Source organism: Melanerpes formicivorus, unplaced genomic scaffold (genome assembly GCF_026170545.1).
Source record: "Melanerpes formicivorus ecotype bairdi unplaced genomic scaffold, bMelFor1.0.p_v2 SCAF_13, whole genome shotgun sequence".
Lineage (NCBI taxonomy): Eukaryota > Metazoa > Chordata > Aves > Piciformes > Picidae > Melanerpes > Melanerpes formicivorus.
This window is the reverse complement of record NW_027142365.1, coordinates 2,785,329-3,010,568: the sequence shown is the minus strand read 5'-3', so window position 1 is coordinate 3,010,568 and position 225,240 is coordinate 2,785,329. Positions and strand designations below refer to the sequence as shown.

The window sequence follows — 225,240 nt, the reverse complement described above, 5'->3', positions numbered from 1 at the left end:
GGAGCAGAAGGGACTGAGAAGCAGAAAGGAAAACGGGTAAAACTGGCAGAAACAGGGATGGGAGCAGCCACTTTGAGGTGCTCCACTGATTGAAGAGGACACAACTGCTTTGCAGCTGCAGAGCACCTGGACAGAAGAAAGTGCTGTAGTCTGTCTGCTGCTCTCCAGTCAGGCAGTGGGCTTAGCCATTTGAAGATTCTGGACTCATCTGTTACAAAGCAAATGCAACTGATTCAAACCCTCAGCACTCCTGGGGGAAGCAGACCTCTCTCGCTTTGCTCTTGTTTGGGTTAGCAGCAAAGTACTTGTGGGGCACCCTGTAAAACATTGCAGACCTTTCCTTCTCTGGGCTCTTGAGACCAAATTAGCTCAGCTGTAACCCACTTCCCTCAATCCTGAGCTCATTCTCAGCAGCATTTCATAGAATCACAGAACTGTTCCAACTGGAAAAGCCTCTAAGATTATCAAGTCCATCTGTCAGCCTAACATGACCATGGCCCAAAGTGCTGTGTCCACACGTTTCTCAAACACTTCCAGGGACAGTGACTCCTGTTCCAACGCCTGACCACTCTTTCAGGAAGGGCTTTTTTCCCCATACCCAACCTAAAGCTCCCCTAGTACAATTCCAGGCCATTTCCTCTCATTTGTCACCTGATACTAGGGAGCAGGCACAGACCCCCACCTCACTCCAGCCTCCGTTCAGGGAATTGCAGACAGCAAGGAGCTCTCCCCTCAGCCTCCTCTTCTCCAAACTAGCGTCCCTTTCCGGCATCCACTCTTCCTTTCAGGTCTTCAGGGTGTCCATAGCCTGGTTTGAAAGGCAGAAGTCACTGAGTGAAATCCTCTGAACCTTCTTTTTCTGAAGCTGGGCTCCCTGCCACCTAGAGAAGGGAATTTGCTTCAACTGCTGCCGAGCACACACCAAAACCATTCCACCTTGTGCAGCAACCCAGTAACTCCAAACCCAACCTACTCCAAACACTGATCCCAGCATACCTTCTGCTCTGGCAGGGGGATTGGATCTTTTGAGTTCCCTTCCAACCTCTAACACTGTGACTCTGAGATTCCACCTCTGTTTGTTCATCAAGGGAGAAATGGGAAAGGCAAACACATGCTGCCAACAGGGGCAGAGGGTGTCAGCTGTCTGTCTGTCTGTGTATCAGCTGCCAGGTGGGAATAAAAAGCACGTTCCTAGCCCAGTCTAGCTCTAGCCCAAGCTCCTGGAGGGGTGCAGAGCTCTCATGGCTCTCTGGGTGATTCTCCTGTGTACCTTGACGGCAGCACTCCTCGGTGGGCTCTACCTCGTGGGCGCATTTAGGAGCCGGAGACCTGAAGAACCACCTCTGGACAAAGGTACCATTCCCTGGCTGGGTTACGCCCTGGATTTCAGGAGAGACAGCTCTGGGTTTCTCCAAGGCATGCAGAGAAAGCATGGGGATATTTTCACAGTGCTGATCGGCGGCCATTACTTCACCTTTGTGTTGGACCCCTTCTGCTTTGGGACCATCGTGAGGGCATCACGATCAAAACTGGACTTCAAGGCTTTTGCCAGCAAACTGGTGCTGCAAGTTTTTGGCTACAGGCCCAGTGCAGCCACCCACAACATAGTGCATGACTTGAGCACGAAGCATCTGACGGGAGATGGACTCAGTGTCTTGATACAAGCCACCATGGAGAACTTCCAGAAGCTGATGTTTTCCCCTGTGAGCTCGGGAGAGGAGAAGCGAGCGTGGCAAGAGGAAAGCCTCTTCTACTACTGCTACAACATCGTCTTCAGAGCTGGGTACCTGGCTCTGTATGGCACTGAGCCACATCAAGGGGCAGCAGATGAGGAGAGAGCTAATGAGCAGGATCGCATCCACTCCAACCGGCTGTTCCACGCCTTCCGGAGGTACGACCGCCTCTTCCCTCGGCTGGCCTGTGCCATGCTCTCGCCCAAGGACAAAAGAGAAGCTGAACGCCTGAAGAGGCTCTTCTGGAGCGTGCTCTCTGTGAAGAACTGCTGGCAGAAGGACAACATCAGTGGATGGATAAGTGATCAAGACAAACTTCTGATGGAAAATGGTGTCCCCGAGTACATGCGGGATCGGTTCATGTTCATGCTCCTCTGGGCGTCCCAGGGCAATACTGGCCCCACTGCCTTCTGGCTCCTCTTCTATCTAATGAAGCACCCAGAAGCTATGAAGGCTGTGAAGGATGAGATAGAGAAAGCCTCAAGGGAGAGCGGCCAGGCAGTGAAGCCGGGGAGCCCAGCCATTAACGTCACTATAGACATGCTAAACCTCTGTCCTCTTCTGGATAGTGCTTTGGAGGAGACCCTGAGGCTGGTTGCAGCCCCAGTCCTGGTCAGAGCTGTCCTGCAGGACATCAGCCTCCAGACGAGCCGCGGGACAGAGTACACTCTCCGCAAGGGAGACAGGGTGGCTCTGTTCCCACATCTCTCTGTGCAGATGAACCCAGAGGTCCACCCCGAGCCTCACCACTTTAAGTACGACCGCTTCGTGAACCCGGACGGCACCAAGAAGGAGTTCTACAGAGACGGGAAGAGGCTGAAGTACTTCAGCATGCCTTGGGGGGCAGGAGTTTCCATCTGCCCCGGGCGGTTCTTTGCCGCCGCTGAAGTGAAACTGTTTGTGTTCTTGATGCTGAGTCAGTACGACCTGGAGCTGGTCAATAGAGAGGAGGAGATCCCGGAGATCGACACCAGCCGCTGGGGGTTTGGGACAATGCAGCCTGTTCGTGACGTTCAGTTCAGATACCGGCTGCGCTTCTGATGGGGCAAGTCCCTCTGTCCTGTTTGTTCTGCTCTTATCTGTGAAATAAATGGTGTCATCCCCTGGTTATCTGATCCCTGCAATGTCAGCACTGCGAGCAGGTAACTGCCTAGCAGTTACCAGGGCTTCCTCTTTAGCTCCTTCACCTGTATTGCTGCTCTGCCTCTCTGGTGGTTGTAGTGTTGGGTTATGTGATAAAAGCTCATCTCCACACCCACAGAGGAGCACAGAGAGACAGGCTGCTCCTAGAACCATCACAGGGGTCCTCAGCCCATCCAAAGCCCACCTGCAGAGGCCCAGAGGAGTATAGAATGGAATGGAATGGAATGGAATGGAATGGAATGGAATGGAATGGAATGGAATGGAATGGAATGGAATGGAATGGAATGGAATGGAATGGAACAGAACAGAATTAACCAGGTTGGAAAAGACCTTTGAGATCACAGAGTCCAACCTATCACCCAACACCATCTCATCAACTAAACCATGGCACCAAGTGCCTCATCCAGGCTCTTCCTAAACACCTCCAGGGATGGTGACTCCACCACCTCCCTGGGCAGCACATTCCAATGGCCAACCTCTCTTTCTGAGAAGAAATTCTTCCTAACATCCATCCTAAACCTCCCCTGGCACAGATTGAGACTGTGTCCTCTTGTTCTGGTGCTGGTTGGCTGGGAGAAGAGACCAGCCCCCACCTGGCTACAGCCTCCCTTCAGGTAGTTGAGTAGAGGGATATACTGTCAGGTGGCAACATAAATTAAGAGCTTCCAAGGAATGGGCATTCTGTTCAGGTCCCTCCCAGAACTGTCCCTGTGGAGCCATCAGCCTCATGGTTCTGGCATAAGACTCATCAAGATGTGACATTGGGAGCAGCTCCCTGGATCACCATCTGGATTAAGGGGGATTGCTGTGAATGGAGGAGGGACATCTTATGGTATGCAGGGGAAGAACACAGTGGGATTTATGGTAAGATGTTTAGGAAAGGAACCAGAAGTGGGAAAAGAAGGGAAATAGGTGACTTGGGGAGGACAATAGAGAAGTAAGAGGATAAAAAGGGCTGGTTGTGTGTAAATAGGCAGCTGGTCTGGACACTTGTCTGGTCACACCTTGCACCTGACCATCACAGTCTGCCCTCTTGTCTTATTAAACTCCACCACCTCCCTGGGCAACCTGCTCCAGTTCCTGACCACTCTTTCAGTAACAACCTTTTTCCTAATCTTCAACTTAAACCTCCCCTGGCACAATTCCAGACCATTTCCTCTCATTCAGTTCCCTGATACCAACCTCTTTTCAGGCAGCTGCAGAGAGCAATGAGGCCTCCCCTCAGCCTCCTCCAAATTAAGATCCATTTCCAGCATCCATGCTTCCTTTCAGTTTTTCAGTGTCTCCATGGCCTGGTTTGAAAGGCTTGAACATGGGCTTGAGCTTGACAGCATTCCCAGAAGATCCCTGTTGGAAAGTGCCACCCTCCCCTCCAAATGTAGGCTCTGTCTCCTGCAAAGGCCTAAGGAAGCTCTAAGGAGTGAAGTGGAGTGATAGAAACAAGCTAGAAAACCAAAGTAGAGCATGAGGAAGCAACCTCAGTCCCTTATGAGCTGCAGCCACTGCAACTGTATGAGCCCCCAGATATCTCTGGTTTATCCACTGGATCCAGTGCAGGACAAAACTTTGCTCTATTAAGTTTTGTTTTGCCTTTTTGGGTTTTTCCCTTCAAAAATGAGAGCTCTGGCACATTGGTCCTGCCAGAAGTTAAATCACAGCCTCCCCTGTGCAGAAGACAGTGGATTGACTTTAACACTGACACTGACCTTGGACTTTGGAGGTTCTGTGTGAGCAAGGAATGAAACTCAAACATTTTCCATGTGTGGCCATGCATCAAAGCTGGCTTCTGCTTTGTTTTGCAGAGGATAGTAATGTTGTAATTGTATGTCAAGGGCAAACTATCCTGCACTGATAGACTGAGCCATCAGCCTAGACTTGGTGGTGGTGGAAACTCAGACAGAAACTGTGAAGCAGCTGTGCCAGAGCCAAGGGAAAGAAAAACTACCTGTAGCTGCACGAGGCTTGACTGGCAGAGTTAATGTTCCCCTCAGTTCAGTACCTTTCCATGACTTCTCTCTGTGTCACCCATAGGTTCATTTCTTTGTTCTGCTACCCACCTACTGGTCAATGGTTTGATCTTTGCAAGCTCCAAACCCATGAATGCCTTGGGATAGCTGGGCAGGTCAGGACCACATTGACATCCTGGTCAAGCCATGTCCTCACTGCAAGGCTCTAGCCAGAGGACTTTTTGTGCAGCTGGTTTGCAGGAAGTTGTTCCCTGCTAATGCATGGTGTCTGTTCATGGTTATCCCTTGTAGGGACCCCAGGTCAGAGAGGAGGGTTGAGGGATGGGTGCTGCGCAAGCATGGACTGGGTTTGGTAAAGGGATATAAAATTAAGGACACTGACAATGGTTCAGCAGAAAAATCTGGCTTTACTTCCTTGACAGAATGGTTTGGTTAACCAAACAGTGTTGAGTCTGTAAAAGACCTCAGACATGCTCAAAGGCCTGCAGTTGTGAGAAGCAAAGACAGATGAAATCACTTCATTTGAGTCATATATGGAAGGGTGTGAAAGCTCCACGTGAGTTAATCTGCAGTTAAGTGTCATGCTTAGATGGCTGTCCCCTAGCACTGAGCTTTCCATCCTAAAGTGCACCAACGAGAGTAAAGAACTAGCCTGTGCCAACAGAAACCTTCCTGGGTTTGTAAAGTGAAGCCAAGTGGGAAGGAGTCCAAGGTTTTGAAGAGTTTCTTGGAGGACAGAGCTCATGGCAGTGTCTGTCTCGTGTAACTCCTCTGTTCTCCAAGAGAACTGAGCACGGAGCCTAGCTCTGAACCCTTGGTTTTCTCTCCTGTAGTGCAGAGTGAAGACAATATCACTTTGACAGTCAAATCTTTACAGTCAGTGTCTGCTCTCCGCAGCACAGAGAAAGCTCCTCTGCTCTCAGCCATGATTCCTACTCTGCACACCCTGCAAGGGAAGAAGTTCTGCTGCTGCTCTCTCCAGGTTTGGAGTTAAAGGTGTTGGAGAAGCCCACCCCCAGTTAAACAGCATCACTTCTAGTATTAAACTGTAGCTCATTAGGAACTGTTTTCCCTTTGTTCCCCTAAACACAGCCAGATACAGCTCTTAGACAGCCTCTGCTTACTGCTGCTTGTAAGGAGAACTGAAGCAGCTCATCACAATTGAGAAGAAACCACTTGATGTATCATTGAGAAGAAGCCAACTGATATATCATTGAGAAGAAACTGATAGATAGGTCATTCACTTCAGAGAAACTCAAAGGAACACTGAGGTTATAAGCACAAAGCAGTGACACAGCTAACACCACCCACTGCAAAGGAAAGCAGAATGTGAAGGAGAAAGAGGAAGGCCAAGAGGTCAGGATTGCTTTTAAGGATTAATTGACCCAGTATTTGCTGGTGATGCTGCTGCCACATCTTCTTGTAGATGTGCCTCTGCACTCTCCAGAACAGAGGAGCCCAGCTTCAAAGTGGCAAAAGCTGTCAGTGGTACAACATGTGCATGTCATGAAGTCATGGTCACTATTGCATTTGCTATCTTTACTGGCTGGTGGCCAGGTTATTCCCACATGGGGATGGTGGAGAGCTTGGCCAGGTAAGTGACATACTGAGCCTGGCTGCTGATGGGTGCTAGCAGACTCCCACCACTCCACCCTTGTGTCTGGCACTTGGCAAAGACATAGACAGGACAAGTCAGGTTGGGAGGGAGCTCAGGAGGTCTCTAGACCAACATTCTGTTCAAAGTAAGGTCAGCTGTCAGCTCAGGATGGATTGTTCAGGTCTTCATCTAGCTGGACCTTGACAATCCAAGCCTGAAGCCACATTGCTGCCTAATGTTAGCTCCCTAAAAGTGCTAAATTCTTCCCTGGTTTCCCTTCATAACTGGTCATTGAGTTCTTTTGGATTGGAAGCAGGTGAGGAGCCCCCCAGTCAGTCAGAGCTTGCTGTGGGGCAGTGTGTTGCACCTGCAAGCATGTCTGGGTTATCATGTCCTGAAGTTGGAGGCAGAAGTCAGTGCCCAGCATTGGCACACATGGAGTCCCTCTGGCCTCAGGGAAGGGTTTGCAAAGGTGCTTGGGTCTGGGAGCTGTCCCTGGTTGTTCTAGAGAGAGTGTGCAGCCAGGTGACACACGTCCTGTCAAGTTCCCATTGGTCAGCTGAGCCCCATCAACAGTCCATGTTTCTGCTCTTGCCTTGTGGCAATGCCCCTGTGTGGGTTAACTTGCTCAGGTGTGCTAAATCCCATTCACAGAGAGGGATTACCCCAGCTCAGCTGATACACAGCAACTTGACAGGACCATCTGGTACCCAACACTCAGTGCAGAAGGGAAGAAGAAGAGATGTCTGTCACTGCATCCACATCACTGTGCAACCATGAGGCCATACTTGGAGCACAGCAGGCCCCTTTTCTTCTCCCGGTCAGTGAGGAAATTCCTTAGTTTAGTGGTAGGGAAGGTGACCAACGCTTGCTGCCTGTTGTCCAAACCTGTCTCCTGGAGCCATGGGCTCTGAAGGCACTCTGAGGCTGATGGCCTTCCCCTGGGACAGAAGAAGGTGAGAAGGTCAGTGGAGGATCCGTGCTGGGTGAGGAGGTTCCTTGCAAATGGAGAGAAGGAGGGGGCAATAGGAAGGATCTGCAGTGAGTGACATCACCTTACCAGGGATTAGCACAGAGGGTGCTCTGGAGGAAGGACACCGCTCCCCCGGAGAGACCTGCGTAGCACCGCGTCAGCTTCACTTTGCCCTTCCTGGCCGTCCTCAGGAACTCACAGGGTACCTCTGAGCTGACAGGGTAGTTGGCACTCAACCTGCCCCAGGAGAAGAGAACTCAGCAGCATGAAGAGCATTGCTCAGGATCACAGTATCACAGTATAACCAAGGATGGAAGAGACCTCGAGGATCATTGAGTCCAACCTATCAACACAGACCTCATGACTAGACCATGGCACCAAGTGCCACGTCCAATCCCCTCTTGAACACCTCCAGGGATGGTGACTCCACCACCTCCCTGGGCAGCACATTCCAATGGCTAACAGCTCTCTCTGTGAAGAACTTTCTCCTCACCTGCAGCCTAAACCTCCCCTGGCACAGCTTGAGACTGTGTCCTCTTGTTCTGGTGCTGGTTGCCTGGGAGAAGAGACCAACCCCCTCCTGGCTACAACCTCCCTTCAGGGAGTTGTAGAGAGCAAGAAGGTCTCCCCTGAACCTCCTGTTCTCCAGCTCCCAGCTCCCTCACCCTCTCCTCATAAGGCTTATATCAACCATGCTGCACAGAGATATCCTATGGGAAAACAACCCTCAAATGGCACAGTTCTGCTGTGGGTTTCATGGCTTCAGTTGCTTTTCCACTCGGTGGCATTTGAATGTTCTTGGTAAAGTTAGGGCTTCTCAGATGAGGCTGAGTGAGGAACACCCACAGCTGCTGTGCTATAAAACCACCTCTTTGCTCTGCATGATGACATTGCTGGGACTAGACATCTTCAGATCAGGTTGTTCAGAGCCCCAGACAGCCTGACCTGGCATGGTTCCAGGGATGAGGACTCTACCACCTCCCTGGGCAACCTGTGCCGGTGTGCAGCCAGCTCCACACTCTCCATTAGACAGCCTTCTGTGCCACTGCCAAGGAGAGGGGGCACAACTGAGGCTACATCTCTGAGTCAATGCATCTCCCCTGGCTGATGACCCTGATGCTTCACTTTTAAGGCTTCCCATAGAGCAGGGAAGGAGAGTCTGACTTACATGATGAAGGCTGTGATTCCAACGGACCAGATGTCGGTCTGTGGGAGGGCTCCTTGCTCTGTCAGCAGTTCTGGAGCTAGAAAAGCAAACTGGAGTGAGAACAGCACAAATGCAGTGGATACTTTTATGCTTAGCTACCTTCCCATGAGTGAAAAGGAAGCAGCTTCTAGTGCAGGGAGCTGGTTGAGCTAGGAGCCCCTCATGGGTGATGACTGCAATGAAACCTTGAGAACATCTGGCCCAGTGGCAGGAATATTATGTCCTAATATTATATCCTCAAGCTCTGGAGAGGTGTGGATGGCAGGCAGAGAGGTGCTGGCCATGGCCTCTGCCTCAGTGATCTGTAAGTGGCTGTCACCACAGCCTGCTCCCACACACTCAGAGTTACTGGAGGGCAGCATCTGGGAGACTTTGCATGCTGGGGCCAACTGCAGCCTTGCTCTGTCTGACCTTCTGTTTACCACAGGGGGAATGCCAAGGCTGCAGTGCCTGACCTCTGTACTCACCCATGGTTTCAACATAGTCCATGCACTTGTCCATGATAATAACTTTGTCTTGTGTGTAGAACTGTGCATTGCCAAAATCCAGGAGCTTCAGCAGGTTGGGCTCAGTGATGATCATGTTTTCAGACCTGAGATCCAAGTGCAGGATGTTGTGTGCATGGAGGTACTCAATGGCACTGAGGATCTGCCACAGGTAGTCTCGGACTTCCACTTCTGAGTATGATGTCCTGGCAGAAGACAGGGAAGAGAATGGAACAGAACAGAACAGAATAGAATAAACCAGGTTGGAAGAGACCTTTGAGATCATCAAGTCCAACCTCTCACCCAACACCATCTGATCAACTAAACCATGGCACCAAGGGCCCCATCCAGTCTCTTCCTAGACACCTCCAGTGATGGTGACTCCACCACCTCCCTGGGCAGCACATCCCAATGGCCAATCTCTTTTTCTGGGAAGAACTTTCTCCTTACCTACAGCCTAAACTTCCCCTCAGCCTAAACTTGAGACTGTGTCCTCTTGTTCTGGTGCTGGGTGCCTGGGACAAGAGACCAACCCCCACCTGGCTCCAACCTCCCTTCAGGTAGTTGTAGAGGGCAATAAGGTCTCCCCTGAGCCTCCTCTTCTCCAGGCTAAGCAACCCCAGCTCCCTCAGCCTCTCCTCACAGGGCTGTGCTCAAGGCCTCCCCCCAGCCTTGCTGCCCTTCTCTGGACACGTTCAAGTGTCTCAATGTCCTTCTTAAACTCAGGGGCCCAGAACTGGACATAGGACTCAGGGTGTGGCCTAACCAGTGCTGAGCACAGGGCAGAATGACTTCCCTGCTCCTGCTGGCCACACTATTCCTAATGCAGGCCAGGATGCCCTTGGCCTTCTTGGCCACCTGGGCAAGATGCTCCAGTTTGCCATGTGTGCTTTGCTTCCTGCCCCAGCCCTGACTGGAGAAGCCTTTCCCCCTCCCCGTGGTTACCGTAGCGCCAGGGAGTGGAGCAGCTCTGGTCCCACGCACATCTCCTGGATCAGCACCAAGTGCCGTGGGCTGATGTAGGCTCCCTTCAGCTGAGCTATGTTTGTGTGGTGAAGCTTCCTCAGGACCTGGTACTCCAGGAGCACGCTCTGCTTGTCCTCTTGCCAGTAAGGGATAATTTTAGCGGCTAGAGCCTTGCCGCTGACTTTTTCCCTGCACTGCCGGACGATGCTGAAGCGTCCCCTGGCACCAAGGAACACAAAGGCAGGTGAAGCTTCTCTGCTGCTCCTGCAAGAGCCAGGAGCTTCTCTTCTCCAAACCCACCGGTGTCCCATGCTGTGCTCTTCCTCCATACCCAACGCAGAGTTACTGAGTCTGTTGTCACCCCTTGCACATCCTCCCATGTCTCTAAATTGTTCAGTCACTCTGCACTGCAGGAGTGAGAACTTAACTCCTCTGGAGAGAGAGAGAGGGTGGCTCATTCGGCCTTGAGCAAGAGAACTGCCCCCTGTTGATGCCTATCTTCTGGACAGAGAAAGCTGAATCCCAACCCCAAGTCTGAAACCGGCAGCTGTGAAGGCTGACGAAGGAAGGAGAGGAGCCTGTGCTAGCTCTGGCCTCACCTCACAGCATCCCAAGGGACTCTCCTGATGCTCAGCACAGACCCTCCTCCTCTCCTAGCAAATCCACAGCTGATTCCTACCAAACCAAGCTGAAGGTCACTCAGCCAGTGATCTCAGGTTCCTGTATGCTGCTGTGGAGATGTTTCCAGCATCACCAGCAGAGCAGCACTCTGATGAAAGTGACTGTCCTCAACTCCAGCATTTCCCCCTGGCTGGTTGAGAGCTCTGCTGGATTCATTACCTTTTGATCTCTGTTTGGAAGGCATAGGTCTGGTAGGTTGGGAAGGGCTCAGATGGGGCAATTATTTCACTGTCTTCTTCAGCAGCAGCTGATGGAGAGCTCTGCACTGCAGCACGAAGCTCTGCAGAGAAAAAGTCACAGGGGTTACACAGAAGCACAGAATTGTTTCAGCTGGAAAAGACCTCTAAGACCATTGAGTCTGACTGGCAGCCTAAGGGCACCAAGACCATAAACCTGTGTCCCACAGTACAAGGGAAAACTGAAGCCTCTCTGAGCCACCTTCCACTATCTATGAGCAACACCAAAGGCAGCAACAGAGCTTCCTGCTGGTGAGTCTGCAGTTGTCTCCCAGCCCAGGCTGTTTGAATGCAACAGATTCTGCACTGCCCACCCATAAATTCCCTGCTGTGAGCACTCTAGACTACGTGAGATGGGCTGTGTGTTGTGTGCCATGATACCAAACATCTCAGCCACTGGTTCTCATCTTCTCACAGAAGTCATCCACCACCTCTCTGGGCAGCCCAGGCCAGGGTTTCACCAACCTCATTGGAAAAATATCTTCCTTCTGTTGAGCCTAAATCTCCCTCTTTGAGTTTAAAGCCATCATCCCTTGTCCTGTCACAACAGGCCCTGCTAAGATGTCTATCTCCAGCTTTCTTACAGACCCCTTTTCAGTGCTGAAAGGCCATCAGAAGGTCTCTCTGGAGCCTTCTCTTTTCCTGGCTGTGCAACACCAACTCTCTCAGCCTGTCTAGGTACAAGAGGACACAGTCTCAAGCTGTGCCAGGGGAAGTTGAGGCTTGAGGTAAGGAGAAAGTTCTTTCTAGAAAGATTAATTGGCCACTAGAATGTGCTGCCCAGGGAGGTGGTGGAGTCACTGTCCCTGGAGGTGTTCAAAAACAGATGGGATGTGGCACTTGGAGCCATCATTTAGTAGTCATGAGGTGTTGGGTGACAGGTTGGACTTGATGATCTCTGAGGTCTTTTCCAGCCTGGTTGATTGTATGATTCTATAGGTCATCAGGGCATGGCAAGAAAGAATGAGAAGCTTCTTTTTAATTGGGTATTTCAGGACAGCAGCTGAAACCTGCTGCTCTGGTTCTGCTGTGTGTGTCTGAGTGCTGCCTGAAATACTGAAACACCTCTTGACCCAGTAAGGCTTCAACTTGGAAATGCTGAACACACTGAAATACATTAATGAATCCTGGGCCAAAGGGAAAGCAGAGGATTTAGGGTGAGTTAAAAATATCTCTGTGAACTGATTTTTACAGACTAATCCTCTCCTCTGGGAGGAAATTCCAGCAAGAGCATCCTTTTACTTCTTGGCAGGAAGGATGCTTCCTTGGCTGCAGGGATGGATTTGCTGTGGGGTTATGGGCTTCTGAATGTTAAAAATGTGTGAATAGAATAGAATAGAATAGAATAGAATAGAATAGAATAGAATAGAATAGAATAGAATAGAATAGAATAGAATAGAATAGAATAGAATTAACCAGGTTGGAAAAGACCTTGGAGAGCATCAAGTCCAACCTATCACCCAGCACCATCTAATCAACTAAACCATGGCACCAAGTGCCTCATCCAGGCTCTTCCTAAACACCTCCAGGGATGGTGACTCCACCACCTCCCTGGGCAGCACATTCCAAGGGCCAATCTCTCTTGCTGGGAAGAACTTCTTCCCAACATCCAGCCTAAACCTCCCCTGGCACAGCTTGAGACTGTGTCCTCTTGTTCTGGTGCTGGTTGCCTGGGAGAAGAAACCAACCCCCACCGGGCTACAACCTCCCTTCAGGTAGTTGTAGAGAGCAAGAAGGTCTCCCCTGAGCCTCCTCTTCTCCAAGCTAAGCAACCCCAGCTCTTGGCCACCTGGGCACACTGCTGGCTCATGTTCAGCCTCCTATCAACCACTACCCCCAGGTCCCTCTCTGCCTGGCTGCTCTCGGCCACTCTGACCCCAGCCTGCAGCACTGCCTGGGGTTGTTGTGGCCAATGTGTAGCCCCTGGCACTTGGATGTGTTCAATCTCCTGCCCTTGGACTCTGCCCATCTGCCCAGCCTGGCAAGGTCCCTCTGCAGAGCTCTCCTGCCCTCTAACAGAGCAACTCCTGCCCCCACTTGCTCTTGATGTCTGGACCCACATTCAGAACTTCCAAAAGAGCAGCAGTTGTTTTGATAGAGGAATCCAGCCCTCCCCAGTGCTTTCTTGGCATTTGTTCTTACCCATTTGATCCTTCCCAGTGATTCTCACTTTGGCAGATGGCTCGCTGTAAGGGCCCATCCCAGCTTTGCTGGTGCAGGCTATCCTGAAGCAGTAGATAAACCCCTTGGAGAGGTTTCTGGCATAGTAGCAGCAGTCAGCAATGTCAGAAGCAAGAGTGGTCCACTCCCCATCTGAACCAAAGAAAGACAGAAGACAGGTTAGGATGAGAAGCACAACATGAGCCAGCAGTGAGCACTTGCAGCCCAGAAAGCCAATCACATCCAGCCAGCAGGCCAAGGGAGGTGATTCTCCCCCTCTGTTCCACTCTGCTGAGACCCCACCTGGAGCACTGTGTCCAGCTCTGGAGCCCCTAGTACAGGAAGGATCTGGAGGTGCTGGAAGGTGTCCAGAGAAGGGCCTTGAGGATGAGCAGAGGGCTGGAGCTGCTCTGCTATGAGGACAGACTGAGGGAGTTGGGGTTGTTCAGTCTGGAGAAGAGAAGGCTCTGAGGAGACCTAATTGTGGCCTTCCAGTATCTGCAGGGGGCTACAAGAAAGCTGGGGAGGGACTTTTGAGGGTGTCAGGGAGTGATAGGACTGGTAGGCTGGGGGGGATGGAGCAAAACTAGGCTACTGGCTGACTTCACAGGGGTGTGTATGTGCATGAAGGAGCAGATACAGCTTAGAAACAGAGAAAAGTGTTGGCAGGAGCAGCAAGCAAAAGCCTGCTGTCAATCCTTAATCCTTCTGTGTTCAGCAAAGCAGGACTTGGCATGTTCCTGCCAAGTACACAGAATGCAATGGAAGGCTGGAGATGTTTCCTGTTTTTCTTCCTGTATCCTCCCCAAAGTCTTTCTCATGTTCATCCAGGAAGAAACTGTCCTGGTTTGAGCTAGAACAGAACTGATTCTGCTCAGGGATTTGACTTCTAAGCTCAGCTTCTGCTCAGTGAGGGCACTTGCTGAAGTTCAGGGCAGGTTTGCACAGCCAGTGGCTGCTTCTGGCAGGGAGAACTCTGGCAGAGAGAGTCCCTGCCAAGGGCTGGGCTGCAGAAAGGCTCTGGCTTAAACTTGCTCCTATGCAGACCAAGGGCAGTGCCACATCTTGTGCCCCATGCTGTGGTGCCAGACGTCAGAGGTGGCATCTGCAGGGAGGAGGGCACAGGACAGGTGACCCAAAACAGGCCAACAAGGGATTCCATCCCATGGATGTCATCTTCAGCATCAAGCTGAGGGATCACCAGGGCCAAACCTCTTCTTCAGTGACTGGTGCCTGAGGAGGACTCTCTTCATTCTGCCTTTAATGCTCATCCTGTGTTCCTGAATCCAGCTCCATCTGCACTGAGTGCAGTCTGGGACATCCCCAGTGCCTGCCCACAGCATCAGTGGTGATGGTGACATCATTGCCAACTGGGGTTGGGTTCAACATTGATTTGCATCTATTTGTATCTATTTCATGTTGTTATTGTCATCAAAGCTGGGTTAGTATAACTTCCAACCCATCAGTCTCTCTCCCTCATTCCCTTTCTCTTCTCCTTTGGGAAGGGAGAGTGGCTCATGGAGCATCTGTCACTTGTCTAGAGGCTGGCCCAGCTCTAACCCTTGAAAGGAGTTCATGTATGGGTGGAGAATTAAGAGGAGGAACATGGGGAAATTTCATCCCAAGGGCTGTGTGTGGGACTGCAGCAGAAGCTGCTGTCAGATAGAGGATTCATAACAATAACAACAGCAAAAACAGTCCCAAGAGAGATGGAACAGGCCTGGGGGATTTGGTTCAAAGTGTGTGGAATTAAACAGGAAAACATCCACTGACTCCATCAGGCTCTGGGAAGAGAACATCAAAGAGATGATGCAGTTTTGCCAAACGTTTGTCATCTTGTCCTGGCTGTTTGCCTTAAGCTCAATGGGAAAAGAGAGCATGGCTGTCCAGCAGGGGCTGGGTGGCCTTTGTGAGAGACCAGCTTTCGCCACAGACCAGACAGAAAGCCTGGGGAGAGGCTGAAGTTGTCTGCTGGTCGTAGTTGCTTGGCATTATTAGTGTGTGGTGTTGCCAGGCCTGCAGTCTGGGTGCTCAGGACTGTGAAGCTGCCACCAGCCCTGTGTCTGCTGCTGCTCTTCGAGGTCTTGGCCATGGCTTCCATGGGACCTGCTTTGCTTCCACAAAGCCTTTGTCTGAGTATGCACATTCCAGCACACTGTCTAACTTCTAGAAGGCTGAATGACATCTGTATGATTTCATTCCTACCTCCAAGCTGGGGAGCCAAAGTCAGCCTGGTTTTGAATGCAAAGAAAACAGCCAGCTGGTGAAGAGATCATACAACCAGGGATGGTCCCTGCCAGGTGTCAGGGCACATCTCCACTTTACCTTCACTCTTGCACTGGACAGTGTAATGGATGGGAATGTTGGTTTCCACAGGTTTCCAGACCAGTTGCACTCCATCCTCATAGGCATCCACAACGTCAGGGGGTGGAGGGCTGGGAGGAACCTCTGTTGAGACACAAAATCCAGTGGCTGTTAGCAGTAGTGCTGCTGTGAGGCAAAGCTCTACACCCAGCACTTCCCAGTTACAGGTAGCTTTTCTATGAGGATATTCTGGATTTGTGGAACCATAGACTGGTTTGGAAGAGACCTTTAAAGCTCATCTAGTCCAGGCATCTAGGCATCTTTAACTACAGCAGGTTGCTCAGAGCCCCAACCAACCTGACCTGGAATGGTTCCAGGGATAAGGCATCTACAGCTTCTCTGGGCAACCAAGGCCACTGTCTCATTGCCTTCAGTGTAAAAACCTTCTTCCTTCTCTCTGCTCTCCATCTCCCTCTTTTAGTTTAAGCCCATCACTCCTTAGCCTGTCACAACAGGCCCTGCTGGAAGTTTGAATACATGTTTAAAACTACAGCCACATGTGTATGTTTACATATGTGCACAGACATCTGGTGGGACAGCAATTGAACTGTGCCTAATTTAAACTCAGTATTAAGATCTTGAAGTCTAGCTCTAGAACCAACATGGTTACTGGAGTGGCTCAGAAGCCAGGAGAGAGACCAAAGAGTGAAGAAGAGGGAATGAACCCTGCAAAATGTGCCACACTGCCAGACAGGAAGGGCTGTGGCTGTGAACTGCATCAGGCAAGGGAGAGATTGTCCACTGAACCTCTCTGCAGAAATCTCAGCTGACATTGCAGAATGATGTCCCACAAGCCAGAGCAGTTCCAACAGGCAGCTTCTGCCTCTGACCTGGCAAGCTTTGGAGTTCCATTATCACCTCATAGCTGTTTGTAGGTCACATGTCACAGAACCCCAGCGTGGTGGGCATTGGAAGGCACCAAACCCCCCACTAAAGCAGGATCACCCAGGATCACCATGTCCAGGTTTGGACTCTCTCCACAACCTCTCTGGGCAGCCTGCTGCAGGGCTCCGGCACCCTTAGTGTCATTTCTGTGTGGAAGTACTTGCAGTAGCCACTCCTGCAGCTACTTCTTCTCTCACCTGCTCTTCTTATGATGCAAGAGGTGGATGCTGAGCCCAGGGAGTTTGTGGCCACGCAAGTGTAGATGCCAAAATCATCAGCACTAACAGAGAGAATAGTTAGCAGCTGGAAGCTCTTGAGTGTGGCTGAGATGAGGATCCGGCTGCTGCTCTGGACAGGCATCCCATCTGAAAAGCAGAAGGTAGGAGAGATAAGTGCCCTGCAAAGCCACCAGTGTGTCTAAACCCTTCCCTGTACCTCTGTCCCAGAGATCAGGGTCTGCTTAGGGAGATGCCAATGTCACCTCTGAACCACTTGACGTGCAGGGAGGAGTGAGCTGCTGTCCGGCATGACAGCGTCACGCACTGCCCCACAGCAGCAGCCTGGTCAATCAGCTCCTCAGCGAATGAAGGTGCTGCAAAGAAGAGGAAAAACAGTGATATAGGGTGGCCAGGAGGCCTGTGTGGCAAGTAAGTGCCCACAGGACATCAGAGAGCATCTTTCATTGGTTCAGGAACATTTCTGGTTCATGCTGAGGAAATGGTGGAGTCTCCATCTCTGGAGGTATTTAAAGGACCTGGAGGTGGGATGCTGCGGTCTAGTGGTGGACTTGGCAGTGCTGGGTTAATGGCTGGACTCAGGGATCACAGAATCATAGAATCATTCAGGTTGGAAAAGACCTCTGAGATCATCAGGGTCAGCCATTAACCCTGCTCCACCAAGTTCACCACTAAACCATGTCACTGAGCACCACATCTAACTGGCTACAAACACATCCAGGAGTCACGACTCAGCCACCCCCCTGGGCAGCCTGTTCCAATGCCTGGCCACTCAGCTGGCCTTCCCAGTGCTTTGCTGGGCTCTGCTGAGCACTGGGACATTAACCTGGCCTCAGAAAATGTTCCTGCTAGAGTCAAGGTGAAACTTGCCTGAGGGAAGGAAGTTCAGCTTTGCTGACACAGCATTTGGGGCTACCCCACCGCTTTTCATTTCACAGCTCATATCTGTGCCTTATGCATGGGTGCAGGACTGGAGTGAGTGGATTCACAGCTGCCTGCTTCTGCCAACCTAACTTGGGATGCTTCATTCATTCTCTTTCCAGCTTACACACAGCTTTTTATTCCCTTGCAGTGGCTTCCTCGAATTTGCAAGCAGTGCCAAGGGAAGAGAGCTTTAGCAAGGGCATGTCTGTGGTTGTAAACAGAGGAGCCTGGCTCTTGCTGTGTGAGTTGGTCAAGGTCATCTCAAGACAATCATCCATCCTTGGAAACTGACAGCAGTGTCATTCATTAGTGACACTCCATGCTAAAGCTAACTGTTGGCTCCTGCAATGGCAATACCTTTCTCCTTTGGGATGAGGCTTGGTAACTTGAAGGAAGAGAGGGCTGATTTCTTCTTCAGAGATCCTTCAGCCCCTATTAGCAGCTCCTTTTCTGTTGCTTCACTTCCCAGCTCACCAAACTCTGTTTTGGAGAGAGGATGAGAAAGTCATTCAAGGCCACCCTTGTCCCTGGGGCACCATTTAGAGCAGACAGTTCTGCTGCTGGTGCACAAATAGCTCAGCAGTCACAGGTTTCCTTATTACCAAGCCTTCAGTCAACAGGGAAGGCTGTGACAGCTGTTAGAGTCATTGAATGCATTGACTTGGGAGAGACCCTTGAAGGTCATCTGGTTCAACCCTCCTGCAGTGAGAAGGGACAACTTTATCAGGTTGTCCAGACAGAATGATGTCCTGCAAGAACAGGGCATATCTGGAGAGGGCAGAGAAGAAAGAACAGGTTTTGTTGTGCAGCTTCATTGATTTAAGTAGCCAGGATGACTTCACTAACTTCTCCCAGGCACTTTCCCCTTAAAGATTTACCATGGTGAGATGGTAAGTGCAGAAGAAACTGCAGCAAGGAAAGTGTCCTGCAGCCCTGGTCTGCTGTTGTGCAAACTCAGGCAGGGGAATTCAAGCCACTTCCATCAGCAGATTAACCCAGCTGGCTCTACTGAAGCGAGCCAGGAGCTAGTGGTGGGGCTGGAAACCACTCATTTCATAACCTGCCACTGCCAGTTTTGCAACGAGGCTCCAACCAAAACCTTGGATGTGGCAGGGGGAAAGGAAAAGGCAGGCTGAGCACAGCCCAAAGAGCATCAGCCTTGTGAAGGCCCCCAGTGAAATGTTTACCTTCCTCTGCCTCTGGCTCAGGAGATATCTTCCCTTTCAGGATTCTGGAAATATGGGCAACAGAAGCTTTTACTTTCTTCTTCAGACTCTGCTCCACTGACTGCTCCATTGAGTTAGACCTTGCATATGGCTTAAAGAGTCCTGGCTTGTGGATGGAGCTTTTCTGCTTTCCACTGGAGTCCTTTTGGGGGCCATACATTTCTTTGTGACCCTCTGACCCTTTCCCCATGGCCAGGAAGTTAGCTGCTTTTGAATCCTCAGATGTTTCCAACTGGTTCTTCCTGTTCTTGTCTCCTGCCTCTTCTCTGATGCACAGCCTTTTATCCTTGTGCAGATGTCCTGCAGGAGGTGACCTTGTCCTTTCACTGAAAGGGATAAACCTCCTGCTGGTTGGTTTGGGCTGAGGCTTCCTATAGCTCATAAATTCAAAGGGGAAGTAGACAATGTCATACAAGTCAGAGAAGTTCAGGTAGGCAGGCTCCACCTCTGAGATGTCAAATTTGGGAGTTCCACTGCTAGGGCTGGGTGTTTCATCTGAGAGGTCTTTGATTTTCACCAAAGAAACTTCTGGGTGTCTGGCAGTGTCCTTGCTCACTGCCAGCTGACTGCCTCTTCTCCCAGTGTCCAAGCTCTCTGTTGAGGAAATACTTGAAACACAGCTCTCAAACGCCAAGTCTTCCAGATGCTCACATTCCTGAGGAGCCATCTGCCCTTCCAGCACCCCTGACTCCTCACTCACAACAAGGTGGGGTTCTGCAAGGTCATCCAGCTCAGAGACTTCTCTTTTACCTTCTTGTACAGAAGGGAATGAGGTGTCCATGGATTCTTGGCTGCCTTGGCCTTTGTAGACCCTCTCTGTGGGAGGAGAGACGTGCTTTCTGCGCTCCTCCTCCCCAGAAACTGACTCTGCCCAAACATTCATCTCCTCAGAGAGGGAAACCATCTCATCCACTAAGCCCTCCAGCACAGCAGACTCCTCATCACTGTAAAAAGAAGACCTGTGTTGTGAGACCTCCTGTCTCTGCCCCCTGCGCAGCGAGGGTGGGACAGTTTCTCCAGCAGCACAGCTTCCACGTTCTACGGCAACTCCTCTTCCCTCACCACAAACCTCAGCACGTTCCTCAGGCTCTAGCTCATACATACTCATAGCTGGGGACACTTCTTGTTGTGAAGCAGTTAGGACAGGGTGTGCCTCCAGATCAGCAGAAGAAACTCTGCCACTGCCCTTAGACATCCTCTGGGGCTCTGCTGCCTTGATTTCAGCCTCCTGGCCCAACCTGGGAACAAGCCCTGCAAGAGCTGAGCTTTTACTGCTCAGAGCAGCAAGCCTCTCCTTGCTGTGAGCTGGCTGCTCCCTTCCAGCCTCCTGTGCCCCATCAGAGACTGAAGTCAGCACTGATGTTGGTGGTGGGGCTTTTGGAGCCATGAAATGCCCTCCTTTTGGGGTGGCTGCTGCTGTGCCTATGTGAACAGGAGCTGCCTTCTGTGCTTGGCTTCCAACAGGAGCTGATGACGGAGCAATTCCTGTAACACTCAGTCCTTCATCTTGCAGAAGAGCAGATCTCACCTCTTTATAGGTCTTCATCTTCTGCTGAGCATCTTCATCAGCTGTATGCAGAGAAGTCAGAGTACCTGGCTGTTTGCCCCCTGAGGCAGCAGCTGCTGGAACACTTCGACCAGGAAGTTCCTGACTTTTATCTGCACACGTTGGAAGTGAATCAGTTTCTGTTTGTGGCCCTGTTAAAACAGCAGAGCTTCCATGCTCCATGAGATCTGACTTGGCAACACTCTGAGCAGAAGTTTTCTCATGTGAATGTTTCTGCCTTTTGTCTTTCCAAGGTGGGACTGGGGCTGGCCTTTTGATCAGTGAGCTTCCACCTTTCGGATCTGGCTGGATGTCAGTACTGAGAGCAGACTGCTGGGGCAGACACACACCTCCCTTACTTGTAGGGGCTGACTTGGAGGTGGTCTGTTTCCCTTCCTGAGAAGCAGTGTCAGAGACACTGCCAGGAGACCATTGCTCCTCCATGCTTTCAGGTTTTTCAGCTGATGATGCAGTTACATCTGAGCACTGGGCAGCTGGAATGGGGCTTATGCCATCCAGATCCTCAGCCTCATCCTCAATGTAAGTAGCTTTTGACTTCTTCAGTAAATGTTTCCTGTTCTCACTCCTGTGAGGTGACACTGGAAGTCTCTCTAGATGTTGCACAAGAGCAGCTGGGCAGCCATCACCCTCGCAGTGTGTGGAAGGAGAGCACTGCTCTTCTGAACAATCCTTGCTGACCTTCCTAAAGTCCTCCTGCTTTGAAGTGTCTACAGAACATCCCTTGCCAGGCCCTGCAGAACTGTCACAGTGGTCACTGCCTTCAGGGCAGCTTTCCTGTGACAATATATCGCAGTCTTCTTCCAAAATGTCTTGTTCCATCACTGACCTTGAGGCTCTCAGCCTGTAGTCATCCAGGGAACGGCTTCGGGTGGCGCCAGCGATGGCAGGATGTGGCGGTTTCCTTGCAGTGTCAAATGAGGCTGATTTGGTCAAGGAGCCAAGCAGCCCTTCCCTGTGATCCTCACCAGACTTTCCTTCTTCTTCTTCTTCCAGTTCAAACTGCTCTAGGAGGGGCTCACGGAGACCACTGAGAGGCACCTTGGAATATCCAGCTTTCCGGAAGGTCCTCCTGGCTCTGTCCAAGTGCCTCCTGAACTCCCTGCCTGGTGAGGAGGGGCCTTTTGCAGGTATCTCAGCTGCTTGGCTGTAGAAAGTGCTTTTGATGACACTCTGTCTAGGAACAAAGACAGGTGGCTTTTCTGTCCCATCCCCAGGCGTCTCAGTCCTGTCCTTCTCAGATAAAACCGTGCCTGGTTGTTCTTTCTGGCACAGATGTGATGTGCCTTCTGTGGACGGCTCAGCAGCACTGCTTCTCTGGGACTGCTCCCCTCTCTCATCTCCAAGTCTGGGATGGACATCCTCTTTCTCCTTCAAGATACTTTCCATGAACTCCTTGGTTTCTGTAGGTGATTTGTCCCCCACCTCAGCTTTCACTGCAGCATACTTCCTTCTCATGGGTTTAACCGGAGGGACTGGGATTTTGGAGCGCTGCGCTTCGCTCGCGTGTTGTGGAGGCTCCTGAGGGCTTGGTGCATCAAATACAGACAAATGCAGTTCAGGTGTAGAGCCAAAGTGCCTCTTCTTGGGGAAGTGAGAGTTCTCATTGTCTGAAGAGGAGCCACTGGTACTGGAGGAAGTGCTCTCTTCAATGAGATGTCGGGAGATGGCCAGGGAGGTGTTGTCATGAGTCCTTTCCAGGATTTCTGGGATAGACCTCATCACCAGGATGGATTTATAGCACATCAGAGAGCGCTGAAGAGCAAAATGCAGCACAATCAGATGGGAATGTGGTAGGAGAACAGTAATGCAAGCAAACCAAACTGAACTCCTGTGCTCTTAAATCCCACACCTCCTGATTTAATGGCACCTTGCCACCCTCTGCTACGTATCCTCACTCCAGAGCTCATTTGCTCTCCAAGTGTTCTTCTTCTCCTCACCTTCACGGAGGTGAAACCATATGGACTTCATGGGACTGACTTGCTGTTGTGAATTGGGAAGCAGGACCCTGCTTGAGATTTTCAAAGGCAATCTGTCCACTCAAAACAAATCAAAAACAGAGTTTTTAATGGCAGACATCAGAGGAGAGCCTACCTGGAGTAAATGGCCTTAAATCCACTGACTGCAGTACAACCCACAGGGACTCAGGCCAAGGGAGGACCCTACCAAACTGTAGGAGGTAGGATTCATCTGCTTTAACTTCTGACCTGTGTGACCTTGCAGCTGAAGCTGAGCAGCTCCCCTCTCCTGGCTACTGCCACAGAGAGGAACAGGCATCCTCAGAATGCAATCAATCTGATCATGTCAGAGAACTTCAGGAATAAAGGAATCTTCCTGGGTCCTGTCTATAACCCAGCATCAACTGCAAAGGCAGCCCAGGGTACCTAGAGTGTCTTACAGGCACCTGCATTAGACCAGATGATTCCAGGCACCAGAAGTCTAGAATCCATCAACCCCTCTCTCCTGGGCTTGTTTTCCATTCATAACCAAGCTGAGATCTCTGCTTGGTTAAGTCTGCCAGGACTTTAAAGGATGCAAATGTAACTACAAATCTATATCTATATAAGTGAAAAACTCAGCACAGATGAAGGCCAACTCACCTGCCACTTGCTCCGAGCCACAATGAACTTGAGCTGCTTGGTATTGATGAAATGAGCTGCTTCAAGGGGGACATTATGCTGCCAGGTGGAATGAGAGGAAAAACATCAATTCCAGAGAAGCTGTTTGGTTTTGGGTTTGGGTTTTGCTTTAAAGGATTCCCTCCTCCCCAAAAGTTTAATTTAGGAAAGTTACACCAGAGCAAAGGCTACAGCCCCTTTGTGATTAAGTCTCAGCTGTCCATTGACAAAAGCAAGCCCTGTTCCATGCATGGCATTAAGCTCCTGTTTATCTTTTTGGTTCATTTTCAGCTCTTTTCCCTAGCAATTTAAGGCATCAGAGTATCAGCCATAGCCTTGCTCTGCAAAGCCACACTTTCCATCCAGACACGTTGGATCTTCTCAAGGCAGTGGTAACCTTTATCTTTTGAAAGGAAAGGTATCCTGGCATGTAAACACCAATGGGTCTCCACTTTCTGGAGAGCCATGCCTGAGCTCCTGACTCCAGGACAGAAAGTAGGAGACCAACAGGAAAAAAATCAAGCAGCACATAACTCCAAGCAGCTTTGCAAGCTGCCCCTACAAAAGTCTCTTCCCATCTGACTAATAAAGAAGCAGGACAAACTTACCATGAACCACTTGTGGGAAAGGCAATCCAAAGCACTGGGCCTGTCTCTGAGAAGAGAAGAGATCACTGGGTTAGTAGCAAGCCACTTCTGATAGCACCCACAGGATCTCTCTGAAGGTGCCTGCTTCACAGGGACACAAAGACACACTTCAGTGTATGGAGTCATGGAATGGTTTGGGCTGGAAAGGACCTTTAAAGGTCATCTAGTCCAACCCTCCTGCAGTCAGCAGGGATATCTTCAGCTAGAGCAGGTTGCTCAGAGCCCCAACCAACCTGGCCTGGAACTGTTCCAGGGATGGGGCATCTACCACCTCTAGTGAGACCCAAGCCAGGGTCTCACCACCCTCAGTGTAAAAATTGTCTTCTTTATATCTAAATCTCACTAAATCTCTCTAAATCCATCACCCTTTGTCCTGTCAAAACAAGCCCTGCTGAAATGTCTGTCCCCAGCTCTTTGATGGACCCTTCAAGTACTGAAAGGCCACCAGAAGGTCTCCCTGGAGACCAGGCTGAACAACCCAAACTTTCTCAGCCTGGCCTCACAGCAGAGGGCTTCCAGCCCTTTGGCTATTGTTGTGGCCTCCTCTGGCCTCACTGCAGCAGGTCTATGTCCTTCTAATGCTGAGGACTCCAGAGCTGGCCCCAGCACTGCAGATGGGGGTCTCACCAGAGCAGAGCAGAGGGGCAGAATCCCCTTCCTCCACCTGCTGCCCATCCTGCTGGGGATCAGCCCAGGACATAGCTGGTTCAGGGCTGTGAGCACACGCTGCCAGATCTTGTCCAGCATTTCAGCCACCAACACCCCCAAGTCTTCTCCACAGGGCTCCTCTCAACCCCATCATCCCCCAGCCTGTATTGCTACTGGGCTGTTGATACTGCTGCTATCTAGGCTGCTGTCTTGGAGCTGACAAACAAAACAGAAAGAGGCTTTCAACCCAAGGTTGAAATGTTTCCTTCCCTTCAGGTGAAGCAATCCTCCTTTTCCAGTCTGCCAAACCCTGCAGATCCTTGGGAAGACCCCATGGCACTCTGTAGGGAGCCTGCTCAAGGGCAGGAGAGCAGCCCTAAGAATGACTTCGGCTCTGTAGGTGGTCAGAGGAAAAACAGCTTTGGCAGCAGGCAGACAGAATAGCAATGAAATTAAAAAGCAAGTGCCTGCAAACATGCCTTCCAGTCACCTTTTGTACTTGAGACTGCTTAATGGATGTGGTAAATATTATTTCATTCTCATATAACTCTCTCTGTTCCAGTCCTTGCTCTGCCCACTTCTTTTTGTCAGTTTAGAAACTCATCAGCCTGGAGGAGTCAGGGAATGAGGGCATCACCGTGCCAGGAACAAGCCCATTTGGCATAATGGGGAACAATCAAGAAGAATTAGAGCACAGCACACCACACTTCCTTTGGTTTTCTGCTTTTCAAAGTAAGTGCAGCTCTAATGAGCTGAGATCTGCCTGCTGAGACACCAAGATCTTGGCACATGGGCTCTAGGAAGCAGAAAGGCAGCGCACTCACTTGGGGTTCTGCCGCAGGATCCCTTGCATGAAGTCCTTTGCATCTTCACTCAAGTGAACAACGTCAGGAATGGTCCATGAAACTTCCCCCTTCTGGATATTGAGCAGGGTTCCTCTGTCATTCTCCCCAGCAAATGGAGACTTGCATGTTAGGCTGATTCATTGAACACAAAACAAAAGCAGACAGGCTTTAGACTTCTGTTTGCTCTTCAGATGACAGAAGAGCAAATGCTCACGCGGGGCACAAAATGCTTGAAGGACTCCATCTCCATGCGTGAAGGGCTTGCAGTGCTTGTGAGCAATGCATCCACCAGCAGAGCATCTTTCAACCCAGCTTCACATGGCACTTAACTGAATTATTTATCCCCATTCCAAAGGGTTTGATTTGGAGCAGCTACAGTAGGAGCAAGGAGGAGGCTTAACCTCTTCCACCACTCTCGTTGCTAACTAAAAGGAGAGCAGCTTTCAGGTCTTCCAGCAGGGACAACAACCAAAGCCCTGGGCAAGCAGGGAAGAGTGAGTAAAGAGGAAAACCACACAGAAATTGCCCTCATTATAGAAGGACTCAGTGCTTCACTCAGAATCCTCACAGAAGGTACTGGAGGGCCCTGACTGACAAAGGAACAAGTGAGTGTTTCCAAGAAGCTCTCTTTACCTTAAATATGTGATGACTCCAACAGCCCTGAGGAGAGAGGGAAGAGAATGTCAGGTGTTCATCCCTACTTCTCCATCACACAGTCCCTCTGTCTGCCACCAGACCCCCTGGAACAGCAGGATCTCTTTCTTCTCCTCCTCTTTCCAAAGAAAACAAATCCCAAGAGCTGCTGTTCCCAACCTTCAATTTGTTTCCCTTTTAGCATGTTAAGAAATAATCATCAACTCACTCCTCATTTTGAAGGCACAAAGAGAGAAGAGGAGGTTTGTTTGCCTTTTCTAGAAAGCCCCCCTAGGATCACCCTCCCTAGCTGCTGCCTCTAATGAAGATCATCTTCTCTGAGATGCTCCTTTGCATTCATTAGCTGTCAGAGCTCAATTAGGGTTGAATAAAACAGACAGAAGGAGCTTTAAAGAGCCCTGCTGGGGTTTGGGTTCTCAGTGTTCACTCTCAGTTTATCATCACTACTCCATTTACTTATTAACAGCAAATGGAAATTGAGGGCAGCTGAGGCAAAAAGCTTTTCAGAAAGATGAGAGGTTACCAGACATCAGTGGCTCTTGACACTGGGGAGAGAGAAACAATTTCTGGGGCAACAAACTCTGGAGACCCATATTTGCTGTACTGAGGCTCGAAGGGGGTGATCTTCTGAGCAAATCCAAAGTCACAGAGCTTAAGATCTTCCCTTTCAGGATAAACCATGAGGATATTCAGTGGCTAGCAAAGGAAACAAAATTAAAAGGAGGATTGGGGTTTTTTTTCTTGAAATCAGGCAAGGTTTTTAGTTGCAAGGATAGTTTGAAGAGAGGCTGTGATAAGCTAGGCCTGCCATTGTATGTTACCTTAATATCCAGATGAAGGATGTTGTTGTCATGCAGGTACTTGACCCCTTCCAAAATTTGCTTGATATACAATTTGACCTGAAAAATTTGATTGATGACAAGCATTAAACATTAGTAGTAAAGAAGGAAGTCCCTGATTCCACCAGTATTTTTAATCTGTGAGAGAGGGAGAGACTGAACTAGAAGTAGGGTTTAGAATGAACTTCCTGAACTACTTGAACTTGAAGGGCAGGTTGGGTGAGAGGCCTCGAGCACAAGCCCTGCAAGGAGAGGCTGAGGGAGCTGGGGTTGCTTAGCCTGGAGAAGAGGAGGCTCAGGGGAGACCTTCTTGCTCTCTCCAACTCCCTGAAGGGAGGTTGTAGCCAGGAGGGGGTTGGTCTCTTTTCCCAGGCACCCAGCACCAGAACAAGAGGACACAGTCTCAAGCTGCACCAGGGGAAGTTTAGACTCAAGGTGAGGAGAAAGTTCTTCCCAGAGAGAGTTGTTAGCCATTGGGATGTGCTGCCCAGGGAGGTGGCGGAGTCACCGTCCCTGGAGGTGTTCAAGAGGGGATTGGATGTGGCACGTGGTGCCATGGTTTGTCAAGAGGTCTGTGGTGACAGGTTGGACTTGATGATCTTTGAGGTCTCTTCCAACCTTGGTGATTCTGTGGTTCTGTGACAGGGCCTTGAGCAACCTGACCTAGTGGAAGGTGTCCGTGCCCACGCTGGGGTGGCTGGAACTAGATGATCTTTAAGGTCCCTTTCAAACCAAAGCATTCTATGATTCTATGATGGTCATCCCTGAGCACCCCAAAGAACAATCCAATTTACCAATACCTATGGGACATCTGCCTGCCAGCTGGGAGGATGTGAAACATTTTGAGCTTGGAGGAGCACTAAGGATCTCGAAAAACAACCTCAGATACTGTAGGGTTCAGCCCTTGGTTTGGAGACTGCAAAGAAGTGCCTGGGAGTACAGCTGAGAATAGGGCATAAAGTTTTAGTAAACAAGTGAAGATGCAGGAGCTGCAGGTGACAGACAGCAAGGAAAGGATGACAGCAGAGCAAATATCCTCTGTATGGGGCTGAATGCAACACTGGTGGTCAAAACCCTCTCAGAAAAAGAGTCAGCTAAGTAGTGAAAGCTGCTGGGAAGACATTGTAAGGGCTGATTCTGTTTTGACAGGTTACCAGCTGATGAAAGACAGTCCTCAAAGCAAAATGCAGCTGGAAGGTGCTCTGGGGGCAGCCACCAGCTCTGGGTTTTCAGCTAAGGCAGGCAGATTACCTCTGCTTCAGTGATGACGCTCTTCTTGAACAGGCGGTCAAGGAGCTCTTCGTTGGAGCATCTGCCAGGAGCATTAAGGGCAAACAGAACTGCAGCTACCAGCTGGTTTCTCACTTTGTCACCATCTCTGTCCAGGCAGCAGCAGGATTTGGGAGGTGATCTCAGACAACATGATCTGCAAGTTACTCATTGCAGTCTCTACTGCACCAATGTCTTTCTTGCTGGATTAGGCTTCTCTGAACCTGTGCTCCTGTCATGCCCTAGGAGGAGAGGCTGAGAGCCCTGGGGCTTTTTAGTCTGGAGAAGAGAAGACTGAGAGGGGATTGAATAAATGTTTATAAATATCTGAGGGCTGGGGGTCAGGAGGGAGGGGACAGGCTCTGCTCACTTACACCCTGGGATAGGACAAGGGGCAATGGATATAAACTCCAGCACAGGAGGTTCCACCTCAACATGAGGAGGAACTTCTTCATTGTGAGGGTAACAGAGCTCTGGAGCAGTCTGCCCAGGGAGCTTGTGGAGTCTCCTTCTCTGGAGACTTTCAAGACCCATCTGGATGTGTCCCTGTGTGACCTGAGATAGATTCTACGGTCCTTCTCTGGCAGGGGGTGGGTTGGACTCAATGATCTCTGCAGGTCCCTTCCAACCCCTAATATCCTGTGATCCTGTCATGCTCCCTACAAGCAAGAGCATGGTATCACTCCTGGTGCGGAGTCACCATCCCTGGAGGTGTTCAATAAAGGCTTGGACGTGGCACTTGAAGCCATGGTTCGGTTAGTCATGAGGTGTTAGGCTAGGTTGGGCTTGATGATCTCTGAGGTCTTTTCCAACCTTGTTGATTCTATGATTCTATGAAAGGATACAACTCCAGGATCAAAATCAGCGTTTTCCTGGTTTCAAAGTGATCCAGGAGCCTGGTGATCCTGTCGTGGGACAGCGAGGCCAGGATATCCCTCTCCTGGTGAGCTCGAGCCTTCGTTTTGCTTCGCAGGGGAATGAACTTAGCGGCACAGGACACTCCGTTCCCTTTGTGCACAACTCGTTTCACAAAGCTGAAGCAGCCCCTGCGTCAAAATCAAAGGAGAAGCCCTGCTCAGAGCTTGGTTCAAAGCCCTCAGCACAGCAGGTGTAGACCTTTCCATGTCCCGGGCTTTGACAGCTCCCTGCTGCTCCTCAAGGCTTAAGCTCTCCAGCCACAGACAGCTCATTTTCCTGTCTGCGGGGTGCTGTTGCCCTCTCCTGGCTGTCTCTAAAATTAAGGAGTGAATTAGCTTCATTTGCCGAGTTAAAGCTCTTTCAGGGGCTACAGCCTTCAGCAGACAAAGGCTGATGCTCTTGGATCCTTGGGATGGACACAGTGCTTGTGATGCCCGTCGCCAAGATGTCAAACGTGGGCACCAACCCTGCCAGCCTCTGGCTGGAGCTGCCTGGACCTATGTGCTGCATGGGCTCTCCCCATCCTCTGTCAGAAACCTCAGAGAAAGGTTTCCAGCACACCTCAATAGGATGATCTCCCACTTCTACCAGCACTTTGATCCTTTCAGGCCTTTCTATAGCCAGCCCCACCTCTGCTTCTGGTTACACATGCTCAGCAGCTCAGGTGGGGAAGGAGATATTCTCCAGAAGTCACTTCTGGAGAAAAGGAGGCAGAGGGGAGACCTTCTTGTTGGGTTTGAAGAGCAAGAGTTAATGGCTCTTGAGCTTGAAGCTCTTCTCCGCACGTTCTCACTCTCTACAGCTCCCAAGGAGGTTGTAGTGAGGTGGGGGTCAAGTCTCAAGTGATAGGACAAGAGGAGATGGACTCAAGTTGCACCAGGGGAGGTTTAGACTGAATATTAAAACAAACTTCTTCACTGGAAGTGTTCTCAAACCCTGGAGCAAGCTCCCCAGGGAGGTGGTCAAATCCCTGTCCCTGTAGGGATCTATGAGCTGCAGAGGTGTGGTGCTGAGGGATGTGGTTTAGCACCAGGCTTTGTAGAGTCAGTTACTGGTTGGACTTGGTGATCTTCAAGATCTTTTCCCAACAAAATGATTCTATGGTTCTGTGAAGGTAGGAAATTCATTTACCTTCCAATCTCCTGCTTAACCTCATAAAGGGAATGAAGCTTTCTCCTGGTGGCCACTTTCTTTGCCTCTTGGTCTTTCTTAGCTTTGGGAATGAAGGAGAACATCAGTGTTAACATTCAGACAACAGTGCCTCACAGGGAACATGCAAAGTCACTACAGGACAACATAAGGCCTGGAGGATTACAGGGGGGCTCTAAACTTCTGCACAGAATGAAGTGGAGCTGTTTGACGAGAGAAGCTTCGGGGATGCAGCCTTAGTCTGGAGAAGAGGAGGCTGGGGGGAGACTTCATTGCTTTCTACCACTACCTGAAAGGAGGTTGGAGTGAGCTGGGGGTCAGTTTACTCTCCCTTGTGTCAGGTGATGGAAGGAGAGGAAATGGCCTCACATTCCCATGCCAGTTCATCACGTGTATGAAGAAAGGGGAAACAAAACTCTCATTTGCCTGTGCATGACTGCAGGCCATTAGGTCATTTGCTCTTACACTGGATGCTGCCATGCTGGTAACACACAAATGCTACACAGGAATGCAGAACAGATACCTCATGGGTACCAGAAGGTGACCACAAGAGAGTACACACTGCAGTGGCTGTGGAAGCACTTCCAGCAGCTGACAGCACAGCATTACCTTCACGCACAACCAGCTCTGCCTTGCACAGAACCTCCCCTCCTGCATTTTTGGCAACACAGGTATAAACTCCACCATCTTCTGAGACAGCATTGTCCACAACTAAGAAATATGTTGTTCCTTCCTTCCCTTGATGGACCCTGTTGCTGTCTGTCAGCAATGAAGTGCCCTGAAAGAATGAAAGGACATTTTTGGCACTGGGAAAAAAAACCCAACATGAAAAGAGATGTTGCTTCTCCTCACGAAATGAGAGACAGGACCACAGCTGTCTTAAAGCAAACAGACCTCACTGAAAAAATGCTGGCTGAAGAAGGCCTCCATGTCTCCCTGTTTCCACATTACCCAACAATCTTTTGTTCCATAACCTATTCACAGGAGGACTGGGAGGGGCACCAGGGCTGTGGGCTTTATTCTTTGGCTCTCCCAGCACACCTTGCCTGAGCAGTGAGCCCAGGGAGCATAGGGCACTTTGCTCCTGCCTGGTCTCCAGCTTGGTTAGGCACTTGTGCTGCTTCATATATTCACAAATGCTCCCAATAAAGGGGCAGGAGGAGTGTGTGCATTGTGGAGGTTTGCCACAGTGACACTGGAGCCAACACAAAGTGAGATGCACGGGTGGTGGTTGCAACAAAATCTGTAGATAGGACCCAGAATCAGTGTAGATGAAAGAGCAGAAGGAATTCCCCACAGAAGTCCTTGCTAATGGGGCTCTCTCTCATCCAGAGGAAAATCTGTGCTTACCTTAAACCACAAAACAGTTGGCTGAGGGGTTCCTTCAATGACTGCCTGAAACTTGGCACGCTCCCCAGAATCCACCTGCACGTCCTCTATCGTCACTTGCATGTAGGGAGGACCTGGGGAGACACAAGGGTTTGCTGTGTGCACAGGGCCAGGACTTTGTGAGGGGGAGTGACTCAAAGGGGATTTTTAGGACTGGCCATTTAGGATAATCATTGGCTAATGTCAAGTCAGGAGGTACCACAGCAGTGTGGTTGGGTTTCTTTATGCAAGCATTACTTTTAAGCTACTTATCTTCATGCTTCTCTCTTATACTTTCTGTTTAATTAACAGTTGCTACTGAAGGAGTGGAAGTACTCAAAAGAGCACTGACAGAGAAGACAAAGACAACCATGGGAAGACAGGGGAAATGGAAACAGGGTTCTCCCTTACTTGCTGGGGTCTTCTCTTCAGTCTTGTACACACGAGTTCTCTCTGTAGTCTCAATATAAACTTCACTGTGTACATCCCAGAGCACATCTCCTTCTCTTCTGTGCCAATCTCCTGCCCCTGAGGCTGGTGATGTTCTTTAATGAAGCCCAAGAGAAAAGGTCATTACATAATTAAATACAACTACAGGGACAGGGGATTACACCCTGCCATTGCTCTGTGTGTATTTGTAGAACCAGAGGATTGCCTCGGTTGGAAAAGACCTCTAAGATCACTGAGTCCAACCTAAGTCCCCCATGGCCATTGAACCGTGTCCCAAAGTGCCATATCCACACATTTCTTGAACACCTCCAGAGATGGTGACCCCACCACCTCCCTGGGCAACCTGTTCCAATCCCTGACCACTATTTCAGGGAAGAATTTTTTCCCCTCATAATCTTCCCTGGCACAATTTCAGGGCCATCTCCTCTCATTCTATCACCTGATACTAAGGAGAGGAGACCAACCCCCACCCCCACCTCACTCCATCCTCCTTTCAGGTAGTTGTAGAGAGCAATGAGGTCTCCTCTCAGGCTCCTCTTCTCCAGAGTGAAGAACCCCACTCCCCTCAGCTGCTTCTCATAAGCCTTATCACCAGCTTTGTTGTCTTTCTCTAGAGACACTCTAGCAACTCAATGTCTTTCTTACAATTAAAACAAGAATAATTTGGGTGGGTTTTTTGTGGGGGGGATTCCCTCCAACCTTTTCTATCTTTCTTGCACAATGCCTGTGTGAACAGGATTCTAAAACTAACAATAAACCTACAAGTATCAGTTCAAGCCCCCACCTGCTTCCCCCCCCACCATGAAATTGCTCTCTTGCATCAAAGTCTTTTGGAAGTGGAAGTGTTCAGTGCCAGGTTGGATGGGGCTTGGAGCAACCTGCTCTAGCAGAAGGTGTCCCTGCCCAGGGGCCCCTGCAGCAGGGGTGGAACTAAAGGATTTTTTAAGGTCTCTTCCAACACAAAGCATTCTATGACTCTATGGAATCTGTGTCTGTTGAGCTGGGGTTTACCTGGTTATAGGAACAGTGCGCTCCTGAGTGCTGTCATCTCCAGCTGCTCTTTCTTCACGGGGAAGCCTAGGGCTGGCTGTTGGCACACTTGGTTCTTCATCTGGAATCTGCCTTTGTGCTTTCTCTGGCAGCAGAAATAGGGCAAGTTAGAACACATCACCTGTGACAGCACGCCTGAAACCCAGAGCAAACCTTTGGGGCCATCTGTACTCTGCTTTGTGTCAGAACAAAGTCCATCTGGCCTAAGCTGAGTGCAGTCGCTGAAGCTAAGAGGAGAGTTTGGCCCTTATCAGACAACAGTATGAAGCAAAGGGCTTGGATAACATCAGAGAGACTGAATGATGTCACACTGCTGATTGGGCAAAACTAATTTTGCTGTAGGGAAGCACACAGAGACAAAAGCAGGAGAGGTGGTCAGTAGGGACAGGAAGAAATAGGATGACTGGGAGGACAGCTTGAGTTCAATACATCCCTTACAGGAGATGTTTGAGTTCCAGCTCTGGGCTATGATGAAATCATAGAATCATTTAGGTTGGAAGAGACCTCTGAGATCATTGAGCCCAACCATTAGCTCATCACTGCCAAGTCTACCCCTAAACCATGTCCCTCAGCACTGTATTTAAACACCTCCACAGATGTCTAGTGTCGGCTTCATGCACATGAATGCTTTGATTAAACTTTGTGTCACAGGAGTAGTTCTTGGCTCATTGGTGCAATCACAGACAGCATCAGAGACATGAGTGAGCTTACTGCAAACTGGTGGTCAAGGCAGGCCCTGGCTGGGGCTACAGTTCACATGGTGATAGTGTTGAGGCATGCTAATGTGGAGGACCTGCTGATGTTCTAACATCAGCGATGGTGCATCTCTGTTGGGCTCTTTGGAAATGTCCCTGCAGAACAAGATTTGACATCTGGGGCTTACAGGAACAAGGAAACAAAGATGGTGCAGCTTGATGACCATTTGGGCATTGTTCAGCTTTTATTATGAATCCTTCACTCAGATACATCTTCCAAAACTGGCTTGGTCTTCCATCCCCAAAGTACCTGAGTGTCTTTTGATACTGACCACCATCTGAGGAGAAAAGGGTAAATCAGGAGGAATCTTCTCCCCACTGGGAAGAGCCTTTTTTGAGGAGCACTCAAGGGATGCCTGGTGTTGGCTGGTTTTCTAGAAATGACAGAAATTAGCTGTCTTGGGGTGGGAAACATGGTTAGTCAGGGCATTCCTGGCAGGGGCAGAGATCCCAGGCAGGTGGGATTCTGCTGTGCCCCTGCCAGCACTATTGAAAGATTGGCCTTGTTTTCATTCAGAGCATGTGAGCAGAGAGTTGTTGTCAAGCCTCCATCTGATAAAAACCATTTCTCATGTTAGTAACACATGTAGTTCTCTCAGCTGAAAGGACAGCAAACCCACCTCATTCACTGCTCTGTTATCTCTGTAGCTGAGACTAAGGAAATACTCTGCTGGCTCACTTATTTTCATGAGAATTTTGAGTCGTCCTGCTTCATCAGAGGATCACTTTCAGAGTATTTTCTATTACCAAGGGGGGGGGGGAAAGGGTTTTAAATCCTCTCATGTTTAAATTTTGGGTCTGATTCCATGAAATTCAACACAAGGAGGAACTTCTTTACTGTCAGGGTCACAGAGCACTGGAACAGGCTGCCCAGAGAGGTTGTGGAGTCTCCTTCTCTGGAGCCTTTCAAGACCTGTCTGGATGTGTTCCTGTGTGACCTGAGCTAGATTGTGTGGTCCTGCTCTGGCAGGGGGGTTGGACTTGATGATCTCTTTGGGCTCCTTCCAAGCCCTGTCATCCTGTGAAATGTTTCTATCCTTCTTAACTTTAAGACAGGAATATCTTATTTTTTCCTTTAAGCAGCACCTGGAGTTTAAGGGCTGAGGGCTATTTGACATTGTCCTTTTAAAGTTAGTGCTGCTGGAGGACAGTTAGTCTGAGCTGACACAGAGACAGCTTACACAAGTTTCTATGGCAGAAGCAGAAGGAAGAGTGGAAGGGTTGCCTCTTATTCACAGTGAAAACAAAGCAGAGACAGAAGACTTTTCCTCCTAGCAAGACACAGTCACACACTTCATCGCTTTGAATCACATGTAAACTGCTAAGGGGTTACCAAGGCTGGTAGAAAGGTGAAAGTGATGCACTCAGTGTCTTAGAAAGCCTCTGACACTGGACACAGGAGTGCTAAACACACTTCCAGCTTGTTTATGGCCATCAATAAAAGCAAAGCAACCTCCTTTACCCATTCCAAATGGATAAAAGCACCCCAAACCACAAATGACTTCTATAAGTGTAAAGGAGGGCTCCCACCCCACCTTCTCCCCCAAAACAGCCCCAGCCCAGGTCAAAAGCTCCAAGGTGGAATAAGAAAATCCCATCCCTCCATTTCTGGCAGGTGATGAACCTACACACAGTTTCCAAGCACCTCCTGTTTGCAGAGAGATCTGCCCAAACTTGTGGTCAACCTAATCCCAACCCACAGCCCCACGTTACTTCGGGTCTGAATGTCCTCCTAATCTTCAGTTGCTCAAAAAATCCCCAACAAAACACAAAATTAAGGGAAAAAAATATCATTATTGATGCATTGAATATTTTTATCTCTCTTGACTCCCATGGGACATCTTCCAGACTCACACCAAACCTACCATGCCCTCCAGCAGCCTGGGTTTGGGTACTGGCTTCATGAACTAGCACAGAGGACCTGGCTGCTCTTTCTGAGTGCTCTGAAGGAATGGACCCATAAAGGCCAAGGCCATCAGCTCCTCCTTGCATGCCTGGGGGAAGAGTCACCAGGAGTGATGCCGAGTCCATGAGCTTCCTTAGAGCTGTCTTGATCTCTTTATCAGCGCGCTGAAGCGAGGCCTGGACAGAAGTCCCCGTCTCTGGCTGTGAGGAAGTAATTCCTACAGACAAGAAGAACAGCTTTTCTCTCTTCAGGGTAAGAGGAAAACAGCAGCAGCAGCCAACCCATGGAGAAATATTTCAGTGGTATGGTTTTCCCCTCCTAGAGCAGAGAGCTGATGCAGAACTGATCGTTCCAGCAAGGGGAACATAGCTAAGACTCAAAATAAGAAGGCTGAGAGAACAGGCTTTGGGAAGACACATCTCACCAGGCTGGGGACAGTGTGCCACACTGCTCACACATTCAGACTCTCTCCAGACAGTAGGACAAAGGCTCCATCTCCCAGCTCAGCCTTACACTGGCTCCTCTGTCAAAAACATCTTTGTTAGGATCAAAGGAACCCAGCAGTGACTCCCTGCACTGCTACAGACCCAGTGTGCAAGGACAACATTCCCTGCTCACAGGGGAGGAGGAGAGTGAGCAGGTACTAGCCTGCTCACTAGCAGGTACAGGGATACTGGAGAAGAGAGGTCTGTCCTGCTTCATGAGTCTGTAAAGCTGAGAGGGTGGCAGACAAGCTCCTCCTTGCTCTAGAGTGATGTGTTTGTAATATAATTACAATGTCTGAATGTTCTCACTGAGCCTTGAGGCACCTGAGGCTTTAAAATGTGTACTGGACTAAGCCTTTGAGAGATACTCTAGAAGCAAAATCACCTGCTCTGTACAGTAGTGCAGTTGTGCATAGGGAAGCATGATACACAGAGGGGTAGAACTCCTGCCTCAAGAAACAAAAGGTTTCCACAGAGAAAAATGGATTTTCAAGCTTCTGCCTTTGCAGAACAGCCACCCAGGAGACAAATACCATGGTCTCATCCCCACTCAGTGCTAGGCTAAGATGGGACCATGGGACCTCAGGAGCTCATCTCACCCAGTCTCCTTCCTCAGATCTTGAAGAGGCACAACAAAAGGACAGATGGTAGCCAGAAAACTCCTCAAGTAACCATAAATGCAGACAAAATGCATGTCAGATTAAAACCATTCACCATGTTCCTGATGTGAGAGCTTGCCAGGCAAGGCTGCAGACTCAAACAATCGTGTGCTGAAATAAAACTATGAGCAGTTGGCACACAAATGACTCTGACTTGTTTAGTGTCGCTGGCACTGGAGCATGTCCTGAGGCTCTTTTGCTTCTGCTCCTTTGCCAGCCTTAAAAGAGTAAATGTACATGACAGACCTTAGCAGGTAAAGTTGAGCATTGTGTTTGGATCTTTGCAGACTTCTCACCTGATTGCTGTTTTCCATGTCTCCACATGTGCATAGTGGTTATCAGAGCATCACAGAGTGGCATGGATTGGAAGGGACCTTAAAGATCACCTAGTTCCACATCTTCCACTAGACCAGGTTGCTCAAAGCCCCATCCAGCCTGGCCTTGAGCACTTCCAAGCAGAAGGAATATTTCAGTTGGGGGGTTGTTGATGCAAAGAGCAAACTTTGCTCTCACAGTGTCCCCAATAGCACTAGGCTGGGTAGAAGACCTTTAAATATTCTTCCACATAAACATTTTGATTCTCTGGTGTTCCTGTTGTGGTTGCTGCCTACTGGTGCTCTCCTGTGAGCTGGGCAGCTGCCAACAAATGAACTGTTTGGAAAGGCAGGAAACACTCTTGGTCTCTCACAGTGAGAACAGTATATCCACAGGTATAATGTACATCCAGGTTATATATACCCACAAGTCTCTCCCATTATGTTAATAAGCATCAGTTTCCTTCCTGTTCAGGGGGGTTACACACTGTGAGTCTGGGGAACCTAAATATTAGCTGAGGTATGTCAAACACACACCTCAGTGATGGACAGCCTTTGTCCTACTTCTTAAATCTCAGCCCATGAACCTTTCCACCCATCTCCTGATGGAACACCAGACTGACATGCATTGTGAAGCTCCAATTCGGTGTCCAAGAAGGAGCCAAGAGGATGAGCACCATTCAAAACTCCTGACTCACAGATCTGAGTCACAAATATCCCTAAGGACAAGTTCTTCCTTTTCAGCACTTTTGAAACTGCCCATCAAAATGGAGCCAGAGCTCAAATGCATTCGGATTCAGCTTCTGCTGAAGTCAATGGGCCGAAGCCATCAGCGGATGAGCTGATGGACAGCCAAGTGAATAGAGAAGAACACAGAAACCCAAGGAGTTCAATGACAGCTGATGCAAGACATTTATTGATATGAACTCAGCATCTAACAGCATTATCTTCATGTTGACTTTTTTGGGGGGGGTGTGTTTCTCCTTTTTTTTTATCCTTTTGTGCCTCAAGCAAACTGAAGTTTCCCCTTGATTAAAACCCATTTGCCTGCAGGGATTTGAGCCAAACGTTCTTTGTGTTAAATAGTTTGCGACGCAGCTGTGTCTTTTCAGCCACAGGAGGCGAATCCCCACGTGTCTCATTAGATATCTACACAGTTCAATCACATACAAGCATCATTGTTAACCTCTAGGAAAATATCCTGAAAGTATATGCAATGAACTTCTCATAAACCTTTCACTTTTTTTTTTGGAGCAGAGTCCTGCATAGGATTTTTCTTTTTTAATGCCTTTTTGACTGGTTTTTTTTCTTCCCTTTTTTCCCCTCCCCTTAAAATCCCAAGGGAAATGTAAACAGATGTTAATTGCTTTGAGCCAATGAATCAAAGGATAGCGATTTCTTCTGCCTCCATCTGAACTGCAAAACCTTTTAACCTAACAAAAGAGAGCGTGAACCACAACAGGTGGAGCCTCCACGTTTCTTGACACTTCTTTAGGATGGATATGGTGTTTCTGAGGACTGCCTGAGAGCAAGTTCTTTTTCTCAGCAGTACCTCTGTAAATCTGAATCAAATCCACTTCTGTGGAATTACTCTAGATTGAGACTGGAGTGACTGAGATCAGAAGCAGGCCCGATAGAAAAGGAAAGGGGTTTGGGAAGTATTTCCCTGCTGTGTGTTGTTGCTTTCCAGTGCAATAGATGTACCAAAGTAAAACACAATAAAATAGCACTAATATATATCCATCATACTGCTGAATTATAAAACTAACAGTATAAACCAAGGAGATGGTATAAAAAATGGGAGAATGACATAAAAGAGGCTTTCTCTCACCACACGGCGTCACCGGCAAAGCATTCTGTAGGGTGAGGGTGGCGCACAGGATGTCACACCCATGTTGCAATAAAAGGCTGTGAAATCAATATGCTCCTTCTAATCAGCACATGATCAAGGTGCAGCCACAGATGGGAAGAGAAAAAAGTGTTTTGTTTTTCTACAAGCACCTTCATTTTTGTGAGGTCAGTCCCTGTTAGCAGGGATATTGCCCAGAGGACTCCAGAACAAGCTTCACAAGATCACTCAGCTGGGAAACACTGGGGCAACATCACACATACAATTCCAAGGCAGAAACTCACTCAATCCTCTCTCTTTGTGCTGGTTAAAACTCCATCTGTGTCTGACCAAATCTGGTTTCCCTACACCATCTAAACTGAAACATTTTCTATCATGACACAACTCAGATGGGACAAGGTGTTGGGACGTTTCAACCCCTATCCCTGTCAGAGAGGGCCATGCTTGGTCCTACTGAGATCAATGCCAAACTCCAGCTGATTTCAGCTGTGACCAATATTGGGATTCACAAGCTCATTTCTCTCCAGGAAAACTTGTTGGAGGTCTGTGCAACATCCATTTTGGGTGAAGCCAACAGGAATGGGCTATGCTCAGTGCATCTTAGCTTTCCCCTCACTCAGTGCTCCTGCTGCCAAGCCTCAGAGGAATTCCAGGGAAGGCAGCACCTCTCTCAAGGCAGCTCCACATATATGCTTACAGTAACACGATGCAATTGCAATGGGCACTGCTTCCAAGCAGCCCAATGTATTTTATACAGATCTATTTTCCAACCAGGCACTAATGGTAAAGATCTCTTTGCTTATTCATTTGAAAACTCTCTTTGTGCTCCTGCTGCCTTGCTCAGTGGTCAGTCTCTTGCAGCACACAGGGGAGATATCAGCCATCAACCTGTTAACAGCAATGTGTCACCACTGGCAGGTGCAGGAGAGTATTCTTCCAGTAATACTTCTTGGCAAGGACCACGTTTGTGGTTCTTGGCCTGTGTTAGCATTGAATTACAGGTGCAGTAATTTTGTGCAGCACTTTAATCTTTGGTTGCACGTTAAGTAAATCTATGTTTTAAGAGATATGGTTTCTAAAGCCACAGGTAGGTTTCACCCACAATGAAACCCTCAGACAGCTAGGAAATGGGCATGAAAAACAGCAGAAGCAAGCAGCAAGATCCTTGCTTCCTCAAGCCAGGGGGATTTTCACCGCTGGCTTTAGTCAAATCAGGATTTCAGCCAAAAGGGCTGAGCAGCCCTCTGCATCCCTAGCAAATGCAGTGCTTTCTGTATGTCTCATTCCATGGCAGAAGTTTAGAATGATGGAGCCAGGACACTGAAAAGTTTATGAAGAAACGTTGAGAGTGCTGGATGGTGTCACAAGTGCATGGCAGAGTCAAAGCAGTGGGAGGCTTCATGACCTTCAGGTGCGCACAGCCACAGGAGGTCACGCTAGGTGGATCCTCCTATCCTGCGCTGCTGAAGGCTGCTTGGAAACCTCGGACACTGCCAGCTTCTTGCCACACCATAATGCACAAGTTGGCACTTGAAAGGATTTTTGAGTTCATGGACAAAAGAAAAACAAAAGCAAACAAACAAAATTAATCACTTATTCATTGAGATTCCTGTTGTAGGCTTTTCCTAAACCTCCCTTCCCTGCTCTGCTATGGAATGATAAATGGCCCCAGCCTCTTGCCCCTTGCCCTTTAGATGCCACAGAATCCTAGAGTCACAGACCGGTTTAGGTTGGAAGGAACTTTAAAGATCATCTAGTTCCAACCCCTCCTACCATGTGCAGGGACACCTTCCACTTGCAAAACTGCAGACTCCTCTGACAGACATGTTCCCTTTAAGACTGGAAAAGCTCAACCTATTCTATTGAAGCACGTTTTCCTCGCAGGTATTCCCTCCTACAACATCACCTCGAGCTCTTTGCCGCCAAGTCCTCTCGCCTACAACAATTTGCAATAGTTTTAGTCTTTGGGTTTGTTTTTGTGGTGTGGGGTGGGTTTTTTTTTGTCTGAAACACTGCTTTCTGTTGTGTTAGAAGTGATGCTTGCATCTCCTCAGCTTTGGGAGAGGTCTTCTGTGCTGATGTGCAAGGTGACAGGCTCGCCAACGGTCCCGTAGCTGAGGGTTCTGGTGGAAACTTCGGTTTTAAAGCTCGACTGTCCGTTGTCTGCTGAGAGCTGGACTTCGGTGCAGAAGGAGGGCTTCACTGTGAAGGAAGGAGCAGGGGCAGCTGCTGCCGTGGCTGCATGCACTCCCGCCATGCAGGCGTCACTCACGTGGAAAGAGATGTTTGAGGGGCCCACGGATTGCACGCCGGTGACTCTGGATGCCGACACAAACACGCCCCCAGGAATGTGCTCCTCAAACTGGCTGAAAAACCTCTGCCTGGGCTCGGGCACCACAGGTCTGCCCAGGCTGAGCAGCACTGGCTTCCCCACCGTGGGCTCGTTGATCTCTGTCTGGAGCACGGAGATCTCGCAGGGCTTCTCTGCTGCATGGCTCTGATCGTCACACCCGTAGGTCTCACCCTCTTCAGGAACGTAATCTTCAAGGTCCTCCAAAGTCAATACTTTGCCATTGTGGGTTAGGATCTTGTGTTCCCGGGTGCTAATGTCATCTGTCTGTAGTTCCTCTGGCTCATCAACTATCATGACATTATCCTCTTCTGCAAGGACATCTTGCACTACTTCGGGTACCCCTTCTTCAACAGGCCAAGATTCATCCAATTCCTCTACCTCTTCCTCCACCTCTGGACTCACTAATGAGAACAGAAGTTCATGCTGGCCTGGAGCAGCTGTCTCAATACTGAACACCAAAGGCTCACCCCTGCAGGCAAGCAGAGGTGGTGAGTCCTCTGACCCTTGGTGAGCACTTGTCTCCTGTGGGAAGCTCTTTCCTTCTGTTCCATAATCCATACATGAATTATTTCCTGGTTGCTCCGGTCCACATGGGGAGCTTCTATCTTCACTGCTGACTTGGGCTCCTTCCTGCTCAGCTGCATACACCAGGGGCTGGATATCAGCTTCAGAGAGACTATCACTGGGCAAAGATTTTGACTGTTCCACCAACTTATTGTTGGAGTTGTTTGTGTTTGGGTCATCTTCTGGGGAGTGCCCAGGCCTTGGGCTGGGAAAAGTGAACGTTAACACCCCTGAGTCATCCTTTTCTTGTTTTGCTGGGGAAGAGCCTCTTTTCCTTGCAGGTTTTGGTGATTTCTTCACCTTGAATTCGATTATTTCTTCCACTTCGACCCATTTGGGCTTTTCCTCACCCACTTTGGTCTCTGCGATGACACCTCCAGCTGCTGCTCCTTGCCTGTCCTCTGGTTCTGTGACAAACAGCATGGGGACAGCTGACTTGGGTGCTGCCTCCTGCTCGTATCTGTGGACAGGCTGCCTGATCTTTGACACAAACACGGGCTCTGGAGTCGGCTCCGCTCTGGGGGAGCGGGAGGGCGACCGCGAAGGAGAGCGTGCAGGAGAAACCCTTCCCCTTTGCCTTGGGTTCTTCACCACCGTGGTTATCGTTTCCTCTCTGATGACAGAAAGGGTTGGAATGGAGTTGGCAGGAAGATGAGAACTTTGTTTTGGGGGGGGAGCCACACTCCATCAGCACATGCCACGGTCGGTCTAGGTGCTAGGGGGCTGGGGGTTAGTTTTGTGAGCACTCCAGCTTGCGGCGAAGCGTTGTCATTTCAGAGGGGATACACACCCCACACACACACCCACATGCCCATCCCCATTCACCTGCACATCCAGGGACAACCTCAGTGCCCCTGCCCCCAGGTGCACCCCAGCTCCATCAACCCCCTTGAGCTCATCAACATACAACCACTATGTCCTGCTGAGAAGTGTTCTCCTGGATGCTGCTTTATCTCATGTGCTGGTGCTGACCACCTCCTGTGCTGCCTTGGACCCACAGAGCTTTCACCCAAAGATCTGATCTGATCTATTCTATTCTATTCTATTCTATTCTATTCTATTCTATTCTATTCTATTCTAGTCTATTCATTTTTAAATCAATGTAGGTTACCTCTGATTATATTTAAATGACTGTAGGATATCCCTGATTAATTTTTAAATACAAGTAGGCTATGCCTAATTATTGTAAATAAATACAGAATCATAGAATCAGCCAGGTTGGAAAAGACCTCAAAGATCATGAAGTCCAACCTGTCACCCAATGCCTCATGACTACTAGACCATGGCACCAAGTGCCACATCCAATCCCCTCTTAAACACCTCCCTGGGCAGCACATTCCAATAGCTAACAGCTCTCTCTGTGAAGAACTTTCTCCTCACCTTCAGCCTAAACACCCCCTGGTGCAGCTTGAGACTGTGTCCTCTTGTTCTGGTGCTGCTTGCCTGGGAAAAGAGACCAAACCCCTAGTAGTGGAGAGCACAAACTGGGCATCCATGTAGGGCTGAAAGTTACCAGCTCTGCTCCCCAGCCAGCTCTCCTCTGGCACTTGCACTGAGAGAAGAGCAGAAGGAGTCTTTGTGAAAGGAGATCCTGTTCCTCCCATTGCATTTGTCTAGCCATCATGAAAGACTAACCCTCCAAGATATCTTGTGGCCTTTCCCAAGTACTGGTCTCATGTTTGTACACTGGTATTGCCTTCTATGGAGATCAGATTTAGAATAGAATAGAGTAGAGTAGAGTAGAGTAGAGTAGAGTAGAGTAGAATAGAATAGAATAGAATAGAATAGAATAGAATAGAATAGAATAGAATAGAATAGAATAGAATAGAATAGAATAGAATAGAATAGAATAGAATAGAATAGAATAGAATAGAATAGAATAATCCAGGTTGGAAAATACCTTTGAGATCATCCAGTCCAACCTATCACCCAGCACCATCTAATCAACTAAACCATGGCACCAAGCACCCCATCCAGTCTCTTCCTAAACTTCACCAGTGGTGGTGACTCCACCACCTCCCTGGGCAGCACATCCCAATGGCCAATCTCTCTTTCCGTGAAGAACTTCTTCCTAAAATCCAGCCTGAGCATCCCCTGGCACAGCTTGAGACTGTGTCCTCTTGTTCTGGTGCTGGTTGCCTGGGAGAACAACACATTCCTTTCCACCATCACTCTCTCTCTTAGAAGATGAGGTGAAATCCAGGACTACATCAGCTATACTGAGATCTCTTTTTTTTCCCAGAGCACTAGCTTATGTCCATATGACCTGGACACCATCCCATGCTGGGCTTGTCTGCACTCTGACCCTGCTATCCACTTCCAGCTAAGGATCTCTGTAATAAGTTCATGACCTCATCCTCTAGCAAAAGGAAGGGAATGTCTGTTCTCCTGAGATCCCACTCACAGATGGGCCAACCTCCTTAGGGGCTTCCACCCTTACCTTAGGAATCAGTTCTTGAGCTGCCAAAGAATTAGCCTATGGGATTTACACATCAGAAATCCAGAACTATTTAGTATCTGGTTATTATTCTTTAATCAACTGATATTGATGACACTGCCTGTGGTTTGAAATCATGAAGGGGTTTGAAATCATGTGGAGAGATGCAAATTAAAAGCATCACTCCAGGTGACTTACAGGCACAGAGGTGGAAGTAGATGAGACTTTCTAAGCCTTAGGTAAGGTCTGTCTCTAAGTGACTCCTTCTGGTGTTTCTGAACATGACCCAAGAAAGTATTTCTCCATTTAGCTACCCTACTGGTGCCTGACCCCTGGTCCTTGAGATGGTGCAGGAAGAATTGTCTTTGTTTTCTGGTCTTTACAGGGCAAAAAAGTCTGATGACTAGAGGTGTTGACTGAACTGATGTGCAAGAGAGAGGGGCAAAGGCAAAGAAGGGGGGCAGGTCTAAATGTGCTAAGTGCATGGATCATAACAAATGGTCATCAGAGGAAACAGGAACAGATAAAAAGTAAGCAACTCCTAACTATATCTTAGTTGTCCTCTCCTACATTCTCCTCACCACCCAACAGAAGGAGCAGTCAACTTGAGCATCATGTCTGAGTCAAGGACTGACTTTTAGCAATATTACAACTCTTGAGGGAATGCACTGTCCCCAGATATCCACTCTGTAGTCAGCTACCACCGACAGGACATGATTTGGATAGTTTGGAGGTGCTCTGAAGGCCTACCGCAGAAGGACAATGTCCCCCTCCTAGCACACACAACAATTTTATTAGGTATTACTAATAAACCCAAGAAGATACCTCAGGGATTGTAATGGCTGCTGAGCTTCTGGTCTGCAGCTGAGTGAGAAACTACAGCTTTTTGCTGCCACTAATATCTTATGGGCACCAACATAAACCAGGCTCCAAGTATCCCCAAAGCCCAAGCCACTATGAGGACAAAACACATGGAGACAGAAGGGGAGGCAAATGTGCATCTCCCTTCCTTCTGTTTGATCATTAAAGGCCTTCCTGAAGTATTTAGGATAGGAAACCAGGGGAAGTCACTGTAAGCTGTGGGATGCTTGGTAATCTGGTACATTTTTTCAGGTAGCCCATTCTCAAAGCTGATTTCTTTCCAGCCTTGAGAGTCAGACTGTGCCTTCTTGAACTTTTGTGCACCTCCAGCAGTATCTCAAAGGTATTTTCCAACCTGGTCTATTCTATTCTATTCTATTCTATTCTATTCTATTCTATTCTATTCTATTCTATTCTATTCTATTCTATTCTATTCTATTCTATTCTATTCTATTCTATTCTATTCTATTCTACTCTACTCTACTCTACTCTACTCTACTCCATTCCATTCCCTTTCTTAAGGGGACAGCCTCAAACGGTCACACTATTCTACTCCATTCCATTCCATTCCATTCCACTCCACTCTACTCCATTCCACTCCATCCCATTCCATTCTACTCTATTCCTTTCCATTCCCTTCTATTCTATTCTACTCCATTCCATTCTATTCTACTCCATTTCATTTGACTCCATTCCATTCCATTCCACTCCATTCCATTCCATTCCACTGCATTCCATTCTACTCCATTCCATTCCACTCCAATCTACTCTACTCTACTCCATTCCACTCCATCCCATTCCACTCCATCCCATTCCATTCTACTCTATTCCCTTCCATTCCCTTCCATTCAGTGACATTTTCCCCACATGTAATAGCATAAAAACCAATCTGCCCCAGGCTGTGTCTAACCTCAGTGCTGCTATTTTATATATATAATTTTTTGAGCTATCTAGTAAGATATTTTCTTTTCCAGGTGGTCACTTTGCACAGAGTCCCATGAGATGTGGTGGGATGGGAATGAACACACTTGCATGGCCAACAAAGACAAGCTTGTTACTGGATCATGCATAGGCAGCAAGGCAAAACACAAATGTTACCAACAGTAAAAACCCCAACAACACAAACAGTAATAATCAGCACTTACATGATGATGGTTTTCTTGGGCACTTTAGTCTCTTGTTCAGTGACTACAAAGAAAACAGTATGAACAGCATGGGGTTAAAGAAAGGCAAAAGCTGAAATGATTAAATTAACTTTGCTCAGTTGATCAGAATAAACTGGAGTGAAACAGACATAAAGAAAGAGAGATACAACTGCACCATCCCATCCATGCTTTCTGTGGTTGTTTCCAGCATCATCTTTAGTGTTGCTGACCAAGAATGAGAATTCAGAGGGCTCCCTGAACGGTGCCTGATTTAGCTCTGAGGTGGAGTATTGTGTGGAGAACAACAGGGGTTGATTCTGCCACGTGTGGCAGGTCAAAGCTAGCTCCTATGAAAAGGTAGTGGTGGTGTGAGAGACCCTGAGACCTGGAAAATGCTGGAGAGCTGAAATTCTTTGCACTCTGGTTTCACTTACTACAAAAGAAAACCCACCCCAGTTTCCCCAAAGACTGAATGCTTTCCAAGCTTTTGTGGACTAGGTGCAAAATTCCAGTTGAGATCAATGAAAACTAAAATCATCATCACCAGTATATGTGTGTGTGTATATACATACATTAACTGGCTCAAAAATCCTCCCTAGGGAAGCCAGGAGGTTGCTGTGATATGTCTGGTCCTACTCCCATCTCCTTTCCTGCTGCAATCTGCAGTTTTCCCTGACCTTTGTCCCAGGGCAAACTTGCTGCATATCAAGATCCAAAGAAGTGATTCTGCAAGTACTCCTCAAAATTGAGCTATTGTTTCTTTTTATAATGAGAAAGAAGCCATCTGAAGAGCTAGTTGAGATTTTAGGCAGGTTCCCCATGCTATCTGCCAGGATAAAATGAAGACAGTCTTTGAACCAGACTGTTCTGATCACACCCTGAACTGCTGAGCCTGTGTGAGATCTAGAAGAAACAAGCAAGTCTCACCTTTCTGTATTTAAAAAAAGGAAGAAACCAACTAGCCAAGTTTCTAAAACCTCCTTAGTTTACCCTCAAAGTCATTTGTCCAGCAATGGGTTTGCAATCTTCCAGACAGCCTACAATAAACTCTGCTTAATTTCTGGGTGTTACAATTAAAAGTGAACTGCAGCCTAAAAAAAAAATCACAGAATCAGAAAATGGTTTGGGTTGGAAGGGACCTTAAAGATCTTCTGGTTCCAACCTCCTTTCCTCTAGACCAGGCTGCTCAAGGCCCTGTCCAAGCTGAGACTTCCAGGGAGAGGGCATCCACAGCCTCCCTGGGCAACCTGTCCCAGTGTCTCACCACCCTCACTGTAAAGAATCTCCTTCTAATACCCAGTCTCAGCCTACCCTCTTCCAGTTTGAATCAGTTCCCTCTCAACTTGTCACAACATGCTCTTGTAAAAACTCCCTCCTCAGCTTACTTGGAGCTCTCTTCAGGTACTGGAAGGCCTATAAAACCCTAAAATCCCAAACAGTTCTCACCCAGGGAATCTGTAGTTTCTGTCTCATTTGTTAAAGAACTGATGATTAGTGCTGAGAGTGTCCCAAAACTGCACTGACTGCAAAATCAAAGGCACTTTTACAATCTTAGATGGAATACTCTAACTGAATTTTCCTTCCCCTTAACTTCCAAGGTTTTTATTCTGCCTGTAGGTCAGAGATGAAATAGGTAAGAGATTAAATTCCTTCCTAATGAAAGAGAGTTTTGTGCTAATGTGGATGTTAATGATCACCTGGAGCTCTGTCTCTCCTTTGCAGAGCCTTGCCTCGTGGATGCATGTCCAAATGGGGGACCATTTCCAACAGAGTCAAAGGAACTACTGCAGAATTTGGTGGGTTTAAAGAAAAACCTGCTTGGAAATTAGAGTTTGTAGCTCATGGGGTAAGGAAATGGCAAAATGCTTTCCAACTGTTTCTCTAGGTTGGGACTCGATGATCTCAAAGGTCTTTTCCAACCTGGTTAATTCTATTCTATTCTATTCTATTCTATTCTATTCTATTCTATTCTATTCTATTCTATTCTATTCTATTCTACTCCATTCTATTCTACTCCATTCTACTCTATTCTATGCTATTCTACTCCACTCTATGCTATTCTACTCCACTCTATTCTATTCTACTCCATTCCATTCCATTCCATTCTATTCTATTCTACTCCATTCTACTCTATTCTCTTCCATTCCATTCCATTCCATTCCATTCCATTCCATTCCATTCCATTCCATTCCATTCCATTCCATTCTATTCTACTCCCTTCTATTCTGTTCTATTCTACTCCATTCTACTCCATTCCATTCTACTCCATTCTATTCTATTCTATTCTACTCCATTCTATTCTACTCCATTCTATTCTACTCCATTCTATTCCATTCTATTCTATTCTATTCTATTCTATTCTATTCTATTCTATTCTATTCTATTCTATTCTATTCTATTCCATTCCATTCCATTCCATTCCATTCCATTCCATTGTATTCTATTCTACTCCCTTCTATTCTGTTCTATTCTACTCCATTCTATTCTATTCCATTCTACTCCATTCCATTCTACTCCATTCTATTTCATTCTACTCCATTCTATTCCATTCTACTCCATTCTCTGAACAGAACTGCAACATAACTTTTTGCCTGTCCCTGGTTAAATCTCTTTAAAACCTTTTTGAAATGGTGGAATGATAATTATGCAGTGGTGGAAGATGAACTGATTGCTTCAAACACTGCACCCAGGGTGGGTATTCTCCCTGAATCTTTAAGCCCTTAACTCAAAATGGGGAAATTTCCATCTAACTCTCAGGAAAAACCTCATCAAATGCTGTCAGGAGATTAATCCATGAGCACCAAGAGCATCAGCTGTGGAGTAGATGGGAATTCACCTCGATGGAGGTGGGTTATATAGTTATGCTAACAGCTGTGCTTAGATGCTAATTTCATGATGCACCTAGTATCATAGAATCAGTCAGGGTTGGAAGGGACCACAAGGATCAGCTAGTTCCAACACCCCTGCCATGGGCTGGGACACCTCACACTAGATCAGGCTGGCCAGAGCCTCATCCAGCCTGGGCTTAAACACCTCCAGGGACGGGGCCTCAACCACCTCCCTGGACAACCCATTCCAGGGCTTCACCACTCTCATGGTGAAGAACTTCCTCCTCCCCTCCAGCCTGAATCTCCCCACCTCCAGCTTCATTCCATTCCCCCTAGTCCTATCACTACCTAACCAAAGATGGTTTTAGAGCTGGCAGCTGTACTGGGTGATAATTAAATATGGATTTAGTGAAAGCTCCCAGTGTCTCTGGGAGGAAGGCTCTTCATTGTTCACCCTGTGAATGCCTGGCCTTGCACTTCTCCCAGACATCCATGGCAGCAGATGTCAAAGGGATGCAGTATCCCAAACTTTGGCAGGCCTGGGAGGAGAAAGCCATACATGACATCGAGTACAGGGGGCCTGGCTGACTTCTTTCAGTGCATGAGAGCTCAGTTTTATGTGTGCTAGGCAAGGTGTGAGGGAGGATTTGAGCAATCCTATATGAAGGATAGAACCACATGAAAGTAGGATGAGAGAATTTGGTTGTTTTTCTCAGTTTTTGGAGGTTTTTTTGGTTGTTTGTTTTTTCCTTTCCTCTTGTTTTGTTGTTTTTTTTTCTTTCACTGAGAGGAAAATATTCTGCATCCATTTTAGCAGCAGATTTATCATTTCAACTTGTTCAACAGCATTTTAGGAAAAAGAAAACAGCTTTGCCAAGCAGGAGCCCCTGATAAGCAGGTTAAAAGCTGTAAGCATTAGGATCAGCCAGGGCTTCTCTAGGACTAGACTCCCCTTTGGTTAATACATGAAGTCATTGACTTACAAGTGATGAAACATTTAGGACAAGTCAGATCTCATTGCTCTGAATGGATGAGAGGAGGTTTACAGCCTTTATCAGGAGCTTTAAGTCTGTTTTCTCCATACACAGAAGCACAAACTCCACTTCTCCTGTGCCTGGCACAAAGCACAGGAGCACTGCTCAGCTTCCACCTCTCTCCTGCTCTGCCTCAGAGATCAGCCCTCACCAGGGGATGCACAAATCTGGCATGAACTGCTAAAGCTCAACTTAAACTGAGCAATTCCTGCACAGGACACTAAATGTTGTGAATTAAATGGGAGTGCTTTGCAAGGCTCCACTCCTGTGGTGGTGGAAGTGGTTGTAAGGGCAGGCTGTGCCCTCTTGAGTTTGCACTGACAACCACATGGCCAGCCCCAAAATGAGACTAAGCAAGCATGATAACAGAGTCAAACTAACCAGGTAAATATCCTACTCATCACCCCAATCAGGAAACTAACAGAGGACAAAACTCCTCTGCCCTATTTCTTCACTAAAAGGGTAGCACTAAGAGCTCCAGTGCTCCTCTGTGCTGTACAGCAAGCTCCAATCTCAGAGCCTTTTGGCTTTTCCCTGTAAGCAGGGTATTACCAGAGGCAACTAAACTTCCCCAAGCTCTGCAGGAGACCTAAGGCAAGACTACAAAGAGATTCCTGTTGCCTGGCTGTGACTGTTCTGGGTATTTTTCTTTAGGGCATTGTTTATCTCCACTTGTGCAGCTGATTCCTCCTTTTACAATCAACTACTTCATACCTCCTGGACCTGCCCATCCATAGGGAAACCCAACACCTTTCAAAACCACTGGGCTTTGCTTTTCCTTAAAAATCTAGAAGTTAGTGAGCCTGGGATGAATGAATTGCAGTGGGAAGATGTTAAACAGGGATGCCAGAGCACATCAGCCCAGATCTGCCCTGTGTAGGTTAAGCAGCAAGGTGCAAAGCAGACAGTCAATTTGAAGTCAAAGAGAAGAATCTTCTTCTGGTTGCAGTGGTTTGGGTTGGGCTTTCTTTGGAGGTCTAAAATTCTTCCAATATCCACAGGGGAAAAAAACAAACCCAAACCCACAATGATTTTAAAAGCAACTCTCTATTGACTTCAGTGCAGCAACCAGGGGAGGCTGAAGGCAGATCTCAGCATTTCAGGCTTGCAGCCCAAGCTGTGGGTGCTCACAAAGGGGACCTGTTAAGTCCAGTGGTTACTGTCCTTTTTGGATTTGGCCTTCCAATAGATCAGTAAATTCCCATAGTGTGACTTTAAGCCTTATGACAAGATGTTTTGAGACCCATGGCGTTTGTTGGGCTGTGGACCATCACTTATTGCAGGTCAGGCCTCACAAAACCACTGGACTAATGGTATCCCAAATTGTGACAGTAGGTTTGCAGTATAATAAACAGTACAGACAGGCAGGAGGACAAAAAAAACCCGAATACAGTGGCAACTAAAGGCCCTTGGGTGCCTCAGGAGACTCTGACAATGGTCATTTAACAGAACCAACCATAAATCAGGCAAAACTTAGTCCCACTGTGCAGGTGAGCTAGGAAACAAGACACAGTCATCTACTTTCTGTTGTAAGAGTACCACACAGCAGTAATGTTGTCCTCTTGGTGAAGTTACAAATAATCCCCTTTTCACAAATGGAAAGGATTGTAAGGGTGGAAAGAGAAATCCTTCATGAGATCCATCTGTCCTCCAGTTCTCTGCCAGATGAACCTGATTTTTCCACTGGTGGATCAAAGGTGGTTATTGATTCCCAGGAAATCAACAAACTCCCTCCTCGGTCGAGTTCATTCTGCCAAATGCATCCCTGGGGAGATGCTGCTCAGAACAATCCTCTTGCTCCATGGGTGAGCCTGCTCTGTGCTCCATTGGCCTGAAGCAGCTCTCCCTCTGCTCCTCCTGGGGGATCTAGTCCCTTCCCTATTACCAAGTTCAAGCAATTGCACATCATGGACCAGAAGCTATTCCAGAACATTCCTGAAGCTTCCAGGCAAACTCCAATCATGTTTCTTCAACCAAGCTCATGAGACTTTCCATTTATGACTGAGAGAATAACAGCACATGAGGAATTTGGGGCTGAGCACACACATTTGCAACCCCAAGAGCTGAGCAGTGCTCCTAATGCTGTTGGACAACTCTTGTGTGCTTTTGCAACCCCTTCTGCCTTGGTCCAAGGGAACTTCATCAAGACTTCTCTCCACCCTAGCAGAGATTTGTTTGTGTTCCTCTACATCCTTCATGCAACCTATTTTTCTGTCTTCAGGGCACAGCAAGGACAAAGTATTCAAACACTTCAAGGTTTATTCTGCTGAAACACTTATGGAATCAAAGAATTTTAGAATGGTTTGGGTTACAAAGGACCTTTGAAGGTCACCCAGTCCAATCCCCCTGCAGTCATCAGGGACACCTGCAGGTTGCTCTGAGCCCCAAACAACCTGACCTGGAATAGTTCCAGGCATGGGGCTTCTGCCACCTCTCTGGGCAACCTAGGCCAGTGTTTCACCACCCTCAGCATAAAAAATGGCTTCCTTCTCTCTAGTCTTTTAGTTTAAAACCTTCACTCTCTGTCCTGTCATAACAGGCCCTGCTGAAGTCTGTCCCCAGCTATCTGATTGGCCTGGTACTGAAGAGACCTAGGTGGCTCCTTGGCTGTGCTATGTCCTGAACCCCTGCTGGGAACTGTTTGAGAGAGGGAGCACTGCCTGGCCCATGCTCAACCAGCCAAAGACACTACTGAGATGCACAAAGAACCAGTTCCCTATGCCAGGAAATGTTCCTCATGGTGATGCTGCCACTGACCTAAACTGAGTTGTGGTGGGTTTATAACAAGCATGTCTAACACACTACCTGTGGAAATCCCTTTGGTATGAAGGTAACTAAGCAGTGGCATCCTCAAGATGTTAAGGACAGGATGTGTTGCTGGGTAGGTGCAAAACTCAAGGAGTTGTGTCACCAACTCAGGTGAAAAATGCAGAAGAAAATGAACAGATTGTATGACTGTGCTGTCTAATACCTGAAGAGCCCTAGATGATGGACAAACTGCTTATGAGTGCTCAAGATGAGCTGCTGCCAGTTCTGCTTTCTCAGTCACTCCAGGTGGTCTTCAGTGGTATTTCAGAAATGCTCACAATGTGCCTGCAGCTTTCCCTGCTGGCTCCTGACTGCTCTCAGGAGCAGGTAACTCAAGTTCTACCAGGCTGACACACGTTCACAAGTCTCCAAAGGGGAAGAAAAACATCTTTCTTGCACTAGTGGTGGTGTGACATACCCTTCATTTGCTCCTCCTTTATCATATAATGCCCTTTCTGAACATTATATGATGAGGCTGATTTGCCAGGCTTGGAAATCAGCAGATGGTGATGGGTATAGAGCTGAGCTGCAGTATACCCATTCACATCTTGATAGACAGACAGATACATGTACACCAACAACCAACATGGATAAGATGGCAAATATCCTCCAAGAGCCTCAATGAGGTGGTTTTAGAGTAGTTCACTTACTTACATAGCTGGTCAAGGATCATACCTTCAATTGTGATGGCTTGGTCTCCTCTCCTCTCTTGGGTCAGGGCTGCAGCAGTGTGGTGGTAAAGTTCTGCTCCACATTTTGCAACCCCTAATCTGTTCATCAGCTAAAGGGAATGATGCAGCACCAAATGAAACACAGGGTGGGTTTGTGGAATGAAACCTTCCCACTACACATTACAAACTCACTGCAATTGCATCACAACAGCAATGGATGAAGGAAGGTGTGACCCCAAACCCAAGCTGGAGCTTGAGTGGACACGTGGCTGCTCAGTGGAGCTCACAGAAATGTGGAATCATAGAATGGCTTTGGGTTGGAAAGGACCTTTAAATGTCATCCAGTCTTTTAAAGGTCATGGAGTCCCCCTGCAGGGAGCAGGGACATCTCCAACTAACTTGGAAGCTGACTTCTGCCAAGTAATTAATGAGAGGACAAGAGGTAATGGCCTCAAGCTACAAGAGGGGAGGTTTAGGTTGGATATTAAGAAGAATTTCTTTCCTGGAGGAGTGATCAGACATTGGGACAGGCTGCCCAGGGAGGGGTTGGAGCTACTGTCCCTGGATGTGTTCAACAAATGAATAGGTGTGGCACTTCATGGTCTAGTTGTCATGGAGCTGTTGGATAGGAAGCTGGACTTGATGTTCTCAGAGGTCTTGCCCAATTCTATGACTTGCTCAAAGTTAGGACACATCAACCAACTTGGTTGTCTGCAGTTTGCTCTGCAGCCTGTGACTCAGCCTTGAGGTAGCTCTGTGCCAGATGCCTGCTGCATGGCACTTAGGGGCTAGTTCACAAGGGGCTTTTCATAGAATCATAGAATCAATAAGGATGGAAAAGACCTCAAAGATCATCAAGTCCAACCTGCCAGCCAACACCTCAGGACTAACTAAATCATGGCCTCAAGTGCCACATCCAATCCCTCTTTGAACACCTCCAGGGATGGTGACTCCACCACCTCCCTGGGCAGCACATCCCAATGGCCAACAACTCTTTCTGGGAAGAACTTTCCTTTGTTTGTCATCCATTCATCTACTCTTACTCAGCCAAGGTGATCCTAGACCTTGGGGATCTTAGGTAACAGCCAGTGCAAAGCACTATGATTTGCTGAAGTTCTGCTAGAAGCTTTTTAGTTAATCAGGCTTCCTGACCATCTCTGTGGAGTGGCTTGGAAGCTGCACTGATCCATGTTCATTTTGTAACCCAAGGTCAGCTTGCTTTTATTGCCAAACCCTGAGAGCTTATTACTGCTTTACTACAACCAGTGCATGGACCATGACTCATTACTAGAAAAACATTTTACAGTCCATTTCATTTGAATTATCAGATGCATTCACACATGCTTGCTAAATAGGAATTTCAGTGGCTTCTGCTCCTCTTCAGATTTAATTTCTTTCTTTTGGCTCTGGATGGTTTCTTTGTCAGTCTGTCCTCATTTAAAGATGGTCCAGAAACAAAACAGCCCTAAACTTTTCAAGAGGTTCCTCCAGAGATCTGGATCTAAGCTGCAGAATGAGCTTACTCAATTATTACTTGAGCCACCACACCCTCAGATCAGAGTATTCTAAGCTTTTGGGTGTTGACAATCCATAGCTCAGGAGAATTTGACTTTGTATAAACCTCTTTTTTATGTGCCAGGCAGCAGCAGTTCCTCAGCCACCAGTCCCCATCCAATGGATACCTCCCAGTACAGTGAGTTCTCCTACCTATATCCTAGCAGGTGGCAGATCTTTCTCTCTCTCTAAACTTACCTCACATTCATAGTGTCCCATGTCTTCATTGGAAGGGTTCTTGACCACCAGGACTATCATGCCACTCCGTGGCTCACTGTAAGTCTGGTATTTGCTGGTGTCTGTCAGCAGTACACCATCTTTGTACCACCTGCACGTAGAAAACACTGAGCATTAGACAGGAGAAAACAAAATGTGTTGCCAAGGAGTCCTCAGCTCACTGACCCAGCTGCCAGACCAGTGGGCAACCAGCCCAGGAGTTCATCATTAGATAAGTATTTGGATCCTGCAAGACACAGGTCTATAGGTGGGTAGAGGTCATTCTGCACCTGTGCTCAGCACTGCTCAGGTCACACATTGAGTCCTGTGTCCAGTTCTGGGCTCCTCAGTTTAGGAAAGATGTTGAGCTGCTGGAAGGTGTCCAAAGAAGGGCAACAAAGCTGGGGAGGGGTCTGGAGCACAGCCCTGGGAGGAGAGGCTGAGGGAGCTGGGGTTGCTTAGTCTGGAGAAGAGGAGGCTCAGGGGAGACCACCTTGCTCTCTACAGCTACCTGAAGGGAGGTTGTAGCCAGGTGGGGGTTGGTCTCTTCTCCCAGGCAACCAGCACCAGAACAAGAGGACACAGTCTCAAGCTGCACCAGGGGAGGTTTAGACTGGATGTTAGGAAGAAATTCTTCCCAGAAAGAGAGATTGGCCATTGGGATGTGCTGCCCAGGGAGGTGGTGGAGTCACCATCACTGGAGGTGCTTAGGAAGAGGCTTGGTGGGGTGCTTGGTGCCATGGTTTAGTTGATCAGATGGTGTTGGGCGATAGATTGGACTGCATGATCTCTGAGGTCTTTTCCAACCTGATTAATTCTATTCTCTCACACATGGATCCTAAACTGCACAGATTTATGAGGTTCTTCTCATGCAATCTCACCAGTCAATGCAGGAAAAAGGGCTTAAAAGCATGAGAAGAGAGGCTGAGCTTTTTAACCCATACTGGCTGCTGACTAAATCAATTCAAGAAGGATGAAGGACTGATAAAGTGTTGTCAGGGCAGGAGATCTGGTTACAATCCCATGGCAGGGTTTATCTGAAGGCATTTAATTTCAGATGTGGACTAGAATGAGTTGCTGAGGATCTCAGGAGCGTAGGGATTGGGAAGAGTCAGTATCACAATGGGGTTAAGGTGGAAAGCCCTGAGAAGACAAAGTCATAACCTTGAAAGATAGGGCAGCAGACTCTTCTGACCATGCAAAATGGGGAAGGCAGGGTTTGTTCCAAGTGTGGCTGGCAGAACTGACCTGATCTGAGGCCTTGGTGCTCCTTCAACAGTGCAGGTAAACTGAGCATCCTCTCCCTCCACAAAATAGGCATTTCTGACCTTGTTCACAAACCGTGGGGGCACTGCAAAGCAAAACCAATCCTAGCTAGGAGCTGGAAATGTGAGCAGATGGGAGGGACATGGCCCCTCACCAGACAATTCTCATTATCTCTGCAAACAAGACAGGAAAAGGCCAAATTTGGGGACCTAAGCACAACTGAGCACAGCTGTACATCAAATAATTGTGGGATTTTCCAAGTGCTGTGCAGAACTTCTGGGAGGTTTTAATATGTTTCCACATTCCTGTTGAAGGCATCCCATAGCTGTGGTTAGCTGCAGGCTGTGGATTTTCCACAGATCTTGAGTGAAAAGTGGCAGAATGTAAATCAATTACCACTGGATATACAAGGGAAAAGAATGAGAAGGTCTAAATAACCCCATTGGTCTTACAACCAACATAAAGTTAGTTGTATACATTAAGACCTTCTCTTTTGGGCTTCTTCACTCTAGCTGGGGCTTCTGCTGGCTTGCTGACCTTGGCTGTGTGCTTTGTTCTGGCCAAGTGTTTAACAAGCAGCTCTCTGCACAAGCCCTATGAGGAGAGGCTGAGGGAGCTGGGGTTGCTTAGCCTGGAGAGGAGAAGACTCAGAGGTGACCTTATTGCTCTCTACAACTCCCTGAAGGGAGGTTGTAGACAGGTGAATGTTGGTCTCTTCACCCAGGCAGCCAGCACCAGAACAAGAGGACACAGTCTCAGGCTGTGCCAGGGGAGGTTTAGGCTGGATGTTAGGAAGAAGTTCTTCATAGAAACAGATTGGCCATTGGGATGTGCTGCCCAGGGAGGTGGTGGAGTCACAATCCCTGGAAGTGTTTAGGAAGAACCTGGATGAGGCACTTGGTGCCATGGGTTAGTTGTTTAGGTGGGTTGGATTGGTTGATGGGCTGGACATGATGACCTTGAAGGTCTCTTCCAACCTGGTCTGTTCTATTCCATTCTATTCCATTCTATTCTATTCTATTCTATTCTATTCTATTCTATTCTATTCTATTCTATTCTATTCTATTCTATTCTATTCTATTCTATTCTATTCTATTCTATTCTATTCTACTCTACTCTATTCTCTTTTGCCTTGTATAATGCAGGGGAAGGCAGCAGGGAGGGGGAAGCTATTGGTAGCCCCCTGGGTTTGTCCAAGGGGGGGTTCTTGTGTTGTTTATAAATTGTGAACACCTGTAAATATTGTGTACTTTGTACATGTTCATTGCATTCCATGTTGCCAGACTGTACTTGGGCTTGTAAACACAGCTTCATTTGCTTTCCACTGAGCTGCTCTGGCAATTTCATGCTGGGGGGACAACCACAATAGAAGACCCCTACAAAGCAATGCGTCTTGAAGGTCTCTTCAAACCTGGTCTGGTCTGGTGTATTCTATTCTATTCTATTCTATTCTATTCTATTCTATTCTATTCTATTCTATTCTATTCTATTCTATTCTATTCTATTCTATTCTATTCTATTCTATTCTATTCTATTCGTGGAAGGACTTTACCTTGAACAAGGATCTTTCCCAAGGTACTGGCATTGCCAGCAGGACTGCAAGCAAAGCACATGTACTGCCCTGAGTCAATGCCTGTCAGGTTGTCCAAGATCAACGTGCAGGAGCCATCTGGATCTTCTATTATGATGTGATGGGGATCCACTTCCACAGGCTTCCCATCTGAAAGACAAAGAGGAGAAAAGGTCTTCATAAAGAGTTTGGTATCATTAATGTTTTCTCCTTGGGAATTTCATCCAGCTGTTGGGTTTTTTTTGGCTTGAGAGGACTGAGTTGTATTTGGTTTATTGCAGTGGATGTTGGTAGTTGATGGATGAGCTCTTCATCTTCAACCAGATGACTGCAAAATATCCTCTGGACATATATCAGATATATCATCAATCCTCTTTTAAAGGTTAAGTTCTTCCAGAGTATGAGCTGTTCAGTTACAGCTCTGGTTGAGGAGTCAAGAAACACCTCCAAAGTGACTGCAAACATGCAGAGCAGATCTTTCCAAGGTGTGAGCTTAGAGCAAAGCTGTTGCCTGTGAAATACAGGAAGATCCTAATTTCCTCCTAATGTCTCATCTAGCTCTCCCCTCTTGACAGTAGAAATCATTACTCCTCATCCTATCACCACACTCCCTGATAAAGAATTCCTCTCCAGTTTTTCCTGTAGGTCCCCTTTAAGGTCACAAAAAGGTCTCCCTGTAACCCTCTCTTCTCCAGGCTAGAACCACCCCAAATCTCTCAGCCTCAGTAGCTTAGCAGAGGGCTTCCAGCCCTCCCATCATTTTTGTGGCCTCTTCTGGCCCTGCTTCAACAGATCCATGTTTTTCTTATGCTGAGAGACTCAGAGCTGCTCCCAGCACTGCTGGTGGGGTCTCAGCAGAGCATAGGGGCAGAATTCCCCTCCCTCCACCTGCTGCCCATGCTGCTGGGGGTGCAGGCCAGGATGCAGCTGGCTTTCTGAGCTGTTAGTGCACAGTGTGCTGGTCCATATTCATGACCAGCAACCACAAGTCCATCTCTGCAGGGTTACTTCTAGGCATCTAGAACATCTCTAGACTGTTAGATTACACAAAACCAATTAGCACAAAGAATACAGATGGACAACAAACGTGGAGGATGCATCCCATGACTTGCTGCTCATACCTTTGTACCAGCTGACAGATGGCCTGGGAGCTCCTGTGACTTTGCAAGCCAGCTTGACTGTCTCTCCCAGCTCAGCTGTGCAGTCTGCCAGCTCTTCCTCAAAGTCTGGAGGTACTGAATCACAGAATCATGGAATCAACCAGGTTGGAAGAGACCTCCAAAATCATCAAGTCCAACCAATCACCCAACCCTAACTAATCAACCAGACCATGGCACTAAGTGTCTCATCCAGGCTTTTCTTAAACACCTCCAGGGACGTCAACCCCACCACCTCCCGGGGCAGCCCAAGCCAATGGGCAGTCACTCTCTGTGAAGAACTTTCTAAGATCAAGCATAAACCTCCCCCTGCAGCTTGAGACTGTGTCCTCTTGTTCTGGTGCTGCTTGCCTGGGAGAAGAGACCAACCCCCACCTGGCTACAACCTCCCTTCAGGGAGTAGGAGAGAGCAAGAAGGTCTCCCCTGAGCCTCCTCTTCTCCAGGCTAAGCAACCCCAGCTCCCTCAGCCTCTCCTCACAGGGCTGTGCTCCAGACCTCTCCCCAGCCTTGTTGCCCTTTTCTGGACACGTTCAAGTGTCTCAATGTCCTTCTTAAACTGAGGGGCCCAGAACTGGACACAATACTGTGAGGCTTGGGCTATCTTGCACCGTACTCACTCCAGAGTGGCTCACTGATCCGCTGCTGTATGCCACAGATGTCCTTGACCCAGGAGTTCTTGATGTTGACCGTGCGCGCCTGCAGGAGGTACTTGCGGACCAGGTCCTCCCTCTCGTGCCAGATCTCGAAGGCTCGGTCATCCCCTTCCACCAGCTCGTTCACATCTATGTTGTTCAGCTGTGTGAGAGAAGGACACCAAACTCAACAGGCACCCTGTGCTCTTAGGGCTGAATTTTGGCCACAGCCTTTCCCACAACTGAAATGCTGAGTTTAGGACAGTTCAGAGCTGGGCTTAGCCTTTGTGAACCAGAAGCAGAGAAGCATGGAATGGTAGGGGTTGGAAGGGACCTCTGGAGATCATTGAGTCCAATCCCCCTGCCAAAGCAGGAGCACCTAGGGCAGGCCACACAGGAACACATCCCAGCAGGTCTTGAGACTCTCCAGAGAAGGAGGCTCCACAGCCTCTCTGGGCAGCCTCTTGCTGTGCTATGGCACCCTCACACTAAAGAAGTTTTTCCTTATGTCAAGGTGGAACTTCCTGAGCACCAGCTTGTATGCCCTATGTTCTATCCCAGGACACTGCTGAAAAGAGCCTGGCTCCTTCTTCTTGACATCCACCCTTCCAGCCCTGTCAGGCTGCTCTTCTCCAGACTAAACAGCCCCAGGTCTCTCAGCCTTTCCTCATCAGACAGAGGTTCCAAGCCCCTTAATCGCCCTCACAGCCTGTGTTGGGCACTCTCTGGTATATCCTTGTCCCTCTTGGACTAGGGAGCTCAGAACTGCACACAGTACTCCATCTTCAGTCAAGGTTTGAGTGGAAACAATTCTTAAACACCAGCAAGTGTCCTGCTACCAGGGTGTGCCCTCCTCAGTGGACATGAGGTCTGCCATTCCCATTAAAGCTACATGAGATGCTCCAACAGCAGAAGGAATAATTTACACCATTTTGAAAGAGTTTTTAAGACTCTGTGAGCAATGCAGTGTGGTTTTGGCTGAGTAGCAATCAGGGTCACTTTGCAATCCTTTCCCTGCTCTACCTGAATTTCTGATTCCCAAAGAGACATTTTCCTGGGAGGAATTATCACATTTCAAGATATTCCAGAGCTGCCTGGATGAGTTCCTGTGTGATCTGGTATAGGTGATCCTGCTCTGGCAGAGGGGTTGGACTAGGTGATCTCTCAAGGTCCTTCCAGCCCCTAACTTTCTGTGATTCTGTGATTTCAGGAACATAACAGCCAGCATGAAAGAGTATCCCAGGGATGTGACACAGCAACCCTACAGTGTAGCACTGTTGGGCCCAGGACCAGCACAACAGGATTAGTGAGATGTCCCATTTAGATGACCAGAAGCTGGACATAAACAGGAAGCTCTTGATGACAGAGAGGTGCTGTGGGTGAGGACATAATGATCAGACCTTCATGATGTTCTTGAAGATGTAACTGTAGGTGTCTGTCTTTGTGTCTCTCTTTGGTTTGCAGATCACAATGTAGTTTTTGAAGAGAAAGACATGTCTTTTGTGTCCTTTCCATGCCATTCGGGCTCCTGGAGCTCCTTCCCACACAATGAAGTGGCCCTGATAGAAAAACAAAAACAAAAGAGAAGGAAGAGAAGGAAAGGAAAAGGAGGAGGAGAGAGAAGGAAAGGAAAAGGAGGAGGAGAGAGAAGGAAAGAAAAAGGAGGAGGAGAGAGAAGGAAAGAAAAAGGAGGAGGAGGGAGAAGGCAAGGAAAAGGAGGAAAGGAAAAGAAGGCAAGGAAAGGAAAAGAAGGCAAGGAAAGGAAAAGAAGGCAAGGCAAGGAAAGGAAGGCAAGGAAAGGAAAGGAAGGAAAGGAAGGAAAGTAAAAGAAGGAAAAGAAGGAAAGGAAAAGAAGGAAAAGAAGGAAAGGAAAAGAAGGAAAAGAAGGAAAGGAAAAGAAGGAAAAGAAAGAAAGGAAAAGAAAAGGAAAAGAAAAGGAAAAGAAAAGGAAAAGAAAAGAGAGGAAAAGAAAAGCACATTGTGAGAACTCTGATGTCTCACCATCATTTTCCAGTGAAGAGATAGCAGATGTTTATTGTTGCATCATCAGTTTGTGTGTCTCTGGTTTACTGCAGCACAGCAGATTGATTCCAGTGCTAAAGCTGATGTATCAGACTGACAGCACCAACAGTGGCTGTCATTACTTTGACCTTTAAATGTTCTTTGTTGCCAGGAAAATACAGAGCTCGTGTCAAGCAGGCAAGCTCCACCAGTAGTGAGGAGAGTGGAAAATGATAGCCTGTGTGTTATGCAGAACCTTTACACAGCCACTTGTCTCCTCACCAGGGCAGGACATTCCTTACCCATACCTTCAGACACATACATGTTAGTGACGTGGGTTCTACAGGACAGGTGGGGCAGGACACTTCACCAGGGAGTGCAGTGACAGGATGAGGAGTGATGGTTTCAAATCAAAAGAGGGGAGTCTTAGACTAGATGTAAAGAAGTTCTTTACAGTGAGGATGGTGAGACTGCTCTAGTTTGAAACCATTACCCCTTGGCCTTTCACCACATGCCCTTATGAAAAGTCCCTCTCCAGCTTTCCTGTAGGTCCCCTTCAGGTACTGAAAGGCTGTTATAAGATCCCCCTGGAAGACTTCTCCAGGCTGAGCAGCCCCAACTCTCTTAGCTTGCCCTCACAGGAGAGGTGCCCCAGCCCTCTGATCATCTTGTGACCGTCTCCAGCAGTTCCATGTCCTTGTATTGGCAGCTCCAGGGCTGGATGCAGTACTCCAGGTGGGGTCTCCCAAGAGCAGAGAGCCAGAATCACCTCCCTTGACCTTCTGGGCACCTATCTTTTGATGCAGCCCATGTCCCCTTTCACATATGATTTCTAAAGGATCTTCCTACAGGACCTAAGGGCTGCTTAGAAGCAGCAGCAGCACGGATGGCACCGACTGAGACGTTCCAGTTACCTGTCGGATGGGTTCCCCAAGGCTTTCCAAGGTCCCTGGGTAATTCTCAATGAGTGAGACATGAAGGTTGTTTTCTGCTCTCCGTGTGAGTGCAGACACAATGGCATAAGCCTGCTCCAGCAAAGTGCAGTTTTGGCTGTTTCTTGCTTTGTTTCGGATCAGTTCCTGGAGATGAACAATGAAAAAGTTATTGGTCTGTCCCCAGCCCCAAACCCAATAACATTTCCTTGACAGTGAGACAGTTTCTCACTATCTCTTCCAGTCTGGGCCACTTTTATCCCATCTTTCCCCCCTGTGCTTTTAGCTACTGAAGTCTCCTCTTTCCCACTTGTTCTGCAGGCTTCCTGACTGCCCAGTCTGGCTTTTTTTCCCTTTCCTAAACTGGTATCACACAACAAAGTTGAACAAATACTCCAGGTGTGCTTCAGGGATTGTTTTCTGACTATTCCCACAAAAATGCCATCAAAAAATCCTTGCTGCTTTGAAACTTTCATTTGTGGTCTGGGCTAGAACCTGAGAGAGTTGCACCTGAGAGCTGGAAGAGGGGAGGTTGAGACTGGAGATAAGGAAGAAATTCTTTAGAGTGAGGGTGGGGAGACACTGGAACAGGTTGCCCAGGGAGGCTGTGGATGCTCCCTCCCTGGAGGTCTTCACGATGAGATTAGAGGAGACCTTATTGGTGTCTACAACTACTTGAAGGGAGGTTGCAGCCAGGTGGGAATTGATCTCTTCTCCCAGGCAACCAGCACCAGAACAAGAGGGCACAGTCTCAAGCTGTGCCAGGGGAGGTTTAGGCTGGATGTTAGGAAGAAGTTCTTCATAGAAACAGATTGGCCATTGGGATGTGCTGCCCAGGGAGGTGGTGGAGTCACCATCACTGGAGGTGTTTAGGAAGAACCTGGATGAGGCACTTGGTGCCATGGCTTAGTTGATTAGATGGTGTTGGGAGATAGGTTGGACTTGGTGATCTCAAAGGTCTTTTCCAACCTGGTCTGGTCTATTCTATATCTTTTTATCTATTTATGTCTTTATACCTACTTATATATTTTATATCTATTCATGTATTTACATCTATTTATAACTTTATATCTCTTTATGTATTTACATCTATTTACATCTTGATATATATATATATGTATTTACATCTATTTATACCTTTTTATCTCTTTATGTATTTACATCTATTTACATCTTGATATCTATTTATGTATTTACATCTATTTATATCTTTATATCTCTTTATATATTTACATCTATTTACATCTGTTTAAAGCTCACTCAGAGAAATCTTGCTGAACATCAAGGGGGCTGAAAACTCTGACTCTTTACCTGGATTTACACTTGCAAAACTACCCAGAGAGCATCCTCACTGGTGATGACTCCTGCCTATCTTACTCAAGCAGCTGTTAGCTGTGGTTGGATCAGAAGGACCCCAAGCAACATGAAACAAAAAAGACAACCTTTGTCCACACAAAGCAGAACATGAAGCGATCAGATTTAAGCACATCACTAAAGCACTTCACCTTGATTATAGTCTGGTACTGCTGGATCCTGTTGATGGGTTTTTCCAGGTAGTGCTGCAGTGGTGGGATAAGTGGCTGTGAAGGATCTTCACTAGTTAAAAATTCATCTGTGTACCTCTGGAGAAAAAGAAAATCCATGGAAGAGTGAGGAAAGGTGGTTATGAATGGCAGTGGAAAAGATTATCCCCTGGGAAATACTCTTGTGATGCTTGTTCACAGACACAAGAGCCAAAGCTGGATAGCTCTTGCAGACCTTGCTGCCCCATATTTTGGACATCTGTAAGCCTCCTCCATCCTTTACCAGCTAGTTGTTATTTCAGACTGCAAGAGTCAATGATCCTAAAGATCTTCTGCAACCAAAACAATCCCCTGACTGTCCCAGCTGCTGCATTTGTCTGGTTTTCCAGTGCATGACTGACACTGGGGAAACCTGATCCAAAGCTTGCAGAAGCAGATGGTGTGACAGCAAAGATTAGTGTGAGTGCAGGGGAGACTGAGCTCAGTGCCAGCAACTGGTGCCAGACCTTGGTCAAGAGAGGTCTGTGTGTCTGCAACGTCAGCAACCAGAGCCAGCGAAGGTGCTGGCACCAGCACCAGGAGTGGAAAGCACATGGCTAGTGTTGGATTGAACATCCAAACACACAATGTCTGGGGCTGGGAGGGACCTCTGGAGGTCATCTAGAATGGTCATAAAATGGTTCATAGGCCAGGTCATGGGGTCTGTGTGCTGGGACATCAGACACTGGACTGGTTGTTTATCCTTTCCACTGACCCCATGCACGTGGGTTCAAATGTGTGCAGTTCACCAGCAAACTGCAAGCTGGACTAGCTGCAGGTGGGAGGCCCAAGATCCAGGCATGGATATTAGGGAGGCTGAGAGGTTGTGCTGATAATTTGAGGGTGGGTGTGAGCTTTCTGCAAGCATCAAGCTGGACTAGCTGGTGAGTAGGAGGTTCATGGAGAGGCTGAAAGTGCTCAGGATCTGGGCAGGGGGTATCAGATGGAGAGAAGGCTCATGCTACTACTCAAGGAATCCATGAGCTTGCATGTGCTCATGGATCTAGAGTGTTGTGTGTGTGTGTTTTGATTAGTGAACATCAGTCAGCTGGAGAGGAGAAACAGGATTGCCCTTCCTACACCAATATTTTATGTGGTTTTGCTTGGTCTTGCAAAGGTGGTGGACCTCAAAACATCTTTTCATTACAGTCACATAATCACAGCCACATCCCTGTCTGTGTGATGGAGGTGTTCAAAAAGGGACTGGCTGTGGCACTGGGAGCCATGGTTTAGTTAGTCATGAGGTGTTGGGTGACAGGTTGGACTTGATGATCTCTGAGGTCTTTTCCAACCTGATTGATTCTCTCATTCTATGAAATGCCTATGGGGACCTGTGTCCCCATATTGACTCTACCAACCAGGAAGAGCTAGGCACTGATTACAAAAGCATGCTATTTAGCACAAAACCAGCCAATAATCCTGTCAGGATTCATCCCATTGGTGGCTATTATCTCCACTTCTAGATGCAGTGGGTTCAGCAGGCACTTTGGCTCCTGTTATACCTTGTAGAAATCCTGGACTGCTTTGCTGACAACAATTGACTCAGCCTGTACCCTTCCCACCAGGTACTGGATGTACTTATTAAACTCTGCTTCATGCTTGATAAAGCACATGGCCACATCATCATCAGTGTCACATTTCTGCAAGCCTCGGAGGAAGACACTGTGGAGACAGAGGAAAAAAAAGGACTTTTGAGGAGAAGGTGATGGAATGAGGCTAGAACACAGTCCCAGCAACCAGCTCTTTGAATGAGGCCACTTCAAGTTAGCAGGAAATGAGGCATGTTGCCTTGCTAGCATTAAACTTCCCAATGCCTCCACACTGACCCCATGCCACAACAACCCCAGGCAGTGCTACAGGCTGGGGGCAGAGTGGCTGGAGAGCAGCCAGGCAGAAAGGGACCTGGGGGTAATGGTTGATAGGAGGCTGAACATGAGCCAGCAGTGTGCCCAGGTGGCCAAGAAGGCCAATGGCATCCTGGCCTGCATCAGGAATAGTGTGGCTTGCAGCAGCAGGGAATTCATCGTGCCCTGTGCTCAGCACTCCTTAGGCCACACCTTGAGTCCTGTGTCCAGTTCTGGGCTCCCCCCAGTTTAGGAAAGATGTTGAGCTGCTGGAAGGTGTCCAGAGAAGGGCAACAAAGCTGGGGAGGGGTCTGGAGCACAGCCCTGGGAGGAGAGGCTGAGGGAGCTGGGGTTGCTTAGCCTGGAGAAGAGGAGGCTCAGGGGAGACCTTCTTGCTCTCTACAACTCCCTGAAGGGAAGTTGTAGCCAGGTGGGGGTTGGTCTCTTCTCCCAGGCACCCAGCACCAGAACAAGAGGACACAGTCTCAAACTGTGACAGGGGAGGTTCAGGCTGGATGTTAGGAAGAAGTTCTTCCCAGCAAGAGAGATAGGCCATTGGGATGTGGTGCCCAGGGAGGTGGTGGAGTCACCATCCCTGGAGATGTTTAGGAGGAGACTGGATGGGGTGCTTGGTGCCATGGTTTAGTTGATCAGATGGTGTTGGGTGACGGGTTGGACTGGATGATCTCAAAGGTCTCTTCCAACCTGGTTAATTCTAAATTCTGAGGTGTTGGAGTGGGACCAAAGAAGGGCAACAAAGCTATTGAAAGGTCTAGAACATGAGCCTTGTGAGGAGTGGCTGAGGGAACTGAGGCTGTTCAGCCCTTGCATTTCAGTACTGCCAGTGCTTCACAGTGCATCTGACATCAGGTGTGTGAGCCACTCCTTGGACTGCATGGGAGTGCCCACCTGGAATGGAACTGAGCAATGTCATCAACATTTCTGAAGATGGTGGATTTCTGACTGGCAACAGCTCCTGGGACGTTGGGACAGGTCTCAGTGAACTTCAGGTGATGGTTCTGGAGGAACAGTAGATCTTGAATGTAATCCTCTTCTGAGATCAACAGCTCTTGAATAAGAACACTGAGGAGGACAAAGAGGCAAAAAAAAAAGCAAAGAACACCACAATTATCCTTGGCATGTTGAGACTTCCTCCAACATTGGGGCACCCAAAGGTACCAAGGTGCTGAAGTTTATGATGTGGGGGAAATCAGGTTTCAGAGGGGCATCATGCAAATTCCTTCTTTTAGACTGCCTGAGATTTTTTTCTAGGCTGAAATCAACAGGGGAAAATCAACCACAGTTAAAAAGTGACAAGTCTGAGAGAATCATGAGCTTGCTTGATTCTTGGAGAAGGGAAGTGGCAGGACTCAGCAGAACAAAACCAGTGACTGGCTGGGGGGATGTAGATGCCAGCATTTCACCTTAGTTCAGCAGGCAGAAAAAGCCCAAGGTGCAAATACCAGATGACAGCAGCTCACCTTAGCTTCCTTTTATACTCATCTTCAGTTACAAACTCTCCAGGGAACTCAGGAACTTCCATTGTTCCCCACTCTGGTGACAACTAAAACACAAGAATAAAACATTGTTCTCTAAGCTAACATCTTCAATGCACACTGAGGAATGTCCCTCTTGTGGTCACAGCCCCTTTCAACTATTCCTAAGCCAGTATGGGATCTCTTTTTTTTGCTGGGGGATGATTGGTCCTTTGAACTCAGCCCCCCACCTGCACACACAGAGAAATGTTCACAGGATGTTAGGGGCTGGAAGGGACTTCTGGAGATCATTGAGTCCAACCCCCCTGCCGGAGCAGGACCATAGAATCTAGCTCAGTGTTGTCTAATCAGAGCATCTGTCTGGCTCAGTGCATCCAGTGTAGTCTAATGTTGTCTAATCAGAACACCAAAAAGCCCAGCCATGTTACAGACACCTTCAACAAGCTCCTCATCCACCACTCCTTGCAAAAGGGATGGCTCAGAGCTGCAAAAGAAGACCCTTCTTTCCCATGAAAACCAAACACAGCATGATCCTCACCTTTAATTTCTTATCCAGATAAGCTGGAGATACCCAGCCCTGTCGGGAGGGGCTGGATTTTGTGGGTTTAGTCCTGACCAGCCACTTCAGAGGATGAGCTGAATCAAGAACTTCTACATATTGACCTTCCTTCAAAGTGATGGCCTCCTTGTCAGGAGCAGCAGGCACGTAGTCAGCTGTGACCATGTAGACATCAAAGATCTGCAGGCAGGAAAGGACAGGCAGTCACTTGGAGCTCTGAAACCAGGGTACAGCAACAGCAGCAGAGCATGAGAGCTTATCTGTTTAATGCTTAAAGATTTCTCCTCCCAGCCCTTGAACAGCAAGAAGAATCACAGTTTGCTTTTTGCAAGCAGAAAGCTAGGATCCTCTCGGAGGCTCAGGCCATGTTTGCAGCACTGTCACTGATGTTTTGGATTGGCACTGTGAACCAGTGAATTCTTCTTTTAAAGCAAAGCAAATGATGGTCCTGAAAGGGTTTTATTCTCCCAGGCAACTGGCACCAGAACAAGAGGACACAATCTCAAGCTGTGCCAGGGGAGGTTTAGGCTGGATGTTAGGAAGAAGTTCTTCCCAGCAAGAGAGACTGGCCATTGGAATGTGCTGCCCAGGGAGGTGGTGGAGTCACCATCCCTGGAGGTGTTTAGGAAGACACTGGATGGGGTGCTTCGTGCCATGGTTTAGTTGATTAGATGGTGTTGGGTGATAGGTTGGACTGGATGATCTCAAAGGTCTTTTCCAACCTAGTCAGTTTAATTTCAATTCAATTCAATTCAATCCAATTTAATTCAATCCAATTCAATCCAATCCAATCCAATCCAATTCAATTCAATCCAATCCAATCCAATCCGATCCAATCCAATCCAATCCAATCCAATCCAATCCAATCCAATCCAATCCAACTCAATTCAATTCAATTCAACTCAATTCAATTATACTCTACTCTACTCTACCCTCCCTTTATTAAACTTGTCCACAAAGCTATCACACCTCTCCTCTGGAATCCCCATCTTCAGATTCAGAGGAGGACTCCTGAGCAATGGATGAGGGTCTGGACCGTCCATGGCGAGGAGATGCAGAGGGAGTTTTGGATTCATCATCGCTTTCTGCCCCTGGCACTCGGAGCGTAGCTGAAAAAGCAGAGCAGGAGCAAAGTGTGAAATGCTTATGCAGGATGACTGTCTCAGAGCCTGCTTTACAAATCTCACTGATGTTTGGAGTAAGCCCCAGTGATGCCTAAATAAGAGTTACACATCAATGAAACTGAGCTTGCCAGGTTCCTTACCCTGACTTATTTTTGCAGACACCATCTCTGAGATGCGAGAGGTGAGTTTCTGGAAGAACTCTTCTGAGCCTACATCAGCTAATGAAATAGGGGTTTTGGGCACTCCAGCTTCAAGGTCTCCTGCAAATGAGAGAGTTGGTTATTAAGCAGGCAGTGTCATTGGAAAGCCATCTTTTGTTTGAGGAATGAAAGCTTCTGTGGAAGGAATCTCTAATTTTGGTCACTTCCAAGCTTCTGTGGAAGGAATCTCCAATTTTGGTCACTTCCCCTGTTCTTAAAAGTATGCTTGCTGACATTTCACCCCCAAAAATTCACCCTTGAACAGAGACCAGCCCTGTAAAGCTCCAGCATTTCAGACAGTTTCAGGAAAACCAGGCAGAAGTAGGTGGTCATCATGAAGTACCCAGCCAGTCTCAGCTGTAGATGTGAGGGGCAGGGGCAGGAAAGATGAGAGAGCTTCCCTTACCTTCTCTTCCTTCAGAGGGATGAATATCTCTGGAAAAGGAGGAGTAAAACAGAGTTAAAAGTTAAAATAAAATGTGCAGTAAGGAGAGCTAAATGAGAAACACCTCATCCTTCTCACACCTGCTGTGTGAAGGCTGGGAATATCTAGACTGGGACACTGGTTTGGGCCACAGCTGCTGGCAGGTGATACTCACCAAGGCCAACACAAGAACTGGGCCATCTGGCTCATAGAGGCACAGAAACACTGGGGGAAAGTCTTCAGGATTTGAGCCTTAATTTAGGAGTTAAATCCAATCTGAGAATTCTCTTTATTCCTGACTTTTATTTAACTTGAGAAGAGCTGGCTGTTCAGGGAGCAGGCTGCAGAACAGAGTAGCCTCCATCTCTCTGCTTCTGCTGGGACTTTAATCTCAGCTGACTCTGAAATAAAGCTATTACAGTTTGAGGCACTATGGCAAGTGGGAATCTGATGCCTTAGTCAGGTTACAGTGAACTAGAGCTCAACAGTTTCCAGTGGTTTCCTCAGGAAACCAAGGACTGGGGAATCATAGAGTCAATAAGGTTGGAGAAGACCTCAAGGATCATCAAGTCCAACCTGTCACCCAAGACCTCATGACTACTAAACCATGGCACCAAGTGCCACATCCAATCCCCTCTTGAACACCAGATGCTGTGGTCCTGCCAAGAGATGTGCTCCCATTACATCAGGGTGCCTGTGTGAGACATGAACAGAAGGTGTTCAAAGTAAACACTGCCTAGAAGTGACCCATGGGAACGTCTGCAGGGTGGTATCTGCACTGGTCCACTCTAGCACAGGTGGCCAACCACTTACCCCAGTGTGGTCATGATGGCTTCTGACACCATCACACGCTCCTGGGTCAGAACTGCAGCCTCTTTCACTGCGAGATGAGGGTTTATTGTTAGAGCAGGGAATGAAAAGGATGGGGTTTAAATGTATTTAATGTAGGCTAGTGCATAACTGGGAACACTGCCATGCTGAATCTCCCCTCTTGGCAGCTCCTGACCTGGGAATATCATACAACCCCCTCAGATGATGCAAATACTTTGTTCCTCTCCCTGTTCACAGAGATGTAAAACTGCACCACAGAAATGCTCAGGCTATGCTCCTGTATCTCTTAGTACAGAAAAAGTATGGGATGTCAGACAACTGGAGTCCCTCACAGTGCTGCCCCTACTCCCAGTCTGCATTTCCCTGTCCTTCATCTTACTGAAGGAATTGTGTGGGAAGAGGCCATGGAAAGCTCTGTGAAGGGGGAATCAAATAATTCTAGCTGCTTTAAGGCAATCCTATAATACAAAGCACCGTAGCAGAGTGAAGCACTTAAAATCCTTTTTCAAAGGGTGACTTTTTCTGGTCCCTTTGCATTGCCTTTCTTCCTGTCCTTTTCCTTCCTGCAGAATTTGGTTGTCTCTTAGACCTGTCTTCTGTTTATGCAGAAGAGAGCCTGCTGTTAATCCAGGAGACTAAATGCAAGAACCTAAACTGACCCAAGCTCACACAAGAACCTAAACTGACCCAAGCTCACACAAGAACCTAAACTGACCCAAGCTCACACAAGAACCTAAACTGACCCAAGCTCACACAAGAACCTAAACTGATCCAAGCTCACACAAGAACCTAAACTGACCCAAGCTAACCCAAGAACCTAAACTGATCCAAGCTAACCCAAGAACCTAAACTGATCCAATCTAACCCAAGAACCTAAACTGATCCAAGCTAACCCAAGAACCTAAACTGATCCAAGCTAACCCAAGAACCTAAACTGATCCAATCTAACCCAAGAACCTAAACTGACCCAATCTAATCCAAGAACCTAAACTGATCCAATCTAACCCAAGAACCTAAACTGATCCAAGCTCACACAAGAACCTAAACTGACCCAAGCTAACCCAAGAACCTAAACTGATCCAATCTAACCCAAGAACCTAAACTGATCCAATCTAACCCAAGAACCTAAACTGATCCAAGCTAACCCAAGAACCTAAACTGACCCAATCTAACCCAAGAACCTAAACTGACCCAAGCTAACCCAAGAACCTAAACTGATCCAAGCTAACCCAAGAACCTAAACTGACCCAAGCTAACCCAAGAACCTAAACTGACCCAAGCTAACCCAAGAACCTAAACTGACCCAAGCTAACCCAAGAACCTAAACTGACCCAAGCTAACCCAAGAACCTAAACTGACCCAAGCTAACCCAAGAACCTAAACTGACCCAATCTAACCCAAGAACCTAAACTGACCCAAGCTAACCCAAGAACCTAAACTGACCCAAGCTAACCCAAGAACCTAAACTGACCCAATCTAACCCAAGAACCTAAACTGACCCAAGCTAACCCAAGAACCTAAACTGATCCAAGCTAACCCAAGAACCTAAACTGATCCAAGCTAACCCAAGAACCTAAACTGACCCAATCTAACCCAAGAACCTAAACTGACCCAAGCTAACCCAAGAACCTAAACTGACCCAAGCTAACCCAAGAACCTAAACTGACCCAAGCTAACCCAAGAACCTAAACTGATCCAAGCTAACCCAAGAACCTAAACTGACCCAATCTAACCCAAGAACCTAAACTGACCCAAGCTCACACAAGAGCCTAAACCGATCCAAGCTAACACAAGAATCTAAACTGATTATGGTAGTAAAGAGCAAGCAGAGCCATGGCTGATCTTGGGCAAATGCATTTGCTTCCAGTTGTGGTTTGATTCCTTTCTTTATCAGTCATGGCTGCTTTTCTCTTGGGCACTGTGTAAAGGCTCACAGAGTGCTTGTGCTGTCACAAAGACTTACCATCTGCGACTTCCAGGGTGGCAGTGCAGATGGACTGGCCAGCCTTGTTGGTGGCAATGCAGGTGTAAGATCCACTGTACTTCTTTTTAACATCCAACAGGATCAGACTGTGATGCAGATTTGAACTGGCAAGTTTATAGCCAGGAGTTTCTGGTTTGATCCACAGGATGCCTTCTCGAGACTCTTCTTTCAGCCAGGTAATTTCTGGTGGTGGGTGTCCTAAAGGAAAGCCAAGGCAATGAGCTTTAAGGTTCCTAGTGGTGTTCCTTCCTTACAGTTAGGAGCCCTGCTGTGCATAAATGCTATTTTGATCTGTTTCCTGATGCTTTCCCAACAACAGTAGGCAAAATGCATAATAAAAGGGCATTAAAGCTTTCTACAGCACACTCCAAAGAACATGAAACCATTTTGTAAGACCAAAGCTGTTAATCAACACATCTTCATAAGACTAGGAAGTGTTATTACCCCTGTTTTTACACACAGGGCTGTAGAGCTGAAGATGAGCAAGATGCTGTTGTGTAGGGCACATAAAATGTCTCTCAGAGTAGAGTCCCAGACTTCAGATACAGGAGGTGAGGTTACAATGAGTTGGGTCAGAGAGCCCAGAATGTGTCATGATGTTAGGAAGTTTTTAAGTGTCAGGCAGAGAGGCAAAGTAGCTATCCACTTACCTTCCACTTTTACAGATAATGTGATGCTGGCACCTTTTTTCACCTTTTTATTAGTAAACCTTTCCAAGAACCTCGGTGGAATCAGCTGCTCACGGGAATCTGAAAGTGACAGTATGGATGGCTCATGGTGTGAACCCTTCTGTGTGAGCTTGAGCTACTCAAAAACATTCCTGAGGGCTCTGTTATCACCTGCCACAGCTTCCCTTACCTGTGTCTGCTGCCTCTTCTTTCTCATAAGGATCTGTAACACAAGGAGGAAAACCAAAATGAGAAGTACAGATACCTTTGTGTCCATAAATAAGAGTGACTCCAGGGGATTGCTCCTTGCTGGAGATACTACAGAGAATTGTTAGTGCCAGAGAATTGTTAGTACCAGAGAGAACTGAGAAATGAATGGGAGAATTGGTAGCAGCAGAGGCCATCAGTTCTAATGAGATGTAGCATTAAAGTTAAGGATGTTGGGCAAGAGTGAAATGGATGCTAATAAATCATAAAATGGTTTGGGTTGGGAAAAAAAACCTTAAAGGCCTTCTAGTTCCAGCCCTCCTGTTGTGGGCAGGGATATCATCCTTTAGACCAGGTTGCTCAAAGCCCCATCCAGCCTGGGCTTGTTCCAGACACCTAGCTCATTACTTAACAAAGGATCTTGATCCCAGATGAAGGTAAAATATTCCAGTAACAGTTGGGAAAGATTAATAATTGACAGGAGGAGGATTTAGCCAGTACTCATGCCGTGTTTAAAGAATGCAAGGCCAAGTTCCTTTTAAATGGTAACTTGATAATGTACATGTTCCACAGGATCATCCATTGAAAGTCACCCTGGAGACAGTCAAGACCCATCTGGATGTGTTCCTCTGCTGGATTCCATGGTCCTGGATACAGCTGAGGTTCAAAGTCACACCAACAGTGATTCCCAGCAGGTTTAGCACATGAGTAAATCAGCTGTCTCATCCTCACTTCTCTCCCAAATTTAAGTTCTCTAAGACTGGAGATATCAAGGATGAGACCCTGGGCAACCTGATCTAGTTGGGGATGTCCCTGATGACTGCAGGGAGGTTGGACTGCATGACCTTTGGAGGTCCCTTCTGGCCTGGAGCATTCTATGATTCTATGACTGATTTAGTACATAAAGAAACTGAGCAATGACTCGATGACCTTCGAAGGTCCCTTCCAACCCCTAAGATCCTGTGATCCAGTGGAGGATTTGTTTTGTCAAGTCACATCAATTAATCAAGTTACATCAATCATTAGAGAGGTGGCATTCAGGGGACACAGCACATTCACAGGGAAACCAAGATTGAGCTGTGTCATCTTTCAGCTACAGACTTCCCCACCTCACTAAGCTCACCTTGGAGGGCCCAAATGGGAAGAGGCACTGGAACAGAGGAAAGTAAGAGCCAAAGAGAGTCCAGTGCCTACCTTTGACTACCAGCCTGGCTGACGAGTATGCAGAGCCAGCATTGTTGATGACAAAGGTGGAGTACTGGCCAGCATCCGCCTTGGTGACGTCTCGGATCTCCAGGGAGTGGAATTCTCGTTTGTCAGTCTTCAGGATGCGGTCTGAGGGCTTCAAGGGCTGTCCATTTTTGAACCAATAGAGACGAGGCTGTGGGTACCCTGTGAGGAGACACAGGCATGGAGAACTCAAAGCATCTCCCAACATCAGTTTGGGAGCATCTCCCAACAGGCCAGGTCCTTCTAAGTAAGAGCCAAGGAATCCTCAGCTCTTCCCAGGGCTGATGCTTCCAGAATATACCCAATTAGGAATGGCTGCAAAGTCATGAAGTGCTAGTTATCTGCTGAAAGTCTTTCCTGTCTCTTCAGTTTCTGGCACTTCTCATGTTGGCTGCATCTGCAAAAGCTTTCTAGATGGGAAAGGGAACACTTGATGGGGTGCTTGGTGCCATGGTTTAATTGATTAGGTGGGTTTGATTGGTTGATGGGTTGGACGTGGTGATCTTGAAGGTCTCTTCCAACCTGGTCTGGTCTGGTCTGGTCTGGTCTATTCTATTCTATTCTATTCTATTCTATTCTATTCTATTCTATTCTATTCTATTCTGCAATGTACACAAATAGAAAAGTTGAGGCCCAAGCAGCTCTCATCCTACTTACAGGCAGCAATCAAAGAGGAGAACTCCTACCTCTCCCCATCCCAGACAGTCAACAAAGAGGAAAATGTTTTTGCAGGTTTTAGGTTGTTGCACCAACCTCATCTTAGACTAAGACAAACCCAGGACTCTTTCCCTAAAGGCCACCCTCACTACTTTGTGCTATTGCTTATTTCTCCTCCATAACCAAAGTGCTCCATAGAATTACAGATCACAGTTTACAGAAACTTCTTCTTGGAGACATGGACACAGAATGAGACACCCAATCTGCCTGAATTTGCTGCCAAAGCCAATGTCCATCAGCATGAACACATTCTTCTAGCTGGTTTCTGCTACCATGCTGCAAGATGCAAGGCATGAGATCACAGCTACAGAAGAGAACATCAGGAGACCATGTCCAACACTTCAGTTTGACAGCCAGACAGGAACAACCCTCAGAGCTCTCCTCACCTTTCACTTTGAGGTGAAATTTAGCCAGCGATGCTCCAGGTGCCACATGAATATCATGAAGCTCATCAAATATCTGGGGCAATTGCTCCTCCTCGAAGGCAGACGACTCCTGCTCTCGGCTAAGAAGCAATGAGAAACATAAAGGAGAAAGTCAGCAAGCCAGAAAGGAGTCAAGACTCAGAACCTCCAGTTCTAGCTTAATTCAGTCTGTGGGGTTTTGTCATGCTGGCAACAGGTTCAGCACTGTTTGACATCAGAAGTAACAGAGTGGTACCACGAGGAACTATCCAGGCTCACCCAAAGGCAGCCAGAGCAAGACTGCACATGATAAATGTCCAGTGTTTGCAGTTATTGCACCTCAGCTGCTTCGTTTGTTCCTTTAGAACATTAAACTGATCCTGCTAGACAGAGGACAACCAGGCTTGGCATAAACACACCTATTGACCTTCTCAAGTCAGAAGTAAGAAAGAGCTAGAGCTCAATATTTTACCTTGAAATATATCCTTTGGCACTGTAGTAAGAAGATGTCTCTGTTGCATCTGCTGCTGTCTCATAGTCAGTGCTGGTCACTGTTAAATGAAAAATGAAGTGTTTGATGTAATCTGAGTTTTGAAATTGCTTTTCTTACCATGATTAGAGTTTCCCTACTGTTCTGGCAGGTAGATTTCGCATTGCCAGGGCAGGAGGATGCCGTAGTACTGAGCCTTAAGAGGTTCACAGTGAAAACCAGCATGCCCAGGTGACCAAGGCAGCCAAGAGCATCCTGGCTTGTGGCAGCAACAGTGTGGCTAGAAGGACCAAGGCAGGGACTGTCCCCCTAGATTGAGCACTTGTGAGGCCACACCCAGAATACTGGGCTCGGTTTTGGAGCCCTCACTACAAGAAGGACATTGAGGAGCTGGAGCAGGTCCAGAGCAGGACAACAAAGTTGGTGAAGGGTCTAGAGCAAAATTCTTAGGAGCTGATGAAGGAATTGGGATGGTTTAGTCTGCAGAAAAGGAGACTGGGGGGAGATCTGCTCATGCTCTACAATTCCCTGACAGCAAGTCCATTCTGCCAAGAAACAAATTATAGGACCATAGAAAATGGCCTCCAGTTGTGCCAGGGGAGGTTTAGATTGGATGTTAGGAAAAATGTCTTCCCCAAAAGGGTTGTGAAGCCCTGAAACAGGCTGCCCAGGGCAGTGGTGGTGTCACCATCCCTGGAGGAACTGAAAAGCCATGCAGTTCCACAGCTGAGGGACATGGTTTAGGGGTGACCTGGCAGTGTTGGGTTAACAGTTGGACTGTTGATGATCTTAAGAGTCTTTTCCAACCACAATAATTCCATGACTCTGGGATGTTGTGGACAATGCATGCATTAAAAAAAAAAAGGAAATAAAGTTTTTCTAGAAAATGAAATTCTCTCCATCTCTCAGCAGGACCCTTCCCTTGCTTGGGGTACAGTGATTTGGAGACTCACAGTCCACTCGAAGCTCAGCCTTGGTGGAAGCGACTCCCATGTTGTTTTCAGCGAGGCAACGGTAAACCCCCATGTCAGTGGGCACCACAGCTGTGATGATCAGCTGGTGGCAGCCTTCCTGGTCCTCATTGATCATGTAATGATCATTTTCTTCAATGGCTTTCCCATCCTTGAACCAGCGAACCGTGGGGAGTGGTTTGCCAACCACAAAGCAGTCAAAGCTGACCGGGTAGCCGTCCTGGACCTCTTGGTTTTGGAGCTCAGTCATGAACATGGGAGCTGAAGTCAGGATTGTTAGGAGAGAAGAAAAGGAAAGCTTGGTTGTGTTCAAAGATGTGTTTTAAGAGCTCTGCTGCCCAGAGCCTGAAGATTTCTGGTTTCTAGGGATTTTTAATTGCAGAGTGAGATATTTCATCTGTGGGGGTCAGGAGGGAGGGGACAGGCTCTGCTCACTTGATCCCTGGGAGAGGACAAGGAGCAATGGATGTAAGCTGCAGCACAGGAGGTTCCACCTCAATACAAGGGGGAACTTTTTTACTGTAAGGGTCACAGAGCACTGGAACAGGCTGCCCAGAGAGGTTGTGGAGTCTCCTTCTCTGGAGACCCATCTAGATGCATTCCTATGTGACCTGAGCTAGATTGTATGGTCCTGCTCTGGCAGGGGGGTTGGACTCAATGATCTCTTTGGGTCCCTTCCACCCCCTGACACCCTATGACCCTGTGAAAATCATCAAGGAGAAACTTCCTGGCAAACTACTCAAAGAGATTCCATAGCACCATAAACATTGCAGTGCCACAGCTGCAGACCCTGCGTGGGACTCGACGACCTTCGAGAGCTCTTCCAACCTAAACAATTCTATGATCTGATGTTAATGAGCAGGGGACAAAGCAGCTTTGAATGTAAGTCAATATTTTGCACCCTCAAGTGCAAAAAAGTCCTCAGATTTTCCAAAAAGGCAAAGATTTCAGAAAAAAATATTTGCACCAGATAAAAAACAAACAGAGGCACTTCAGAAGCTGCTCATGACTGAAAAGAAAGCACTGTGACCTGCTCCAGATATCTGTCATGGTTTTAGGCTATGCCTCTAAAATTTTGTTACAGATTTTGAGCACAAGAGTAGAAAAATCTAAATAAAACATTATTGGGTGCAAAAAAGGAAAACTTCCCAGCAGGAGAGATTGGCCATTGGAATGTGCTGCCCAGGGAGGTGGTGGAGTCACCATCCCTGGAGGTGTTTAGGAAAAGACTGAATGGAGCACTTGGTGCCATGGTTTAGTTGATTAGATTGTGTTGGGTGATAGGTTGGACTTGATGATCTCAAAGGTCTTTCCCAACCTGGTTAATTCTGTATTCTACATGTATTTGGAGTCACTACTCCTGGAGGTGTTCAAGAGGGGATTGGACATGGTACTTGGTGCCATGGTTTAGTAGTCATGAGGTGTTGGGTGATAGGTTGGACCTGATGAACTTTGAGCTCTCTTCCAACCTTATTGATTCTATGATTCTACAGCTTCCTTTGCTTTGAACTGAGCTGGTCTGACAAAGTTAATGTTGGGGGGGTGAAGGAAATCTCAACCCACCACACTCTCTTTTCCACAAACAGAAATTAGTTTGCTCCACTCACCTGTATCAGAGGTCAGCAAAGGTGGTGGAGGCCTTGCCACGGAGGGTGCAAACTTCCCATGGGAGGGTGGTGTTGCTTTCCCAATGCGCAGCTCAATCTTTTTGGGGCCCTGTTCCAAAATGTCGATCTCCACAGGGATTCCCAGAGCTCCAAACATCTCCCTGAACCGCGTGGCAGCGCTTCTGGCCTCGGCCAGGACTTCAAACTTGATGTAGATGTACTGGTCGTCCTCGCGGTACGTCTGATGGTCAACCACCTCTATGTCCCCTTCGTCCGCGCTGACAAAGAGCTCTTCCTCCACGTCAGAGATCTGGGTGGAGATCTGGGCCCTGAAGAGTCTGTGCAGCCTCCTTCCTGCCTTACGGAAAGCGTCGTCCAGCTCGCTCCCAGAGGAGCTCTCCGTCTCGCTGTCAGTGCTCTGCTTGACCTGCTGCTCCTTGTGAAGGGCCTGAGCTTCCTGAGCGCCAATCACCACCTTAGCGCTGTGGGAAACCTTGCCAAACTTGTTGGAGGCCTCGCAGGTGTATTTCCCTGCGTCCTTCTTGTCCAGGCCGGTGATGATGAGCGAGCAGGTCCCATCGTTGTAGTTGTCGATGTGGTAGTAGCGTCCGTCCGAAAGCTCTTCCCCGTCTTTCAGCCAGCGAATGCTCATGTCGCTCTTGCTGTGGGCCACGCACTCCAGGTGGAGAGTGCTTCCAGGCTCCCCAGAGAAGTCTTTGAAGGTCTCGGTGAACACTGGGCACTCTTGCTGCTTGATCTCCTTCCTGACTTTGTAGCCTTTGAAGGCAGCTTGGATCTTCACGGCGGCCTTGTTCATGGAAGGATCGTCTAAATCCGGCAGTTCTGGTTCAGCTGGCTTAGCAGCTGGGGCAGCCACCACGGTCTCCACGGTGGATTTCTCCCACTGCTTCCACAGTTTGCCTGACTGCACCTTGCTAGTGACACCGATACTTTTCTTCCCAGCTTTCTTGAGGTAGTTTACGAGCGAAGGAGTCCCAGCTCTAGACTCATCATCTGAGCTGGTGAAAGAGAAATCCGCTTCTCCGGTCCTAGCCAGCTCGTCGCATGTTGAGTACTCCTCTGAGTAATAATGAGACATCTCTGCTTCCTCCTTCCTCAGCTTCTGAAGCTTCTCATCCTCTTCAGGCAATTCGCTGATGGAATCCAAGGTGGGCTCTCTGCTCATCCGGCGTTTCTTGGCCAGGGCTTCCCACAGGAGGTGAAGGTCTCCCTCCTGAGCAGCTTCAGGGGGTAAGCTGGGCTGGACATGGCCATCCACCATCTCTTCTGGCTGGCTTGCAGCAGGTGTTTCCTTGGCGATCTCTTTGAGCATTGCTGCCGTGGGAACTGAGGAGAATTAAGTTGATAAGATGTTAAAAGGCAAACTCTGTGACTAAACAGTGAGAAAGCACAAGGACACATCACTCTAAAGCCTGGGCAGAGGCATGTCAGGGGCATTTAAGTAAGCATTCTGTTGAGAACATCATGTGAAATTAATAGCTGGGTTTGGTCAGGGGCAGTTTACAACCCTCCTTTGAGCAGGAAGGTGGACTGCACTATCTCCAGAAGCCTTTCCAACATCAAGCATCCTGTGATTCCATACATCTGCATAAGAGGTGGCCAAACAATTTTATTCCTTGCAAATCTGAACCCAATAAATCAATTTCTACCCATTTTGAATGTTGCAGTTGGTGAATATCCAGTCAAGACTGTCAGTGGAGCTGGAAAGCTCTTCAGGTTCATCCTATTTTACAGCCAGACAGGGCTTCACTGACTAACTTAGCCCTTCCCTGGTTGTAATGGGAGCTGAGACTCTCGCCTCATATAGAGCTACATCCCTCAGTTTAGGTATATCTAAGACTGAAGACTGTGACTCCACCTTTGTGACACGTTGAGTTGCCTTTGCCCAGTGCCTTTTGAGATGCTCCAGGATGTCTGGGACATCCACATGTGGCTCTCAGAGAATGCACAGGAACTATGAGGGCTCTGGGTCCCAGCAGAGAAGGAGCTGGAGGCATGGGATGGTATCCTGATGTGCCTCAATGGTGCTAGGTACCTGTGTGTGGGCCACTAATCCAGGGACAAAATTCAGCTTCCTAAGCACCGTGAGCTAAAGCCATCTGGCATGTCTAGGGCAGGGGCCAGCAGATACCATGCAGAACACAGAAAGCCTTCGCTTTCTCAAGTGGCAGCTGAAGACCAAGGGAGATAACCCTTAAGACCTCTCAAAAGACAGCAGAAGGCCGTGCAGAGAGAACTGCATCCCACCTTAAATAGCAGGCTTAAAAGATTCTCCTCTGAGCAGCTCAAAGTTTTTAGGGATTCAGAAACATACTGAGCAATATCTGCCAGGGAGACAACAATTCTTTGTGGACTTCAGACACAGCTTGTAAAAGAACATGAATTCCAGTCCAAGCTGTGGAGCTGTCTTTGGATGTCCATAAGCAGAACTAGTTTAACACCACAAGATTACACTCTCTACCTTCAAGAGACAAGCTGGCAACAGATTTCACTTCAGGAGAAACCATGCAGGTGTATGTGTCCTGGTCTTCAGGTTTAAAGGCATGAATAATGAGTATCTGCTTTGTTCCATCAGACTGGATCTCATATCTCCCTCCAGCTTTTATTTGCTCTTTTCCTTTGAACCACGTCACTCCCTCTTCAGTTTCACTCGACAAGTTGCACTCCAAGCGAGCCACCTCCCCTTCTGCAACTGATCCTCCCACCAAGGGATGGCTGACTGTAACTGAGGGCTCTGCAATTACCCAAAAAGACCACAATTAACAGAAAGAACATATCATCATCTGGCTTTAAGGCACTCGAGAGCACTCTGTCAAATATCCAAGCATCCCATCCTTCACTCATAGATTCTTTAGCCATTGTAGACAACCAAAGGGAGAAAAAAAACACCACTAAAACCAAACCAACCAAACAAGTGGCAGCACCCAAAGTTTGCACTTCCAAAGAATATGTCTAACTTTGCAAGCCCTCCCAGCAGTGAAACCAGCTCCATCGACAGATCTGCATGCAAAAGTGGTTGCATTTTCCGCATTCCTGGCTGTGTTTGCTGATCTTCATTTACCCATCACCAGCTTTCAAGCAGTCCTATAGATTCTAGAAGGTCTTAAGGGTTAGAAGTGGAGTGGTTCTGAAGTGAGAAGAAGAGAAAGAAAGAGTGAAACTAATACAAAAAGAAAAGAGGTCGTTAAAAGTGGTGTTGGACTCAGGCATGAAAGGCAAAATAAATCCATAAATATTCACACTTGCTCAAAAAGAATAAAGAGTTTAAAAAGTCAAAATTCTCTGCACCTCCTTGACTTTGGAAGGACTTTGTACGGCTCTCGTACCCAAAGTGAAGTCAAGACAAATGCACTGAACAAGAAGATGTTGACTGGGCTGGAAGAGCACACAGCTGAGCTCCCCAAAACAGCGCACTCCTGAGCATCATCTGCCCCGCTGCAGATGTCAGAGAGGCGAGGAGACTTAGGATTCTCACCTCAAGGAATTCATTGGGCAGCTATCACAGAATGAGCTGCAAGAAAAGAAAGATTGAGGGCGGGGCTCTCCATCCTCCTGTAGCTTCCAAAGTTCCACCAACAGACAGCAGGAACTGTGTCCTCCAGCATTTCTTTGGGGGGGTTGTGGAAAAAGAGATGCAAATAATACAAGAGGGATAGATGGGTGAAGAAGACAACACTGCCCTGCACACTGCATTGGCACCAGGGTCTCAGTCACCCCAAATGCATTCCAACATGCCCCTCTTCACTCATTCCATCCAAAGCCCACCAGCAAAGGAACTCGTGGTGACCAGACAACACATGGATACACTGCAGACTGCAAGGCAGCTTGGTGGAGTTTGGAGAAAATAAGTGCTGAGCGCTAACAAGGCAGCAGGTTTTGCCCGTGGCAGCCCAGAACAACTTTTCCAAGCTCTTTCTCCTCTATTGTGTGGGCAGCAAAGCACTGAAAGACATTGTAGAGAGTGAACTCTTCCAGGGGATGCCTGGAATGGGAGAAGCAGGCATGCCATGCGAAACACAAGGTCTGCAGCCGCTTGCAGTCCTCCCTGGGGGCATCTCTTGGTTCTCACCTAGCTGCACCATCTGAGGGAAGTGCACTGCCTCGCTGGCCCCCACTTTGTTCACAGCCGAGACTCGAAACCTGTAGGGTTCACCAGGGCTGAGATTGTCCACCACAAACTCCGTGTTTGGAACCATGCCCTTGCTGCAGGACTGCCAGCCAAGACCTGGGATTTTCCTCTCCACGTTGTAGCCTAGGATGTCAGAACCGCCGTCGCTCAACGGCTTGCACCAAGACAGAGTTACAGAGTGACTGGTCTTACTTAGAACTTCTGGTTCCTCAGGTGGATCAGGGTGGGCTGAAGGCACAACAGAGGTCCCATGATGTGTGACATGAGCAATAATGCTTTGCAACCAAAACAACCAAGAGCCTTCTACGAGCAACGAGAAGGAAGCACAACAGATTCTGATCTTACTGCAGACTTGAGCAAGAGCATGCTCACGACCGTGAGACATACCTGTGCACCACCGAGTTCTCCTTTGTCTGCCCAGACCTACACTGCTAATGACAAGCATTCATTTTCCAATTCATCTCACACACTTAATGTCACATATTAGCATGATTTTTTCCCCCCTACTGCTTTGTCCCATGCAGAATAACAATGACCCAAAGCTGTTATCGAGGAACTTGTTGGAGCATGTCAAAAGAAGGGCAATGAAGCTGGTGAAGGGTCTAGATCACAAGTCCTGGGAGGAGTGGCTGGGGGAAATGGGGTTGTTTAGCTTGGAATTATAGAATCTTTTAGGTTAGAAAAGACCTTCAAGATCTTTGGGTCCAGCCATTTAGCCTACTCGACCAAGTCCACCACTAAGCTATGTTCCCAAGCAGCACAATCATTTTCTTTTGCTGAGGTAGACTATTTCTGGTCAAAGAACAAGTGGCCCAGCAGCATCTTCTCGGTCTAAGAACACTGGTTTGAGGCATGCAAGGCAAAGAGGAAAGAATCAACACAAAGATTAGAAAATTCAGTGTTGCAGCTCAGTACCAAAGTCTGAGATTTCAAATGCCACTGGGCCAGAGCAGCAGCCACTTACCTATCACAGACAACTTGGCTGATGAAATGGCTTCCCTGGAAGCAAAGGTCACCTCTCCAGAATGATGTGGCTGGGCTTTTTTAAGAATAAGTGTGTATTTGTTTCCATCTGCTTGTATCTCCCAGTCCTCATCTGACTGGATCTCAGCATCGTTACTGTACCAGGTAACTTCATTAACCGGCACAGCTTCACTTAGAGCGCAGCTGAATGTAGCTCTCTGCCCTGGAGAGACCTCCACATCTCTGAGGGGCTGCAAGATCTGTAGGCGCCACCCTATGGATAAAGACAGGTAATCAAACCCCCTCAGTTAGAATAGTGGAGTAGTTTTGCTTGGGAGAGACCTTCAAGTTCAGTTAGAGAATAAAACACAGGAGAGAGATCCTGTGAGTATTTGTGTTGATGCTTTGGACCATCAGACCTTGGAGACCAAGGAGATCACTAAAAGGGAAGCTCCATGTGGCACTACAACAGAAGGCATCAGCAGGGACTGAGACTTTCCAAAGCTTTCAGCAGCAAATCCCAGCTTCTGAAGGACTTTCTTTCTTTCCTAAGTAGCAGAAAACTACAATGGAGTCACCATGGATGACTGAGAATAGTTGCTCTGGGACTTCAGACCCTCACAGTGGTCTCCAGTGAAAACATAAAATACATAACTCAGTGATAATATTGTTGCTGATCTAACTCCCATCTCTAGAGCCTTGACTTCCATACAGACACAACTCAGCAGGATAACTCCTTTGCTGCTGAGTCAGTGCCAGCTGATGCTGCTTGCCTCCATGCCATAGCACATGGAGGAGGCTAAAAAGGCAAGGGTAAGATGTCATCCATTTATGGCGTGGGAAGAAGATTTAAGTAAGAAGCAACCAACATGTGCAACTGTTCCTCTCTGCCACTCCTGTTTCCTGCTTTGTTTGCCCTCTCCAGTCAGAAATGTAAGGCATCCCATGCACAAGTTCCTCAGTTACCTTTCACTGTCAAGAAGGCTGAGGTCACCGCGTCACTGCACGTGAAAGTCACCCTGCAGCTATCCCGGGGAGTCAGGTTCTTCAGCAGCAGGATATGCCTGAGCCCATTTTCAAAGTAAACCATCTCAGTGTTCTCTGTAGTCTTGGCAGGTTCATCATCGATCAGCCAGTTGTAGTTGTAGCACTCAGGCTTGGAAAGGTAGCACTCAAACAGGGCTTCCCCTCCTTCCACAGCTTCCACATTCTCCAAGCCCTGGACAATGCTGTTCTTGGCTACCAAAGAAGGACAATGAGCAACATTATTTGTCTGGCCATGCAGCTCTGAACACTAGCAAGCCTTGGTGCACTGGCTGATTCCCCCTGCTGGAAAGCCAATGGAACAGCTGTGGATGGCGATGGGCTATGCTCATAGGTTTAGCTATTCATTTCAACACAAAACTGTACTTAAAACCATTTTGAGTAGTGAGATAGTTTAAAAACTACATAAACCTCTAGGAGCTCCAGCATTTCATCCAGACTTCCTCCAGAAACCTGACTTCTGTTTTCACAACCAGAGGAGAAAAAAATGTTGGTGTTTGAAATGAATCAATAGCTGATGAGTAGGGATGGCTCAGGGAGCTGAAGTTTAATCAAATTCCTTCTGTGCCACAGCAGGAAACATTTCCTTTACATCTCCCAGGCAGTGTCATTAGCATCCTAACTGGGGAGATGTGAATCCACTGGTAGCTCATGATGACATTTTAGTGTCTTGCATGCAAAGCAAAGGCAGGAGAAGATTACAGCTGGCCAAACAGCAGCGACTGTGGTCTGAGTTAACAGCAGGGTTACAAGTCTGGAAACACACAAACAAAATCATGAAACAGGCATCACAAATATTTAGAAGAGTCAATGGCTGAAGCATTACAAAAGCTCAGTGGTGATGCACAAGGTTTGTTTTCCACAGTTGTGTGTGGCCACAAACACACTCCATCTGCCTGCAGTCATGCATCAGTGGGCTTTGCACACTGGCAAGCAGCCTGATGCAACATTAATCAGGGGCTGATGCATGGGAATATAATTTGTGTTAGAGCAGCTAGGTGGATAAATTGCATGCACACAGTGGGAATGCAGGGTTGAGGAAATACACTTCACACAAACATCATAATATGGCCAGCATCAGTTTTAATACCACAGAATTGTCAAGGTTGGAAGGGACCCCAAGGATAGAATAGAATAGAATAGACCAGACCAGACCAGACCAGCTTGGAAAAGTCCTCAGAGATCATCCAGTGCAATCTACCACCCAACACCATCTAATCAACTAAACCATGGCACCAATCACCCCATCCAGTCTCTTCCTAACCACCTCCAGTGATGCTGACTCCACCACCTCCCTGGGCAGCACATCCCAATGGCCAGTCTCTCTTGCTGGGAAGAGCTTCTTCCTAACATCCAGCCTGAACCTCCCCTGGTGCAGCTTGGAACTGTGTCCTCTTGTTCTGGTGCTGGTTGCCTGGGAGAAGAGACCAACCCCCACCGGGCTACAACCTCCCTTCAGGGAGTTGCAGAGAGCAAGAAGGTCTCCCCTGAGCCTCCTCTTCTCCAGGCTAAGCAACCCCAGCTCCCTCAGCCTCTCCTCCCAGGGCTGTGCTCCAGACCCCTCCCCAGCTTTGTTGCCCTTCTCTGGACATGTTCCAGCAACCTTCTTAAACTGAGGGGCCCAGTTCCAACCCCCCTGCTATTGGCAGGGACACCTCACACTAAATCATATTGCTCAGAGCCACATCCAGCCTGGCTGCAAAACCCTCCAGGGATGAGGCTTCTACTACTCCCTGGGCAACCTGTTCCTGTGTCTCATCACCCTCATGAAGAACAACTTCTTCTGGATGTCTAATCTAAATCTGTCCTTTAGTCTGGATCCATCCCCCCCAGTCCTGTCACTCCCTGACACCCTCAAAAGTCCCTCCCCAGCTTTCTTGTAGTCCTCTTCAGATACTGGAAGGCCACAATAAGGTCTCCTTGGAGCCTTCTCTTCTTGAGACTGAACAGCCCCAACTCCCTCAGTCTGTCCTCATAGGAGAGCAGCTCCAGCCCTCTGCTCATCCTTGTGGCCCTTCTCTGGACACCTTCCAGCACATTCATATATTTCTTGTAATAGAGGCTCCAGAACTGGAGGCAGTGCTCCAGGTGTGGTCTCACCAGAGCAGAGTAGAGGGGGAGAATCACCTCCCTTGCCCTGCTGGCCTCTTGATGCAGCCCAGGATCTCTTTGTCTTTCCAGGCTGCAAGTGCACACTGGCAGATCATACTGAGCTTATCCAACACCCTAAGATATTCCTGTTCTGATCTCCACAACCACTATCTGGAACTGTTTCAAGCAAAATACAGCAGCTTAACAATTTAACAGCAAAGCAACAAGAAGCAGAAGTTACCAAAACCCCCCAAATGATGTATTTTATCATAGCCACACTTGTGGAGAACAATGAAAGGTCTGTGAATCCCTAGAGAATGCACAAGTTTGGTTGGCACTGGTGTCAGTCAGCTGCAAATTGTGCCTCCTCTGGGCTGCTCTGAGATTCTACTCATTAATACCTTTTTAAGTTGTTAAAATGGGAAGTGCTTATTGAGGTAAAATAATATAACAAATAGCATCCTGCTCTTCTGGTTAAGCAAGGGCTGTCCAACAAAACACCAAGATTCAGAAACCAAATCAGAACTCTTGCTCATCTGCTGGCCAAAAAAAAATGGTAATCCCATACACATCAGGAAAAAAATTAATCATAGAATGGTTTGGGATGGAAGGGACCTTAAAGATCACCTAGTCCAACCCCCTGCTGTGGGCAGAGACTCCTTCAGCTCTACCAGGTGGCTCAAACCTCCGTTCAGCTTGACTTTGAACACTTCCATAACAAAAATCAGTCACAACAATAAAATAACCCTAACAAAATTACCAACAAAACAAACAAACTCTCCCTCCCCCCCCCAAAAAAAAGAACAAAAAGAAACAAAAAGCCAACAAAAAAACCCCAACCAAAACCCAACCCAACCCCAAACCAACCAATCAAAACTCAACCCAACCCCAAGCCAACCAATCAAAACCCAACCTAAACCAAGCCCAAACCAAACAACTAAAACCCAAACCAACCCCAAACCAATCAACCAAAACCCAAACCAACCCCAAACCAACCAAAACCCAACCCAAACAACCCCCAAACCAACCAACCAAAACCCAACCCAAACAAAGCCCAAACCAACCAACCAAAACCCAAACCAACCCCAAACCAACCAAAACCCAACCCAAACAAAGCCCAAACCAACCAACCAAAACCCAACCCAAACAAAGCCCAAACCAACCAACCAAAACCCAAACCAACCCCAAACCAACCAAAACCCAACCCAAACAACCCCCAAACCAACCAACCAAAACCCAACCCAAACAAAGCCCAAACCAACCAACCAAAACTCAACCCAACCCCAAGCCAACCAATCAAAACCCAACTCAAAGCCAAAACCAAACAACTAAAACCCAAACTAACCCCAAACCAACCAACCAAAACCAACCCAACCCCAAACCAACCAAAACCCAACCCAAACAACCCCCAAACTAACCAACCAAAACCCAACCCAACCCCAAACCAACCAATCAAAACTCAACACAAAGAAAGCCCAAACCAACCAACCAAAACCCAACCCAACCCCAAACCAACCAAAACCCAACCCAAACAACACCCAAACTAACCAACCAAAACCCAACCCAACACCAACCAAAACCCAACCCAAACAACCCCCAAACCAACCAACCAAAACCCAACCCAACCCCACACCAACCAACCAAAACCCAACCCAACCCCAAACCAACCAACCAAAACCCAACTCAAACAAAGCCAAAACCAAAACCAAACAACTAAAACCCAAACTAACCCCAAACCAACCAACCAAAACCCAACCCAACCCCAAACCAACCAAAACCCAACCCAAACAACCCCCAAACTAACCAACCAAAACCCAACCCAACACCAACCAAACCCCAACCCAAACAAACCCCAAACCAACCAACCAAAACCCAACCCAAACAAAGCCCAAACCAACCAACCAAAACCCAACCCAACCCAACCCCAAAACCTCAGGACCATCAAAATAAAACTCTAAGCTTATTGTTAATATTTTGTTACTGCTTCTCAGGCCCCTCACAAATGCTGGTGCCACGAGAGAAGGCAATTCCTGAGCAATCAGCCCTTGAAAGAAGCCAAAAGCCAAGCTGCTGTAGCTTAGGTGAGAAGATGGAATTTCACACTCTCCGTGCAGGGTTAAGGCACATGGTGAGATCAAAAGCATTTTGTAGCAGCAAAACCCACTCTTGTCATTCCTTTGGGCCTAACATTGCATCTGTGATTTTACAGCAGTTCAGCAGCACACATCCCACTGCAATGATGCTGCAGGTCGTTGCAGAGGTGTGATGTGTAAGTGATGCAAGCATGGAATGGTTTGGGTCGGAAAGGACCTTTAAAGGTCACCTAGTGCAATCCCCCTGCAGCCAGCAGGGACATCTTCAGTTACAGCAAGTTGTTCAGAGCCCTGTCCAACCTCATCTGGAGTATTTCCAGGGATGGGACATCTACCACCTCTCTGGGCAAGCAAGCTCCAGTGAAATGCTGCTCAGATTCCTATTCAGTTCCCATGATCTCCCATTTATCACTTGGCAGCACTGGAGAGGACACCCAAGAGCTGGTATCTGATCTGTCTCTTATTGGCAGGTGCTGCCAGAATTTTTTTCCACCTCTTTTAGCTGGAACCCATCATAGTCTTCCTCTTTGGCTGGAAGACCTCACCTTGAACATCAAGGGTAGCCATCACTTGAGTGCCTTCAGCTTCACAAGAATAGATGCCAGAGTCTTCTGGGACCGTGGGTTTAATTTTTAGCATGCTCACATTCCAGTCCTGATCGATAATCACTCGCTGCCCATCTGCATGTATTTCCTGATCATTTTTCTTCCATATGGCGTGCACTGGCCTAGAATACTGGCATATGAACTCTGCTGTGCCATCTTCATCAACAGTTATGTCCTGCATGGGACTGACCACTTCAATGGTTGGATCTGTTAACCAACACGTCAGGAAGGACATGCGTTAGTAGATCCTCATGGAAATGGTAACTTAGAGATCTGTTTTTGACAAGCACAGGGCCTGTGTTGAGCAAGCAGCGTGACAGTGCAAGCAGGAAGATGGCTGGGCACACCAGGGGTTAGCAGTTTAGTTTGTGCTCCTGTCAGCACCAAGCAGGATTGAAGCAAAGCCCACACATTAGAACACAGCTATCACACTGGAAAATGAGCCACCAGCAAGTAAGGCTTGAGCTGTAACAGCCCTGAATGTGAACTCCTCTGCAGAACATCTGCTAAGACTCCCTCCAGGACTGATTATCCTCCCAACATTGCTGAGACCCTCTAGACTGGGAAGCACTGTATGTGAAATGTTTCTGTCTCCCAGAGGAGAGGAGGGCAGGTCTGAGGTGTTGAAATGCAGCGGATGGGCTGTTGTGAGTGCTGCTTTCATTAACCATGTGTTCCTCCGCAGCAAAAAATATATCCCAGGGTGAAACAGTGTCATTTCCTTGACAGTAGCTGATCTAGAGATGCAGCATCAAATTGCAACTTCAGTCTGAGAGCCCATGAGATGCTGGGAGCAGCTGGATATGCAGATCATAGAAGCTTCATCACTGAAGATGAAATCCACAAGGCTGCTTTTAAGCATCCAGTCTCTCTTTGAAAATACAAGCTCTGCTTCTCAGGAGGCAGCTGTAGAGCACCATAGCTGGGAGCCACTTGGACCACCTTCATACACCTTGATACACAGGCTGAAAAGAAAAACCTCAGTGAAGTCTGAAAGTGGAAGTTTCTCTGCAACACCTTTCTCAGCACAGCTATGTCAACTGTCCCCCCAGATTGATAGGGCTACAGGGGGACATTAAAAGATGACAGTAAGAGAAAGCTGATATCAGTCTTTAGCTTTCAAAGAGGTATTCTGATCAGAAGCCAGCTAGAACAAACGACACTGGACCTCTGTCCTGAATGCTCCTCTTGAAACTGGTGCATCAGCTTGAGGATTTGGGATGCTACTGGCAGACCCTGGGAAGCAAAAAGAGCTTTGAATAAGTCTTTTGGAAAGCTGTTGCAAGGCTTGATCCTGCTCTCAGAGGTTCCACTACCACATTGTGTGTCTGCATGTGGGTTTATGGACAGGAGGCATCAATGGCAGCTCATGGAGGGCTTTTAGTTGTATTGGGACTGAAGAAGCAAGAAGGCATCTGTGCAGATGGGGACCACACTGCCATCCCCTTTCTTAAGGTGCAGATGTAGTCCTCACAGCAAAATGTCACCTTGTGGTCCCAGAGAAGGTTCCACTGACCCGTTGTTCTTTCCCACTGCTAGGTGAAGACCTTTGTGGCCCTATTCACCCATGCTGAATAGCAGAAAAGTCCTTGGGACTTGGGAACCAGCATGTAGCCACCCTGGAACCTGTAATTCCCACCCTGCCAAAGGGGAGCAGAAGAAGGTGGCAGCTTCTTCAAGCTTTTCTCTTTCCCCCCCTCTGCCCATGCATGAAGATGCCATCATGGTGGGCCATGAAGGAAGGTAGTTGTAGGGCAATGCCATTGTGAAGGCTCAACAAGAAAATCTGCCATGAGGTTCCACTTATCCTAGAATATATCCAGTGAACAGCATGCCTTACACCAGGAGAAAGGCCCACATGGAACAGAGACAAAGCCAGCTTGTTCCTTGATGAAGAACAAGCCATGGAGAGCTAAATGGGTGGAAATACCTAATTCAAAGACAGATCTACTTTTCCCATTTCTGGACAAAATCAAGTGTAGGAACTTGGCTGTTACCAGATTCACAGTTAGAATTTTCCTAGTATTTTGCTTTCTTGCTCAATCAAATTTACTGAGCACAATGCAGCTGGGTTTTATTTAAATAGCTCTCTCCTCCTGATCCAATTCTAGCCACTTGCTAGCTTACCTGTGGTTCAGGCTCACACAAAGACATCATGTCTCAGCAGAAGCACAAAATACCCTCCCCACACACATGTATCTACCAGCATGAGCTGTGGGCTTGGTCTGGAGGATCTCCAGAGGTCTCTTCCCACATCAGTGATGCTCTAATTCTGTGAGCTAAAATCTCAGGAGCCCTGAGCAGAACACCTAACAATGCATTCATGTTTAATTTACCTTTTTAGGTGCCCTGCAATTCTTCTTTGCCTGAAGAGCTCAGAACCAGCTTCTGCCTCTGAGAATGTGAAACTCCAGGCTGAGAGAAAGGGCTGTGGGCTTTGTGGGGCTTGCACCCTGTGCTGCTGCCTCATTCTGATACAAGGAAGGAGTGATTTGGTATTTTACCTTTTGCAGGGAGTTAAATTGTCTGATTGTGCAAGGGACACAGTCTGCAGAGAAGGAGGCACCCAGCACTGACTGCAGTTCCATGCTATGGAGCATTCCTCTCACAGCAGTTATAGTGTGGGGGTAGATTTCAATAAAGAACTCTTAACCCTTTCTATCTCCATAGAGACAAATCCCTTTTCCAAGCAAGGAATAAGTGTTGCTTTAGCCTGAAAATCAGCAGCTTTCCCCCAATGGCTGTAAAGAGGCTGGCTTGGAATAAGTGTTGCTTTAGCCTGAAAATCAGCAGCTTTCCCCCAATGGCTGTAAAGAGGCTGGAGGTGAGGGAGCTTCCTTGATCAAGTCTGGAGCTCAGTGTTATTTGCAGCATGTGGCTACCCTTACCAAATAAGACAATCATTTATTCAGCAGACCAGAAGGCTTTGCTAGTGCAGTACTGTTATGGCAGTCAATAAATGAGGCTCCTTTAGTCCCTGTGCTACCCCAAACCCTTTGTTTTCAATGAAGAAATCTGGAGCCATCAACGCAACAACTCAAAGTCTTATCTTGGGAGCATAATGAGCTCAGTGCTGGAAGCTTGGCTATGGGGCAGCACAGTGGTAGCTGTCACACAATCACAGAATGTTTGGGGTTGGAAGAGACCTTTATCTGCCTCCTTGTGCAATCTCCCTGCAGCCAGCAGGGACATCTTCAAGCAGATCAGGTTGATCAGAGCTCCATCCAACCTGACCTCGAATATTTCCAGGGATGGGGCATCCACCACCTCTCCAGGCAGCCTGAGCTGGTGTATTCTGTGAATTTCCAGCTACATCATTTGTGGTATTAGAAAAACAGCTGAAGAGAGGGTAAAAATACTCATGAGCTCTCACAGTGGCTTAGGCTCAGCTCTACTCAGATGTCAGGTGAAGACAGGTGAAAGCAGCAGCCCTGCCCCTGCAACCCTTTCTCACCCGAACCACTCAAAAACTCAGCGTGGCTGTACAAATGAGACCTCTGGAGTAAGCATGGGTGAGTGGCAGAAGTGGAGGGTTGCAGGATACAGAGGAACTGTGCTGGGATTTAGTAAGGGTAGCCTGGAAGGCAGAAGCACTAGTGCACTGAGCAAGTCCAGAGGTGGCCACGGGGAGGTCTTTCTGACGACAAAATACCTTTGACTAATAATTTAGCTGAAGATATTAGGGACCCAGCTCGGAAGGTGACAGTGCCTGAGTCATGGCAGGCCACATCGTTTAGGGTTAAAGTGTGGATCCTCCCATCCTGCTCAGAGATTTCAGTCACAAAGTTGTTGTGCAGGGGAGATCCATCCAGCCACCACTGCACGTTCCTCACGCCCGGGTGCGAGAGCTCGCAGGTGAACGTGGCGGACTCCCCCACGAAGACATCTGTGTTCTTTAAACCACAAACTATGACTGCTGCTTCTTCTGCACAACAGAGCAAGAGAAGGTGCCAAAGGAGAACACAAGCAAAAACACACACATCTTGCTTCCTGCAGAACTAGCCCAACCAGCAGGGAATCTTGTCCGGGAGAGTTAAACTTCTCATGGTGTTCCAGAGGGGGGTGGGGGGAGGGAAACCAACTGCAAATCTCTTTAAGGGATTAAGAAATCACCCTTCAGCCTTCACCTGCTTCCAAGTGCAGTGTCTGGGTCTGCAAACACCTTCACTGGGAGGAAATTGTACTCCATGGCCAGGCCATGACTGGCCCTCCTTGTGTGTTGCAACCATCTGCACTGAGGTTGTGTGAGGTGGAAGGCAGAGCAGTAGCTTAGGAAATGAACATTTACTCTGGGTGCTTTGAAAGAGCAGTAAGAAGTTCATCAGGGCTAGAGGTTGTAATCAGTACTAGCCTCAAGATTTTCAATATTTCTTTACAACCACTTCCAAGCAAAGAGTTTTTCAGCAGTACCACCACCTGCTGTGGCACACAGCATGGAGAGTACTGTGAACTACCTTAGCCTATAAACATCGGTCCAAGCTCAGCCTGGATCACTGAAAACAGGAAAGGAATGAATGGACTTCCCCTTGCTTGTATCTGAGAGAAGTTTGGCCAGCTACTGTCAAAGGCTCTTGGAAGGAGAGATCCAGGCAGAAAAACCACAGTGTTTCCAGCACCCTTCACCTTACCTTGCACATACACAGAGCCTGTGGTGATCTCATATCCAGTGCTACAGGTATAATCCCCACAGTCATCAGGCTCTACACCATGGATGATCAGCTCAGCAACGTGGCCTCTCAGCTTCATCTCGTACTTGTCACTGGGCTGAATGACCACCCCTCCTTTTCTCCACTCAACAGGGGCATGGGGTTTGGAGATCTCACAGTGCAAGACAGCTGTGCCCCCTTCTTCAGACTCTACATTTTTCAGCTCTTCACTAAAGAGCACAGGTAGTACTGTGGTGGAGAAGCAACTGCATCACTGACACAGCTCAGAGGTGAGAAATTTGCTTGCAACTCCCCCAGCTTGGTAGTTCATGGAGCACTTTGGGTTGGAAGGGACCTTTAAAGGTCCTCTAGTCTGATCCCCCTGCAGTCAGCAGGGGCATAGAATCAATAAGGTTGGGAAAGACCTCAAAGATCTCCATCGAGTCCAACCTGTCACCCAAGACCTCATGATCATCAACTAGAGCAGGCTGCTCAGGCTCCATCTAAAAAGGTCCAGCTCTAGGTATGGTGAAACTCTCCAGCCCCTCATGGTCAGGTAGCAGGCAAGTTTTCTGCTCCTGTACATACCCTCCATTAGCAGCAGCTGCAGTTTTGCTCCCAGCTCTCACAGTGAGATCAAAATTGCAACTGCAGAGATAAAATTTGGTTTGAAAGGCACTAAACTCTTCCTTGAAGAATGCAGGCTGACCAAAGGGTTGGTAGATGTCCCACCTCTGAAGACATTCAAAGCAAGGTTAGACAGGGCTCTGAGCAACCTGACTGCAGGGAGGTTGGACTAGATATCTTTCAAAGGTCTCCTCCAACTCAGACTATTCTACCATTCTATGACCAAACCCTGTACTGCAGTTCACAGGATCACAGGATGATAGGGGTTGGAAAGGACCTCCAGAGATCATTGAGTCTAACCCCCCTGCCAGAGCAGGGCCATAGAATCCAGCCCAGGTCAGACAGGAACATATCCAGATGGGGCTGGGAAGTCTCCAGAGAAGGAGACTCCACAACCTTTCTGGGCAGCCTGTACCAGTGCTCTGTGACCCAGATAGTGTTGTTGATAATGCAGTGATAAACCTTCCTTATGACCCCTCTGGAGAACAGCCACAGGCCAAACATCTCTGCCTTCAAGCAGGGCCTCTCCTACCTTTGACTTGCAGGGACGCGGTGGTCTGCTGGTCCCCTGAGTCGCAGGTGTAGTCACCAGCATCTTGAGCTTCAACATCATAGATGAGGAGCTCAACCTGTGTCCCCTCCTGGTGGATCTCATACTTGTCACTTGGCTGGAGCACCACGTCCCCTTTCCTCCACTCCACAGGCGCGTTGGGTTTGGTCAGCTCGCAGCGCAGCACGGCCGTGCGCCCCTCGTCCACCTCCTCGTTCCTCAGCCAGTGTTTGAAAAGCACAGGCAGGGCTGGGGAGGGGGAATGGTGCAAAGGGGAAAACAGAAGTAAAAACAAACAAACAAAAAACAGAAAATGAGGGGTTTCTTTCTTTTGAAGGTACTGATAATGCCATTCAGGGAGTTCATGCACAGTGCTGGATCTAGGGAGAGCTGCTAGGGCTGGGAATGTCTACACCTAAGCCAAAGGGAGGAGGAGGAGGGAGAAAAGTTCACAGGATCACAGAGGACACAGTCTCAAGCTGTGCCAGGGGAGGTTCTGGCTGGATGTTAGGAAGAAGTTCTTCCCAGCAAGAGAGATTGGCCATGGGAATGTGCTGCCCAGGGAGGTGGTGGAGTCACCATCACTGGAGGTGTTCAGGAAGAGCCTGGATGAGGCCCTTGGTGCCATGGTTGAGTTGATCAGATGGTGTTGGGTGATAGGTTGGACTGGATGATCTCAAAGGTCTTTTCCATCCTGGTTAATGCTATTCTATTCTGTTCTATTTGGAGATGATATTAGGAGTTGGAAGAAACCTCCAGAGATCATCAAGTCCAACCCCCCTGCCAGAGCAGGGCCATAGAATCTAGCACAGGTTGCACAGGAATGCATCCAGATGGGTCTGGAAAGTCCCCAGAGAAGTTCAGAGTTAACCAGTAGGAGAAATTTCAGCTCTATAGGATTTGTATTACCCTTTGTCCTGTCACAACAGGCCCTGCTCAATACTCTGTCTCCAGATTTCTTACTGACCCTTTTCAGTACTGAAAAGCTACAAGAAGTTCTCTCTCTCAGAGCCTTCTCTTCTCCAGGCTGAACAACCCCTGCAATGTTAGGCACAGTTTAAGATCAAGCAGACAGGGATCAGTGACAGAATAACTAAGGCTGAAGGGACCTCTAGAGGTCTTGCACGGGTAGGGATTCCTCTGCCACTCTGGGTTCCACTCCCAGCATCTGACCACCCCTCTGTTGTGAACGTTTGGGGCTCTTGCCTAAGGTGCACTTTTCTTGCTGCAGCTTGCACTTGTTTTCTCCTCTGTTTGCTGAGCACACCATGGAAAGGCTCTCTGTCCCTCCTCTGCAGACCTTCATTAAGGAACTGCACATATCAGTGGGGTCTTCCCTCAACCTTCTCCTCTCCAGGCTGAACAAATTCACCTGTCCCTACCTCTCCTTACACTTTATGTGCTCCAGCCCCATGACAGGCTTGGTGACTTCTGCTGCACTTGCTCCACTACCTCAATGTCTGTCTTGAACTAGAGAGCTCCAAAAATTGGCACACACCCCTCTCACCCCTGCTGACAGAAGAGAAGATCATACCTTTCACCTCAAGCCTGGCAGTGGTCTTCCCATCAGCAGTGTGGCAGCTGTACTCCCCTGAGTCTTCAGGGCTCAAGTCATGGATGACCAAGGTGTGGACATTCCCCTCCTGCTTGATTCTGCACTTCTGGCTGGAGTGGATCAGGGATGTGCCTTTCTTCCACTCCACTGGCACATCAGGCTTGGACACCTCACAGGACAAATGGGCTGTGCCACCCTCCTGCAGCTCCAAGCTGTGGAGTGCCTTTACAAAGGCAACTGGGGCAGCTGTGGAGAAGAGGATAGCAACAGTGCTGCAACCAGAGCAGAACTGGGTGCTTCTATCTAGCTACACTTTGAACCAGGTCAAAGAGGAGCAAACATGTGAAGGCACTGACATGGCCCAGCTTTCACAATCATCCTCTGTAACTTACTGGAAAGGTTCTTCAGGGAGGTTGGATGGTTTAGGGGTGGGGGAGGTTGTTGTCTGGTTTGGGTGTTTTGTTGTTGGACTTTGTTTGGGTTTTTTTCTTTTGAGTAAATATGCTCTAAAGCCATCATAAGTAGAAGTTTCATTCAGAGCATACTCTTGATGTTCTTCAGCACTGATCCTGACATATCTTAGCTGCTAGTTTCAGGACAAGTTGGCTGGGCTTTAAAGGATGTTTGTTTGCTTCACCCCATGGACTATAAAAAGGACTGCAATGACTAGCTCAGAGGTACACATCCAACTCTTACATGCCTAATTCACATTAACAGAATCTCCCCAAATTTCCAAGGACTCCTCCCTCCAAATATACCTCTCCAGGACCTAAAGCATTCTTGACAGTGCTTACCAGTACCTCCCTCAGTCCCTTTTCCTAGGGGGTTGCTCACCTTGGACCTTTAGCTGTGCCACAGAAGTGTGCTGCCCGACTTTGAAGCTGATAGATCCACAGTCTTCTAACGTCACCTTCCTCAGGATCAAAGTGTGATGTGCCCCTTGGACTCTGATCTCATTCATTTCATTGGATTGTAGGGGAACATCTCCTAGGAACCACTGGGCATCCTGAGTTGTTTCCTTGGACAGCCTGCATTCAAACACTGCATCTTCTCCTTCATATGAAGTGACATCTTTCAGCATCTCCTCAATGGTTGCTGGTGGTTCTTTGTGGAAAGGACAACAAGAATTGGGTATCTACCTTCAAGGGATGCTTCCTGGGTTACACATTTCTTTATGCTCTTTCTCCACAGTGATAGAGAAGTTGAAAGAATTACCAGCAGTGCCAAGCATTGAATGTATGACACAGGCAGGTAGCAACAGGTTAGGTTTGTACAGATGCATAATGGATCTATGTGTGTGCCCACATGGGGGATCACAGAATGGCTTGGGTTGGAAGGGACCCTAAATATCATAAGTTCCAACACCCCACCATGGGCAGGGACACCTCCCACTAGACCAGGTTGCTCAAAGCCCCATCCAACCCAGCCTTGAACACTTCTAGTGATGAGGAGCCCAATCACTCTCATCTGAGATGCCTGTGACTCAGTTTGAGCACAGAACAATGTCCAGCTATCAGATTACTTAACCCTGTGCCCCTGCCACTGTACCAAGCTCTCTAGAGCCATTCCCCACACCAAGCCCCACCTTTCACAAGCACAGCTGCAGTGGTTTGCTGGTCTCCAGTGTCACACACATACTCCCCAGCATCAGCTGCACTCAGGTTGTGAATTGTCAGCTCAGCCACCGATCCGGCTTGATGCATCTTGTACTTGTTGCTGGGTCGCAGCACTGCCCCAGCCTTCTTCCACTGCACACTGGCGTTTGCTTTTGAGATTTCACAGCTCAAAGTGATGGTGTCACCCTCTTCAGCTTGCTGGTTCTGGAGAGGCTTTGTGAAGGTTGCTGGCAAAGCTAAACCAAGATAAATCAGAGGCTTAACAAGTGGTGTTTCACCGCTGTGCCACCAAGTCTTGTGGTGTCATTCCAGATTTGATTCAAACTCGACTCCAAAATCCCTTAAAACCCTGAAGTGATGGATTTCCAGGACCACAAAGGACTTGTTCCCAAATAGATTGTGAACATGTGGTATACTGCCACATTGCAGCTACTTTTAACACCCTAGGAACTAGGATTATTTAGGTGCCTTTACTCATCAGCTGGAGCTGAGTGCCCAGCTGACTCTTGGAGCACCATTTCCCCAGGTGAAACTACAGCTCAAAGCATCCAAAAACAAGGTCTCACTCTTATTTTAGTTTCAGCTTTGGTTTTCTGAGTGAGCAGAAACTGGTCCTTGGGTCCAGGACTGTGGAAGCAGTTACTGTGCTTGCATCCATCCATGCTCATTGCTCAGAGCCCCACAAGACTTGACTTCTGAAAGCAAAAGGACTCAGCTGCTTTATGTCAGCAAAGGACAAGCCAAGGACAGGGGAATAAAGCTAAGGAAGGGGAATAAAGTTGGACTTGATGATCTCTGAGGTCTTTTGCAACCTGGTCTATCCTATCCTATCCTATCCTATCCTATCCTATCCTATCCTATCCTATCCTATCCTATCTTCTCATCTCAAGAAACCCAACCAACCTACCTTTAACAGTGATGGTGGCTGTTGTTTGTTCATTCCCATTGTCACAGGTGTATTTGCCAGAGTCTTCTGGTTTTAAGTGATGAATCTTCAAAGTATGGACCGTTCCCTCCTGCCTGATTTCATACTTGGAGCTGGAGGAAATCACCTGAGCACCCTTCTTCCACTTCACTGCAGCATTAGGTTGAGACACCTCGCAGCAGAGCGTGGCTGTTTCTTCCTCCTGAAGTTCTATGCTCTGTAATTTCTCCTTGAAGACTGGAGGTGGCACTGCAATTGTAAATGTAGCAAAGGCATTTACAGTCACCTTCATCTTATCACAGAAGGGACTTTTGAAGGTCATCCAGTCCTGCCCCCCTGCAGTCAGCAGGGACATCTTCAAAAGCAGGCTGCTCAGAGCCCCAAACAACTTGACCCAGAATGGTTCCAGGGCTGGGGCATCTGTCACCTCTTTGGGCATCCTGGACCAGGGGCTCATCACCTGCACTGTAAACATTTTTTTCCCTTCTCTCTAGTCTAAATCTCCCTCTTTTTATTTAAGCCAATCACCTTTTGTCCTGCTACAACAGGTCATGCTGAAATGTCTGTCCCCAGCTCTCTGATTGCCCCCTTTAAGTGCCCCCTTCTCCACCAGAAGATCTGCCTGGAGCCTTTTCTTCTCCAGGCTGAACACTGCCAACTCACTCAGCCTGTCCTCGCAGAAGGGGTTTCCAGCCCTCCCATCATTGTTGTGGCCTCCTCTAGACCTGCTCCAACAGGTCCCTGTCTCCTGTGCTGAAGTCTCCAGAGCCAGACCCAGCACTACAGGTGGGGTCTCACTAGATCTTGTTTCCCTGCAGCGTTAAAGCTTGAGCTGAACACTGAAGTATTAAAACTCACTTAAACCTCTGCATTATGTATTTGAGGGTTAAAACAAGTGAATGGATTTGGGATGAAACTCACTCACATATTTGTTGAAGCTGCTGAAGTACTAAGCAAAACCTTTAGAGATATTTGATTTGGTTTGGGTGAGTTGGAAGTTTGACCAAACCAACAGAGAGGAGGAGAAGGATATTTGGCTGAGTGTAGAGAAAGACAGACTCTAAAGAAGGGAATGATAAAAAAGAGAAGGGAAAGTGGAAGCAATGAACATTACAGATCTATCATCCCATCTGCTGGAGCCAACCTGGTCATTTCTCTGTAAACCAGTTAGCTTCAGGACCCTGGTGACATTTCCACTGTTTATCCCTGGTGAGGACAGTCTACAGGACCACTTCAGTACATCTTTGTAGCCTCTGAGAGACAAGCACCCTGCTAACAGGAGCTGACAAGGGGTGAGTGATGGACTGGAATTTGCTACTAGCATAAGCAAATACATCACCAACCCTGTTCCTCTCCCACACCACAGAGAGCCCTCACCTTTAACTGTGAGCTCTGCTGTCGACGTGTGGGGTCCCACTCGGAAAGCGACGGTGCCAATGTCCTGCTCGGTCACCTTCCTCAGGGTCAGGGTGTGGATCTTCCCCTTTTCCACTGAGATCTCATTCATTTCATTGTTTTGCAGAGCAACATCCTGCAGCTTCCATTCCACATCCCTCGCATTGTCATGAGAGACCTGGCACCGGAATGTGACATCGTCCCCTTCGAACACCACCATGTCCTGCAGGCCACTCACGATGGTCACGTCAGGCTCTGCAAACAGTCCCTCATTAGTCACTCCATGAAGGGCAAAGGCTGGCTCAAAGCATAGGAACATTGAATAATGTAAGCTGGAGACTTCTGGAGGTTAGCTGCTCCCTCACAGCAGAGGCCAGCAGGCTTACAGCAGGCTGCTCCGCTCCTCCTCCAGCTGAGCTTTAAGAACCTCCAAGCAAAATTCAGGGTTTCAAAACTTATTACATAGCAGCTTGGACATCCTCACAGAATGACATCAAACCCAGCATTTTGCAAGCAGAATTGATGCATTCCATGCTGGCAATCCCAGCTGGCTGTGACCTGGCTGGCTCTGTGCTCTCAGCAGGACTTTCTGGGTTAGTGTAAGCACAGGGCATTTGTGCTTCGGTTTGCCTGAGCCCCTGCAAATCTGTGCAAGGATCACACAGACAACTTGCAACAGGCAGAAGCTGCATGCACCCTGATTCTGCTGGGATGTAACAAAGGGGAAGCAGCTCAACCTTCATCTGAGCAAGCACAGTACAGTCACACCACTGAGGTCTCCATCTGCACAAAAAGTGGTGCAGCTGTGCAGAGTGGCTGTAGTAGTGGGTAGCCTGTAGAGATGCTAGCAGTGATTGTTCCACACTGGTGGTCCAACCTGGAAGCAAGTTCTGTCTGTAAGGACATTAAGGCCAGATGCAGCTGCCATGTGACTGGAAGCTGGGGGTGAACCATCTGTCCCCTCACATCTATATGATGTCAAGCAAGTGCTGCAAGCCGTGAGGCAAAAAGTACAGCTGCCTCTTCACAGAGTCATGGAATGGCTTGGGGTGGAAGGGATCTTTAAAGGTCACCTAGTCCAGCCTCCCTGCACTCAGCAGGGAGATCTGCAAGCAGGGCAGGTTCCTCAAAGCCTCAGACAACCTGACCTGGAATGATTCCAGAGATGTGGCTTCTACCTCCTCTCTAGGCAACCTGGGCCAGAGTCTCATCACCCTTACTGTAAAAAAGTCTATCCTGTCTCTCTACCTACATCTCCCTCTTTTAGTTTAAAACCATCACTTCTTGTCCTGTCACTACAGACCCTGCTAAAGAGTCTGTCCCCAGCTTTCTGATGGCCCCCTTTAAGTGCTGAAAGGCCACCAGAAGGTCTCCCTGGCTCCTTCTCGTCTCCAGGCTGTACAAGCTGGCTGCACAGCAGAGGGCTTTGAGCCCTTCCATCACTATTGTGGCCTCATCTGGCCCCAGCTGGACAGCTCCATGTGTCCTGTGCTGAGCACTCCAGAGCTGTCCCCGGCACCGCAGATGGGGTCTCAGCAGAGCAGAGCAGAGGGGCAAACTCCCTTCCTCCACCTGCTGCCCACGCTGCTGGGGATCAGCTGAGGACAGGGCTGGTTCTGAGCTGTGAATGCACATTGCTGGCTCACATCCAGCTTTTCATCAACATCCTCTGCTGCTTACCAAGTGAATCTTTGCTTTGGTGCATTCATTGGCCACAAGAGTTTTTCACAATGCCCTTCCTGTGCTCTGTGTTAGTCACAATCCTTTAGCACAATCATTGACCACAACAGCAACACCAATGCTGCAAAAACCTTAGCACCTCAAAGCAAAAATCCCCTTGCCCCAAGCAACAAGTCTCTTGCCTTTCACAGTCAGTTTGGCAGAGCTGGTCTCATCCCCAGCCTTGCAGGAATACTCTCCAGCATCCCTGGGCTCCAGGTGGTGGACACGCAGCTCACGGACGGTGCCCTCCTGCCACATTTCATACTTGGAGCTGGCGTGCAGGAGGACTCCATCCTTCCTCCACTCCACTTCTGCTTTGCTAATGGAGATCTCACAGCGCAGCTTGGCTGTCCCTCCTGCTTCCACCTCTTCATTCTTCAGCTGCTGCTTCAGCCGGGGTTTGATGGCTGCAAAGTGAAAAGCAATTAATACAGAGGCGGTTTTGAACGCCAGGTCTGCACGGCTCAGCCCTGGGGGCTCCTTGGGGGCTGGGGCTGCAGAGCAAAGTTGCATTCCATGGTCCTATGACAGTAACAACCCTTTTTTCCCTCCACAAACAGACCTATACTCTGTACAACCAGATGAGGAGAGGATCAGGGAGTTCTGCAAATATACACTTCCCATAAAATCAAGGGCACAGGTTGCCCAGGGAGGGGGTTGAAACCTGGAAATATTCAAGGTGAGGCTCAACAAGGCCCTGGGCAACCTGATCTAGTGGGGATGTCCCTGCTGACTGTGGGGAGGTCAGACTGGGTGACCTTTGGAGGTCTCTTCCAGCCTGGACCATTCTATGATCCACATTACAAGAAAGCTGGGGAGGGACTGTTTAGGCTGTCAGGTAATGACAGGACTAAGGGGAATGGAACAAAACTAGAAATGAGGAGATTCAGATTGGATGCTAGGAAGAAGTTGTTCCCCATGAGGGTGGTGTGACACTGGCACAGGTTGCCCAGGGGGTGGAATCCTCATCCCTGGAGGTTTTTAAGGCCAGGCTGGATGTGGCTTTCAGCAACCTGCTGTAGTGTGAGGTGTCCCTGCCCATGGCAGGGAGGGTTGCAACTGGATGAGCCTTGAGATCCCTTCCAACCCTAACAATTCTATATATCTGCTCTAGATATTGGAGGCTCTGAGACACACACACACAGAGACAGACACACACACACAGAGGCTAAGCAACATTTGCTACTTTCTGATTAAAACTAGTGTAAAATACTCATGGCTTCCAATGCTGTTAATGATGCAAAGATTGAAGCCCATTTCTGGTCTCTGCTCTCTTTGCAAACCCTCCAGGCCATCAACAGGGAGTCCTTCCAGACAATGCACACACCAACAGACCACATTTAGCCAAGCAGGGCATAGAGCAGCTCAGACAACAGCCTGACACTGATGCAAATGAGAAGAGAACTCTCATCATCCATGTGTGAGCAAACAAGAATCTCAGTGCTTGTGGTTCCAGTGCCTGAACCCTACTGTGGTACATCTAAAGCAAGCACAGGGCTTGTTGCTGACCCAGTGGCTACTTCATAGGTCAGGTTCAGCCAAGAGGATGAAGTTTGAAAAGTTGTGGCTCAGGCCACAGCCACAAATTCCACCCAACAGCTTGAGATGACCACAAACATTTCAGAGATGGTGACTGAGCACAGGTATTGTCCCTGCTTTGTTTAACCCTCCTGCTCCCAGGAGCCTCAGGAGAAGGCATTGTGAAATATGGGCAGAGCCAATCTTTTTGAAATGCTTTTGTGGATGACTTGTGATTAGTTATTGATCCAACTAAGCCACAACAATGAATGTAAAGTGCCAAAACCAAAGGTCTATCAGAATTTCTAAGTCCTCATGGAGCAGTTCTCTGCCTCTATCATCTCAGAGCAAGGGGTCTGTATGCTCTGCACTGCACCTTACAGCCTTAAATAGCCATTCCACAAAGCCTGCCCTGCAAGTTCCACTTTTCCACAGGCTGGTTTATGGCTGGCCACCTGTTTTCTTCATTATCTTATCTTTTAGAGAGGTTTATTTCCCCAAGAGAGAAAAGAACTTCCTTCTCACAAGATCACAACTCCCTTTCACCCTCTGTTCCATCGCGATGCAATGCTAACCATTCACTCTGAGGGCTGCTGTGCTCTGCTGGTCTCCTGTGTCACACGTGTAATCAGAGGCATCTTCTGGTTCTACCTTATGAATCACAAGTTCAGCTGTGTGACCACTCAGTTTCATTTCATATTTGGAGCAGGGGAAGAGCTCCATGGTGCCTTTCCTCCACTCCACTGTCGCATCCTCCTTTGTCAGCTCACACTGGAATTTCACCGAGGTTCCTTCTTCTGCCTCCTCATCTTTGAGCTCCTTTTTGAAAAGAACTGGCAGGGCTAGAAGGGGAGAAAAGGAAGGAATAGGAGCTTTGATTGGAGCCTGGGTCAAGTCCTGGTTAACACAGGCAGGATACCACTTTGGAGAACAAGATACAAGTGCTATATTCCTAGGTAGGATCCATGCGTTCTAATCTCCCTGGAGACAGTGGCTCATCCTGCTGCACCAGAAGCAGCCATCTACACCTCTAGCATTTATCTCCTCTGTTCCTTGATTCCAATCCTTCCCAGGGTTGAAGACCATAAACTTATCCTTCAGTTCATCTAACAAAAGCCTCAAGGGTAAAGAAGTTCAAAACTCTGTGGGCAGCCTTGCTGCATCAGCAAGCCATGGTTTAGTTAGCCAGGAGGTGTTGGGTGACAGGTTGGACTTGATGATCTCTGAGGTCTTTTCCAACCTTATTGATTCTGTGATTAGGAAGGCTGCTGTCAGTCATCTTGCAGCATTTGGAGGAAGATCTGGGTTTGAATACTGAAACCTGCCACAGGAAATGCCCAGATGCTATGTCAAGACATTGCTCTCTTTAATCTTTCCCCAGCCACGAAGCTAGAAAGTATCTCTTCACAGAAGCTGAGACTCAATGAAGAGCCACTCTCTTCCATGCCACTGAATTTAAACCAAACCAAAACAAAAGCAAAACCCTAAAAAAAAGAGAGAGAAATCACACAACCATTTTGGTTGGAAAAGACCTTTAAGATCATCCAGTCCAGCTGGTAACCAAACACTGCCAGGTTACCACTAAACCATGTCCCTCAGCACCACATCTGCCTTTAAATATTCATATTCAAGCCAGTGCTTTGCACGTTGGAACGTGCTGCCCAGGAGGTGGTGGAGTCACCATCCCTGGAGGTGTTTGGGAAGAGCCTGGATGAGGCCCTTGGTGCCATGGTTTAGTTGACTAGATGGTGTTGGGGGATAGGTTGGACTGGATGATCTCAGAGGTGTTTTGCAACCTGGTTAATTCTGTATTCTTTATCTTTAGGAGCCAGCTCACAGCACCTACCTTTCACATTTAAAGATGCCTTGGTTTCCTGCTCCCCAGAGTCACAGCTGTACTCTCCTGTATCTTCTAATCTGAGATTATGTATTAAGAGTTCTACCAGGCATTCCCTCTGCCTCATCTCGTATTTCTGGCTGGGTCGCAGCCCTAATCCTCCTTTCCTCCATTCCACTGCAACGTTGGGTTTTGACAGCTCACAGCAGAATGTAGCTGTGCTTCCTTCATCTGACTCCTTATTTTGTAGGGGCTGCTTAAATGTGACAGGCAGTGCTGCAAAATTTGAAAGGGAAATGTTTTTCAGAGTAGTTTAGTCCCTTAAGGATCCAATCCTATCATCACTCCTCAGAAAAGGCATGGCCTAATGATTCCACAATCCTTGGGCTGGCTTAGAAGCACCTTTCTTGAACCATTATCTGAACCAAGAGCTGGGGATGGATGGTGAAGTTAGGAAAGATGTGGGTTTAGAGAATGGCCCACAGAATGGCCTGGCTTGTGATCAGAAGGAGCCAGACTTTTCTATGGAAGGGCCTCCATGCCAGCTATGGATGATCTAGTCGAGGCTCACTGGGCCATGCTCTCTTGCACGTGGACCTGTCTGCCTTAATGAAGGTTTGGCAGTTGACAACATTAAGCAAAGGGTGTTTGAGCAATTTGCCCCAGCACATAAAAGAGGAATTTAGCATTCAAAACACACACACACACAAAGAGGCAGTACAGTAAATGATGACAACAAATTGGTGAGTGGAAGAGGAAATTCAGGTTTCAGGCTAGGAAGAGGAAATTCAGGTTTCAGGCTAGGAAGGGGAAATTCAGGTTTCAGGCTAGGAAGGGGAAATACAGGTTTCAGGCTAGGGAGGGGAAATTCAGGTTTCAGGCTAGGAAGGGGAAATTCAGGTTTCAGGCTAGGAAGGGGAAATTCAGGTTTCAGGCTAGGAAGAGGAAATTCAGGTTTCAGGCTAGGAAGGGGAAATTCAGGTTTCAGGCTAGGAAGGGGAAATTCAGGTTTCAGGCAAGATCTTCCTCTGGATGGTAGAAGGGGTGAAGGAAAACACGTGGATGCAGTTGTCTGCAGTCAAAGTCTTTGCCTGAGGCTCAAAGCCTCAAGTGAAAATACAGCACATTCACATGTCACAGAAATCCTTTATCCCCCAAATGCTGCATCTCTTCTCATCCCAATCAGGCACTGTGCCCAGTTAAGCATCCTTTGTGCCTACTGAAGCCAACAAGCCAACCTAACCACCAGCCTTCCTGCTTTCTTCTCTGTTATGCATTCCCATATGCAGCCACCCTCCCTGCTCTCAAGGGGCAAGAGAGTTCCTCCTAATTTTCCACCGTTTAATTGCTTTGATGTTGAGAGCCACTCCACAGACTGCAGGAAGAACCTTTCTAACCTGACCATGTGCCATGGTCAACTAGAATATGGATGCTGGCATGGCCCAGCAGCAATACCAACAAATGGTTGCAGAGATGCCTGAGAAATCCTCCTTTCACTTCACCTCTATTGAGCCAAGGGTCAGCACTCTGCCTACCCTGCACGGTGACCACCGCTGCTGTCTGCTGATGGCCAGAGTCGCAGCTGTACCCTCCTGAATCATCCAGTCCCAAGTCATGAATCACCAGCTCAGCAGTGCAGCCCTGCTGCTTCATCTCATATTTCAAACCAGGGTAGAGAGTAACATCTCCTTTCCTCCACTCTACTGGAGCCTTGGGTTTGGTAAGCTCACACCTCAGCGTTGCTGTGCCACCTTCTTCTGCCTCGGTGTTCTGCAGTTCTTGTTTGAAAAGTGCTGGGAGGGCTATAAAATAGAAATAGAACCTGAAACATGCTGCAGTTGGGGTTGGGACAGAGAAAGCAGGAAGACAACCAAGGGTTGTTGGGGCTCTTTTTGGCAGATGTCTCTACACCTCAATGCTCTAGATTCACAGTGCAAGAATCCCTCAACCCGCTGGCCACACTCTCCTCCGTGCACCCCAGGATCCCATTGGCCTTCTTGGCCACAAGAGCACATTGCTGGCTCATGGTGAACTTGTTCACTGGGACTCCCAGGTCCTTCTCCATGGAGCTGCTTTCCATCAGGTCAGTCCCTCACCTGTACTGGTGCAGAGGGTTATTCCTCCCTAGGTGCAAGGCTCCAGCATTGCCCTCATTGAACTTCATTAGGTTCCCCTCCACCCAACTCTCCTTTTCTATTTTCCTTTTACCATTGACTGTCAGAGCAGCAGTTGTCTGCTGGTCTCCACACACACAGGTGTAATCTCCAGTGTCCTCCACAACCAGCTCGTGGATAATCAGCTTTGCAACAGCACCATCTTGACTCATTTTGTATTTGCTGCTGGCTTTGAGCACCGTCTGCCCTTTCTTCCACTCTACCACAGCAGGTTTAGTCAGCTCGCAGCACAGAGCAGCTGTCCCACTTTCCACAGCTTCCAGGTCCTTCAGGTCTTGCTTGAATTCTGGAGGCAGTGCTGAAGAGTAAAAGAGTTACCAGAGAGACTGTGAACATTCCTTATGAAGCAGCTAGATGAGGTGCTGGGGCAGAGGAGGCATGGCATGCTTCTGAGCCCTGATCCAGGTCACTGGAACATGATGGGAAAATCTCCTTCAGCTTCCATGGACAATGCATCAGGGCAAGGGAAGCAAGGAGAGCCAAACACAGCTGAGGAGGACAAACACCAACCAGGCAACTTTCCCCCAGTTCATACACAGGAAAGAAGCACACAAGTACAGTCCAAAGGAACACAAAAGCCCAGGGAAACAGAAAAGGAGCAGGAACAGACCAAAGCAATAAAGACTTGGGCAGGTCTGAGGTTTGGAGGACCTCAGTCCCAAGGATTACTTTACCATGCACTGTTAAGGTGGCTGTGGTGGTCTTGTCTCCACACACACAGGTATAATCTCCAGTATCACTCAAGTCTAAATCATGAACCACCAGCTCCACAGCACAGCCTTCCTGTCTCATGCTGTACTTGTTGTCTGAGGTGAGGATGTGATGGCCCTTCTTCCACTGAACATGGGCAGGAGCCTTGCTGAGCTTACAGTGCAAAGTGGCTGTTCCACCTTCTACTGCTTCCTTGCTGCTCACTTCTTCTTGGAAAACTGGAGGCACAGCTGAAGGATGCAGGTGAAAAGTGTTACAAACTGAGGCTATCTCCAGGGATGGGTGAGAATGGGAAGTGACAGGGAAAGCTGCTAAGGTTATGGAAGGGTGGGCATCAGCAACGAGGAGGGGAAAGAGAAACTAAAGCATCCTAGTTGGAAGACATTTCCTAATCCTTTTGGGTTTATGCTGGCTTGCTATCAGCAAAACTGCACTGTCCTCAAGAGACTTCCACCTGCTTGCTACCAGTTTCCATGTAAAAAGAACTAAGACTGTCATCTCTGAGCAACTTGGTTCACACATCTGTTGGTCTCTTCCACGAACTTCCTGCTTGCTTGCTCTTTAGCCCTACTCACAGAGCAGCCCTGGTGAGCTCTGAGTGTTGGTACAGCTCCTTACTCATCATCATTCCTTCTTCCTTCAGGTAGCCTTGAAAAGCTTCAGCCAGGCTCATTCCTGACCCCAAAGAAAATCTTCAGATCCTGTCTTTTTGCCTCTGAACATTTTTCCTCACTTAGCATAATTCTAGCATGCACTGCACGTGTGTCCTTGAAATAAACTTGGTGACCTCCACACAGACTCCTGGTCCCATCCTTGAGGTCCTATCCAACCTGCTATTCCATGATTCTGTGCTATATCCCTCGATGAACTAGGAGGGATAGTTGGATATTCCACTGGATTAACAAGATTGGATGTCTCAGCTCTCCAACTCAGTGTCTCACTCCATAGCAAAACCAGGTTTAGCCTACTTGATTTGGCCCATTTCCCATCTCCAGCACTGTGAAGCTGAAGCACCAGTTTTGCTTGAGCAGCAAACTGGTTCTTCCAAGAAACTAAGATCAGAAGGTCACAGAAAGAATTTATTCTGTCCTGCTTTGAAAAAAAAAGTATCATTCTCCCAGTGCAAAGCTCCTTTTGTACAGAAGCCAATATAACCAGAACTCAGCACAGCAATGACACCCAACAGCCTTATTCTGCATAGTGTTTTTATATATAGATACTCTAAAGTACATTGAAATTCTCTGTATTAAGGATTCCAGAAAGGAATGGCAAAGAATAAACAGATTTGTTTCTCAAGAGAGTAAAAGCAGGAAAGGAAAGACAGGAGAATGATGGGTTTATGTGCTGGGAAAGGAATGAAGGGAGGGAAAAATGCAAGGGCAGCAGGCTTGTGTGGAAGGAAAGGGGAAAAACCCAGAAGGGTGGCACAGAAGAAATGCAGACTTTGCCCAGGGAGACAGCTTGCAGGTGTTCAAAGGCAGGGAACACTTTCAAATGGTGGGAATTTCAGTTAATAAGGTTGAGCAAACAGCCATGGGAAATGGAACACCTGAGAGTAACGGACAGACATTTCCAGTTAGGAAATAGGAGGTCAAGGAGGTTTTTACCCTGTACTGTTAAGACAGCTGTAGTCTGGTGCTCTCCACACACACAGGTGTAGTCTCCTGCATCCTCCTCAGCTAGTCCATGAATCACCAGCTCTGCCTTGGTCCCTTCCTGCCTCATGTTGTACTTCCCACTTGCTTTGAGAATCCTCTGGTCCTTCTTCCACTCCACTGGGGCAGCTTTGGTGAGCTCACAGTGCAGGGTGACGTCTGCACCTTCTTCTGCTTCCTTAGCCTTTAGCTCTTCCTTAAAGAGCGGTGGCAGAGCTGAAGGGTGCAACATGGACAAATGCTCATCAGAAAACCAGAACTCAACCCCTATTTCCTTTTTCATGCTTGGGATTCTTTCCCCTCACACCTCTCTTTTTCAGCCTATTACAAACATTTTTAGCCTACAAAGGAGTCCAGAAACTCTGAAAGGTTCTTCAGGTGTGATGTGGTTTGATTTACCATAAGAGATGAGTTCCCTGGTCTGGTCTGGTCTGGTCTGGTCTATTCTATTCTATTGATAATCTGGAAAACCATATCCAGCAGAGACAGTAAGAAAAGAAATGCTGAGCTGACAGCTCACAGTACAACAGGATTGATAAACTCAAGGTGCAACCTAAAGAACTTCTCATAGGGCCACCCTCCATGAGGACAGGACAAGAACAGGTCCTAGGTGCTATTCCCTTATCTTACAACATGGTAACATGAAAAGAGAAGGATGTCCTCAGCTCCCTTGTCAGGAGCATCAGGCCAAACTGAAATGCCAGAACAAGAAGTAACCAGCAACAGGAGGAGAGGAAATGGCCTCAGGTTTATCAGGGGAGGTTTAGATTGGATACTAGGGAATCTTTTTTTTCACTGCAAGAGTGGCCAGGCCCTGGAACAGGCTGCTCAGAGAGGTGGTGAAGTCACCACGCCTGGAAGTGTTGCATGAAAAGTGGCACTTGGGTCTTGGTGGTGCTGGCTTGAGAGTTGGGCTTGGTGGCCTTAGAGGTGTTTCCCAACCTTAATGACTCTACAAAGCTGTCCTTTGCTGAGCACAAGCTAGTTCCTAGGGCAAAGCTGGTAGGTGACCGCTCTGTAGAGCAAGAGGATGTCTTAGAGAAACTGGTGATGAGCAGGCATCTGCAAGATGAATTTACCATTCACTGTCAGAGAAGCAGTGGTGTGTTGGTCTCCACACACACAGGTGTAATCTCCTGCATCCTGCAGCTCTAGATCTCGGATTTCCAGCTCGGCAAGGGCATGATCCTGCCGCATGATGTACTTGCCACTTGCCCTGAGTATTTGATTTCCTTTCCTCCACGACACATCTGCAGCCTTGGTCAACTCACAGCGCAGGGTGGCTGTTTGGCTTTCCACAGCTTGCAGGTCCTTCAGTTCTTCTTTGAAAACTGCAGGCAGGGCTGAAGGTCACAAAACGGACAGAGGACATTAAAAATGACACTTGGCACATGGGTGATGGGAGGGATGGGACGGCAACGGGAACAGAGAACGTTTGAAGGTGGAAAGAGTTTGCTTTCCTCACCATGCTGGGACAAACCAACAGATAGAAATGGAAAAGCAGTTTGGCTGCAGCCAGATCTTGGGAGACAGTTTGACAAATTTAAAGGAACAAATTCAGCCACAGGTGAGCACACAACCAACAGTGATGAGCTGGGAGAGAACCCCCCAATAACACATGTATGTATATGGCTTTTACCATGCACTGTCAAGGCAGCTGTTGTCTCCTGTTCTCCACACACACAAGTGTATTCTCCAGCATCTTTCAGCTCTGTATCATGGATAAGCAGCTTCACAACCGTGCCCTCCTGTCTCATTTTGTATTTGCCACTGGCTTTGAGCAGCCTGCTTCCCTTTCTCCACTCCACTTGAGCAACCTTTGTCAGCTCACAGCACAGAGTGGCTGCTTGGCCTTCTGTCACCTCCTCATTCTTCAGGCTCTCCTTGATGCATGCAGGCAGCACTGAGGATGCAATGGACAGAGGGTTAAAATGGACCAGGCAAACATGGCCAAGGGGTGGGGAAGGAGAGGTGAGAGCAGCGAGGAGCCATCTCCAGGCCTGATCTCACATCCACTTTGGGGATCAGGTCTTAAAAGCACTTTGTATTAGGAACTGGGATGAACATTTTTCCCTTACATCACAAAATGCAAATTAATTTTTATGCCCATGGCATGCAAAGTCAGAAGCTACACAGAGATAATGAACATGGAGCCAGAGGAAATGAGCCTGGGGAAAAAAAGAATGCAAACCCAAAGCAGACTCTCAATAGTGAGGCCACAGAGAGGAAATAGGTTATTACCATGTACTGCCAAGGAAGCTGTGGACTGCTTATCCCCACACACACAGGTGTAATCACCAGCATCACTCTCATCTACATTATGGATCACCAGCTCTGCTGTGACATCCTTCTGCCTCATTTTGTATTTCTCACTAGGTCTGAGCACTGTGTGTCCCTTTTTCCACTCCACCGCCGCAGCCTTGGTCAGCTCACAGCGCAGAGTCACCGCTTCGCCTTCCGTGGCTTCCTCATTTCTTAACTCTTCTTTGAAGAGGGCAGGAAGGGCTGAGAAACAAAGGAGCAAACGTTTTCACCCTATGCAGCTCTTAGCCACCCAAAACAGTGCCCCTTGATGTTCACCAGTATCTCTCCATGCAGTTATTGACAGGAGGACCAGCTCGCAGAAGGAAGGTACTGTGAGGCAGTACTGAGGCTCCCAGAGAAGACAGAAGAAACATTAGACAAAGACTTCTCATTTCTCTTTCCTTACCATGCACTGTCAGTGCTGCAGTGGTCTTCACATCTCCACACACACAGGTATACTCCCCAGCATCCTTGACATCTAGAGCATGGATCAGCAGCTGTGCTGTAGTACCCTCCTGTCTCATAGTGTATTTTTCACTTGCTTTGAGCATTTTGTGCTTCTTTTTCCACTCCACAGAGGCAGCCCTAGATAGCTCACATTGCAGTGTGGCTGTGCCACCTTCTGTGGCTTCTTCGTTCTGCAGCTCTTTCTTGAAGTGTGCAGGCAAGGCTGAGGGGTTCAAAATTATCAGAATGTATGACCAAGCAACCATTTAGCTGTGTCTATCAACCACAAAGCCTTCCCTAATCAAATAGGACTGGTAACCACCCTGGGAAACATATGATGGTGACTTTAGAAAGGAGGAGAACACTCTGGTCATAACTTAAAGCTGACTTCAAAAAGGAGGAGACCTCCTTGGTCACAAGTTAAAGCTGACTTTAGAAAGGAGGAGAACACCTTGGTCACAACTTAAAGCTGACTTTAGAAAGGAGAAGAACTCCTTGGTCACAACTTAAAGCTGACTTTAGAAAGGAGAAGAACACCTTGGTCACAAGTTAAAGCTCACTTTAGAAAGGAGAACACCTTGGTCACAACTTAAAGCTGACTTTAGAAAGAACGCTCTTGTTCACAAGTTAAAGCTGACTTCAGAAAGGAGGAGAACACCTTGGTCACAAGTTAAAGCTTTCTTTATGGTGTGGTCTATGGCATAAAATGGAGAACCACACCAGCCTCAATTTCAGACTCTGCAAGGCTGAGCCCTGCCCTACCTTGTGTATTTTCTGGCACAAAGGGAAAATAAAGCCCAAGTGAAGCCCTGTTAAGTTCTACTGCAGTCACAAATCATTACTGGAAAAAGTTCATCACTGAAACCACCACTGAGGCACCAGTCCCACTTCCCTGTGAGATTCCTCCTCTGATAATGGCCTGGTAGAACTTGACCCTCAAGTTGAGCTGAAACACTGAGAACTAGATAAAAAAAGTTAACTAAAGACTCCCACAATCAAATTGCAATCTTCTCAACTTCAGGCCTGTGACTCCTTTGCAACCATAACATGACTGACCTTTGTGAGCAGCTACTGCTGAACAGGAGCATCAAAGAGCTAAGCTGGAACCAAGGAGAATAGATGAAATTGTTGCAGTGACCCCCTGATTGGTGTCTGATACTGGCCATGTATTTATGCCCATGTCCAGCCCCTTTTGCTATCAACTCCTCAGACATGGGGCTGCAGTTTCTAAGCCCAAACTGCCATGCTCCTAAAGAGCAGCTGTTTGAGAGCAAGCCACTTGATTTGATGCATTTGTTTTTACCATTCACTTTTAGTGCAGCAGTGGTTTTCTGGTCTCCATAGCAGCATGTGTAATCTCCAGCATCTGTCAGGTCTAAGTCATGGATCAGCAGCTCAGCACTTGTGCCCTCACATCTCATGGTGAATTTGTCATTTGGCTCCAGGGCTCTGTCTCCTTTCCTCCACTCAACAGTGGCTGCAGGCTTGTTCAACTCACAGCAGAAAGTGGCCATGCCTTTTTCTGTGGCTTCCACGCTCTTCAGCTCTTGTATAAAGCGTGGAGGAAGGGCTGAAGATCACAGGTGAAGAGAGAGCACTTTAAAACCAGGGAAATACTCCATCCTCACTGCTCCACTGGATTAAGACCCTTTAATCACTGCAAGGTTTTTGAATCATAGAACATGTTGGGTGGGAAGAGACCTACAAAGGGTCCACCTAGCCCAACCCCCCTGCAGTCAGTAGGGACATCCTTAAGAATATTCAGTGCCTGAGAGACTAACAATGATTGCAGGGCCATCTCTGCCTTATGGTCTGAAACACACCACAACTAGTTCTTAAAACTCAGACTCCAGTACTGGAAGGTTTAGCTTCAAGGGCATTTTAAGATCTAACAAGAGAAAACTGCTCCCAAGACTTCACAGCACCAGACAGCATCAGATGAACAATTAAAATGGACACTCTGCTATTCACAGTTCCAGGCTGCACCCCTGGAATGCATTCTCACCTGTCTTTCTCAGCTGTTACCATAAGAGAGCACCTCTTCATTCCATGCAAGAGAACACATGTGAAGTCTCAGTGCTATTAATTAATGACAATGCTGAAAGTGCTATTGATGGTTTCACTGGGGTCCTCACTACCTGCCCCCAGATCCCACTAACATGAAAGAACAGGGACAGAGTGGACTCTGTGGTGCTGTTTGTCAGTTCTAAGAGAAGGCTTTGCAGTGGAAGGTATTCCCAGTGGTTGATACAGCTGTCATCACAACTTAAAATGAGAGATGGGATCAAGAGCAGTTTGTGATCCTGCATGGGATCCCAGATGACAGCACAGGAAATCCCTGTTAAACGTGGGTGCTTTACCATGCACTGTCAGGGACGCAGTAGTCATCTTGTCTCCACACACACATGTGTAGTCTCCAGAATCTTGTTCCTCCAGGCTGTGGATTGTCAGCTCAGCAGTGGTATCCTTCAGCCTCATTTTGTACTTCTCACTAGGCTTGAGCACCTTTTGCCCTTTCCTCCACTCCACTGGAGTGGCTTTCGTTAGCTCACACTGCAGCACAGCTGCCCCGCTCTCTGTGGCTTCCACATTGACAAGCTCTTTCTTGAACAGTGCAGGCAAAGCTACAGGACACAATGTAAACAAAGAGGGCATCAAAAGCATTAACCACAGAGTCACAGAATGCTTTGGGTTGGAAGGGACCTTTAAAGGTTATCTGGTCCAATCCCCCTGCAGTCAGCAGGGACAACTTCAATGAGAGCAGGCTGCTCAGAGCCCCATCCAACCTGACCTGGAATGTTTCCAGGGATGGGGCTTCTACTGACCTTGAAAGACTCAGGACTAAGTCCTGAGGTTAGTTCTTCACCACTAAAGGAAGGCAGATCACTAAGTCTTGACAACTGCATCTGCTAGAAAACTACTGCTGGATAATTGCCACCATGACTTGCTTCTACCCTCATGCAGCACGCTCATCACTTTCCATCTGATTCCCTCTCTTGCTAGCTCAGCCTGAAACCACCTACCTTGAATGTGACTGACCTGACTTTTCCCTGAAAGTCATTGCCCTGGATGCCAGCACTGAGAGAAAGAAGAAGTAAAAGCATGCAGAAAATCTCAGAGAAGAGAATTTTGCCTCCACGGTTTTGCCCCTGTCCTTAGAAACATCTTATCCTTAAGACACATCTCAAATAAAAACCATTCTTTCATCTGTTGGGACTGGATGTGAGCTGCTGCTTCTGAAGAGCCAACCAAAGCTCATTGATGTTCACCATGGCAGAGACAGGAATCAAAATCTGCCAGAAATGCTCCCTAAGCCAGGACCTACAGCAGAACAGTTTGGGTCTGGGTTTGCTTTTTGTTAAAGCACCATTTCCTTGGAAGCAGACCTCACAGTCCTACCAATGAGGAGGACAGTCGCTCACCCCTGGGTGGGAAAACCCTCTTGCTGACTGAGCTCAGCCTTTTTAGAGATCACTCCATCAAGTTAAGCACCGAAATCCACTGCCATCAGGGAGACACCAGTTCAAAGCCTTTGAGGGCAAGCTTGCTGCTGGAAGTCTGCTCACTCTTGCCTTACATCTGGCTTCCTTCCTCACTTTCATAAACTGAGGATGAAGATGACAAATTCTCACAACTCTACTGTGGCAGTTAGGGGGAAAAAATTTCAACCCCCCCACATTTACTTTCCTATCAAGCCACCTGTTTCAAACCAGCAGACAGTGGGTGGCAGATGGAACAAAGCCCAGCCAGAAAAACAAGAATAGGAAAATGCTGCAGAATGAGGACACCAAAGTAGGAAAGGAACCTCTCAGAGAGAAGAGATCTCCTTGAGACACTGCTTCCATAATAAAGAACAGCTTTTTTACCATGGACTGTCAAGACAGCTGAGGTCTTCTGATCTCCACACACACAGGTGTATTCTCCTGTATCTTCCACCTCCAGCTCTCGGATCAGCAGCTCTGCAGCGGTGTCTTCTTGCCTCATCCTGTACTTATCGCTTGGTTTGAGCACCTTGTCCCCTCTTTTCCACTCCACTGGGACACCGACCTTGCTCAGCTCACAGTGCAGAGTGGCTGTTCCACCATCTGTGGCTTCCCTGTTCTTCAATCCTTCTTTGAAAAAGGCAGGCAAAGCTGAAGGACAGCAATATGAGCAGTGAGATGGTAGTGCTCCAAAGAGTTAAAAGCAAACACCCAGGCTTAACTTACGTGTTCCCTCTTATCTTGACCTGATTTATCAATGCAAGAACATAGATCCTCAGCAACGTCCATGGATCAGTATGAGGAAAGAAATGACATCACCAGGAAAGGATTCAGTTCTTGCAGCAAGCCACAGAAGTGGTCTACATGTACTCAGAGTCATGAATGGATAAGCTGAATACCTTTGAAAGGATTCAACTCTTGCAGCAACCCATGCAGGTATTTTACCTGTACTCAGAGTCATGGATGAACAAGCTGAATACCCTTGAAAGGATTCAACTCTTGCAGCAATCCATGCAGGTATTTTACCTGTACTCAGAGTCATGGATGAACAAGCTGAATACCCTTGAAAGGATTCAACTCTTGCAGCAATCCATGCAGGTATTTTACCTGTACTCAGAGTCATGGATGAACAAGCTGAATACCCTTGAAAGGATTCAACTCTTGCAGCAACCCATGCAGGTATTTTACCTGTACTCAGAGTCATGGATGAACAAGCTGAATACCTTTGAAAGGATTCAACTCTTGCAGCAATCCATGCAGGTATTTTACCTGTACTCAGAGTCATGGATGAACAAGCTGAATACCCTTGAAAGGATTCAACTCTTGCAGCAATCCATACAGGTATTTTACCTGTACTCAGAGCCATGAATCAATAAGCTGAAAACCCTTTCCTCCCCCCGCCCTGTGAAATTCCAAGCAAAAAAGAAGTCAACACTGACTTGAAATTTCAGGGGGGGGGGAGAAGAGTTTTCTTATATGACTTTTTAAGCCTTAACAGGAGGATGTTTGTTCTGTTTTCACACCCTTCAGCAAACTGAAAGACACTGTGTGTTAGCCAAAATGAAACACTGGAGTTTCCTTCCAAATGCCAGCTTGAAATGAAATCATCCATTTCAAGACATGGTGGGAAAACAGAGATGATTTTTTTTCCACCTGCACTGACATAACCTTTCAAGCATGTCAGGTACAGCAAAAATCAAAGCTCTCCCTGGGAATGGTTGTCCCTTAGGTCTGGGCTGGTTTCACACAGGACACTAACTGAAGGCAATGACAGCTGGTCTGTATGTATAACAGCACCTCAGTGTCCAAGGAATGAAGTATGGGAAGGAGATTCCAGGGAACCAACTATACCATGGGAATTTTATGATGCCTTCAAATCCCTAAGTCATATTCCCTTTATGAGACAACAAATTGCAATGGCCCTGAGCACAATGGGGAGTCTGATAAAGGAGTTTGTATGGGAAAAGCAAAATGATAGACCCTAAGTAAAACTGCAGCAGTGACCCTGCTTGCCTCTACTCTCAGCTTGCATAATGCTACCCCTCTTGTGCTATGGGTGCCAGCTTTTCTGACACTGGCACCAGTGAGCTGTGACTGAGGGTCTGGCAGGAGGAAGGTGATGGTAACCAGGGGTCTACCCAAGGGAACAGAGAGAACAGGAGAGTTACTGTGTCTTGTTTGGTTTGGTTTACCATGTACTGTTAGAACTGCCATGGTCTGCTGGTCTCCACACACACAGGAATAATTCCCAGCATCTGTCACCTCCAGGTTCTGGATTGTGAGCTCGGCAGTGACACCTTCCCGCTTCATTTGGTACTTGTCACTCGAGCGCAGGCTCTTGAAGCCCTTCTTCCACTCCACACTGGCAGCAGCCTTGTTCAGCTCACAGCGCAGGGAGACACTCTTGCCTTCTGTGGCTTCTTCATCTGTCAGTGTTTTGGTGAAAAGAGCAGGCAGGACTGCAGAGTAAATGCAATAGGGACAGGGCATCAAAGCTGAGAAAGCCTGACCCATCATCTGATCGCTGCCTTCTCTTCTCTCCCTGACCCTGCATGCCGTTGGAACCACAAGATCTCCTTCCCACTCCAGGACTCTGTACTGATCTCTATCATTTCAAAGAGATTTCAGTCTGATTTTTGTCCTCACTTTGAAATGTGCTTTAAAAGCAAGCCTGCCTGTCTACAGACTGGGTTGGTGACCTATCTATCCTTGACAAAGAGATGAAATCAGAGGCCATATTTCAGCATGACACCCAGAGCATTTTCATAAGAACATAAAATCATGTTGATTGGAAGAGACCTTTAAGATCATCAAGTCCAATCATTAGCAGCACTGCCAGGTCACCACTAAACCTTGTCCCTCAGCATCACATAGAATCATAGAATCAATAAGGTTGGAAAAGAGCTCAGAGATCATCCCTATGGGGAAACTTGGAAACAAGCAGGCCTGCTGGACTAGGGAGATTGTGTTGAGCTGGGGATCTGTACCCTACTTGTCACTGGAACATCTCCTAGCAAGACAAATAGCTCACCAATAAGGCATCAGGTGAAAGAGAAAGAAGGAAAGGAAGAAAGAAAAATTAATCAGCAGGAGGGAGGATAGGAAGTATAAAGGGACCAGATGAAGCAGGAGAAAAAGAGGGAGAAGAGATCTTGGAGTTAGACAAGCTTGCTCGGGGCACGTGCTGAGAGTTGCTGTTTACCATTTACTGTCAAGGCAGCTGCAGTCTGCTGATCTCCACACACACAGCTGTAATCCCCAGCATCTGCCAGATCCACATCCTGGATGGTCAGCTCCACAAAGGGACCTTCCTGCTCTACTTTGTATTTGTCACTTGGCTTGAGGACCTTATTGCCCTTTCGCCACTCGACCCGGGCGGGTTTGCTCAGTTTGCAGTGCAAAGTGACTGCCTCACCCTCTGTAGCTTCCTTGTTCAACAGCTCTTCTTGGAAGAGGATGGGCAAGGCTGAAGGATGCAATACCAACAGAGAAGGTATCAGCACTGGATCAAAATCACCTGGGATCTGCTGTGAGTTACTGGGCTGTAGAGTGTCCATTTAACCAAAACTGAACTACTGCTGGGTGAAAAGGGCTAAAATCTCCTAAAGTGGGGAGAAATAAATGAGGGAAAACAGCATCCAGCATAGTTGTACTTTCTCAAAGTGTGGGGGGTAAAAAGGCACAAGAGAATGTCACAGAATGGCAGAGGTTGGAAGGAATCTCTGGAGATCATCTAGCCCAACCCCCCTGCCAGAGCAGGTTCACCTAGAGCAAGCTGCACAGGACGGTGTCCAGGCAAGGGTTATCCTTTAGCAGGGTGATTCTTTGGCACCACATCGTTAAGAACACGAAAGCACTAAGAAATCACAGTGCCCAAGCCTCAGGTGAGCAGGAAATGATGTCAAATACACTAAGTTTGGAGCTTAATGAGTAAGAGGGGGAGAAAGGTTACCATTCACTGTCAAAGCAGCTGTTGTCTTCTGGTCTCCACACAGGCAGGTATAGCTCCCAGCATCCGTTAGGTCTAGATCCTGGATAACCAGCTCAACAAAACGCCCTTCCTGCCTCATTTTGTACTTGCTGCTTGGCACCAGCACCTTCCCATCCTTCCTCCACTCCAGCGAGCCCCCCGCCTGGCTCAGCTCGCACTGCAGCGTGGCCGTCCCACTCTCCGTGCCTTCCTCGTTCTTCAGCTCCCTCTTGAAGCGGATTGGCAGGGCTGGGAGGTGCAGAACGAAAAGGGGTTGCAGCCCAAGGCCCTGCCCAGATCTCTGGTCAGAGGTTGAATCATGACTTATTGTACAGCTGCCTAAACCATTTTCCAGCACCCTCATCCCTAAACACTTCTGCGTGCGTGTGTGTAGCTTCAGTAACAAAACATCTCTGAGCAAACTGTGCTGTGGGACTCAGAGTATGTGAGCTCCTGACAGGGATCATGCACACAAATGACAAACATCCTCATCATTAAAGGTACTGAACCCTCCTTTGCAGAAAATCCCAAGGAATCTTGGGTTTCCCTATGAATCCAGGAAAACACGGCATGCACAGGAACACCCTTGAGGAGAGGCGAGGAGACAACACAGCACACACAAGACTGGGCACAACCACAGCTGGTTGTGGCTGGAGGCTGGGGCAAGGAGCGGCATGGCAACGTGACAAGTGGGAGGATGAAGGATGTAGAGGCAGGACAGGAAGGCAGACACGTGAGGCCAGGTACAGAAAGGAGGAGGGAAGGGAAGGACAAACCCGCCGCAGGGCTGCACAGGTCACTTGTGACATTTTACCATTCACTGCCAGGGCTGCTGTGGTTTTTTGGGTCCCCACTACACAAGTGTAGTCTCCAGCATCCTTTGGCTCCAGATCGTGGATCAGCAGCTCGGCCACCGCGCCCTCCTGCCTCATCCTGTACTTGTGACTTGGCCGAAGAAGAGCGTGGCCCTTCCTCCACTCTACAGAGGCCTCTCTGCTCAGCTGGCACTGCAGGGTGGCTGTCCCACCTTCCACAGCTTCCACGCTCTTCAGCTCTTCCTTGATGAGCACAGAGGCGGCTGAGGAATGAAGTGTTCTCGTTTTACCTTGGGAGCAGCGTTGCCAGCTGGTGACCTCCCATGGGACCGAAAAGCAGAGCTGGCACAGCTCATCAGCTCTGACCTACCTGCACTCCCAAGACTCTCCTCGTGTTTGCAACAGCACCCCCTGAGTTTGGGAGGAAACCAACCCAAACCAATCATCTCTCAGTAATGACAGTGTGGAGGTGATTAGCCCAAATGCTGATGGTCACAGACTTGCTGAGAAAAGGCAGAAGGCAACTGCACATTCTGTACCAACGTGTGCAGCTGAGGCCCTTCTTACCTTCTCAGAGCTCAGTAGAGCACCTCTGTCCAGAGCAGAAAGCAGAACAGTTCTTTCAGAAGCAAGGAAAGCTAGCTTGGGACCAGATAGATCTGATTAATAAGTTTTAACATGAGACCCTAGGAAATAAAGAGCATCATGGGCCCAACCAGAGCTGCATTTTACACTGATTCTCTTTTTTCACCCCCCCTGGACACTCTCTCCACTCTAAGTGTGCAGGAGTTAGCAGAACTGCGACAAGAACAACAACAAAGGGTCACAAGCAGGTGTCTTATTCCTACCATGGACTTTGACTTGGGCTGTGCTCTGCTGCTCTCCAGTGTCGCAGGTGTATCTTCCCGCATCTTCTGGCTCTGCATTATGAATCACCAGCTCTGCCACTGTCCCCTTCTGCTTCATTTCATACTTGGCACTTGCCTGGAGTGTGGCTTCTCCCTTCTTCCACACCACAGTGGCATCAGCTTTCGTGAGCTCGCAGCGCAAGGAGACAGAGTTCCCCTCTTCTGTGGCTGTGTTCTCCAGGGCTTGTTTGAAGAGGACAGGTACAGCTAGCACACAGAAGCAGGGATTGCAGAACACAGAATTAACCAGGTTGGGAAAGACCTTTGAGATCATCAAGTCCAACCTATCACCCAACACCATCTAATCAACTAAACCATGGCACCAAGTGCCTCATCCAGGCTGGTTTTAAACACCTCCAGGGATGGTGACTCCACCACCTCCCCGGGCAGCACATTCCAATGGCCAACAGCTCTCTCTGTGAAGAACTTTCTCCTCACCTTAAGCCTAAGGACCCCTTCAGAGTCCTCCAGGCATCCTCACCTCACAAAGTCCTTGCTGCTGCAGGGCTCTGAGCCAGTATTTATGGGCTGCATCTCTCCTGCTGGCTGCTCCAGCACCTACTCCTTTTGCTACACTGGAGTCTCCTTCTCTAGAGACTTTCAAGACACACCAGAATGTGCTCTAAGTGCCCCTGCTTTGGCAGGGGGGTTGGACTCAATCTCTGGAGGTCACTTCAAACCCCTCCCATGCTATGATTGTATGATTTTTTTCAAGCAGAGGCTCGGTTAGGTGATGCATTCAGCAAGGTGGCAACACATCCATCTCTGCCTACCGTTGACTTTGACCTGAGCTGTGGTCTTCAGCCCCCCAGCAGTGCAGGTGTAGTCCCCAGCATCTACTGACTTGACATCTCGAATGATGAGCTCTGCCACAGTACCATGCTGCTTGAACTCATACTTCTCACTGGCATGGAGAACAGTGTCTCCTTTCATCCACTTCACTGGGGTGCCAGGCTTGCTGAGCTCGCAGCTCAGCTTGACTTGTTTTCCTTCTTTAGCTTCCTCGTTTTGGAGCTCTTGCTTGAAAAGAACTGGCAGTTCTGAAGGAGAAAACAAACCCAAAACACACTGAAGGAAACACACAGACAGCAAATCATTTTTTCCCCTTTTTGTTCCAGACTATTGGGATCATAGAATGCATTGGTTGGAAAGGACCTTTAAGGGACATCTAGTCCAACCCCTCTGCAATCAGCAGGGACATCCTCAACTAGACCCCATCAAGCCTGACCTCAAATGACTCCAGGGATGGGATCTCCACCACCTTCCTGGACAATCTGCTGCAGTTTTCCACCACCCCTGTAGTAAAGAACTTCTTCCTGGTGTCTAATCTGGATCTGTCATGCTCTAGTTTAACACCACTGCTCCATGTCAAGTTGCTGCAAGCCTTTGGAAAGAGAGACTCCCCAGATGGCTTGTAGGTACTGGAAGGCTGCTTTAAGGTCTCCCTGGAGCCTTCTGCTTCTCCAGACTGAACAGCTCTAATTCTCCCAAGGCTGTCTTTGTAGGAGAGGTGCTCCAGCCCTCTGACCATCTTCATAGCTGTTCCCTGGACCTCTATGTCCTTCTTGTGTTGAGGGCCCCAGAGGTGGACACAGTATTCCAGGTGAGATATCACTGGAGCAGAGTGGCAGAATCACCTCTCTGGGTCATGTTCAGCTTCTCATCACCACTACCCTCATGTTCTTCTCCACAGGGCTGCTCTCTATCACATCATTCCCCATTAATAATGGGAACTTTCCTGGCACACTGTAGGACTTGGCCTTGTTGAACCTCAGCAGGTTCACCTGATCCCACTTATTCAGCTTGTCCAGGTCCCTCTGGCATAGCACCACACCATTCAGCTCGGAGTCAGCTGCACACTTGCTGAGGGTGCACTGCCTGTGTCGTTGATGAAGACATCAAACAGCACCGATAGAAAGGTACAGCACAAATAGAGAGCACCAGCAAACAGGTTCTGACAAGTCCCATCTGCCTGCCAGCACTCTACAGAAGCAAAAACCAAGATGAGAGACCATCTGCTTAGCATCCTTTTCACCACTGTCTGCACTGTTGAAGCCATTGCTACCATCACTGCTGCCACCATCAGCACTGGTGGCAGATGCTCCTCTGCTGTTAATGACAAAGCAGCATGTGGTAGATGGGTGGTCAGAGCTGGACCACTGGCACAGAACACAGCAAGCTTTGCTCAGGTCAGCTCACACATGATACAGAGGACACAGAAATGGCAAAGCCCTTGCTGCCACAACCAGCACCAGGGATTTCTCAGCATACACAAACCAAACAAGCCCCCACAACATATTTTGAACTGACATGAATGACAGACCTAAAACCACAGCACAGAGCAAAGGCAGAGAGGAAAGAGCAGCAGTGTGTTAAAGAATCCCTGCAGAGATACCTGTGCAGGCTCCACTGCTGCCTGGGATTTGAGGCTTGAAGGTGAGTTAGAGTAGGAAAGGTGCTTATTGGGGGGGGGGGGGAACCTCAGCTGAAGTGTTCTACCCTCAGTTCATGGGGAAGGAATAAATAAATGAACAAACAAACCCTTCCTGGCTTCTGCTATCTTGTGAGTATGCAAGTCAGCTATTGATCTGTGATGCAGTTGTCCTGTGGCTGTTGAAAAACTACAGCCCAACCTTCTGTTCACCTTTACCACCTGTGTCCTCTTGTTCTGGTGCTGGGTGCCTGGGAGAAGAGACCAACCCCCACCTGGCTACAACCTCCCTTCAGGGAGTTGCAGACAGCAAGAAGGTCTCCCCTCAGCCTCCTCTTCTCCAGGCTGAACAACCCCAGCTCCCTCAGCCTCTCTCAGAGGGCTGTGCTCCAGCCCTCTCCCCAGCCAAGATTACTTATATCAAAACTACAGCTCAAGGTCAGGAACAAATCATATGAAGATCTCAGGAAGGCACCAGTCATGCCATGAAATCTTTGCTGAACATCTAATGCCACCTGGGAGAAACTGAGAAGACAATCCTGGATGACAGTTTCCATTCCCCAGCCCTTGGATCACCCCACAGTCAGTGCTGCACTTGGACACCTACAGACAGAGGTAGGATGGGACCAAATTTGTTGCATTTTTGTTCTTTTCTTTGCCTTTCTTTTTTGTTTTTTTCCACCTACCCACAGTCACCCAGACTTGCTTTTACCCATTCTCTCTTCTCCTGTGGTTTGCAGGGTTGATTTACCTTTAACAACCAAACTGGCAGAGGTTTTCTTATCACCAGCTTCAAATGTAATGACCCCCGAGTCCTTCAGGGAGAGCTTTCTCAGCGTTAGCAAGTGATATCCACCAGGCTGAAACTGGATCTCATTAAGTTCATTGGTATGGAGAGGGGTTTGATCCAAAAACCACTGCACCTTGCTATAGTCTACAGGAGAGATTCTGCATCTGAACATGGCAGATTCTCCTTCTAACACAGTGACATCTTCCAGGTCTTCTGTTATTAGCACTCTCTGGCCTGAAAGGAACATAGATACATCAATTACTGGAACCTTCCATTTCTGGCATGAAAAGCAAGGTGGACAAATCCAAGATTTCCCATGTGAGCATTCCAAGAAAGAAATACATTCATCAAACAGAAGACTGGAACACAATTGCTGAGCACAAAAAAACCCTTTCCACATGAAGAGAATATCTGCAGGACAGACAGCAAACTGTGATGAAGACAACTCCACAACACCAGAAGGCAGGTAGCAGGACAAGCATCAAGAGCAATGCACATCCAGGGTTACAAAGCTTCTCCTAAGGGAACTACCTGGGAAGGCTGAAGCTCTGACAGCCTCACTGGGCTCTAGGCAGTGCTGAGCAGATGATCCCTCCCATGACAAGCCCTCTGGTTTCTCTAGAACAAGCATAGCTTGGCTTTTATGGACTAGGAGCACCCAGCTCCCAGCTTCTTTGAGCTTAGTCCAACTTTAAGCACAGTGGGAAGTGGAGAGAACATCTGACTGCAGCTTCAGGGAGCAGAAACAAACCCAAGAGCCCAGAAAAGCTGCCTTTGTGGCTGTAGGTAAGCACACACCTAGCTGTAAATAAAGAAATACACCAGGGCTACTGCTGGGCACAAAGATGCAGCTGATGGTGCTCCTACTTACAAAGCCCAGCACAGGAAGCTTTCACTTTTATCTTGAGCTGTGTGACAGAGAAGCATTCTCTGCTTCTCTGCTGTGGAGGTGGGGAGATTCAGGCTGGATGTGAGGAGGAAGTTCTTCCCCATGAGAGTGGTGAAGCCCTGGAATGGGTTGTCCAGGGAGGTGGTTGAGGCTCCATCCCTGAAGGTGTTTAAGCCCAGGCTGGCTGAGGCTCTGGCCAGGCTGATCTAGTGTGGGGTGTCCCTGCCCACGGCAGGGGGGTTGGAACTAGATGATCCTTGTGGTCCCTTCCAACCCTGACTGATACTATGATACTATGATGTCCCTCAGAAAAGCTGCTCTTAGAAACCTCCAGGGAGCTCAGACCTGGAGGCCACAGTGAGGACTAAGCACACTTTGTTTCTCAAGGCAGCTCTAGAGGGGGAAAAGTCTGGCTTTACCCTTTAGTCTTTAATAGCTAGCTACAATAATAAGCACCACTGCATCCCCATGGGACTAATCTTGAAGTGGTACTCCTACTCTTTTCACTGTTCCACCAACTTCAGCTCAAGGTTTTCTCCCAGTTGGGTTTCCAGCGAGGGAACTGTGAAGAACAGGAACAACCAGAGCTCACCCCTGCCCCTTCAACACTGCCCTGCTCTCAGCATTGGCTACTACAGCTCATTTCACTGCTCATAGCATCCAATCCAAGCTCTTCAGCTGAAGATTGGGTTGTACCCCTCATCTCCAAGCTGCAGGAGGACATTAAGCACTTAAACACCCCTGGGTCACTCATTCACCCCGACTCTCTTCAAAATCACTGCTGGAAAGAGGCACCAAGGGACAGGGAGAAGAGCCTGGAGGCAGAATGTTTCCCTCCTCTAATAGCAGGCACTCTGGATGCTGTCCAGCACATGTTCACCCAGGAGCATCAGCTTTTCCTCTCCTCACACCAGCTTTTCAGGTTTTAAATCCCATCCAAAGTGCTCCAGGTGTACCTTGTTCAAGCTGGCAGATTGCTCTGTGTGCCCAGCTCCGTGCTGCTGTATACAGCTCTGCCCCAGCTCCATGCAGTGGCTCCAGCTCATGAGTGAGGCAGAGCCAGAAATCAGTGGATCTGCTGCTTCTATGGAATCATAGACTCAGTTTGGTTGGAAGAGACCTTTAAGATCATGGAGTTCAACTGTGAACCCAGCACTGCCAGATCACCACTAAACCCTGCCCCTCAGCACCACATCTTTGTCTTTAAGTCCTTCCAGGGAAGCAGATTCCACCACTGCCCTGGGCAGCCTGTTCCAGGCCTTGGCAACCCTTCTGGGGAGGAAATTTTTCGTAGTGTCCAGCCTAAAGCTCCCTGGTACAAGCAGAGGCCATTTCCTCTTGTCCTATTGCTTGTTATTTGTGAGACCAACCCCCACCTCACTCCAATTTCCCTTCAGAGAGCCAGAAGGCATCCCTTCAGTCTTCTTTTCCCCAGGCTAAACACCTCCAGTTCCCTCAGCTGCTCCTCAGACTTGTGCTCCAGACCTTTCACCACTATGAAAGGCATCTGCCTCTGCACACAGTGGCTTCTGCTGGAGAAATGAGATGCACAATCCCATGCATACCTTGCACCACAAGCTTGGCTCTGCACTGGGCATCACCAATGTCACAGGTGTAAGTGTCACTGTCACTTTTCTCCAGGTCATTTATGGTCAGCTGGAGCACTTGTCCTTTCTGTGTGATCTCATACTTCTTGGTAGCCCTGAGCTCAGCAATGCCTTTCCTCCAGACCACAGAGGATGCAGCTCTCTGGCTCTGGCAAATCAAAACTGCAGTTCCACTTTCATCAGCTTTCAGGTCTGAGAGTTCCTTGACAAAATAGTTAGGTTGTTCTGGAAGGGAAAAGCAAACAAACAAGCAAACAAATAAATAAATAGCTCTGTTAGCTAACCAAGTGCTGAGCACAGAGTGCTCTGGAATCTCCTCTGCCCTCACTTGGAGAATTACAGAATATAGAATCATTTAGGTTGAAAAAGGTGCTTAAGATCACCAAATCTAACTCTTTTAGCCTACCCCTGCCAAGCCCACCACTAAGCTATGTGCCTTAGCACCACCTCTACATAGCTTTTCAGCCCCTCCAGGGAGGGGGAAACCACCACTTCCCTGGACAGTCTGTTCCAAAGCTTGATAATCTTTTGGGTGAAGAAAATATTCCCAATATCCAACCTAAACCATCCCCATTACAACCTGAGGCTCTTTGCTCTCATCTTATCAGATGAAGAATGAATCTTAGAGGATCACCAAGTTCAACCCCAGCTCCCTCAGCCTCTCCTCACAGGGCTTGAGGGGTCTGGAGCACAGCCCTATGAGGAGAGGCTGAGGGAGCTGGGGTTGCTTAGCCTGGAGAAGAGAAGGCTCAGGGGAGACCTTCTTGCTCTCTCCAACTCCCTGAAGGGAGGTTGTAGCCAGGTGGGGGTTGGTCTCTTCTCCCAGGCAACCAGAACAAGAGGACACAGTCTTACGCTGTGGCAGGGGAGGGTTAGACTGGATGTTAGGAAGAAGTTCTTCCCAGCAAGAGAGATTGGCCATTGGGATGTGCTGCCCAGGGAGGTGGTGGAGTCTCCATCACTGGAAGTGTTTAGGAGGAGACTTGGTGGGGTGCTTGGTGCCATGGTTTAGTTGATTAGATGGTGTTGGGTGATAGGTTGGACTCAATGATCTCAAAGGTATTTTCCAGCCTGGTTAATTCTATTCTATTCTATTCTATTCTATTCTATTCTATTCTATTCTATTCTATTCTATTCTATTCTATTCTATTCTATCCTATTCTATCCTATCCTATGCTATGCTATGCTATGCTATCCTCTGTCACAACTCAGAGGAGGCAGAGCACTTCCAGCAAAGTTTGCCATTGCCCAGGTGTGGGTGAGGTCTCATCTTGCAGCCCCCAGGCAGTTCTGATCACCATTGTTCAAGGCAGACCAATCCAAACTGCCAGTTTTGATGGGCTCGGGAAGCTGCACAAGAGATACTTCAGTGCCTTGTAGGTGCCAAAGCTCCTCACAGCTTTGGTGTTTGGGTTATTTTTTAATATTTTAATCCATGACACATTGTGAAACCTGAGAACTGCTCCTGTTGAGAGAGATGGAAGAGAAGAGCATCTCCCACAGCTTACAGATGTTTGGCCCCACTTCTGTACACCCTGGCCCCTACGCATGCTTCCACTGACCTTGCACTGTGATCCTGGCTTTTGTTTTAGAGACCTCTGTCTCACAGGTGTATTCCCCACTGTCCTTGACTGTGGACTCATGGATGATCAGAGTGGCTCGTGTGCCCTCTTGGTGCAAGTCATACTTCTGGCTTTTCCGGATGGCTTTGCCGTCCTTGTACCACCTGATGGTGGCATCAGGCTTTGACAATTCACAGCTCAGGCTGATGTCCTCTCCTGCTGCTGCTCTTTTGTCCTCCAGCTGCTTTACAACCTCAGTAGGTTTTTCTGAAGAGTGGAACAGAACAAAACAAAACATGAGGGTGGTGAGAGCCTGGCACAGGTTGCCCAGGGAGGTGATGGAAGCATCATGCCTGGAGGTTTTGAGGGCCAGGCTGGATGTGGTGCTGAGCAACTTGCTGTAGTGTGAGGTGTCCCAGGCCAAGGCAGGGGGTTGGAACTGGATGAGCCTTGAGGCCCCTTCCAACCCTGACAATTCTATGATTCTAACAAACCAAACCCAAACCAAACCAAACCCAAACCCAACCCAACCCAAACCAAACCCAAACCAACCCAATACAGAAACCAAACCAAACATAAAGAAACCCAAACCAAAACCAAATCAAAACCAAACAAAACCAACCCCCACCAAAACAAACCAACCAACCACAAACAAAGGGAACTTTGAATAAAAATCATGACCAATATCAAGGTTTTCACAACTCAAATGTCCAGCAAGTTTTCACATTCCCCAGTGAACGACTCTCATCATGCTAGGGAAAGGTGGAGAAAAGCAGGTCTTCAGTGCACAGTAATTGGAGTTATGGAGTTTCAGTGGATATTAATGATTATGATAAGCCAGATATAAGGAAGAAATTAGGCTAGATAGAAGAGAGAAATGCTTTACACTGAGGGTGATGACCTGGCCCAGGTCACCCAGTGAGGTGGTAGAAGTCCCAGTCTTGGAACCACTCCAGGTCAGGTTGGACAGGGCTCTGAGCAAGCTGATCGAGTTGCAGATGTTCCTGCTGCCTGCAGGGGGACTGGACTGGATGACCTTTGCAGGTCCCTTCCATCCTAAACCATTCCGTGGTACTACAATCGCTTACAGGAGCTGAGGACTTGTCCTGAGGGCATCCATTTCAAGGGATGTCATCGTGTCTGCTGACTGCACAGAGAGCCTGGGTGATTACCTCACATGCAGACAGTGTGAGCAGCAATTGTCTGTCCAATGAGACAGCTCAGTGTGTTCTGCCCTTCTCAAGTCTCTCTAAAATATTTCAGCATTTCCCTTGTTTCCAAGGACAAGCCTCAGTGCCTTGAGGCTGGCAGTGAAGGCTGCTCTTCATTTTGATCACCACTAAAGTTTGCCTTCATGGGTAACTGACATAACCTTATGGAAAGACAGCCAAGAATGCAAAACCCCAGAGCCTTTCTGATCTCCTTACCTTTCACAACCAGAGAAGCCTTGGAGGTCAGACCACGGGCAGTGAAAATGACTTCCCCAGCATCCCCAGGAGCCACGGCCCTGATGTGAAGCGTGTACTTCCGCCCCGCGTTGGAGGCTTCGAATCGGCCACCGCTTTCCACTTGGCTCCCATTCAGTGTCCAGTTGAAGTCATCAATGCTTTCATGGGACAAAATACACTCAAAAGTGCAATCTTCTCCCTCCTGGATTTCTGTGTTCTTCAACCGTTTGGTGATGCCGATGTTGAGCTCTGGAGGACAAAAAGTGGCTTAGTACAATGGCATGGGCAGGGCTGTGGACATTGTTAGCTCATCAGACTGCTTTGTCCACTCAGCTGGGAAGACACCACTGCATTCCTTCCAGGTGTGTTTGACATGGGAAGGGTTTCTCAGACATTATCCACTCAGAGTCACCACAGAGCTACAGAGAAGAGCATTGGTGTGGAAGGACTGTGTGAAGAACTCAATGGAGAAAAGTCAAGACTCACTGAGCTAGAGGGGAGAAAAGTTGTCAGGTAGGAAGCCTCTGGGATGTTGTCTGAGGTATTTCTCTGTGTAGCTAGGAGAAATGGGATGTTTGTTCACTTGTTACCATCCTACCCCCACCTAATATTCATGGAATCATCATGGAATGGCTTCAGTTGGAAGGGACACCTCCTACTAGCCCGGGTTGCCCAAAGCCTCATCCAGCCTGCTCCTAAACACTTGCAGGGATGGGGCAGCCACAGCTTCTCTGGACAGCCTGTTGCAGTGTCTCACCACCCTCAACAGTAAGGAACTTCTGCCTAATGTCTGATGGAGCTGCTTCCCGATGTTCAAATCAGACACATTCAAATTGTGTCTCACACATGTGAGTGTGAAACCATCAACAATGCTCCAGCTGTACTTTAAGAGGATCTGGGCTTTGTTCAGACATCACCTTGTAAGGGGAGGCTTTAGAAGGAACAGCTGTGACAGCAAGTGACCAAGCCCACCAAGAATTACAGCACTCTTTGGATGTCCATCACCTACAGTACTTACCCTGGACGCTGACTTTTGACTTGGCAACATCAGTGCCAATATCACAGGTGTATAAGCCTGCATCTGTCTTTTCTAGGTCATGGATAAGGAGGCACAGGGTCTTCCCAATCTGTATCTGCTCATACTTGGCACCAGAAGTGATCTTCTCACCATCCTTTTTCCAAACAGGTTGGACCTTTTCTTTGGAGACTTCACACTCCAGCTTAATCACACCACGCTCCTCACCAAAGACATCATCCAAGGCCTTCATGAAGACAGCAGGCTTCTCTGAAGGTTAACAGCCAAAACAGAGCACAACCAGGATATGTCAGTTGAGACAATTTTAGCTGCTACCAAATATTGAAAGAGAGCTGAGGGAAACCCTTGCAATGCTGCTGGTACCAGTGCAGAACCCAAAGCAGTCCCACACCTCCTGACTGGAATGAGTGTTAGGGAAAGCAGAACCTGTTCCTGGGTGGGTGAAAGGAAGGAGAGAAGCATTGCCATGGATAAGGAATGAGAGCCAGTGCTACAGCAGCAGTCTCTTTATGGCTGTGCACCTGTGAGGTTGCAAGGACATATTTTTCTCTGTGTTGGGGCATCTGTCAGGCAAAGGAGATCTCATCACAGGGAACAGGGCTTGGAGCAGGCATGTAGTGAAGGCCAGGGGGACAGCTTCACACTTCTCTGGAGTGGCTGCTCAACAAGATAGACTAGATTTGAGGTAGCCCTTGTCTGCATCATGAGCAGCAGAAATGTTCTTCAGGAATCTCCATCTCTGGAGCCATGTGGCATACTAAGGACAGCAGCAAACTGCTTTCTCTGTGCTGAATCAGTGCAGCTCCAGACCTGGTGTACTGAAGATGTGCCCTACCACTGGAGGTACACTGAAGCTCAGCTTCCTGCAGACAGAGATCTTTACAAACAACAGTTTATAGACTATTGAAGAGACCTACAGAAAAAAGAGGAAATTGTTCTTGACTATCCTGCTGACAACTAAAACGCTGCTGAATCGCTATGGAAAGGTTTGGCAGGAGACCAAAACAGCCTTCCCTAGAAAAATCATCTGCTACAGTAGAAACCAGTCCACATCTCACACACTCATCACTTGGCCCTAGAAAGGGGAAGCTTACCAACAGGATTGCTGAATGGATATGATAACTAAGAGCTCCTATGCATCTTTGGTTTACATTCAGGAGGTGTGTGGCCAGGACCTAACCTATCAGAGCTGCGTGACCAGGACCTAACCTATCAGAGGTGCGTGGCCAGGACCTAACCTATCAGAGGGGCGTGGCCAGGACCTAACCTATCAGAGGTGCGTGGCCAGGACCTGACCTATCAGAGGTGCGTGGCCAGGACCTGACCTATCAGAGGTGCGTGGCCAGGACCTAATCTATCAGCGGTGTGTGGCCAGGACCTGACCTATCAGAGGTGCATGGTCAGGACCTGACCTATCAGAGGGGCATGGCCAGGACCTAATCTATCAGCGGTGTGTGGCCAGGACCTGACCTATCAGAGGTGCATGGTCAGGACCTGACCTATCAGAGGTGCGTGACCAGGACCTGACCTATCAGAGGTGAGTGGTCAGGACCTACCTATGACCTTCAGGCGCACGCTCTCCGACACCTTGTCTGACTTCATCATCACTGTGCCAGCATCTTCGGGCTTGACCTGCTTCATGGTCAGCATGTAGCAATTGCCAACGTTCCTGATGTCATTGAAATTGTTGGTGTAAAGGAGGGTGCCATTGAGGAACCACTCCACGTCCTCATCATCGTGAGACAGCTCGCAGGAGAAAACAGCAGAACTCTCCTCCTCGATTTCCACATCCTGCAGGTGTTTGAGCACCTGGACATTGCGGGCTGTAGGAGAGCACGGGGCACCATCACCAGTCTTGCCACAAGCAGATGCCACTAGCACCCCATCAAGTCTCCTCCTAAACACCTCCAGTGATGGTGACTCCACCACCTCCCTGGGCAGCACATGCCAATGGCCAATCTCTCTTGCTGGGAAGAATTTCTTCCTCACCTCCAGCCTAAACCTCCCCTGGCACAGCTTCAGACTCTGTCCTCTTGTTCTGGTGCTGGGTGCCTGGGAGAAGAGACCAACCCCCACCTGGCTACAACCTCCCTTCAGGCAGTTGTGGAGAGCAAGAAGGTCTCCCCTGAGCCTCCTCTTCTCCAGGCTAAGCAACCCCAGCTCCCTCAGCCTCTCCTCCCAGGGCTGTGCTCCAGACCCCTCCTCAGCCTCATTGCCCTTCTCTGGACACCTTCCAGCAGCTCAACATCTTTCCTAAACTGAGGAGCCCAGAACTGAACACAGGACTCAAGGTGTGGCCTAAGCAGTGCTGAGCACAGGGCAGAATGACTTCCCTGCTCCTGCTGGCCACACTCTTCCTGATGCAGGCCAGGATGCCCTTGGCCTTCTTGGCCACCTGGGCACACTGCTGGCTCATGTTCAGCCTACTATCAACCACTACCCCCAGATCCCTCTCTGCCTGTCTGCTTTCCAGCCACTCTGCCCCCAGCCTGTAGCACTGCCTGGGGTTGCTGTGGCCAATGTGTATAACCTGACACTTGGATATGTTCACTCTCCTGCCCTTGGCCTCTGCCCATCTGTCCAGCCTGTCAAGGTCCCTCTGTAGAGCTCTCCTACCCTCTAACAGATCAACTCCTGCCCCCAGCTTGCTGTCATCTGCAGATTTACTGATGATGGACTCAATCCCCTCACCCAGATCATCACCAGGCAAACCTCCCTGCTGCAAACCATTTGTACCTTCAACAGTCAGCGTGGCTTCAGTCTCCGCGTTTCCAGCCCTGCACTTGTACACACCAGCATCTTCAGGCTTCACCTTCAGAATCTTGAGCTCTGCTGAATGCTGCTCCCGCTTGATTTTGTACTTCTCAGAGGGCTCAATGGCTGTGTGATCCTTGAACCACTTGACAATCTTTGGAGAAGGCCTGAAGTCACAGGACAAGATGACCGAATGGCGCTCCAGAGCTCTCTTGTCCTCCAGCTTCCTGGTGATCTGTATGTGGTAATCTGCAAAGCAGGGGTAGGGAAGAAGAAAGGGTGAATGGGAAGAAGAGGAAAGTTTCTGATCTGTATTTCATGCCAGTTTATTTCATGTATGTCATTCCCAGCTGCTTGGTGAACTGCTCAGATGATGCTGTGGGTTTCTGTTACAGAACTGATTGGCTTTGAAGCTAACCCAACATCATGACCTCTAGGGAATGCTGGTTTCTACAGGGCAAAACTTTGCATTAGCTACCAGATGCATGGATCAATACTGACTGAATTGCTTGCTAATTAGAGTTGCTATTCAAGTATGAGCAAATGAAAAGTCAAAACAAGGACTTTAGCAGAGGATTGGAGATATTTACTATGGTGACAGCAGAAGACACAAAGCCTCGAAGCTCTGTCCCAGATCAAGTCAATGACAAGGCAGATTAATTAAATGAGCTGTCAAACTTGTCTAGTTCAGAAATGGGACAAAATAATCTCTCCTGGCAAATTTCTTTTGTTTTGTCCTCTGTGGTAAAGTCAAGAAGTTAAAAAAAACCAGCCCAAAACCTAGACTTGGCTCAGCTTGAATACCAGGCACTCCAAACTCATTTAGTCAAATCCTTTCCTAAGGCATGGACGTCTCATCTATAGAATCACAGAATCATTAAGGTTGGAAAAGACCTCAAAGACTGGCAGGTACAACCCTGAACCCAACACCATGTCCTGAAGTGCCACGTCTGCACATCTTTTCAATGCCTCTGAGGATGGTGACTCCAACACTTCCCCGGGCAGCCTGTCCCAGTGTTCCAACCAACAACTGGTAGCTGGGAATTGACCAGATCTTCCACATAAACCTACACTTCCAAGACCCCAGAGAGTGGAAGCTGCACATTAGACAGTGCTGCCTGAAAAAAATGACTCCCCAGGCCCTGTGAGAGGGAGGATCTCTCCACGGTGCAGCCATGCCAGGACACCTTACCTCTGACAAGTAGGTTTGCTGTGGATTTGGACTTGCCAATGGAGAACTGCACGGTGCCTGTCATGCTGGTGCTGGTTTTCACGATGGTCAGCCTGTGGATGGTGCCTTCCTGATGCATGATAATGTTTCTGCCAGCCTGCAGGGCTTCTCCACACAGAAACCATTTGGGAGGTTTCACAGATGGAATGGATATCTCACATTCAAACGTGGCCTCTTCAGGCTCGGTCACGTCCTCGTCACACAACTCCTTTACGATGCTAATGGATTGCTCTGCATCCAGGAGGGAACAGGAGAGCAGGGATTTAGGAATCACTCATCAGCATTCTGCACACTTCTGCAACCTTAACTGAACTTATTGGCTCAAAAAGCCTTCAAACATTCATTTTTTTGGCATAATAATAAACATCTACTGCTGGTTTTGGGTCAGGCAGTGAGACTGTGACACTGCCCCAAGAGCATCCAGATCTTCTGAGTCCAAGCCCTATTTCTGAAGTCACCTTCCCACTCTGATCTAAAACACTTGGCATCATATAAAATGGAATATGTAAAATGCAGGTATTGATAGCAGAAGATATTTGGGGTAGCTACAGCTACTCTGAACAACAACTACTCTGGAACAGGGCTGTCCTTAGAAGAAAGTACCATACAGTCATTTGCTGTCCATGAAGGCAGATGTTGCTGTCTGTGTAGTCCTAAAAGGAAGCAATATGAATGGCCTTCAGAAGAAATCAGCACTGAATGAAAATCATAGAATGGTTTGGATTGGAAGGGACCCTGAAGATCATCTAGTTCCAATCCCTCTGCCATAGGCAGGGACATCTTCCTCTAGACCAGCTTGCTCAAAGCCTCATCCAACCTGGCCTTGAACACCTCCAGGGAGGGGACATCCACAACCTCCTCGGGCAACCTGTTCCAGTGTCTCACCACGCTCACTATAAAGAATTTCTTCCTACTACCCACTCTGAATCTACCCTTTTCTAGCTTCAATCTATTCCTTCTCACCCTATTGCTACAAGCCCTTTTAAAAAGTCCCTCTCCAGCTTTCTTGCAGCCCCCTTCAAGTACTGGAAAGCTGCTATGAAGTCTCTCCAGAGCCTTCTTTTCTCCAGAGTGAAGAATCTCAACTCTTACAGCCCATCCCAATATATATAGAGAGAGACAGAGAGAGAGAGACAGAGAGAGACAGAGAGAGAGAGACAGAGAGAGAGAGACAGAGAGAGAGAGAGACAGAGAGAGAGAGAGACAGAGAGAGAGAGACAGAGAGACAGAGAGAGAGAGAGAGAGAGAGACACAGAGAGAGAGAGAGACACAGAGAGAGAGAGAGAGACAGAGAGAGAGAGACAGAGAGACAGAGAGAGAGAGACAGAGAGACAGAGAGAGAGAGACAGAGAGACAGAGAGAGAGACAGAGAGACAGAGAGAGAGAGACACACAGAGAGAGAGAGACAGAGAGAGAGACAGAGACACAGAGAGAGAGAGAGAGACAGAGAGAGAGAGACACAGAGAGACACAGAGAGAAACCTATTAAATAGTTTTTAAGTGGTATTATGTTTTCAGAGTAAACAAGGGCTTTCTGAAGCAGCCTGTCCTCCTTCCAAAGCATCCTAGAGGGGCAAAAAAAAAACCCCAACCAAACAAAAAGCTTCCCTACCTTCCACAAAGAAATTGGCACTGCTTTTGTCATCCAAGGCATCACAAGTGTAGGTGTCCTCATCTTCATAGCCTGCGTCGTTGATGATGAGTTTCCGATAGACTCCGTCGCTCACCATCTCGTACTTGTCCCCGGGGTGAAGTTCCACATCCCTTTTGTACCACCTCACCTGGGCGTTGGCACGAGACACCTGGCACTCCAGGAAGCCCCGGTGCTTCTCCAGGGCTATCTTATCCCTCAATGGCTTCACAATTTTTACAGGCAGCTCTAAAAGGAGGGGAAGACAAGAAAAGGTCAAACAAACAAACACAAACCCTGAGTAATCATCAGTAGCATCTCCCGGCAAGCTGCCTGCACAGTTACAGGCTGGTGCCTCAGGAATTGCCAGAGGCATTGAGTAGAATAGAATAGAATAGAATAGAATAGAATAGAATAGAATAGAATAGAATAGAATAGAATAGAATAGAATAGAATAGAATAGAATAGAATAGAATAGAATAGAATAGACCAGACCAGACCAGACCAGACCAGACCAGACCAGACCAGACCAGACCAGGTTGGAAAAGACCTTTGAGATCACCAAGTCCAACCTATCACCCAGCACCACCTAATCAACTAAACCATGGCACCAAGCACCCCACCCAGTCTCTTCCTAAACACCTCCAGTGATGGTGACTCCACCACCTCCCTGGGCAGCACATGCCAATGGCCAATCACTCTCTCTGCATAGAACTCCTTCCCAACATCCAGTCTAAACCTCCCCTGGCACAGCTTGAGACTGGGTCCTCTTGTTCCAGTGCTGGGTGCCTGGGAGAAGAGACCAACCCCCACCTGACTACAACCTCCCTTCAGGGAGTTGTGGAGAGCAAGAAGGTCTCCCCTGAGCCTCCTCTTCTCCAGGCTAAGCAACCCCAGCTCCCTCAGCCTCTCCTCACAGGGCTTGCCTTGAGAGCTCTGGGTGTTGTTTAACTTTCTTCATGCTAGATGTGAGGGAAGTTGGTCAACTTGTAGCATGAGAGAGGTTTAGCAGCATAGGCACAAGAAGCAGAATTACCTTTCACAGTGAGCTGGGCACGAGACTCTGCCTTTTCTGCTACAAATTTGATCTCTGCTGCATCTTGGACTTGGACACGTGTGTAAGTCAGTGAATAGGTCTTGCCTGAGAACAGAGACACAACCAGACATAGGCTGACCTGAGCAAACAGCTTCACCCCCCAAGGCATGCTGGCAGACTGAGCATCACTCATCTGGTTTCAGTGCCTCACCACCTGCTTTCACAGCAGCAAGGCAAATCACTCCCGCTCTATGTCCCTCCATCAAAGGATAATTGAACCTCAGGTCCTCCAGGGACTGATTGAATGTGGTCCCCACCATCTGGGAAGGACTTGAAAGAGAAGGATCCCACCCATTATCAGAAGATACAAATTCCTCCCCACTGCTGGTGGCATGGGATAGGCTCACAACACCAAATCTGCCTGAAGTTCTCACCATGTTACTGTCCCTGCCTAGCTGCACCCCCAAAACAATGGGCTAACTCTGCTGAACCTTCCTAATTTGATTTGGAAGGTCAGACCCTTCTTCTCAGTCCTTCTTCTCAGCACTTTCTCCACCCCACCCCCATTCAAGAGCAAGATTCCCCTTTGTCCTCCTACCCTCTTGACGCATCCTGATGTTGTCAGCAGCCTTCAGCTTGTTGTCATTTTTGTACCATTGGGTCTGGACCTCATCATGTGAAATTTCACAGACAAAAGATGCACTCTCAAATTCATTCACTTCCACATCTTCCAGTGGTTTAACAATCCTGATATCTCGGGCTGTGAAAGGAGAGAGAGGAAGATTCAGCTGAGCTTCATCATGCCTGGCTCTGCTGTGATCACCCTCTGCATGCTTGCAGACAGAACACATGGAGCGTGTGTTATTCCAGACCAACATCCCCTCCTGGCCACTTTCCTTCTTCAACACATTAATTACATTCTATGCTTGACCCTAGAGGCACAGTACCAGCTACAGTAGAGGATTTTATGAATGCCAGAGCTTTACACAGGCTTCAAAAGAAGCTAACCACATTAATGAGTGAAAATCTGCCCAGGATTACTAAACACAAGCCTCCCATCTCCTGTATCCTAACAACTGAGCAACCTGATCCAGCTGAAGATGTCTCTGTGCACTGCAAGGGGGTTGGACTAGATGATCTTTAAAGGTCTCTTGCAACCCAAAGGATGCTATTATACAGGAAAGCTGGAGATGGGATCTTTATAAGGGACTGCAGTGACAGGACAAGGGGCAATGATTTTAAACCAGAGCAGGGCAGATTCAGACTGGACATTAGGAAGAAGTTCTTTAGTGAGTGTGGTGAGACACTGGAACAGGTTGCCTGGAGAAGCTGTGGATGCCTCATCCCTGAAAGTATTTAAGACCAGGTTGGATGGGGCTTTGAGCAAGCTAGTGTAGTAGGAGTTGTCCTGGCAAGGGGGTTGGAACTGGGTGATCTTTAAGGTCCCTTCCAGCCCAAACCAATCCATGATTCTACTAAACCTGTCACATTGTGGAGTCACCATCACTGCAGGTGTTCAGGAGGAGACTTGGTAGGGTGCTTGGTTGCATGGGTTAGTTGATTAGGTGGTGTTGGATGATAGGTTGGACACGATGGTCTTGAAGGTCTCTTCCAACCTGGTCTATTCTATTCTATTCTATTCTATTCTATTCTATTCTATTCTAATCATTCTATTCACATACTTCTCTGCAAGCTTACATCCTTGGTTGTGTGTCTGGACCATAGCAGCCACAGGGACATCTGCCACATGCTTTGCCCAAGCTGTATCTTTTGCTTCAGAGTCTCTTGCACTCAGCATATTCCTCTTTAACTCTGCACCTTGGCACTGACTCATCAGAACCAATTCATCATTTTGTGCTCCTGCAGCCCTTTCCTTTTGGAAGGAATTTCACCTTGAATCATCCTCAGGAGCAGGGCTCAGATGTAAAGCAGCCTGCATGCAAAGGGCATCTCATCCCAGTGACAAAGTCAGGGAGGAAAGAGGAGTTCAACAGAGCAGTGGGACAGAACAAGTGAGTGAAGTTCTTGCTAAACCTAAGTGGCCACATGAGGACAGCATCTAGTAAGAAATAGGACAATGCCAGTTTGTCTTTTCAGATCACAGAATCAGTTGGAAGGAACCTTAAAATCACTTTTTCCCACCCCCTCTGCCATGGGCAGAGACATTTTCCCCTAGATGAGACTCCATCTCACCTGACCTTGAACACTTCCAGGCAGGGGGCACCCATAACCTCTCTTAGGAAGCTGTTCCTGTGCCTTACCATCTTCACAGTGAAGAGCTTTTTCCTAACATCTAATCTAAATCTACCTTCTGGCAGCTTAAAATCCTTGTTGCTCATCCCATCATGACATTGCCCTGATGGAGGTCCCTCCCCATCTTTCCTGAGGGCCTCTTGAAGTACTGGAAGCCTACTCTGAGGTCCCTCCGGAGCTTTATCTTCTCCAGGCAGAACAACCCCAACTTTCTCAGCCTGTCCTCACAGGGGAAGAGCTTCAGCTCTCCCATTTTTACCTCCCTTCAGGTGCAGCTCTGGAAAAAACCCTCTGCCAGGGTAGAGCAGAGCTGTCTGTGCAGCCCTACTTGTTCTGTGTAGTCAAAGCTACTGCAGTAGAGATCACTTCCTACTTGAGTCAAACATACCATGGATCTTCAGCATAGCTGAGGTCTTGTCTTCAGCTACTTGGCACATGTAGGTGCCCTGGTCTTCATATTCACACTTGTGAATAATGAGGCTTCTCTTAGTTCCTTGGGAAGCAATCCCCACTTGTTGACTTGGCCGGAGCTCCTTCCCGTCCTAGAAGGGAAAATGCCAAACCAGATCACCATCAATTCTTCCACATCTGCAAATGTTCAGCTCTGGGCTTAATTCACCTCTCTCACATCATGAGACTGTGCCTCCTTGAGCATATGATGACACTTAGCATCACAGAGTGGTTTGGGTTGGAAGGCACCTTTCGAGGTCATCTGTACATGAGCCAGCAGTGTGCACTTGCAGCCCAGAAAGCCAATCATATCCTGGGCTGCAGCAAGAGAAGCAGAGCCAGCAGGTCGAGAGAAGTGATTCTCCCCCTCTGCTCCACTCTGCTGAGACACCACTTGGAGCTCTGTGTCCAGTTCTGGAGCCCCTAATACAGGAAGGATCTGGAGGTGCTGGAAGGTGTCCAGAGAAGGGCCACGAGGAGGAGCAGAGGGCTGGAGCTGCTCTGCTCTGAGGACAGACTGAGGGAGTTGGGGCAACATCTTCAACCTGATGATCTTTAACTTCAGCATAGTGCAAAGTTAAGGTGCTGTAAAGGGTTGGCAGTAAGCCCTTCAAACATTACCTTGAAGAAATGCTGCCCCATTTAAGGGAAGGATCAGCTGAGCCTCATGAAATACCTGAGCTGATCCCCCAAATGCCTGTCAGGTTCAAAGGGAATTGAGGCTTCATCTTAAAGAACAATTCCCTTTGAGGCTTTAAATCCTTGGATGAGAACTTCTGGGCATGAAGTGAAGCACAGGACTGTGTTACTAGCAACAGCAGTGCTCACCTTCTGTGCAGGGCAGAGCACACCCAATAAGCACAGCCAGTAAAGAAATAGCAAAGATTGTGATGAGCTGGGCAAACAAATGGACATGAGGAGGAGAAGTGCACAGCAAAGGCTTAGACTCTCATCCTCTGGAAGTGAAAGGAAAAGCTCTCATTTCCTTCCTTCCAGAGGAGTCAGGAATTTAAATGCCACTACCCATGGAGGGTGTACCTTGAACCACTTCACATCTGCGTTGGGCCTGGACAGCTCACACTCAAAGGTGACCTTGTCCTTCTGAGTTGCACTGATGTCTGTCAAAGGTTTGCTGATTCTCACAGGCAGTTCTGCAAAAAAAAAGGATCAATTCCAGTCAGTGGTGAAATAGGTCTCCAGGACCATCTGATTCAAACAATATTCATAGATTAACGGAACTGCTTAGGCTGGAAAAGACCTTCAAGGTCATCAGGTTCAATTGTTAACCCAGCACTCCCAAGTCCCCCACCAAAGCATGCTGCCCAGCACTACACCTACAAACCTTTTCAAGCCCTCCAGGGAGGGTGACTCAACCACTGCCCTGCACAGCCCCTCCCAGGGTCTGACAATGCTTTTGCTCAAGAAATTTCTCCTACTATCCAACCTAGGCACAAGTTGAGGTTGTTTGCTTTTGCCCTAGCTTGCTAGCTGGGAGAAGAGAGCAGCTTCCACCCCAACCCAACCTCCTTTCAAGGAGCTGCAGAGTGAGGTGGTCCCTCCCCAGCCTCCATTTCTCTAATCAATAGGCACAGCCTAGCTTCCATGGTTAATAAACCTTGTGCCAACAAAATCCTCCTGTTTTGAGCACATCATCAAGAGTTGTTTTGTGGATGATGATGATGATGATGTTACAGTGACCCTATTGACATCAGAAGGACACCTTACTGATGAGACCTCATGGCTCCCAACAGCTACCTAAAAGGACATTGTGGAGAGGTTGGTGCTGGTCTCTTCTCCCAGGTAATTAGTGATAGAACAAGAGGGAATGGCCTCAAGCTGCCACTGGGGAGGTTTAGACTGGACAGTAGGAAAACATTTTTCCCAGCAAGAGCGGTCAGGGCAGGAATGTGCTGCCCAGGGAGGTGGTGGAGTCCCCAACCCTGGATGTGTTTAAAAGTGGTTTGGATGTGGTGCTTGGGGATGTGGTTTAGAGTTCAGCCTTGCAGAGTAGGGTTCTTGGTTGGACCTGGTGATCCTGAGGGACCTTTCCAACGTGAATGTGTCTGTGATTCTCTTTGATTCTGTGCTGATTGCTCAGTGCTCCCCATGCCCTGGGCACTTACAAGAACAATGTCTTCCTCTCTTGAAAGCTCTGTGAGGCAGGAGGAGACAGCCACAGCCCACACCAACCAGAGATACCAACCTGTCACAGTGAGCTTCCCTGAAGAGTGAATGCCTTCTGCTTTGAAGGAGATGAGTCCTGCATCTTCAAGAGTCACTGAGGAAAGAGTCAGGGAGTGCTTCTTGCCCTGAGCACCAATGCTGACAGTGGGTGAAGGCTTCAGCCGAACGCCATCCTTCTGCCACGTCCCTTCCACATCCTCATGTGACACCTCCACCTCAAAGGTGACAGTCCCTTTCTCAGGCACTTGGAGGGGCTGAAGGCCTTTCACCAGCTTGATCTGCCTCACTGGGAAAAAATAACAAGGACAAGTTGGAGATCTCACACCAATAGCTGGGAAACAGAGCCTGAGGGCTTCCAAAACACATTATTTCCCCATTCCTCATCCAGGTGCCTGACAATTGCCTCCTAGCTTTCAACTAAGCAACCACCCTTGCAGGAGGCAAAACCTGTTCATGGCCATGGCTGCTATTCTTGACATGGATGCTTTCAGCAGGGACAAACAAGCCAACCACAGAATCATTCACTGAAAGAGGCTATGAGCTTACATGTCTGAAATGGTGCTTCAGGTTTTGGCTTATAGTTCTAGAGACTAGGATAGAGTCCTAGGATAGGATAGGATAGGATAGGATAGGATAGGATAGGATAGGATAGGATAGGATAGGATAGGATAGGAGTAGAGTAGAGTAGAGTAGAGTAGAGTAGAGTAGAGTAGAGTAGAGTAGAGTAGAGTAGAGTAGAGTAGAGTAGAGTAGAGTAGAGTAGAGTAGAGTAGAGTAGAGTAGAGTAGAGTAGAGTAGGCCAGGCTGGAAAATACCTTTGAGATGATCAAGTCCAACCTATCACCCAACACCAACTAATCAACTAAACCATGGCACCTTGCTTTTGCTGTAAAGCAGTGCAAGAGCTCAGTGCTGTTGCAGCTGGAGGACTTGGATGCAAAATACATCTAGCCCAGTGACACTCTTCTATGCATCTCCTTTCCTGCTGCATCTCATTACTAAGGCCTGGATGACCACACACAAAAAGAATTCCCTGCTACAATGAGCTGAGTCCCTGGTTTTGAACATGGTCCTTCTAAGGCAACAAAGCTGGGGAGGGGTCTGGAGCACAGCCCTGGGAGGAGAGGCTGAGGGAGCTGGGGTTGCTTAGCCTGGAGAAGAGGAGGCTCAGGGGAGACCTTCTTGCTCTCTCCAACTCCCTGAAGGGAGGTTGTAGCCAGGTGGGGGCTGGTCTCTTCTCCCAGGCAACCAGCACCAGAACAAGAGGACACAGTCTCAAGCTGTGCCAGGGGAGGTTTAGGCTGGCTGTTAGGAAGAAATTCTTCCCAGCAAGAGAGATTGGCCATTGGGATGTGCTGCCCAGGGAGGTGGTGCTTGGTGCCATGGTTTGGTTGATCAGATGGTGCTGGGTGATAGGTTGGACTCGACGATCTCAAAGGTCTTTTCCAACCTGGTTAATTCTACTCCTACTCTATTCTATTCTAAATTCTGTTCTATTCTAAGACCACCTTGAGTCTCCATCACTGCATGAATCTATCTCAGATCATCACCAGAGGAGCTGTTTTTTCCAGCATTCCAGGGAATGCAGCTGGGTGCCTGGGCAGCACAAAGCCAAATCCTCTCTCTCTCTCCCTCAGAAAAGGAAGTTTCTAAACCAGACAGACAGAAATTTACTCTTGCATGACTCACTGTGCACAAAACCCTGCTGACAGCTGACTACCCAATTACTTCCTATACAAACACTGCTCCATCATTTGGGGGTTTACCATTTGGTGATAAGCAACAGTGAGTGCCCCAAAGCAGGTTCAGCTCAACCTACCCCCAGCTGCTGAAACATCTTGCTGGAAGGAGAATAAAAATCACCTAGAGACTGAAAAAGTGCTTTGGGGTGCAAGGTGTGAGAAAGGCTGGAGCAGCATGTGCTGCACTGCATGCTTCCAGCACACTGCACCTGTGGAGCTGCTGCATTCTTCATCTCCTGTGCACCCAGTCTGACCAATGATGAGAGAGCAAACCTCAAATCTAGCTCTAAATCAGGGCCACCAGCAGCATGGCCAGCAGGTGAAGGGAGAGATTTTGCCCCTCTGCTCCACTCTGCTGAGACCCCCACCTGCAGTGCTGGGGCCAGGTCTGGAGCCCTCAGCATAGCAGAGACATGGAGCTGCTGGAGAGCAGCCAGAAGGAACCAGAGCAATGATGGAAGGGCTGGAAACCCTCTGCTGTGAGGCCAGGCTGAGAGAGTTGGGGTTGCTCAGCCTGGAGAAGGCTTCAGGGAGACCTTCTGGTGGCCTTTCAGTGCCTAAAGGACCTATCAGAAAGCTACCTGTTCTCTCCTGCTGTAAGGCACACTCAGCTCTGCAGCATCCCAGGCAGGTATTTCACCAACCTTGTCCCAAACCCACGATGGAGGCCCCAGGACTACTCCAGACAACCTATTCAGCCATCCAAGCATTAAAAGCTTTTTGGCTGTCTAAGCTGACTCTATCTCCTTGCAGCCCAAGTCCATTGTTTCCTCTCATTATTTCCACCTGGAGAACACATTGTTGCCTTCACTTTAGAACAGCCTTGCAGGTGCTTGAAGTCTGTTATCAAGGTCCTGCCTACCTATTATTTATGACCTACACAGCCCCAGTTTGTGGCAAGGGCTTTACAGACAACATTAGGTAGTCTTGAAGTGCTTCATCTACCTTCTGCCTTCATCTGTCCTTTGATGATCATGGAAAGAGGACAGAAGGACAGAGCTACAGCTGGGACACCATTAGCTTGCTTGGAAGGGCAGCACCCTCAGAGAGAAGATTGGCCTTGTAGTTTTATTAACCCTGTCTCAGAGTAAAGAGATGCTCTGAAAGAGCAGATTACAGAGCACCAGCAGGGCAATGGGTGGCTAAGGAGGGAATGCTTCACCAAAAGCCATCCAAAGGAACAAACAGAGCATGCTGGAGAGTGAGAGACTTCAGAGGAGAGAGAAGAACCAGCTAAGAAGCCTGGAGATGCCTGAAAGTTGGTGGAGTGAGATGAGGGCCATTCTCTGCCCTTGCTTTCACCCTCTCTCAGTCATCTGGCTGGTGGCAATGGTCACTGTGACAGTGGGAGAGACCAGAATCCACCCCCAAAGCCTGCCCAGGGTATTTGTAGAAGTGGACATCATTCAACTTACTTTCCACGTTGATCTTTGCCTGGGTCTTGTCATCAGGACTCTCACAGCAGTAGAAGCCCCTGTCTGCAAAGGAGATGTCCCTGATCACCAGGGTGTGCTTTGTTCCCTCAGCTTTGATCTCTACTTTTTCACTGGGCTTCAGTACAATGCTGTTCCTCATCCACTTCACCTCTGCAGACTTGGTCAGCTCTACCTCCAAGGTCACTGTGTCTCTTTCTTCCACTGTTCTGGGCTCCAGTTTCTTCTTGAATGAGATTGAGGCCTCTGCCAAAGGAGAAGAAATGTCAGTAAGGATGTAGAGCATCCAGAGCACAGGCTTTCAGAGAACATTTAGATGGTGGCACACATATCTCCAGATGCATTCTGAGCATCTCTGCTTAATGAAGGCAAAGCAGAATTTATAAGAGAACAGAACAGAATTAACCAGGTTGGAATAGACCTTTGAGATCATCCAGTCCAACCTGTCACCCAACACCATCTGATCAACTCAACCATGGCACCAAGTGCCCCATCCAGTTCTTTCTTAAACACTACTAGAGATGATGACTCCACCACCTCCCTGGGCAGCACATTCCAGTGGCCAATCTCTCTTCCTATGAAGAACTTCTTCCTCACATCCAGCCTAAACCTCCCCTGGCACAGCTGGAGACTGTGTCCTCTTGTTCCTGGGAGAAGAAACCAACCCCCACCTGGCTACAACCTCCTTTCAGGTAGTTGTAGAGAGCAAGAAGGTCTCTCCTGAGCCTCCTCTTCTCCAGGCTAAGCAACCCCAGCTCCCTCAGCCTCTCCTCCCAGGGCTGTGCTCCAGACCCCTCCCCAGCTTTGTTGCCCTTCTCTGGACACCTTCCAGCAACTCAACATCTTTCCTAAACTGAGTGGCCCAGAACTGGACACAATTTTCCTACTCTAATATGATCAGTCACAGGAAAGGCCTCACTGGAGGTGTTTAGGAGGAGACTTGATAGGGAGCTTGGTTGCATGGTTGAGTTGATTAGATGGTGTTGGGTGATAGGCTGGATGCGATGATCTTGAAGGTCTTTTCCAACCTGGTTAATTCTATTCTAGTCTATTCTAGTCTAGTCTAGTCTAGTCTAGTCTAGTCTACAGAGGCCCCAGCCCCCATGGCAGCCTGTGCAGGGGGCCTTATCTCCTCTCACCTCGGACTCTGAGGTTGGCTGTGCTTTCTACGCCTTCAGCACTGGCGCAGATCTCAGCTGCATCTTCCAGCGTCAGGTCAGTGATGGTCAGGCTGTGGTTGGCGTCCTTCTGTGAGATGACATACTTCTTGCTGGCCTCAATCTTGACTCCATTCCTGAGCCAAGTGACCACAGCATCACTGGGTGAGACAGTGCACTTGAAGACAGCCTCTTTTCCTTCTTCAGAGACCACGCTGTTGAGACTCGTAACGAATTTCACCACTCTGGGAGCTGAGGATGGGAATAAACCATTTAGGAGCATGACTTAGCATAAACACCCTGAAAGAGGCACAGGCCTGGATGATTTTATTGACAATACCAATTTTTTAGTACTTACAGTAAGGGATCACAATAGAATCATAGAAAGGCTTGAGTTGGAAGAGACCTTAAAGATCGTCCAGTTCCAACCATCCTGCAAGGACACCTCCTGCTAGAGCAGGCTTCTCAGAGCCTCATCCAGCCTGGCCTGAAATGCTTCCAGGGATGAGGCATCCACAACTTCTCTGGGCAGCCCACTCCAGTGTTCCACCACCCTCACAGTAAAGAACTTCTTCCTCATGCCCATGGCACTTGGAGCCATGGTTTAGTTAGTCAGGAGGTGTTGGGTGACAGGTTGGACTTGATGATCTCTGAGGTCTTTTCCAACCTTATTGATTCTATGATCCAATCTAAACCAACCCTGCTCTAGTTTAAAACCATTGCCCCTTGTCCTATCACCACAGGCCCTTTTAAATAGCTCCTGCCCAGCTTTCCTCTAGGCCTGCCTGAAATGAATCTTCATGTTTCCCGTGTCTAAGTTCGGTGCATAAAGATGCCAGAAGACAGACAAACAAATGGGGGGAGGGAAAATCCCATTTGACATTTGGGATACTTAATTCCAGCCTCAAATGCAGTATGAGGTGGGTGTTGGTCTCTTCTCCCCAGTATCACAGAATCATAGAATAAATACGGTTGGAGAAGACCTCAGAGATCATCAAGTCCAAGCTGTCACCCAATGCCTCATGACTACTAAACCATGGCACCAAGTGCCACATCCAATCCCCTCTTGAACACCTCCAGGGATGGTGACTCCACCACCTCCCTGAGCAGCACATTCCAATGGCCAACAACTCTCTCTGGGAAGAACTTTCTCCTCCCCTCCAGCCTAAACCTCCCCTGGCACAGTTTGAGTGACAGAATGAGAGGAAACGGCCTCAAGGTGTACCAGGGGAGGTTTAGGTTGGGTATTCTTACTGCAAGAGGGAGGGAGGGGAGCAGGGAGGGGGAAGCTGTTGGTAACCCCCTGGTCTTGTCCAGGGGGGTTCTGGTGTTGTTTATAAATTGTAACCATTGTGTATTTTGTACACAGCCATTGCATTCCCTATTTCTAGCTTGTAGGTTTGCTTGCCAGTGCAGCTTCCTTTGCTTTCCAGCTGAGCTGCTCTGGCAGTGTTCATTTGGGAAAGGGGGGGGGGGGGGTGTGTCATTCCCACCCACCCCAGGTGCAATGACTAAACACAAACCCAAAGCTCCCTCCACATTGCCACCAAAGGAGCCATACGTTTGGGGGTGATGGTGACGCTGCTCTTGTCGTCCCTGGACTCGCAGGAGTACTCTCCCTCATCCTCAGCCCGGATGCCTGTGATGGTCAGGGTCCTTCTGAGCCCCTCCTGGTGAATCTGGAAGCGTTTGCTGGCTCTGAGCTCCACACCGTTCCTGCGCCACACCACCTGCCCCTTGGGGTGGCTCACGTCACAGCTCAGAGAGATGCTGCCTCCAATCTCGGCAGCAACAGCTTCCAGTCTCTTGGTAAACTTCACTGGGATTGCTGAGATGCAGGAGAAGAGAAAAGAGATGGAGAAAGGAAAAGATCAAAAGCCTGTTCCAAGAAGCTGGCTCTGAGCAACTGTAGCAAATGAATCATCCTAAGAATCACAGAATCAGAGAACTGTCAGGGTTGGAAGGGACCACAAGGATCAGCCAGGGGCTGGCTTCCCTCAGGCAGCCAGCAAAAGGCTCCAATTGGCTATTTGGGAGCAGGAGAGCTTTGCTGGCCTCTGCTGGGGCAGCCACAGCAGCTGCACCACCAATCCAAGCTTTGAGGCTGGAACAGTTTCAGAGCAGTGTCCTCCATCCTCCCAAGACAGTAGAGCCGCTGGCTTTGGGACACGCCACGCACTGCTCTCTCCTCACCTTTCACCTGCACTTGGAATTCCTGCTTGTCATTCTTTGTCTGGCAGGTGTAGACAGCAGTGTCTGAGCTCTCAGCCAGGTTGACTGTCAGGGTCCTGGATGCCCCCTCACTCTTAATCACGTATTTCTTGCTCGCCTTGATCTCTGTTCCATCCTTGAGCCACTTCACTGCAGCTGTTTCAGGCGTCACTGAGGTGCTCAGTGTGATGCTCTCGTGTTCTTCAACAACAAGAGGCTCCTTCTGGACAACTTTGTTCTCAAATTTAGCCTCTGGTTCTAAGACAGGCAGTAAAAGAGGAAAAATTAACAATTTCCATCTCAAATCCTTAACACAAAGAAGGGCAGCAAGGGTGGGGAGGGGTCTGGAGCACAGCCCTGGGAGGAGAGGCTGAGGGAGCTGGGGTTGCTTAGCCTGGAGAAGAGGAGGCTCAGGGGAGACCTTCTTGCTCTCTCCAACTCCCTGAAGCGAGGTTGTAGCCAGGTGGGGGTTGGTCTCTTCTCCCAGGCAACCAGCACCAAACAAGAGGACACAGTCTCAGGCTGTGCCAGGGGAGGTTTAGACTGGATGTTAGGAAGAAGTTCTATACAGAGAGAGTGATTGGCCATTGGAATGTGTTGCCCAGGGAGGTGGTGGAGTCTCCATCACTGGAAGTGTTTAGGAGGAGACTTGGTGGGGTGTTTGGTGCCATGGTTTAGTTGATTAGATGGTGTTGGGTGATAGGTTGGACTGGATGATCTCTGAGGTCTTTTCTAACCTGGTTAATTCTATTCTATTCTATTCTATTCTCCTAGGTAGGGAATCTCCATTATTTTTTTTCCCTCTAAGCCACCCAGAGAGCTGCTTAGGTGAGAGCTCACCAGTTGGTTCCAACTTGAAGGTCAGCTTCTGGCCTGCAGCCTCACAGATGTATTCTCCAGCATCCCTCCTCTCCAGCTGCTCCACCACCAGGCGCCGGGTCTTGCCCAGGGTTTCTATTTTGAACTTTCTAGAGGAAATCAGCAGTTTGCCATCCTTGAACCATTTCACTTCGGTTGTGTCCTCTGCCACCTCACAGCTGAGCGTGGCACTTTCTGTCAGGACAGCTTTCACCTCCTGCTGGACCTTTTCCTGGTTGATGAAGGCAGGCTTGGGCTCTGAAAGAAGCAAATATTGATTGAGGGAGTGAATGAGCTCAGGCTTACACATTTCTGTGCAGGCACCTGGAAAACATTTGGGCTGTCACCTGCCAAAACAGGCTGCCTTCACTGGGCAGAATCTACCCTTCTGTGGATCCCAACTGCAGTGTGGAAACTAGGGAAGCAGGAGCCTAGGAGTGGAGAAGATCTCAAAGGTCTCTTCCAACCTGGGTTATTCTATTCTATTCTATTCTATTCTATTCTATTCTATTCTATTCTATTCTATTCTATTCTATTCTATTCTACCCTACCCTATCCTATCCTACCCTATCCTACCTTACCCTATCCTACCCTACCCTATCCTATTCTACCCTATCCTATCCTATCCTACCCTACCCTGTCCCCAAGAGGGTCCTTGACAGCAATCCTGTGGTGGGAAATCACCATGCAAAAGCCTCCTTTAATTCAAATAGAATGAGCTCAGCCTTTGTGCCATACTAGAAACAAACACTCCCACGTCTGCAAGTGCAGAAAAGGAGATCAGGTGAAGCCTACAGACTATTGCAACTGAGCCACTGTGCAACAGCTACTGCAGTTATTATCCTCTCCTGTAATTCAGACCAGATGTGTCTTACCTGTGACAGCAACCTTGAAGGTCAGCTTCTGGCCAGCAGCCTCACAGCTGTACTCCCCAGCATCTTTCTTCTCCAGCTGACTCACCACCAGCCGACGAGATTTGCCCTCTGACTCCACCTTGAACTTCTTGCTGGCAGTGATCAGCTTCCCTTCCTTGTACCATTTCACCTCAGTCTTCTCCTGGGCCACCTCGCAGCTCAGGGTGGCATTTTCTGACAGTGCAGCTTTCACCTCTTTCTGCACCTTCTCCTTGTTTGTAAAGATGACTTCTGGCTCTGAAATGACAGAGAAATTCAGAGTGCCTCCAAGATGTGCTGTTGCCCAATGCCCTTAGCATGGTTTACAGGTAGGATTGAAAACCAAGGGTCTGACTTGATAATAAACATGTAAAGCCATTTGTAGAACACTCTCAAAGTGCTCTGTGGGGAGGTTTTGTGTTTTGCTGGGTGCAGACACCCTCCTGCTCTCCACTGCAGGCCTGCTCTGCCATTCACTGAGAACCAGCTGCCTTGCAGAGACATTCTGGTTGCACCAATCTGTGGGGATGGAGATGTGCAGTCAGTACTTCCACAGTTTCAAAGGATCACAGGATGATAGGGGTTGGAAGGGACCTCTGAAGATCATCCAGTCCAACCCCCCTGCTGAGCAGGAGCAGAGCATCCAGCGCAGCTCACACAGGAATGCATCCAGATGGGGCTGGAAAGTCTCCAGAGAAGGAGACTCCACAACCTCTCTGGGCAGCCTGTGCCAGTGCTCTGTGACCCTCACAGTGAAGAAGTTCCTCCATATGTTGAGGTGGAACCTCCTGTGCTGTAGTTCATATCCACTGCTCCTTGTCCTATCCCAGGGAGCAAGTGAGCAGAGCCTGTCCCCTCCCTCCTGACCCCCAGCTCTTAGATATTTACAAACATTTATTAGCTCCCCTCTCAATCTTCTCTTCTCCAGACTAAAAAGCCCCAGGGCTCTCAGCCTCTCCTCACAAGGCAGTGCTGCAGTCCCTTCAGCATCCTGGCAGCTCTGGGCTTGCTCCTACAGAGATGGGAAGGTACCAAACGTTTCCAAGGATGGATCTCACTACCTTATCCTATTTTACATGGAAGGTAATAATATTAATTTCTCTAGATGCTCCAGAAGTGGAAATTTGGGGCCAAAGAACCTTCTCTCACCTGTGACATCAACCTTGAAGGTCAGCTTCTGGCCAGCAGCCTCACAGCTGTACTCCCCAGCATCTTTCTTCTCCAGCTGACTCACCACCAGCCGACGAGATTTGCCCTCTGACTCCACCTTGAACTTCTTGCTGGCAGTGATCAGCTTCCCTTCCTTGTACCATTTCACCTCAGTCTTCTCCTGGGCCACCTCACAGCTCAGGGTGGCATTTTCTGTCAGTGCAGCTTTCACCTCCTTCTGTACCTTCTCCTTGTTGATGAAAGCATCTTCTGCTTCTGGAGGGGGAGGAGAAGCAAATTACAAACCAGAGGTGTGTTCACTCTTGCCAAACATGTTTACAACCAGCTGCAAAATCCTCCTGACAAGAGCTTCCCCCAGTTCTTGGTGTTTGGGACTGGTCACCCCCTCCCCATGCCCAGCTAAACACCACACACTAAGAGGCCATGCCCTTCAGTGCTGCCTGAGGACAAGACATCAACCATTTCTGAGCAAAATGAAGCAGTGCCTCACAAGCTCAGGGTTTTCTCATCCCCAGGGATTCACAGGCAATCTGACTGTTTGTCCTTTAATGTAATGTACACACAAGAACTCCATCTCAGCCACCACTGAGACTCCAGCCTAGGTCTTGGCCAGTCTAGCTACTCCTTTAGCTTGATTCCAGATGTATTTTCCTACATCTCTGGGAGATGACCCTACCTTTGTACCTACCAAACACAATAACACATGTAAACTTGTTTAATCTTCCTTTACTCTGACAGCAGAAGCCAGCAAGGATGGCTGAGTGGGATGCATCTCAGGGATGAAGCTAGAGGCATCTCTGAGACAGGGGATGCACACAAGCTGCTCAGTGAAGATCTGGGTTCCACAGACCCTGGAGCCCAGAGAATGGTTCATTTTGCTCTGTAGCAAGAACTCATGGACCTTTATGTGATGAGAACAAAAATGTGTCTCCCACCTGTGACATCAAGCTTGAAGGTCAGCTTCTGGCCTGCAGCCTCACAGCTGTACTCCCCAGCATCTTTCTTCTCTAGCTGACTCACCACCAGCCGACGAGATTTGCCCTCTGACTCCACCTTGAACTTCTTGCTGGCAGTGATCAGCTTCCCTTCCTTGTACCATTTCACCTCAGTCTTCTCCTGGGCCACCTCACAGCTCAGGGTGGCATTTTGTGTCAGTGCAGCTTTCACCTCTTTCTGCACCTTCTCCTTGTTGATGAAAGCATCTTCTGCTTCTGGAGAGTGGGAGAAGCAATTTAAAACCCACACACTGTGCAAGCTGCTCAAGCCCCAGTGGAACCTCTGACAACCTCCACAGCCCTCTCAGTTCAGGACAGTCCCACTCACAGCAAAGATGCACTCAGACAGGACATCATCCTCTGCACAGCCTGAGGAGCACAGAGCAGCCACTTCTGAGCCAAAGCATCCAGGGCCTCAGGGGTTAAGGTTCTTCTCATCCCCACAAGAAAGCCAACTTCTTCTTCCATAACACAACACACCAACAACCTCCCAATCTCCTTTGCTACTGGCACCCACAGGTAAGCTTTGTCCAATCTAAGTGCTTCTGGGATAGTTCAGCTTTCCTACCCTTCCAGATGTGCTGTCCTGCACACTTGGGGCTGATCCTACCCTTATCCCTGCACAGCATGTGTTAAGCTGCCTGGGTTTTGCTTACTGGGAAAGCAGAAAACCATAAGGCTGCCTGAGTGGGATTCATCTCACAGATGGAGAGACCTGTGCTTAGTGGCCCTCATGACATTGGCTTCACACAAGCTGATTGCTTGATCAGTTTGTCTCCTCAGTGAAGTTCTAAGCTACACAGACTCTGAAGCCTAGAGCATGATTCATTTTGCTCTGTAGTAAAGGGAACTCATGGACCTTTATGGGATGAGAAGCAAAATGTGTCTCCTACCTGTGACAGCAACCTTGAAGGTCAGCTTCTGGCCAGCAGCCTCACAGCTGTACTCCCCAGCATCTTTCTTCTCCAGCTGACTCACCACCAGCCGACGAGATTTGCCCTCTGACTCCACCTTGAACTTCTTGCTGGCAGTGATCAGCTTCCCTTCCTTGTACCATTTCACCTCAGTCTTCTCCTGGGCCACCTCACAGCTCAGGGTGGCATTTTCTGTCAGTGCAGCTTTCACCTCCTTTTGCACCTTGTCCTTGTTGATGAAAGCATCTTCTGGCTCTAAAATAGGGAAACATTAGGGGGGAAATACACAAGATCTGAATAGCTTGCATGTAGAAGATCCTCCATGTGTTTTGTGAGAGGTTCTACAGGATCATTTCTTGCAAGTAGCATTGCTATGGAGGTCCTTCTATCTCATAGAACACTGCACCCTCCAAACATAAGCAGTTACTGCCTGCCTCCCTCAGTCACTCCCTGCAGTCTCCTACAGACAGCTTTTCCCCTCCTTGAAGACTCTCTTCTCTGCATACCATCTCTGTCGTGTTTGCAGTCTGAGTGGCAGGAGCTGCCTGGGAGGGTGAGGAGTAGGGGTGACTTCAGGTCATGTTCCTACACTGCTGACCATGGCACTCCTTGTAATCCCTGGAGCCACACCATAGGCTGGCCATGGGTACTGCACAATCCATGGACAGAGAAGTGTCCTGCAGGGAGCAAGCTGAAGCAGGAACCCCTTTTATACACTCTACATTTGAGCTCCTCTGCTGCATCAGCTGTAGAAGGGGTGCAAGAAGGTCTCATTGTCATTAAGTTGTCATTAACAAGGCAGCAGATGTGGCCTGTACTGCATGATGCAGAGCTCCTCAAAGGCAAACCTCAGCCCACTGCAGATGAAGCAGCATTCTGAGAGCTAAAATAGCTCCAGCACAGCTCACAGTCCAAACAGGCTGTGACAATATGGAACATCTCAGCTTCTGTCTGCAGCAGGAACCATGAATGGGCAACAAAGAGGTGAGTTACACACCAAGTGTGTACATGGGGGCTGTACCTGAAAGGACCAGTTGGCAGAGGCAGAGTCTCCCAGATGGGTTATTCATCCTCTGCACTCCTGCCCTTTAACAGCAATGGGTTGGGTGGTTTAATCCAAACCATATTTATACCATACTATTAGACCATGTAATGGTTTAATATGAAACCCTTTTTATAGCAATAGGGAAAGTCACTAAAGCTTTTCATCAGCTCACAAAGAGTTTTACACCACCCAGCCTTTCGCCTCAGAAATGTGTTTTGGGGTTAAAACAGTCAAACAGCATTTCCAGCCCCAGCTGCAGCTGCTTAGTGAAGTTCTGCTGGAACTGGATGAAAAACCCTTTGCAGGACATGTGGCTCTGGCCATTTCAAGCAAGGATTTCACTGGCACCATCATGCTTGAACTGATGAGATTGCTGCCTCAGACCTTTCAGCTACACAGCCAGCTCATTCCCAAAGCCTGCAGCACCTGCTTCCCTCAAAGCCCCAAATTCATAGCTGCACCCCAGCACTCAACACTTGGCATCTAACCTTCAAGCAGTCCTCAAGCAGGGAAGGTTTTGTGTGCCCAGTGGAGCCCTGGAGTACAGGAGCCCTGCAAACTCTTCTGAGTGCAATGGTAGCAGGAGAAATGAAGAAGCCAGCAAGCCACTGAGCTGTGGGACGATGCAGGGAGACAAGGGTTTGTGCAGCAGCAGAGCCAACCCTTCTGAGTACTCATAATCCCTCCTGACTTTCACACTGGATCATCTTGCAGGGAGTGCTGGCCTTGCAATGTCATGGCACAGCTGTACCCATGAGGAATACAGCAACAGTAGCTAGGCAAGGACTCTCCCCTTGTGACACAGGGGGAGCAGTGTTACCTTACCCTGTCCAGCCATGAGCTCATCTGCATTGAAAGAGAACTCAAATCCTTTGGCTCCTGAGGCAGACAGCTAAGCACAGCCCTCAGGTACAGGAATTCAAACCCCAAAGCACCAAGTTACTGTGCTGTCTGACTCCTCAGAGCAGTGTACTGAGACACTGGAACTGCTTGCCCAGAGCAGTTGTGGATGCCTCATGCCTGGAAGTGTGTAAGACCAGGATGGATGAGGCTTTAAGCAACCTGGTCTAGTGAGAGGTGTCCCTGCCCATGGCAGGAGTGCTGAAACTGAATGACCTTCAAGGTCCCTTCCAGCTCAAGCCATTCTATGATAATGTATGGGCTGGTTTCAGTGGCTGAGCTGAATTTGGTTCATACCAGTGGGCTTTCTGCCAGGGCTCATGTTGTATGTTCTCTGAAAGATGCCTCTCAGGTCTAGCCTTGCTGTAAGCCAGCCCCCACTGAACCTGGCAGCTCCCTGAGCCAAGAGCATGAGCTGCACAATTCATGAGACAGAGCCAGTGCCCCAACTCCCCACCTGTGTGCCCCATGCAGAGTGGGGACCCAGCAGCTGATGGCTTACAGTGTGTGCTATGGGGAGGACCAAAGCTGGAACCTACAGCAGTGCTTCCACACAGCACATAGAAGGTGGGGGGAGCAGAGAACCATAAAATAATTTGGGTTGAAAGGGACCTGAAAGATCATCAACTTCCAATCCCCTCTCCCATGGGCAGGGACACCTTCCACAAGTTCATGTCCAAAGTCCCCGGCCTCAGACACTTCCAGGGATGGGGGATTTACAACCTCTCTGGCCAAGCTGTTTCAGTGTCTCATCACCCTCACACAGTGAAGAACTCTTCCCTTACATCTACCCTAAACCTAACCACTTTCAGTTTAAAGCCATCCCCTCTTGTCCCATCACTACATGCCCACCAGCCTGACACATCACAACCAGGTATCCAACAACAGATGGAAGAAGTGGTAAGAGGAGGAGCTGGATGACAGGCTGTTGAACACAAACTATCTGTGACAGAACAAGAGGACACAGTCTCAAGCTGTGCCAGGGGAGGTTTAGACTGGATGGTAGGAAGAAGTTCTTCCCAGAAAGAGAGATTGGCCATTGGGATGTGCTGCCCAGGGAGGTGGTGGAGTCACCATCCCTGGAGGTGTTTAGGAAGAGACTGGATGGGGTACTTGGTGCCATGGTTTAGTTGATTAGATGGTGTTGGGTGACAGGTTGGATTGATGATCTCAAGGGTCTTTTCCAACCTGGTTAATTCTGTTCTGTTCTATCTGTATCTATTTGAGTCCATCAGCCATGAAAGACTCATGGTCTGTGGAGCTGTTGCTCACCTCTGGGTGTTTGCACAACCAGACTATGGACTAGCTGAAGCAATTCCCTGTTTTGGGAGGGAAGGAGGACATTGTGCAGAGAAAAGATGAAACAAAGAGCAAGAATATCAACAACAAGAGGAGGAACACAGCAATAGTGGTGATCAGATTGGAAGAGGCCCTTGATCAATGTGCCTGCTCATGGAAACCCTTGATTCACTATCTGGGACTAAGATGACAGCAGGGAGTTAACAGCCTGGGGTCAAGATACCTACACACAACCTCTAGATCTGCCTGACACAGCCTCACTGAAATGATGGCTTAGACCAGCATCAGAAGGCACATTAACAGCATTTCTAATCTCTTGACAGAGAAAACAGGAGAAGAATCATAGAATCATATCAGAGAATCAATAAGGTTGGAAAAGACCTCAGAGGTCATCAAGTCCAACCTGTCACCCAACACCTCCTGACTAACTAAACCATGGCACCAAGTACCATGTCCAATCCCCTCTTGAACACCTCCAGAAGACAATCAGAAGCAAAGAAAAGGCAATGAAACACCAACCAAAATGTGTCTCCCACCTGTGACAGCAACCTTGAAGGTCAGCTTCTGGCCAGCAGCCTCACAGCTGTACTCCCCAGCATCTTTCTTCTCCAGCTGACTCACCACCAGCCGACGAGATTTGCCCTCTGACTCCACCTTGAACTTCTTGCTGGCAGTGATCAGCTTCCCTTCCTTGTACCATTTCACCTCAGTCTTCTCCTGGGCCACCTCACAGCTCAGGGTGGCATTTTCTGTCAGTGCAGCTTTCACCTCTTTCTGCACTTTTTCCTTGTTGATGAAAGCATCTTCTGCTTCTGGAGAGTGGGAGAAGCAATTTAAAACCCACACACTGTGCAAGCTGCTCAAGCCCAAATGGAACCTCTGACAACCTCCACAGCCCTCTCAGTTCAGGACAGTCCCACTCACAGCAAAGATGCACTCAGACAGGACATCATCCTCTGCACACCCTGAGGAGCACAGAGCAGCCACTTCTGAGCCAAAGCATCCAGGGCCTCAGGGGTTAAGGTCCTTCTCATCTCCGCAAGAAAGCCAACTTCTTCTTCCATAACACAACACACCAACAACCTCCCAATCTCCTTTGCTACTGGCACCCACAGGTAAGCTTTGTCCAATCTAAGTGCTTCTGGAATAGTTCAGCTTTCCTACTCTTCCAGATGTGCTGTCCTGCACACTTGGGGCTGATCCTACCCTTATCCCTGCACAGCATGTGTTAAGCTGCCTGGGTTTTGCTTACTGGGAAAGCAGAAAACCATAAGGCTGCCTGAGTGGGATTCATCTCACAGATGGAGAGACCTGTGCTTAGTGGCCCTCATGACATTGGTTTCACACAAGCTGATTGCTTGATCAGCTTCTCTCCTCAGTGAAGATCTAAGCTACGCAGACTCTGGAGCCTAGAGCATGATTCATTTTGCTCTGTAGTAAAGGGAACTCATGGACCTTTATGGGATGAGAACCAAAATGTGCCTCCTACCTGTGACAGCAACCTTGAAGGTCAGCTTCTGGCCAGCAGCCTCACAGCTGTACTCCCCAGCATCTTTCTTCTCCAGCTGACTCACCACCAGCCGACGAGATTTGCCCTCTGACTCCACCTTGAACTTCTTGCTGGCAGTGATCAGCTTCCCTTCCTTGTACCATTTCACCTCAGTCTTCTCCTGGGCCACCTCACAGCTCAGGGTGGCATTTTCTGTCAGTGCAGCTTTCACCTCCTTTTGTACCTTGTCCTTGTTTGTAAACATGTCTTCTGTCTCTGCAAGAAAGCCACAGCAGTCACCCTTGGGTTCTTTTTGCAGTTGTCCTCTCCAGTTCTTTATCAACCCTGTTTCACTGTGCTTGCCCTTGCCAGGTGGCATCATGATCAGAGGGCTGGAGCACCTCTCCTGTGAGGACAGACTGAGGGAGTTGGGGCTGTTCAGTCTGGAGAGGAGAAGGCTGCAAGGAGACCTAATTGTGGCCTTCCAGGATCTGAAGGGGGCTACAAGAAAGCTGGGGAGGGACTTTTGAGGGTGTCAGGGAGGGATAGGACTGGGGGGGATGGAACAAAACTAGAAATGGGTAGATTGAGGTTGGCTGTTAGGAAGGAGTTCTTCCCCAGGAGGGTGGTGAGAGCCTGGCACAGGCTGCCCAGGGAGGTGGTGGAAGCGTCATCCCTGGAGGTGTTTGCAGCCAGGCTGGCTGTGGCTGTGAGCAACCTGCTGTAGTGTGAGGTGTCCCTGCCCATGGCAGGGGGGGTGGAACTGGCTGATCTTTGAGGCCCTTTCCAGCCCTGACAATTCTATGGTTCTATGATCATGTTAGCCCATTAAAGACAAGAAAACTCTTTCCCCTCCATCTTACTGACAGTGAAGAAGTGCATGGGAATTCTGGATAAAGGTTAAAAAGAAATCATCATTTGAGCACAGATTTGGACTTGGGTCTTAGAGCATCAACATGCACTGCCTGAACTCTCCTCCCTCTTGTTCCAAAGCTTCCAGTGAATGAAGCTTCAGTTTTCATTCAGTCTTCCTACCCATGAACTGTTCCACTTCTTTTATTAGGATCACTGCAGTTCAGCTATTCTCCATCTCATCAGAGCTCTCTCAGCACCTCCTCATTGCCTTGTATCTATCCTTGCACCTCTGCTATGGCCTCACACTATGATTCTACAGGATCTTCTCTGTAGGCACAGCCAATAGCTGAGAGAGATGCACACCTGACCATCCTTGCCCTTCAATTGCTATGGTTCCATGGAAGCCAAAGTGCACATTGAAAAGGTTGATAGGGCAGCTGGCCAGAAATGAAGTCCTACAGCTGAAATACTTCACCCCAGAGAGGCTGTGAGGTGATCCTCCAAACGTCAGACACCACCCCAAAGTGAAGGTTTCCTTAGTTTTGGCATTCCCAGCATTTTCTCACCTCTGACTTTGACTTGGAATGTTGTGCTGTCATCCTTTGTTTCACAGGTGTAGCTCCCTTGGTCTGCTTGTGTCACCTTCTTGACGATGAGCTTGCGCTGCGTCCCCTGGGAGATGACTGTTGTCCTCTGGTCCTGCTTCACCTCACTTTGATCCTTCTTCCACACCACCGCTCCACTGGCGGCTGACACCTCACACACCAGCTCCAGGGTGTCAGAAGGACTGACTGAGACCTCTGGAGGCGTTTTGGGCTTGTTGACAAAGTTAACAGCTTCATCTGGAAAGAGAAAGCAGCTCATGGCTTGGGCTCGGGATCCTCTGCACGGATAGGATAGGATAGGATAGGATAGGATAGGATAGGATAGGATAGGATAGGATAGGATAGGATAGGGTGGAGTAGAGTAGAGTAGAGTAGAGTAGAGTAGAGTAGAGTAGAGTAGAGTAGAGTAGAGTAGAGTAGAGTAGAGTAGAGTAGAGTAGAGTAGAGTAGAGTAGAGTAGAGTAGAGTAGAGTAGAGTAGAGTAGAGTAGAGTAGAGTAGAGTGGAATGGAATGGACCAGACCAGCTTGGAAGAGACCTTTGAGATCATCAAGTCTAACTTATCACCCAGCACCATCTAATCAACTAAACCATGGCACCAAGCACCCCAGCCAGTCTCTTCCTAAACACCTCCAGGGATGGTGACTCCACCACCTCCCTGGGCAGCACATCCCAATGGCCAGCCTCTCTTGCTGGGAAGAACTTCTTCCTAGCACCCAGCCTAACCCTCCTCTGGCACAGCTTGCAGACAGCAGTCACAGCTATGGCAATAAACTGTGGATGGGAGTCAGAACAGCCCTGAGTTTCTAACAGACTCTGCTCCAATCTCTGCATCCCAAACTCACCTGAGACTTTTAAATCAAAAGTCAGAGTGTCATCTCCTATTTTGCACGTGTATGTTCCTTCATCTTCTTTTGTCACAGCTGAAGCCACGAGCTTGTGCAGCTTTCCTTTGTCTTCCACCGTGAATTTCTTGCTGGCTGTGATCTCTTTGCCATCTTTGTACCACTTAACCATGAGGTTGGCCTCAGAGGTCTCAGCAAGAAATTCAGCCTGCTTTCCGGTGGTGGCCCTGACAACTCCTCCACTTTTCTCTTTGTTTATGAAGGTTGCAGGTGCTGAAACAGGACACAGACACACAGTGGTGGTCAGGAATGGCCTGGCCAGCAGGAAATGCATGCACTGAGACCTAAATAGGTACATCTTACCTCTGGCACAGGCTGGCCAGAGAGGTGGTGGGTGCCCCATCCCTAGAAACATTCCAGGCCAGGCTGGATGGGTCTTTGAGCAGCCTTGTCTAGCTGAGGCTATCCCTGCTCACCTCTAAAGGTTCCTTCCTACCCAAACCACTCTGTGATTTTATGACCTACATTTGGTATTCATTTATCCTAAGACCAAATACTCATGCTTAATTATGGATCTAATCCCTAGATGCTAATGCACAAGCAGACAAACTTCCAGCCTTAATAAACCATACACTTGACTAGGATGTGTCCAAGAAGCAGAGCACACAGACAACACAGGAGGCTGAGGCCAGAGGAGAGGAAGCCCTGGGCAATAGGGCTTCTGGAAAAGAGCTGAGAGGTTAGGAAGGAAATGAAGCAAGCAAGCTCTCCAAGCAAGCCTGAGAGATGTCCTCTGTGCACCACAGGAAGTTCAGCAAGGCCAAGGGCAAAGTCCTGCACGTGGGTCAGAGCAGCTCTGGGGAGGGGAGGGGAGAGGAGGAGGGAGGGGAGAGGGAAAGGCAGTTAAGGGCCACTTTATCTCTGGTCCTCAAGGGCCTCTGATCAGCTTCTGGCAAGGACAGGAGTTTGCATCTGACCTCTCCAGGTCCCTACCAGCCCTGTTCACTAAGCTTTACTAGTTATAGAAGCAACAGCTTCTTATACAGAGAGAAACAGAGCAGGTGAAGTACCAGAAGCATTTAAACCATGGGGAACTTTATTCTTGTTTGTTTCTTTTTGTATGGTTGTCTGTTTGGGTTGGCTTTGTTTGTTTGGGTCGATTTTGTTTGGGTTGGGGTTGGCTTTGTTTGTTTGGGTTGGGGTCGATTTTGTTTGTTTGGGTTGGTGTTGACTTTGTTTGTTTGGGTTGGGGTTGTCTGTTTGGGGTTTATTTCCCAGCCTGTTTCCAGCTGTTTCCCTAATGACTCCTAGCAGTGCAGGAGGAAAACACTGCAGTCCCTCTCCTCTACTCAACCACCTATGCCCATGAAGCCTGCAGGGGTCAAACCCTGCTGAGACCTCCACTTCACCAGCACCTCTGGGACTGAGACCACAGGTTAAAAGATTGAGGAAGAAGGAGATGAGTTGGTTCCTGCACTTCTCTCTTCCTCAGCAAAGCAGAGTGCAAAGCACAAGCCCAGCAGGCTGGCGGAGGCTGCTCAGGTGTCCCTGCTCTGAGGCCGGCGGTCATGTGTCAGGGGCTGCCTGGCACTGAGGGCCCTGGCAGGGCAGGGAGGGCCTGCAGTGACAAATGGGAAGTGCATTTTTCTAGCAGGGCTTTTTTTGGGCAGGAAGCCCAGCAAGTGACTCCAGCCAGGGCTCAGTGTGGTGGCCTCTTGGCAGCCACGTGATGCCCATGTGCCACACACAGCTGACCTGCACATCAGGTGATGCCCCAGCCAGCTGGCTCTGCCTGGCAGGGCTGAGACACTTTTTGGCTATGCCTTTAACACTTTTTTTCACAGATCTTGAGCAGATAAGTAGTAAAATGTAAATAAATCACTACAGGGTGTAAAAAGGAAAATAAGGATCATTCTGGACACTCCCATTGGAGAGAGATCCACTTTGGTCACAGCAACCCCAGGCACTGCTACAGGCTGGGGGCAGAGTGGCTGGAGAGCAGCCAGGCAGAAAGGGACCTGGGGGTGCTGATTGACAGCAGCTGAACATGAGCCAGCAGTGTGCCCAGGTGGCCAAGAAGGCCAATGCCATCCTGGCCTGGATCAGGAACAGTGTGGCCAGCAGGAGCAGGGAAGTCATCCTGCCCTGTGCTCAGCACTGGTTAAGCCACACCTTGAGTCCTGTGTCCAGTTCTGGGCTCCTCAGGTTAGGAAAGATGTTGAGATGCTGGAAGGTGTCCAGAGAAGGGCAACAAAGCTGGGGAGGGGTCTGGAGCACAGCCCTGTGAGGAGAGGCTGAGGGAGCTGGGGTTGCTTAGTCTGGAGAAGAGGAGGCTTAGGGGGAGACCTTCTTGCTGTCTACAACTGTTGGTTTCCAGTGCAAAGCTTGAAGCCTCTGTGTCTTGCTGTGGCAGTGGCTGTGCCCACTAGCTAGGTACCAGGTCATCAGGAGGGAAGGGACTGCCATGAAGGCAGGAATAACCGAAGGAGGCAGCTACGACACAGTACTGGTTCAAATCTAGCAAACATTGAGACAAAGGAGCCTTTAGCTGTTTCTCTGTGCAGCCTTCCATCTGAATACCCTGCACAGAGCAGGCCAGCTGCTGTGCCTGGGGAAAATCTGTTCTTATTCCTCAGGGGATTGACAGAAACCAAAACAAAACCAAAACCAAGGGAAAAAAAAAAAACCAAATCACAGTAACCAAACCAAACCAAACACCAAAACTCCCTGCACAGCCTCTGGAGCACTCTCTGTCCATCCCTTGCTGACTCTGGTGGCTTAGAGTCACTAAAGCAGAGCAGCCCAGACAGTCACCCACCTTTCACTGTAAGCTGATAGACCATTTTATCCCCTGCACAGGTGCACTCATAGACTCCAACATCCTCTGCTGCAGTGTGGAGGATTTTCAGGATATGCTTCTTCCCCACAGTTTGAAGCTCATATTTGTCACTGGCCTTGAGCTCTTTCCCATCCTTCATCCACTTCACAGCAGCTTCTGTGTCTGAGAGCTCAGCCAGAAGCTTGGCTTCCTCCTGCAGCCTGGCAGAGACCTTCTCCACATCTCTGCTCTTGTTGGTAAACCTCACTGCAGCACCTGGCAGGAGCAAAGCTTTTGTTATGTCAAGTTATATCAACATATCCCTGACATGAGTCTGCTGGAGAGTCTGGGATCTCTGACAGAGTATAAGGTCTTGTTCCTGCTCTCACACTCATGTCAATAATGAGCTGCTTGTCTGGTTTGGATTTTTTGTCCCACTTTGGCCACAACAACCCCAGGCAGTGCTACAGGCTGGGGGCAGAGTGGCTGGAGAGCAGCCAGGCAGAAAGGGACCTGGGGGTAATAGTTTATAGTAGGCTGAACATGAGCCAGCAGTGTGCTCAGGTGGCCAAGAAGGCCAATGGCATCCTGGCCTGCACCAGGAATAGTGTGGCCAGCAGGAGCAGGGAAGTCATTCTGCCCTGTGCTCAGCACTGGTTAAGCCACACCTTGAGTCCTGTGTCCAGTTCTGGGCACCTCAGGTTAGGAAAGATGTTGAGCTCCTGGAAGGTGTCCAGAGAAGGGCAACAAAGCTGGGGAGGGGTCTGGAGCACAGCCCTGTGAGGAGAGGCTGAGGGAGCTGGGGTTGCTTAGCCTGGAGAAGAGGAGGCTCAAGGGAGACCTTCTTGCTCTCTCCAACTCCCTGAAGGGAGGTTGTAGCCAGGAGGGGGTTGGTCTCTTCTCCCAGGCAACCAGCACCAGAACAAGAGGACACAGTCTCAAGCTGTGCCAGGGAAGGTTTAGGCTGGATGTTAGGAAGAAGTTCTTCCCAGCAAGAGAGATTGGCCATTGTGATGTGCTGCCCAGGGAGGTGGTGGAGTCCCCATCCCTGGAGGTGTTTAGGAAGAGCCTGGATGAGGCACTTGGTGCCATGGCTTAGTTGATTAAATGGTGTTGGGTTCTAATCATCAGGTCACTGCAGCTGCCCCTTGGCTGGAAGAAGGTCAATGATCCAAGTTACCTTTCACTCTCATCTTGGTGCTGGTGTCAATGTTATCTGCAACAAACTTCACTTCTGCTCCATCCTGGCTCTTGGTGATGTTCTTTATGATTAGGGTGTGAGTGGTTTGGGTTCTCCTAATGATGCAGGTCTCACTTTCCTGCAGGACTTTACCATTAAGGTACCAAGTGCCAGAACAGGTCTTTGTGAGGTCGATAGTAAACACAGCATCCCCACCAGGCACAGCTTCAATGGTTGTCAGGGGACACTTCACAGCCAGGACTGGTTCTGGGGAAGCAAAATGACATCTTCCTTTGAGACCAAAGAACACAAGGCTGCCACACTGGAAAAGAGCTCTTCCTAGGAACAAGGTTTTCTGAGGAAAACAGGACATGAGGATAAAAATCCTGCAGCCTTACACAAGAAGGAGGGACTTGATGATCTTACAGATCAAGGCCAAGGGATGAGATTCTGCCCCTCTGCTCCTCTCTGCTGAGACCCTACCTGCAGTGCTGGGCCAGCTCTGGAGTCCTCAGCACAGCAGAGGCAGGGACCTGTTGGAAAGGGGCTAGAGAGGACCACAGCAATGATAGGAGGTCTGGAAAGCCTCGGCTATGAGGACAGGCTAGCAGAGTGAGTTGGGGTTGATCAGCCTGGAGAAGAGAAGGCTCTACAGAGACCTTACTGTGACCTATGAGTCCTTAAATAGGGCTTACAGGGAAGATATCCTGTGATTCTATGATGATCCTATGATTTAGGCTGGGTGTTAGGAAGAAATTCTTCACAGACAGAGAGATTGGCCATTGGGATGTGCTGCCCAGGGAGGTGGTGGAGTCACCATCCCTGGAGGTGTTTAAAATAAGACTGTCTGAGGCACTTGGTGCCATGGTTTAGTTGATTAGATGGTGTTGGGTGATAGGTTGGATCTGAGGATCTCAACGGTCTTTTCCAACCTGGTAAATCTGTATTCTGTGTCCTATGTATCCTTGAGTCCTGTGTCCAGTTCTGGGCCCCTCAATTTAAGAAGGTTATTGAGACACTTGAAGGTGTCCAGAGAAGGGCAACAAGGCTGGGAAGGGGTCTGGAGCACAGCCCTGGGAGGAGAGGCTGAGGGAGCTGGGGTTGCTGAGCCTGGAGAAGAGGAGGCTCAGGGGAGACCTTCTTGCTGTCTACAACTACCTGAAGGGAGGTTGTAGCCAGGAGGTGGTTGGGCTCTTCTCCCAGGCAACCAGCACCAGAACAAGAGGACACAGTCTCAAGCTGTGCCAGGGGAGGTTTAGGCTGGAGGTGAGGAGAAAGTTCGTCCCAGAGAGAGTTGTTAGCCATTGGAATGTGCTGCCCAGGGAGGTGGTGGAGTCACCATCCCTGGAGGTGTTTAAAAAGGATTGGATGTGGCACTTGAAGCCATGGTTTAGTAGTCATGAGGTGTTGGGTGACAGGTTGGACTTGATGACCTCTGAGGTCTTTTCCTACTTTATTGATTCAGTGATGGGTTTGTGCTCACCAAGGTGGATGCTCCCTGGGAACTCCAAGTAGGGGCTCTGGCCGTAGGTGTTGACAGCAGACACTCTGAACTGGTAGTCAGCCTCCTCTGGCAGGTTGCTGACCGTGAGCTCAGGGGCAGGGACCGGAGCCTCGTGGCACCTCACCCAGGTGAAGCCAGCCAGCTTCTTGCGCTCCACCACGTAGCCCTCGACGGGAATGGGACGCTCTGTCTTCGGAGGGGACCAGGCTAGCGTCACTGAGGTTTCTGTTTTATTTTTCACCACAGGGTCAGCTGGGGCTTGGGTGGGAGGCTTTTTGGGAGCTGCACAGGGGAAAAGAAAGAACAGAGCAAGAGGTTTATGTTTGGTGTGTCAGTTGACAGTGTCCTCCCAGCCACACAGTTCTTGAACGCCTCCAGGGATGGGGACTCCACCACCTCCCTGGGCAACCTGTGCCAGTGTCACACCACCCTCATGGGGAACAACTTCTTCCTAACATCCAATCTGAATTTCCCCATTTCTAGCTTTTCTCCATTCCCCCCCAGTCCTATCACTCCCTGACACCCTCAAAAGTCCCTCCCCAGCTTTCTTGGAGCCCACTTCAGATACTGGAAGGCCACAATTAGGTCTCCTAGGAGCCTTCTCCTCTCCAGACTGAACAGCCCCCATTGCCTCAGTCCTCACAGGAGAGGTGCTCCAGCCCTCTGCTCATCCTTGTGGCCCTTCATGTCAGACATCAAAAACTTCTGCATTCTGTGGACAACCAACTTGCCATGATGGTGCTCAGAACAACAGCCCTGCCACTGGAGTATAGAATCATAGAATCAGTAAGGTTGGAAAAGACCTCAGAGATCATCAAGTCCAACCTGTCACCCAACACCTCCTGACTACTAAACCATGGCTCCAAATGCCACATCCAATCCCTTTTTGAACACCTCCAGAGATGGTGACTCCACCACCTCCCTGGGCAGCACATCCCAATGGCCAATAACTCCTCTCTGGGAAGAGCTTCCTCCTCCCCTCCAGCCTAAACTTCCCCTGGCGCAGTGCCTGCGTGCTGGGGGAGACACACCACCCAAGGCCCAAGAGAAGTGCAGCTTACTGGTGACAGTGAACTGGGTGGTAGTCTTGCTCTCGTCAGCCAGGAAGGCAATCTCGCCAGCGTCTTCCATCTCGCACTCTCGGATGGTCATGGTGTGCCGCTTGCCGCAGCGCGTGATGGAGATGCGGCCCCCGGCTCTCACCTCTGCCTTGTTCTTCAGCCAGTGCACCTCCTGGCACTCGCTGTCCAGCTCCACGCAGAAGATGGCTGTGTCCTTCACAAAGACTGCAGTCTTCCGGGGCAGCTTTTTAATGATGTTCCCTGGCAAGGAGAGACCAAGGGCGGTCAGCAAACAGAGCAGCAGAGGTTGAAGTCTCTGACAGCAAAGGCCCTCCCAACCTGCAACAGGAGTCGCCAACAGCTCTCACGGAATCACACAGAGGCTGGAAAAGACCTCTGAGCTCATGGAGTCCAGCCTATGATCTAACACCACCACAGCAGCTAAACCATGCCACCCAGTGCCACATCCAAGCTTTGCTCCGAGCCCTTTAGTGATGGTGACTCCACCACCCCCCTGGACAGTCCATCCCAGTGCCTACTCAGCTCTTCTGTGAGGAAGTGCTTCCTGTGTCAGAACAAGAGGACACAGTCTTAAGCTGTGCCAGGGGAGGTTTAGGCTGGATGTTAGGAAGAGGTTCTTCCCAGCAAGAGAGATTGGCCACTGGGATGTGCTGCCCAGGGAGGTGCTGGAGTCACCATTCCTGGAGGTGTTTAGGAAGAGACTGGATGGGGTGCTTGGTGCCATGGTTTAGTTGATTAGTGTTGTGTGATAGGTTGGACTTGATGATCTCAAAGGTCCCTTCCAACCTGGTTAATTCTATTCTATTCTAATATCCAACCTAACCCTCCCCTGGCACAGCTTCATCCCATGCCCTCTTGTCCTGTCACTGGTTACCTGGGAGAAGAGCCTGACCCCCACCTGACTACAACTTTCTTTTAGGTAGTTGGAGAGAGTAATAAGGTCCTCTCTACATCTCCTCTTCTCCAGGCTGAACACCCCCAGCTCCCTCAGCCTTTCCTCACAGGACTTTCCCTCCAGCCCCTGTCTCGTCTCCACCTAATCAAAACATTGTGGACACTGTGCAGACATCCCTAAGTGAATTCCTGGGCTCCAAGTGGCACAGAACAGACAATCCCAAGGACTCATTGTGCTCTTCAAAGATAGAAAAACAGTCTTGTCTGGCTTGCAGTCACTCCTGTTTCTAGCCTACCATGTGGGTCTGTTGTTAGGCAAACAGCAGCTAAGTGGCCTTGCCCAGAACAGATTTGACAGCAGTGCAGCTTCTGCTGCCCACAGCAGCTGGGAATTCACATCCAACCTTTGCTAAAGCAGGTCAGACTTGCAGCAGGGAGGTCTTTCCTCTGCCTTTGGGATTTTACCTCCATCAAAGTTACCAGTAAGCAGCTGGTTACTTCTCAGGGATACAGAGAATGGATCTGCTTTCCAATCTGAAACCACAGTGGTGCTGACTGCACTTGCACCACACATTGGACCACAAACCACAACTCCTAAATCAGCTTCCCAGGGAGGTCAACACCACTCTTGAGCAGAATTCAGCCTTGTGTTCACCAGACCACAGACAAGACAAGTGTAAGACAGTGGCAGGAGACACATGTCATGTTTGGGATCATGTTAAGGAAATTCTAGAGTGCTAGGTTACAGCTCAAGGACTTGGCCTTCTAGGAAGCCCCTTGAAGCATAGCTCCCTACCAGGTGACACAGCTTGTGCAGCAACCCAATCTGTCCCTGCTCTCTGATCCTGTGTCCCAGGTACACCCTGGCAGGAGAGCCAGGGGCCCATGGGCTGCCCACAGGTGGTTCTCCTCTCACACCGTGAGGGAGTCCGCTGCTCTTCACATGCCTGGGGTGAATGATATCCACAAGCTCAAGTCTGGAGTCTCACCTGTGAATCACACTCTTGGCAGGTGAGACTTGGCCAACCTTGTCTCTTACCTTGGACAGACAACTCTGCAATGGTCCTGCTGCCTTCCTTCATCTCACAGATGTAGACAGCATCATCGTCTGCAGTGACGTCCTGGACGGTGAGCCGGCGATAGGTGCCCTCCTCTTCGATGTTGTATTTCTTGCTCTGCCTGAGTTTGGTTTCCTCCTTGAACCAAGCTGTCTCCGTGCTAGGAACAGGCACTTCACACTGGAAGGTGGCAGATTCCTTCTCCCTCACTTCAAGATCCGTCAGCTTTTTCTTGAAGGGTATTGAGGGCTCTTAAGAGGAGAAACCCAGAAAGGAGAGAGCAGAGTTTAGGGAGGGCTGCAGGGGGAGGTGCAAGGAAATAAGTCACCAGAATAAAACTATTGAGGGCTCTTAAGAGGAGAAACCCAGAAAGGAGAAAGCAGAGTTTAGGGAGGGCTGCAGGGGGAGGTGCAAGGAAATAAGTCACTAGAATAAAACTAAACCAAGTAGCAGTTCTCATGAATGAGATTGGTTTGTCCTGAACTGTCATCCAAGCCCTACTACAGGAGGTGTTCTGCTGTCATCTGAAAGCAATCCTGGATCCCAGCAGAAGAATTTCAAGGTCTTACCTAAAGATGAGCAAGCCCCAACGGCAGTACCTGCCCCACAACACCACACAGAGAAGTTTGTTCTAATCCCAAGCAGCCTGAGCAAGCTGGTGAAGCATCACCTTAATCAGTTCTGCCCTTGTGAACATCTCTGTGGTGTACCTTCTCACTTAGTGAAGTCAACAAAATGAAGCCAACCAGGCTGACTCTCTAGATAGCAGCAGCCCCTTCCCATCCAAGTCATTACAGATGCTGCAGGTGGGTGAGGAGCAAACAAGCTGCTGACAGGGAGCAGGCACAGGGCAGAAATCCTAGGTGAGTGTGAGCAGCTGAGCTGGTCAGCTGGTACAGGCATGTTCTAGAAGTCTTTCAGCAGAAGCAAGCTCAGCAAGGGTATCTGAAAATGCCCAGAAAGGTGAATCACAGAATGCTCTTGGTTAGAAGAGACCTTTAAGCTCATCAGCTGCCAGCACTGCCAGGTCAGCACTAAGCCACATCCCTCAGCACAGCTACAGGAGGAGTGGTTGTGAACAGAGCTACAGGTGTGGGGGGAAGCACAGAGGTGATTAAAGGAGGAGTTTTCTATCCTCCTCCCCAGCTGTTGTCAATGACAATAAAAGAACTAAAGGAAGAGCCCAGGCAGCCCAACTGCTTCTGCTCTCCTCCAGGCACAGATCTGCAGTGCTCCAGCTTAGAGAGAAACAAGAGTGTAGCCCAACCTGCAACACAGCTGCATGGAAGTGTGGGAGGACATTTTACAGACAGAACAATGTTTAATTCCAGCCACAGCTGTGCTGTGAAATCATCCTTGTACCTCTCCACCCAGCTGGAGAAAGGGAAGCTGGACTGAAGAGGACAGCCAGTGGTCACAGCCACGGGACTGATGCCACACTCAGGTTTGGATTAGCCAGTGGTGATTCATCACCACTTATGCCTCATGAGACATCAGATCTTGACCTGAACCTTCATCTTCTAAGAACTCCTCAGCACCTCACAGCCTTTTTTTTTGTGCCTCCATTCTCCCTCTCCCTGACCATTCACCCTCCCAGGCTGGTCATTCCCTGCGCTCACTAGCAGTGGGGAATGGAAAGTCTTAGACTGAAAGCCAAACAGGATTAGGTTTGTCTTAGATATATAAACCCATGCCCACAGTGACACATCCCACTCAGTGCTCTAGAGGCTGGAGAAACACAAACTGAGGCCCTCAAACATCCCACACCCAAACTTTGAAGTCCAGGAACCTCTATTCTGTACAATTCATAGCTTAGCCTCTGAGACTATCACCTCCTTCCCCACCACTAGGACAGGAGGATGCTGTCTTTGATCTGGTTTGCTCTTCTATGAACTCAGGCCCTAGAAACTCAGGCCTTCAGTTCTGCAGGTCATTCATTCCAGCCCTGGCACAGCCATGGTTGCAGCTGTCACATAAACACCTCCAGCCATTTCTAGCTGAGCATAGCCTGGATAGAGATATCAGACTGTAAGGGGTTGACAGGGGGAGCAATGCTATCTACTGCTTTGGTTGTATCTCAGGATTCAAACCTGGCTGAGAACCCATAGAATACCTTCAGAAACAGGAAGGTCACTCTAGCTCACCACATCAACTTGGTGAGGACTTCATGCACCTCAACTCAAGGCCAGAACCTCTTGCCTTGAAGGGCTATGGCTACAGAGACCTGTTCTGCCCACACTCCAAATATCCATTGTGCTTTAACCAACAGGCAACTCAGATTCTGCCTGGGAATTGCCTAGAGACTCACAGAATTGCTTTAGCTGGAAAAGACCTCCAAGGTCACCAAGCCCAACTGTCCACCTAACACCACCATGGCTGTTAAACCACGTCTCAAAGTGCCATGGCCACATGTTCTTTGAACACCTCCAAGGATGCTTGACTCCACCACCTCCCTGGGCAGCCCACACCAACCTCTCCTCTGGAAGCAACTCATGTGGCCAGGAGGAGTGAAGCAGCTATAATTCTCATGCCAGGGAAACAAGCAAGAGGGCAAGAGCAAGAAAGCCTTCATCAGAAGGCTGCCAGCCTTCAGGAGCTGGATGCAGTCTTGCTGCGTGAGATAGGAAAGAGTCTTGAGAAGACACTAAGAGCACATCCCAAAGGCCAGAAGGAAACAGGAGAGGCACCTGAGAAGCACAGCAGTGTCCTCCCAGCCTTGGAGCAGCTGGCCAGCTCACTAACCCTTCTCTCTTTACAGTCACTAAGCAGTGTCATAGAATCACTCACAAAAATTTGCCTGTTGGGAAAAAAGGTGAGGCAGAAAGAGCAGAGCCCAAGCTTGAGGGAGCAGGGAGCAAGAGCAGCTCATGGAGTCAGGGGGAAGCTGCAGGAGCTCAGAGCAGACACCAAGTTGGCTGCTTGTCTTGAGAACATATTTCCCCAGAACATCACAGGCATTTTGTTTGCTCCACACCAACCAAAGCAGCAACAAGATGATGTTGTCTTTAAAAGCAGGCCCTGCTAACACATATTTTGCTAAGAATAGGTACAGCCTGCAAAGCAGCCAATGTTTTCTTAACCTTCTCAAGGCTTGACCTGCTCTTCTCACTCGCCCACATTTCCTCTTGCCTGGTCCTGGCCTTCTCCTGGCCTGTTCTTGTTTATTATTCCAGAGGCAAGTTTTCCCTCTGCCTAACAAATATGATCCAGTGAGACTAAGAACATGGAGAATCCTTCCAAAGGGAGCTAGCTAGAAATGCATGGACAAGCTGCCAGCACTTGCTGCCTTTGCTCTTCCTCCCAGTTTCTGTGCTTTCCCTGTTTCCTTTCTCCCTCCACATTTCTCCTGTCTCAGTTCAGGTCTCAAATGTGGCTGCCATAACAATGGTCATCTAAAATTCCTTCAGCTCAGAGGAATAAAGTGGCCTCAGCCCCAGGCTGTTTTTCCAGCCTCTCTCCTGTTTGGCCTGCAACCTTTAACCTTTTCATACAGTATCTGATTACTGTATTCAGGGACTGAGATGAACATTGCTTGGCCCAAGCCCAAGGATGGAGGCTTGTACACTGCTCTCACTAGCTTTACACATGGCCTCAGGACATCTCCAAAGCCTTTAGGAATGTTAGGTTGGTTATTTGTGTTCCCCCCAGCCCCTCTGCTCTTTGGTTTGGGGAGAAAAGGGAAAAAACAAACAAACAAAACCCCACAACCAAGAACCAAACCAACAGGACTATAGAATCCTTTGGGTTGGCAGAGAGCTTTAAGATCATCAGGTCCAACCACTAAACCCATTAGCTCACCAACTAAACCATGTCTCTCCCTGCCACATCTCCACAGCTGCCAACTCCCTCCAGGGATGGGGACTCCACCCCTGCCCTGGGCAGCCTGGGCCAGGGCTTCACAGCCCTTTGGGGGAAGAAATTGTTCCTAATGCCCAGTCTAAAGCTCCCTGGCAGACAGGTTTGCTCCTGGGGAGTGTTTCATAACTACTTTCACACCTCAGGTTTCAGTGTGTGGCTTGTCATTCCATCCCTGCTCTGGACACTAGAATTCCCTCTGCCTATCCAAGAGGATTTCCAAAGCAGAGGAATCAGCTCCTGGGTTTCCTTAATTATGAGGCTGACATTCTGCCCTGTAGCTACATCTGATCCATTGCATCTCATCAAGGAAGAGCTCAAAAATCTCTTTTTAGCTCAGTGATCTTTAAGGAATGAGTTCAGCAGAGGTCCTGTGTCTAGGCTCTAGGCTGACAGCACAAAGGAGGCTTTCTAGAGGAGGTTTGACCTATACCCAGTTCTATACCCTGAGAGAGAGCTAGAGCCACCTCACTGACAGGATGCTGGACCTGGCAGTCTTCATGATTCCTACTTTTAGCAGACACACAGATATTATCTGGGCTGCAGCAAAAGAAGTGAGGTCAAAGGAGATGATTCTGCCCTTCTACTCTGCTCTTGTGAGACCTCACCTGGAGGATTGCATCCAGTTCTGGAGCCCCCAACACAAGAAGGCCATGGAACTGTTGGAGAAGGTCCAGAGGAAGACCACAAAGATAATCAAAGGGCTGGAGCTCCTCCCTGAAGGGGACAGGCTGAGGGAGTTTGGGCTGTTCAGCCTGCAGAACTCTCTAGGGAGACCTTAGAGTAGCATTTCACTAGCTGAAGGGGGCCTACAGGGAAGCTGGAAAAGGACTACTGAAATGGGCATGGGCTGCTAAGTACAAGGAGCCCTGGGCTTGAACTGGAGCAGCTTAGATTTGGATTGGACATTAGGAAAAAGTTCTGGATTCTGAGGTTGTTGAGACACTGAAGCAGGTTGCCCAGAGAGGTTGTGGGGACCTCAGCCCTGGAATTGAGACTAGGCTGGATGAAGCCTTGAGTAAGCTGCTCTAGTGGGAGGTGTCTCTGCACATGGCAAGGGGCTTGGAACTGGATGATCTGAAAGGCTTCTTCCAGCTCAAGCCATGCTGTGAGTCTCACAGACTCTTGCACTGGAATTGTGGGTTCCATATTTAAACCTATGGAGCTTGTCTGCCCTGCTGCCCCAGCCAGAGGCTGTGGGTGCAGTGTCCCAGGCAGAAAGCCCCACACAGCAGTGCTGCTTACCAAGAGTGGCTCCTTGGACAGTGAGGCTTCTGCTGCATGACTGAGCAAAGAGAAGGCTGTGTGGCAAGACGACCTGGCTCCCTAAAGCCAGTGGCAGATGAGCTAATGGCATCACCCGTGACATAAACAAGAGAATTTAAAGCTCCCATCACTGCTATAACATTCTGGGCTCTCTTTGAAGGACTAAAAAGGACTTCTGGTGACACCAAGGAGGGTCATTATTCAGAGCCTAATTATAACCACCATAGAGAGATTTTCCATGGCAGCCTTGGCCTGGTCAGAAAGCCCAACATGCTGTGGCACAACAAAGAAACAAACCATCAACATTTCCACTCTGACTCACTGCTGTCTCTTGACAATGGACATTGATCAATAACTTTTCCCCAGGGTGCCTGCTGCTTCACATGCTTTCCCCATCAGCTTTGGAACAAGCATGGGCAGATGGGAGGGTGTTTGTCTTTGCAAGACAGGTGCTGGGCAAGTAACAGAGTTTGAGCCACCCTCAAAGTGAACAACCACCCAAGGGCCGGCCTTGGTCTTCAGCTCCCAGTCCCAACTCATGAGGTAATCAGAGCTTTATGGAAGAGGACAAATGCCCTTCCCAACACCACTCAGCACCTCCAAGGGATAGCAACGAGTGGGATGAGTGCCAGTGAGTTCCACAGATCAAGTGTCACTGATGGCTGTGGGGGGTTGAGTCACACAGGGAGTGTGAAAAGAGAGGTCCAGAAAAGGGAAAGCAGAAAACCAAAGCTCAGAGTCTTTACCCTGACTGTGAAACTCAGAGCTGTCCTACTCATTTGCCTTTCTTGTTTATTTTGCTGCCAAAACCACTGATTTTGACACTTCACTGGTAAAGGCTTCTCCATCTCAGAGCTAATTTGGAGGTGCTCCCTGGGTTGCAAACTGTCTGCTGTAACCTTGCCAAACTGGAGAGCAGCTTGGAAGTTTAGAGCTCCCTATGTGAAAATGCAGGGCACAATTTGGTCAGCATTCTGAGGAATGTGGTCTGACCTCCACCAGTGGGGAGGGACCCTCTGAAGGCAAGTTCTTCACCAGTGACTACAGCAAACAGCAGCATCCCAGACCTGGTAGAGCTCTGGGGGCATGCAGGGACCAGAGGCTAGCCAGCAACAGAAGCTGGGAGAAGGCTGCAAAGCCTGGCAAGAACAAGGCTGCTGGGGGGTGACTGTGAACAGGAAAACTGAGCTGGAGTGTAATTAGAGTTGGAGTAGGTCCCCAAGGGATGTGCTCAGCTTGCAAGGAGTTTCCTCTACTACTGCTTAGATGGCACATGTGTGCCAGTTTGACTAAACCCTCTGATGAGCATAAACCCAGATGTGATGAAAGTCTGGAGGATGAGATGGGCTTCAGCAGTCACTGGTCCAGAGAATGGTAATGGATCTCTTGGACTGCTATGAAACCAGGCTGGATGGAAGCTCTGGAGATCTGCTTCATTCCATCTGCCCCACAACTAGCCAGCTCTACTGTCTCTGACTGCTAATAAAACTGTTCCCAAGTCAAATCTTCCAGTGCTTAAACCCTTTTATAGATGGAGGTCTTCATCCACATCTAACCCACTCTCCTTTGCAGTAGTTTTGGATTTTGCTCATGCTGCCACCCCAATTCAGAAGGCTGTCTCCTTGCAAGCACCTCAGAGAATCATAGATTGGTTTGGGTTGGAAAGGACCTTAAAGATCATCCAGTTCCAACCCCTCTGCCGTGGGCAGAGACACCTCCCACTAGAACAGATTACTCAAGTCCTCATCCAGCCTGCCCTTCAACACCTCTAGGGGAAGAGACATCCACAGCCTCCCTGGGCAACCTGTGGCAGTGTCTCACCACCCTCACTGTCAAGAATTTCTTGTAAGCTCCACTCTAAACCTACCTCCTCAAGCTTAAAATCATTGGGTTTTAAGAGAAGAGGAGGGTAGTTTAGGCTGGAGAAGAGGAGGCTCAGGGGAGACCTTCCTGCTGTCTACAGCTTCCTAAAAGGAGGTTGTAGCCAGGTGGGGGTTGGTCTCTTCTCCCAGGCAACCAGCAACAGAACAAGAGGACACAGTCTCAAACTGTGCCAGGGGAAATTTAGGCTGGAGGTGAGGAGAAAGTTCTTCCCAGCAAGAGAGATTGGCCATTGGAATGTGCTGCCCGGGGAGGTGGTGGAGTCCCCATCCCTGGAGGTGTTCAAAGAAGGACTGGATGTGGCACGTGGAGCCATGGTTTAGTTGTCAGGAGGTGTTAGTTATTAGGTCATAGGTTGGACTTGATGATCTCTGAGGTCTTTTCCAAGCTGGTTGATTCTGTGCCGATTCCCTCTCACCCTGTCTCAACCAGCCCTTGCCCACGCCGGTGAGAACGGCCAGCACCCACCTTTGACGGTGACGAGCACGGAGCTGTAGGTCTGGCCTGCCAGGTTGGAGGCGGTGCAGGTGTAGAGGCCATTGTCCACCTGCTTGCAGAAGAGGATCTTCAGCACGAAGTTCTCCTGGTCGTCCTCGTAGATGACGTGGCGCCGCCCTTCCAGAATGACCTGGTTGTCCTTCTTCCACACGATCTCGGGCTTGGGCTCCCCAGTCACGTAGCAGCTGAGCTTGGCGTGCTTGCCCTCCGTCACGCTGCAGGTGCGAGTCAATGCCCCCAGGGTGGCGTTGCGCCCCCCTTTGGCCGCCCTCTCATAGTCCCGGGACAGGCCATAGCCCAAGCCGGACAGCCCCTCTGTCGTGGAGTAAGTGTGGTCGAGAGTCCCGTGGGAGATGTCCATCTTCCTGATCTCCTCCCGCCTCTTCTGCAAGTGGGACAGCAAGGAGGCCGTCTTGCCGCAGCTGGCGTCCAAGTGGGGGCCGCCGCCGCCCGGGTTGGAGGGGCCCTGCGTCTCCACCACCAGCGCGGCCGAAGCGCTGGCGGCGCCGATGAGGTTCTCCGCCCGGCAGGTGTAGGTGCCGCTGTCCCCCAGGCGGGCGCACTGGATGGTGAGCGCGTTGGACTCCCCGGCGGACTCGATCTGGAAGCGCCCGGCGTCGGCTCGGTGCCGCAGGTACCTCCCGTCCTTCTCCCAGTTCACCGAGAGGGGAGGGCTGCCCTGCACCTTGCAGCGGAACATGGCGTCTTCCCCCAGCGTCACTTTGATGGAGGAGGGCTTCTGGATGAAGTAGGGAGCCGACTCGGTCACCGTGGTCTCCTCTCCCACTTTGATGCTGACGGCGGCGAAAGCCTCCCCGATGGTGTTCTTGGCCCGGCAGATGTATTGGCCGCTGTCCTCCAGGCTCAGATCGTAGATCGTTAGCCTGTAGAGATCTCCATCCTCCGTGGTTTTAAACCTCCCCCCAGACTGCACTGGAAGTTTATCCTTTTCCCAGCTCACCACTGGGATGGGGTTCCCAACGATCTGGCAGCTCAAGGTGGCATCCTTCCCCACTGACACCATGAACGCCTTGGGCCGGGTCAGGAACCTGGGGACTCCGCTGAAGGAGCTGTAATCCATCTTGGGCTGCTAAAGGGTGAAAGGAAGAAGAGTAAATGTAAAGAGAGAGAGCAGGTCAGGTGGTGCAGGCAAAGCACTGGTGCTCTGCTGTGGTGTCAGGGTATCTGTCATCTAGAACAGTCTAGGCACAGCTTCATTGTCCTTATCAGGTTGGACTTGATGATCTTTGAGGTCTTTTCCAACCTTATTGATTCTATAGCCGTTGGAATGTGCTGCCCAGGGAGGTGGTGGAGTCACCATCCCTGGAGGCAGTCAAGAGGGGATTGGATGTGGCACTTGGTGCCATGGTTTAGTAGTCATGAGGTCTTGGGTGACAGGTTGGACTTGGTGATCTCTGAGGTCTTTTCCAACCTTATGGATTCTATGATTCTATGATCATTACCACAGGATGATGGAGGCTGGAAGGGACCTCTGGAGATCATCCAGTCCAAGCCCCCTGCCAAAGCAGGGGCACCCACAGCAGCTTGCCCAGGATCCCAGTGGCCAGGTGCATGATCAGTTCCCTACTCCTGTATCTAAGGCAGATCAAGCAGTTTAGATATGCTGCATGACTTCTGTAACTTGAAATGGGATAAAAAGCATCCCATGAGCTCAGGGGGATGAAGACATTTAGGAGAGGAGAGCCTTGTGGACCTACTGAATGGGCAAGATTTTATTTGTCTGTGAAATGTAACTTGTTCATCAATTTAACAAAGAATTGGAATAATCCTTACAGTTCTGGGCTCCCCAGTTCAAGAGGGACAGGGATCTGCTGGAGAGGATCCAGCAGAGGGCTATGAGGATGATGAGGGGACTGCAGCACTGCCTGGGGAGGAGAGGCTGAGGGACCTGGGGCTGTTCAGTCTGGAGAAGAGAAGACTGAGAGGGGATTGGATCAATGTTTATAAATCTCTGAGGGCTGGGGGTCAGGAGGGAGGGGACAGGCTCTGCTCACTTGCTCCCTGGGAGAGGACAAGGAGCAAGGGATGTAAGCTGCAGCACAGGAGGTTCCAGCTCAATAAAAGGGGGAACTTCTTTACTGTGAGGGTCCCAGAGCACTGGAACAGGCTGCCCAGAGAGGTTGTGGAGTCTCCTTCTCTGGAGACTTTCAAGGCCCATCTGGATGCATTCCTCTGTGACCTGAGCTAGACTGTATGGTCCTGCTCTGGCAGGGGGGTTGGACTCAATGGTCTCTTTGGGTCCCTTCCAACCCCTGACACCCTGTGATCAATTGATATTTTTAATAAGTACACTCAAACTTGGGAAAAGAAATAATGAAATAAATTATGAACTCTGCAAGTGCCAGGACAGCTCCCTTGGAAGTGGTAGGAGCAGCCACAAAGCATGAATAAACTTAGTCAATGCAGATGCCCTTTCCAATTAATCTCAGACATCCACCAGTGTCATATTCCTTCTTATAATCCTTCTGTGATTAATCATCTGCAGCAGATGATTCCCATCTGGGTATTTCTGAGCACAGCAAAGCCACTTGGCACTTGATGTGTGTCCTTATTTCCATTCAAATACTGTGGGGCTTGCTCTCTTCTACCTAGTAACAAGTGATAGGATGAGAGAAAATGGCCTCAGGTTGCAGCAGAGGAGGTTTAGGTTGAAGCAACTCCTTCATGGTTCTCAAAGGCTGGAACAAGCTCCCCAGGGCAGTGGTTGAATCCCCCAATCCCTGGAGGTGCTGAAAAAACACAGGGATGTGATGCCAAGGGCCATGGGGTAGCACCAGACTTGGCAGAGTTAGGGAATGCTTGGACTGGGTGAGCTTAAAGGTCTTTTCCAGCCAAACTGATTCTATAACTTTCTCTCAGGCACTCCTCACAAGACTTGTGCTCTAGACCCTTCACCAGCTTCACTGCCCTTCTTCCAGGTTGCTTTACAAATGCTGACCTGCCTCTGGAAAGCCTTCACACCCTCTGAGAAGGCAGAGGTCCCACACCATGGCACACTGCACCCCAAGCAGTCAGCAGCCTGTGGTGACACTCTCTGGCTTGAGAGAGGACAGGAGTGGAAGGTTGCTCTCTGCCCAGGCCTTTCAATTCAGTGGTTTGAAAGGGAGCCCTATCCCCTGTACCTCTGTGCCAGGAGCACAAAGCACCACAGCATCCATCTAGTAACATATTCCCAAGACAAACATGGCCACTAGTTGCACACTTGCACAGCTGGAGACTTTGAGTTTGCAAGACCTCTGCAGGGACAGAAACCTAAACCTGAGAGACCACTGAGGTCCATATAAAAACCACTGAAGTAAATATAGACCTGGAGCATGGAGGTCCTCTCCAACACCACATTAAGACCTATCCCATGCCTGCTTGCTCATGTCCTCAATCCTCTTTTGCCCTTTCTTTGAGAATAGACTAGGACAGAATAGAACAGAACAGAGTAGAACAGAACAGAATTAACCAGGTTGGAAAAGACCTTTGAGATCATCCAGTCCAACCTATCACCCAACACCATCTGATCAATTAAACCATGGCACCAAGCACCCCATCCAGGCTCTTCCCAAACACCTCCAGTGATGGTGACTCCACCACCTCCCTGGGCAGCACATTCCAAAGGCCAATCTCTCTTTCTATGAAGAACTTCTTCCTCACATCCAGCCTAAACCTCCTCTTGCACAGCTTGAGACTGTGTCCTCTTGTTCTGGTGCTGGGTGCCTGGGAGAAGAGACCAACCCCCACCTGGCTACAACCTCCCAGCAAACTTCATCTGGGGTCTCTTCCTTGCCTTCAGAGTTCAGATTTCCTGGATTTCCTCAACAATGCCAGGGGTTGCACTCCTACCTCTCCTGCTGGGAAAGACAAGACTGACAGGGAACCTCCCATCTCTGCTTCCCTTCCCAAGTGTTCAAAGAGTACCACTGCAGCAGCAGCTCTCGATAAGAATCAAGGGATCAGTGCCGTTTAGATGGCTATCTGCATGTGTTGCTCCCTCTAAAACCATCAGGAAATGGCATCTGTGGGTGGGAAGGGAAGTGGATGGGTCAGCAGATGGGCAGTGCAGATTTCCTTTGATGTTTAAAGTCCTACTGAGGGGGAAACAGCAGCCCTGATACTTCTAACAGCCTCCCAGGGAATGGGCAGCTTTGAAATAGTGCAGATTATTTCATGTCAGCTGCAAGCTCAGTGACATCAGATGAGCACTGATGGACATCTACAAGCCACCAGAGCAGACAGGGCACTCACTGCAGGGGTGAAATGCACACCAGCACAGCCAGTGCTACAGGCCCACTGCAGCTCCAAATCAGGTGTAAGCAGAGTGAGAGCTCTGCTGCACTCATCTGAGCTGGCAGAATTTATCTGACACCCATTTCATCAGAGCAGGAAGGGTATCTGTCACCAAGGAGCTGGCCTTGGAGCTCAGCTTGGGCTGCTGGAAATTCCTCAGCAGTGAGGGACAACAGATTCTGGCATCTTTAAAGGTCATTTGATGAGCAGATGGAAGAGCTTCCCATGGTGCTTTGGAGGACTGGCCTCCTTCTGCTGGACAGAGAAGACTCCATACACCAGGAGGCCAGGCTGGATGGGCCCTTGAGCAGCCTGGTCTAGTGGGAGGTGTCCCTGCCAGTGGATGATCTTTCAGGTGCCTTCCAACCCCAACCATTCTATCACTCTGCATTGACCTAACTGTCTAGTGGGAGGTGTCCCTGCCAACAGCAGGGAGGTTGGAACTGGATGATCTTTCAGGTGCCTTCCAACCCCAACCATTCCATCATTCTGCACTGAACTAACCCTACTGCAATAAGCTTCTAAACCATTTCAGGGCAAGGTTCATTTTCATTCCTTGTCACCTGTTGCCTCCACAATAAGCCAAAGTCCAGGGGAGATGTTAAGGGTTATTGTCTGCCATGGTGTTAAACTCTCTGAGCAGCCCTCAGCCAAAACCTGACTGAGCTCAAGGCAAGACACTCTTACATTTCTGACCTTCGCGGGGGGGCTAAACACTCACGAGTGGCTTAGGAAGGGTCCTGCACCGCCTCATCCTCCCAGCATCGACCCTTTATCAGCTAACCTGAAGAGTTTCACATATTCAAACACAACAAGAGTCAAACCACCAGAAAATTCCAGCAAGAAACAGCAAGCAGTCAGATGGTTTGTGCCCAGCAGCAGGCAAGCAGTCAGATCATCTTCCACTCACACAAGTCTCCTTTTCCCCAAGCTGAACAACCCCAACTCCCTCAGCCACTCCTCGCATGACTTCTGCCCCAGACCTTTCTGCCCCAGACCTTTCACCAGCTTCCTTACTGATCTTTCAACATGCTCCAGCACCTCAATGTCCTTCTTGGAGTCAGGGGCCCCAAACTGACCCCAGGATTTGAGGTGTGGCCTCACCAGTGCTCCATGCTTTTTTTCCTTTGCCCAAACCAAACGAGCTCCAACCAGCACTGAACCAAATCATCCCAACTCCTTTCCGTCACCATCAGAAGAAACTCCCTTACATTGAGCTGGAAGCTGCCTCCAGCTTTAGCACGTGTGATTTCCTACCCCAGGGTGTTGCAGGATCACAGCTCCCACAGGGACAATTAGCAGTGAGGCTCCAACCTAAGCCCTTGTATTTTAACAAGTGGACGTCATTGTCATTACAGCCACTCCACCCCATTGAGCTGTAGGGCTGAAAATAGCCTCAGCTGTCGAGCTCCATCTCTCTCCATCTCTCCTCAGAGCCATTTGTAGAAACACGAGGAGGGTGGGGGGCTGTGGTGTGAACCAGTATCGATGCAGGAGAGAAGCATGGGGCGGGGGGGAGGGAAAGCAGCACTCAGATTGTGTCCTGGAAATAAAACCTTTTAAGCACTCCTTGCTGCCTCCCCTCCACAGGAATTAGAAATACTCTTTTCCCCCCCATGCACACTGCTATCTCCAGTCTAGGATTAAAAGTGCATCAAGTACAGCTTGAAACCTGATTTCCCCCCTCTCCTCCGGAGAGTGATCTTTGCTCTTTTACTAAGATGGCCAGGAGCAGTTAAGCAGAACAGCCCCTAGATAGGTCAGCCCAGAAGGAGGATGGATTTACTACCTGCACCTTTAGCGTCATCTTCAAGCAATTCCACAGAGCAAGACATCCTCCAGCACAGCAACACCGAGACAGAAATCACCTCACCCCTCCCTCAGCTACTACAAACCTTCTCCACTTCCTGCTGGTTCTTAGCATCCCCAAGTCCACTTCTCTTGAGCTGAAGGATTAGGTCTTACCTGGGCTCTCGTCAGAGTCTGAGGAGAAACAAAGCTCTGGGCAGGGTAAGAAAAAGCCGATTCCTACTGAGATGACAGAAGGGGGAAGGGGGAAAAGGGGAGCAGAGGATGTGGGGACACCATGTTGGGTTTGGTTCCCAGGCCCCCTTTCCCCTCCTGGAAAATAAAACAGAAACCCCAGCGATGCAAGGACGTGCAGCAGAAGGTCCCCCCGAGTCCCCTGGCTGTGGCTTTGCTGCTTGAGGCTAGGCTGTGCCAGGCCCCCTCCTCCCCTCCCCACCCCTCCTCTGGGTTGTCCTCCTCCAGTCAAATTGCTGACGTGCTTTGCTTTCCCTCTGCAGCCCAGCTCCAAAATAGCTCTGGGTGTCATTTACCGGGGAGATAAAGTTTCCTGCAGGAGAGGGGCAAAAGGGCATCATTTTAGGGACTTGCTGGGACAGTCCAGCAACAAGGGGGAGGAAAAAGCCCTCAAAGATGTGTGTGTTTGGTGGTGAGGGGGACAGACTGTGGGGACAAGGGTGGGCCAGAACCGCTCCTCAAAGAGTCCATCCCAAAGCCAAGTGGATAAATGGGAGGTGAGGACTCGGGGCCAGGCAGCTGCCAACTTCTCATCACTCTAGAGAGGAATTCTTTCCCAAAGGCATCAGATCAATAGTGGGGTTATTTATAACCTCCCAGGAAGAGCTGATACAATGGTGAATAAATGGCAAGTTAAGAAACCAAAGTCTGTTTCTCTTTGTCTTAGCTCTAACATCTCTCTCCTACATTTTTGCAGCATGAATCTGAACCATCTGCAAAACCAGCACCAGTTGCCCACCTCGGAGGCTCAGGCCCATATTGCACCTACTTACCAGGAAAAGTGCTTTGCTTTGGTTTGGTTCTGTTCTTTGGGGCTCTTTTAAACAGTTTCCTAAGCACAGCGCTCCCACCAGCCCTCATTAGCAATCAGAGTATTTGAAAGTCACTTGTGCTAATGACAGAGGAGCTGGAGCAGAGCCCAGCAGGCTCCCCCCACAATCACTTCACCTCCGCAGGGCTATCAGCAGTGAAGTACAAGATAGGCTTATTTATGGCAGTAAACAAAGCAGACAACGTGCTGGAGAGGCTGGAGGTGTGGATCAGTTGAAGACAGGCAGTGTGTTGAGCTTACTCACCTTCCAGGGCACAGAAACAGCAGCAGAGGAGCAAAACAGGGTTTTGTTCAGGATTTTGAAAGCAAGGAGTGACCAAAGGCAGGGACAGAGCAGCTGCAGTGTCTCATCAGCAGAGCAGAGGAAAAGCTCTTTCTGCCTCGTACACACAAGGAATCTCGAGTCTTGAAGCCTCCAAATCTTGCATTGGGCTCATGAAGCACTTGGCTACTGAAACAAACAGCTGGAGGGATCCAGCATGATAGGAGTGCCAGTGAAGTCCCCTTGAAAGCAGAGCTCCAGAAGAAAGTGATGAGGATGAAAGGCAATGAGCTCAGGAGGACACTGTTACCTTGATGCCATGAGATGATCAAGGACAAGGATGCTGGCAAACAGGAGACACTGAAGCTATCCTGGGGCTTGCTTCTCTACAAGGAAGGAGCTGAGCAATAGTTTGGTGGAGAAGCAGGTCAGGTTTCACCCTGTGCAGTGACCTGCTGGAGTAGGGCTGTCACCTGCTGGACAACTGCCCCAGTGATGGAAAAGCCACAGCAAGTGTAAGGCACACCATCAACTCCCAAGAGGAGGGGGAAAGGGCAATTGTAGAGAGCAAGAAGGTCTCCCCTGAGCCTCCTCTACTCCAGGCTAAGCAACCCCAGCTCCCTCTGCTGCTTCCCTGCACGATGAGATCCACCAAGCCGTGGGGCAGAGCAATTGCCAGAGGCATGAGCTGCATTCTTATGGGATTAAATGAGCAAACAGTGTCTTTCCTTCAACACCTTGCTGTCCTCAAGGAAGAGCTCAGAAACAACTCTTCATGAACCTCCTAGGGTGGGGTTTTTTAAGTGTATAGAAGGGGCCAGCTGTATGTACTAGAATTACCAGGTCATGACAGGCTCATTTTTATCACGGTCATGATGAGCAGCTCAATGACTATTGGCAACTGATTGCTGGACTCAGATGGCTCAAGAGAGCAGCTCCCTAAAGCATTCCTAAGGTGAGGGAGCAAATTCCCTATAAGAAAAAAACATTACATATGCCTGGCAATATTCATCCAGAAGGCCAAGGTGAGACCTGCTTGCCTGGCTTGCTGGTAAAGGCTTCCCACAAAAAAAGGCTTACAGAGGTTCCTACATCTTTTTCTGTCTCCCTGCTCTCAACATTGAATCTTTTCCTGCCTAAATTGCCTCCTGTAATTTAACCCTCTGCACCCTGCACAGGAAAGGCACAGGGTGCCCTTCCATCCTGGCAGGATGCCTGGAGATGTTTGAAGACCACTGTCCCTGCTCATCTCCAGCCCCAACGTCCCTAATTCTCTTGTGACCTGCTGATCGTTTCTGTCACTCCCAGCTGGACCTACTCCAGCTGTCAACATTCACTTGAAGAGCAAGGACCAAACCCCAGCAGATCCCTCTGGCTCCTGCTGTAGCCGGGAAGATCAGAGGGATTACTTGGGACATGCCGCTGCCTACCGCTGCCTTTGTACAGCCCGGGATGGATTTTGCCCTTTCTCCAAGTGGCCAGGTGGTGCTGATCCCAACCCCACTTGTGCTTCCCAGTAATCCCCCAATCCTTCACAGAACTGAGCAGCATTTTCCTGTGCTGCCATTAGACAACAATTTATTGTTTAACCCTTGGAGAGAACTTCATGGTTTTGGCACTCATCAACTCAGGAGGGTGGAGCTCCAAGCCTGACTTTGCAGAGTCTCAAAATCATACTTTCAGTGAGCAGAGTGGGGTGGTGCCCCTGTCCTCATCTGAGGCGAGGCTACAGCTTGGGTACTGGGGTCAGTTCTAGGCATCATAGCATAGGAAAGACATTGAGGTCCTGGAGCATGTCCAGAGAAGAGCAGCTAGGCTGGTGAGGGGTCTGGAGGGCATCAGCTGAGAGATCTGGGGCTGTTTAGTACAGAGAAGATTAAGGGAACATCTTATTGCTCCTTACAGCTACCTGAAAGGAGGCTGTAATGAGGCTGGTGGTGGTCTCTTCTCCCAAGTAACTATGGATAGGACAAGAGGAAAGGGGTTGAAGGTGTGCCAGGGGAGGTTTGGATTAGGACATCAGGAAAACCTCCTTTACTGAGAGAGTGGTGAGGCATTGGACAAGCTGCCCAGGGAGGTGGTGGAGTCACCATCCCTGAAGTGTTCAAGGAGTGTGTGACAGTAGTGCTTCAGGCTATAGTTTAGTGGTCAGGGTAGTTGGGTTATGGCTGGACTCAGTCTTGAAGGTCTTTTCCAACCTTCATGCTATTCCCCACCTCAGACCCAAGCAGAGCAAACGCTAACTGAAGCTGCCCCTTCTTCTCCCCCAGCCTTTGCCAGAGCAATAAAACCAAGTCTCACAAAACATAAAGGACTTTTTAATTTCTGTAACTGCCTGAAAGCAGAACACAAAACACATCTTTTTCAAGGCAGAACACACAAACCCCAGGTCATTTCACGTGGAGAAGAGCAGCTGATAAAGAGTGGGAGCCGAACTGAAGTGGTAACTGTTGGTCAGGGCCAGACAGACAACACAGCTTTTATTTAAATAAAAAGGAATCCATCACACACAAAAACACTAGAAAATTACACTGGCCATGATTGCTGACAGAATCCTCCTAGTTCTGAGACTTTGACACACGTCACACACAACTGAAGAGCTGCTTTTTGTTTGGTGTTGTACCTTCTGCTAAACAGAAAGCAAAGTGTTGGTGCGCAGGGTGTGCCTGAAGCGACTCCGGGTGGGTGAAGGGAGTTGAGCCCCAGCCACAAGGCATCCTGGTGTTCCACAAAAGACAAACAACCAAAACCAAACCAAACAGAAAACCCCAACCCTGACAGAACAGCAAAAGAAACCAGCAAAAGCAAATGGAAGCCACAAGTTAAGATGTGCTGACCTCCTGTGACATCAGAGCACAGCCCAAAGAGATCTGCGGAGGAGAACGTGGAGGAGTGTGGCACAAAGAGGTAGAAGGATTTTTGCAGCGGTCAGACAGCCACAGTTGTGTCACAGAAATACTTCAGTAAGCCTCAGCTATTTAATTGCTAAGAAGCTGTGCAAGCAACAAGTGCCCCTTTCATTTGTTGAAGCTAAATGACACCGTCACACCTTCCTCTCGGGCCTGCCGGAGGGATCGGCTCCCAGCATCCCCCTTCAGGACCATTTCACTTAGCAGATACAGTTTGCAGCAGATGAGTTGGACCAACAGACACAGCAAAGACTTCAGACACCACAGAGGATATTAAAATATAGACACTAGTCATCTTTGTATCCTATTCTCTCCCATAAAGAACAAAAGGAAACTTATTTTCCCCATCTATATTGGAAACAGCCTAATCCTGTGGGGGGAATAAAACACCACCCCAAACAACTACACCTGTGCAGCAACATCTTTTACATTGGCTGTATTCTATACAGGTCAAAAATGCAAAGCCATGATTTTAAGGTGATCCTGATCTAGCCTCTAACAAGCACTTTACACACTAGAGAAATGTTTCCCTCATTAAAGCTCATGTGGCAAACAGGCAGAGAGGATTTAGAGCTCCAGCTCCTTGATTGATTTCTGTAGGAGTTGCTCCTGGTTTGTTTTCTAACAGCACAGAGTACAGGCATTAAATGCATCTTATTTTTTGCACCTCTGATTACAGTATTGCTAATGAAGGACCTTCCATTGGACAGAACTGACCAGCTTGATTGGCAAAGTTGTTATTGGTTTAGGAAACAAAGTTAATGATAAAGTGATAGCTACAAAAAGAAAAGAGAGAGAATGCTGATTGTAAGCCTGCTCTACAAATCCAAACAGTGCTGGTGATGGAGACTGGCAAATGGCATAGGACAGGGAGCAAGGTTTAGGGATGGGTAAGGTTGGCCTTCCACCAAAGCAGGTCAGACAAGGTGCAAAGTCCCCAGAAAGCCACCAGTCCAATCAGCCAAAGTTCCTGTGGTACATTCCTCAGCTTGCAAAGAAAGCAGAATTATTCTGCTCATTCCAAGTTGTTGCTGTTGTGAGAAGCTTTATGGAAGGCTGGGAATGTGTCCTGCTGGAGTTTCTTAGCAGGAAGTGTTCAAGGTGAGCTATTAGGCTTGTACCTAACTGGGGATACCCCACCAGGAACACAAGAAAGCCAGAGAAAGACAGCAAGCTGTGAGAGCTGCTGGCTTCAGTGGGAGCAGGACTCACCCATCACTTCAGCAGCCTGATTGCAAGTGCACCTCTTTAAAAAGGACAGTAATAATAAATAGATGAGTCACCATCCCTGGAGGTGTTCAGGAGGGGATTGGATGTGGCACTTGGTGCCATGGTTTAGTAGTCATGAGGTGTTGGGTGACAGGTTGGACTTGATGATCTTTGAGGTCTCTTCCAACCTTATTGATTCTACGATTCCTATGTCACTGCTCTCACATCCACAGCCATGCAGCATTCCCATCTACAATCATGAAGAGTTAAACCATCAGCAGCTCGAGTTTTTATCCATTTTAATGGCTATTAGAACAAACAAACAAACAAAATCTATAGAAGGCTGTGGCCATAAAGTAGAATTGAAAGCTAAATGTTCCAACTATGGTCATGGTACACTGGCAAAGCAATGGAGAAAAGAAACTCCAAACCCCACTGCTTTGGGCTGCTCCAACGCTCAGCATTTGGATCCCACAGCTGCCAAACAGGATGGAGGAAAGACAAAAGAACAACTTTTAGAGAAATATATATATATAGGCTAAAGGTCTGGGGTGTGCACAATCTTTACAGCTTTTAAACACCACCACCAAAAGTCCAACAGACTCAGAGCTTGGCCCTGGTGTAGGTGGTGTATCTGAGAGCATCACGCTGAGCAAAGCTGAGCATTGTCAGCTGAGGAAGCACAGGATTTAAACAAACAGTTTGGTGGAAGTTTTCTGCCAAGTTCTCTTTGTCCTTTGTCACTTTTATTCCAGAAAGCCTAAATCCAACCTTCTCCCTCCCTGGCAGCAGCTGAGAGGCAAGAGGTGGTGATCTTGACCCCACTGGGTTGACCTAGCTGTTCCCAAGCCCTGTTGGAGCCCCTCAGGCTGGTTCACCGCTCGGTTCTGTATGATTAAAAGGTAGGAGGGTGGCAGGATGGCTACCAGAGAGGGATGAGAACAAACCAGATCTCAGCAGTGGCACCTGACAGCATATGTGAGCAAGAGATGGGGAAAAGGCAAACAGCATAAGCAAAGAGAGACCCCTGGCCCCTCTGCCTGCACCCTTCTGAGCACAAAGCAGGGACCCGCCCACTGGGGCTCAGTGTTCAGCAGCCCTCTCCTGCTTTATTCTCCCCAAATCAGTCTCAGGGAGCTGTGCTCAGGGTCATTTCTGGAAAGGTGCATAGGAAAGCTACAACACTTTGGAGTATCCCCACACTTCTCCAAAACAGGAAGCCCTTCAACAAAGCCTCCCTCTAGCACAATCTCAACCTTCTACTATTCATTTACTTCTCCAGGGAGAACAGGTAACAAGGATAATGAGAAGTGATTTAAGATTAGAGCAGCAACTTCTTCCAAGCTGTGAGGCAAATGACTTCCAAATGAAGTCAGGGAGATCTGCAGCAGTGGGAAACACCAAGAGCAAAGAATAGCCAGCTTGGAAAGGACAAACCCAAACCCAACAGCAGTGGTTTGGCCACAGACACTCTTATACACACTCCTGGAAAGGCCACAGCAAGACAGGCACCACGAACCCAGACAAGCTCCCTGTAGGCTGTTGGAGAAGAACAGTGACCAAGTTACACCTGTTGCTCAGGTTTAGCTCACACAGAAACCACCAGGCTAACTTAGATCACCAGAGGGACCCTGTGGATACAGAAGAAAAGCAGAGATCCCAAGCCTATAACCGGAATAACAACTTCTTGCTCTCACACTGGCTTCTCCTCTGGGAGTCAAGAAGATTGACTCACCAGAAGCCTCCAGAGAAATAGTTGTGATTCCTAAATCCATGGCGTGTTTAACTATCGGTTCGGGACTTTTAAAGCATCAAAGGCTCTCCAGCAAGTACCAAAACATACAACCTGGTAATGACCTTGACATGGGAAGGTACTCAGGGAGCCTGTTCTCTTTAACTGTAGCCATCTAATACTGCAGCTACTGTGAGCAGCTGCAACCCTGAGATCCTCCTCACCTCACCCAAAAAAATGCAAACTGCATAAATCAAACCAGGCAGAAATTCAGTTTCAAAGCTGGGGGAAGAGAAAGAGGAATGCAACTGAGTTTTACCTGATGCACAAATCAGGAGAAGGCTTTACAATAACATTTAAAAGGCAAATAAATAATTAAAACCAAAAATCAAACCAACTAAATCGAACCCAGCTCCCAGCTAAAACTACTTCTCTGGCTGAACTGTGATCTAACACCCTGCTTCCACCGAAGACAGTAACAGGTGACTAGATCAGTCCCTAAACCCAGAAGAATTGTGCTCATTCACATCAAAAATTCAGTGCAATACTCACAAAACGCGGACCTTGTTGTCAAACTAAACACTAAGCAGCTAAAACAACGCTCTGAGTGCAACTGAGCTGCTGCAAGCCCAGCTGGCTATTGAACAAAACCCAGTGGGTTCTTCCCCTGCAAGACAAAAAGGTCTGTGACAGAGCAACAGAAATGAAGCATTCTAAAGGACTTTGAAGGTAGAGTGCTGACCATAATCAAACCGTTTAAAGAAATGGACGCAAAACCATTTTGGCATGAAGGCCTCCAGAGTTTCTGCAGCAAAGAGAGCAAGGCGGAGTGAAAGCTGATCGCGTTGGCGAGGCGTGACAAGGGGAACCTGATCCCAACACATCTGACCTGCGGCAGCTCTCCACACACAGCCAGGAGGTTTCACCCTGGCAGAGCCCAAGACGGGATGGTCCAGCAGCACAGTGAGAACAGCAAGAGCAGCGGAGGCTAATCGCTTGCTAGAGTCAAAAGCAGCCTCGCTGTAAGCCCGCCCTAAGAAATGCATTTTTTTGCACCGCCGATGGAAACAAGACAGCGATTCACCAGCTCTGGAAAAGGAGACTGTTAAAGGCACATTAACTCTATTATGGTGAGCCCATTAAGACCACATTCCTTCAGGAGAACAATTAACACACAAGCGACTCGACAAGGACCTACCACGCCCCAGCCATTCACCACCCGGCAGCAGTCCCGCGGGGCTCCGAGGGCTCTGCAAACACCACAAGCTGAGCAAGGCTTTCAAATGCTGATCTCCTCTCAACGCCGTGATGATAATTAACCCTCCAACCTACTCATTAACCGAAATACTGCAGACCCCACCTTTTAAACCGTGGAGTTCATTAGTTTCACGAATGCAAATTCAACCTTCATGGTAAAAAAAACTAAATCATCATCGAGTTTGTGCAAATAAACTGCAAATGCAGGCAGAGAACACACACTCAAACAACTCTCCCCACGTCCTGCTTTTCAGGCTAACCTTGGGAATAGTGCTTTGAGTTGAAGTCACTTTCTTTAGGGGAAAAAACCAACACACACAAAATCAACACGCCGTGATCTTGCTACGCTAAGATTCTGATTTCTACTGCCCCTTGGGTTTAAGCTTAATTCAGCGGATTACGACGAGGCTTGGGTAACTTTTTGCTACAGAGTTATGCAGCCCCTGCCTCATTACAGCTAGCGATGGCACTACCGAGACTACCGCTGCCCTAGGGACATCCACAGCCCCAAAGTTACCGACCCGCACTTAGGACATTTGGCAGGTACATCTTCTGTGCGAACAGTGATACATATTTTACCCCACAAAATGTCAAATTCAACAGCAAACGCTACAGAACGTTTGGGGAAAACTCCAATAATCAAGACCCCCCCCAAAAAAAAATAACCCTAATAATCAAGACCCCCCAAAAATACCCCTAATAATCAAGACCCCCCCCAAAAAACCCAACCCCAATAATCAACACCCCCAAAAAAACCCAACCCCAATAATCAAGACCCCCCATAACCCAACTCCCTAATCATCAGGACCCCCAAAAAACAACCCCCTAATAATCAAGACCCCCCAAAACCAACCCCCTAATAATCAAGACCCCCCAAAACCAACCCCCTAATAATCAAGGCTAAAACCAAAGAAAATCAAGACAAAAATCAATCTGATTTTTTGTCTTGTCCAACTTCTATATCCCCAAGTTAATTCATTTTCAAGGTAACTGCTCTCCAAAGCCACTTCTTAATACATTGATCCCTAAGAGCCTGACTTGGCTGTCAGCACATGTAACAGTAAGACAGTCGTTACAGCATTAAAACAGTTATCAGTGCCCTACGAACACAGCTGCAATCACTGAGGCTCTCCTCATTCTCAGCTTGAACACTCACCACCCCCCGCCCCCACCCCACACGCACACCCGCCCCCAACACAAACACTTCTGATTGTCTAAGCCACAGCATGAAGACGACTCCTTAACAGCAATCCAATACATGAAATCTTCCATGCAAAGAAAAAGAATCAAAACAGCTTTGGTAACCTAGTAGTCAATATTTTTGCGAACATCCCCCTTTCCCCCTCCCCTCCCCTCTCTGTGTATATTTATACAGCAATACACATAGTTCCTGAGTAAATCGTTACACTGGATCAGTTCAGAAGGTTTGGCAAGAGATTCGACTCCACCTTGCTGAAATAGGACCTTAAAATAAACATTCGACAAACGCATTCAAAATAAATATGGAATGGTTTGGTGGGTTTGGGGCTTTCCCCACCCCCGAAAAATTAATAGTACCAGGAAGTGACATTTAAACAACAAGTGCTAATTTGTTAATCAAGTGCATACTGTGTTCTACAGTCACTGGTTGGTGGTTTTTTCCCCCCCCCACCCACTTGAGGAATCAATACACCTCATTTCTAATCCTGAGTGACAGTTTCCTACCTCCTGCAGGGCAGAACTCGCTGCGCACCCCCCAAACCTTTTTTTCCCCTTGGGGTTTGTGGGGCTGTTTTAAATGGCCTATGCTACAGGAAAGCTGCTTTGACACTGGTTTGGTTAGCAACTGAACTGCACACTGCCCAAGCATCCCACACACAACCCACAGGAACCACCGGTTACTCCTCTTCCGCTACTGGAGGTAACCTGAATGCCCCATCACCACAAGGACACGGGAGCGTGGATTGCTCTGGATCGGAGCGTTGCAAGGCAAACTGCTCAGTGATCAACTTTGGCACTTAAAAGAACTCTAGAACGGTGCAAGAATAAAAGGGGGGGAAAACCAGCCCTGAACAAGTGCAAAATTCCTTTCCAATGGATTTTAGAAGTATGCTACATAGTGTCATCCACCAAAGAAGAGAAGAGAATGAAGTTCTACCACCCTCTGCTTTCTCAGGCCGTGGGTTGACTTGACTGCTGATACTTAGCTCTGTATAAGCACACAAGGAAATGCTCAGCTACTGTTTAGTTCCTCCTAATAGCAGAACTCTGAGGCGGCAGACACTGAATACCAGCACTATGAACACCGCATTAACACTACTACAAGATGTGTTTCTCAACGCCAGCATCACAGCCCCCAGCAGTTACTTCAACCCCTCTGCTTTTTGATAACCTGTCAAAAACACCTTCCGTGGCACTGCGGAGGGCACTTTGTCCTTCCCTCCCCATCCTCAGCCTTCCCTTTCATCATCGCTATTGTTATTCATAGCATCATTATCGGTTGCGATTATTCCGGAATCTTCACGGGTTCCTCGGGTTTTTCTTCTTTGCTCCCTTTGTTTTCATGCTCCGTGCAGCTTTTCTCTTGTGTGCTTGTGTTTGGAGGACAAAGCTCTTGCAAAGCCCTTTCCACAGCCTCCTCTTTCAGCGGAGGGCTTGAGGAGTTCTTCGGCAGGGCCATCTGCAGGGCACACCACAAGGCGGTGCGAGCCTTGCGTGTGGAGACGGCCAGCTCTCTGATGGCAGCCGCCAGAGCCAGGACATCTACAACAGAAGCACACAGTTCAGGGTGAAGCAGCAGGCAAGCTGGCAACGTGGAAACAGCAAAAACAACCCCACCAAAATGTGGATGATTTCATAGAATCAATAAGGTTGGAAAAGACCTCAGAGATCATCAAGTCCAACCTGTCACCCAACACCTCCTGACTACTAAACCATGGCTTCAAGTGCCACATCCAATCCCTTTTCAAACACCTCCAGGGATGGTGACTCCACCACCTCCCTGGGCAGCACATTCCAATGGCTAACAACTCTCTCTGTGAAGAACTTTCTCCTCACCTCCAGCCTAAACTTCCCCTGGCACAGCTTGAGACTGTGTCCTCTTGTTTTGGTGCTGCTTGCCTGGGAGAAGAGACCAACCCCCTCCTGGCTACAACCTCCCTTCAGGCAGTTGTAGAGAGCAAGAAGGTCATGTTAGGAAGAAGTTCTTCCTAGAAACAGATTGGACATTGGGATGTGCTGCCCAGGGAGGTGGTGGAGTCACCATCCCTGAAGGTGTTTAGGAAGAGCCTGGATGGGGTGCTTGGTGCCAAGGTTTAGTTGATTAGATGGTGCTGGGTGATAGGTTGGACTTGGTAATCTCAAAGGTCTCTTCCAACCTGGTTAATTCTATTCTGTTCTAGGACTCTAGATTTCAAGTTTGCCCATTTCCAACATTTTCACACTTACATCTCTGACAAAGCTTTTCAGGCCAGAGGAAGGGGAAGCAGTTACCTTTCTCATTACTGTAACGTGGTGCCCCTTGTCTCTGGGGGTTAGCAGCATTAATGATCTCATCCTTGCGCCTGGCCTGCGTCACCTGAATGGCTTCCATGTGCTGCTGCAGAGTGGTGGAAATGTTCCTGTGCACAGGGGTCCCACAAAGCCTTTCCATCTTCCCTATCAGTGTGAGCACCTGCCAGAGACAGTGAAAGCACCAAAACCATTGAGTAAGTCTCAAAAAACCCCAAACTAATGAAGCACAAGAATTCTCGCTCAAGAAGGCTTACATAAAGTCACAGGATGGTGGAGTTTGGATGGAGCCTCTGGAGATCATCCAGTCCAACCCTCCTGCCAGAGCAGGGTCACCCACAGCAGCTTGTCCAGGACCAAAATGCCCATGTGGGTTTGTAATCTCTCCAGAGGAAGAGAAGTCACCACCTCTCTGGGCAGCCAGTGCCAAGGCTCTGGCACCCTCACAGCAGATAAGTTTCTCCTCATGTTCAAATGGCACCTGCTGGGTTCCAGTTTGTGCCCATTGCCACTTGTGCTGTCCATGGGCACCACTGACAAGAGTCTGGCCCCATCCTCTTTTCCCCAAGCCTTTAGCTCTTGCTGAGCACCGACCAGCTGCCCGCTGGGGCTCCTGCCGAGCACTGACCAGCTCCCCGCTGGGGCTCCTGCCGAGCACTGACCAGCTCCCCGCTGGGGCTCTCAGCCTTTGCTCCTCACAGAGCTGCTCCAGGCCCCTCAGCAGCCTCCCCTGGACTCTCCAGTAGTTCCTTGTCTCTCGAACTGGGGAGCCCATAACTGGACTCACTACCCCAGCTGTGGCCTCACTAGGGCAGAGCAGAGGGGGAGGAGAAGCTCCTTTGACCTGCTGGCCACACTCTGCTTCACGCACTCCAGGAGATCATTGACCTTCTTTACCACAAGAGAACATTGCTAGCTCGTGGTGAACTTGCTGTCCTTCAGCACTACCAGATCCTTCTCCATAGAGCTGCTTCACAGCAGGTTAACCCCCTCCCTGCACTGGTGCAGAGGGTTACTCCTCCCCAGACAACAAGAAGTCCTCCTTACCCGGGCTTGCTCCCGCGACTGGTCGACAATCAGGCGATCGACTCGGGATGGGTTAGCAGGCAGCCGGGACACAGGAGCGGTGTTTGAGCTTGACACACGCTTCCCTGGGAAGCTTCTTGCAAGCTCAGCTTCAGTCTGAGGGGGAAAATCACACACATACTGTAAATGCTTTAAACCAGTGGAGTGTTACAACCTGCATCTCGAGGCCTGTTTAGGATTTTGATACAGAATCACAGAACTGTCAGGGTTGGAAGGGACCTGAAGGATCAGCCAGTTCCACACCTCACACTACAGCAGGTTGCTCACAGCCACATCCAGCCTGGCTGCAAACACCTCCAGGGATGAGGCTTCCACCACCTCTCTGGGCAACCTGTGACAGGCTCTCACCACCCTCATGGGGAAGAACTTCTTCCTAACATCCAATCTCAATCTACCCATTTCTAGTTTGGCTCCATTCCCCCCAGTCCTATCACTCCCTGGCACCCTCAAAAGTCCCTCCCCAGCTTTCTTGTAGTCCCCTTCAGATACTGGAAGGCCACAATTAGGTCTGCACTACCTGTATTTACAGAAGAATGTTCCCCAATCACCAAATCCCAGCCCGATGGGAGGTCACCCATGGATTAAAGCCAGACATGCTAAACAACACAAGAGTTACACTCCAAGCAGATGCTGTAGGTGGTGTCCTAGGTGTTTTCAACTAAGAATTGTCACCTACTCAAGGAGTGACTTATCTGAGAGCCCAGAGGATCTGAGTGTTCAAGAAACGTGTGGACAGGGCACTTTGGGCCATGGTGGTGTCAGGTTGACAGTTGCTCCTGAGGCACTAAACCAAGTGCCACATCCAATCCCCTCTTGAACACCTCCAGGGACGGTGACTCCACCACCTCCCTGGAGCACATTGAGAGCTCCTTTAGGGCTCTTCCACCTGCACCAATTCCATGGTTTAGTAGTAAACCACAGGTAGGTAAGCCATGGTTTAGTAGTCATGAGGTGTTGGGTGACAGGCTGGACTTGATGACCTTTGAGGTCTTTTCCAACCTTACTGGTTCTATGATGCTCTATAAACTGTGATCACCACCGCAGGTAGGAAGTTACTTTACCTTCTTTCTCTCCTTCTCCAAAGCTCTCCACTGCTCATAGCACTCCTCCAGTCGGAGGTGGAGCTCATTAGCAGGCCCACTGCGATTCCTTGGGGGTCTGTACTTGTTCAGTGGTGTTGGAAAGGCAAAGTATGGAGCAGCTACTTCCCCACCAAAGAGATCGCTGATGAAGGGACCCAAGTGGTTGAAGTCATCGTAACGGAAAAGGTCAACCAGTTCCGAGAAGGGAAACGGTGATGGAGGAAACCCAAAGTTACTTGCTGATGAAAACAGGTGGTGGTTAAATGGGGGAAACTTGGGGTTTTGTTTAAAATCAGACATTAATGGGAAGGAAGGAAGGAAGGAGGGATTGATGAAGTCTGAGACGCTACCGCCGCTCTGCTCCTGCTTTGTGCGGAAGGCGTTGGGCTGCTGCCGGTTCGGGGCAGTGCAGCCGAACTGAGGAACCCAATTCCTTCTGCCTCTTCTGTCATCTTTGTTATTCTTCTCTGGGGTCTCCTTTCTTGGAAACCTGTGGTATTTTTCCAAGTCTTCACTCAGAGCATTCCTCTGCATTAACCAGTCAGGTGAAAAACTGCTGGGGAGTTTAATGTGCTGCCCCCCCTTAGGAGTCAGTGAGTTGTGCTGGGGCTGCCCAAAGGCTCTCAGTTGCCTCTGAGTTTCTGAGGTGAAATTTGGAACTCCTGAACAATTAGAAACACCATTTGGGATGTGTAACCTTCCATCTTTCCTTGGAGGGAGGACAGGTAATATCTGTGAGTAGTAGGATGACTGTGTCACAGACTGATGGATGGGAGAGCCACCGGACATGCTGGAAACCCCTGAGGACAACTGTGGACTTTTCCCCTCCAGCCACACACATCCCTGGTGTGATGAGTAATTCCCACTTTGCATAACATTTTTGGCAGAGAAATCATACTCAGGGACTTGAGAAGAGCATTCTTTAGGAGTAACCTGGACCTTACATTCATTGTTATTAACAGCATCCCCCAAAGTAAAGCTGTGCTGGCCATTTTGCACGTGGGTTTCCTGTGGTTTCCTGTTTGTCCCTCCAGAGGAATTATTATCTTTAGAGGGTTGATTGAAAAAATAGAGAGAGGGATGAACTAATGGCTGCAGCTTCTGTGCAGCTGTGAAGTTTTCACATCTTTTAGAGAAGAAGTGGTTGTCCTGGGACACTTTATCCCAAGAGTTATCGCCAGGCTGGTTGGGAAGATCGCAGGAATACTTAGTTTGTTCTGGAGCACCATTTTGCAGAGCTTTGCCTCTTGTTCTTTCAATCTTCCAGTACTCTTTCTGAATGCTAGTGCCATCCTTCATTGTGTTCTGAGCAGAAAAAATGCTGAGGTTGGAAGCCACTTTCTCATAGTCTCCATTCAAGCTCACGTGGTTGTAGCTGCAGAGGTGCCGATTGTAGTCTGCACTCGGACACAAGAGCCCTTCCTGGTGAGTCACGTTGTTGTTTAGCAATGAGGAATTGTCAGGGTAACTGTCCTTCAGAGTATGATCAGGCTGAGCCCCAGATGGGGAAAGCCAAGACTCTATGAGATGAAGGTCTTCCAAACCTCTGTGCAACATCTCCACATCATGAGACTTCTGCGGGTGCTCCTGGTAGTAGCTCTGGGTGCCCAGCAGCTCTGAAAAATCTTTACTTTCACTAGAGTGCTTAGAAGGGAGCCCTGAGAATTCACCATGGCTTCCAAGATCAGGTGCCCATATTGGGGGAAACAATCTTGAAAGAGAATTCCTGCAAGGAAGTTCAAGAAACCTGCTGCAATGACTTCAATCACTTGGAAACAATTCATGTGTCATGCTTATTCCACCCACCAAGGCCTCCCCCATTCTTGGCTAACCAGGCACAGCCACATATCAGCTTGGAGGGGAATATTCCTGCTACAGTTGAGGAAGCACTGGGTGAAATCTGTCCTTCAAGGCAATCTGTCCTCCTCTGATGTGTATATCCCAGAGAGCTGAGCTCCACTTCACCAAAAGGAGACCCAGAGAGCTGAGCTCCACTTAACCAAAAGGAGACCCAGAGAGCTGAGCTCCACTTCACCAAAAGGAGACCCAGAGAGCTGAGCTCCACTTAACAAAATAGCTGAGATCCACTGAAAAATAAATAGCTGAGATCCAACTGCATTCAGTGAGCTCCCAACTGGTTAAAATGAGAAGTTTGGGGTTCCCCCCCCCCAAATGTTGTAGCTTGATGGAAGACATCAGCAAATGTATTTCTAACAATCTGTTGCTTTTTTAACTGGCAACTGATGTGAAGAAAAACACTTCCACAGTTCAAGGGGATTTATCAGACCTGTGTTACTCAACTCCTTCTAATAGCCTCCAATATGCACCAGATCTGTGTGACAAAGGGGGCAAAAAGCAGCATGCAACATACAGGAGCTTACCAATCTGTAACTGGTTCTGGCTTGCTTGGCTCCTCTAAAATGCTTGAAACCAGCCCAAACACATCAGGGGCATTGCCAGAGTAAGACAGGCTAATTGGTGCCCTGAAAACAAACAAGCAAGCAAACAGTTGAACTTGGATAAGTGAAGTTTGTTCAGGAGGAAAGAGGCAAAAGGGGAAATTAAGCATTGTGCCTTCATTGTAGCACCAGCTGCTAAATGTTCTGAGTGCAGTGTATTCTCAGCACCCAAACATAGAAAACTCTCTCTGCATTTGATAGAACAGAACAGGAGAATTAACCAGGTTGGAAAAGACCTTTGAGATCATCAAGTCCAACCTATCACTCAACACCATCTAATCAACTCAACCATGGAACCAAGTGCCTCATCCGGGCTCTTCCTAAACACCTCCAGGGATGGTGACTCCACCACGTCCCTGGGCAGCACATTCCAGTGGCCAATCACTCACTCACAGCTCTGTAGCCTAAATGAAGCAGAGCAATTTCCCCAGATCCTTGCTTCACCAGAGACTTGGAGCTGTCATGGGAGGGAGGAGCAGCAAGAGCTTCTCCTCTCTTTTCAATCAACAGGGACAGTTCTTCACACCTTGGCTGTCTCCTTTAGAGGATAAGCATGATCAATCTTCTCAACATCTTGCAGGTCTTAATTTAACTACTTCCATAATTCAAGAACTGCTATTTCCATCTCAAAAACATAAAATAAATAATCAAGTTATCCTGAAGCTGAAGCACTGCAAATCCTCCTTTAGAAAGGAGCTGTTCCAAAGTCTATTACATTTTCCTAACAAACACCAAAGGGGTTCACCCATCACTACTTTTACACCCCCCTGACTCCTAGTAGAGAATCCCAATATTGTTTAGGCTGAAAAAAAGACCTTTAAGATCACACAGAGTCTGACCATTAATCCAACACTGTCAGGTCCACCACTAAACCATGTCCCTCAGCACCACATCCACACAGCTTTTAACTGGATCCCATTGGCCTTCCTGGCCACGAGGGCACACTGCTGGCTCATGGTGAGCTTGTCCATCAGGACTGCATTCCTATGCAGACTACCCCTAGGTGATCCTGCTTTGGCAGAGGGGTTCAACCTGACCTCCAGAGATCCCTTCCAACCTCTGAAGTTCTGTGACTTGCAGGCCCTTCTCTGCAGAGCTGCTTTCCAGCAGGCCAGCCCCTGACCTGTACTGGTGCAGGGGGCTGTTCCTCCTCACAACCAGCATCCTGCTTTGGCAGAGGGGTTCAACCTGATAATCTCCAGAGATCCCTTCCAACCTCTAATGTTCTGTGGCTCTGTGACTTCCAGGCCCTTCTCTGCAGAGCTGCTTTCCAGCAGGTTAACCCCTGACCTGTACTGGTGCAGGGGGCTATTCCTCCTCACAACCAGCACCAGTGTCAAAAGCTGTGCTAACCAGCCCCCCCCAAAAGGCAGTATTATGTCCCCAGCACTTGGCATTAAGATGGAATGGAGAGAGTGGGAATCCCAGTACAAAGTCCTGGTTTACACTCTTCTGCTCAAGAGGAGATTGCACATGGCACTTGGTGCCATGGTTTAGTGGCCATGAGGTCTTGGGTGACAGGTTGGACTTGATCTTTGAGGTCCTTTCCAACCTTACTGATTCTATGAAGGTGGAACAGCGGTAATGCTGCAATTTCAGTTGCTGTCCACAAGCCATAACATGACCAATATGAAGGAGAGAACCAACTCTTTCAGTGGTTTCCCCTGGTTTCTCTAATCATTCCCCATTCCTTGCCCTCCTCATATCACTAATGACTTCACAGAAATCCCTCCCCTGCAGAGCTGACTTGCCAAGCTGAAGGGGAGTCTAATCTGCTCTCCAGTGGCACAGCAGCTTTTAAACTCCTGTCCAGCCTCGGTGCCCTTATCTGGACCTTTAATCATTCCACTGCACTTTAAAAGAGTGATTGATCAGATGTGCCTGCAGCAGTCAAGACTAGAGCAGGGTGGATTTCTCCAGGGAAATAAAAATGCTGTGTGATTCAAGTAACAAAGACTTTGGCTTTCATTCAGCATCCAAACCTGCAAAGTTTTTAATATAAAGTCAAATCTGAGTGCATTATATCAAGGGCACAATAAGAGAGGAGGCTGGTGTATGCTCAAGGGGAGCTCTGTTGTGTTACAGATTTATGCTTGAAGTGGCAGAGGCACCACAGGCACTCGACCTGTGCCTAGCAGTCTGCATTGTTCATGTTCCAGGAAATACTCTACATCATCCAGCAGGATCATCTGGAGCACTGAGGGACAGGAGGCACAGAAGGAGAGGGGCTTTTTCCTGCAGGAGTTCTCCACTACACAGAGCACTTCCCCATTCCATTTCCTACATGCAGCATTCTTTCCAAACTCTAGCATGTTTTTAACATCCAAACACACACCTACACAGCCCCTTCACCAACTTTTTCTCCCCCAGCCTCAATAATAACTATTATACATCAAAGAAAATCATTGAGCTTCCAGTTATCATAGAGTCACAGAATGCTTTGGGCTGGAAGAGGCCTTAAAGATCAGCTAGTTCCAAGCCCCCTGCCATGAGCAGGAGCACCTTCTGCTAGCCCAGGTTCCTCAAGGTCTCATCCAACCTGGCCTTGAACACCTCCAGGGAGGGGGCACCCACAGCTTCCCTGGGCAACCTGTGTCAGTGTTCCACCACCCTCACTGTAAAGAATTTCTTCCTACTCTCCAGTCCAAAACAACCCTCATCCAGTACCAGAACATGAGGACACAGTCTCAGGCTGTGCCAGGGGAGGTTTAGGTTGGATGTTAGGAAGAAGTTCTATACAGAGAGAGTGATTGCCCATTGGAATGGGCTGCCTGGGGAGGTGGTGGAGTCACCACCCTGGAGGTGTTTAGGAGGAGACTTGATGGGGTGCTTGGTGCCATGGGTTAGTTGTTTAGGTAGGTTGGATTGGTTGATGGGTTGGATGTGATGATCTTGAAGGTCTCTTCCAACCTGGTTTATCATCATCATCATCATCTTGAGGCCATTGGGCCCTAACCTACCACTACAAGCCCTTCTAAGAAGTCCCTCCCCAGCTTTCTTCTAGGGCCCTTCAGGTACTGGAAGGCTACTGTAAGTTCTCCCCGGACCATTCTCATCTCCAGGCTGAACAGCCCCAAACAGAGGAGTTTATCCCACAAGACCTTCCTAGAGAAGGCCCAGAATCACCATTTTTCTGCCCCATAGCAATCCCAGTGCTGCAGAACACCACCAGGAATGCTCATACCGTTTCTTTGTGCAGTCCTGAAAGGAAGTTTTGGAGCTGACCTCCTCTTCCCGTGCTGCCCAGTCGCTGTAGAGCCGGGACGACTCCAGCGGAGGCGGCGTGCTACTGAGTCCTCCCAGCAACGGGGAAAACAGCTGAGCATCCATTCTGTGTTTCTTGCTACTTACCTGTTGAAAAGAGCAGTAAGTACCTTCAATATCACATGTTTAAAAGCCAACCCTTCCTTTTGTGTCTCAAGCTTAACTTCAGAAAAATGGAACAGCATACAGAGTTAACCAGGCTGGAAAAGACCTTTGAGACTGTGGAGTCCAACCTGTCACCCAGCACCATCCAATCAACTCAACCATGGCACCAAGTGCCTCATCCAGGCTCCTCCTAAACACCTCCAGGGACGGGGACTCCACCACCTCCCTGGGCAGCACATCCCAATGGCCAATCTCTCTTTCCATGAAGAACTTCTTCCTCACATCCAGCCTAAACCTCCCCTGGCACAGCTTGAGACTGTGTCCTCTTGTTCTGGTGCTGGGTGCCTGGGAGAAGAGACCAACCCCCACCTGCCTACAACCTCCCTCCAGGGAGTTGTAGACAGCAAGAAGGTCTCCCCTGATCCTCCTCTTCTCCAGGCTAAGCAACCCCAGCTCCCTCAGCCTCTCCTCCCAGGGCTGTGCTCCAGACCCCTCCCCAGCTTTGTTGCCCTGCTCTGGACACCTTCCAGCAGCTCAACATCTTTCCTAAACTGAGGAGCCCAGAACTGGACACAGGACTCAAGGTGTGGCCTGAGCAGTGCTGAGCACAGGGCACAATGACTTCCCTGCTCCTGCTGGCCACACTATTCCTGATGCAGGCCAGGATGCCATTGGCCTTCTTGGCCACCTGGGCACACTGCTGGCTTGTGTTCAGAGACATAGCAATGACAACAGGATGCAGTCCAGCACTCATTCCCTCCATTGCCATAACATCATCCAAATCTGGCAAATCTAAGCAGGGTAAATGTATCTTTTTTTCCTTCAGTCTTTAGTACCCAGGAGTTTAATTCATGCAAGATATCAGGAGGGAGAATTTAGACCAAAAGCCACAGTCAGCAACAGATGGAAGAAACAAGTTGTCAGCAGACTCACCTCAGACAGGCTCTCACCTCCTGAAAACAAACAAGCAATGCCAATTACTTACTTCACAACAAGAGGAGTTCTCTACAGATTTCACATTGTAGGTGTTTGTGAGCCAGGTTCAGAAGCTCCAAATCTTCTAGGCTGCTGGAGAAAAAGGGAAGAGTGATTATCCCAGCTGCACCCCTGAAATCACCAAACAGTATTCCAACAGAGAGCCCACAGTAAGCAGGGAGGGACATCTGTGAACCTCACAGAGCAAAATGTGGAGAGGGAAAGGAATCTCTCTTGATGTCCTGGTCCAGAAAAGACTGCTAGAAAAAAATCACTTATTCAATGAATAAACAATAGACACAAATAACATGGGGAACTGCCACCTCAGAAGGGCAGCAAAGCCAGGGAGGGGTCTGGAGCACAGCCCTGGGGGGAGAGGCTGAGGGAGCTGGGGTTGCTTAGCCTGGAGAAGAGGAGGCTCAGGGAAGACCTTCTTGCTGTTTACCACTACCTGGTTAATTCTATTCTAACTTCCTGGTCAGAGACTAAATCCATGCTACAGGTAAACTCTTAACACTGCAGAAGAGAAGGAGAGTGAGGGTCAAATTGTCTGCTACAAAGAACTCCTGACCCCCACACAAATCCACCCAAGTATCATTTAGGCAAGCAGCAAGGCCAACACTTTAGCAACCATTCAGTACTTATCAGCAAGCACATGCTGATGGCCCTGCTCTGGTCTCGTGTAGTCTACTAGGAGGCAACACACAGAGATAAGTTATGCTCCTGGGCTGGAGGGTAAAATGCTCCTGCACAGATTAAAAATAGGATCTGTAAGTAATGGATTTATCTTTTATTTTCAGAGCCATTAATCACTGCTAGAGTGAGCTGTGCAGGACAATGTGGCTAAAGCCCAGCAGAGGAGGTACTTCGTGTACCCTAGATACAGCCTCGTCACTCAGCGCTCCCAAAAGCTGGAGTCTGAAAGAGACTTCCAGGCTGAATGAGAACTTCACTTCTGTGCTTAAATAGGAGCTTCCACTATCTGCAGGGGGCTACAAGAAAGCTGGGGAGGGACTTGTTAGGGTGTCAGGAGTGATAGAACTGGGGGGGATGGGGAAAAAACTAGAAATGGGTAGATTCAGATTGGATGTTAGGAGGAAGTCCTTCCCCATGAGGGTGGTGAGAGACTGGCACAGATTGCCCATGGAGGAAGGCCAAGGGCATCCTGGCCTGGATCAGGAATAGTGTGGCCAGCAGGAGCAGGGAAGTCCTTCTGCCCTGTGCTCAGCACTGCTCAGGCCACACCTTGAGTCCTGTGTCCAGTTCTGCACTCCTCAGTTTAGGAAAGATGTTGAGCTGCTGGAAGGTGTCCAGAGAAGGGCAACAAAGCTGGGGAGGGGTCTGGAGCACAGCCCTGGGAGGAGAGGCTGAGGGAGCTGGGGTTGCTTAGCCTGGAGAAGAGGAGGCTCAGGGGAGACCTTCTTGCTCTCTACAACTCCCTGAAGGGAGGTTGTAGCCAGGTGGGGGTTGGTCTCTTCTCCCAGGCACCCAGCACCAGAACAAGAGGACACAGTCTCAAGCTGTGCCAGGGGAGGTTTAGGCTGGAGCTTAGGAAGAAGTTCTTCATAGACAGAGAGATTGGCCATGGGAATGTGCTGCCCAGGGAGGTGGTGGAGTCACCATCCCTGGAGGTGTTTAGGAAGAGACTGGATGGGGTGCTTGGTGCCATGGTTTAGTTGATTAGATGGTGTTGGGTGAGAGGTTGGACTTGATGATCTCTGAGGTCTTTTCCAACCTGGTTAATTCTATCCTATAGAAATGTGCATGTCCTGCACCCCTGTATATGGAACTGAACACACTTTTGCCCCCTCCAAAAAAAATCCTCTATTATTAAATCCTGACTTATCCTCAAATACACTCAGAGGGCTTTTAACTTCTGCAAGTAGCTCATCACTACTGAGGAGTGAGCAGCCTGAAGCAGTCCTATGAGAAGCTGAAGAACTGGGGTTGGTTAGTCTGGAAAAAAGAAGGCTGAGAGGAGTCCTTCTCATTCTCTACAACCCCCTGAAAGGAGGCTGGTGCCAAATAGAGGTTGGTCTCTTCTCTCAAGTACTTAGTGAGAGGATGAGAGGAAACGGCCTCAAGATGCACCAGGGAAGGTTTAGGTTGGATATTAGGAATAATTTCTTCCCTGAGAAGGTTGTCAAGCACAGGAACAAGCAGTGGAGTCCTCATTCCTTGGGGGGAGTCAAAGCCACATAGATGTGGTGCTGAGGAACATGGCTCAGGGGTGACCTGGCAGTGCAGGGTTAACAGCTGGACTTGATCTCACAGATCTTTTCCAGCCTAAAGGGTTCCACAGTTTACCAAACCCACTATTTTCAGAAGCCCCATGTAGTCCTTTGTGTTTAGCAGCTCTTGCTAAGTTCCTTTCAGCTGGGAAGAAATAACTGAGTTAAGCTTCACTGGTACAGTGTTAACATTTCAACTATAAATACAGATGAAACTAAACAAAGTTGTGAGGCACTGGTGTTGTTACAGAGTCCTGTGCTTTGCTGCAAGCAGACTCCCTTTTGGCTGCCCAGCTCCTTTGTGCTCCTGCTTTGCCCAGGCTGTGTGCTCAGGACTTGCTGTTATCACACAAATGGTTTCCCTGCTCCAGCAGCGAGGGCAAAGACCTTGGGGAAGGCTGTTACTCCCTCTCTCCTCTTTCCACTGTCCTCCAGTCCCCAGTGAGTGCCAAGCCAGCACAGCTGCCAGGCATGCAGAGGCAGATGACATCTACAGAGCTCAGTAAAGGACTTGATGAACAGCAAAGTGTGTTGGGAATACAGAAGCCTGCACAGCAGAGAGCTTGGAATAGCTGAGGTGGAAAAGGACCTTTGGAGTCAAGGCCCCTACTCAGAGCAGGTTGCTCACAGCCTTGTGCAGCCAGGCCCTGAACATCTGTCCTGGTTTGAGCTAGAACAGGACTAATTCTGGTCAGGGATTTGACTTCTCAGCTCAGTAAGGGCATTTTCTGAAGTTCATGTTTGCACAGCCAGTGGCTGCTTCTAGCAGTGAGAACTCTGCTGGGGAGAGTTCCTGCCAAGGGCTGGGCTGCAGGAAGGCTCTGCCTTAGACTTGCTCCTGTGCAGACCAAGGGCACTGCCAAGTCTTGTGTACCACCTCTGGGTGCAAATAAACCAGAGGTGGGATCTGCAGGGAGGAGAGGACAGGACAGGTGACCCTAAACTGCCCAACAAGGGATTGCATCCTATGGATGTCATCTTCAGGACAAAGGTGAAGGATCACCAGGATCAAACCTCTTCTTCCATGGCCAGTACCCATGGAGGACTCTGTCCCTTCTGCCTTCCACCCCAGTCCAGCTCCTGAATCACAGTATGGATTCTATAGCCCCGTGGCCATGAGCTCTGGAATTATTTCTTCTGTCTGCTTTCAACATCAGCATCTAACTACACTCACTTCATACAAGCAAAGAATTATTTTGTCTGTGGTAACCTCCAGCAGTTGATCTTCAGAAGACTTTGTGGTAGGTCTCAGAAATGCCCCTGACAAGAGGCACTCAGAGCCAGACTGAGGAATTGCTTGACTTCCACACACAGGGGATTACCCTGCAGTACTGACACAGGGAAAGCTGCTGGCTGTGGGCCAGGTAGGTAGGTTTGGGGCTGTGATTATTCACTACATTGAGTGAGGAAACCAAACATTTCCTACATCTAAGTAAATGCTCCTTTTAGACTCACCTGTGGGTTGCAACGAGCAGAGGTGGCACTTTGTTTGACCATGTCCTCGCTGTCAGGCCACCAGCTGTCTTCTCTGAAGGATGCAGCATGGCCACCCAAGCAGAAATTCAAACTCTTAAGGACAGGCTTTGCCTATTTAAAAGCAATTAAACAGGAGTAAATAAAAAAAATGAGTTGTCAAAGTTGTACAATGCATGAAGCTCATCCCACACCATCCACAGCTCCTCCAGCACCACCCACACCTTACACATTTCAAGAGCAGAGATGTTACCATTGGCAGATCCCACAGAACAGACCAGCTCAGCACACAGAAGAGCTGCTGGCCACAGAGTCCCAGAAGAACTCTGCATCTAGGGTCATGCAGCCAGAACCACACTGCCTGGAAGGACTCTTCTCCTCAGCTGTATCCTGTCACACACAGGTACACAGGTCCCTTCTCCCAGGCAACCAGCATCAGAACAAGAGGACACAGTCTCAAACTGCACCAGGGGAAGTTTAGGCTTGAAGTGAGGAGAAAGTTCTTCACAGAGAGAGTTGTTAGCCTTTGGAATGTGCTGCCCAGGGAGGTGGTGGAGTCACCGTCCCTGGAGGTGTTGAAGAGGGGACTGGATGTGGCACTTGAAGCCATGGTTTAGTTAGTCATGAGGTGTTGGGTAGCAGGTTGGACTTGATGATTTCTGAGGTCTTTTTCAACCTTATTGATTCTATGATCACAGAGGTCCACATCAGCCATGCCAGTACATGAGCTCACCCCACGATTCTGTTCAGCTGCACACATCTGCCACAGACCTGAACATCCTCCCCTATCACGTAACAGGACAAACAAACCTCAGGCACTGGGGACTGTTCCCATTTGAGTGCTGCACTCCATCTTCAGACTCATAGCTTCTGTTACTGGCAAAGTAAGCCCCCAGCCTCCACTGAGCTTTCAGCTACTTGTGATTTATCAGCTGTGCTGTCAAAGCAGACTTAATGATACCCAGCAGGTTGGGTTAATCACTGCCTTTGTGACTCCTACTGACAGTTTTCAAAGTGGGTTTCACAGAGCATTAGCTGATATCTGACAAAGCAGCAGCAGGTATCTCAAAGTTCAAGCAACAATCCATTTTGATCTCCAAACAGGAACTACTTCAAGCCATGGGAAACTTCGGTGTTGGATGATAGGTTTGACACTATGATCTTGAAGGTCTCTTCCAACCTGGTCTATTCTATTCCAAAGCATTGCAGGTGCTGCATTAGCACCTATGGCAGAGTCCAGCCTAAGCTTCACATTCATGCAGCTGTTCACCAAGGCCTTACCTCTGTGCCAGGGCAATGTACTCCCTTCCAGCAAATGGGTTTGCAGTGGTAGCTCTCTCTGGCTGGCACTTAGCTTTTAGGAGTTGGTACAAACACGTGCTTATTGCACTGCTGGTAAATAATTCATTCCTGGAAAGGCTTTCTGGGATATCCTCAGGATCCAAGGGTGCCACATTAGAGCCCTGGTAGAAGCCAATGCTTTAGTTAAAGCAGCACTGCCAGCTGGTGCTGTGTTACGTGGCCAAAAAGAGAGGTTCCCACAGAGCACTTTAATATCACAGCCTGAATGTCTAAAGAGTTGTATTTCCTTCTGTGTCATTCAAAAGGAACTTTGAGCAAAGAGATCAATGACCACAGCACAGCATCTGAAGGAAAGAAGCTGTTCCAGCAGCCAGGAGAACTGATGGGTTCCTGCACGTTCGTGTCCCACCTTGAGCTCATTGTAGCAGCAGCAGTTTTCTAACTGCATTCTGTTGGTTCTCCCAGGGAAGAGCCCACTATATGACTGGACAACTGGGCCATGCTTAAAGCCTTTCTCTCTGTGAGGATCTCTCCTCTGCGAGGCTGTCAGCTGTCACAGCACAGAAATTCATTCCCACCGAGACACCCATCCACCTCTCCCCCACTTCCCCTGGATTTGGTGGATGATGCAGAGCTTACTGGAGGAATGACAGACTCCTCAAAACCAGAACCACTCAATATCCTGGGGGGAGGAAGTGCAATCTCCTTGGGATTCCTTAGGAGTTCCATGGCCACTCATCCTCCCAGCAAGGCTTTTTGAATTAGCACTAGAATCTCTGAATGAACCTTGTGAACAGAGAGTCCTCCCAGCACCACACTGACTCTGGTGTCTTCTGACCCTTGAGGGCAGGGACAATGTTCTCCCCAGGTGTGTATATATATATGGGCAGGGATACACTTTCCACCACCACCTTCTTGCACTTCTCAAACAGAAACAGAAGCCACAGTGAAGATGAAACCCATCTTTGAGTGACCCCTCACCAACTCAGGGTAGCATTGCTGATCTGAATGGCTCTTTTTCCAAGCTACACAAACAGTGGCATGCTCAGGTGGATTTACCCTGCTCTTCAGAGAGGCACAGTGTGCACACACACACACACTGATGGCATCCTGGCAGGGTCACCACATCACAGGCTTGGCAATTCCACGTGCTACAGTACCTCTAATCCTCCAGAAAAAGGAATGATTTGAAGCATGACCTTAATATTGCAGGGAGATCCTGAGCAAGGCCTAAAAATCTGCCACCTGAGGGTTTACAAGTTCCAGAATGAGGTTAAAAGGGGAAATTTCTAAGTCTGAAAGATCCACACTTGTCTGTAACCCACCTGTTCTGAACTTCTTTTAGATTTAAGGTCCATCTGCTTTACAAAGCTAGACAACAGAGTTTGGTGGGGAGCTCCTCAACTCCACCTTCACAAAGCATTACCCTTCAAGTAGTACCCCTGTGAGGCACTTCTTCCTGAGCCTCCTCGAGCACACAGAACATTTCCTCAACACTCAGATCAATTTCTTGCCAAGGACAAGTAACAGAGCACAGTAAGCACTTGGGAAGCCACATGGCACAGGTTGATCCACCAGGAACTGTGGCTGCCTATGTGCAGTTACCTTCACTTCAGCCTTCCCAAAGTCAGCAACTTCTGGGTTTGGTTTTTAGGGGCAGTCTTATATAGATCTGCTCATTCTTAACTGTGGCCCAAAGCCACTGGGAACACCTAAGCCTCACTGTTTCCAAGTACTTTTGCATGCTGCCCTTCCTCTGGAGTTTCACACAGATCTCTGAGGTCGCTTCCAACCTTAGTGATACTGTGATACAATGCTTTTCCTTGATATAAGCCAGGAGACCCTAATTAATCCCCAATTAGACAGAAATATATAAATTAAAACATCCTTCAAGCTGCTGTCAGTTGTACAAACAGCAAGCACAGCTCAGCTGCAAGATGCCACTACCCAAAAGCTCCAGCTTGGGGCTGCTGAGGGCAAGGTGGCAAAAGGCACCTACTGTAATGCACCTGGCACTGCAGGGTTCAAGACATCCACTCAGCAGACACATCTGTGAGTACCTGAAGGGCTTATTTGTGTTCAGTGCAGGCTCCATGGAAATAAGAGGGAATTTAATGCCAGCTTCCTCTACATATTCACCTTCAGTTAGCATTCTTACCACGTGTCACACTTTGCTCCCAACAGAGCAGGGAAACACGAAGAACTCTTAAACAAATAAAAGAGTTCAAACTGAACTTCCACTCACTTCAGAGTGAGATGTCCCAAAGGCAGCCAAGATGCACAAACTGCAGATGATGTCCTTGCCAGACCAGGGTTATTTGGATTAATGCACTCTCAGGGAAGCTTTTTGTTTAGGAATACAAAATTCCAACTCAAGTTACAAGCATTTTTTTCCGGGCTCGATTTGACAGACGGACAATCTAGCACCACTTAAACCTCCCCTACCTCAGAAATGTCTTCTTTTGGAGCAAGCAAACCAAAGAGGCTGAACCTGACAGTTCCTGAGCATGTGAATACAAGCTCCCTGAAGTTACAGAACAGCACAGGGGGTCAAAGAAACTGGATTTTTTTAATACATTTTGTACATTATATATCATTATGAAGACATTTGGATATCGTGAGACTACCACGATTAGATGAAAAGCTACTTTCCCCTACTTGACAAGCTCCTGGCTTTGTGAGATTCAAGCACTTAAGCAGCCGCCTTCAAGACTGCCGAGTGAGCAAACAGCCTCACTGTTTCTGAAGGGGAAACAGAAAGGGAATCTATTACCTGCTCGAGCAGTTATTACCGTTCTCAGAGAAAGCACCACTGCGAGGGCTCCCAAGTTTCCCATCCACTTCCTAAGCCTCTCCTCATCGTCCCTATGAGGAGGCTGGTGGCTATCGCGAAGAGCCAGACGTGTTTGGAGAACTCTGTGGTTTGTCAGGCGCCGACTTGCAAAGGCTTGGGGGCACCAGCAGGCAAATAAATCATTACCCTAACTTTAAACTCCAGCGCCGCAGCAGCCTAAGCCACTATCGCCCTGCAGAAAGCCTTCGGCCGGCTTGTTTTCCGGAAAAATCAGTGTTACTGCAGACGCTGGGGCAAGAAAACCCAAACCCACAACACAGAAACCTCCTCCCGTTACGAGAAATCAACTTCCACCGAGACAAACCTGCAGAGCCGTTCCCACCAGCCGTTCCCTGCCCGCATTCCTCCCACCGACACAGGCCAGCGGGGCAGCAGGGCGGCTGCCGGGTGCCAGCCCGGAGCACTGCAGCAGCGCTCAGCCCGGGGCAGCGTGCTGAGCCAGCGCTGCCGCCGCACCTCCCTCAGCTGCCCTGCCATGGGACGCAGGCTGCACACCCCAGTTACTAGGCGCACACTGTTGCCAGGCTCTGGAGAGCGTCTCTCCTCCACCCCGGGAAGCTGCAGGACAAGAAATAACCCCAAACAAACCCAAAAGGGCAGAAGAGCGGCAAGCAGGCGTTGGGCTGAGGGCGGGGGAGCAGCCCCCCGAGACCAAGTGCCAGCGCTGGCGTGAAGCGGTTACTCCACACCGGCTGTTACGAGACGGAGGAGTCGCTCAGCTGCACCAACACTACGAGAAACAGCACAAACTGTCTGCCCTTAAATGTCACCTCACGATTTCTGCAGCGACACGACCTGGCGAACACCTCTGCAGCCACCGAGATCCTCCCCTAGCAAGCAAAGCTCTCGCACTGCCCAAAGGCCCTGCCACAGAAGTGAAAGAAACACCAAAGCTTACATTTTTGGTCTTCTTGCTTTACAACCAGTCTCAGCCATGTAACGTCTGATGTCACTGGAGTGCCAGTATGTGGAAGTACTATGGGAATTGTAGTCTTCCCTCTGTTGTGCAATAGCTACGGGCTTGGGGATGCAGGACTGCAACCGCTGAGCCAGGAACCCGCTCCTGCATGCGGGGGCTACCGGGGGGCAGCAGGGGAAACACAGCTCAGCTGCTTTCTTCAGCCAGGAAGCCCTTCTCAGATGGCAAAGAAGTCTGGGGGAGGGCTTGAACTGCTCCTTTCCACTGAAGAAGTGATTACTAAGCAATTATTCTCAGGTGATCATGTCCTTCCCCAAACCATCCCAGCAAGGAAAGTGAGCACTATAACAACATCACCTTAACAACATCACCTTTTACAGTACAAGAGTTCTCATGGCAAGATTCTTGTTCCTCTGGGGCTTGAATATCTCCATGTAAGATACTGGAACTAATGTTTGGGCTTCTTTTGTCAGGGGTGATGAGGCACCTGCCACTTCTGTTCATTTCTCCCCACTGAGAGCTCATGCCCCACCTGAGTAGCCAGAGACTTGCACAGAGGGAGAAAAATCAGGCCCCAGAAGGAGAAGAACCAAGCCCCCATCTGAGTTAAACCTAAAGATATGTTGCTTGCCCTAGGAAGAAAACTGCCCCCCAAAGCCATCTCATAAAATATGGGGAAATTCCTGCTGCAGGCAAAAGCAGAAATCATAGCTTGGTCCAAAAGTTTTCTTCTGCTCTCAAGGCCTTGTCTTAGAATCAATAAGTTTGGAAAAGACCTCAGAGATCACCAAGTCCAACCTGTCACCCAACACCTCATCTACTAAACCATGGCACCCAGCGCCTCATCCAGGTTCCTCTTGAACACCTCCAGGGATGGTGACTCCACCACCTCCCTGGGCAGCATATCCCAAGGGTCAATCTCTCTGTGAAAAACTTTCTCCTCACCTCCAGCCTAAACTTCCCCTGGCACAGCTTGAGATTGTGTCCTCTTGCTCTGGTGCTGGTTGCCTGGGAGAAGAGACCAACCCCCTCCTGGCTACAACCTCCCTTCAGGGAGTTGTAGACAGCAAGAAGGTCTCCCCTGAGCCTCCTCTTCTCCAAGTGATGTTTGAGGGTTGGAACTAGATGATCTTTAAGGTCAGCCCAAAGCATTCTGTGACTTCCAGTGTTATGACAGCACAGTACTAAAGTATGTGCAATAATTTTAGTGATGAGTAGACCCCAGTAGTGTGGAATGAAGTCTGACAGCAGAATTCCACACTGGTTTGGCCTGGGCAAGACAGAGGGGAAGAGGAAATCCAGACAGACACCCACAAAGACAATTGAAGTGTAAATGATTTGCACTAGGTGGAGAACAGTGTGTTCCAGAAGGAACAAGACAACCTCTTCTGAAGGGCTCAGCGTCCACATAACAGCAAAATGCCTCACAGGCAAACAGAACAGTTTGAAGTCACAATGTAGCATCTCTCTTTCATAGAATCAACAACAAGAAGGTTGGAAAAGACCTCAAAGATCATCGACTCCAACCTGTACCTGGACTCCCAGGCAACCGTTGTCACCATCCAGCAGAAACTGTGCCCCAACAATACTCTTATAAAGTAGCCAGGAGTTAACTACAGTTCTCCTCTCAAAATACAGAATGTGCCCCCAGTGCATGTGAATAGCTCAGTGGCTGCGAACAAGGGGGCAAAAGCTGCCAAAATTCCTCCACTGGGGACAACAATGCTGCTGGAAAAGCAGGCTGTGAAGAACACCCTGCTTTGTGCCCCCCAGCTGCCCAGTGTTTGCCTACCTCCTGAAGATTTCAAAGGTTTCAGCCAGACGTTAACAGGGGGCAAACACAGTCGAAAGAGTCAGCCTCAAATACCTCCCAAGGAGTTCTTAAAGCCTCAAGCAACTGTGTGAAGAGGCAGCTCGCACACTACCTCAGCATCCAGCTGGACGCAGTGAAGTCGTTTTGAGTCGTGATACATGTAAAACAGGGTGATACGTTTAAAACGAGTGTGTCCACGGCAAAAAAAAAAAAAAAAAAAAGTGGGAAAAGCATCGTTGCAGTGATTTAAGAACTCAATATCACATATTTATACAGGAGAGTGAAGGATTAGCAGTCATCCTTCATCACCACACCAAGGCAATTGTGGTGCTTGTTGAGAGCGGCAGGAAACAGACATAAAACACAAACCAACACGAAACAAAAACCCAAAACAAACAAAGAGAAGAAAGGAACCAAATAAACAAAAGAACCCCAAAGCCCCCTCCTCCCCAGCCAAGCAAAAGCCGACTAAACAAAACCAAACACTCCCCCCAAAAAAATCCCACCCCGCCCCAAATAAACAAAAAGCCCCCCAGGAGATTAATGCTTCCAGTAAACGAGAAGGGGAGAGAAAAAAAGATCAGGAACAAGGACAAAAGAATGCCAAAAAGAAGAAAGAGAGAAGAAAACAACTTCCCCCCCATGAAACCAACCATTTCAAATGCATTCCCCTTCGCAGCCTCAGAGTGGCAGAACGATAGGGGTAGGAAAGGACCTCTGGAGATCATCGAGTCCAGTCCCCCTCCAAGCCAAGGGAGGTTGTCCAACCCTAGTGGAATTTCAAGCTCTCACACCTCCTTACTCCACCGCCCTCACTCATTTCTGGTGTGTCAACAGGGCTCAGGGCGCTTTTAACTTCCCAGCACACACAGACCTCCGGCAGGCTGCGTATGGCACAGGCAGTGGAACGGGACGACAGCCTCCCACTTTCGCAGACACCTCCTTTATTAACACGGCTCTACTCTAGCAGCGGTCACGCAGCTTTCCCTCCCTCCACAGACGCTGCTCCGCTCCTCGCAGGGCAGAGAAGCGAAGCACCGCATCGCCCCCAGCTCCACCTCTCACCCCTCCGTGTCCCCAGCCCAGCAGCCAGGAGGGGCCAGCCCTACCACCTCACCTCTGCCCGGGCAGCCCTGCCAGGCCGAAGGGCTAGAGGCTGGCTGCTACCCACCACCATCTTATGGCCCTCCCGGCCGCAGGGGACGGGGCGGTGCGAGTCGCGGCACCGCCCTGCTACCCCCTGCGCCTTCCCCGCCCCGCTACCCCCTGCGCCTTCCCCGCCCCGCTACCCCCTGCGCCTTCCCCGCCCCGCGGCCGTTACCGGCGGCGCGACCGGGCGGGAGCAGAGTCAGCTTCCTCCGCGCCGCTTCGGGCGCCAGCCGCGGCGGCAGCGGCAAAGGGAGCGGGAACGGGGAAGGGCGAACCATGGCGGAGTGGAAGGGGGAAATGCTGTAGCGGGGAGGGGAAACTGAGGCAGCGACGCAGAGGCATGGAGTTATAGGATGGTATTGGTTGAAGGGCACTCAACCGTGAGTCCAGCTGTTAACCCAGCACTGCCAGGTCACCACCAAACCACGGTCCTCAGCACCACATCTGCGTGGCCTTGCAATCGCTCCAGGGATGGGGGCTCCACTACCGCCCTCGGCAGTCAGGTCTAGGGTTTGACAACCCTCTCAGAGAAGAAATCGTTCCTCGTGTCCAACCTAAAGCTCCCCTGGTACAACGTCCTTTTGTCACTGAACCACAGACTGGGGGAGGGTTGGTAGGGACCTCATCTAGTCCAACCTCCTGCTAAAGCAGGACCACCCACAGCAGCTTGCCCAGGCATCCTCCCCTTGGTATCAAGTAATAGAATGAGAGGACATGGCCTGAAATTGTACCAGGGGAGGTTTAAGTTGGCTATTAGGGAAAATTTCTTTCTGAGAGGTCAGGCATTGGAACAGGCTGCCCAGGGAGGTGGTGGAGTCCCCATCCCTGGAGGGGCTCAGGAAATGTGTAGACATGGCACTTCAGGACATGGTTTAATGGCCATGATGGTGTTAGGTCAATGGTTGGACTCCTCAATCTCAGAGGTCTTTTCCAACCAAAGCAATGCTATGATTCTAAACACCTCTGCAAACCCAACCCCCTCCCAACAGAGCTGATAGCCTGGCCTCCCAGCCAAAGGCACTGATGATGGAGCAGGCTATGAGGGAGAATACAAATGGATAGCACAGATTGGGGCTGCCCTCTCCAGTTCCTGCCACATCCTTCCTCCCAACATGATCTAGTACCTCTGACAATCAACCCAAATGTGTGTTTTGTGTCTAACCACTCTCATTTGTAACCTGCAGCCGTTGGCAAAGGAAAAGCCTGTCACATGTGCTAAGAAGACAAATGTGTGTGCCAGGAAAAGAGATGCAGGGCTTCCCCTTACAGAAACAGCAAGGTGCTCATTCAGGCTGCACACACCAGGACAACAAAGCTCTGAGGAGGCTTTGCACAATGGGTGGCAGAGAGGAGGCTCCTTGTGTCAACACAGGTGGCACAGTCTCACCTTTGTCACGTTTGAAGGACTCAGAAAGGATGAAGCACTTCATTTAGTGTTTGTCTCCCTCACAAAGACTTTGCCAACAGTCTCAAAGCTGACCAAAGGGTGAGGAACAGTGTGAGACATGTTTCTTGTCAGCAAGCAAGCCAACAAAGCATTTATTTGGTTGTGTACTTTCACACAAGGTTAATAAAACCTCTTCCCCACCACTCACATTCAAATTACAATCAACTTTTAATGAGATACTTCACAAACTCATTTTACAGCAAGCATCAGGTTGTAACCAACATGAGCATTTTTCACAGGTAAACTCCTCCCACAGTGGTGGCACAACCTGCTCTGGATGTTTCTGTCACAAATATGCACACAAGAGGGGCTTTTCCAGTCTGCCTGGGATCTTGCCTGCTTTTCTTTCTCATCATGCCCTTACACACACACACACACACACATCCCAGTCCAAGAGGGCTCCTGGAAATCCCTGCAGGCTGAGGAGGCACAGAGCTGGTTGGCTTTGAGGAAGCAAAGATGGACACTGCAGAAGCAAGAGCTAGTATGAAGAGAGAAGAGGAGCAGGGGCCAGTACTGGGCTGCTCTTAAGTCCCACAGGGGATGGTGGATGGAGAAAACCTCAGCTAGAGCCAGCACAAGGGATAAGGTTTTGTATACAAAGAGCTCTCAGAACAATCATGGTGGTGAAGCACCAGAGCAGGTTAGCCAGGAGCTTTAACCCCTTTCTCCAGGGACTGCAGCTAAAAGCTCAGGGATGGAGCAAAGGTCTAAGAGAGGGACAGGCTGGAGTTACCAGCGGGGTAACTCCTGCCAAAGGCTTCAGGGAAGTGCAGAAGGTTTTTCTACAAGATGAAAAAACAAAGAAGTTGATGCCAAAAAAATGATAATCCACCCCTCAATTGTTGTTGGCAACCAGAGGGCAGGCTGCTGCTGAGAGATTTGTCTGCCAAGCACCAGCACACCCACACAACTGTCACCCAGGGCAGGCATCAGGGAACCTCGTCTCTGTACCACAGCACTTCCCTCTCTGAAATGGTTAGCTAAGGAAGGAAGTGTGCAGGACCAGGGTCAGGTGTGCCTGAGGAACTGGCTGCTGCTGGTGCTGAATGGGGGAACCAGGATCTTTGAGAGCTTTCCCACCAGGGAATCCAAGTCTGAAAAGTGGAGTACCAGGTATTCTTCTTCCTGAACACCATCAGCAGTTAGAGTGGGAGGAAAAAACCTCAAGAATCAGCAAGCTTAAGAAGCAGCTCAGTGCAAGGAGTGATCTGCTCACCTCAGCCTGAGTATGTATCATCTGCAAGGCAAGAGCAGCATGATGTCCATTAACAAGACCCAACAGAGCACCACCAAATGGTTGTTCTGAACACAAAACCTCCCTGTGTACAACAGCTTTGGGTTCCTGCTGTTCAGTCCTACACTGAGGAATCCTGTAATGCCCCCTCCCCATCCAACACCACAAGCAGCACCTGAGGGCACAGCTGCCTTCCCAAACTCACCCCACAAAACTCTCTTCTCAGTAAGGCAAGTGTGCAATGAATTCCTCATTTATTTACCCGAATTCTTTGGCCACCACTGGGGAATACTTGCAGTGAGCTTCACTTTGCCCCCTGCTAGGTTGAGGCTGAGAGGTTCGTTAGCATTGGCTAACCTCAGCAAAGCAATGCCAAGTTCACCTCTTCCAGCACGGAACTTGCCAGCCGACTTTCCTGCCTGGGTGAGGATCTCAGCCCCCTCGGGAATGCTGTCGCTGGGAGGAGGAGCCGAGAGCTGCACCGGCAGCAGCCGCTTGCGAATGACGCCCACGTGGTGGGTCCTGGCTGTCAGCTCCTGCCCAATGTAACAGCCTTTGGTGAAGCTGACACCGTTCATGTAGGCCAGGTTGGATTCCAGTGGGAGGGCTACCCCAGGAGGGAGATCTTTCACACCTTCAGGAATTCCTAGGGAAAGAGCAAAAGCGAGGGGTGAGTGCAGGAAGACTTCCAGTGTTTGAAATACCTGGAAGATGCTTCCTCTGGGAACTGCAAAACCAAGAGGACCCACACAAGAAGCTGTGTGAAATACTGACCTTCCCAGTGCTCCAGCATCACAGAATCATTTAGACACACTCCCTTACAAAGACACCAACACACAGCAATGCCAACAGCAGCAAAATCTTTCTCACCCACACCCCACGGGGTTACTGCAGTCAGTTATTTGGAGCTAAAGGACCTAAGCTGTCTTTGTCAGAGCCCAAATGCCAAATGTCTGACCAAGTATTTCTTCTTCTGACCAATGACACAAACCAGGTTGATGGCTTTTTTAAGGGGAGTGTTGGACTCAGCCTTCCACATCAGCCCAACAAGACCAGTGCTGGTGTTTAAGGGAGGCAGCAGAGCTCTGCAGTTCAGCCCAGTTTGCCCCATTAGCAGCTTGCTTTACAGAACCTGATGGACTCAGGTTTAAGCAGAGGACCATCACCTTTCAGATGCTGATTTAATTTAATCCACTCTCTGTGTGGACACAGTAAAATCAGTGGGAGCTCTGAGCAGGCACAGAGACTCCCAGCACCAAGTCCCCTCTTCAAGCAATGAAGCTGGAGGTGGGGAGATTCAGGCTGGAGGTGAGGAGGAAGTTCTTCCCCATGAGTGTTGAAGCCCTGGAATGGGTTGTCCAGGGAGGTGGTTGAGGCCCCATCCCTGGAGGTGTTTAAGCCCAGGCTGGATGAGGCTCTGGCCTAGTGTGGGGTGTCCCTGCCCATGGCAGGGGGGTTGGAACTGGATGATCCTTGTGGTCCCTTCCAACCCTGACTGATACTATGATCCACCCCTTGGCCTCTGAGTTAACTCTGCAAATCCAGTCCTCCATCCTGAGGGAAGTCAGTTGGGGTGTTTCCTTTTCCTTTCTTAGCAACATGGGAAACACACAGACTGTGTCTGATGCCCAAAGAATCACAATGACTCAAACCACAAGAAGTTTCCCCTCTAAGAAAAGGAATGATCTTGGTTCTCTTTTGCTCTGAGCATTCCTGACCCAATGCCCAAAAGCCTTAGTCATAGGAAGCTGTACACAAATATTGCTCCTGGCAGCAGGCAGAATTGTAACTGCCAGATCACTTCTAGCCTCAAAGCAGCAAATAAAATTAGATATTCTACACATTATTCATAGAACACATCAGGTTGGAAGGGACCCTTGAAGGTCATCTTGTCCACCCCCCCCTGCAGTGAGCAGGGACATCTCCAACTATCTCCAACACCTCCAATCAGGTTGCTCAGGGTCCCATGAAGTTTGACCTTGAGTGTCCTCAGGGATGATAGTATGACATATTAAATGTTAATGATATACTAATTAAGCAAGTTAAACACATTGAGACATAGCAGTGTGGCTTTCAGACTTTAAGGGCAAGAAAGCTGGGGAGGGGTCTGGAGCACAGCCCTGGGAGGAGAGGCTGAGGGAGCTGGGGTTGCTTAGCCTGGAGAAGAGGAGGCTCAGGGGAGACCTCATTGCTCTCTACAACTACCTGAAGGGAGGTTGTAGCCAGGTGGGGGTTGGGCTCTTCTCCCAGGCAAGCAGCACCAGAACAAGAGGACACAGTCTCAAGCTGTGCCAGGGGAGGTTTAGGCTGGAGGTGAGGAAGCAACTCCTCCCAGCAAGAGAGATTGGCCCTTGGAATGTGCTGCCCAGGGAGGTGGTGGAGTCCCCATCCCTGGAGGTGTTTAGGAAGAGCCTGGATGAGGCACTTGGTGCCATGGTTTAGTTGATTAGATGGTGTTGGGTGATAGGTTGGACTTGATGATCTCAAAGGTCTTTTCCATCTTGGTTAATTCTATTCTATTCTATTCTATTCTATTCTATTCTATTCTATTCTATTCTATTCTATTCTATTCTATTCTGCTCTGCTCTGCTCTGCTCTGCTCTGCTCTGCTCTACCTCTACTCTACCCTACTCTACTCTACTCTAATCCTCTGTCTTGTATCAGCTTCTGGACTCTGGTAATACAATGGAACTGTGATAATGCATCCAATCCAGTGTCACAGAGTACAAAACAGGACTTGGCTTTACCTTGTTTATACCTGTGCCTGTGGTAATCCTCAGTGTTTCCAGTATGACTTCCAGGGATAATCTCTGAGAGATTTGCCCCTTTCTTTGTAATCAGTCTCCAGCCCATGACTTCTGTTCTGGGGTCAGGAGTTAAAACCAGAGCTTGGTCTGCACACTGAGTGAGGGAACTGGCAATGTCTCCACCCCCCTCCCTGGGGAGGACAGCCCACAAAGAGAGGTCGAGGCAAGGAGCGATGTTTACTTTCCTCCGGATCTTGTACAGCTTCAGATGTTTGTGCAGGGCCTCCAGCACGCTGCTGTCACACTCCAGCAGGATGTGTGGCTCTTCTTCTGCACTCTGGTGAAGCCTAAAAAAAGTAACACCTACAAGGTCAGGCAAACAAACCCTCAGAGCAGCGGAAGCCAGCACGCTTTGTCTTCATCCTGGTACGAGTCCAGACATCTGGGAATTCTCACCCAAGGCTGCTGGTGTGCACCAGAGCAGCACTCAGCTCCCCAGAGTGAAATACCTGCGCTTTTTCAGCCACCCATCCCACTCTTTTCTAGTAAATATTCCCCTCTCCTCTCCTGGGAGCACAAACAGGTCACAGAGTCATAGAATCAGTAAGGTTGGAAAAGTCCTCAGAGATCATCCAGTCCAACCTGTCACCCAACACCTCCTGACTACTAAACCATGGCACCAAGTGCCACATCCAATCCCCTCTTGAATACCTCCAGGGATGATGACTCCACCACCTCCCTGGGCAGCACATTCCAATGGCTAACAACTCTCTCTGGGAAGAACTTCTTCCTAACATCCAGCCTAAAGCACCCCTGGCACATCTTGAGACTGTGTCCTCTTGATCTGGTGCTGCTTGCCTGGGAGAAGAGACCAACCCCCACCTGGCTACAACCTCCCTTCAGGTAGCTGTAGAGAGCAAGAAGGTCTGCCCTGAGCCTAGTTCTAACCCTCCTGCCATGGGCAGGGACACCTCCCACTAGACGAGGCTGCTCAAAGCCCCATCCAGCCTGCCCTTGAGCACCTCTCAGGGAGGGGACATCCACACGTTCCCATCCACAGGAAGATACCTGTAAAGGCCATGCAGCCCAACCCTCAGACAGCAGCTCCAGTCCCCTCAGCACCTTTGCAGCCTCCGCTGGAGTCTCTCCAGCAGCTCCCTACCCCCTTTGCTGCTGGGTAACACACAGAGCCGCCAGCCCGGCATGGGAAACGCCCAGAGTGGGCTTTGTCAATGGTCCGTTTGTAAAGACAAGGCAGAAATGAGCCCGGGATGCCTCACAGCCCGGGATGCCTCCGAGCCCGGGATGCTTCAGAGCCCGGGATGCCTCACAGCCCGGGATGCTTCAGAGCCCGGGATGCCTCAGAGCCCGGGATGCTTCAGAGCCCGGGATGCCTCAGAGCCCGGGATGCCTCACAGCCCGGGATGCCTCACAGCCCGGGGTGACACACAGCCCGGGATGCCTCACAGCCCGGGGTGCCTCACAGCCCGGGATGCCTCAGACACCAGGATGCCGCACAGCCCGGGCTGTGAGGCGGCCGCTGACAGGCCGGGCCTGCGAGCGCGCCAAGGCCAGCCGCTCCTGTTCCCATGGCAACGTGACGCGCTCCCCCCTCCGCTCCCGCCGTGGCCTCGCCCGGCCTCCCCCGCTCCCTCCGCTTGGTCTCACCTGTACAGGATGACGTCGTACAGGCAGCGGCCCTGCACGTTGAGCACATGCGCGTAGAGGGCGCGCGGCAGGGCCGCGGTGGCGCCATCGGCCGCGGGGGGAGAGCCGTCGGTCGCGGGGGGGGCGCCCTCCGCTACCAGCCGCGTGACGTCATTAGTGAGCAGCCCCTGCAGGAAGACGGCGGCCTCCGCGCCCCGCACGTCCAGCAGCGCCCGGCTCAGCGGGAAGCAGGCGGCGGCCCCGCTCCCCCCGCCCCGCCACAACCGGCGCAGCCCGGGCAGGGCTGTTATTGCCGCCGCTCCCGCCCTCACCAACATGGCGGCAGCGCTGTCAGAGGGGCCCGTCGCTGCCTCTCGCCAACGCCGTCGCTGCCATCTTGTGTGTGTCCCCGGGGAGGGCGCCACCTGCCGGCGGGGAGGCGGCAGCATGGGGTCCGCCCCTCTGCCAGCTTGCTCCTCCCCCGCCCCGCCGGTCTCGGCTGTGCAGCGGTGGTCGCAGGCTGGGGGAAGCGCCCGCACACACACATGGGCAGTGTCCGCGTCTGCCCTCCGTGCTGCACAGAGCGCCGGGAGCACCGCTTTGGTCCCCGGGCACGCAACTGCTGTGGAAATGGAGGAAACCGCCCGAAATAAACCCACCTGCTGCCTGTCCCCTGCTCTCCCCCAGCCATTCCTGGACGTCATGTAGTCCAACCCCTCTGCTAAAGCAGAGTCACCCACAGCAGCTTGCCTAG

The 225,240-nt window shown here is 48.9% G+C and overlaps 4 protein-coding genes across 29 annotated transcripts; 1 reads left to right on the top strand and 3 right to left on the bottom strand.

Moving 5' to 3' along the window:
- Positions 1-1,241: 1,241 nt before the first annotated feature.
- Positions 1,242-2,813, top strand: CYP8B1 (cytochrome P450 family 8 subfamily B member 1). Its single transcript, XM_068146426.1, has one exon. The coding sequence runs from the start codon at positions 1,242-1,244 to the stop codon at positions 2,772-2,774; it is 1,533 nt and encodes a 510-aa protein (XP_068002527.1). The 3' UTR covers positions 2,775-2,813.
- A 2,417-nt stretch (positions 2,814-5,230) lies between these two features.
- Positions 5,231-185,164, bottom strand: OBSCN (obscurin, cytoskeletal calmodulin and titin-interacting RhoGEF). 26 transcript variants are annotated; one of them, XM_068145854.1, is made up of 118 exons: positions 184,929-185,164; positions 178,638-179,757; positions 171,149-171,418; positions 169,195-169,455; positions 168,113-168,415; positions 166,630-166,896; positions 165,450-165,725; positions 162,632-162,904; positions 161,749-162,024; positions 160,328-160,603; positions 159,375-159,650; positions 155,574-155,849; positions 154,621-154,896; positions 153,665-153,940; positions 152,498-152,773; positions 151,605-151,880; positions 150,747-151,022; positions 150,115-150,381; positions 148,536-148,805; positions 147,379-147,642; positions 144,241-144,507; positions 143,076-143,188; positions 141,976-142,129; positions 139,933-140,094; positions 139,335-139,439; positions 138,281-138,547; positions 136,631-136,900; positions 135,421-135,687; positions 134,241-134,507; positions 132,667-132,933; positions 131,628-131,897; positions 130,201-130,467; positions 128,597-128,863; positions 126,104-126,376; positions 123,695-123,961; positions 122,862-123,128; positions 122,013-122,276; positions 121,181-121,447; positions 120,431-120,694; positions 119,421-119,687; positions 117,613-117,879; positions 116,107-116,370; positions 115,050-115,316; positions 113,706-113,969; positions 113,237-113,500; positions 112,635-112,898; positions 112,075-112,338; positions 110,948-111,211; positions 109,304-109,570; positions 108,664-108,927; positions 107,991-108,257; positions 106,465-106,731; positions 105,194-105,460; positions 103,241-103,507; positions 101,361-101,633; positions 99,966-100,232; positions 99,028-99,294; positions 98,277-98,546; positions 97,422-97,688; positions 95,870-96,136; positions 94,693-94,959; positions 93,717-93,989; positions 90,005-90,271; positions 85,198-85,470; positions 84,233-84,505; positions 83,209-83,496; positions 81,601-81,873; positions 79,119-80,465; positions 77,494-77,772; positions 76,523-76,601; positions 76,033-76,151; positions 74,894-75,091; positions 73,683-73,715; positions 73,475-73,573; positions 72,804-73,022; positions 70,823-70,889; positions 69,992-70,020; positions 69,526-69,645; positions 69,231-69,370; positions 68,241-68,441; positions 67,688-67,770; positions 67,116-67,289; positions 65,865-66,024; positions 64,306-64,422; positions 62,783-62,947; positions 61,268-61,426; positions 59,853-60,030; positions 59,199-59,312; positions 58,060-58,227; positions 56,490-56,592; positions 55,224-55,353; positions 53,476-53,581; positions 35,423-35,680; positions 32,764-32,887; positions 31,714-31,847; positions 31,285-31,397; positions 30,544-30,712; positions 29,917-29,998; positions 28,713-28,913; positions 27,850-27,910; positions 26,581-26,658; positions 26,283-26,455; positions 25,739-25,765; positions 25,085-25,237; positions 23,574-23,619; positions 22,948-23,025; positions 18,745-22,102; positions 17,915-18,037; positions 16,879-16,989; positions 16,595-16,762; positions 15,474-15,596; positions 13,131-13,301; positions 10,912-11,032; positions 10,051-10,290; positions 9,088-9,311; positions 8,582-8,657; positions 7,501-7,650; positions 5,231-7,381 (listed from the first exon to the last, which is right to left on the bottom strand). In XM_068145854.1, exons 2-118 carry the CDS (start codon positions 179,746-179,748, stop codon positions 7,204-7,206), a joined length of 29,427 nt encoding a protein of 9,808 aa, XP_068001955.1. In that variant the 5' UTR covers positions 179,749-179,757; positions 184,929-185,164; the 3' UTR covers positions 5,231-7,203. The 26 variants fall into 26 exon arrangements, with proteins under 26 accessions (XP_068001955.1, XP_068001956.1, XP_068001957.1 ...); XM_068145855.1 differs by having other exon boundaries at positions 83,209-83,391; XM_068145856.1 differs by lacking the exon at positions 35,423-35,680.
- A 9,397-nt stretch (positions 185,165-194,561) lies between these two features.
- LOC137445019 (meiosis-specific coiled-coil domain-containing protein MEIOC-like) lies at positions 194,562-214,476 on the bottom strand. The gene is made up of 9 exons (XM_068146425.1): positions 214,426-214,476; positions 209,354-209,485; positions 205,678-205,760; positions 204,508-204,674; positions 201,246-201,347; positions 198,844-200,590; positions 197,744-197,878; positions 196,679-196,859; positions 194,562-195,949 (listed from the first exon to the last, which is right to left on the bottom strand). Exons 4-9 carry the CDS (start codon positions 204,651-204,653, stop codon positions 195,693-195,695), a joined length of 2,568 nt encoding a protein of 855 aa, XP_068002526.1. The 5' UTR covers positions 204,654-204,674; positions 205,678-205,760; positions 209,354-209,485; positions 214,426-214,476; the 3' UTR covers positions 194,562-195,692.
- Positions 214,477-218,922: 4,446 nt separating this feature from the next.
- Positions 218,923-224,901, bottom strand: IBA57 (iron-sulfur cluster assembly factor IBA57). Its single transcript, XM_068145852.1, has 3 exons — positions 224,508-224,901; positions 222,840-223,186; positions 218,923-220,738 (listed from the first exon to the last, which is right to left on the bottom strand). Exons 1-3 carry the CDS (start codon positions 224,822-224,824, stop codon positions 220,347-220,349), a joined length of 1,056 nt encoding a protein of 351 aa, XP_068001953.1. The 5' UTR covers positions 224,825-224,901; the 3' UTR covers positions 218,923-220,346.
- Positions 224,902-225,240: the final 339 nt, after the last annotated feature.

Coding starts and splice junctions, on each gene's coding strand:
- OBSCN (XM_068145854.1), bottom strand. CDS start 179,748: ATGGATTACAGCTCCTTCAGCGGAGTCCCCAGGTTCCTGACCCGGCCC. Junction 162,905..165,449: donor CTATCAGCTTACAGTGAAAG/GTGGGTGACTGT, acceptor GTCCTGTTTCAG/CACCTGCAACCTTCATAAAC. Junction 123,962..126,103: donor TGCCAGTTTGGTTGTTAAAG/GTAAATCAACCC, acceptor TTTCTCCTTCAG/AACTGCCAGTTCTTTTCAAG.
- LOC137445019 (XM_068146425.1), bottom strand. CDS start 204,653: ATGGATGCTCAGCTGTTTTCCCCGTTGCTGGGAGGACTCAGTAGCACG. Junction 200,591..201,245: donor CCAGAACCAGTTACAGATTG/GTAAGCTCCTGT, acceptor ACTTCCTTGCAG/GAATTCTCTTTCAAGATTGT. Junction 195,950..196,678: donor ACGTTACAGTAATGAGAAAG/GTAACTGCTTCC, acceptor CTTCTGTTGTAG/ATGTCCTGGCTCTGGCGGCT.
- CYP8B1 (XM_068146426.1), top strand. CDS start 1,242: ATGGCTCTCTGGGTGATTCTCCTGTGTACCTTGACGGCAGCACTCCTC.
- IBA57 (XM_068145852.1), bottom strand. CDS start 224,824: ATGTTGGTGAGGGCGGGAGCGGCGGCAATAACAGCCCTGCCCGGGCTG. Junction 223,187..224,507: donor TACGACGTCATCCTGTACAG/GTGAGACCAAGC, acceptor TACTTTTTTTAG/GCTTCACCAGAGTGCAGAAG. Junction 220,739..222,839: donor CAGGCACAGGTATAAACAAG/GTAAAGCCAAGT, acceptor CTCTTTCCCTAG/GAATTCCTGAAGGTGTGAAA.